This window comes from Xiphias gladius, chromosome 7 (genome assembly GCF_016859285.1).
Source record: "Xiphias gladius isolate SHS-SW01 ecotype Sanya breed wild chromosome 7, ASM1685928v1, whole genome shotgun sequence".
NCBI lineage: Eukaryota > Metazoa > Chordata > Actinopteri > Istiophoriformes > Xiphiidae > Xiphias > Xiphias gladius.
Window position 1 is genome coordinate 27004300 of NC_053406.1, and position 249733 is coordinate 27254032.

At 44.5% G+C, this 249733-nt stretch overlaps 11 protein-coding genes and 1 long non-coding RNA gene across 22 annotated transcripts in view; 2 read left to right on the plus strand and 10 right to left on the minus strand.

Annotated features, from left to right (window-relative positions):
• The first annotated feature begins 340 nt into the window (after positions 1-340).
• or55e1 (odorant receptor, family 55, subfamily E, member 1) lies at positions 341-3200 on the plus strand. The gene is made up of 2 exons (XM_040130956.1): positions 341-397; positions 2053-3200. Exon 2 carries the CDS (start codon positions 2067-2069, stop codon positions 3063-3065), a length of 999 nt encoding a protein of 332 aa, XP_039986890.1. The 5' UTR covers positions 341-397; positions 2053-2066; the 3' UTR covers positions 3066-3200.
• A 1081-nt stretch (positions 3201-4281) lies between these two features.
• On the minus strand, positions 4282-28059 carry arrb1 (arrestin, beta 1). Of its 2 annotated transcripts, XM_040131658.1 has the most exons (16): positions 27985-28059; positions 18913-18943; positions 18692-18752; positions 18425-18469; positions 17260-17456; positions 16404-16463; positions 16125-16192; positions 15696-15831; positions 13487-13571; positions 13328-13400; positions 11239-11376; positions 11052-11135; positions 8916-8939; positions 8634-8704; positions 7556-7604; positions 4282-6457 (listed from the first exon to the last, which is right to left on the minus strand). In XM_040131658.1, the coding sequence occupies exons 1-16, from the start codon at positions 28002-28004 to the stop codon at positions 6346-6348; spliced, it is 1254 nt and encodes a 417-aa protein (XP_039987592.1). In that variant the 5' UTR covers positions 28005-28059; the 3' UTR covers positions 4282-6345. The 2 variants fall into 2 exon arrangements, with proteins under 2 accessions (XP_039987592.1, XP_039987593.1); XM_040131659.1 differs by lacking the exon at positions 11052-11135.
• Positions 28060-31192: 3133 nt separating this feature from the next.
• LOC120791884 (protein Atg16l2) lies at positions 31193-52281 on the minus strand. 2 transcript variants are annotated; one of them, XM_040130696.1, is made up of 18 exons: positions 51930-52281; positions 48512-48569; positions 48344-48422; positions 47759-47832; positions 46622-46873; positions 46438-46503; positions 45820-45909; positions 45527-45580; positions 45224-45326; positions 43536-43641; positions 43383-43453; positions 43205-43276; positions 41265-41385; positions 41077-41182; positions 38853-39005; positions 38709-38756; positions 34962-35063; positions 31193-34116 (listed from the first exon to the last, which is right to left on the minus strand). In XM_040130696.1, the coding sequence occupies exons 1-18, from the start codon at positions 52105-52107 to the stop codon at positions 34023-34025; spliced, it is 1827 nt and encodes a 608-aa protein (XP_039986630.1). In that variant the 5' UTR covers positions 52108-52281; the 3' UTR covers positions 31193-34022. The 2 variants fall into 2 exon arrangements, with proteins under 2 accessions (XP_039986630.1, XP_039986629.1); XM_040130695.1 differs by having other exon boundaries at positions 45224-45329.
• A 1056-nt stretch (positions 52282-53337) lies between these two features.
• wdr62 (WD repeat domain 62) lies at positions 53338-79904 on the minus strand. Of its 2 annotated transcripts, none has more exons than XM_040130612.1 (34): positions 79785-79904; positions 78004-78095; positions 77679-77741; positions 76884-76941; positions 75935-76102; positions 74888-75025; positions 74552-74734; positions 74095-74255; positions 73801-73990; positions 72929-73060; positions 72632-72795; positions 72442-72533; positions 71549-71674; positions 71131-71201; positions 70803-70924; positions 70608-70683; positions 68013-68124; positions 67739-67802; positions 67494-67607; positions 67235-67347; positions 65834-65886; positions 65360-65641; positions 64424-64506; positions 64075-64232; positions 62826-62939; positions 61640-61751; positions 61460-61529; positions 60757-60829; positions 58350-58472; positions 56484-56742; positions 55719-56041; positions 55061-55156; positions 54836-54936; positions 53338-53820 (listed from the first exon to the last, which is right to left on the minus strand). In XM_040130612.1, the coding sequence occupies exons 1-34, from the start codon at positions 79887-79889 to the stop codon at positions 53593-53595; spliced, it is 4419 nt and encodes a 1472-aa protein (XP_039986546.1). In that variant the 5' UTR covers positions 79890-79904; the 3' UTR covers positions 53338-53592. The 2 variants fall into 2 exon arrangements, with proteins under 2 accessions (XP_039986546.1, XP_039986545.1); XM_040130611.1 differs by having other exon boundaries at positions 65360-65644.
• Positions 79316-81471, plus strand: LOC120791847. The gene is made up of 3 exons (XR_005707747.1): positions 79316-79404; positions 79743-79969; positions 80705-81471. It is a non-coding gene; the product is annotated as an uncharacterized LOC120791847 (long non-coding RNA).
• Positions 81472-82700: 1229 nt separating this feature from the next.
• On the minus strand, positions 82701-93538 carry rffl (ring finger and FYVE-like domain containing E3 ubiquitin protein ligase). Of its 3 annotated transcripts, none has more exons than XM_040130190.1 (8): positions 93270-93538; positions 91769-91947; positions 88780-88977; positions 88454-88708; positions 88089-88293; positions 86961-86984; positions 86177-86387; positions 82701-85373 (listed from the first exon to the last, which is right to left on the minus strand). In XM_040130190.1, exons 2-7 carry the CDS (start codon positions 91943-91945, stop codon positions 86203-86205), a joined length of 1044 nt encoding a protein of 347 aa, XP_039986124.1. In that variant the 5' UTR covers positions 91946-91947; positions 93270-93538; the 3' UTR covers positions 82701-85373; positions 86177-86202. The 3 variants fall into 3 exon arrangements, with proteins under 3 accessions (XP_039986124.1, XP_039986122.1, XP_039986123.1); XM_040130188.1 differs by having other exon boundaries at positions 82701-85595; XM_040130189.1 differs by lacking the exon at positions 93270-93538 and adding an exon at positions 92733-93184 and having other exon boundaries at positions 82701-85595.
• A 1283-nt stretch (positions 93539-94821) lies between these two features.
• eif4h (eukaryotic translation initiation factor 4h) lies at positions 94822-110080 on the minus strand. Of its 5 annotated transcripts, XR_005707713.1 has the most exons (9): positions 109951-110080; positions 104410-104597; positions 102117-102181; positions 101467-101563; positions 99848-99946; positions 98722-98871; positions 97870-97985; positions 95313-95404; positions 94822-95131 (listed from the first exon to the last, which is right to left on the minus strand). XR_005707713.1 is itself a non-coding variant. In XM_040130192.1 (8 exons), exons 1-8 carry the CDS (start codon positions 110013-110015, stop codon positions 95399-95401), a joined length of 786 nt encoding a protein of 261 aa, XP_039986126.1. In that variant the 5' UTR covers positions 110016-110080; the 3' UTR covers positions 94822-95398. The 5 variants fall into 5 exon arrangements, 4 of the variants coding, with proteins under 4 accessions (XP_039986126.1, XP_039986128.1, XP_039986127.1 ...); XM_040130192.1 differs by having other exon boundaries at positions 94822-95404; XM_040130194.1 differs by lacking the exon at positions 99848-99946 and having other exon boundaries at positions 94822-95404; positions 98722-98868.
• Positions 110081-111776: 1696 nt separating this feature from the next.
• Positions 111777-131851, minus strand: ano7 (anoctamin 7). Its single transcript, XM_040130990.1, has 23 exons — positions 131760-131851; positions 129724-129781; positions 127659-127789; positions 127153-127260; positions 126933-127069; positions 126296-126353; positions 123353-123463; positions 122941-123106; positions 122099-122189; positions 121818-121914; positions 120927-121070; positions 119999-120136; positions 119047-119145; positions 118660-118762; positions 117817-117928; positions 117036-117090; positions 116321-116418; positions 115612-115772; positions 115295-115500; positions 114689-114834; positions 114276-114366; positions 113908-114027; positions 111777-113715 (listed from the first exon to the last, which is right to left on the minus strand). Exons 1-23 carry the CDS (start codon positions 131847-131849, stop codon positions 113560-113562), a joined length of 2676 nt encoding a protein of 891 aa, XP_039986924.1. The 5' UTR covers positions 131850-131851; the 3' UTR covers positions 111777-113559.
• A 5262-nt stretch (positions 131852-137113) lies between these two features.
• Positions 137114-171179, minus strand: ece2b (endothelin converting enzyme 2b). 2 transcript variants are annotated; one of them, XM_040130517.1, is made up of 19 exons: positions 171005-171179; positions 160082-160168; positions 157548-157683; positions 156332-156547; positions 155020-155144; positions 153551-153697; positions 152009-152074; positions 151650-151838; positions 147937-148079; positions 146912-147026; positions 145421-145531; positions 145193-145291; positions 145039-145116; positions 144735-144838; positions 143376-143486; positions 142773-142840; positions 142004-142194; positions 141794-141889; positions 137114-140564 (listed from the first exon to the last, which is right to left on the minus strand). In XM_040130517.1, exons 1-19 carry the CDS (start codon positions 171035-171037, stop codon positions 140388-140390), a joined length of 2292 nt encoding a protein of 763 aa, XP_039986451.1. In that variant the 5' UTR covers positions 171038-171179; the 3' UTR covers positions 137114-140387. The 2 variants fall into 2 exon arrangements, with proteins under 2 accessions (XP_039986451.1, XP_039986452.1); XM_040130518.1 differs by lacking the exon at positions 171005-171179 and adding an exon at positions 162660-162978 and having other exon boundaries at positions 140388-140564.
• Positions 171180-184433: 13254 nt separating this feature from the next.
• On the minus strand, positions 184434-187221 carry sst1.1 (somatostatin 1, tandem duplicate 1). Its single transcript, XM_040131311.1, has 2 exons — positions 186984-187221; positions 184434-184652 (listed from the first exon to the last, which is right to left on the minus strand). The coding sequence occupies exons 1-2, from the start codon at positions 187107-187109 to the stop codon at positions 184434-184436; spliced, it is 345 nt and encodes a 114-aa protein (XP_039987245.1). The 5' UTR covers positions 187110-187221.
• A 14590-nt stretch (positions 187222-201811) lies between these two features.
• sst1.2 (somatostatin 1, tandem duplicate 2) lies at positions 201812-204775 on the minus strand. The gene is made up of 4 exons (XM_040131372.1): positions 204736-204775; positions 204454-204632; positions 202042-202260; positions 201812-201941 (listed from the first exon to the last, which is right to left on the minus strand). The coding sequence occupies exons 2-3, from the start codon at positions 204628-204630 to the stop codon at positions 202054-202056; spliced, it is 384 nt and encodes a 127-aa protein (XP_039987306.1). The 5' UTR covers positions 204631-204632; positions 204736-204775; the 3' UTR covers positions 201812-201941; positions 202042-202053.
• Positions 204776-210900: 6125 nt separating this feature from the next.
• col4a3 (collagen, type IV, alpha 3) overlaps positions 210901-249733 on the minus strand; it is a 42271-nt gene continuing 3438 nt past the window's right edge. Inside the window, exons 2-53 of the mRNA XM_040131331.1 lie at positions 248790-248846; positions 245656-245712; positions 242783-242872; positions 241043-241087; positions 240622-240666; positions 239976-240038; positions 239001-239054; positions 238811-238837; positions 238131-238205; positions 237725-237787; positions 237589-237624; positions 236942-236989; positions 236694-236768; positions 236559-236603; positions 236408-236470; positions 236182-236226; positions 235813-235866; positions 235630-235671; positions 235204-235285; positions 234375-234410; positions 233989-234153; positions 233763-233855; positions 232401-232496; positions 231985-232055; positions 231217-231405; positions 230900-231068; positions 230682-230774; positions 229500-229604; positions 229291-229385; positions 227923-228073; positions 226963-227076; positions 226634-226801; positions 225362-225451; positions 225125-225259; positions 224302-224400; positions 224040-224129; positions 223481-223620; positions 222344-222470; positions 220927-221007; positions 220663-220764; positions 220469-220516; positions 220199-220384; positions 218478-218608; positions 218183-218255; positions 217812-217883; positions 217529-217654; positions 217305-217403; positions 216046-216258; positions 212984-213161; positions 212731-212845; positions 211678-211850; positions 210901-210982 (exon numbers count right to left, since the gene is read on the minus strand). Of these exons, the coding sequence (XP_039987265.1) occupies positions 210901-210982; positions 211678-211850; positions 212731-212845; positions 212984-213161; positions 216046-216258; positions 217305-217403; positions 217529-217654; positions 217812-217883; positions 218183-218255; positions 218478-218608; positions 220199-220384; positions 220469-220516; positions 220663-220764; positions 220927-221007; positions 222344-222470; positions 223481-223620; positions 224040-224129; positions 224302-224400; positions 225125-225259; positions 225362-225451; positions 226634-226801; positions 226963-227076; positions 227923-228073; positions 229291-229385; positions 229500-229604; positions 230682-230774; positions 230900-231068; positions 231217-231405; positions 231985-232055; positions 232401-232496; positions 233763-233855; positions 233989-234153; positions 234375-234410; positions 235204-235285; positions 235630-235671; positions 235813-235866; positions 236182-236226; positions 236408-236470; positions 236559-236603; positions 236694-236768; positions 236942-236989; positions 237589-237624; positions 237725-237787; positions 238131-238205; positions 238811-238837; positions 239001-239054; positions 239976-240038; positions 240622-240666; positions 241043-241087; positions 242783-242872; positions 245656-245712; positions 248790-248846 (4971 nt within the window). The remainder of the gene's footprint in view (positions 210983-211677; positions 211851-212730; positions 212846-212983; positions 213162-216045; positions 216259-217304; positions 217404-217528; positions 217655-217811; positions 217884-218182; positions 218256-218477; positions 218609-220198; positions 220385-220468; positions 220517-220662; positions 220765-220926; positions 221008-222343; positions 222471-223480; positions 223621-224039; positions 224130-224301; positions 224401-225124; positions 225260-225361; positions 225452-226633; positions 226802-226962; positions 227077-227922; positions 228074-229290; positions 229386-229499; positions 229605-230681; positions 230775-230899; positions 231069-231216; positions 231406-231984; positions 232056-232400; positions 232497-233762; positions 233856-233988; positions 234154-234374; positions 234411-235203; positions 235286-235629; positions 235672-235812; positions 235867-236181; positions 236227-236407; positions 236471-236558; positions 236604-236693; positions 236769-236941; positions 236990-237588; positions 237625-237724; positions 237788-238130; positions 238206-238810; positions 238838-239000; positions 239055-239975; positions 240039-240621; positions 240667-241042; positions 241088-242782; positions 242873-245655; positions 245713-248789; positions 248847-249733) is intronic.

Consider the following 249733-nt stretch of genomic DNA (forward strand, 5'->3'; position numbering starts at 1 on the left):
TTCCCTCAGCAGGCAACACAATCTCTACGCTTCTCATTCAACTGGCCACACGTCAGCTGACACAGACGTGGATGAGCTTCTCACTTTCTCTCTGATCGATCATTTTACAGGTAAATACACCTGAAATCTCAGCTCAGCCGTCGTCTTTAACTCGTGTGTCTGGTGATTTTGTCAGACGACGTCGTGGTTATGAAACCAGGATTTTAGCAGCTTAGAGCAGCAGCTTTGAAATGACTTGGAATACACACATACTGTATGTATTATGTATATTTTTTATATTTGTGAATATAAAAATATGAATAACACAGATATATTTTCTCATGTGTTTCCTCAGCTACGTGTGGCAACCATGGCAACCTAAAACCAAAACTATCTGCATGGCTGGATACCAGTAGAAGTAAGTGACATAAAATAATTTGTTTGTGATTTGCTTACCATTCTTGTCATTATATCAGTGTTTCATAATATATGTCATGCTGTACATATACACATAATCAATACATGCTAATCAATTAACTAATCCATAAACAGTCACCATATATCTTCATGAAAAAACTGTTAAGTCACCATTTATGGGAAAATCACTAATAATCAATTCTAATAGAGTAAAAAACAGAAATCAGAGAAAGTTTTCCTGAGGAAAATGTGTGTGACTGCTCTGAGCACTGATGCTGAACTTTATAATTATAAGAAAACTCATTGACCCCCATGTATGGGCTGAGTTGCAGATCTAGAGCGATGCGGATTTTAAAAGCCTGCGGCTTTAGGGTTCAATGTTTTACAGTATGTAATGTTGGTAATTCATGAAACTTACGTGACAGTGAAATGTGAATTGAGTTTGCACCGTACACAGATGCTCAGGGATGAATACCATCAGAATGAATGGGCTGCCATAGACTTCAATACATTATAAAGCTCTCAGGAACTCAAGAACATAAACGTCATCATAATGCGCTTTTTTTTTAATATACTGAGGAGTTTGAAAAACAGAGTTTATAGAGATGTGTACCAAAACTGACCTTCAACTGAATGGAAACATTTTATTAACTCACCAGAAACTGCACAAGATTATCACATCACTGTTCCCATCTGTTAAAGGGAGTTTTTCCGGTTCCAATGTCAGGTCCTGACCTCACTCTGTAAAGTTCCTTGAGATGATGTGTATTATGATTTGGTGATATGAAAATAAATAACAATAATTTCATTTCATTTCATTTGTATTTGTAGGAGAAATATGCAAAAAAACATGCTACTGCAGCTGCAAGCACGCGTCTTGCGTTCTCATTCTAATTAAAGGTGCAGTCAGTGATTCTAAAGGGGGGAGCAGTGGGAGCAGAGAGACGGTAAATCCGGCAGCTGCTGCGCTGGTTCTGGGAAACCGCCTCGTCCTCTCTGCATGTTTAGCTTCACCGCAGCAACTGTAGCCACAGGTCGCTAACCCACAACCAAGCTAACGTTAGTTACATTACTTGCTGTCTCGTTGTTTGCTCTGTATCACGGAGTTTGTCCGTACAACTTGTGAAGGGTTTTACGGCCAGAAGACCTGAGAACAGAAGTCTACTAGCGCAGTGGGATTATTTGGATTGATGCATAGTTCGAAATGCTATGCTAGGTAACGTTCCCTTCCTTGTTAGCTTAGCTACAAACCTACAGTCCTCTCCTCTGTCACTGTAGTTTTGTAAAAACAATCCTAACAACTAACTCTCGCTAGTTTTTACAACTAACTCTCGATAGTGTTTCCGATGCTCTGTTTGCCTGTCTTTTGTGTGATGACGTGTTTTATTTTGTCTAAGAGCGTCCACTTCTGCGCCGTACAAGACGCTCCGGTTTCCTCCATCTTTCTCTTTTGGTCAGCTAGTACCATTGAGTCTGGGGGGCGGAGCTAATGAAGGAGCACTGAAGGGAGGGGTGTGTCGGTTTTGCTGTTGAGTTCAAATATCAACAGTCTTTCTCCAGAATCGCTCACTCTCCCTTTAATTAAATACTTAGATTAAGATGTTTTCACATGGACGTCGGTTGCTGACTGTTTCCGTCTGGACTGGCACTGTTCAGGTGAAGCCGTCACCATGATGGAGGCATCGCTGGGCAGGAACTTCTCCCACAGTACCTTTGTGTTCAGAGGTTTCCCTGAGCTGCAGAGACACCGCCGGCTGCTGGCGCTGCCCTTCTCTGCCTCCTACTTGTCGGTGATGCTGGGAAACTCTCTGCTGGTTCACGTTATCCGCAGCGTGAAGAGTCTGCACAGCCCCATGTACATCCTCATCTGCACACTCTGCCTCGTCGACATCCTCGTGGTGACCGCCATCATCCCTAACATGCTCCTCGGCCTCCTGTTTGACTGGGACGAGATCTCATTGGCCGGCTGCTTGACTCAGATGTTCTTCACTCACTTCCTGTCCTCAGTGGAGTCGACACTGCTGCTGGCGATGGCGCTGGACCGGTATGTGGCCATCTGCCAGCCGCTGCGCTACGTGGAAATCATCAACTCCTCCATGTTCGTGAGGCTGCTGCTCTTCACTCTGGTGCGTAGCGTCCCCATCATGGCGACGCTTGTGAGTTTGGCAGGTTCGCTGTGGTTCTGCGGCTCCAACGTGATCCAGCACTGCTACTGCGACCACATGGCGCTGGTCAGCCTGGCATGTGACAGCACCGAGAGAAACGATGCAGCGGGCCTCGCCGTGATCGCCTGCTTTGTGGGTATCGACATATCGCTCGTCTTCCTCTCCTACACGAAGATCCTGAGCGTGGTCTTGCGAGCAGCATCGGCCGGCGAGGACCGCTGGAAGGCGTTCCACACCTGCGGCACTCACCTGATCGTCATGATGTGTTTCTACTCGGTGGGCAGCGTCACCTTCCTCTCTCATAACCTGAACATCCCCATACCGACGGACGTCAACACCTTCATGGGACTCTTGTACATTCTGTTCCCGGCAACTGTCAACCCCATCATCTACGGTGTTCGGACTAAAGAAATTCGAAACGGCTTTTTTAAGATTTTTAAACTCAGAGCGAAGAAAATAACGAGTATAAAGGTTTCTCCTGCTGGAAAAGGACAAATGCGATAAAGTATTTCTAGTCCAAGCAAAGAATTTAGTTCCAAACCTGTCTGATTGACCCGTTTTTGATCCACGTTAACATTTCTCTATTCTCTAAAATAACCTCGCTTTCACTAATTTACTGATACCTTTTCTTAGTTTAAGAAGCTCCTGGTATTTTACATGAATTAAATATCAGTAAAAATCAGCCAGGAGTCATTTGAATGACACTTTTTTTTGGGGGGGGGTGTATATTTTTGTTATTTTATTAAATGCAGGCTGTGACCTGTACCAAGTAATAACAGTTGTCTCTTTAAAGAAAATCATATTTCATTAATGACAATGAGTATTGATGTGGATTTAAATGAAATACTTGGTTAACCAGTCAAATAATGACCAGATGGTTCAAAGTTTTAAGACAGAGGAAGAACCCAACCCAACGTCTGAACTGAGATACTTCACCGCAGATTTGACTCCAGAGACAACTGGCAAACTGCTGTTACAGATATTCAGTGTCTTACAACTATAACTTTGAATTCTGCCAAATTTCAGGACAATACGGCCAGAAGACGTCAGGGTAGTATGCTCCTACCGGGCAGATAAAACTCGCTGTGGGTATTCCTGCTCCCCAGAGGATGAAGTCTAACGGTGGCCTGACCTTTTGTCCAGCACCACCGTCAGAACAAAATTCCCCCCTGAGCTAAAGAAACGTCCAGAGTTGACGAGCAGGTCGTCACTGAATTATAACAATGAGACGCCGAAACATAAAGTTCAGACTAGAAACCTAAAGATACATCGGCATCGCAGATACTGTCATCCAATTTAATCTCATCGTGTACAGCTGCATCACGTTCATGTTGTCTGACAACTCGTACAGGAATGTCAGAGATACGTCTGAGGTCATTTAGAAACCGTGTCTCCAGTATAGAGTTCGTCCACCAGAGGGCACTGACAGGGTTATTTTTTTTTACACTGTAAAATTTCCCAAACACTGCACATTTGGGTAAAAATTCAAGATCCAATCCTTATCAAAAATACTGGTGTAGGTTTAAACAATAATACCGGCCGCTGTCCCGAGATCAGATTTTTTTGAACTCTCGTGTATCGACAACAGCATCGGCCTAAAAATCCAGTACCTGAGCTCACTATTCATTTGTGGTTGTGTCAAAATCATCACGGAGCCAAAACACACACACAGGTTGCCACAAATGTCCTTTTATTAAAGATACGATGGGATATACAGGTTTCCTCCTGGCCCTGTCAAAATAAAAGCCAATTAAAATAATAATAGAAGTAACAATGATATTATTCTGGGTGTTTTTGATCTTATCCTGTAATGTGATGTCATGTTCAGGCAAAGAGTGACATGTCTTGTCTCCATTATCTCTCTCTCACACACACACACACACACACACACACACACAGTACTAATGACACATCTGTACACCGACTGTGTTCACGTGGAGGGACGTTTCAGACTGTCACCGTTTTATTTTGAAGGTTATAATTAAACATTTGTTTTGTAAAGTACATGTTCGGTAATTACACCTCATCAACTCTCCTGATACATTATATGAATAATATTTGTTCATTAAAGGACCATACTGGTGTTTTTTGGCATTTTTTTCCAACCGGTATTTGATTAATACATCCTGTTTACATCACATCCCCGCTGATCATTTTCCAAATCATCCGTCAGCTCTTAAATTGATTTCCTTTCTTTGAAAATCAGCCGGTAGAGAAATTCCATCCTTTACCTTCTGACAGAGGTTTGTTGTTATCATGTGGTACTGAACATGAAAGCAGGGACTGTTTAGAAAACTCTCCCTGGTGTGTTCAAGTATTACTGTACTTCAGAGACTTTTTGAGTCAGCAGTAAAACAAATCAATGTAGATCTTCTCCATTTCATCAACTTTCAATTCTTCTGTTCTTGATGGAGTCAATTTTCGCTTTGTAATTTTCTTTATGTGATAAAGAAGAAATTTTAAAAAGGGAGCAATTGACTGTCAAAAGTCAGTTGTTTTGGATTCAGCATCTGGACCAGACAGATGTGCGGGGGATTTTTTTTTTTTTTTACAATTCTATTGCCAATAGGATAGACCCTAGATACCGAGGCAATACGTTTTTTGATACCTTACACTGAAAAATACAAAAAGGTTTGTTTATGATCTCTTATAATTCCTTTTTTTCATTGAAAAATAGAAACCAAAGGTTAAATACTAAACACCAGCTGCTGAACAAGACCTTTGTCTCAGTAAAATACAGTTTAAAATGGTCAAAAGGCTGATTCAAATCAGGAACTATCTGATCAAAGACTAAGTCAACAGCGTTATGAATCTGACCAGACGTTTGAGGTCAGTTGTTGGAACTGTGCTACGGACGCTTTTCGGTCGGTGTAAAAAACAGTGGGCTTGAAAACACAGCCACAGTCGTCTCTCTGCGAGGTGATTTTCGGAGAAATGAAGCCAAAGCAGCAGCTGCAAGGATGGAAGGAAGTTATTCGAAATACTGGTGATGATTTGGAAAATGATCAACACGAAAACATCAAACAACAAAACACTTGTATGCTCCTTGAAAACCAGGACCATCCCCTATAAAGGTTGATTATTCATGACATTAATGAATCATAGAAAGTATCGATGTATTTCATGCAAGCCAGGCCACCGGTTCCTCTCAGCTGATTGGTGGCTCTCTCTGGTAGTTTAAAGGTCCTCTCGGCGAGTCAGGATGTCCCGCGGATCACGTCTCCTGCGGTGCTTCTTCACGCTCTGCAGCTTCACCCGCATACAGACTGACTGTAGAGGGTTCATGAACCAAAACCTCCGTCAGCTGAAGTCCATGTTGTGGCTCGAAGTGGCGGTGAACTGTTGCAGATCGACCAAAGATGGCGGTGTTGTTGTTTATAAAGACCCTCTGATACAACTCATCGAAACTAATCTCAACACAGCGTTACTCCTGTTCGGTCCCTAATGGAAACACGTAGAACAAAGTGACATTGGAAGCATGCTACCAGCCATCCGTAAGATACTGAGACCGCCGGTGCAACACTTCAGCCGGCCGGCATGGGAGTGGAGAGCCGCTCCGTCTGAAAAACACAACTCACGTCTAGGCTGTGGTACTCTAGCTTTTTACACCCCGGCAGGACGCAGAGAGAGGACGAACATGAACGAGAACACAAACACGGCACCACCGAGTGTTTAAAGGGTGTCCAGACTGTGGTTAGACCTAAAGGTGACCTCCGTTAGCTCCACACTACAAACGGCAGCGAAACAACAACAGCGGCAGTGGCGGCAGTGATGCCCGTCGCCTTTATCTGTCGTTGAGTTTGGGCGAGTCCACCGGCTCCTCGTCTTCGTCCTTGTCGTCTTTGGCCCCAATCAGACGCTGGCGGGCAAAGTCTTCGAAGATGATGTCATCGTCACTAAGGGAGGACGGGAGGGAGGGAGAGGGTTATGGAAGGTAATCGATAATGAAACTAGCATGAGACAGTCCAGATGTCGAGAACAAGTTTAGAGACACGGACAATGTGAGTGAAACCAGTGTGTTGAGCCACGAGAGGAATCATGTCTCTGGATTAGATCCGTGTGACCCTGTGTTCCCCAGAGACAGACGAGACGCTGGATACCAGTTTCATGTCTGATGAAACCGGTATCCAGCCTAGCTTAGCACAAAGGCAGGGAGCAGGGGAAAACTGCCAGCCCGGCTCCGTTAAAAGAGAACAACTCCAAACGCTGTCCGATTCCTAGAGGATAAAAGTCTAAGTCTAGAAAAGAAAAGAACATTAAAACCAGTAACTGGTTACTTGGGGCGTCCATAAAATAAGGCCAATTACTTTCTTTTGTTTCCAGTCAACATGTGTCAGCAATTTTCTAGAATCTGGTGTAATTTTTCTGATTTTAGTTCATCAATCTGCTTCATTCTGTCTTGTTTCAACACTTGTAGAAAAAAATCATTGAAAAGAAGTGGAATTATCTCTCCGCTTAGATGTTTCTAGTGTGACCAATAAGACGTCCTGGATACTGAATATTAGACTCAATGACTCGAAGTGTACGGTAGAACCTTTGAGTTCCTTTAGCTTTCAGACTTTTTCCAGGAATCTGCTTTGAACTGAACCTCTGTATTCTGTTTGTAATTATTGTAACTGGTGAATAAATTATCATTTTTTCTTATTCGGTGGTTATATGAGCATGAGATGATAAAATGTAAGGAGTTGCTGTTTGTCGGCTCACAGCAGTCATTTTCTGAGGTTCTGCTGACAGCATTGTGAGTTTCCAGTTCGCAGCCCATTTCCTGCAGCTCACGCAGCAGCAGGCATTAAGACACATTAAGGCTGAGACGCAGGAGACGAGTCCATCGCAGTTAATGCTTCGGCAGGCGGAGAGGAAACCCGCTCTGCTGTCAGGGTTATTGACGAGGCCGTAAACCAGAGCGGGGCCAATCCGATCACAGAGGAGAGCCGGTAGTTGGATGAGCTGATAAGGAGAGAGAGACAGAAACAGACGGAGAGACGGCGGCTTACTTTGTGTCAAACTCGATTAGGTTTGTGTCGATCGGAGCTTCATCTGGAGCTGAAAGACAGAGAGAGAGAGAGAGAGATGGTGGTTAGTCGCTGGACATCGGCACGAAAGAAGTCCTCGGTATTTTGAGAGACTGTGCCGAGATCTCAAACTTCTCCAATGTGTCTGTGTCAGACACATTTTACAGACTCTGTTCACGTGAATGCTTATCCTTTTCCAAATCCTCATCAGTTTTTAGATTGAGTTTTTATTGGTTCCAGGCAACATCTGGTTTCACTTAGCTTCTATGAAAATCAGCTCGCAGAGATACAAACCATCACATTATCTGGCCCCGTTGCCAGGGGCCAATGATAATGGACGATTCTGCAAAATCCTGGATTCTGTTCAATGTTAAAGTCTTTCTTTCCACAATGCGCACGCATGTATCCGGTGCCGGCCTCGGCCTCGGTAGCACCTCACGGAGCCGTTAAAAACCAAACGTGGGCACGTTTCCGCTCACGTTTTCTGTTCATCCCGCTTCCGTTCACGCGGCCTGGTTTTGGTTGCACGAGGGAGGATTTTTATAAATCGGTGCAACCAAAGGTCTCAGGCTGAATCTCACACATTTAAATTCCAAACGGCAGCAACAGAAGCAGCACGGGAAGGAGCCGAAAATGTTGTGGGAGGCAAAAAGCCACAGTATCGCAAAGATTAATATACAACAGTACGTTAATATCGGAGTGTTACTATACTGAACATCAATTAATTAGGTTTTCAAGAGCAGATGATGAATTTACAATCGAGCAGAGACTGAAACGGCCGTCAGTTAAGTTATTTTAGGGCGGAAACGTGTTTCCATAATTAGCTTGTGAAAAAGGCTGCATTCATTCAGTGGAACCAAGGGTGCGTTGACACGTGCCCAATAAGGCCAGTGATGTAAATACAATGAAAATAAAAACTCTTACATTAAACTAAAATGAATTAAAAACCTTCGGTGCACTTTTTTTGACTTCACCGATGTTTAAGTTTTACGTCGGAGTTGTCTGGGCGGAGCATAAGGAGATGTCCAGGGGACATGGACATGTTGTGAGCAGGACCTACCGTCTCTGTAGATGGATTCTTCTAGCGGCTTCGGGTGCATTAATGTGAAGGGCAGCTCGACAGAGACGTCACTGAAAAACAGGTCCTTAGATGTATTATGTCATAAAACTCCCATAATCCACAGCAGGTCTATTCAAAACATTTATTTGAGTGATTGGACTATTGTCACCGTGACAGTTTGTTCAGTGGGATGTTCAGGTGACCTCCGTAAATCTCAGTGTGTGGTTTGCATCAGTGTGTTTATCGGTGATCTCAGTGATGTGACAGAACGTGAAAGGTTACCTCGCCGCCAGATCTCCCAGGAGCCTGAAATCAATAAACATTTAACACCTTCAGCTTTACAGCAGCAGCAGCAGCAGACTGTTTCTACTCATTTCTATCGAAGCTGTCACAGGCCACCTCCTGTGTGATCTGAGCAGTTTCCCGCTCACGTTTTCTGTTCATCCCGTTTTCGTTCACGCTGTCTGGTTCTAGCGGCGCGAGGGAGGATGCTCATTATCGGTGCATCCAGACGTCTGAATCCCACTAAATAAACGACGCTGCAGAGGGGAAACTACAGGAAGAGACATCAAACTGTTTCATTATGGTTTTCATTTCTACATTTGTGCTTCAGTGGGACACAAACAGAAACTGCTGTTCTCCTCTTAACTTAAAGAAAATCGTCACAATTAAACAAGCAGTTTTTTTTTTCAAAACATTCACTTTGGAAACAAGTGAGAGGAAAACAAACGGCAACAAATTGCTGACGACAGCAACAGTTAAACCACCGGCAGTGACGATGAGGGATGAACAGAAACTGGAGATTCACACTAAAACTGAGCTTTAGAGTCAAACTGAAATTTGAATTCTCATCACTTTTTGTTTAAGGAAATAATCAGCTCTAATAATTCTGCAGCTCGTGACAATTTTCTGTTTTTCAAAAAGACAGATAAATCTGTCACAAAGTCACTTAGTGCCGTGAGAGGTCACTTAGTAACGTACGACGTCAGTAACGTACGAAGTCAGCGAGTAACGCAAAGCATCCTGACAAGCGTACCGAAGCGCAATGGGGCAACTGGGCTTCACTTCATCGCCAACATGGTGTTTCTGTTCCATCTGTGTCCAAGATGGAGCTCTGAATACTTGGCCAGTGGACTTACAGAGATCAGCTGGGCGATATCTGCAGAAGGCTCAGAGTGACCAGGCTACACCCTGATCAGATGACTTTTCTCAGGGAATATGTAGCTGTGTTACATCCACTCTCTCAGTCCACTGATCTTCTACAGGGGTAAAAAAAAAACCAAGGCTATCTTGGGTTCCTCATTCCACCAATCTTAAGCCTCAAGTCTAAGCTCTCTGACAAATCGCCACATGTGACCTTTACAGCAAACAACATTACTGCAGTCAATGAGGCACTTGACAGTCGCTTCGGTGCCATGCCGAGCTGCCATGATGCAAAAAATGGCAACGACCACAAGGCCAAAATTTTGCTTGTGTTGCCTTTTTCCCGACAAGAAAGAGGATATGTGCAAAACGGTGGTTCCGGTTTGGGAAGTCAAACAGCCGATGAGGGCACAGCGGAGGAAGAGGTTCGGCAGTTCCTCGATGATACCGTGAAGATCGTGGATTCCCTACATGTATTTCCCCTTGGATAAGCAGCTCATAATGAGGTACAGACTACACCGCCTTCTATTGCTCCAGTTGAACATCTGTTCAGTTATGTATTAAACTAAAACAGAGCATTTTGTTTTTGCCTTGTAAAAGGAGCAGGTTTTATTTTTGCTTTCTAAACTGTACAAAGCAAGAAAACAGATGTTTTGAGAGTGCACAACACGTGGTCATGTGTTGTGCCCTCTCATTATTGTTCTATAGGCGACTGCCTGAATTTGCTTAATGTAAAGCAAGTTTTTCTTTGAAAAAACACTGAGCAGAGGACACAATTTTTGATGCTAAAAATCATCTTATCTAAGGTTACATTGCTCTGTTGACTTACAGAATACACTGAAGTGAAAGTCATCTTATTGATATTTCATTTCTCTTTATTTCCATATTTGGTATTGAGGTAATGCAAAGTAATGGAAAATAATCAATTTTCGTTACTTTAATATTGTGATACTTGGATTTGGTTACTGAATACAATTTTAACAGGTGATTAATGATTGTGTCAGAATACATTTTTAAAGTAACGCTGATGTTTACTGCCCATGGTACCGAAATTAAACTGGCGCCAACAAGTCACCCCGACTGGTGCACACTAGCATTCAGCCCCATCTCTGAAGATCTCTTATTAAAGTTAAATGACCTCTTCTGGGTAACGATACATCTGACTAGATAATTGCCCAAGTCAAAGCAAACACCGAACGTGAATTTTAATTTCAGTTAGACTTTAAAGCTCCTCTCAGATGATGTTGAATTAAAAACAAAGCACAGTGTACTGACCCGCCGCGCGACACGACCAGCTTCACTTTGACTTTGTATGATACAATGATACCGAGGATCTCCTTGTTGGCTCCTTCTCTTAACCTGCTCAGGACAGAAAACATCCAGTTTGACAAATCGAGCTGCACGGTTGCCTCTCCCACTCTCCTGCAGGCCTGGAAGACGTCATGAGTGATGTTGGACTCACAGTGTGCTGGAGGCCAGGTTGGTGTCCTCGTGCTTCAGCTTTCCGTCCAGTGCGAGGCCTCGTTTCTCTCGGTTGTTGGCCAGAAAAGGAGTGAGAGTGAAAACTTTGCAGAAAGTTGAACTGGGAGCCACGACATCACTGAAGAGAGAAAAAAAAAATTGAATACTGTTGACTGGTACCTTTGTCAACTGAATATGAACTCAGATATCGGTTTCTGACTGAATTCGCCTAGAGTTCATCATCAGCGTCAGGATCTTGTAGTTCGTAGTTTAGTCGTTACTTTAACTTTTTACTTTTTTATGCAGAGTGTGTGTTGGTTGTTTTGAATATTAAAGAAATATTCAAATCTCACAAAACCCACTTGTTTGTTTTCTTATCATGAACTGCCATCAACCTTACTCTGACAAAGCTTCAAAACAAGAGCAGGGATTTCCCTATAAACACGTAACTCCTGGCTTCCAGATTGTTAGTTTCTATTTTAGCTTTATTTATACTGAGGTAGGGCTTAGATATGACTTGTGTCACTGGACTGTTTGTTTTTCCGTCTCTTTGAAGGTAATGCCATTTGGTTGGTCCATCTGTCCAAAGTTTTGGGAAAAGAACAAGATATCTCAACAACTACTGTTCTATTTGGAAGGAAATGTCCTGATCTCGTTCCTGCTCCCCAGTGGTTGAAGCCACTGGATTTTAATGGCCATATGATCTTTCCTCTAGCGCCACCCTCAGGACAAACACTACATTTTTTTAGCCCCACTACTGGTAAAGGCTTCAGTATGCCTCTAATAAAGAAGGCTGTCAGATTGTCCCACAGCATTGGAGCAGGACAAGACACAGCCTCCCCCAAACCCAAACCAGACTTGACAACGCAATAAAAAACTGGAGAGTACCCAAACACCGGGACAAAGTCTCCTCCGCTGTCAGCTGCTATCACACTACTAATCCCCGTAATACAGACTTTTGGGAGGCTGTTTTCAAATATCGCAGGTAACAGAGCACTTTGTGACTGGACTGCTGTCCATCGCCACAAACGGAGGACAAGACCATGAGTGTCTTTGAGTAAAGACTGTCCAAAACTTCTGGCAGTGATATTCCAAAATGACTGATGATGTCTAGAGAAATGGTTCCCAGCCTTAGAGTTCAAGTTTTCCCTCAGACATTAGGTCACAGTCCACACATATCATAAAACACATTCAGTTTATTTCCATCCATCCATTCTGCCTGTCAGTAGATACAAACCAGAACCTTCATTAGACTGAGGCTAAACACAATTTAAAAAACATTAAAAGCACTGCAATAGTATTTACAATGAATCCAGGCTTACTCAGATTGCTAAAAAGAACAGGGTGATACAACAGCCACAGTGCTGAAAATGAAAAGTGGACCAGTGGTCCAAGACCCTGGACCCTTGGCTCCTTCTGGGAGCCAAGGGTCCAGACTACAAGGACATGCAAAAGACACAGAATTCTTGGAGGGACAATGAGATGCGTCTAAGAGGTGGCCAAAATAAAACAGAACAAGCTTTGTGATCAAATCACTGAGGCTAAAGGGAAGCAGAGTGGAGCAGCCTGTTCTGTACTGTCTGTCAACAAACCTCCCCTCTCTACGAAGGCCATACTTTTGAATGTGGCCATTGGAAAAAAAGTATAAACAACTTCAGACTTGGTCGAACAACTTGTTGCTCATTTGATTTGAAACGGACTGAGACGTTAAGGGTTTGAAGAACAGTGAGATCATCAGTATGTTGACGACACAATCTCACTCTAAGGTCCCGTCGTACATTTTTTGAGCCGTTGAGGACTTCTTGTTACCGTTGGAGAAGTCCTGAAAAAGTCAAGCCATTAAGAAGTGATGTCGCAAAGTCCTTAAAGTGCTCAAAAATGGGAATTTGACAACAGTGCTGTGAAAATTTGACAACTTCATCTGCTGAGGAGGATCAGGCGAGACAAATTGAAAGCTCCAAAAAAGCTACTGAATGGACCTTGTGGTTCTGTTGTGACCTGCTGTTTTTAAGATCTAGAATGAACTTTCATTCTCAACTTCAGCATGTTGTTTGTTCTGTGCGACACAAACTGTCTGGAATGAAACTCACTCTGACTCCTCGGTGGCCACTGGACATTTGTACTGGGCCGTGTTGAACAGGCAGATGTCCGCGTACTGTCGCACTGTGGAAACACAAATCAGTGTTTAGTAGGACAACACGACTACCACACGGATCCACACGCAGGCAGGAAACAGCGCGGTCACGTACCTGAGATCTTCATCTTCTTAACGGTCTTGTTGGTGTTGTTGGTGACGTGAACGTTGACGCTGATGGGCTCCCCATGGTAGTAGATCTGAGAGAGCACAGGCACATACGCTGTGGTACAGAGGCCCAGAGAGGTCATGGCTGCCAATAGCTATAATCTCAAGATTACAACCTGTATCTTGTGATAACACATGGTGCTCTTGTGTTCTGAGATCAGCATTTAAGGGCCAGGTTGGGAGTAGATATCAGAGATTCGTATTGACCCAGACTCACGTGTGTCATTATCTCAGGATAACAAGCGTCTGTACTTCCTGTTCTGTTCAAGTGTTTTTCATCATCAGTGTTTGATCCAGGATTGTCTATGAGGGGGTCAAATGGATTCATTGGTACTTTTCTGGGGGGGGGGGGGGGCACTGCTCCATCCAAGGGGGACAATGACCACTACTATGAAACTGAGTGCTGCAAAATAGTATTAAAATGATATGAGAATTAAAATTAGGCTACTATTATATTACATTACAAGTATCACTAATTTTGTGTTTGCGTACAATAAAGTAAAAGAGAATTTTCAGGAAACTATAAACTCAAAGATAAAAAATGTGGAGAGAAAGTACAGTTTCATCAGTTTCATACTGACCAAACATTTGATCAGTGTTTTACTCGAAATCAAAGTTCATCTGCATGAATAAAACCAGACCTGTTCACTGTAGCTCACTTTCGCTGATATGAACTATATTAATGAGAGACTGCTTGTCCATGACTCTAAACAGTACATTCAAACGTGGAATTGTATTTTGTGATGACTGCTGTGTGGTTTTACACAGTAATAATGACGAACTGCTGGTAAATCAAGCATGATCCCGTTGCACCTAACCTAACCCTACGGTTACGTTACGATTTCGCAGACTGACGGAAAAGCTGCTGCTCTGCTCTGAGTGTCCAAAGACCTTAAATTAAATTGTTTAAAATGCTGATGGGATCTTCTTAAAAGAATTACTGGGGGACTCAAACTACTGTTAACTATCTTCTAGCTTTATCTGGAAAATGACATGTGTCGTCAGCTGAACAACGTAGTTTACTGACCGACAGACTTATCACTCTATCGGTCTTTTTGGACATTGAAAAGATGCAACCCCAGTAACTTTTTAAAACTGGAAACGCTACCGAGTGGCATTTCACTCCCTAAAAAACATCTTTGGTAGCACGTGCAGCCAACAGTTTCATCTTGTAGTTTGGCTAACTCACAAAATAAATGTTAAAATGAAAAGCCTGAGAACAGCTTTGATGCTGCCCTTGATTTTGGGCACTTGGTGGTTGCAGTGACGGGACATTTTATGTTTTTAAGAGGTCATTCTCTCTGGATCAAACCTCAACTACTGAGTACCACGGTTTCCTGCCTCAGCAAATCTTTTCTCCTTCTTCCTCTTTTCTTCTTCCTACAAAGCACTTTGTATCTTCTGTTTTGTAAAGTTCTACTGAAATAAAGTTTGTCTGCTGTTTGTCTGTTTCCCAGACTGGGGCTGAACCGTGTTTGTATGGTTCAGGTGTGAGTAAGGCTGCCCAGGGTCCCCAAAAATCCAAGTTTACCCTGCGTCACATTTTATTTGATTAATCTCAGATTTGTTAGAAATTGCAATATCAACTGACTGCTGAAGGTAAAGGCAACATGTTCTGAATTCTTGTTTTGTCTTAGCAAGGGCCAGAAACCCAAACATGTTGAGTTCACTGTCATAGAAACCTGGACAAACAGCAAATATTCACATTTGGCTCTACTGAGATCTGCAGAGCGCAGACCTCTGCCAGGGCCAATGTCATACAACATTCGCCAGACTTCAGAGGAAAAAATTCAAATTCATTGTAAATGATCCAGATCTGCCCAAAAATGTAATGGGTTCTTCCCTGGCCCAGGCCCCATCCCTCCACCAAGTTCAGTGCAAATCGGTTCAGTGGTTTTAATCCTGCTGACAAATACACAAACCGACACACCCGGGTGAAAACGTAACCTCCTTGGTAATCACCAAGATTGTTGCCAGTTAATTTTCTGTCGGCTGGTTGGATTTCTGGGAGTCTGGGGAAATAATGAAACTGCCGTGTATATTCAGGGTCAACAGGGGCCCAATAACGTTTAATGTGTGCCCCAGGGGCCCCTAGGAGGTTAATCCAGCCATGGCTGTGAGTTGGTTGAAATATCTGCATAAAACTCAGGTGTTACCTCCTTGTCCAGAGAGGCCTCCAGGTGCAGAGGTTTGTCTGACATAAGGAACTGTCTGGTGGTTTCTGCTGTCGGCTGAGGACCAGGTTTCTCCGGAGCGTACTGCACCTTCCTGATCACCAGACGCACCGAGTTCCTACAACATCAACAAAACACTGACACTAATACTACCACTTAATCATAGTGACACGTTACACTTACTGATGATGTTTACGTGCATATTGACTTCATGGCCATGGACTTATTTAAATTCAGCTTGGATTTATGATTCGGTCAGTGTTATTGTGGTTTCCTTGCTGTCAGTAGTGAAGTGATCACCCTGCAGCCTGCAGCAGCCATCCACTCTCTAATGCACGACTGATTTCACTTTCATTCATAATTCATCTCTTTATTTTGCCCAGGGTCATATTGCAGCAGACTCACTTTTACCTTTTGTGGATCTTTTCTTCAACATTTTCTGCGCAGAAAGCTTTCACCTCGAAGTCGACTCCGCAGGCCTGAGGACACACGACAGCAAGAGAATGATTTCTAAAGCTTGATATGCTGCTTTATTTCAATATTTTTTAAGAGGTTCTATAATTAATGCTGTTGAGGTGCCCGGGCCCAGGTATTTAACCCCAGAGGAGCTGCACAGCGACACAACTGAACAAGAGAGCGAAACAGAAAAGATCTCAGTGGGAAATTGGAGTAAAAACTCAGCAACCTTACCTTCCCAGTGTCCTCTGGTCCAGGCTGCAGGGTGACGGAGCACGGCAGGTTCAGAGGAATCTGCAAACCCATAAAGGGAAATTATTTAAAAAGTCTGAAAGATTTTTGATGCTGAGGACACGTTTCATGATCTAACCCTATTTATTTTATTATCTGTAGATTTTAAGTACACCAGTCTCTTCTCTCTCCTCTATGGGTTTTGCTTAGTTTTCTTTAGCCCCTTTTCGAAGGAATCAAACTGTAGAATAAAATCAGCAAATAAACTGTCCTGTTTGCAGTGCTGCTCTAAAACTGGTGGGGAAAGGAGCTTGTTGAGCCGATTCAACAAGCCTCCCATTATTTTCAACAGCTCGCAATTTTGTTTGTGGCTCACAGTGTTTCTGCAGTAACTATGTACGCCCATATCAGAGACATGTGCATCGGTTTGACCGATTACCAAGCTCCGTCTCATAAAAGAACCCAGTTCAGAGCTGTCGCCGCGAGAGAGCAGTGTTTGAGGGCTTTTGTTTCCCCTGAAGTCGATGGAGGAGGGTGGGTGGAGGCTGAAATGTGTCCGTAGCAGTGACTATCAAAAACCGTCTAGTTCTGAACGCTGATATTAAATGTCTGGTAAGATTCATAATGTTGTTGACTTATTCTTTGATCAGATAGTAACTGATTTAAATCCTATTTTTCTCCACTTTCAAACTGTAGTAGGTAACTGTTGTCAAATTTCAAGTATTGAAGAAAGGATTGTTTCGGTATCGAGTATCAGGTATTGTATCAACACTTGTGACAAAAAATATTTCCCAGCTGTAATTAGCAGATGGTGTGTTGCTGACGGAAGGACATGGATGAAGCTCTGCAGACTCAGTACCTCAAAGGTGAACGGGTATGCATGTTCCCCCAGCTTTTTAATCAGGCGTTCCTGAAGACGAGTAAGACTCTTCTTCTCTTCAGCCAGTGGAGGAAACGCCTGGACATTAGCCACAAACAGATCCTTCCGAAACGTCAACCCGAGGACGTCCAAGTCTTCACGACCATAACGGAACGCACAGGTTAGAGTCACAAATACTGAGGAAGAAAAAACACAAAATCATATCAAACAGTTTTCTCCCGCTTCCAGTCTTTGTGCTAAGCTAGGCTAATCACGTCTTGGATTTACTAAGTTTAAGAAATGTTCCTTTAAATCCATATGAGCTTTAACAGAAAGAGCAGAGGTTCCAGGACGCTTTCCTGAGGAACTCCGCAACTAAATGAAAGATGGAGGACAAGAAGCGTTTTTAAGAGGATTAAATTGTGGACTGGTCCTTTAATCGAACAATGCTCTAAGGAGGAGGTTGGGACCCCCAAGCATTCCCAAAATAAATCTCAAGGGATTTCCAAATAGAAAAGTAAAAATTAAAAACAAAACAAAAAAAACCGAAACACAACCAAAAACCCACACGTCTGCTTAACAAATATATTTTTTATTTCTAATCCTTCCTCCCTTTTTGCTTGTGATTCCTGAATGTTTTTACATTTTCACGCCAAATATCCCTCCTGCATCTAAGCTTCAGAGAGTTCTCAGTCATCCAGGGTTTCATGTCCTGAGGACAGTTATTGAGGTCTGTTAGTTACTAAGAGCCGGGAGTCATCAGCATAAAAGTGAAAAGAGATTTTTTGACCACATGGGAGCATGTAACTTAACTAAATGTACTGAAGGACTGAACTAAGTACTTAACCTTGAGGGAGATCTCCTGTGTTAAAAGCTGCACTTAGAACTAAAAGCATAAAATTACAGCAGTTTTTCTGAGGTCAGCAGCAGGAGGAGGTCATTTTTCCCTAAAAAGCAGAGCATTTCAGCACTGCGAAGAACCCTGAATCCAGACTGGAATTTTCCAAACTTGCAAATTTGAGACAGAAATGACTACAAACCATTATGATAAAAATCCTTTTTGTAGGAAATATTATTGAAGTTTCTGTTTTCGCTCACATAAAATCAGTGAGACTATTTAACCGTCTGTTTTTATATGAGCAGGGTGGAGGTTCAGTTGTCTCACCTTTCCTCTCCTTCAGGTACTCCGGGTCGATCAGGACGACACCGTCTGCAGGAAAAAAGTCCGAACGTCAACAAACAGCGAGAGGATGACTTCTTTTTAGTCTGATTTTCATCAGTACATTGAAGTACTAACGAAATCCCAAAATGAAATCAGTTGGTATCAAAGACCAGCCAATAGCAGAGGGACACTTCAGTTTAACGAGTATTTTATGACTGTTTGATGATGCAACACATTGAAAAAATTAAAATTAGTAAAAACTGATCTCACCGACAGGCTCCACCAGGTCCACGTGGTCCACAAAGTCCCTCTTCCCCAGGTAGACGGTGAGCTGAGGGAGGAACACGACATACTTTTTTATTTCCAGTGTCTTCATACTTTTTACTGGGTGTTCATGTACTATTTCGGATGTCCACATACTTTGTTGGTGTCAGGTGTCCACACACCTTTATAAGAGCCAGGTTTAAATCATAGACAAAAACAGGACTCACCTTTCCATTGGGACTGGCTTTCTTAAACACTCTGAAAATAAACAGAGAAACAAAAGAAGGTCAGTGAAACTTGTTCTGTGTCGACCTTTAACCTTTACAGAGGAACTGTTTTCCGTCGTTTCATCCTCAGTGCTGAAATGTGTCCAGATGTGTTTCCCGTATGAGCAGTAGTTTGAAGTGTATAACTTACTCCTTCACATCTGTTTTGGGAACCGCACGGGTAAGTGCTTTATTGTTATTGTTAGGGTTATAATGATATTCTAGCCCCGCGGGGGAAAATCTTGGTTTCTGATTGGCCAGCAAGTGTCTGAGCCGAAGTTGATGTAGCTGCTGTGGCCAATTTATGACGGAGAGAAGCCACAACAGATGAAAGTGACTGCGCTACTTTCATTATCTTCTCTATTAGGACACATCGTATTAGTAATGGTGGAACTTTCCACAAATGTTGTGAATTTTGTCAAGCTGTCCTCTCCTTTCAAAGACAACCTCGCTTCTTAAAATGTCCTCACTGCCCCAAAAAGCTTTTTATCTCACAAATGTCCTCGTTTTCCAATAATGTCCTCCCTCTCAAAAGTGTCAAAACTTTCCTCCAAAGATGCTGCAGTTTTTAAAAAATGCTCAAACCATATTTTCCCAATAATATCCAATTTCCTCACGTTTGAAAAATGTCTGCACTTTCAACAAATTTCCAGTTTCCAAAGAAACATTGTCATTTTCCAAAAATGACCAAACCAAAAAAATGTTGTCTGAAATGTCTTTAAAAAATAAAAAACCCTCTGCACTTTTAAACGAGTAAATGTGCTCAGCAGAGCGCAGACCTCCGCCAAACCTAAGGGGAGAAAATCCAAATTCACAGTAAATGATCTGGATCTGCCCCAAAATGCAATGGGTTCGTCCCTGGTCCATGATCCATCCCTCTACCAGGTTCGGTGCAAATCGGTTCAGTAGTTTTTGTATAAACCTGCTGACAAACCAACGGACAGACACGGGTGAAAACAGAACCTCCTTGGTGGAGGTTAAAATGTCCTTTCTTTCAAAAATGTCCACACTTTTCTCAGGATGTCCTCACTTTTAATTTTTTCCCTCACTTTTAAAATTTGCAAAAGTGTCGTAATTGTGAAAAATCATTCTCACGTTCCTATTTTCATTCCGGAAACGTCCCTATTTTCAAGGACTTTCAGAAAAGGCCCCTCGTTTAAGATCCCAAAGTCCTCACAAACATAGACATGAAAGAGCACAGACACTGGGATCAGGTTTTTACTGTGGGGGAAGTCCTGCTGTCAGTCATCCTCCTCATCCTCATCCTCATCATCACTGCTATCAGCAGTAGTTTCCTCTCTCTGAGTCTCTGTCTAATGCTGTCTGACATCCTTACGTCCTCCTCCTACCCCCTGTGTTAATGTTGTCATAAATTAGCTGCTGGGCTCCATTAGCTTTCAGCTTCCTCCTGAATGGACCTTCATCTATCAGCAGCATCAGGATGCCCTTTTACTGGAAACCGCCGGGACTCCTGGGAGCTCGCTCGGCACGCGATTACAGCGTCTCTGCAAGTAGTCCATTTAAGTTTTAACACAGATATGCTCTGCAGCATCACATCACAAATCAAAAAGAAAACATTACCTGTAAAGCGACGATTAAACCGGAGTTAACGTTCCTTCGATCAGTTTGAGCCATTTATCAAGCAAAAGCTCCAACGAATGTCTCCGTTTTTTGTCCTCTTTTTTCTACCGCAGAAAGAAGAAACTGAATCTCAAGTGGTTAACAGAGTCGGCATTAACCACATTATTATATTTTTACTTTCATTTTTACTTGGAAATATAAAAGTCTTCCCCACTAAACTCTAGACTCCATAAAGGTTCACGGCGCTGAATTCAATAAAGTCATTCAGAGGAACAAATGATTTTAGACTGTTTTCCGGCATCTTAAACGATAAACAATTCCCCACAAAAACATCAGTTGTTTAAAAACTGACAAAACAGTTATTAGCTGCTGCTCCGTTTCTGATGATAACCCTTTGTTTTCAGGACTTTGAGCCTTTTGTGAGGAGCCACAGTAAAGATACTGAAGACTTCACTAACAGGCACTTAGATTCACTGGCCGGAGTCCAGCCACAGAAAGAGCCAGATAAAGGAAGACATGGTGTGATTGAGAGATGAGAGAAAGACTGTAAACAAGATTAAAGATTCATTCAGATAGAACAGCAGCTGAGCGTTTAGAGCTGATGCTTCAGAGGACCGGAACGACTAGACCCGAAGAGACAGACTCTGTCCTGGCCATGTGAACGGAGAGAGATGGAGCTTAAAAGCTCACTGGATTCGTGTTATTCATGCAGAGCTTCAGTGTGAGATCCTGTCAGATCACAGTTCACCACAACATGACCGCACAAAAACACACACTGCTGCTGATAAACGGCCATTTCACCGCATTAGAGAGTCTTTCCTTCAATCCAAGAATCATCACCTCAGACTCTCCTGGTGGGTTCTCTCTAGACCAGGGACCAGACAGAGAGACAGAGTCTTCGGTCTTCGTTAGTCGACAAAGAATATTCTTTAGCACACAATACCAAATAGAAAGTGTGTATCTGTCTCTGAAGAACCAGATTTATGGACTTAATTCATCTAAAGTCCACTGAGAATGAGACAAGAAGCAGCAACACAACAGCTGAGACGAACTACGACGACATTTGGAAAAAGCTGAGCCAACGGGAGCGACAGCGCCAGTCGAACCTTTCATGTTGCTCTCAGAAGGAACGACTACGTTTGGGACTAATGGCGACAGTCGAACGTGTAAATCTTCCTCTGGATGTTCACTAGAGAAACATCGCGTTAGCGTCATCAGACGTTTTAACCCAGACTGGGTCTTAATGACCAGGTCAGCGAACCAGCTCCTGAATCACAGGTAGCTGTGGTGAAGCAGCGTCTGACTTATCAGCAGCCGAACATAGAGACATGGACACCGTGTGTGAACCGTTGTGGTCTGACACTGACAGGTAAACGACACCTGTAGCCACGGTAACTGTACACAACAAAGATGGCGGCTGGGACGACCAGATCAGGTGCCCAAATGAAGATTGGAGCCTGGTGGTCGGGCCTTCACCTGAACACTCCTGTGGGTCTGCACAAGGCCGCCATCGTGTGGACCCACCTCCCTCAAGTCGAAGGGTCTGCTGTGCTGCCAAGACGGCACACTGAACGAGCCGACCCCGGATGGAGACTGGTTGTAGGGAAGTTAAATTTATATTTCACATTCATCACATTTCGTGTCTGTCCTGGAAAAATCCGTACAGTTTGCAGGAGCCAAGTAAAACCCCGCTGGGATGATGTGTTTTCCAGATAACTCAGTGGGGTTTTCTTTTTTTTTAAATTGGTTTAAGTAACTCAAGAAGCAGGACAATTTTCTCCTTCTGTTTATTGAAAAAGTCAAATCACTACATGAGGAGATGTGTGGTTTTCACTGGACAGCAGCAACATTTCTGAAAATCATGGTACATGTGATAGAGACGTGTTTCCGCTGAAACGTAAAACGTGAAAACTACAACTTCGCATCTAATACATTCATGTGTTTTAAGAGACTCAATTTATTTTATGAGCTTGTTTTGTGATAAATTTGTTAACTTGCTTGTACAAACTTATTCCCAGAAAACATATGAATGGTACAGGACTGTGCAGGAACCCGGACCCGGGCGTTCTCCAGTTACAAAACTAGAATCCTGCAGAAAAACTGAAAGCTGAATATTGACATTTTTATTTCTTGCCTCTGCGGAAACGTTCCCTTCATCGGGAAGGATTGAAATCTCTCTCCCATCGTTAATAATGTCAGTGACAGGACGAGTGTTTCTGCAGGTGAAGTGGTTTTCGTAGCTGCAGAGCTTCTCTCTCCAGCCGCCCATCGATCAGGACGCTCTGACAGAGAGGCAACACGGACTGACTGATCGATATCTGATTGTTGTGTCAGCTCACTGCAACGGGAGACGACTGAAGACTCCCCCGATACTGAAAGTGCAGCAGAGACTCTGACTGACACCTGAATGGGGGGCGGAGGTGGGGGGGTCTTATCTCATAGCAGTTTCTGTGCTGTGAAATGTTTCATATCCCTGCACTGTTGTTAGAAATAGAACCGTCACTCCTCACAGGATGCGATTTGATTGTTTCTGAGCTAAACTGGGCGTCCCTGGTTTTTGACTCGTTTCCTGTCAGGCTCTCAGTCCTCCGCCCTCTCCTTAGACCCTCGACCCAGATAAAGAAGCCCCCCAAAATAAAACTCTGTAACAGGAAACCAGACCAAGACTCTACAGCCATGCTGACAGCTCTATCGGGCTGTACTACGGCGGTGCTTTGCGCTAAATGCCAGCGACAGCATGCTAACATGTTGTTTACCACCATCTTAGTTTAGCGTGTTAGCATGCTAACACCTGATAATCCACACTAAGCACAGCTTCCAGCTGAGGCTGATGGGAACGTCATTAGTTGTGCAGGTATCCGGTCACTAACCAAAGTACTGGACATATTCAAATGTTGACCTGATGATGGCGCTAGAGAGAGTGACTACGGTTCCACCTGAGGGGACCACGAACGTCTAAATGACCTCTAATCCAAAGCTGGTTTCTGGAAACCTCAGGCGAATTTTGGAAACCTTGTCTTCAGTCCAATTATTTTTACGCCTCTGCACCGATGACAGCTGTGATCTGGGACACTATGTTTACAGGTTGTCCATCCGTCCATCCGTCCGTCCAATTCTCACTGATCCGATATTTCAGGAAAGCCAGGAGCGAATTTCTTCAAATTTGGCACAAACGTCCACCTGGACTCAAGGATGACCTGGTTAGAATTTGGTGGTCAAAGGTCAAAGGTCTCTGTGACCTCACAAATCACATTTTCGGACATAACTCAAGAACTCATACACTAATCATGATAAAATACACTTAATACCTTCTATTGAATTCCTTCAATGTCTTCACTACATATTTTATATGAGTCTGAACGGACACGGATGTAAAGTGCAGCTTTACTGGTTGGCAGAGGCATAAAACCACAAGGCTGTAAATCTAGTTCCTTATGAAAACCGCGGGTGAAGTACGCCCCTTCCTTTGTTTTCAAGTCCTAGAAACCATCTATTTTATTTACTGTTAATTTAACAGGAACAAGGCACTAAGACATTTACTGTAGCAGACACAGCTACAAGCTCATTTCCACCAGCGATGCACGATTTTCCAAAATAAAAGACAACAGTCAGTTGTTTTAAATGAAAACTTCACACTTTGAGCACAGAAAAATATTCATATGAAAATGTGAAACAAACCCAAAGCAAAAGAGAGGACAACAGTTCCGAGGTGGTGATTATACCTCAGCCAGTCTGAGTTTTCAGACTAGATTTAAAGTGTCTCCGAGACTCGGTGGTAAAGAACTCTTTCAGATCTCTGGTGAACCTGGAGCGTGACAGGTTGTTAGAAACTGTCTGAGAGGTTGCGGTGGAGGCTTGTAAATGATCTTAAACAAGGAACCAACACTGGCCATAACATCTAAAGATGACTCCTCTTAACTATGCTGCAGTTGGGTGAATCGTCTGCGCTTTGTCTCCTCTCGTCTCGGCTGTTTTAACCTCCTGTGCCCTTGTTTAAAGCAAAAAGCTGCAGTATGTTTACAGTGAGTTGAGAATCCTGCTGCATGATACGCAGTCAGACTCCTCAGGGTTCCTGTATCGTCCCACTGCTGCAGCCCCACACTGGCTTCCTGTCAGAGTCAGGATTAGATTCAAAATCACTCCAATTACTTTGAAGATCTGGCAGAGCTCAGCTCCGCCATAAATACTGGTGGCAAGTTTATTAGTACGGCACCTTCTGACAAGAAAAATCAATGTGCCTTTTAAAAGACATAAAGAGGCGCTACGACAAGACACAGTACAGAATAAACACAAGGCGACGATTAGAGATTCATCTCTGGCCAATGTTTCAGCAGCGTGAGTCCACCGCTCTGGTTTCGGACCGAAACGTCTCAAGTACAACCTCGCAGAGATGCCTGCGCGGCCGGAGCCTCTTAGAAAGGTCTGCCTCACTATTTCTGAGGATTTGTTTGCTTTATCTAGACAGCAACAGTGAAGAGACGACAGGAAGGGAGGGAGGAAGATGCCACAAAGGTTCGCGGACATGCTCAGACCAAGACGCCCTTCGCTCTGGTTATTCTGGGATGACGAGGAGATTTTCAAATGAGGACCACACAAGCCCTGCTGAGGGGCAGTTTTACTCCGAGATTGGAAATCCTCAGATTCTCAGATAATTCAAAATGGTTAAAGAAGACGCTCCTCATCACTCAGGGGGAACAGCTCCACTCGTTGAAGGTGTTTGATGTTTGTTTCCTCGACGACTTTGAAATATCTACCTGCCTTTCTTAGATACATACTTTGGCATTTTGTCCTTTTCTTTTTTTTTATATCCTGCCTCTTCATGTGTAAAATGGGAAAAATCAAATATATGTATTTAAACACAGAGAAAGTGTTTTTCAGCTGCTTCACTTCAGTCTCGCCGCAACACAAACGCAGAGAGACCTGTACAATAATTAAAAGTGAACCACTGAAGAAATCAGGAAAGTTGGGGAGATGAAAAAGGGAATTGTGTCTCGTACAGATCGTCAAAAACTCTGATCTGTGATTTTGGTCTGCGTCGTTAATAAAACCACACTGAAGGGTCTTAGATCTACTGGTTGTCTTCGTGTATCCTCTTATTCAAGGAGGTTTGACTGGACGACTATTCCCGTGTCTCTGTTGCTTCAGTAAAAATCTCCTCAGCTGACAGAGAAAATCTCTCCAGCAGCAGCGGCGGCGCCGAGTCTGAGCTGCTCTGTATGTCCGAGTGATCACACTGAGCTCATTAATATTCTCCTGACAGAACACACTCAGATCATTCAGCCTGCAAACACAGAAACACACTCAGCACTCAGATACAAGGGCAGAAAAATACATGTCGCGTATTCTGAATCAGGTTCTGTGTGGAACCACGACGGCTTAAAGAACCTCTGCACCATTACGAACAAAAGGGGAAGTGAGCTTGAGGTTAACAGAGCAGTTCTATTAAAACTGTGTTAGTTGTGCAGGAGTGCAGCGGTTCACAGGTCTTTCTCTGTCAGAGCAGCACCAGGTCAAACTGGGAAACAAGATGCATTCGACAAGCACGAGGCGCTAAACACAAGATCAGGGATGGTAACTGGAAAGACTGTCAAATAAAGTAAAATGAACCAAAGGTCAGTTAAAGATATGACAGTCAAACTGCAGATTCATAAAGGTTGGGGCGCTTCAAAGGCTTTACGTGAAAACTAAATGACTAAACTCACGGACTCTAATGAGAAGAAATTTAAAAGACTAACTGGTGACACGAGCAGGACTGTAGCTAGCAAGTGAGCCAACCCTCGTAAGCGTCTTCCTCCGTGTAGTTGCTCTTCATTTCTACTTGAAGACTTTCATGTAGACCAGATTGCTAACACCGTGTTTGTGGGTTCGTCACTGCTGCACGACTCTTTGATTACCCAACAGTAACCATGGACCTTCCCACTGACAAAACCACGACAACTGCCACTGACTCTGTGCGTGTCGCCGTGGGCCTTCAACTTGAGCCCTGTTGTTTTGTTTTTTTTACCTATTTCTGTTTCCATTCAGTCAAACTGTCCCATTAAAAGCTGCTGAACCAGCTGTGATCAGCTCCTGTTGCAGTGTAGCCGTGGACGTTCAGACAACGTTCACTGGATCACTGTGATGCTGAAGGAAACTTAAAAACAGGAAGATTCTGAATGAAGTTCTGCAGCCTGTTTTTTTCTCTGGTTTCTGAGGGGATTTCTGGAGCTTTATTGTGGAGGGACATCGGAGATAATGACGTCCTCAGGAAGTGGACGTAGCCACTGAATCATATCAACATGAGTTTTATGTCTGTGAGTTCAGGTCTGACTCAGGTAGGACTCCAAAACACACACGTTCAAATTCTGATGCAAAAAAGTATCTTAATCACCAGGTGCAACTATTCCGATTGGTTGGTTTGCAGACGTATTCCGATTGGTTGGTTTGCAGACGTATTCCGATTGGTTGGTTTGTATTTGTGTCACACCGTGAGAATTCGATCGCAGATTTCTGACTCTGCCTGAATTTTGCTGCAGCTGTTTTTTGGTTCTCCAAAGCTCGGTGGACGGGTCTCGGCGAGATCTGGGACCGCCGTTTCGGACCCCAGTGTGATCAGGGGACAGACTGGTCCAGGACCTGTTAGCTTGGTGCAGAAAAGAAATGGGAGCTCTTCGTTACGCCAGAGTCGTTCGTCTATATTAGCTGCTGACAAACCCACATTTAGGACTCAGCTGGGTTTCGTTGAAAATGTGTAGTTTAGATTAATGAGGGAGAGGAGACAGGTCAGGAACTCTTAAGACTTATTTCCACCGAGGTCACATCAGACCACCATCGAGTCCTAACAACAAGTACGGTATCTATCAGTCAGGTTTACAGGAACCTGGATCTGACGAATCCAGGTTCCCATAAACCACATTGTAATGAACCCGCAGCAGAAGTCACAGTGACGGAGGTAAACAGTAACTAGTAAAATAACGTCATTACTTTTTTAAACGAGTAAGAAGTAACGAGTAACCGATTACATTTTTCTAGCAACTTGCCCAACACTGCGTGTCCCCCGCCCTACCCCCCTTGAGTCTCCTTGTTTCCTGTCTGTCTGTACTATCAAAATAAAGGCAAAAACGTCCCCCCCAAAAAAAACCTTTAAAAAAAAAAAAAAAAAAAAAAGGAGAGGAGAGGAGGAGGAACTCATCAGTGCGCTGCTCAGAGACGTCACACTGCTGGAGGTTCTGACAGAACGTTATGTAACGCTACAACACACACACACACACACCTCCTCTGTATCTGTATTTAACGGTTCTTTGAGGAACCAGCAGGAGAACAATGTGAAGGAACCATAAAACAAAGACAGCAGCACTCTGTATGAAAACACACACACACACACACACACACACACACACACACACACACACTAATCAGGGTGTGTTACAGCCACACACACACAGACACACACACACACACACTAAATCTTACCTGGTTCCTTTATCTCCCATCCTGACGACGCCGACGAGCCGACAGCAGCCGGACGGAGAGATGATGGAGGAGGAGGAGGAGGAGGAGGATGGAGGGATGCCGTCACCGTGGAAACTGAGGGGAGGATGTGGTGTGTCTCTCTCTCTCTCTCTCTCAGGAAGTCGTCGTCATGCCGTCAGATTGTCCTCAGTGCAAGGAAAAACCTCCATCTGAGCTCCGATCCACCGAGCGACTGACTGAATCCACTACTCTGCCCCTCCTCCTCTTTAACTCGCCCCCCTCCCTCCCTCCCTGCCTGCCTATGTCTCTCTCTCTCTCTGCTGTCAGACTCATTAGCAGTAAAATGTGTAAAAACATGAAACACCCAGAGGACAGATTTTATTTCTGTCTGTGACATTAACATCCAGCTGACAGCTGGACTCTGACCTCCATCATCCCTCCCTCCCTCCCTCCGTCCGTCGTTCAGTTGATAAATATAAATATTCATTTATATTTTAGCTCTAAACTTCACATACTCAGACACCAAACTGCCTCACAGAGCAGAAAACAACCGGCAGAGAAAAACCGACCAGAGCTTAACGGCTCGGTACGGAAGATTTACTGAGCCAAATGATGGAAAATAGGCGAAATAAGAGGAGAATCCTTTGGTCGTTTACTGTGTCATGATGAAATGACAACTGTGATGCTAAATTTGAAACATCTGTGCAGGTTAAAGTTTCTCCATATTGGGAGGAATCTTTGATGGACTGCAACCTGGCGGTAAGAACATCTTGTCCTCACAGTTGCGTCCTCACTAAAAATGTCCCTGACCGGCACCCGCTTCTAATTTCAACACTGTCAGAAAAATCCTTCGAAATGAGTGAGGGGGTCAGAAATATCAGTTCACCTCGGCAGGGACGCACGAGGTCTCAGCGCTCATGTCGTCCGCCGGCGGTCCGGCAGCCTCGCAGCCGCGCAGACGCGACGGACGCAAATCTGTACGTGAGGCTAACGTCCAGAGGGTGGAGGTAGAGCAGCTCCCGTGTTGCCTGAGAGGCAAAATCCAGGGCAACCAAACAGAGCATAGGTTCCCCCCGGTAATAAGTGAAGGAGACTCAGGTGAGCATTTCAACATTCTGAGCAACTCAACCTGGATCTCGTCAGTCAGGGGACGCGGTGGTTTCGTGGAACCACAAGTTCAACTTGAACAGAAGTCCCTAAATTTCACCCAGAATAAGTCTGAACGAGCGAGTTTTCTCAGGACCGGACTGCTGATCCTGGTCCCGGTCTCTGTGTTGTTCACTTGGTCAGAGCAGTGATCAGTTTGCGTGGGTTGGCGGTCGGTCAGGTCAGAGGCAGCAGCTGCTTCCCGTTTGCTCATTAACGACCTCGGCGTGAAACAGCCTCCGGCGCCGAAGCTTCTCCTCCTCATCGTCAGCCCGTATTTTTAAAGCTTAACAACGAGACTTCAACAGTTTGTCACGTAAGACGCCCGAGAGCAGAGACGAGCGAGGACACGACAGGACGAAGGACAGGCGTTAGAGAGCGGAGTTTATTAGAAATAAAGACACGGCTTGTTCATCGGTCACAACAACAGGCCTTAAAAACATTAGGTGTGAAAAGCACTTTTCATCCACTGGCGACAGAGAAACATCAGCTGAGCGTCTGTGATGGTTTGTCTTCATTTCGATCGGAGCTGCGGGTTTTGAGGTTTTCTGATATTTGCCATATTTAATCCTCTTTAGTAAAGCGAAGACCGAGGATCATCTCAGTCCCATCCACAGCCGGATATTTCATAGGACACTGTCTTGTTTTGCGATGATTTTGGAAGAGAAAGGAAGTAGCTGACACTGAGACCACACCCACATGAAGTGGTCTTACTTTTTAAAAGTTTTCACGTAAAACCGATCGGTGTCCAGAGTCTCCGGGTGGTTCTGGCGGCGAGCTCGGTCCTCAGTCAAGCACCTGAGCAACAGTTCAATCTCTGCTTCTTAGTCCTCTTTTCAACAACACAACTGCATCACAGCAACATCTGGTGAAGAGTGAGACAGACAGCCGGCTGATAACAACTGGATTTCACGACCAAATTCAACAGAGCGTCAGAGGACAGTCTGCTCCTCTTCTGCTCTTCTGAGAGTCTAGCCAGCGTTCAGTCTCCTCCTGCTCTGCCGTCCCCTCACTGGGTTTTAATGCAGCTCAGTTCGACATGCAGCTGTGGTTGTTCTCAGCTACAGATGTTTCTACTCCAGAAACTGAACCGGGATCAAACAGTGATTGAATCCCAGACACACCACACGTTGACCAGCAGTCATTCCCAACCTGCTGCAGCTGCGACTCTCACTGGGCCGCTACAGCTTCGTTCAGTCAAGCCTCACTTTTCCCCAAACACCTCAAACACCGAGCTGCGTTTTAACGTTCACACACTGGGACGCTTTAACGTCTACACACTGAGACGCTTTAATGTCAACACACACTGAGACGCTTTTTGTCACACACACACACTGGGCGCTTTTTTTAACGCACACACACGCTGATTAATTTTTTAACACACACACACACGCTTTAACACACACAACACACACTGAGACGACACAAACGCCTACACACACACACACACACTTAATTTACACACACACACTTTTAAACACTTACACACACACAACACACTTTACACACACACGCAACACACACACGACGCGCACACAACTTTACACACACACACACACTTTTCACACACACACACTGCACACAACACACACACACTGACACACAACACATGTCAACACACAACACACGCTTTAACACACACACACACTTAACACACACTCAATACAGACGCGAACTGAAGGGGGGGGGGTGGAGGGAGAGAAGAGGAGGAAGAACAGAATCTTTCATTTTATTTTTTTATTTTTTTTTTTTATTTTTTTTTTTTTTTTTTTTTTTTTTTTCTTTCTTTACTATTGTACACATGGTACTTTCACTATTTTTTATTTTTTTTTTTTGCTTTTTTGTTTTGTTTTGTTTGCAACACACATTTTGTTTTTTTTTTTTTTTTTTTTTTTTTTTTTTTTTCAATCATTAGCCACAGAGAGCAGACTGAGGGGAAGAACTCAGAGGTTCTTTTTTTATTTTTTTTTTTTTTAATTTTAATTTTTTTAATTTTAATTTTTTTAATTCATTCTTTTTACTTCTGTCACACTGAATTACAAGTACAGATATATCCACCTGAGGCCTAGTCCCAATCCGAATCAGCAGTTTGACTGATGACTGTCTCGACAGTATCTTCCCTTAGTCCCTCATAAAATCAGTAAAGGACACAAAAGGTCAAACAGAGCGAAAACAAGCAAAATCATCTCACTAAATAAATAACAGAAAACAGAACAGTATCACAAAGAAGAAGAAGAAGAATCAAACCAAATGGCGAATTCAACTAGCAAAAGAAAAAAAAGAAAGAAAAAAAAGAAATTTCCCTTCACCATCAGGAGCTCTGACTTGGAAACAAATTTAAAATAAAAACCTAGAGTCAGTAGGTTCAGTGGAAGCAAACAACAGAAATATGTTCATAAAGCCATCAATAAATCAGAGGATTTTCTGGAACCGTTCATGGAAACAACAAAGCTCATTTATATTTCACAATTTTTCAAAAAATTGTCAGTAATAAAAAGGATGTGAGTTCTGCCTCAGGTGAAGAGGCAGCAACCGGATCGGATCAGAGGAAGGCCGGAAGCTCTGACATCTTTATGTTTGGGTCAATCAGCTGCTCTGGATTTTACAGCAGCTGATATAAAAGGATGTAAATCACCGTTTCATGTCTGTGCTCAGACCCCATCAGAGCCTCCGGCCGCCGACTTTTCTCTTTGAAGCCGCTGACTTCACTCTTCAAAGCTGAGAGGCCAAACAGAGAATTAATGCAGACGCCTTTCAAATGTAAATCCACCGCTGAGAGCTGCAGGGCTGCAGAGCTGCAGAGCAGTCAGACTTCAGGATCCCAACCAAACCAGCACGAAACCCCTCACTCTGATTTTTCAGGATGAAGATCCGAACCCATTTTACTTGGAGATGTTTGTTTCTCAGGCTGCTTCTACTCATAAACCAGATCATTCTGAAACGGTGAAGCCGTCAGAACAACCAGGTTCAACCAGGTCCAAGGTTGAGACTTTTTAAGGCCTCGTGGTGCCACAGAGAAGGCAATTTGATACCTGCTTCACTCCCAACATACGAATGACATCAATAAACCAGCGGGAATGATCAATTCTAGAATTATTTACCAAGCGCATGAATTTATTGACATTTATATCACATATGTGTCAGTGTTTCCCAGCTGTATAACGATAATTCCTAATGACGTCGTTAATCATAAAACATGACCTGGAACTGGTCATGCAGCCGAAAATGGATGGATGAAAGCAGGGGTAGATTAAACAGGGAGTGAAAGTAAGTAAATAATGTAAAGTCCAAACATGAATTTCACATGAGGTCAGGTGTCTGGAACCACAGGACTGGAGATTTTTCAGACAGTCTTTGCTAAAACCAGACACAAAAACATTTGATAAGTAATGTTACTGCCTACATAAATATTTAAGACCTTTGTGAAGTAAATTTAAGACATTTCAATGACTTTAAAGGCCATTTTGGATGAAATTGAAAAGCTCAATGCTTTTTGAGGCTCTTCAAGAGATACCCTGTCTGAAGAAAGGAAAACTTTAATCTGCATCCGATGCTTTTATTCAGCAAAGCAGCTGTTCTCCATAAAACCTCGGACAGACTCACCTCTAGACTCAGTTCATCTACCTGCCTCATCTCACTTGGACAAAGCCGGCAGCACCATGAGAATCAATGTCTCTGATTCCTCCTTTTAACAGAGTCCAGCCTCTGCTGCTGAGAGAAGCAGGCAGACGCCTCCACGACTTCCTGGATTCCTGACCCGATGGACAGAGTGAACGGACGTCTGAACAGGTGAGAGGTCCTCTCACCTTGACTCTGCCTGAGGTTCCACATCGAAAGCCAGACATGAGAAATGTGTGATCCACATTGACTCCGACCACTGTCCTCAGAACCAGCTGTCTGCAGAAGTTGTCAGACGAGTCTGAAGTTGTGGGGTGTGTCAGCGGTGGACAGAAGACCTGGTGGACCGCCTTGTGGACTGCTGTCTAACCACCTGCTCTTGATGTCACCAGGAACAAGGAGACAGTGGTGGATTTCAGGAGGACCAGAACAACAACAAACCCTGTTTCCATTCTTGGAGAGGGGGCGGACAGATAAAAATATCTCAAAGTCCACCTCAACAACAGACCGGACTGGAAGTCCCAGTCTGTTTGGGTTAGTGCAAAATGCTTCACTGCAGTCTGATGGGCAGCTCCGACTGGTCATCGAACACATCGTACAAGTAGTCAAGGAAAAATATTCTATTCGTCTAATTGTCCGGATGTTATGAGATGTCCCGGGTGCTGCATTGGTTGTCTTCACCCAAGAAGCACTACACAGGTGAAAAGCAGCAACCGGTACCGCCCACACCCACTTTAGTTCTTGAGAGACCCATCATCAAGTATCCAAATGCCCTATGATCATTTTAGTTCCCTAACACCCCACGCCCATCTTAGTCCGTGACTCATCATCCCACACTTGTCAGGAACAAAAACCTGGATCTGAGGTTGTCTGCACCTCCTAAAAAATATCAAAATACTTGCGACGTGTTTGGGTGTTTTAGGTTGACAGTTTTTACAACACATGACATATTGTGAATGTTAGAGGAGTGTTTACGCAGTTTCGGCTGCAGTTTTCCCTTCGTTCAGTTAATAATTCACTCAAAGAAGCTTAATGTTGGTAGAAGCTCAAAGCGTTTTCCCTTATTAATATCTCTTAATTCTCCTCACTTATGGTAAGAAAATCTAAAAAATTCCACCAAGCAGCTAGTTTTTTGTCCAATAAACAAATAGCTTAAAAAAAAAACCCTAAAATCTTCCCTATAAACAACTGTGAGATCTTTTTTTTTTTTCAGGCGAGGACGTGCTGTGCATGGTGTTGCTGTGACCACGTGACCTCTTCGAGCATTGGCAGTTTCAGATGTCGCTCCAGAGGACGGCCCGCCTACTCTTGTCCACGCTGACAAAGTACTCACCGGACAAAGACCAGGACACGGCGCTGATGGACGAACTAAAGAGAGTGGAGGGGAGGGTTATTAAAGGAACAGTAGAACATTTAGGAACTCATTATTCATATAGTAACTATCTTTAATAACATTTGGAGTCCCTCAGGGAAGCATCATGGGTCCTCTGATCTTTCTATTAAACCTTACAGAGATTTAACAAGAGCACTTTCACATTTAGTCGTTTTGTTTTGTTAAAGTAACGTAACTATTTATATATCATGTAGAGAAGCACTGAAAAAAACAAAAAACAAAACAGCTGTTGATGCTGATGTGGCGCTTTTGTACGGTGACTCATTTACACAGGCATACATACACTTTCAACGAAAAATGCACAAAAACAAATGTTTTTTACATGTAAATAGACTGTATTGTAGTTTTGTTCAATTTGTTCTGCTGTAATTCTGTGCATAAAAAGTGAAAGAGTATTCTTTATAATCCTGAACTGTTCCATGATATATTTTGAGGTATTAGCACTAGATTTGTATGTTTTTATAGGCTCCTGTGTCATTTTTCTTAAATTTTGGGTTTGTGGCAGACCTATAGCTGAATGTGTGCTGGAAAAAAAGAAACCATGCATGTGGGGTGAGGATAAAGACAAAAATGAATGCGTAGAAAGTTGACAAAAATTAACCAAAGTGAACTTGGACTCCTGAGGGTCAAATTAGTAAAGAATTTAATAAATCCTAATAATAAGATGTGGGGTTCCTCAGGAATGCGCCCTGGTGCCTCTGATCTTTCTGTGAAATCTTAGACATTTATATGAAAATTCAATAAAATCTCTGTACACTGATTTATTTTGACCTGACAGATTTGTGTGTCGAGCAGCTGATTGAGATCTCCAGTCTGTTACCTGTGTTTGTCCGGTAGGCGGGTCTCCAGGTTGTTGGTGGAGACGTTCCAGATGTAAACGGTGCCGTCTGCTGATCCCGCCGCCAGAAAACAACCGTCTGGACTGAAGACAGAGAACACCAGGTTAGACTGAGAGCATTGTTCTAACAGGGTTCTATACAAAACATGAACTGTAAGGGGGATCTGTGAAAGAAGCTCTGCTATCACAAACCAGACCTGACTGACCTGGGCTCTTTCGTTACAAATAAATCTTCAGACTCTGGTCTTCATCGAGAATGTAACCCATGCGTTGCATTAGCCTGATGAGCGAACTGTCAGTTATCGATGACATGAACTGAAAATATTACGGGGTTGTGTTCAGAATTCAATTTAGGCACTAACGGCTGAGTTCAGTTCGGCGGTGCATTACAGATGTGTGCATCTGTACTGTACACACATTTGACTGGGTCTCTGTTCTAGGCCCATGAAGAATTCTCGCAAGAACCAATTAAATTCTACATTAAAGAGTCACGGTTGTGCAGAAGACTAATGACTAAGAGTCAGAACCCAGTCAGTCCCAAGTCAAGTCCTAAGTCAAGACCAAGAAGTCTCTGGTAAAGTTCCATGATCCAGACACTATTTGTTGTGCGTCATACCTGACAACCAACTAATAAAAAACATGTAAAACAAAAAAACACCCTTGTTGTGTTTTAAGATGAAGAAATTCTTTTTTTTATGTGATACAAACTCTTCACTTCCTGCTGCTGCTTCACAGTAAAAGCCTTCCAGCCAAGAGGAATATGTTCTGGTCTTCATTTTAAAGAAGCTGCAGCAGTTCAGTCTGTGGACGTTTGGGGTCACTGACAGTGTCATTAGGTCCTAATTATGAAAATGAAAACAACTCTCACTTGTTGTTATTTGGTTTATTGTAATAATGACTCCGCCAAGGACGTTATGTTTTTACCTGTTGTGACTGTGTCCGTCAGTTTGTTGGTTTACTGGAACCGATTTGCACCAAACGTGGCGGAGGGATGGAACATGGGCCAGTGAAGAACCCATCACAATTTGGAGCAGATCCGGATCATTTGCCATGAATCTGAATGTTTTCCTGTGAAGTCTATGTATGTGTATGTTGTCTGACAATGGCCTTGGCGGAGGTCAGTGTAGTCTTTCAGTCAGAGTCAGCGAGTTAGCTTAACGTGGACGTATGGAAAATGTGTCTTTCTGGAGGGTTGTAACTTACAGTAAAACTTTCAACTGAACAAACATGTACAATGAAGTTTCAAATAATAAATTAATATTCACTTGGTTATGACGTGAAACTAAGAACACGCTGGAGGAAGGTTTGTGTCCTGTGAATTTGAACCCATGAATGTTTCATCTCATCTCTGGATCCAGCTGAGTGGAGTTCTAACGATTTACCGGCTGTCTGTCATCGGTTCTCTGTAGAACCGCAGAGAGAACCCAGCAGGGAACCCAAACACGTTTATGTATTTAGCGTTTCTGTCAGAGAGATGAACGGACACAAAGCATCCTGGTCCTGCTGTTGTCATGGAGACTGCAGAGAATCAACCGAGCAGCATCTCGTCCCTCCTCCTCTGTCTGTTCGTCTCCCTCAGATTTTGTCTCTCTCTGTTTTCTGGTGAAATGTTTTGATCTCAAACACGTTGATCTGTGTCAGATGAAATGAACGATACTCTGAATGAACGCGCTCTGCTCTCATCACCGTGTCTGCGCCTCCTGCAGTGTTTCACCCACTTATCCACAACGTTTCCATGACCACAAGAACCAGGTTACTCAGAGCAACCAGGTCGCGAAGGTAATCAGACGACAACTGCAGCGACCTGGGCCTGGACCACGAAGCCAGTTCACCTTAGTCTGGCTCTCTTGGGGTTATCTGGCTTCACTGAGCCTAACATCGTCCGTCCTGGATCACCTGTGTCACGAAGCCGCTCTGTTACCTGTGGGGTGAACAATCCGGCCACGAGTGAGGTCAGGTGACGAAGGAGGAGTTGTCAATGAGGAGCGACATCGTCAGAACCATGAAGGAAGTGATGAAGATGAGATGGAACAGTGAAGCCTGCAGGTGACTTTGGTGAAATGTAAAGAATATGTTCCCATAAACTAATATCATTATATTAATATTAATATTAAATATGCAAACTATTATTATGGTCTTCAGTAAAGAGTATTTCTGCTTTTCTTTGTAAGAATGAGAGAAGGAGAAACGTAGTTCAGGTCTGGTGAGTCTGCCTCAAATGTTCCTTTCTAATCCTGGGAAAGGTCCCACGGGTTGTGGATCACTTTTCTCATCAAAGACGTCAGAGGGTTCAGTTTTTACTTCCCCCCTCCGAGTCTCCTCGTGTCGTTCTGAGCTGCGGTGATGGAACCGGAGCGGAAGCGTCGACGGCGTCAGGACTCGGAGAAACGTCCTAAAAATGCAGCTTTGATCGTCAGCGTGTGAAGATTCACCGATCAGCTCTGCGTCGGGTTTAGAACCAGAGACACACACGGAAAGTCTGCGACAGCAAATCCATTCTGCTGATCTATAAAAACGTGATCCCGTAGGACCGAGGGCTCTGGTTGTGCAGTGATCTGATTGGTCAGTAGTCAGGCTGTTGACAGGTTCTCAGCAGCACTGGTAACCACGGTGATCTACCCCGGTGAAAAGCGAGCCAGGTTCGTCATAGGCGAAAACCTGAGTTTAAGGCCAAAGGGAGCTGCCGGGCCAAACCACAGATCTGGTTTCGTGGTTCAGGTCCCTGTGACTGTGGACTTGTTCACATGCAGCAGGTCAGTAACCTGATTTCTGTCCCACCTGAGATCTTATTTTGGACCAGGTTTAATGACTTTAACTGTAGTAATGGAGATGCTGCTTCTGCCTGTTTCACACCTGAAGCAGCTGACACACACACACACACACACACACACACACACACACACACACACACACACACACACACACACACACACACACACACACACACACACACACACACACTGCAAACTGACACCTGTCAATGTGCCAGGTTACAGCACCGTCCATTTCCGCATCAACAGGAAGCAAATGTGATGAAATTCCTGTTCTTCTACGGGAGAGGAGCAGAAATCGACACCGGTTTAAACAGTCGCTTCCAGGATCCTGGTCTTTGTCAGGTTTTGAGCTTTTGCTGCGTCTCGGTCAAAGTTTAGAGTTTGGAGACTGTCGTCCTCTGGTTCCCCGCAGTGCTTTGAACCATAAATCTGTAGTCAAATTCTTCAGGCGGAAGTTTTGACTCTGATTGTTCAGCCATTTGGTGAAAATTTGGAGATTCTGTTACTGGTGGATTTGATTATTTTACCAAAACTTTAATCATGTTCATTTTCTGCACTTTTTCCCTCGAGAAGTTGTTTTGGAGGTTTGTTAGACATGGTCTGAATCTAACGTTACTGCAGAACGGAAGAAAGGAAGACTGATGTTACATCTTATTAAAAACTAGACGCTTCCCTCCCTCGTCACAGAGGAGTCACGTCGCCGAGCAGGTCTGTTTCACACACGCCGAGTGAAGCCGGCGTTCGTAAAGACGCGTTCTCAACGGCAGTGGTGACGAAGTTCGTACGATTACGTGAGATCGGAACCTGAACTGCGGTTACCTTCGGAGCAAACAGGTCTGACATCAGATCAGTTCTCTGGGTCAGCAGATGCCCATGAGTGGGGGGAAATCAGAAACAGGAGCCAGGTCTCCTAACGCACCACCTGGACTGGAGAAAACTGAACCCCAGGACTCACCTGATCACAGCCTTGGTGCTGTCGCTGCCGCATTTAAAGCCCTCGGCCCTGACAGAGGCAGAAACACACGTCAGCTCGTTTGGCAACTCTAACAGCTGTTGGCTGAAAACACAGACAGACTTTCTTACATTGCAGTGTTTCTACCTGAAGCACATGCGGTCGTTGCTCTGCTTCCTCAGGTCCACCAGCTGGAGGCAGTCGTCACGGCAACAGCTGAGCAGCTGACGATGGTCGGCGCTGAGGTCCAGTGATGTGACTTTACCCTGAGCAGGAAGCTCCTGAACGCAGCTCGCCGACCTGAATGACAACACGTCGCCTTCTATTGACTTTATCACCTGACACGTTTCATTCACAGAGGAACTTTTTGGAGTTCTAGGGACTTTTTTCCTGAAAAGTTTCCTGGGAGGAACTCGCTACACCTCCCATTTAACAACAAGCAAAGCCCGACTGCACCGGCTTTTCATTGGATCTCTTCACTGAATGAAAGCTGAGATGTGAGAAGAGATCCAGAGCCCTGGAGCCGTTCTGTCCGCTGAGTGTGAACTGTGTAACGGACCAGTGGTTTTCTGGTTCGAACGGTGCAGATCCTCATGGAAAATTCTCTGTCAATCAAAAACACACCAGCTATTCAGAGGACGTCAACGGACTCCATTAGAATCTGATTCCTAGGATTCAACCGAAAGAAAGTGAAGAGGGAGAACGAAGCGAAGTGTCAGGCTCTCCAGTGTCTCAGCTCCTCTGTTTCCCTCTGTCTCTTTTCATGGTAATCTGATTACCTTTGGATTTGGGGCTCACATGGGACATTGGAGCCTGGGACACTGAGATGGACATTTTTTCGCTGTCTTTCTGGAGTCAATTATTTCATGATTTATAGTAAAACCAATTCCCAGATTAGTAAATACTGACAAACGACCGTTAGCGGCAGCCAGACTGTAATCCTGTGTCCTACAGGAACTGAGACCTGTAAGATAAAGGGTCAACGAGCAACAGATTCAGATTGATTAGTTAATTATCAGTACATCACTTGGATTTTAACAGATAATTAAACTGTTTCTGTTTCTGTCCTGGGTCTGATTCTATTGATTCTGGATCATAATGTAGGAGGTAAAGCGTCATTGATCACACACTCTATAAAAAGGCATCGTTACAATGATATTACTAAAATCTGGCCAATCACAGCCCGGCGATGTTATTGTCCAATCAGGAACAGGGAGGGTGGCTAGCGGTGTGCGATGGGTGGACAGAGCTGTCAATCATCTGCTGGGTCAGACTCTGCAGGGAGGCGGGGGGTATGTTCTGTAGGCCGAGCTGTTGCTAGGTAACAGAGGAAGACGACGAGTCGCCGTGGAGATCGCAGGGAGGATGAATGAGAGGTGTCAGGGGTCTAAATTACAGCCATCAGTCAGAGCAGAGCCTCCACTGGGTTTTACTCGTCGGGGGCGTTTGTGCTTCATCATTTCGAACCATTTTCATCACAATATTTGTGAAACACAACACAGGTTGTTGTTTTTCACAGTAGCTCAGACAACAGAAGGAAGAAAAGTGAAACAGATGAAGCGATCGCACTGCGCTCCAGGCAGAACAACACTGGTAAAGCAGGACTCGCGGTGAACGGATCTGGCCTGTAATTTTCTCACCCCCCCACATTCATCTGACCGTCTAACGGCGTCCGGCTGTTTGATCGGCTGGACGTCCGGAGACAGCCGCTCTCCCGGTGACCACTAGTCAGCTGCAGCGAGTCAATTCCTCTCTCACTCATTTTCTCTGACGGTAAACGGTTGCCAGTTTTCTCCCTGGTTCATGGTCAGACTGGCCACCGGGCCCACCGGGACGTGTCCCGCTGGACGGTAAAAAACAAACATCCCTCGCTGTGCGCGAGGCGCCGTGAACTGGTTTTCACTCGTCTCGAGTTTCTTTCCTCTGCGGCAGCAGAATGTGTTAGACCAGTCTTTAGAGACTCCTGCAGGTTAAACTGGACTAACCAGACACTTTCAAGGCTGATTAACTGTCAGAGACTCACTGTAGACGGACCAGAAAACCGTCACTAGCCCGGCAACACAATAAGGCTACAAATCACCCATAATGCAACAGTCTGTGAAAGATCGTTGTTACGCTGTACTCATTCTCTCCATTCAGTCTCCTTTCTGAGCCGGTGCGTTGTCGCAGAAAACTCTCAGCACAGATCCTTCCGTTCCAGCTATGGCGGTGGCGAAGGAGCGAAGTGTAAGGAAATGAAGCGTTGCGGAGGCCAGGTGCCGAGAGGGTGAAGTGAAGTGGTAAAGCGGTGAATAATGAAGGTGTAGAACAAGTGAAGACTCGAATAAGTGGAGCGATGAAAGAGGGAAGTGGTGAGAGAGTGAAGTGTTACCTGGTGTCCCAGACCCTGATCTTACAGTCGTAGTGTCCACTGATGATGCAGTTCTCGGAGCAGACCAGGTCGCTGCAGTACGACGCCACTTCAACTACCTGCACACCTGCACAGACAGGTCCACCGGTCGGTAATCGCTCACTGACTAGGTATTGATCAACGATCGGTCTTTGATCAGTGTGACTCACAGGCAGCTCTCTGCAGGTCCCACAGTCTGATGGTTCTGTCTGCACTTCCTGTCACCACCTGATGAAGGGAACTGCTGAACCTCGCTGCCGTTACCTTCCTGCTGTGACCTGTCAGAGTCAACTGAGACAGACAGGTGAGACGCAGATAGAGACATGGGGAGAGAGAGAGAGACAGGTGAGACAGGTGAGACAGACGGAGAGAGGGAGGTAACGTCCTGTTATCAGCATCACTGTTCTTAGAGTAACTTCACACTGAATCCTGTTTCTTGACTGAACCAATGACCAGTTCAGTCCCTTTATCCTGTTGTGTAACTGTCTGCGTCTAGTCTTCGTCTTACCGGCGGTTGTCTTTGCCCAGAGACGACCCAGTACTTCTGTCCTCCAGACCAGGAAATGAAGCTGTAAAAGTCAGTGAAGTAGTTTTCTACCCCACATCACTGACGGGTTAAGTTTAAGTTGTTCTCTAATGTTACGGTGACTTGATTCTCCACCTGTTGAACAGGTCTGATTAAAACACCTGTTGAACTGTCTGCATAGTTTAGATTTAAAGATTTAACACGTTCATCAAGACCAGGTAAAAACCTGGTACACGTCTGGACTCGTTCTTTACCTGTCTGCATCTCTCCTACTGTCTGCGCTCACATTTACAGTAACTTAATCCATCTGAATTCCCAATGAAGCTTTTCTCATCTACATGTTTCCTTGTTTCTGTTGTCAGACGACGGAACGAGTATGAAACAGTGACTGAAACGTGGCCCATTGAGACGACATGTTAACCAGCAGTCGCTTCCAAGCTGCTGCTCTGCTGCTGAAATCCTGGTTTCATAACCGAGACGTCATCTGACAGAATCACCAGACACGTAAGTTAAAGACGACGGCTGAGCTCTGATTTCAGGTGTATTTACCTGAAAGTTAGAGGCTCATTCGGGTCCGTGTCAGCTGACGTGTGGTCAGTTGAATGAGACGCATAGAGAGGTTTTCCTGAGGAGGGAAAGCCCGACCTCGCGCTCGTGGGTCAACACTAGCGACTCCTTTCTACGGGAAGTGGCTCAGGTTTGTCCAGGAAGTCGGTAGATTTGTCGCTGGGTGATTTTGTGAAGAAAAGTCGCTAAAGGGTCTGAAAAGTATGTAAATCTAGTGACGAAGGCGCTAAGTTGGCAACACTACCTCTAAACGCCCCCATGATGACGTGATAGAAACTGTTTCAATTCATTTTGAAAGCACAGCGGCCAACGGGGCAAGTCCAACACTCGGCCAGACAACCAATGGTGTAGCTTCATCACTCAGTCATGGATGTTCGGGGACGCAGCGCTGAAGTCAAAGTATGTGAGTACAAACAGGAAAATGTACTTAAGAGTATTAACAGCAAAAGTGCTCAAAAGTACTCAATGCCGAAATATGGCCCCTGTGAGTGTTTCTAAAGTATCTGATGAAATACTGTGTATATATTATCATGTCATTAGACTGTGAGCAGCATTTTACTACTTTAGTTGGTCGAGTCTGACTTTTAATTGTTTTATATGAGACTGCAGCTAATTATTTTTGATGAATCCACTGATCATTTTCTCAAATAATTGATTCGATTGATTGATTGATGGTTGGTTTGTAAAACTGACACCTTCACGATGTCTGTTTTGTCCAACCAACTGAATCAACTCAAAACCTCAAAATGATTAAAAATAATTACAAGGACAAGCAGCAAATCTTCACAGTGGAGAAGCTGGAACCAGGAGCTATTTGGTTTAAACATAAAAAAAGCTCTCAAACCATTAGCGAAGTAGTTGTCATTGATTTTCAGTCAATCGGCCAATCAATTAATAAACTGTTTTATGAGCTCCCTATGTGTTGTGTTTGTAAAAATCTAAAATTGTAAAGCAGCAAGTTGTCAGACATAGTAGATGTAGATCAGTAACATTCCCCTCTGGAGCTGTCACGGTTACCTTGGGAACGGAGTCATCCAGCCGCCACAACAAGGCCGACTTATCGTAGGACGCCGCGAGGATCCTCAAACCCTGAAATCACAGAAGACCGTAAAAGACCGTTACGGTCCGACAGCCTCGTGATCAGGGCCGCTACAGTCCAGGTGAGTTCAGCTTCACCTTCCGCTGCTTTACTCACCGTCGGGTCGAACTCGATGCAGGTGATCCCCTCGGTGCTGCCGTCCAGCGTCGCTCTGTGGGTCAGCGAGCCTGGGGACATCATCAGCGAGTTCACGACACCTGCTCACCTCAACATCGAAGGCGATAACAATAGGGACGGAGATCGGCTCACCTGCTCTGACCTCCCACAGTTTGATGACTCGGTCCGTTCCTCCGGTGGCCAACAGGTCTGAGCTGGAGCTGAACCTCACAGCGTTGATGCCTTGCTCATGGGCCTCCTGAGAGACAGAGAGAGACGGGTGGAGACGGCCGCAGGGCAACGTTTAGCGTCTCTGATCGAAACTCAGTGTGTGAATCCTTGAGCTCTCGACGTGTTGAACGCGTTTCTTTCCTCATAAAACCGACACGAGGACGATTCGGAACCTTTTGACTCCTGCCTTGTTTAGACCCATGTTTACTGGCTCAATCCTCTTCCGCGGTCCACTATCGCCACCTGTAAACCGTTAGCAAGGAGGTGCGTCGTTCACCTGGATGCATGTGTGTCCTCGTGGGTCACGGCTGTCCAGTTGTGACGGGATCACCCACCAGGCACATTAGTGCCCGGTGTGAACGGGGCATCAAAACAACATCAGCTCTGTTTCTTCCATTGACTGTCTGTCCCGCAACCGCCAACCTCCCCGTCCCACCGGGCAGGCGTCGTCCTGCAGTCGGATTTTTGATGGCGTAAAAACACAAACTCAGTGGGAGCACGAGGGGAAGTTCGTACCAGAGACCAGGACCACAGCGGTAACCACGCGGGTCTCAAACGTTCAGGCTCCGAGAAGAACCAGGTTACAGGTCATCAAGTTCCAGCTGTGGAAGCTGTGAGTTAAAAGAAGTGACGCGGGAGGAGACGCACGTGAGGCACAAGACAGCGAGGACACGGAGGTGACGCAGACTCACAAGCTGCCGCTTCTTTAAAGAAAGAAATGTGACGGACGGTCAACACAGAGAGAGGCATGATGGGTAGTGAGATGAGGACAGAGGAGGTCTCTGTCAAACACAGAGGAACACTGTACGTGTGTGTGTGTGTGTGCGCTTGTACTTCTAGCCTTGAGAGGACCAGTTTGAGTTATAGACCTTAAGGAGCCAGGACATTTTGTCTGGTCCTCACACCTTCAAAGGGCTGTTTGAGGGTCCAGGTCAGAATCCGGTTTAGGTTTAGGTCAGGGTGAGGGTTGGGGACTGCAGTATGTCAATGAGTGTCCTGACAAAGATAGAAGTACAGTTGTGTGTGTGTGTGTGTGTGTTCAATTCCAATGAACTTTATTAACATGAAACATTTTTCAACAGATGATTAGAAGAAGACACGACGCAGACAATTAGCGATCACACAAGTGTGTTAAAGAAGTTGAAGAGACAAAATGATCAATCAGAACCAAATTACAGGTTATTATTATTATTATTATTAATGAATCTTCATATCCTGTAGTCTTCATTTTCACCACAGGGGGAGACCAGAGGTTAAGTCACGAGAGGAGACTTTGTTGATATAGGATAAATATCAGGACGCAGCTACAACCTCCAGCTACTGAACGCACTCGTCTGGAGTGAAAACCGTTTGGAAGCAGCCACCAGCGGCCTCCATGTTGAAGCCGGTGCTTAGCGACCAACCCTTTTCATCCCGGTGCACGAGAAAGAGATTCGACTCGTCTGTGTTGTCGTCTCGACTCGGTAGCGGTCTGCGCCGTGTTCGTGCTCATCGCTCCACCAACAGCAGTCAATCGACGCGCGAACCCGGGACCCACGAAAGTCCGGACGCAGAGCGTGTGTCTTTGTACATGAGGTGTGTGTCCGGCGTGTATATACTGTGGGTATTACCAGGACTTGCAGAGCTCTGGCAGGGACTCTGGCCGACAGACAGATTCCTGCAGGACACATCAGATCCTCCTCCAGGTTGCAGACTGAGTGGATACGCCTCTTCCTGCTGACGTCACACACACACACACACACACACACACACACACACACACACACACGTTACTTCTCTGAGTCACATCTGGTTGAAATGATTTGTTTTACTCCATAAACAAAGGTTCTACACATCCAGCTGTGAGTGTCGTGAGCCGACAACACGGCTCCGTGACCCCAGAACCGGGACTCGACCAGGACGTGAGGACTCACTCAAACAGTTCTTTGATGGAGGCGAGGATCCTCGGGGACGTAGCCGATGCTGATCTGAGGAAAAGAGCAGAGAAAACCACGTAAGGATCCACCGAACCGCTTCTCCCAGAACATCTGTCAGATCATCAACATCTGCTCTTTTATTATGAGGATTAGCTGGACCCGACCTTGTCACCGGGGATTAATAAAAACGAAGGGTATTAATATCTGAACTCTTGTAATACGATGGTAACAATCCTGATTCATAGCTAAGTTCACTTTCAACACCACACAAGGAAGCAAGGACGTCCGACCTGAAGAGTCTGGTGTGTCTTCGCTCCGTGGACTCATCCTGGTTTTCGTTCTTTGGGGACGCTGATCTGGAGGCTGGAGCGCTGGAGGAGCTGAAACACAGAACACACCGGCATCGAACGCGATTGTCGTCACGCTGGAGTCTGGCGAGACGCCGCCGAGCGAGCTACCGCAATAAGAGCCCGTTCCCGTCTTTCAAAGAGCGACGCGGCTTCAAGCTGAACCAAAAACTTCTGGAACATTCATCGGCTGAAAACGTTTCAGAAAACCAATCGACAACGTGTGATAGAAAACACAACTGTCGGTTCAGTCAAAACCTGGTCGTCGGTCGAGTCCGGACACCTGCTGACGTGATTTTTAAAGATATTCGGAATTTTCTGTTATAATATTCCGACTTTTTTTCTTTAAAAACAACTTGTCTCTAAATATTAAGAGCTTTATGCCAAAATGTTGGTAATGGAATTTCAAAATCCTCCAACTTTGTCAGAATATTCTTTACAAACACTCATTTAAACTTTACACATGAATTCGTACGTTAACTTCTTCATATAACCCGGCAGGTAAAAAGCAGATGTTTGGTACTGAAGGTGCAGTTAGAAGTGAGACCAGGTGCACCTTACCTGTCTAAGGTGACCTTTGACCTGGCAGCGGTCTGCAGATCCTTCTGCAGGTTCGCTTCCCGAGCTCTGGAGGAAACACAAAGAAAGGAGACGTGAACGTCGCAGCTCGAGTACAAGTCATCGGCCAATCGGGAGGCCGATTTTAGCTGCAGTGGTCCAGGTGTGTCCAGGTGTGTCCAGGTACCTGGACCGGCGTTCGTTGCGGCTGTTCATGCGGGCGGCAGCCTGCTGTTTCAGGTGGATCATGTCCTCCAGCAGGTGAACCCCTCTGACCTTCTCCTCCCTGAGTCTCGTCTCCGCCCCTCTCTGTCGCTCCAGCAGGGCGTCGTAGTTCAGCTTCAAAGCCCCGTTCTCCTCCTGAACCTGCTCCACCCGCTCCTGCAGCTGCCGACGGCCATCAAACGCACCCGCCAGCCGATGCTCCTCCTCCAGCAGCCTGATAGACGAGTGTGTGTGGGGGGGGGGGGGCGGGGTTAATGATACAGCAAGGACAAGGGCCAGTTCACAACATCTCAGATTCCCTCTCTTCCCTTCAGCAGCGTCTGTTCTGGCTCTGGACAGTTTCGGTTTCAGGCGTCCAGGTTTTCAACGGCGGAGACAACATCTCTTTTACAGTACGGAAGAACTAAATCTGGGATTTGGAGAACGCTGTCGAAATATTTTGACGAAGCTGTCGAGGAAAAAGTCGGAATATTTGGGAAAATATTGGGAAAACAATGTGAAGACGTCAAGAGAAAACTGAAAGTTCATTTTAGACAATTTATTTATATTTTGTGGATATTTTATAATTTGAGAAAAATCCGGAGAAAAACAAAAAGCGATGTAATATTCAGAGGTTTTAACGCTGTCATGTGGTGAGTTCAAATCGTGTTCCACTGACGGCGGCTCTCTATTAAAACTCTCTCTAGTGTGTCGGCCTTGTGGAAACAGATGTTTAGGATTTTGTGGGTCACATTTAAATCACCCGCCCTCTGACGGAACTTCATTCGGCGCCTCCATTGTCGCTTGCGGAGGGCGTAGTGGAGAATCGCAGCCTCGGCCTCTGACCACCGTTCGAGCCCAGCGCCACGCTGAACTCGTCGAGCGCGTCGGAACCAACGCGGCGACGAGTTGACGCGCGCCGTGGGTGGTCGCAGAGGAAGACGGCAAAAGATGCCGGGACTCGGGGCAGAGATCGACGGCGTCACCTGCTGACGCCTGACTGGGTCGAGCCAGTCAGCCGCGAGGATCTGCCGGCTGCCGTCAGCCGGGCTCGTGTCGCCTGAGACGGGCTCGAACCGTAGCGTGGTCAGAGCGGCAGGGGGGCGGGCGCGTCACTCACCTGGCATGCTGCTCCTCCAGAACACATTCCTTGATTTTTATCTGCTGCTGCAGCTCCACCACCTGGTAGGCCAACTGGAAGGAAAGGACGGAAGCACAGAAGAAGAGTGAGGAGGACTCGGAACAGACCCTGTCACGTTCATGTGATCCTGATCCTGATCCTGGTCCTGACTAACGGGAGTTTGTCCTCCGGCCTTGAACGTTCCCGTTTCCAGGTTACAGCTCTGATCCTGATCGTCCTCGCGTGTTTCTGCCAGTCAGAAACACGGGCAGGACTTTTCTAGACGACTCGACCCGTAGACGGATCTGAGAGGCGCCTCCCGGGGGGGGCAGGAGAGTGTGTGTGTGTGTGTGTGTGTGGGGGGGGGGCTATGGATCACACGAACACTGCGTAAGACCAAATCCAGGTTTCTGAAACCAGGATCCGATCTTTACGCGTGTAAACATTAACTCGGGATCCTCCAAAATCTAGACCAGAACCAGGACTCGGGCGTCCGTGATATTTCCACCACGCGATGATGTGACCAGGTGACCAGGTGTTACTCAGCAGGTGTGTGACGGCGCGTGTCGGGTTCTTGTCTCTGACCTCTCCTGTAGTTTTCTTCAGCTGGTTGTTCTGGTGGAGCAGAGAAGAGACGGAGCTGCTGCCGTCAGAGCCGGGACGTCTGGACACACAGAACAAACACACCCCCGAGTCATCACACCTACACACACTCTGAACACACAAACAATGAGGTGAGTCCAGGTGAGTTACCTGCCAGAGTAGCTCAGGATTCCTTTGGCCAGACTGGTTTTCTCCAGCAGCTGAGTGTCTGAAAACAAACAAAAAGCGGCGTCAGCGAAGTCGACGGGAGGAAACGGATCCCGATCCAGGTCTCGGGGCCCGTAGTGCGAGGCCAGTTCAACATCCCCGGGATGTTCGTTACCTGGCGTCGCTGAGCCCGACGGCCGCGATCACGCTCAGCGGTCACACGACGGCGGCTATCAACTCACGTTTTCCCATAAAAGGGGCGGCGTTTGCAGCATGCGACCAATCACAGACCAGGACAAGTCTACCGGCAGCAGAGCGGAATATTTTACAGACGAAGAGCAAACGATGATATTAGAGAAACACGAAGAAGTTAAACACATGATCCAGGCTACAAGCAGCAGCTGCAGCTGCCAAATGCGGGAAGAACAGCTGGAAAAAAATCCCCCACTGTGTGAATGTGTGAGTTAACAGGCTCACGAAATCACTGCCCATCATTAGGACGCAAGTAGATCTGACTGTAATTACACGAGTGTATTCTATTAAGTTAATGTGTTGCTTAGATGTCTTCTTATGGTGTGTGTGACAGTTTTAGCCTCGTTCTTTCAGCCGCAGCCCCGGCAGTGTCCAACGGACGTGGGAGCAAATAGAAATAAATCTAAAACATATTTGAAAGCAGGAAGTAGGTTTACACTCATATCTTATAAGTAGAGTGAGCACAAGGCTTTAGTGCTTCAGTCAGTCTCTGTTGTAGACAGTAGGGGACCGGCTCCTGCACAGGAGACCACTCCCCCTGAGGAGCTGGACCTCTGCAGTGATGAGGGTCGCTCATATTAAAAAGCATCAGGGAAAGACAGAGGGGTTTGCTGGTCTCCGAACACTCTAGTCCCGCTACGAGACCCACCGAGCTCCACGGGATCCTCTACGAACCGTGACGCCATTTTCCGAGAGCTCTGATTGGTCAGCAGGCGGAGCTTTGATACGTGTTGCTCCGGAGCAGGTCGGGTGTGCAGCCTAGGTTACCATGGTGATGTGCCCAGGTAAGGAGGGAAAAACCCGGGGCTAGACCTGAAGCTACCTCGCTGACCGCAGATCTTCGGTCACAGGTAACATCACCTGAGCTGAACCCTACGCTGCCGAGGAATACGACACGGTCGTAGGACCAAAAAATTCCCAAGATTCCAAGAATAAAGTTGTAATTTTACCAGAACACAGTCGCGACTGTCGGGAAAACCGGTATATTTCAATAACCGCGTTTCCCCAGAGTCCCAGATACTCCATCACAGACAAAGACTCGAACAGAAGAACCGAGACTAAACTCAACGTGGACTGATGAGCGCCGGTTAACGCCTGCCGGCCGTGGCGGCCGTCCATCAACAGCTGCGAGCTGTGCTAACATTAGCTAGAGAGCTAAGTGACGAGGTTTCCGTCGGCCACGGAGAGAAACTGGCGCCAAACTCCCCTCAAAATCAGACAAGTTCAACGATTCCCACGTGGTTCCTCCTCGTTCAACGACACGATTTTTTTATTTTGAATTTAAAATACAGAATAGGAAAATGAACTACGTCCAACACCATAAACCGAGGAGTTGATCGGCTTTGCGGCTTTTTTTGGGTCATTTTAATGCAGCTTCTTGTTGGATTTGAATTCCCTCACAAAGCAGGATTTTTTTAGGTTTCACCTGCTCCTTTAAGTTAAGCGGGATCCGTCATTATATCGTTAAGAACAACACACTCTTTCCCCTCGTCTCTACTTATTGTTTTCACGAAACCCTTGCTGACCCAGCAGAGCCTCAGAACGAGGACGGATGATCCTTTTTCTCGGGCGACTTGATCATCTGAGTCCTGACCTGTGGGTATTTCCCTGTGGGTCAGAGTCCACTCAGCTGTGATCACTGGCTTCATGTTCTGAAGCTTTGTGGCCCAGAACATGTCGTGGCGGAGCGAGACGGTTTTTTTTCCCCTGATCCGTCAGCATCATGTCCCCCTGACACCAGCGAACAGTCTGCAGATGATAAAGCAGCAGCAGACCAGTAATCCGTCACACATGAGTCACCTCTCAGAGGAAGTACAACAACGTGAGGTTTAGTTTTCTGACCGTTTCCTGTCCCCGAATGGCAACAAGATTAAGGAACTGACAGCTGTTGGAGTCGGTCGAAGCCTTCGTTTAACTTCTGACCACTGCGGCTGGACTGCGGTCGATGCGCGGGCTAAGTCTGACCGTAGATACCTACCGTGGACGGAATGAGTGAACACGGTCTCGACATTTTAAAGAATATACCTGCAACACACTTTGTGTTTTAGCCGGCGTGAGATCAGGTTGGATGTCTCAGGACCAAACTCTCTTCAGAAAACCTCAGTTTATTGCTGGATGGTGATTTCAGGGTTGACAAATTAAAATAGAACTTGATCTCAGCCTTGTGATTAAAAACCGTAAAATGAAAGATTTTTTGAGCAGAGTTTGGTGCGATGACATCCTACCTGGTTCTCGGTCCAGCAGACTGGTAAGGTTTACTGTAGAAAGGACCCCTGTTAAGTAGGATTTACTCACCAGACTTCAGCCAGACTCGACTGTATCACTGGCATTGGGTTTTCAGCGCCGACAACCGAAACAACTCGGTCTCAGGCTTGTGATCAGAAATGATGAACTGTGACATTTTTTGGGGATTTTTTTTAAACGGAGTTTGGTTTTTAAAAAATAAAACTTTACAGGATTCCTGTCACTAGCTTCCTGGGATAAATGTGGAACATACCAGACTCAAACTAAACCCGGCAGATCTGGATTAAGTTAGATCTCCTAGTTTACTGGTCCCGATGGCAATCAGACTTTTACCAGGTATTAAAACAGCTAGAACGCCACTGAACCAGGACAGTCCTGCTCTGAGGAGTCTTTACTGCATTTAACTGTCTTTTGCCGGATATGCAACCAGGTGGAACATCTTTTACCAAATTCCTCTTAAAAATATCACTTTATTGTTGGATGTTTGATTTCACAGATGACAACTGAAGAAAAAACTCACTCTCTTTTTTGTGAGTTGCTAAATAAAGTGATATATTTCAATGGAGTTCGGCTGATTGAAAAACGGAGCCTCGACTGCAGTAAACTTGGCGTTTTTAATCTTAACTTTTCTTTTTCAACGTTTTACCGGCTCTGCTACCGGGAATGATTCCTGTGAACCAAATTCCACTCAAATAATCTCGGTTTCTTTTTGCCGGCGCTGTGATTTCAGAGTTTACAAACGCAGCCTCGTAACGAGAAACCGTTAAATAAACTGATTTCCAAACGGAGTTTGGTTAAAGAACCCGAAGTGTCCGGGAGTCCCGTCTGTAGCTACGGAAATCTGGAACCCGCTGGGCGTTCCCTACGAACCCAGACCATCTGGAAATGTTTTCAAACAGAGCAAACTTGTACTTGTCCGTCGTACAGAAGCGGATCAGGTCCTGGAACATGGCGTGCTGGCTCAGGTCTCGGTGCTTGAGCTGGCGGACGATGTGTCTCTTCCAGGTCTCGGCGGACCTGCCGTTTCCTCCCGGGGCCGGGACGCGGCCGCTCCGCTCCGACACGCCGGCTGAATCTGTCATGATTCTGCGGGAGGCCGCCATGATGCCCGCGGCCCGGGCTGCTTCATGCCGAGTCCCCGCTCCCAGCGGCTCCCAGCCGCTCCCAGCGGCTCCCAGCCGCTCCCAGCCCGGCCCGGCGTTACAGGCAGCTCCGCGCTGAGGCGCCGGTTCGCCGACCCGCCGCCATGTCGGTCTCGTCGCTGATGTTTATCCTGATGTGCGTTTGTTTTGTTTGACTTCTTCTTCTCCTCTGATTCGTCACTCGGGCGGGGGCGGGGCTGAGGCCGGCGGCCCGTGCTGCCAGCGGCCGAGTGTCTCAGCCAATCAGCGGCCGTTCTCGCGTTTCCTGTTTTGACTTGAGGAAAAACCCAAAACTCAGACGCATCCTGCGGGACACGCCCCCTGAAGGTCTCACCTGTCAACGTCATCAAAGCCAGCTCTTCATTACTATTATTATTAATTATTATTATTAATATTGTTGTAATGCACCGTTGGATGTCACGAACTCCTGAAGTCCCTAAATATTACATTTGTCAGTAGAGTTTGACTCAACGCCACAGGAAGGAAAACAAAGATGTCTACGTTTATGGAAGATCGTTACAACAAAAACGAGGCAAAACAGAAAAGAAAGGGGAGAAAAAAAAAAAAAAAAAAACAGCAGCTGCCGCCATCGTGACAAAAATATTTTTCAGTTTATTTCAACAAATATTTTTCATGTTATTTTTTGTTATTTGGTTTCTACAAGAAAAATGTCTTGTAATAACTTCACATCATTTAACTGTTAAAAAAAGATTAAAACAATTAATTCATTGGCACTTAACTATATTTGCTGTATTTTTTTTTTTGAATGATTTTTCATAATTTCAGGCCAAAAAACTCAGGTAGGAAGGAAAAAAATGAAGTCGAGACGTCAGCCATGTTTCACCTGGTTTCCACAAGTCTGCTTCAATGTTTCTTTCTCTCTTCAAGATATTCAGTTTATTGAGTATATTTTTCCCCCTGAAATTGATGATTTCACAAGTTTTCTGTTTCAGTGAGTTTTGAAAATATTCGTTTTGTTACTTTTTGTCGGTTTTGTGAATATTTGGCGAGTGTTTTATGTGCCTGTCGTCTTATGGACGAATGAAATCAACTCACTGATCTCACAGTACGATGGTCAGTGCTGAATAGTCTGCATGTTGTTCAAAGTAAAACTGAATAATTCTCTTCTTCTCTGGTCGACTGAAAATGAAAACATATCAGACCTGAAGTAAAAAATGTTCAATTCAAGGAGACGTTAAACATTTATTAAGAAACATAAAAACTACAGTTTATGTACAAGCAGTGAACGTGATTTAAAACACAAATAAAACTCCCATTTGCTCCCATAAAACAAACATAAGGTGCGTTAAATTGAATACTGATGTTTGTAAAATCTGTCAGTCGTCGAGCTGAATGAACAGCAGCACTCTGCCGATCAGGCTCACGTTAAAGTGAATTTTGTCCTCTTTCAGCCTCCGTACCGACAGAAGCGTGACTGCTCCTGGATCAGATTCGGTTCAGTTTGTTCTGGGTCATCTGTACCAGCAGCTCAGAGTATTTCTCTAGCAAAGATATCGTCCCGTCGTCCTCCGGTCGACCGGAGGGGGGCGCGCCGCTGCCCAGCCCGTCTCCCCGCAGGACCAGCCGCAGCTCAGAGTCAACAAAAACAAACGCCTCCTGCAGGATGGCCGACATCTGAAGACTCCGCTCCGCAACGAGGGCCGATTTGCCGAGCTGCAGGAGGGAGATGTAAAAAAAATGAGACTGAAAAAGCGAGTGTCAGGACAAAAAAAAAAAAAAAGTTCACAAAGTCACGAGGACACACAATCAATATTTTGAGATAAAATCATAAATTGTGAGGAACAAAACCAGCTCAGAACCTAGTCTGTGGCTGGACTCGCCCTTCATCCGTTTACTTCTCTCCTACTGTCTGAGCTCCATTACACAGTTATTTAATCCAGCTGAATTCCCAATGAAGCTTTTCTCATCTACATGTTTCCTTGTTTCTGTTGTCAGACGACGGAACAGGTATGAAACAGTAACTGAAACGTGGCCCATTGAGACGACATGTTAACCAGCAGTCGCTTCAAGCTGCTGCTCTGCTGCTAAAGTCCTGATTTCATAACCACGACGTCGTCTGACAGAATAAAGACGACGGCTGGGCTCTGATTTCAGGTGTATTTACCTGTAAAATGATGAGTCAGAGAGAAAGTTAGAGGCTCATTCTAGCGACAAAGGCGCTAAGTTGGCAAATCTGCCTGTAAACGCCCCCCGATGACGTAAACTTTAAACAGTAGCGACTAAAGGGCAAACTCCAACACCCATTGGCTGATCAATAGGGTTACTTCATCGCTCAGTCAGGGACATTTGTGTTTGTGGGCCTGCCCCGCTGTTGTGGTCCAGCCACATAGCTGCAAAATTACATGGAAAACTGCAATATTACAACTAAAAGTTTCAATATTTTGATAAGAGTCGTAATATTTAAAGATTTTCAAAGAATGTGTTAACACTTTTGAAAAAAAAAAAAGATTCACACGTTCACATATGAAATGTTAGATATAGTGCAAGAAAAGAAAAGAAAATCTGAAGATTGCGTGTTAACTGTGTTTTAAACTCATAGAATGTGTCATCTGTCAACTGGCGGACACGATGACGTAACTGCATCGAACTGATTCAAACGGACATAAAATCTCCCGACGTACTCAAACAGCACACAGTCGGTTACTGTCGGTTACTGTCGGTACTGAACCTGTTGGTGAAGGTGCACGGCTCGTCTCGCCGTCTGTCTCAGCTCGTTGGCCACCTGCTGACACTGCTGCAGACTCACCGACTCTTCCTCATCACCTGGTCCTGCAACGCCAAACATCGCCATGATTTACTCTTACAGCCTCGACACTCGTAGAGTTCGCCCTGAGGGTGGCGCCACAGGGGTCTTGTGATGCTAGACGGACCTGCCTGAGGCGGGCGGAGTTACCTGTTCGCGGAGGGCGGGGTCTTTCTGACGGAGGATGGGACGAAGAGGCGGGCGGGGCAGAGGAAGCTGAATCGGCTCCCAAAGACTCGTCTGAATCTGAGACAAAAGCAGAAGACGGCTCGTTCAGAAACATCTCTCCGGACTGATGGCGTTAGGTCAGAAAAGTCACAATTTTCAGAGAAAGGTCATAATATTTAATATTAAGTCATTTAAAACATTTCAAGAAAAAGTCGTAATATTTTGAGAAAAAAGTCAATATGTTTAGGGAATAGACGTAATATTTAAAAAATCGTAATTTCAAGAAATACAGTCAAAATCTAAAAAAAAGTAAAATTACAAGAAAAACTCGCGACACTGAGATAAAGTTTTATGACTAATTCATTATTTCTAGGTTTGTCTACTTCCTCTAAGAGTTGTGATCGATTGTGAAACTCTTCATCATAATATTTTAAGAGAAAAACAAGTCGTAATATTTTGAGAAATTTTTTTTTCAGAAAAACGTCGTAACTTCCAGGAAGTCGTAGTACTGCGAAGAAAACTAATTTTAGGACTAAATTCATAATTTTTTTTGAGAGTTGTAAGATTACGAGAAATAATATTAAGATAAAAGTCATAATATTTTTTTTTAAAACTTGCAACGCTGGACGACCTGTCTTACCCGGATCAGTCTGCGTTCTGGTCTCGGTTCCACCTGGATCGTCCCCCTGCCTGGAGGCGGAGTCGGTGGTGATGTCAGGGGCAGAGGCGGATGTGGTGATGTCGTGAGTGATGATGTCACAGGCGGCGGGCGTGGTCGTGGGCGTGATGGAGGGGGCGGGGCTCACGATTACAGTTTGGTTTTGATTTGTCAGCGTCTCCTCGATGCTGCTGACGCTCCACCTCCCGACTCCGTCCTGTGGCATCGCCTCGGTGGGCGTGGCCAACGCCCGAGGGCTCGCTGCAGGTACACGATGCTGAGACTTCTGGGACGACAGAGCGACACTGACGGAAGCGGAAGGAGGAAGGAAACGTGAAGGCAGAGAACAGAGCATGAAACATTAAACGGATACGATAATAGGAAGTTTAACAGACACGACGGCTCTTTCGACAAAATATCAGATTTATTTTCTCAAAATATGACTTTTCATTCTTTAGTGTTACGACTTTTCAAAAATCAGAGCATTATGACTCCTGCTCAAACTATTTTGACTTTATAATTAATTATTATGAATTTCTCCAACTATCCTGAAAAATATCACTTTTTTGTCAAGATATCACAACTGATGATGAAGTGATAAAATTTCTTTCTTAAAATATAATAATGTTTACACACACACACACACACACACACACACACACACACACACACAGTATGTGTGTGATATGTACATATTTTTTCAATAAAAATAAATACATAAAAAGACAAAACGGGACCAGATGTTACCTGCAGGTCTGGTCCTGATGGGGGTTGGGTTTGGTGCTGTGGAGGTCCAGATCAGCAGACGGCAGGGGGGCAGGAGGCTGGGGGTCTGAGGAGGAGGATAGGTTTTCCTTCTCTTCCTCCTGGGTGGAGGTGGAGGGGTCCTGGCTCACTTTGGCCCTGGAACTGGCTGTGGTTCCCAGGTATCCGAGCCGCGGCGCCCCCTGCTGGACGGCAGACATCGCGCTGCTGTTGTGGGCCATCAGAGTCCTGGAGGTGACGTCTGATTGGTTAAAGAAGAAGACGGTCAGGAACCAAACGCTGATGACAGACCAAATATGGAATCTCAGGTAAACAGGTGAGTGATCTTTAACCAGACTCGGTGATTAAAGGAGGAATGATTGACTTTGTTTTGACAGAGTTCCCACTGTGATCTTGAGGTCAGAGTTTATCTGAGTTCTGTTCAGATGGGATTATGTTTCAGGACAGTGAGTCAGAGATCAATCATCGATTTGTAATCCGATCAGATGGAAGATCTGCATCCTCCAGGTGAGGCTCACACACTTTAAGGTTTTATTTACCAGACTGACGATAGAGAAACAGCTGATGAAACCCACTGATGTTTGTTGTAATCACCAGCTGCCTTTAGAAGCTGGAGTCCAGATCAAACAGACTCATAAAGACAACTGGAAAAGTTCAGTTGTCCTCTCAAAGGGCAGGTTCTCCGGACCACTTAAAGGAATAGCTGGGATTTGGGGAAATAGGCTCCTTCTCTTTCCTGCTGAGGGTCAGACTGATACCAGTCTCAGTCATATGAAGCCAACATGTTAAACAGTGACCTTCAGAGGTAGGTGGATTCCGTTGCCTTCGGACAGAGCCGGTCTAGCTGTTTCCGACTGTTTCCAGTCGGCATGCTAAGCTAACCTGACCGGCTGCCGGCTTTATCTTCATATTTACTGTACAGACATGAGAGCGGGATCAACCTGAGAGGAAGAGAAGATGAGGACTTTAAATGTAAAACTATTCCTTTAAGATGAAGCAGTCTCCGCTTGTGTCCCGTCGACACACAAAATGGTTGAAAAATCAACTCAAAAAAAGTAAGCAGAAGATGATCTGGTGTAGCAGAGACGGTTCTTCCCCGCTGCCCTCTCCTGGTAGACATCCTGTGACCTCCTAAATGTGTCTTGCGGCCCCCTTTGGGGTTCCTGACTCACGTTTTCACCAGAATCCCTCCAAACTGTGGAGTGAAAACTGAGCTGCAACGATTCCTGGATTAATCAGTTAGTAAATCAACTGAAAAGTAATCCACAACTATTGATAAATGATTGTTTCAATCATTTTTCCAGGAAAAAAAAAAAGACAAAAAAAAACTAAGGTGATGTCTTCAGATGTCTTGTTTCAACCAAGCAACAGTCCAGAATCTGAGACGTTGAGGATACAGACATCAGAGGATCAAACTGAAATGGACATTTTAAAACACACATTTTAAAAAGGACATAAAATCAGTCGTTTGATCACAAAAATAATTTGTAGATTAATTGATAATGATAGTAGTTAGGAGCAGCCCTACATTACTGCCCCCCTTAGCCTTCGAATATAACCCCATATGAAGAGACTTTTAGCTGAAACAGTTGTCCTGGTTTTTGTTTTGGACTTCCCACCAACATCCCTCCAAAATGCTCCTGGACTTCCAGGACCAGTGGGAACCCTGACTTTGCTGGTCTGAGATGTGGTTCAAACAGAGTCTACACCAAGGGCTTGAATGTTACCACCAAAGTCAACACCGTGCAAGTTTTACCGCAGGAAAAAAACAAAAAACAAAAACAAAAAAACAGAAGACGACACCAAACACCCAAGTGCGCACAAACACACAAACACACAAACACACACCTCCCAGCATCTGTCTGCATTGGACAACCACCACAGTGTGTCGTCGGCGTGTCGAGCCGCGAGGCGGCTGATGGGATATCATGCAGGAAGCTCTTCTACGGGCGACGGACTGACTGCATCTCACTGTTGTCTCACACACACACACACACACACACACACACACACACACACACACACACACACACACACACACAAACACATTCCTGTCCTTGTGCTGTCGTTTATAATTATGAAGCAGTAATTTAAAAGACCAGTCCAACGTCTAAGATCCGTGGAGTCCCTCAGGGAAGCGTCCTGGAGTCCCTGCTCTTTCTATTAAATGTTATACTGTAGAACTAAAGGAACTGTCTGTTCTGTAATTTGATTGTATTTGTGTGGTTGTGCACTAAAAATAGTTAATAATATCATTTTAATTCCTACAGGCATAAAAGCAATAAAAGGGAGAAGTTGATGTTGTTAGCTATTGAATTTACATTACTCCGTACGTATGTGCCTCTGTATATTACTCCATGAGTCCTTAGATGAATCCGGACAGTACATATTACATTATTCTGTACATTTCTCAGTGACTCTGTACGTTACTTTGTGTGTTACTCCATGACTCTACCTGGCCTCTGCATGTAACATATTCTGTGTCGTGATTTGAAGCGGAAGCTAGTTAGCCTAGCTTAATAACTAAGTGAGAAATAAGGTACATACCCTACATAACCAACACTGTGTGTGCTTGTTGAAAAAAAAGGCACAAAACCTTTTGTATCAAGGTACAAGGACTTGTACAGGACTATGACGTGCTCCAGTCAGTAGCACACCACAATAGTTGACGTTTCAGTGTCTCTCAACTGCAGGAGGAAGAATAAAACACCTCCATCTAAAATATGAATCCGAAACTAAAGTGAACTCTAACCCGACACTATGTATCAAAGGCCTAAAATGAGACTGTCAAACTGGAGCTGAAGCCACAAGAAAGGTTTGTGTGTCCGGTCTCAGTTTCAGAGGGATCTGATGCTGCCAGAGAAGAGCAGATGTAGAGGAAGATCAGTGGTAAATGTGTAAAGATTATCTGATTTGAACATGTGTAAACTGTTTCCTGTTGTTTTCACAAACTGACGTGAAGCAGAAGTTGAACCAGTCCAACTACTCAAACTGGTTTCAGACTTTAAACTTCCTCCGTTACTAACAAAATTGAAGCTTGGTTTTACCAATGGATTTTAAATTTTTACAGATGGAAAAAAAAAAAAAAACAAAAATCATATTTCAAGCAGAAACTGGGTGATTTTCTGGTTTTCTCGAAACATTTTGGTTGAAAATTCTCAACTTTTCCAGGGTTCTACTGCCTGGACAACGTGTGTGACTCAACAGGCAGAATCGACTGTGGTTCTGCAGAAAGCTATTAACAGAGCTGAAGTGATTAGATGATTAATTGCTCAAAGATTTACATTTCATAACCCAACATTTTGTCAGTTAGATATGGATTGATTGATCAAAGACCTCAAAAATCTTCTCGTTCCATCTCCTCAAATGTTAATATTTTCTGGTCTCTGTATTTTATGATAGTAAACAGAATAACTAAATATTTAAAAAAAAACAAAAAAAACAAGCAATTAAAATATGTCAGCATGGAGCCTGGCAAATTATGATTGGCATTTCTTGATCAATCATTTAATTGAGAAACTAATCAGCAGATAAATCAATACGTAAAATAATAATTTGTTGCAGTCCCAGTTTATAACTCCAAAAAAACCCCAACAACTTTTTATTACAAAAATATGTATTTGATCAGAGATTTATTCATTGCTCTTGATGTGTGTAAGCTAATATCTTTAGTCTTTCATCTTTTCTTCAGTGTGTCAGAGTGGAAAAAGTTGATGACTTGTATCAGGGTACAAACATCAAAGTTCAGTATGATTCATGCTGACGATTGAGCAACATCAGAGTTCGGTTGATTAAAAAAAAAAAACCAAAAACAAATCAGCGGATTCATTTCCAAATAAATACTCAAATAAAAAATGGGAACAAATTTTCACTTAAGAAGTCTTCACTCATCCTCCTTGACTCTTTCATGTCTCCCATCAAACTGTCCAATGAACGTAAAATGCCGCAAAAATTATACAATGCTCACCTGTGTGGTTGATCTTTCTGGTAATAACTGAATTTTAAATAACTTAAAACTTAATAACTTTTTTCTTTGATGAATTTAATGTAATATTGTCGTCGTCAGAGTGTTTGACATTTAACAGTTCAGACGTTTATGTTGAGAATCCAACTGACGTCACTTGTGTGTTAACCCCAGGTGGACTGACCACACCTGCTGGACCTGCAGACTTCCTGTTTACAGCTGTGTTTAAATCATTTCCGCTGGTCATTGGAAAGCCAGTGGAAGAAGACAGAAGAAACTTTGCTGACTCACCGCTGCTGCTGCTGCTGTTTTCTTTCTGAGTTGACTCTGTTGATGAAACGCCGCCGCTCGACTCCAAGTTCACCTGAAAACAAACACTTAGTCACGGATCGTTTTTAACAGAGGCTTCAGTAACTCTCAAGATGTTCCTCTAGACTTCTGTCTAAATGTGCACGTTAGCTGCTAAATCGTGACACCCTCAGAATGAATCCTCATGTTGCTCAGGTGTTATTTACACTTTGATGCCACATGAGAGGCGTCGCTGCCACCGTTCTATTTCACTGCAAATGTAATCGAAAACAGAAATGTGAATCCAGCCAACGATATTAAATAACAATGATAATGATCTTTTTTAACTTTAGCAATTACGTCTTTTAACTAATTAAGTCTTTATTTCCAAAATTATAAGCCAAATTATATCGTGGCAGCCAAGAGAAAAGAATATACGTAGAAACCGGCAACGTAGGGTGCAGTCATCTTAAATATTGCAGAAATAATTCTGTTACTATTTACAAAAGATTAAAGTATTTTGGTACGAAAACCCACATTTTCATAAATACACGTCAGGCTTCTAACTGTGGATGGACCTCCTGCCTCGACACACACACATTCATTAGGAAACGACGGCGCTGTACAAACATGGCGGCCGATGAGGTTTCTGCATGTATGTGTAGTATATGCGTGTCACTCAGGTGTGTTTCAGGTGCGTCTGTACCGATGCGTTGCTCTCCTCCGATATCCTGGTCGGGATGGAGACAGGAGGCGGAGCTCGACTCGGCCACACCCTAAAGACACAGGAGGGACAAACAAACAGTCATCGCCATGACAACAGCCACCAGACGAACCCGGTTACCCCTCCCGGTCAAAGGTCACGGCCTCGGCTTTGGGTACCGACCTGATTCTGTCCTGGAAGCGGGACAGGAAGCGGGTGGAGATGCTGAGTCGAGGGTTCAGGAAGTGTTTTTCCTCTGGAGGCTGCAGAGTCCTCAGATCGGTGTCGAACTTCTCTGAAAGGTCAAAGGTCAAACGCCTCAGTCCACATGCGAGCCGACAGCAGAGCGGTGAAGTGTAAGGAGATACTTCAGGAGTCACTGGCTGATACAAAGTCAACGGTACAAAGAGCCCGTGGACGTCAAAACTGAGGGGGAGGCCAACTACAACTCCCAAGGTGCATTTCACCAACGAACAGCCAATCACAGAGCCTCACATACTGATGTTTTTCTAACAAGTGTGGAATTCAGGTTTGTAGAAACCTGATCCAACCTTCAGTAGATTATTTTCATTGTCAATTCATCAGTGACTCGCTTTATTAATTCATTCATTGAATCAGTGAATCCTTTGGTCCATAAAACATCAGGAAACCGTAAGAGCACAAAGTGATGTCACCAGGTTTCTCATTTTATCCAAAACTCAAAAATATTCAAGCTACTTCCCATTGAAACCAGAAAAGCTGTTCTTTTTCTCCCATCTGAGAAGCTGAACCATCGAATGTTTGGCACTTCTGCTTAAAAAGCGATTAAAACGATTTTTAAAAACAGCCGATGATTCGTTTTCTTTCATTCAATCTATTAATCGACTGTTGCAGCTCCAGCTTTGTTCTCAACGGCAACGATGAAGCGGTTTTAACTCTCTACCTATGTTCAGTTTACCGGCGTGTGGGAGAAAAGCAGCAAATTGTCGTATTTGAGAAGCTGGAAACAGAAAACATCTGACATTTGTGCTTAAAAAAAATGAGCAAAACGATCGATTGATTATCGAGATGGTTGCCAATTAATGTTTTGTCCATCGACCAATCGTTGCAGCTCTACTCGTTGGTATCGCTGCATTTAGAGACAGAAAAAACTTGATTTATATCTGTCAGATACGAAGTGTAAATAATTCAAACCGGTGGTCAGAACATAAACCTTTATGACGGTCACATTTTCCAGGACAGTCCTGAGTTTCTGTTCAGTAACAATCAGGAGATGATTAAAGAAAATACCGAAATACAGAATGAGGATTTTCCTCATGTCAGGAACCGGCAGCAGCTCACACTTCACGACTCTGTGACTCCGATGATGTTGATGACGTGTCATTCGTACCTTCATTCAGACTGGAAGCCAGCGTATCAAAGTGGTTCTTCAGAGAGTTTCTGTCCTCGTCGTCCTCCAGACCCAAACTGCCCACGGAGCTGCCCTGACTCAGAGAGTCTGTGTCTGATACGAGAGGGGAGAGAGGAGGTGAGCTAGCTGAAGTAAACTAATGATGGTCCTGGTAATTCAGCACGTTGGTCTCATGTCTGACGAAACGCCTCAGTCACTACAACAACAACGTGACGAGATTAACATGAAGTCTGCGGCAGCACGAGACCAAACATGCAGAGAGAGAGAGAGAGTTCATCTAATCTAATCTGTGCTGTCAGACTTAATAAAGCAGTGGCGCAATCCCCTCTGTAATATCATCAAATGAGTCAACAGATGTGAAAAAGTATCAGCGCTCACTGTTAAATACTTTTTACACCATAATTAGCCTGTATATGCGGGTTTTAAACGCAGGTAAACCCATTAACAAAAAAAAAAGAAAAAAAGGTGACTGACTCCTTTCCCACTGCCAGTAGACAAGTCTGTTTTTTTCCCTGATGTGTCACATTTGACATCATGAACGCGCCAGAAACCAGGGTCACGGCAGGAAGCGGCATGGAGGCCAGTGACTATGTTACTTTTTTATATCTTTTACTTCAGCCTCTTCAAACTCTACGCACGCAGCGCTGCAGACAAAAATCTCTGTCGCACGTTGTTCACGTAGGCCGTAAAAAACAAACAAACATTCCCGATTAAATTTACGCAGCAACGCGGGAAACTTCGACGCGCGTCGTAGCATTGCGCTGGAAAAGGGGTGAAAATTGGCCGAGTTAGTTAACCTGGGTATCACGCTTCCGTCACTGCCCTCCGGGGCTGGAGCCGGCGAAAACCTACTACTGCGGCGTCATTTGACCCAAGAGCGAACGCTGATCGTTCCCTTCCCCGCTGAAGACAAAGGCCAGATGTTAAACAGACGGTGTGAGCGTCCGTCGCGCTCACGATGAATGTGGATTAAATTTCAGCCCGTGAGAGCTGAGAAAACACACTTGGGCTTCTTGAGCTCAACGGAAACTCGGTTTTTCCAACCCTGATACCGCTTCACCTGCGGAGCAGCTGCCAGCGCCCCGTCATGTCTGAATAAACCTGTAGGGAACATTCATGTAAAGCTCTCCTCTGTCCACACGACAAAAAGCATCACGTTAACAGAGACGCGTCGCATATTCGTTGTCCGAGAAGGGCTACGTGTATATGCACCGATCTGAGGCCTGACCTGCGTCGTGCTGCTGTTCCAGACTTCCCGCAGACCCCTCGGAGCAGGCGGAGTCTGGACTCAGCTGGGTACTCCACACCGGCTCTGCCCGCTGACCTTTGACCTCCAGCTGGGTCAGAGACCGCTGAGGGTCAGTCACAGCTTCGACATCAAACTCCCTGAGAAGACGCACAGTGGGGCAGAGGAATAAAGAAGACACAGTGATCGTGAGAAACAACGCGTCACCTTCTGATTGTTCACATTGAAAGGCCGCAGCATCCACACACAGGAATATGAGGGTATTTGCCATGTTTGATTCTACGAGTTGATGGTCTGAACCTGCTGTAATAAAGACCGAAGAGTAGCTCACCTGTCACTGGTGGTGGTGGTGGTGGTGGTGGTGTCGGGATAGAGGATGTAGCTGTTCCCGTCCTCGCCTGCGCTCTGCAGCACCTGCGCATCAAACACAGTCAGGTGTCTGTTCCGTACAGCTCTCGTTTCCTCTTTGCGTTGCATTATGGGTGAACATTATCCACCGACAAAAGAAGACCCTCGAAAATTAAACGTGTTTACTCTGATTACTGACTGTTCTGAGCCACCTGAATTTTGTCACTTTTTCCCAATGGGAGCAAAGTCCAGGCCGTAAGGATTCAGACAGTTACACTTTTTTTGTTCTTCAGGCGGCAGTTCACCAAACCACAAAGGAAGAAAACCGGCAGAGCTCCGGTATAAAATGAGAAAAGTATAAAAAGATGAGACAAAAATCAACGTTAAAATGATGGACAGAGGAAATTATGGCGAAGAAGAGGAACAGCTCTGGACCCAAAGCCACCACCTCATCTCTCAAACATGGCGGTGGTTCTGCTATGACTCGGGCAGGTATGGCTGCCAGTGGAACTGGGTCACTGGCATTTAGTGATGATTTCACTGCTGATGGAAACAACAGGATGAATGGAGAGGTATGTATCTGTCCAATTACTTTTGAGCAACTCAACTTCGGGGCTCTATCTCCCACAGTTCTTTCTATACAATGTGAACCTGCTCAAATTAAAGCTGAGACTTGGCTCTTTAATGCAGCCCCCGTCATTTTATTTCAGATTGAATGTGCTGAAGCTCGGGGCCCGAGGAACAGAAACCATGTCACTGTCCAGATACTAAACGCCTGGACTGTACCAGTTCGCTTCCCACGGACCTTGTTGTTAAAACGACCTCCCGCTGGTGTTTCACATCAGGCTGAGCAGATAAACAAGGGAACTTCGTTTAGGGGGAGCTGCTCCTTTAACCGCTGAACTCTCTGCATGCTCACCTCCTTCTCCTCCTCCTCTCCATCTTCTTCCTCCTCCTCCTCTCCCAGCAGACTCTCAAGACTTTGAGGGTGGAAGTCTTCCTCCTCGTCCTCCTCGTCCTCCTCCTGCCGCTCCTCCTCCCTCTGCTCCTCCTCCTCCTCCTCTTCCTCCTCCTGACTCTTGGTGGGACTCGGGGAGAAGTTGGAGCAGATGGTCAGCGGGTTCAGCTGCTCCGTCCACCGACTCCGCACCTGACGGGGCTCAGTGTCTGATTGGACGGCATAGGAGGCTCCGCCCTGGCCCTGCTGAACACACAAAACCCGCCTGAGCACACACACACACACACCCGAGCTTCACCGTCCCAAAAAATAAAGCACTGGCTGTGTGAAGGAAGCAAATCAATCTGGATCAGATACAACTGATTATCTGTAAATGGATCGGTATTATAATCGATCAGTAATACACAGAATTAAAACGGTAAACATCAGACTGACCAGTTTTCTGAACCACATGGGCAGTTTTCCGTTGGTCTGGAGCAGCTGAGCGTCTGAAACACAAAGGACAGCGTGGTTCAAAGCCAAAGTGTCTCCATCAGGCTGAGAGACGGTAAAAGTTTGCCGCCGCTCTGTCCTGTCCTGTCCTGTCCTGTGTCCCCACAGTGAACCCACTGGAGACCTCGAGCCATCGTTAGAGGAGATCTGTCGGGTTTGAATAGCTGCTTGTAGAGATTACACTCCTCAAAGAGGCAGAGGGGTCCTGATGATCGGTATCCGGGCTGATCCAGGCGTATTTTGACAGATCGTATCAGTAAAAATAAAGCTGATCAAAAGGTCAAACTTCAGCAGCACAGCAGCACACATGCAACGGTTAATACGGACTGTAGAACTGTACTAACTGGTGCCAATACATAGTTGTACTGCTGATGTTTGGCCGTGTGTGTGTGTGTGTGTGTGTGAGCTCGCTGTTTTTAGTGCTGTCATTGTTTGTTATTGTTTTGTCGTTTAATGGTGACACAGAGACATTTCCTGCCGTAGTGGGACAGTACAGTTCTCTTGTATCTGATCCTTTCTGTACTGAACTCTACCGTGTTGCCAGTGTTGCAGCGCTGCTCTCCTAACAACTAGATTCCCCAACAGAGTGAGACGTCTTCTCTCTAGAGGATCACTTCAATTTCAGGAGTCACATTCTCCAGTTGAACTTTCATTCACTTCAGGTCAATAATTTAGGATGATCAGTTTTATAGATTTGAACCAAGACGGACCTTCAGTATATGGATCAAGAGGCTTGTGAAAAATAAAGTGGGCTGAGTATCTGCAGCTGCTACTGCATTTCACTTACCATATTTAATCAAAATGTAGGTAAACATAAGTATCAGATCAGACTCTATCGGTAGATAATCGATATTAAACGACTCGGATCGGGGCCAAAAATCTTAATCGGGGATTAGTCATTTTTTGATAATCAATTCATCGTTTCAGTCATTTTTCAAGCAAAAGAGTGAAACAATAGCAGATATTATTTACTGTTCTTTGTCACGTGTTATTGTGAAACGAATATTTTGGGGTTTTCTGACTTTAGGTCAAACACAACATGACATCTGAAAACTTCACCTTTAGCTCTGCTAAGTTGTGACGTTCATTTCTGACCATTTTCTGATGTGTCACAGACTAAACGATTTATTGATAAAGTGGAAAAATAATTGGCAGATTAATTGATAAAGAAAATAGTCGTTAGTTGCTGCCCTGTTTCATATACTTAACCTCACAGCGTTTGTTTAATCCAGTGTGGTACAGAACAGGAACTACACAGACCTTTACAGACCTCGTGTTCACGTGGTTTAAATCTGTAACCTCCTCCTCCTCCTTCCTCCTCCTCCTCCTCCTCCTCCTCCTCACCGTGAGCACAGTCCAGTCTAGCTGGAGTCCCGAGGTCGGCCTCTTCCTCCTCCTCCTCCTCTTCCTCCATCTGATGCAGCTGAGAGGAGGGAACCGTGATGAAGGTCTCCCTCCTGAAACAACAAAAACAAATAAAACAATAAAACAGTGATGTTAACAAGATTAAATTATCCGGATAATTCTCAGCCAGACAACGACTCTCTGGTTGTCACGTCAGACCACCGTCATCCTCCAGATCTTCATCCAACATCTCACCCACCTGATGTTCGGCTGTTTGTGGCTGCAGGTTTCAGGTGCGCTCTTCAGTCTGAGGCCCCGCCTCTTCCTCATGGTGGTGGTCATCTGAGAGTCCAACCTCCACACAAACACACAACTACAAACACACACAGAATTAAAAACATCGAATCGTCACAGAGTATAAACGAGATCCACAGCAGCCGAGTTTATTTGACACTGAGACACCTGGGTAAAGTTTGCCTGTCTCCTAACATCACTACAGTTTACCTGTCTCCTGAGACGGTGATGAGGTGTCTGCAGTCCTGACTGAACCTCATACAGGTGACGATCTCTGAGGAAACACAGACAGGCAGAATAAGAGACAAATGTTTTACCTGCCCTTTAATCGTCTTCAACTTTTAATCTACATCTACAAATAAACTTCCTCCGGCCACGAAATAAAATCAAGCTACTAGATAAAAAAAAATTAAAAATATTTACACTAGGTGTTTTGAACTCCCCCTACAGAACACGCCCCTCAAGGTGAGCTGGATTTACTCACCTGAATGTCCGAACAGGGTGGCGACACATTCTCCTGACTCGTAGTCAAAGATGGTGATGTTTTTATCGGAGCAGCTGGTGGCGAAGAAACTCCCGGACGGGTCCATCTGAACCTGCAGGTAACAAGACAATCACATCACTGCGTCACAGATTAAACATTTTACAGTTAAATTTGCATTACAGCGATAATTTCCTGCAACCAGCCTGTTTCAACCAAGTCAAAAAAAACTCAAATGTCTCATCTTAAAAGGGAGAGTGAGCGATTCTGGAGAAAGACTGTTGATATTTGAACTCAACAGCAAAACCGACACACCCCTCCCTTCAGTGCTCCTTCATTAGCTCCGCCCCCCAGACTCAATGGTACTAGCTGACCAAAAGAGAGAGATGGAGGAAACCGGAGCGTCTTGTACGGCGCAGAAGTGGACGCTCTTAGACAAAATAAACCTTATAAAACACGTCATCACACAAAAGACATGCAAACAAACACAGCATCGGAAACAACACGGAGTAAAAACTAGCGAGAGTTAGTTGTTAAGATTGTTTTTACAAAACTACAGTGACAGAGGAGAGGACTGTAGGTTTGTAGCTAAGCTAACAAGGAAGGGAACGTTACCTAGCATAGCATTTCAAACTATGCATCAATCCAAATAATCCCACTGCGCTGGTAGACTTCTGTTCTCAGGTCTTCTGGCCGTAAAACCCTTCACAAGTTGTACGGACAAACTCCGTGATACAGAGCAAACAACGAGACAGCAAGTAATGTAACTAACGTTAGCTTGGTTGTGGGTTAGCGACCTGTGGCTACAGTTGCTGCGGTGAAGCTAAACATGCAGAGAGGACGAGGCGGTTTCCCAGAACCAGCGCAGCAGCTGCAGGCAGCGACACTCGCAACGCTCCTGCTCCTATAGCTGACACCACACCAGCAACATCTCCTGGTAACCTAGAGAGTAGCCGAATGTCCGGGGACCAGTAATTTAACGTCATGTGACACTGGTACCTGTTTGCTAACTAACCAGTTGGGATCAGCTGTCACCAACATTAGCAAACGGGACAAAACACAACTGTTGGCTCTATGAAACATTGGAAAACCAGCCCGCTCCTCTCAACTCTTGGAGGTCTCTCCAACATAGTTGGACTGGGCATCAGGACTACCGGGACAAATCCCAGTGGCGGGCCAGTGGACCGACAATAACATCCATAAAGTTTTTACCGGCCCCGTCAGTCTCTTTACTGACCCTCTCTTTGTGTCCCAGCGGATAAATCCAGGCTGAATTTCTTTCCCAGTCCGACCGTCCGGTCTCCACCATTGGAAAGCGTCGCCGATGTTAACGCGGGTCTTCCCCCCTCACCTGATCATAGCACTTCTTTTTTTCAGTTTCAGTTCTTCTGACCTTCTCCTCTTTGTCTTATTCTCAACCATCTCTCCTTCCTGACGATGCGATCGTGTTGTGAAGTACACACCGCTGCCAGGCCGCCGCCGGTAGTCGTTCCCTCTGCGATCTCGCCTTAACGCCGCCGCCAGTCTCTCGCCTGCCGCCCCAGTCAGTCCCATTTGGAACTCATGGTCTGGCGGCGAAGGAAGCATAGACCGCTCCTAGTCCTTCCCCTGGTAATCGTTAAATTGGCGCTAATCCGTTAGCATGTGTCAGATATACCGCCACACAACACCGTTCCAGCCAAACAGCCCCCTGCTGCCGATTGGCCGAGCTGCGTGACTCGGTCCGAGCTGCTTCGTTTGTGTCCCATGTACAGAACCGGGGCATTGTGGGAACACCTGACTGTCTTTCAGCACACAGAACGGACAACCGGCGGACTGTGAGGGGATATTCACCGAATCTGACAAAAGTGTATTAGATTAGAATTGCTGACTGTACCTTCAAGTCATCATTTCCGCTTCACTGGTTATTTCCTTTCTCAAGATTGTTGTTTCATTATTGTAAATATCAAAAAGCACCAACAGCCCAGCCTTAAATACAGTCACATCACATTACTGTGCATTGAAATCAAGGTATTTAGTCAAATATATTGTGGTATATGACACATCAGCTGTAAGTCATGACAGACGGTGACGATAGTGAACACAGTTGTCACATGATTATTGAATAGCTAAATATTAAATACTTAGTATATATAAAAATGATATGTACTAAATATTTAACATTTAAAAATGTTTGTTATTTTACATTCATTAAAACCGAACTTGTGAAATGTTTAACTGTTCAGAAGAAAGGTGACAAATTTTATGGTTTTCATTACATACAGCATGTGTTCTAAGAATGAAATTATTTCATGTGACATAATTTTGAGCAATAAAGTTTTACTGTGAAATGCTTTGGCAGATGACTTTATGTCATAAAACTGGAGCTGGATTAACCTCAGCGGCTTTGAAGACGTGAAACAGAAAGCAATTTTGGGAGTTCGGGACCAATCATAAAAACCGGATCAGACCTTTGTTGCGCATTATAAACTTTTCAAGGACCAGGTTTTATGAGGCAAATCTTCTAAATGACTAGAAAAGTGTATCAAGGAACTTTTTTCAGGGATGCATGAAAGAACAACAGCTACTAACCACAATAATCAATAACCCCGGCCTCACCTTCAGCAGAGCTCCTTCGTCACTGGACGAGCCTTTCAAACACTTCTTCAGTTTCCCGGTTTCCACGTTGTACACCCTTAAAAACGCACAGAAACACACTCGCGTCAGCTTCAGCAGCTCATTTAGAGCAGAAACTACATTTTTTACAATCGGCGGCTGAAGACGTCAGACTCAGGTGTTCAGCATTTTCTTTACCTGACGTTTCGGTCCTGACAGGCGATGGTGACGTGTGTCCTCGATGAGTCCAGGTCCATGTCGTACAGCGTCGTCTTCTCCACCACGTGATGGCTCCTGGAGAAGGACAAACCCTCCACCGTCTGGACCCCGACGGATGAGACGACACAAGGATTCGTACACAGGGAATCATGGGACAGAGGGAGAGTGTGTTTTATCAGCAGTCTACTCAGTTTCCACCTGAATAAAGCTCAAACGGTTCATCGAGGTTTCGACGAAAAACAAGCAAAGAGACTCAAACGGAACTCCATGGACAATTCTTTAGATATTAGCGTGTGTTCTGACTGACCTGCTCAGCAGTCTGGAAGTAGATGCTCTTGTCGGCTCCACAGCTCACCATTCGAACCTCTGGACTCTCACCTGGAACACAGGTAACAGGTAAAGAACTGAAACAGACAGTCAACGCCCTGATGATCCCCATCGATTCCTGAAGGAAAATCATATGATTGAACTTTCTGCATCCTCTGGCAGCAACAGAGGGTCTACATGAAATGTTTTAATGTTAAAATCCGGGCCGATACCTTGTTTTGGATCTGATACCAAGTAACACCTGAGTTGGTATTGCTCAGCTTCAGCTTAAATATTATGGATATCACGATCAAGTTTTTTGGGTCTGATCCGAGCTCTTTAACACTGCGTATCTGCTGATAATGAGTCTGATCTGAGCCTCACATGAACCCTTTGTATTCACCTGTCAACTCTATTACCTGTGAACTTGACAGCCGTGATGGAGGCGGAGTGGTCGTTCAGAGTCTGTTCCAGACTGTAGTTCTTCTCCAGGTTGAAGACGTGGATTAGTCGATCCCTGCTGGCCGACGCCAACAGCTTCACACCTGAAACAACAACAAAATCATTGTTCGGGCATCACACCTGTAATGAGAGACAAATACACAGTAACTCACGAAAAAAAAAAAAAAAAGAAAAACCCACACTAATCAGGCCTAATAACTCGATACATCCTCTTCCAGCCTCTGTCAGTGAACTTACAACTGCAGAGTTTGTAGTTTCTTTGACACTGATATCCACCTTCTTACCTGACTCTGAGGAGGACAGAAAACAAGAGCCTTTACCTAAATGGCAGCATTTTACTTTGAATGATGCAACGACCACCGCTGCTTCTGTGCTCAGGTTTCAATCGATTATATCCTGAGGATGTTAATGTGGTAAACATGATGAAGCAGTTCAGTCAGTCTGCTCCGAATATAATTAGTATTCATCTGAGCCCCTGTCGTTTTCAAGGTCTGAGTTCTTGGCCGTGAGGCTCTGGATCGACCTGCCTGAAGAAATCAGGCTGGCCAGGTCCGTGACATCTTTTAAATTCCATCCTAAAACATGCTTTTATGGGAGAGCCCATCCTGATTTCATCGGAGCGCTTAAATTACTACATTGGTCATTTTATTCATATTTTAATCCACCTTTTATAATTTCTTTTTTCTCACATCACTGGGATTGGTTTTATCATTAATCTTATGATTTCCATTTGATTTTGACGCCCCGTTGAGGCAAGCCGTAACGTGAGTTGTGAAAAGCGTTTTACAAATAAAAGGTTATGATTATGATCATCGCTGTCCCTGGGACGACCTTCGACCTGACGTCTTACCTGTGGTGGTGGGTGAGAACTCCAGACACAGCACCTCCGAGTCGTGAGCCTCGATCTTCGCCAACTCGTCCAGAAACTCCAGACCAAAGATACTGAACACACACGGAAACACGTCAGCGGACCTGATCATACACCTGTCAGCGTGTGTTAGTATACACAGTCTGTGTGTGCGCGAGCGAGCGCGTCTCACCGCAGGTTTCCGCAGCGGTCTCCGGCTGCCAGGTGCTGTCCGTCAGGACTGATACACAGCACTCTGATCCCAGCCTTCCCGTCAGCCCCTGCTGCCTCCCCTCTCTCCCCCTCTGCCTGCAGGTGTTGCGTGTTCTCCCCCACATACAAAATCCTCAACAGGTCCTGAAAAAGTAACACACAGCGATGAACAGGAAAACAAACAAAACAGACCTCCTACAAACCTTCTGCTCTTCAGTCCTGAACCAGAACTTGTATTCACCTGTAAACTTGTGTACGTGTCAGTTGTTGGCCTTACGTTGCTATAGAGGTTCCTGTGTCCGGTGGGGGGGTCGGTGTGCCACAGTCTGATGGTGTTATCGGAGGAACAGGTGAGGAAGGAGGACGGGGGCAGACAAGCCTGAGACACCTCTGACAGCTCCGGATACACCTGAAGACGAAGGGAAGAATCAGCACTGGTTTATTTTTCCTACATTTGACAAAAGAAACTCAGACCTTCACGTGGCGTCAAAGACTGGTCAAAGATCCAGTAACAGTACTTCAGGTATTGATCTAAATAGTTTTGGTAGTATCTGGAGTAAATCTGGTTGCACTGCAGTGCTGGCAATGTTTCTGGTATCAACGAAGTAGTTCTGGTGAGACCGGAAGTATTTTTCACATTACTGAAGCATTTCTAGTAGTACTGGAAGTAAAAATGGTAGAATGTGAGCACGGCTGGTAGTACTGATAGTATTTCTGCTAAGGAAGTACTCCTGGTAGAAGTGGAGGTACTTCATGCGGTAATTTAAAACATGTCTGGCATCACTGAAGTATCTCTGTTATTGCTGGAAATTTCCCTTCCCTACTGCTCCCACTGACGTACTGCTGGTAGTGTTGGAGGAATTTTCCACAATGTACGTATTATGTGTAAGTGTATTTCTAAACATTCAGAAGTATTTCTGGTGGTACTGGAAGTACCTCTTGTATTACTGGAGGTATTTCTGGTATGGTAGCAGGTGTTTCTACTTGTGTTGGAGCCATTCTCAGTATTACCAAAGTATTCCTGGTTGAGTTGGAGGTAACGTTTACTGGTAGTATTTGCTGGCAGTACTGGAAGCATCTCTTGTGTTACTGAAGTACTTCCAGTACTCCTGTCTGTGGCTGTGGTGGTGTTTCTGTTGTTGCACTGACCTCGACGCTCCACACACAGCTGCTGTGGTACAGGGCGGAGTAGAGCTTCCCCGCGTTCCTCACGTCTTTGACGTCCCACACATAAACACTGTGGTCGTTGTACACGCAGCTCAGGTGTTTGGCAGCGGGGTCAAAGGTCAGAGCCAACGTGTCGGGGTACTGAGCACCTGGACTGGCAGGTGACAGGACGCTGAAAACAGATGCAGGCGGAGCAATGGTGATTTATCTGTGGTTTTCTGAATATCTGCCCGGCATTTATTCGGTATCGATCCGGTGCGTTTGCGGTGTTCGTACCCGTGCTGTGCGCTCTTAGTGAGGTCGACTCCCAGTCGGTGCGGTCGATGCAGGGTGGTGATGTACTGCAGGTTGGTCGGACTGAAGACTCTGATTAGACCGTCAGCGCAACCACAGAAGATGAAGTCCTCACTGACCGCCAGACAACTCGCCGAGGACGTCTGTCGGCAGCGGCGGCATCCGTTGATTTGTCGATTTAAGATCAAGTTATGTTAAATTACCATGAGCAGTAATACCTTGGATGGTCCTGTACTGAACGTACGTGCTGTTTTTAACATGCTGTGTTTTTCATCACACACTGTTTTTTACCATTCAGGTGCATTTTAAAAAATGTATTTTTTTGTAAAAATTCATACTTGTTTTTTGTTTTGTTTTGTTTTTTTTTAAATTTAACAAAGGTACAGCTGCATTTTCATTGTACAGGTGTTTGGTTTTTTTTTTTCGTTTTCCCACTCACCTTGAGGTTGACCCAGGCCTCCAGCTGTCGGCTGCTGTTGAGCAGACACAGCAGACCGGAGCTGGTGATGCAGTAGGTGCTAGATGCCATGAGGCCACGCCCGCACGCCACCCCACTGAACACGCTATTCTTATGGTCACCTAGCAACCCCGACCGCCCAATCAGAGGCACCGTACTGTTCACCTGGGTAAGGGGCGAAAAGGAAAAAACACAAAAGAAAAGAAAAAGGTAAAGCTGTTACTTCAGACTAGGCCAAAACGAGCTGCGATTGGCCGAGAAGACTTTAAACTAGCAAGGGCTGAGCTGTGATTGGCTGATGAGAGGCCTGGATGGTACCCGTCGTTCTTTGGATGCGTCCAGGTACCAGAACTTGACGTGTCTGTTTCCCGCGGTGACGAAGTAGCTGTTGTCCTGAGAGAAAGAGACGGCGAAAACTCTGCTGGAGACTTTGTTGGAGGCGACGATCGAACCTTTCTGCTCGCGGACACAAAGACAGGAAGACAAAAATCATTTCAATGTCGTAACTGTTACATCGATGCCTCCGTACCAGTGTTTTATGATATTTACTAAGACGCTTCCTAAAGCATTTAGTAATGCGTTCAAGATAGAAACTCATATCACAAATCTCAGATGACAGGTCTTGGTCAAACTTAATTTGAGTATCAATCAGCAATCCCTGTTTTCTGACCCGCTCTGATTCATTTGGCTCAGTCATAGACACCGCACTGATCAATTACATCCCCTCTTGGCACCAAGAAGTACAGATAAATATCTACATTAGGACCCCAACAAAGGTTCATTTTCACTATCGATTAATCTGCCAGTTTTTTCCCTCAGATCCCAGGTGTCTTCGAATGTCTTGTTTTGTTCAACCGACAAAACCCGAAGATATTGAGTTTGCTGCGATTAAAAACGACTAAACAAAACCAAACAGAAGAAAACAGAAAATCTGAGAAACTGGATTATGGATCGGTCATTAATTCAAACTTTACCAAGTGTCAAGTCCTGCGTTCATTTGGTTAAACTCCGTAGCACTGTCAAATAACGGTCTTTCAACGCTTTTATTGTGAAACACACGCAGGGAGTGTCAGATGAACAGAGCAGTTGGTCTCCTGCTGTGACAATGAGCAGGTAACTTCTGATAAATGCAGTAATAGTACACAGAGAGACTTGTTACTGGGTCACACCTGCATGGATGCAGCTGATAATATGAACAGGTGCTGAAGTTTGACAGCTGCAAATCCGATGTCTGCTAAAATCCCATCGTCCACCGCCCACAGTGCCGACGGGCCATCGACTACTCAACCAGTCGGGTAGTTGATGAAACCTCTGGTGTGTGTGTGTGTGTGTGTGTGTGTGTGTGTGTTTTGTGTACGTCCTCACCCTCCAGTCCCACACACTAACAGTCATGTCGTGTTGGTATCCCACAGAGACGATGTAGCAGCTGTTGGTGGAGAACGCCACACAGGAAACGCCGTATTTATGAGACTGAACCTCAGCCACTTGACCTCCTCCCACTTCCCACACCCGCACACAGGGCACATGACCGCTCTGAAACACACACGCACGCACACGCACACGCACACACACACACACACACACACACACACACACACACACACACACACACACACACACACACATATAGATGAAGCAGTCAGAGAAGAACAACAGAGCAGCTGTTTCTCAGCAATGGCAGCGGTGAGCTCAACACTTTGCTAGTTATCACATCATCGTGGGTTCACATCCTGTGTGTGAATTTTCTCTGCATCACACAGACGAGGCTGAAAGTGTCGGTCTCCTTCCACTTCACGAGAGAAAAATCAGTTTTCTCTGAAGTAAGTCGACCCTGACAAAACTGATGCACATCCACTCTTCTCTGCTCCGTATCTAATAGAACGGACGCGTCGCTTTTCATTTCCAACGTAACATATTATTTTCAATAATGCAACCAATGAAAATGGAGTGGATTTAGTTTATAGCAAGGAACAAATGCATTTCACAGTTATGTAAGTTCTGTATTGGGATTATATTACTTGGTGGAAGGAGGGAGGGTAGGAGGGTAACAGCCTCCATGTGGTAAAAATTCAGTTCAAGTACCTACAGAACTTTTGGGAGGAACTGTACCGGCTTAGCATGAAAACAAACCTGACCAGGACCAGGTGAGTCTGGGGGATCGGTTTCCACGGGAACTATCGTCAGACTTATTTAGACCTTCTTTATGACAAAAGATTTCCCGAAAATAAACCTGACTTAGTAAAATAAGCCTGGTTTAAGCCTAGATATACCCAGACACAGCAACAGACGCAGGTGTGTGAGTCTCAGCTCTTACCTCACCAGTGACCAGGTATTTTCCATCGTGAGAAAAGGCCAGAGCACTGAAGGGTTTTCTGAAACACAAAGACAACATGGTAAAACACCTTCCCAGCTCCGGCACGTGTGAGACAGCTTCTTCTGTAGGTTTGTCCTACTGTAAAATCCAAATGTCAGACCGGGAGCTTCAACGGGATCCGTTGAGGATCCATGATACGTGGTAACTTCAGCTGTAATTAACAGCAGTTTGTCATTATTTCCATCAGTAGACAACCACACAACCGTCACCGTCTAATAAAACTCCACTTCTGAGTGTAAAGATTAGAATGAGAAGCAGGTCGTTCTCGGTATGACTGAAGTGTAGCTGTTACAGTGGCTTCATAACATTTATCTTTTATCAAAGTCATTAGAGAAACACCAGCTCACTGAAGCGGTTGGCTGAGGAGGAGGGAGCGTTAACGAGCGATGACCCATTCAGAGAGACGACTGACAAGAGCGTAACACGCATCCGTAGTTTACAGGTTTAACATTACACTTCATTAACACTTACTGTGAAATCACCAGAACAACAATAACCTGCCATCTTATCATGGAAAGCAACCGGAAGAAAAAAACGGATGGATTGATGTTACTGTAATATAAACATCACAACGTCAGACTTAATGCGTTGATGAGGTTCGGAGAAGCGTCTGACAACAGAGCGAGAGAAATGAAGCAGTAAATTTACTCCGTCTGGATGTGGTGTGCTCACAGACGGCAGCTGAAAGCCTCCTAAAACCTTCCGTGAGCAGGCAAAGGTGAAAGACAGATCTACCTCGACGCGTTGACGATGTGGCTCTGTTTGTTCTTCTTCGGGTGAAGCAGCACGATGACACACCTGCAACACAGAATAAAACCACAGCAGGATGTCAGCAGGGTTCCACTTCATGAAAAACTCTCCAGAAAGGCATGCTGGGAAAACATCATCCGTGTCGGGTTAAAAAAACAAAAGTTTCTGATTACTTTCTTCTTCTATGGTTTCATGATAAACCCTCTGACTTGGTCATTCCACCCAGCGATGCCTCTGACCACCAGACTGTCATTGTGTTATTTGAGGGCGTCACCCAATAAACAGGTGAGTCGGAGGAGGCGGGGCTTACCCTGCAGGATAGGCGATGAGCCCAGAGTTGGGGTCAGAGGTCAAACCGCTGCTGCTGGCTGTGCTGATACCAAGAACTTTCTCCAGACTCACCTGAAACGAAACACACCAAACTCCATTCAAAAATCTTACAATTTTCGACAAACAGCGTCTCACTCTGCAGAACTAACAGAACAAAACTTGACAGGTTTATTTAAATTATTAGCAAACTCGATTCAACTGGGTTTAAATATCAAAAAAAAAAAAAAAAAAACTTGGCTCATTTAACCCTTAAACACCTTGGGTCCTTGAGACCTGGACCATATTAAACTCTAATTCCTTCATTTCATACACTTGTGCCCTACACTCCCTACTAGAGGTGCAACTGTTATTAGATGATTGATGGAACATGAATCGCCTACTGCTTTGATAATCAATGAAATGCTTTAGTCGTTTTCCAGCTCAAATTCTCAAATGTGAGGCTTTGCTGTTTTTCCCTGTCAGTCTGGACCCTGCTGCGGTCAGGGTGTGATCCAAACTGCTGTAAGGTCGAAAACCACAACTCGGTGTAACGGTATTACTGTTGTTCTACCGGCTAAATTTCAAAATAACACTGCATGACTGAATTGTTTCGGTGAGAAAATCTCATTGAAAAAAATATTGTGAATCTTAGAAGACGATCGAAACGCAACAGGTGCAGCAGCTTCTCACGACATTTACATGAAAAACATCCTCGGTCTGTCCCTGACTTCTGTTCAACGATACTGTTGAAAGAAAATATATTTTTAGAAATATGTCCCATTATCGTTTATAATAATTTACGAAAACACAAAAGATATTTTCTTGATGCCCGTCACAGAACCTCGCATCGGCTTCGGGTCCGCCAGGGTTTTGTTTTTTTTTAAAGTCAATGCTACAGTCCTGTGTAAAAGTTTCAGGACCAAATTCATCAACAGTTTTTAACTCTCAGTGAACTTCATCCAAAGTGCAGTGAAGATCAGATCAGTATTTGCCGTGACCCCCCTTTTGCCTTTAGACACTTCACATTCTTCTCCATCATCAGACGCCCGATCGTCCCAGATTCGTCCTGCAGCAGGACAGCGAGTCCAAACAAACAGACAGAGACATAGAGGACTGCGTTCAGAGACCAGGAGAACAAGGAGTCCTGCAGCAGAGGGTCTGGACCCCGCAGAGCCCTGATCTCAGCATCACGGAGTCAGTCTGGGACCACATGAAGGGACAGGAGACACTGAGACAGACTGAATCCACAGAGGAACCGTGGCAGGTTCTCCAAGACGCTGGGACAACCTACCTGCCCAGAACCTGAAACCTGTGGTGCACCAGGGAGAACTGGTGCTGGTTTTAACTTTTACACATCCTGCGTCCGTCCCGCGGAAGAAAACCTCTCCTGAATCACACCAGGGTAAAAAATGGCACCTCTCGTGATGATGAGACTTCCCAACCCGTCTCTCGTTTGGTTACGTTGGATCTTTTCTCCTCCAGGGTCTGGAGTTTATCTTTCACCGTAAAACACGGGGCCCTCTGGTCTAACACGTGTCATTTAAATCGACTTTTATTTCCAGTCGTTGGCTCGTTGTTTCACCGGTGGCCCGCCGCTTGTCTTTGTGTCTAAACATTAGCTTGTTGCTGTGAAAACTTGGCTAAAGCACCGTAACGTCGCAGCGATTCACTCGGTTTTGATCGACGTTTGAGTTTAAATGCTGGGTTTGGGTACTTTATGTTGTCCCCGCATGTCTTCAGTGAAACTCCCTGAAACCCCAGCGGAGCTAACAGCGACCGTACCCGGCTGCCGGAGGTCTTCTTCTGCTGACTCTGCCGGCTCTTCCTCCCCGCTGGTTGTTTCCTCTTCGCAGCGTTGACGGAACCGCAGTCTGCTCCTTCTGCCATGACACCCGCCTGACTTCACCTCTAATAAAGTTACCCAGAGAGATAAGACGGCACGGCTACAAACCGAGCCCAAACACCGGGTAGGATAACCGCCTAAACACCGCGGTGTCGGTCCATAAAAGCCCGCTGATGTGAACCAGGGGCGGGTCAGTTCATTAAACTCCGCTGGTGATAATGATGGAGGACTAGCTTAGCTTCATGCTAACTGTCGCTGAAGAAACCTGACACTTTTCTCTGCGGCGGGACTCCGGTTCAAACTGGGCCCCGCCCACTGTCCCGCCGACAGACCAATAGGCAGCTGAGGCACCGCTCGCAGCCCCCAAACCAACCAATGGACGGCCGAAGTCCCGCCCGCTGCCTGCCAACCAACCAATCGACATCCTTATTTTGGCAACCCAAACGGTCCAAACAGTGTGGTAGTGGGAGTCTTTTGTCATCCCAGTCTTTATTTATTGTAACGTTTTGGCATTACACAAAAATAAGATTGAAAAATAAAACTCGTCTTTTATTAGACACAGTCCTCTTGTAATTACGACATGTTCAGAAATAGAAAAACTGAAAAAAGGTTTAGAAAAGCAACAAAAAAAGACTAAAGTCCACTAAAAAATGAATGATAATAAGAATATAACAAATAAATAAATAAATGGGCATGTGATGTGAGCTAAAGCTACTTTTGTAGGAGCTGAGTATCCTCAGTTACCTTCGTATTTATTTTTTCCTCTAATGTTTTTTTTAAACGACTTTTAAACAACAGTTCTGACGGTTTTCATCCCTGAGGTGATGGTTCTGATTCACTCTCTGTCGTTTCTCTCCAGGCCGCCAGGGAGCGGAAGTCACACAGAGACATGGACAATGAAGTGGTTCGGAGAGGAAGAGGAAGAGGAGGCGGAAGAACGCGGCGGGTGAAGTTAAAATCTCAAAGCCCGAAGAGAAAGATGTTTTTCAAAAGCCTGGAAAACAGTGTTCAGGGTTTGTGCGATTTACTGAGAACAGGAGAGGAAAACAGAGACATTTAAAAGAAAAAAACTGCCAGAATTAAAGATCGTTCACATCCAACATTTGGACCCGAACAGTCTCTAACACCAACACTGAGTTTCAGTCTCCGAAGACACGTACCGCCCGTGAGTACTGTTAGTTATTGTCTTCTCCGTCGAGCATATCGGACAGAAAAAAATAAAGTCCTCAGTTGAAATCAACACATTGAAGGAGAAATGTTTGCTTGAGTTTTTCTGGCCCACTGGGTTTTATTCGTCCTCATAATGTCCGGGTTTCACACAGGAAACCTCCCTGCCGCTCTCTGCCTCCAATGGTGCGAAGTAACCAAGTACATCTACTCTGCTGTTGTACTTCAGAGCTATTTTCAGTTACTCGCTTTTCGCCTCTGAGAGCTCGGCCGTGTTTTCACAGTTCGCTGAAAGATGAAAATATGAACTTCAAGTCTGAAGACGTCAAACAGGCTGTCAACAGTCTGAATCACAGACTAAACCACCAGTCTATTCTGGTCTGCTCTACAGAGAAATGTGAGGAAACAGCCCCATCTACGGGCCACGGAGCCACAGCACAGCTGAATATGTTGCTGTGGATCACCGACACGCATGAATGTAGTACCAAAGAAAACAAAAGAATAAAAATACTAATAGCAGGATATAGGTCTGGTGGGGAATACATACATATATATATATAAATATACACATACATATATATATATATACATATATATATACATATATACACACACATACATTTACATTATATATATATATATATATATATATACACACACACACACACACACACACACACACACACACGTATATACATATACATAAATACTCTAAGCCCACTCTTAACCGTGGAGAGGGTGTTGCCTCCTGGACCCAAACTGGAAGAAGGTTCCACGGTAGAGGAGCCTGGAAACTGAAGGCTCTGCCTCCCAGTCTACTTGTGGAGACTCTAGGAACCACAAGCAAGCCTGCGTTCTGGGAGCAGTGTTCTAGTGGGATAATAGGTACTATGAGGTCTTTAAGATATGATGGTGCCTGACCATTGAGGGCTTTGTAGGGGAGGAGGAGGACTTTAATTCTATTCTGGATTTTACAGGGAGCCAATGCAGAGAAGCAAACACAGGAGAAATGTGATCTCTTTTCCCAGTTCCTGTCAGTACTGGTGATGACCTTTGTACCATTTAAGTTTTTTCACTGGACCTGAGCTGAAATTTCAATGACAACTGAAAAAGTGGGGGTGTCCGAAAACTTTTGACCGTAGTGTAGTCACACTGTGTTCAGTGGATGGAGTGTCGATTTAAGGAAGTTCTCGTTGGGATTGAAGCTCGTCTCCACCTCCAATCATTATTATTATTGTGATTTTTTTTTAATTTTTTACGAGATTATTTTTGTTTCCTTGTGCTGTTTTTTTCCGTCTATGTAGCAACTAATCACTCCTCCCTCATTCATACACCAATGTCTACACACACACCTCACATACGCCTCCACAGTCGATGTTGCATTATCTAAAGGTAGCCTCCCACATCTTCAAAACAAACTGCACCGTTTGATGTTATGAAATGTTTGGCTGTCTTCATGTACTGACAGATTTACTACTGGTTTACTCCATCTTATCCCTCCTGTTTGGTCAAACTGCACCAATGAAAAGGAAAAGGAAACGCCTGACTAACGAAGGTTCACGCCTACACGTTCTAGGAATCTGCTACTGTTGTCACGTTTATGTACAAGTGCCGAGGTCACATGACGTAGGAAAGTAATGACATGTCAAAGTAACTTCAGGAAACATCAGATACACAATTGAGGGAAGATGAATTTTATTAAAAAATTATTCAGCAATGTTCACTCAGAAAACTAAAGCTTTTTGTTTAAAATATTTCATTTCCTAACAGATCCCAGTGACGTTTGAAGAACATCCCAAAGTATCTGAACTGTGATGTAACAGAGGAGTTAAAGCAGCTCTCAGCTGAGCAGTGCTAGCGTCTCTCATTAAAAGCAGTGGTTCCCAACCTGGGGGTCGAGACCCCTCCAGTGGGTCGCAAGTTATATATGAGGGATTGAAAGAAAAAACTGAAACCTCCTGCACTTTTTTTTTTTTTTAAATGGCCTATCCTTTTATGCAAAATGTTGTATCATTTCACCTCTTTCATCCTCAGTTGTTCAAATGACATAATCATTGATTTAGAAGTTTGGTGGTTGAAACCACAACTCGTAGACATCGAAACCCTGTGACGAGGGCTGTAATTTAACACTGCTGTATTTTCACAAGCCTGAAACAAACAGATGAGCGCTTGCATGTTAGCTTCCAGTTGTGTTGGTCTCAGTGGGCATAGCTAACGATGCTAACAACCGCCTGGAGAAGAACCCAGCAACATGAGTTTCTGTCCAATATGAGTTTGGTCATATAAAACTCTCACAGTGTTGCGATAATGACGTTATTCACATATTGTAGCAGAGAAATCAAAGTGCGTTGTAATTAATTAATTAATTCTTGCAACAAGTTCTAGCAAAAACAGGTTTGTAATCTTTTCACACACACACAAAAAAAAAAAAAAATCAAAATATCCACAGCAAAAGTCAAAATCACTGATCTCAGAGGAACAAAAACGTCAAGAAAAACAAAAAGGGACAACATATCTGTCCTACGTCATCTCTAAATAAGTTCAAAAACAAATTTATAGAGGAAGTTCAAAAAAATTTCAGCATCCACAGATTAGTGCAATCAGTTATAATAAGACACGAAGGCAACTTCAAACCAAAGAGTTTTGCTGCTGATGTGTCCTTTCAACAACAGAGAAAAGTCTGCTGGTAAACATGAGTAGATCATGTTCCCTGTCTTTAATAACACATGGAGTCCCTCAGGGAAGCGTCATCGGGCCTCTGTAGTTTCTATTAAATCTGATATAAATCTACAGGCACAGTCCAACATTAGAGTAAATTTTCTTGTTCTCTGTCTTTTCCAGAGTCAGATGAGAACATGGAGGACCAGTACAGCGACAGGTCCACTTAAGTTTCAGGAATTAAGCTGTTCCATTACATTTTCTGCAGCTTTACAAGTGCTATTAAACTCAATACAACCACATAAACGCTGAATAACTCTCTCAGAACTTTGTCACAGTTGTCTTTACAATTTGTGCCTGATTACATCGTTATATCCGGGCAACTTCCAAGGGAATCATATGGAAATTACTGACCTTTAAAAATAGAATTAATGTTTTACTTTATATGTATCCTTTATTCAATGATGTACCTTTATTGCCCTAAAATGGTCACAAATGTGAGTAAAAACACTGTAATCACTCTAAAAAAATATCATGTTTTTAAATCACAGAATATAAAAATTCCCCAAATTCCCTATACCTGTCAAATCCCCGGGGAAAATATAAACGATGGTTCTGAGCTTTAAATTTCATTATTTCAGGTCAGCTCCGTTTTAATGCAGCTTCGTTAGGGTTTTTCAGTTTGTGACATGGAGGATCTGAAGGGAAACAGCAGCATCAGATCTACCAAATGTTAAACTGTGAACATGTTCACCTTTCTGCTACAAGACGCTCACCTGCACGTCCGAAGGTAAAGGTGTAACCGAGCAGTCACCTGAGGCCGGGGGGCGGGGCTCAGTGTGAGGACATTACCCTGCTGATAATCTGATCTGATCTGATCTAAAGGCAGTTCAATGAACATGGTAATGTTTTTTGGTTGAGTGAACACATCCGCTCTGGTTGGCTGCTGGTCTGACGCAGCTTTAGTTACCACATCGGATTTTATCACACGGAAATCAATGAGTAAGTCAGAAAAGTAAGATAAGGCTGATATCTGAAAGCAGAGGAAACTAGAGGAAAGTCTCAGGTCTCCTGCTGCTGTCAGTCCTGACATCAAACAGGACCACAACAGTGCGGTTATCACCTGTTGTGAGGATGCAGATAAAGCAAGTGATCTCGGCTTCGACACGAGGAAATTCAAGCTTCACGAAAAAATGAAAAAACTGAGTGAAGAGTCTGCTGCTAAGCCCGATGTTGTTTACGCTTTTTTGAACTGAATTCTTTCTATTTGCTTTTGAGTCCTCTCACCACCACCAGGTGTTGATTTTATGATATTTGACTTTACCTTCACCCTTACAGATGCAGATTTTTTTTTTCTATCTGATGTTTTACTTCACTTCACTTAGTTATTTTTACAGTATACGCTCAGTGCAGACTGTAAACAAAATAAAACATCTTTGTAATGGTCTGTTAGAGGCCATTTGTTGACTTTCTGATACCGTGCAGGTCTGAGTGGACCCTCCTCCCCCGTCGAGGTAAAGCCACATTTCTCTTTGGTAGATTTCCACCCCCTTCAGTGTCCCGAAACTTTTCGAAACTTTCAGGTTTCACTGCAGGATCGTGATGCTTTTCCAGACCGAGGGTTTTCAGGACAGAGGGAGGTGGTGAGGAGCTGGTGAAGGCACAGAGGATTCCTGGTTCAAACCGGAGATGCGATCCACCACCTGTGAAACTGTAGAGTCAGTCTGTACATTCAGTGTCCGTGTCCAAAAAACAGCGGCTCTGCTGTCTGAAGGTCAGATAAGGTCACTTCTTATGTTCTTCAACACCGCACATTTTATTTACACTAGAAAAAATTAGAGTTAACAAAATAAAAGCACTGTGTTTCTGTAGCGGGTCCCTTCGGGAAGATTTGTTCGCAATTTAATGCTTGAAGAGAGGTGGTCCTACAGAGAGAAGACGGACAGGAAGACAGCTGGTGAAGTCAGAGCAGATTCTCGCTTTAAAACCAATTCAAGTGTGGTGAGAAATTTTAATCATCTGTCACTGGGAACTCTGGCATCAGCACTAAAATTTAAAATTGAGCTCTGTGAGTTTGGACAAGTTTGTAAAAATGGACAGTGTTTTACTGGTTAATGAGGAATCAATTTAAACTGGTTTAAAGCAGGTTTGAAGCTGCGTTAATCTGATCAGTGAAAACTGTGACAAAACAAAACACAAACACGAGACTGAAACTACCTAAAGAGTAGCCTTTCAAAGCTGGATAAACTGGGATCGGAAGCAGTGTTCGCTTCTCAACTAAAACTGATGAAAAACATTTGTTGACAACAATTAAAACAACACTGAAACTACATTTAAATGAAACTTTAAAAACAAGCCGTGTGATAGAATGGACCCAGGTTGCGACTGGTTAAACTTGGATTGGAGGCAGTGCAAAAATCATCGATGAAAATGTGAATTTAACTAAAGCTGCTTTGGTCGAACTGGGATCGGACCGGTTTGGCAAATTCTATCGGGTCTGGTTTACCTGGGTTCAGGTCAGGGATGGTGCGTTCAGGACCTGAAGACGTGGACGGCTCGGACGACATACTGGCGGCAGATGGGACACTCGCTCATCCTCTTGCCGCACTTGGTGCAGGTGATCATGTGACCACACTCCAGCAGGACGCAGTCGATGGGAGAGTCCATGCAGATCTTACAGAGGTTCTCCTCCACACCTGTAGCACCGCCGCCGGACTCTAGAGGGAGACACACGGAGGACTGTGAGGGACAATATCGTCTTCACAAGTTACACGTTATCAATAAAATACTCACAGGAACACAGAAATATAAACAAACAACAGCTGTACAGAGCACCGGGAGGGACAATATTATGCTCATAAATAGCCTGATAGCTGCAACTATCTGCCAGTTAGTTTCTTGATTAATTGATTAATCGTTTGGTCTATAAATCCATCTCAGCTTCTCAGAGTGAACGGTGTTGTCTTCAAATGTCCAACAGTCCAAAACACAAAGATATTCGCTTTACACTGATGGAAAACCAGCAAACAGTCACATTTGAGAAGCCAAAGTTTTGGCATTTTGCTTAAATGATGAATCGATTATCAAACTAGTTGCAGATGAATTTTCTTTCGATCAAGCAGTCGATTAATCAACTAATCATTTCAGCTCTATGACACATTCAATCACAAGTGAATCGGAACTGTTGTGTTACAGTTTACTGCTCCTATAATATGTTGATCTGAGGAGGACCCTCCGCCGTCAGTAAGACGTGTTAACTTTGGATGGTTGAGAGAAAACAGAAAACTCACCCGTAGCGTTCACAGTGTTGGCAGCTGAAAGACAGAAAACAAGTTGTTTGGATTTTAGCTTTTAACTGACAACTGAAGACCCCTTCCTCCACTGGACGTGTCTCCGTTTCCCTTCAGTCATGGTTCAGATGTCCTCTGAAATCTGAGCCATGACTGGCTGTCTGACTTCAGTCTGCTCTCAGACATGTTTCTGTATTGTTCGGGGTTTTGTGACGTCCAAGGCGTTGTTCCTTACAGACATTGTTCGTGTCTCACAGCAGACTGAAAACATGTTTGCGGATCATTTCTAAAGGACGTGGTTGCAGATACTTTGCATCTGCACTTAACTGGTTTCAATCATCTTTACTTTGGACCTGTATTTTCTGAATAGTGAATATTAGCAGAGGAAAAAACGAAGCATTCAGAAACAAAAAACACAAAACAGTTTGTCTATTTGTACATAAAGCCAGAGTCAGTAACGGCCTCTTCATGTTAATTAACATTAAATACGGACGTTCACAGACTCGACTTGAATTTCTGGCTCCGGAGACGCGAGCTGCTCCGACAGAGAAAGTAGACCCGGAGAGTAAAGACACCGATCGTCTCCGGCGGACATTGGCTCTCTATCGTCATGACGACATTTCTTTAGTTTGATTTAAATGTAAATTGGAATCCTCTACAGTCCACACACTGACATCTTCAAGCTCCAAAGCTTCTACTGATCCACTGTCGTCGACCTGCTAAAAGGCAAACATCCAGGAAAACAAAGAACAGGCTGTTTAAACAGACACAACCTGCCAACACAGAACTAACACTGCTGTGTTTCTTCTCATGCCTATTCTGCACAATGGGGACATTCTTGTGTAAAAAATGACAATGTGGTCTCAATGTAGGTGGAGCTCACATGTTTCGTCTGTCTGTGACGGCTTGTATTAGTTCTCATGGATGTTTGCCCGATGAAGACCTTGCAGGTCGCAACGCCGCGTTAATGAAAACCTTTGGGAACTTTGCAAATGTTCAGGTTGGGGACAATCTCGCTCTGTTGGACGTGAACGCTATTCACCTTTTTCGCCTCGTATTGGATTGCGGATCGTCTCAAACCATCGGCAAACTGTTTCCTCATGCGCGGACCGGGAGCAGCAGACTTACCCAGTAGGTTCTGCTGGTCCTGGTACAGCCGGCTCACTCTCTCCATCAGCTCCCACTTCTCACAGCAGCCTTTGTAATTGACGAAGTTCCTGGCGAGGATTTCCTTCAGCTGTCGGACGCTGAGCGCCTCAATGTCGTCCAGACCGCTCAGGTCGGACAGAGAGGCCTTACGACCAGAAACCTGGGGCTCCTCAGGGTCCCAGGTCTGAACCAGATGCACAAAAGACACTGAGTCAGTCACATTCCTCTAAAATAAACTGAAACTGCTGAGGTCTTCTGACGCCTGCTGGAAGAGAACTGGTTTCCAGGACTTTTCCGCGACTGCAGAGCTACAATCTAAGTATAAACTCCTGTTCTGGTTTTACCTGGTCTTCTCCCTGAACGTCGGGCTGGGCGGGGGCGGACTCTGTGGGAGGGTCCGGGTCTTCAGGCTGTGCAGCGGGAGGGTCAGGGGTCAGGATCGGCGTGGGTGTTGGAGGGTCGGGGGTCAAGGTGGCGATGTGAGGAGTCAAGTCAGGGGGCTCAGAGGTAACAGAGGGGGAGTCAGGCGTCAGAGTCTCAGGGGCTGAGCCACTGGATGGTGAAGACTGCTGACCCAGGACCAGCTCCACCAGCTCCTCCTGAAGAACAGGAAACGCGGGTTTAACCGTGTGTGTTTGCTGACAACGTACGATATACTAAATGACCTCACCTTCTCTCGGCACAGGTGGGTGGAGACTTCGTGCAGGTGCAGGTAGTCTCTGAGCTCCTTCACTTTGAGCTTCATGAGCTCTGCCCGCTGCAGCAGGTTGCCGTAGAAACGCTGACAGGTGTGACAGAGGCGGGGGCGGGGCTCCAGCTGGGCCGAGCAGCGGCTGCAGTAGTTCTTCTTGCAGTCCACACACACATGCTGGGGGGGACAGACAGGTGGAGACACAGGTAGAGAGAGGGGACCATCATTAACGTAGTAAGACGGGTAGAGAGACGGCGACAGGTAGAGAGACGGCGACAGGTAGAGAAACAGGTAGAGAGACAGCGAGACAGGTAGAGACACAGGTAGAGAGAGGGGACCATCATTAGCGTAGTAAGACGGGTAGAGAGACGGGTAGAGAGACGGCGACAGGTAGAGAGACGGCGACAGGGAGAGAAACAGGTAGAGAGACAGCGAGACAGGTAGAGAGACAGGTAGAGAGAGGGGACGATCAGTAACGTAGTAAGACAGGTAGAGAGACGGCGACAGGGAGAGAGACGGCGACAGGGAGAGAAACAGGTAGAGAGAGAGACGAGTGGAGAGACAGTGAGAGGTAGAGAGACGGCGACGGGTAGAGAGAGGGGACGATCATTAACGTAGTAAGACAGGTAGAGAGACGGCGACAGGTAGAGAGACAGGTAGAGAGAGAGAGAGACGGCGACAGGGAGAGAAACAGGTAGAGAGACAGAGACGAGTAGAGAGAGACAGGTAGAGAGACAGAGACGAGTAGAGAGTGAGACAGGTAGAGAGACAGAGACAGGTAGAGAGACGGCGACAGGGAGAGAAACAGGTAGAGAGACAGAGACGAGTAGAGAGTGAGACAGGTAGAGAGTGAGACAGGTAGAGAGACAGGTAGAGAGACAGAGACGAGTAGAGAAACAGGTAGAGAGACAGCGACGGGTAGAGAGACAGCGAGACAGGTAGGGAAACAGGTAGAGAGACAGAGAGACAGCGAGACAGGTAGAGAGACAGCGAGACAGGTAGAGAGTGAGACAGGCAGAGAGATAGAGACAGGTAGAGAGTGAGAGAGACAGAGACAGGTAGAGAGTGAGACAGGCAGAGAGACAGAGACGAGTAGAGAGTGAGACAGGTAGAGAGACAGGTGGAGAGAGAGACGGGTAGAGAGACGGCGACAGGTAGAGAGACAGCGAGATAGGTAGAGAGTGAGACAGGTATAGAGACAAGCAGAGACAGCGAGACAGGTAGAGAGACAGGTAGAGAGACAGAGACGAGTAGAGAGTGAGACAGGTAGAGAAACAGGTAGAGAGACAGCGATGGGTAGAGAGACAGACGAGTAGAGAGTGAGACAGGTATAGAGACAAGCAGAGACAGCAAGACAGGTAGAGAGAAAGCGAAAGGTAGAGAGTGAGACAGGTAGAGAGAGTGAGACAGTGAGAAAGGTAGGGAAACAGGTAGAGAGACAGTGACAGGTAGAGAGAAGGCGACAGGTAGAGAGACAGAGACGAGTAGAGAGTGAGACAGGTAGAGAAACAGGTAGAGAGACAGACGAGTAGAGAGTGAGACAGGTAGAGAAACAGGTAGAGAGACAGACGAGTAGAGAGTGAGACAGGTAGAGAAACAGGTAGAGAGACAGACGAGTAGAGAGTGAGACAGGTAGAGAAACAGGTAGAGAGACAGACGAGTAGAGAGTGAGACAGGTAGAGAGAGTGAGACAGGTAGAGAGAGTGAGACAGGTAGAGTACTGTATCACCCACATGTTCCTACTCTATAAAACACAGACTTTAACCAAGACATCCTCCCTCATCTTGACGCATGTAGGTCAGAGCAGCTGGACTGACCTGCTGGACTGACCTGCTGACACAGAATCCCTATGTGATATTGACAACTTCATCAACAGCTTTTCTCTACCAGTCTGTGAAATTCCACCTTTAGCTGCTACCTGATATCTTCAGCTTTAACTGTCGGATGTCATTGACCAGACCATCAAACACGATGTATGTGATGACCTGCATGGCTGTTGTTATTATGCAGGAGGTGCAGGTCTTTTATTATTCTTATAAATATGACGTTCCAGTTTTATTTTAGTCTCCAAATTCTGAAAAACTAAATTAAAATGGCCTTTTATTCACCCAGCTCGAACGGCACATCTCATGACAGACCAGAATCTCAAAGACCTCATAAACCCTGCAGAATGCGGACAGAATGGCAGGAACTGCTCAGACCCTTTGCTGTGGCTCCAAACTGTGGTCAGGTGCTTCCTGTTTGCGCTAATTATCCTTGAGATCTGTCTAGAACCGGACTGGAGTCCAACTGTGCCAAACTAACATGCCGAATAAGGGCAAAGGCATAAAACCAGTTCTAAAGCTTTGAGTGGTCCCCGGAGCACGGTGGCCTCAATCACTGTGACATGGAAGAAGTCCTGAACCACCAGGGCTCTGTCTAGAGTCGGACGTCCAGTCAAACTGACTGACTGGGCAGGGAGGTGACCGACAACCCAACGGTCCCTCTAGCGGAGATTCGGAAGTCCTCCGCAGAGATGGGAGAACCCGCTGGAAGGACGACCATCGATCAGGTCTTAATGGTAGAGGGGCTGGACGGAAGCTACTTAGAGCGAAAGACAGATTACGGTTCACTTGTAGTTTTCCAAACAGCAAACATGCTCTCGGGGGGGGGACTTCCCAGCAGCAGGGGCAGGAAACTGGACAGAACTGAGGGAAGGATGAATCTCTGGTGGTTTGTTTGTTCTGTGCTTCAGTGCTTCAGAGACACTGGGACACTGGATTATGTCAGTGTAATTAACAGCTGGACTAGTGGAGTCGTTCTAAAAGTGATGACCTGCAGTGTCTGTCCAACTTCACAAACAGCTGCCGTATCACGCAGACATGTTTCCATCCTGATCAACACCGATCCTAAAACCACTGCACGAGGACTCCGAACAGCAGAGTCTGAACCCTGACCCCCGGCAGACCTGTCAGGTGGTCGCGGTTACCTTCTTGGCAGGTGTGTCGAAACGCCCCCCGCAGGCCTTACAGGTGTGTTCGGCGGGGGGAGACGGCTGACTGGTGAACGCTGAGTTACTGTAGGACCGATGACGACGCTCACCTCCACCTGACTGGTCGACGTCCGCCGAGTCCATACACAACCAGTTACAGCAGGTTGCCCACATACCTGAAGAATACACAGAAATACACCCTCTGAGTCGAGCCGAATACTTCATACACAACCAGTTCTGAGACTGTTATGACCTTTTCTTAAATCAAGCATTTTTACAATGAAGTTTTGTTCATGACAAAGAGTCTAAACACGTTTCCACTATTCCCTTCTGTGTAGCGGCGACTGTAGACCAAACCACATAGTAGAATCTGGCATTTTTGTGTTTGTTTCTCGTCCTCAGACACTCATAACCTAAATTACTTGTAATATACTTTTATGAGTAAATACTTTTGGGTTACACACACACACACACACACACACACACACACACACACACACACACACACACACACACAAAAGCAGAACTGCGATTTCATAAATCAGTCATTGAAATGCGTCATTGAGGGGACGTGGGAACAGCGTATTAAAAACACCCTGCTCTGTTGAAGTTAGCATGTAATTAATTCATTAATATCGACTCGTGTTAAGTGTCTTTATGACCGGTAAGAACAAATCGGAAGTTACAGGCTTTGTTCAACTTCACAGTGTGTTAGTGAATGGCAGGAAACGGTTCAGCGTTTTATTTTCAGTTGACTTTTCACTAAATTTTACTGGTAAAACTCGTTTACTGTTGCTGAAGCATAGAATGCAGAAGTCTGAATTTAATTAAACACTTTAATCCAGTGACACCGTTACAGTCACTACAATCTATCTACAGCCGGCTGTAGACCAAACTCAATGGTAAAAACTGACGTTTTTGTGTTCCTTTCTGTTTGTGTGGTGTTCATAGTGGAGATTACCTGGTAAAAGAGACTTTTATATATTGCTAAGATCTATGATCAATTCGGTCATGTTTCACGAAGCGGGAATCTCATGTGAAGAATCAGCAGGTATGAAAGTGTTGATACTGTTGGAAACGCGTCTCACCACAGTTAAGTTTACATATAGTCAAAGTAAGAACTGTTTTGTGCCAAATGTTAGTCGAATGGACAAGTGTGTGTTGAGGATTCGTAAAAAGCCTTCAGTTGCGTTTCAGGAGGAGCAGCTGTTCAGCGGCGAGCCAGGCCACTTTAAACTCCACAATATGTTAACGGAGTCTGGCGTTTGGAGTCTGGAAAGTGCCCCGGGCTGCTAGCAGGCTACAGGCTAGGCTAACAGTAGGCTCGCTTAGGGAAGTGGATGTGGCCGAAGTTTAAAGAAACTGACGCAAAACTAACAAAACACGAACTAACACAAGGAGACAACCGCAGCTGAAGTCTGTCCGGGTTCGACTAACTAAATTAACGGGTTAACTAAGGAGTGACCGGCACGATGATCGACATAACGAAGCGTCTTACCTGTTAACGGCAGGGCTCCTACAGCTAGCAGTCGGCTAACTAACCGCCGAGTCGCTGCTAGTTAACGAACGCTAACTAGTGGTTCAACGGATTAACCAGCTGGTGGTTTCCCGGCATGATGAGTCGGCAGTCGGATCTGGGGCTGAAACTGCAGGAATAAGGACCCAGGAGTCGGACTGAAGCCTGAGATAACAACAGTGCCGAACCAGGAAGAGTTAGACTATACTGAAACACACACACACACACACACGGTAACACGAAGCAGAAACTCTCAGATGTATGGAAGCTGAAAGAGGCCATCGTCACCATGTGGATTTTATTAGACCCCGAATGACTCAGTCACATTCAACCTCCACCGGACACTTAAAGTTGTCATTTCACTCAAATATATCGTTGCTTTCAAGAAAGTGAGACTTCACTTCTTTGAAATTTAACAAAAGCTCATTTCAAGTTTTTACAATTTTCAAAAACTTTATTCCCGGTTCCACAAAGTCGCTGATCTGGACTTCATTTCCCTGGACCAGACTGAACGTCGGTCGATGGCCCAGAGGCCCTGAAGGATTATATTCAGGCTCTGGGATGGATTGTGCCCCGCGGCTCCGGGTCTGGGCCTGTCGAACCGCTGAAAGTCAAATTCTGGAATTAAAGATAAAAGTTTAAAAAAAAACAACCAAAAAAACCTTCGCTTTCACTCACAAACTTAAGAATAAAAAGCTATTTATCGACTTCTTCAGGACCAGAACCGGTCGGTTAAATGTCAGAGCTGCCGAGGTCTGAGCGGGTCCTCTCTTGACCCCACGACCTTTGCTCCAACACCGGCATAGAAATTACAGCTGAGAACCGGGGCCGTGAAATCTGAAAGTTTGGGGTTAAAGTTAGAATGTTTTGGAAAAAAAACAAGACACGTGAGCATAGAGTTGTAATTTTCAGCAGCAGAGGAGAAAGTACCAGGATCCTTTGCCGCGGTAAAAGTACTAATACTGTTAAACACTGTTAAAATACTGAGAGTAAAACTCTTGTACCGAAAACGTTACTCAAGTAACAGTATGAGTGTATCTGACACGTTATAAGTCATTCGATTATTACCGATGCATTAATGCGCACTGAGCGTGATTTTCTGGTTCGATGCGTTTGTTGTTTTGTAAAACGCGAAGAAAAGAAAAAGAAGCCAGATGTTCCCATCAGAATCACCCAGAACAAAAAGTGACGCGTCCAGGTGTCTCCCGTCCAAACCACGACAAGGATTCAGCGGAGGAAAGCAGCGGAAAGTCAGGAAATCCGTAATTTAATTCGAGAACAAGGCCGGAGGCCTGGTTCAACAGGCTGCGAGTGAAAACTCTTCTTCTCTGACTCCTAATGCGCAGAACGAATTCAGGCGGGTAAATGTTAGACACAGAAAAATAAACTTCCTCCACACACAGACAGAGAAGCAGAGGCAGAACAGAATGAGCTTTATTCTTTATTCTTCTTTCATTTGGAAGAAAAAATAAAAATCAAAGCGAGGAATCGACCCCCCCCCCCCACCCTGAAATTAAACACATTCTGGTGGATGTACGATGATGATACAGTTTTATTGCCATGAACAGTGTTGGAAAAGGAAAAAGTTAAAACAGCTGTTGTTTTTATTCTATAGTACAGTAAGAAAAACTTCTTCCATTTAATGTCCTGGAAAACAAAGAAAACTGTTTATCAGCGACACAAATGTTCTCAAAGTGACGCAGACCGAAAACACCGAAGGTTTAAATCCTGTTCGCCTGATCCACTACAGACCCAGACCTGATCCTGATCCACACTGGCACACAGAGAGACCTGAAAACATTCAGCTTGACCAGGTTTACGGTCCACAGTCAGTTCAGTTTTCCCTACAGGTTAAAGATGAAGGACTACAGTTAACTACAAACCAAAATGATGACTTCATTGTACAATAGTTAATAATTTTGACTTTGCAGGTCATTCAAAACTTTTCATCAATTTTACAGAGTTTTCTTGGTGGCAGTTGACTTCCCCATGATCCACACTGATGTAACAAGAGAGCACAAAAACCTTTAAATTTCTTCTTTTCTGTCGGTGACACGTCGTGTTAGCGCCACCGTCCGGTCGGGAGAATGTCAGGAGGTGGTTTAAATGAGTCAGTGCTGTACACAAAGACAGATGGAAGAGAGGTGAGATCGAAAACAGAGAGAGGTGAAGAAAATGGGGAGCAAAAAGCAAAGGGGAAAAAAAATTATAAAATTAGGGAAGAAAAACATTTTTTCATCCTGTCTTGTTTCTCCTTCCCCCCTTTGTTTTAAATCCCTTTTCTAACATTTCCCCCTCTCGCCCTTTCATTCCTTCCTTCGTTAAGACACCTCTTCTATCTATCGCTCGTTATCTGGCGGTGATTAAAATGCACCGGTGCCCCCTCCGGATAAGAGACGTAGCCGAGCCATTCAACCCCGGGAGCCTGAGAGAGAGCCACGACAGACGGGAAGAATGGAACTGAGAAGACTGAAAACAGACACGTGAGGAGAGAGAAGGAAACTAAAGAGCCAAGGGGAAACACACACTCCTTTTTCTTCGACTGCACCCTTCCTTATGTGTCGCTCCCGTTCTTCCCCCACTTCTTCACCTCTTTCTTTCCCTCCGCGAGCCCCGTTTGTCTTTACAGTTTGTCTTTTCTGTTGTTAATCAAACGGAGAAAAGAAAGAAAAATGGATGAAAAATATCAGACTGGAGAAAGAATGAAAGGAGACAAAAGTTCTTAAAAAGGGAACAAAGAGAATTAAGGATAAAAGGGGAAAGAAACGAAATAACATTTTCCCTTTGTAAAGTTTTCATCCCTTCTTTCCTTCCATGATTCCTGATTTGCTTTAAAATGTCTCTTTTTGTTGTTGTTAAACAGTGAAAAGAGGTGTGTTGATGGTGAGGCTGGACGTTTAGCCGAGGGAGAGCCTTCGTCAAAAAAGGCGACAAAAATGAGGAAAGAAGGAAAAATAACCAAAGCGAGAGGAAAGAAAAGAGAACCAAATGTGGGATAAAACAGAAAGGGGAAAAAAGAGGCTTCTTTCTGTTCAGTTCTCGTTTTCTTTCCCCAGTCTTCCATCCTCCCTTCAAGTTTTCAGTGTGGATCAATGGAAACTTGGTTACGACCTGCGCTCAGTGTGGACGTCTCGTTTTTAAATATGACTGGACAGGACAGGTTTGGCTCTGCCGTCGTGTTGTCCTAAAACATCCAATCACAGCACAGTCTGATTCCTCATCAGCTTGAGAGAACCAATCACAGGATTCGTAACTCTGGGTCACAACCCCCCCCCACCCGTCCCTGCCTCTGTCTGACCTCCTGTGTAAACTGTGCTGCGTTCAGGGTGTGTGGGACACAGTAAAATGCGTCAGACTCGATGATTGTAAATTATTTTTGGTAAATAGCAGAAAATGTGATTTTTTTTTTCTGCAGCGAATTCGTTTCCAACAGTCAATTTTCTGTCCGGGAAACTTTTTCCTCTTTTTACCTCAGCACCTGAACGCAGCGATATGGACAAATGGACTGGTCCCACTCCACTCGGCTCAGACTGGTCAACTACAGAGGCACCACCTCAGCAGGTTGTCCTACCACCAGTGCATCATGGGATCAGAAATCGGACCATCGCGACTTTAGAGCTTCAGGCATCAGCGTCTTTTTTTTTTTTTTTTTAAATCTTCAGAAAATGTTTCCATGTGGTATCTGCTGTAGATATCAGGGACGGGGTGGGGTGGGGTGGGGTGGGGTGGGGGCAGGGGGAGCTAGCTTGGCGAGGGCCAGCAGTTCGTCCTGACGCAGGTTAAACCCCGCCCACCTGCGACGACAAGCTGATTAAAACAAACACCGAGAAAAATATGAAAAGATTCTTTTGATCAAAGTTGAAAAAACCTGGTTGAAGAGTCACCAGGGCAACGAGCGACAGAAAAGAAGAGGAAGTTCATCTCTGACGTGACCAATCAGGGCGAGGGGGCGGGGCTGCAGCTGAACGACTACAAAATACAAAAAAACGACTTTACGGGTTTAACCTCTGGGCTTCTTTCTGTACATGGCGGGTGACATTTGACCTGGCAGAGGAGCGGGGCGGGGGCGGGGCTACTGGATGAAGCAGGTATGACATCACAGTAAGCGGCGGTGAGGGGGCGGGGCGAGGGGCGGGGCAGAGAAACCCAAAGTTCGGACATGCATTCACAAGCTGCTCGTTGTGTTTGTGTTTACAGGTTTATTATTCATCAGTGTCAGAGTGTGTTTCATCTTTATTCCGACTAAGAATAAATATTCTGCTCAAACTGAACTCAAACAGGAAGAAGTAGAAGTAGAAGTAGAAGAAGAAGAAGAAGTAGTAGAAGAAGAAGTAGTAGTAGAAGAGGAGGAGGAGGGCGGCGTCCACTCACTGGCTGTCTGTCTGTCTGTCTGTCTGTCAGGAAGGAATGCTAACTGTGGAGTTTAAACTCATCCTGATGGCAACTCTTCTTTTTTTGTGTTTCCTCGTTAAAGTTCTCTATCCGTTCACTCTCGCCCCCCCTCCCTCTCTCCCTCCCCACCCTCCCCCTCCCTCAGGCCCTCTCGGCCCCCAGTCTTTTATGGTTTTTCTCTGGAGATCACCTCCTCTCGCGGCTTGGCTCCGCCGAAGATGGCAGAGTTCGGGTTGGCGACCTGGTTGAGCGGCTCGGAGACGGTCCGGGGCTTCAGCTGCAGCCGAGGCCGCTGTGCACGCTCCTCTGTGGAGGCGACAGACACGACGGCACACAAACACACAACAACAACGGAAGTCAGCACACACCGAAGGCGCTTCTGGCTTCGTCACTTTCTGTCGATGACCGAGATGAATCTAAAGAACTCAAATGACCGATAAATAAAAGGTCTACAGCTGACACTGAACGGACTCCGAGAAACTCAATCAATTTCTCACCAAATGAAAAACTACCAGACTAGATCAGTAGTTTAACAAAGACCTGTCCAAATAACTAATTTAAGGATTAAAGAATTACACGATTAAGTACCTAAAGTAGAAAAATTACACAAAACTAAATCAAATTAAGGAGCCCGCCACTAAATGTCTGGATGAAAATTAAAAAACTAGGTCCATTTAAAAAATTACACGACAAAGTAAGATCTCAGATTTACACATCCACATCAGTAATTTAAGAATCACAACTAAGTAAATAATTCAAAGATTACGGGACTAATTCTTGAATTAATTTGGTCGTTGAATTTGTGAAGTGCTTAATTTAGTCAATTTCACAACTAAATAACTAATTTGGGAATTTCACAATTAAGTAACAAAGTTAAAAATGACTAAATACATATTAATAAGTCAAAATACGAAATTAAGAATTAAATGACTAAATAACTGATTGAAAAAAGACACGACCGAATAACTGCATGACTGAAATAAACTAAAGTGAAAATAACAGAAGTCCAAAGTTCAGAGTAATGGACCCAGAGCAGTGCCACCTTCAGACGGTTCCCTGAAGTCTGTCGATCCTCCCCGGGGGGGTCCGTCTCTGAAGCGACCCATTCCTCCACCTCCCCCCCTTCTGTCGCCAGGACGACTGCCACCGCCTCGACTCCGCCCCCCCATGTAGTCATCATCTCTATAACCTGCTGAGACAGACAGGTGAGAAGACAGACGGGTAAGTCAGCAAACAGACGCCCTCAGGTGTCCCTCAGCGTCTGGATCCTGTGAGGTGACAGAGAAGCATGAGATGGTTGAGGTGAAGGGTGTGATGGGGGGGGGGGGGTACAGCTGCACCAGGAGCTGGAACTTTGGGGTCAAAGGTCAACACTGCCTGTTTCACTCGTGAGAGTAAAATCTGCTGCAAGACTCACTTTAGGTTCTAAAAACAACAGGTGGAAAACCAGGTTGTTTAACCAACACCTTCAGGACAAATGTAGTTTACATTTGTGTATCTGTAGGCTGTAAAGCTTCGTTCAGCCGAGTCTGAAACTCGATCTCAGATCGGTTCGGTGAGGTTGTGGAGCTCGGCTTAGTTCCCGCTCCAGCCGTAGTCTCGGGTTGTCCGATCTTAGTCCATTTAGATGCGGTTGGTTTCAAGAGCACAAGCGTTAATAATCCCGCGCAGGTAACGAGCCAAGGACAAAGTACGGACGCCTCGGCCCTGGTCTAATACCTCGTCTTGAGACGTGGCCCGCTGACGTAACACCTGACGGGAACCAGATTTTTTAAACGTGTCCAGATAAAGACCCCCGAACAACTCCGTAACGTTTCTGAGCGTTTCAACCATAGGGGGCGCTAAACTTATATAAAATGAACATTACTGTAATTCACTGCTCATCAGATTTGACCTTGCGCAGCTTGTTTTATTGTTGTGGAGCTTCACTGTGGGAACGGCTAGTTTGTAATTTAGCTTAGCGTGTTGAGGCTCTTGGGTAGCGCTGGTCGTTGACGTCAATCCTAACGGTTAACCTCGGTCTGATCCGTTAACTTTTCTCCGTTTAAATTAGTTTCAGTTGGGTGACATTATCCTGCCGTCTGATTGGCTGCGGACCAGCAGCGTTCCGATTGGCCGGCGGGGATCCGCTGCTGTCCGACCTGAGCTGCTGAACTTTCTGACCGCACCTCCTCCTGGCTGGTCGTAGAAGTCCTCACGGGAGTCGCGTCCTCCTCCTCCTCCTCCTCCTCCTCCTCCTCTGGGAGCTCCTCGAGAACCTCCTCGTCCTGCAGAGGACAGGGGGAGTTTAACACCGAGAGGAGGAGAGAGAGAGGGGGGGAGGAGAGCAGGAGAAAGGAGAGGAAACGAGGAGAGAGGAGAGGAGGAGAGAGAGGGGGGGAGGAGAGAGGAAAGAAGACGAGGAGAGGAAGACAGGAAAGAAAATGAGGAGAGAGGACAGGAAAGAGAACAAGGAGAGGAGGAGAGAGAAGGGGGAGGAGAGCAGGAGAAAGGAGAGGAAACGAGGAGAGAGGAGAGGAGGAGAGAGAGGGGGGAGGAGAGAGGGGGGAAGAGAACAGGAGAGGAGGAGAGAGGAGAGAGGGGGGAAGAGAACAGGAGAGGAGGAGAGAGGAAAGAAGACAAGGAGAGGAAGACAGGAAAGAAAACGAGGAGAGGAGAGGAAAGAAAACAAGGAGAGGAGGAGAGAGAAGGGGGAGGAGAGTAGGAGAGCAGGAGAAAGGAGAGGAAACGAGGAGAGAGGATAGAGGGGGGAAGAGAACAGGAGAGGAGGCGAGAGGAAAGAAGACAATGAGAGAGGATAGGAAAGAAAACAAGGAGAGGAGGAGAGAGGAGAGAGGGAAGAAAACGAGGAGAGCAGGAGAGGAGGAGAAAGGAAAGAAAACGAGGAGAGAGGAGAGGAAAGAAAACAAGGGGAGGAGGACAGAGGGGGAGGAGAGCAGGAGAGAGGAGAGGAAACTAGGAGAGGAGGAGAGAGGAAAGAAAACAAGGAGAGGAGGAAAGGAAAGAAAACTAGGAGAGGAGGAAAGGAAAGAAAACTAGGAGGAGAGAGGGGGAGGAGAGAGGAAAGAAGACAAGGAGAGGAGAGAGGAGAAGAAACGAGGAGAGAGGAGAGGGGAAAGAAAACAAGAATAAGGAGAGGAAACAAGGACAGGAGGAGGAGAGGAAGCTGGGAGAGGAGGAAACAGAGGAGGAGGTGGTGGCGCCTCCTTCTGGAAGGAGCCGGAAGGACAGCACTGAAGAGGCGGAGCTTGTTAGTCATCCATCGGCCAATCAGAGAGGAGATGTTAGAGAGAAGAGGCAGAGAGTTTAAATCAGTTTATTAACTTTTATATTTCTAAGTAACGAAGGTCAACATGTCTGCACACCAGGTGACCTCACCACACCGGTCACCTTCTGTCCGTGTGGACCAGTTAGAGGAGGGGGGGTGGGGGTGAGGATGAAATGATGAAGCGTGAGGGATGAAGAGTCCTCCACCTCCAAGTCAGAAGGCTACGCCCAGTCTGGATCAGCTCAGGTTTTCTATCAAGTTTAACTGAAACCACATCAGCCTCAGAACAACGTCTTCACATCGACTTCACTTATACGAAAATTCTGTTTCAAAAGCTCGAGGCGCGATTTTATTCTCGGATGGAGCGGTTGTGCATTCGGACTTGGAGGAAGAGTCAAACATCAGAGGTCAGAGAGAAAACAGATCAGTTACACTCTGGCGCAGACTAGCGCCCACAGCCGTTAGACGCTACATACCAGGTTAGTGACCTACTTCCTGTTGATGTTTTGGTGTTCGTACCTCTAGCGTCGTCTTTCCTGAAGCCGAAGCCGCCTCCTCCTCGTTCTTGCCTTCGCCCCTCTGCGATGTCGACCCTCAGTGACCTTTCACCTAGCAACTGCAGGGGTCAGAGGTCACATCAGACTCACAACAGACGGTGGATACAGAAGCTGCTGTAGACTGAGCTCCATCCAAATCCATGGTTTATTATTTCATTATTGGTTAATTATTTTAGCTTTGTGACTTTAATGAAAGAGCGGCACAGGCACCTACTTAGACAACAAGGTGCAAATCTGTATCTGCCAGAACACCGCACTGTACGTACATCACCGTGTTTGCATATGTAAGCGTATGTGTTAAATATATGTTGTTTGAATATACTGTGCAGAATATTCCTATATTCAATACACAGATATGTATTTGACATATCTGATTTTATGATGTTTCTTTATGGCTTTATGTTATTTAACGAAAGTTTGTCCAATGTGACCTGCAAATAGAGTTTCCAGGCCACAATGATCTTGAGGCGTCACCATGAAATTGGTGTAATTTTCAGTTTGTTTTTAAAGGCTCCAGCGTCAGAGTGAACCTGCCTCCGTGTGTGAATCGGGAATCAATCCGAAAAGTTTGTGTCAGACTGAAGGATGAAAACGTGTGGTTCAGATACTCACAGCACCGTCATACGTCAAAGCTTCTTTTAGAGATTCCAAGTCTTCAAACTCAACATAACAAAAACCTGAAAGAGACAAAAGATAAATTACAGACCAGCAGACCGCTTCTCTTCCTGTTGTCTCTTTAGCGATCTGACTTCTTCGAACAACATCAACACTGCAGCCTGCAGAGTTTCATAACACGTCCTGTTATAAAATTGGTAAATATCCCTTCATTTTCAAACAACCCCGATTTTTCTGAAAAAGAAAATGTGCGGTACATCCATGTTAGAAGCTAAGAGAATTTTTAAAGGAAAAAAATGCACATTTTGGCCTGAAACTGAAGTAAAAAGTAATAATTTTATTCCCTCTGCCTTTCTTTCTTCATTTTGTTGCTTCCTCTGAAATAATGAAGAGAATAATACTCAATGACAAATCCTCCAGGTCCATTCAGTAGCTGCTCTGGAGCTTCATACATATCACATGATCTTCCTCAGCAGATCGAGACCAGTTATCATGGAAAAGTAAATGATTAGGTTTTCCCCCTCACAGTCCGCCGGCTGTCCGTTCTGTGTCCTGAAAGACAGTCAGGTGTTCCCACACAGCCCCGGTTCTGTACATGGGAGACAAACGAAGCGGCTCGGACCGAGTCACGCAGCACTGCTCCGGCCAATCAGCAGCAAGGGGCTGTTTGGCTGTTTAAGGATTACCAGGGGAAGGAGCAGGAGCGGTCTACGCTTCAGTCGCCGCCAGACCATGAGGAGTTTCGAATGGGACTGACTGGGGCAGCAGGCGAGAGACCAACGGCGGCGTTAAGGCGAGACCGCGGAGGGAACGACTACCGGCGGCGGCCTGACGGCGGTGTGTACTTCACAACACGATCGCATCGTCAGGAAGGAGGAAGGTCGAGAATCAGCCAAAGAGGAGAAGGTCAGAAGAACTGAAACTGAAAAAAAGAAGTGCTATGATCAGGTGAGGGGGGAAGACCCGCGTTAACATCGGCGACGCTTTCCAATGGTGGAGACCGGACGGTCGGACTGGGAAAGAAATTCAGCCTGGATTTATCCGCTGGGACACAAAGAGAGGGTCAGTAAAGAGACTGACGGGGCCGGTAAAAACTTTATGGATGTTATTGTCAGTCCACTGAACCGCCGATGAGGCCGCCCACTGGGATTTGTCCCGGTAGTCCTGATGCCCAGTCCAACTATGTTGGAGAGACCTCCAAGAGTTGAGAGGAGCGGGCTGGTTTTCCAATGTTTCATAGAGCCAACAGTTGTGTTTTGTCCCGTTTGCTAATGTTGGTGACAGCTGATCCCAACTGGTTAGTTAGCAAACAGGTACCAGTGTCACATGACGTTAAATTACTGGTCCCCGGACGTTCGGCTACTCTCTAGGTTACCAGGAGATGTTGCTGGTGTGGTGTCAGTTATAGGAGCAGGAGCGTTGCGAGTGTCGCTGTCTGCAGCTGCTGCGCTGGTTCTGGGAAACCGCCTCGTCCTCTCTGCATGTTTAGCTTCACCGCAGCAACTGTAGCCAGAGGTCGCTAACCCACAACCAAGCTAACGTTAGTTACATTACTTGCTGTCTCGTTGTTTGCTCTGTATCACGGAGTTTGTCCGTACAACTTGTGAAGGGTTTTATAGCCAGAAGACCTGAGAACAGAAGTCTACCAGCACAGCTGGATTATTTGGATTGATGCATAGTTTGAAATGCTATGCTAGGTAACGTTCCCTTCCTTGTTAGCTTAGCTACAAACCTACAGTCCTCTCCTCTGTCACTGTAGTTTTGTAAAAACAATCCTAACAACTAACTCTCGCTAGTTTTTACAAACTAACTCTCGCTAGTGTTTCCGATGCTCTGTTTGCCTGTCTTTTGTGTGATGACGTGTTTTATTTTGTCTAAGAGCGTCCACTTCTGCGCCGTACAAGACGCTCCGGTTTCCTCCATCTTTCTCTTTTGGTCAGCTAGTACCATTGAGTCTGGGGGGCGGAGCTAATGAAGGAGCACTGAAGGGAGGGGTGTGTCGGTTTTGCTGTTGAGTTCAAATATCAACAGTCTTTCTCCAGAATCGCTCACTCTCCCTTTAGAAGTTAAGGTTCATTCTCGACAGAATGAGTTAGGCTTTAAAAACTGGGTGACTCCATCTGCTACAGAAGATCATGAGCTATGGTGTCCTGGTTGGACCAAACCAGGCAGAAAGTCTTTTGTCTTTTGTCATCCACATTTTTAGAGATGAGTTTAATTAAACTTTGTAGCTGGACAGAGTTTTAATCCTGCTGAGTTTCTGTGGACACAGAAAATAAAATCCTCTGACCTTTGAACTTGTCTGTCTCTTTGTCTCTGACCAATCGGACGCTGCGAATGTTGAGCTCTTTGAAGATGATGTCGATGTCTCCCTGCACCGTGTTGAACGGCAGGTTTCCTACGTACGCCGTGAACGGAGGCTCTGACGGCAGCTCTTTTTGCTTCCTGGGGCCTCCGGGGCCGCCGCCACCACGGGGCCTGCCGGGGGGGGGCAGAGAGAGGATCATTGGATATAGAAACATACACAGAGGATCATGGGATATGGAGTACAGAGCAGTGCAGGCTGGTCTAGATGAACATCCATAAATCTGTTTAGATATGATAGAAAAAAATTCTCCTTCTAACTGCAGAACTCCATTCAGAATCTTCCTGTTTTTAAGTTTCCTTCAGTATCACAGTGACCCAGTGGCAGTCGTCTGTACATCCACGGCTACACTGAGAACAGGAGCTGATCACAGCTGGTTCAGCAGCTTTTGGGCTCAAGTGGTAGCCCACAGCGTAACTCACTGACTCCGCGGCAATCCGCCTCCTGCTTTCCTTCTCTACTGCCAAAACTTGGAAAGAAAACATCTATTTTTAACTATCCATTAATACAGATGGTTCTTACTGACATGATGACTAACTTTTACTGATATGATTTTGTTAGTTTACAGTCATAATTCTGCTCTTCCACTTCAGCAATAGCTATGTCTACCTGTCGTGATTAAAAATGTGAGTCCCCAGGTGATAATTTTGCCGGACAGGTAAGAAATAATAAAATTATTGGCTCACCTGTTGAATTACATTATATTTGTAAATAATCTAATCTGCTCTATATTTTAATGTCAGAATACTTAATAAGGGCTGATGATGATCTCAGTTCTGGTATTTAGGGTTGGCAGAAACAAAATGATGTAAACAATAATTTCTGCATTAATTTATTGACCTTCGTATCATATTTTTGTCATTATTTCCCCGCTGTATATATCAATAATTCCTTCTAATATCATCAATGAATCATCAACCTCTTACCAGACACCCACAATTTTCTGCACAAGCCCAAAAATATCGTACGAAAAGTGAAAACGTTTCTGTTCTTCGCCCCTTCGGATCACAGTCATAACCCTGGTCTCCTTTGAAAGGAAACTCTTTAAATTTTACAACCAGGAAGTGAACCTGAACTGACCCAATGTTACCGAGACACAAACATGGTAGAAATCTAAGTTTTTTTTTGCATTGCCTGTTTTCTTTTTGGCAAAAAGAAGGGTTTATGAGGCCTGTGGTCGGACCTTCAGTCTGAAAACACTGTGGAGACAAGTCTGAAGGTGCAAAATGCTCTGCACAAAGTTCAGTTTACTGTCTTGTGTGAATAAGAAAACAGTCAAACATTTTAGAAACTAGACCCAGCGTGTTTTTCATTTTGGCTTTGCCAAATTGACTAAAACGATTATTTGAACATAAAAACAGTTGATTATTTTCCTTTTAATCGACTAATCGTTACAGCTCTAATTAACCTTATTGCCTATGGCAGGCTAGAAAACAATTTGTAGGATGTCTGTAAATGGACACAAAGACTTTTTAACACCTTTAAACGGCCTTTTTTGAGGGAACTGAAATCAGTGATTTTTAAGACTAAAACCTGAAGAATCCCCCGTGGTCACAGCAGGTCGGCTGAGTTAAAAACATGAAGTTGATGTATCAGTAATCAGAGATGAACTGAGGCTCTACAGTCACAACAACAAGACACAGAACCTATTCTCACTTGAAAAATCACAAACAATTAAACGATTATCCAAATTATGGCAGATGAATTTTTTTCACCTGTTAGTTGATTAATCGACCAATTGTTGCAGCACTAGTTTTCGTATTAAAAATCAATGCTATCGGTGCTATTGATTCAAGTTCAATAAAGATTCAGATCACTACAGCCATTATTATCAAGATAACAAGATAATTAACGTGTAATCTAAAGATACAGGATAAAATGAATTCTATTGAAATCACAGCTAAATGAAAGAAATAAGCCTGTTTTTTACAAAATGCTGAAATATTCCTTTAAATTCAGAAACTCTTAGTCCTGTGTTGTCAGACTGAATCTCACACACACACACACACACACACGTTTTAAAGGCTGACATTCTGACGTGTTGTCCAACGTGTTCAGACTGCTGGTTATTTACTTACAAACACTGAAACACTCAGGGCCACAAATTGTAGCTCTGGACGCTGCAGAAGTACATTTACTCTACCACTGTACTTAAGTACAATTGGGGGTACCTGCACTTTACTTGTGTATTTCCATTTTATGCTACTAAAAACACTGTAATTTTTACGGCATTACATTTATTTTAAAGCTCTAGCTACCAGTTACATTTCAAGTTAAGATTAATAGTATGATCAACGAATAAATGATGTACTGTTATAGATTAAGCTACCTGGAAGTATAACAAGACTAGATGAGAACTTTGTGTGTAGCTGGACTCGTCCTTTATCTGTTTGCTTCTCTCCTACTGTCTGTGCTCACATATACAGTCATTTAATGCAGCTCAGTTCCCAATGAAGCTTTTCTCATTTACATTTCTTCTGTTTCTGTTGTCAGACGACGGAACGAGTATGAAACGGTGACTGAATTAAGGCGACATGTTAACCAGCAGTCGCTTCCAAGCTGCTGCTCTGCTGCTAAAATCCTGGTTTCATAACCACGTCGTCGTCTGACAGAATCACCAGACACACGAGTTAAAGACGACGGCTGAGCTGAGATTTCAGGTGTATTTACCTGTAAAGTGATCGGTCAGAGAGAAGGTTAGAAGCTCATTCACGTCTGTGTCGGCTGACGTGTGGTCAGTTGAATGAGACACACAGAGGTTGATGCTGATACAGCTGTACTTTTACTTAAGTGCAATTTTGAATGCGGTACTTTTTACTTCTAATTTTCTATACTGTGGTATTTCCACTTGAGCAAAAGATTGGAATACTTCCTGCAGCTCTGCAGCACAGCACAACAAACATCACAGGACAGAAACCTCAATAAGTTGTCCCAGTCCAGTCAGACTGTGTTACCTGTCCATCAGGTAAACCGTTAATCCTGAGTCACAGTCAAGATGAAGACAAACGGGTGAATTTAACACAAAGTCAGCCAACATTCTGTCTTTATGGTGCATGTCCATCTTTGCAGAGTGTTGTACACCTGAGATCTAACAGAGGAGCTCTATCTCTGCCCTCTGCTGGACTCTGAGGATCACATCAGTGTCTGATTCACATGACGTCCCAGCACATATTAATTGATTGAGCTATAAAAACCCTCTCAGTGTCTCAGAGTCCAAGGTGATGTCTTCAAATGTCTTGTTTTGTATGACCATCAGTCCAAAACCAAAGGAGATTCAATTCCTGCGATAGCATTTTTTCACTATTTTTGCTTGATAAATTACCGAAACTGTAAACTGATTATAAAAGTAGTTCTCGATTAATTATCGCTTGATTGACTGATCAATTTATTGACTAATTATTTCAGCTCTAGTGGTTTATATCATCAAACACCGACCCTACTGTCAGAAGAAATGAACGGGCCATCGGAGTAAAACCCTGATGTTTTAGAATTATTCAGCTTTAATATGATAAAGACATGAATCATAGGTTTACTGCTCCTGGGTTACAACCAGCAGTAAAAGCATGAGACAATAGCAGTCGCTGTATCAGCAGTTGAGCTCGTGAAGCACTGCGAAGTTTTCAAATCAAAATCTGAGTTTCACCCACTGAATGAAACCAGGCATGATTTAGTTTTGAACCACTGCAGACTGTAACGTTTGATGAACTACAGCTGAAACAATTTGTCAAAGAACTGATCAACACAAGATGAATCAACGCCGATTTAGAGAATCCAGTGATCGGTAATTTATAAATCACAGTTTCCATCAAGTGTTTTCCATCACCGGAAACTGAATCTCTGGCTTTTTGACTGTTGGTCGGACGAGACATTTGAAGCCGCAGCTTGGATCTGAGGTGGACTTTTTCACTATGTTATGACACTTCATAGATACCATCAGTGGTTCCCTGTTTTAACGTGTGACTCCTTAAAACAAAGCTATGCTTACTTGCCATTCTTTGACACATGTTGCATGTGTACAGCCAATTCTTCATTCCCTGACTGTCCTACTTGAGTCATTTTCAGGGGCATCTAGATGTATATTTTATTCTGTTCATTATCTCATGACCCCTCAGATTTATCCTCGGACTCCTACACTAAACCGCAAATCAAGAGAGCTCCCTGCAGGTGACTGACTAAAAAGTACTGTCTGTTAGTCAGCTTCAGGTCCGGTACCAAAGCTTTTGTCTCTACTGCCAGGGAAACAAAACTGACTGTGAGAGAAAACTAAGTCAGTCTAAAGCGTTTATGCTGACTGAGGCAGCTGCAGCATCCTGGCGATGGTAAACAAAGAACTGAAACGATCAGCTGATTAATCGATTGACCATAAAAAACAAAAACAAAAACCAAACAAACAAAAAAAAATCTATATCAATTTTCATATCCAATTTAGCATCTTAGTTATAGTTATATAACCAATACCTCCACTCATTCGCTGGTGTCAGTTTCTCCGATGTCTCAGCTTGTTTGTTTTTCTCTGTTTTCTATCACAGTAACTGAATCTCTCTGGGTTCTGGACATTTTGAGGACGTCACCTTGGACCTTGGAGCATTTGTCAATGTTTTGTCGTGTATTATACATCAAACCATGAACTGATTAATCAATAACAATAAATTGACAAGGCTGATAGTTGTAAGCAACAGCCCTAAAGGTCAGTGTATCATCCCCAGGTCTGTAACTAAACAAATCCGCTCTGGAGGACAGACTGGCTGGACACTGAAGGAAAACAAAAACAATCTAAAGCTTCATACAACAGCTGCCGACATCCTGAACAAGCCTAGCAATCTGGTTTTCACTGTTGGTTTCATTCATCATCACCATCATCATCATCATCGTTAAACAATCACATCAAATAACCGCTCAGAAAACAGCTGATAACCTGATATTCACTACATTAACCGCAACATATACATAACCGATTGTCTTAATCGATACCCAGCCTCATGTTTGGTTACTACGTGGATGAATATGCAGCTGCAGACACATGATGCAGCCATGCGGGCAGTCTGCTGCTGCAGCTCCGCCACCTCCTCCACATGCAGCGGCCTCCTGTCCCGCTCCATCCCGCCTCTGACCGGGACCGGGACCGGTCCATTATTCCAAACACTGAATAGATTAACGTTATTTTACTACCGAGCTCCGGGGCCATCCCCGCCACATGGGTCCATTTGTTTCACTGTCTATACGCAGCTAGCCTCCTGCTAACAGTTAGCCTGTTAGCTCCGGGACCGCGGCGTTTCCCAGCGCTCCCCGAGGCCTCCACTCACTCCTGCCCGGCCCAGTCAGTAGGCGCCGGGCGGGTCGAGCTCCGGGGCCTGGCCGCCCTGCACCGAGGCTCGGGGAGGACAGCAGTGGGAAACACGGCGACGGTCCGGCCGGTGTTTGTGTTTGAGGCACACGGCAGAGCTGCCGTGCGGAGCCCAGACTCACCCTCTGCCTCCACCGAAGCTTCCGTAGGCCCGGTCCCGCTCATCGTAGCTGTCGTAGTCCGCCATTACTGGTGCTGTGTGTCGGAGGAGGAGGTCCTACACGTCACACACGGAGCGGGTTTAGGTGCCCGCTTGGCGCCTGACCGGGAACACCGACACACTCACAAAGTTGTTTTATTATTTACTACGTTTGAAAGGTTTTATAAATACAAAAGTACATAAACATTAAAGACAAATACAACGTAAGTAAATACGAATAGTCCGTGATGAATAAACAACAATGTAGAAAAGTAAAGAAACTACTAGTGAGGACTGTTGATTCAAACACATTTAAAACACACACAAAAAAATAACTTGTTAAGAATTAGCCTACATAAATTAAATACATTAAATGTTACAGAAAGAAAACGTTTTTTTAAGTTAATTTGTTATCAGAAGGTTCAATAGTTCTAATGAAATGTTTGAATTCCTTAATGAAAGCAGAAAAGATAGGTCTGAATCCAGAAAACTCAGCATCTGCATACATGGTATTCGAAACTAGAATTCAACTTACGAGATAAAATTTTTTAGGTTTGTGAAATTTATGCAATCCAAACAGCACATTATGGTAATACAAAAATAAATTGCTACAAATATTATCAGTCACTACTCTCACAGAAAAAAAATAATTGGTTAAAGATGGTTAAGTTGATGGTGAAAATCTTCCCATACAGTAAGTCCTGGGTAGCAAAAGATGTCTTACTGAAAAGAAAGTTCTCTTTTGCAGTTGTGACACTGAATTATTCTTTGAGACAACTTAGAAGTGAGATCTGGAAACCTAAAATAGACGACAATATCACCTTTTCAATAGGTACTATAGACATGGTAAGATTTAAATGCACTACTGGCCAGTAAAAAACTGGCGCTCTGTCATTGACAGTCACTAAACATCTTGTGCATCCAAAAGGACAGAGTTTTATCTTTGGGATCTAGCTCAAGTTTTGCTCAACTTTAGACTCAGAACTCTTGGAGGCGCTACAGGACACCTCTGACAACTAAAATGTTTTTAGCATGTCTTTTATTCCTACCATCCTTGTAGTTAGTGCTTAGAAAAACTGAGCTACAAATCCTGCTTCACTTTATATTGTCTGCATGTTTTAATGTTTTATGATGTGTTTAAAGTACTTTATATTAATTTTTTCAATTGCATATTATTTTTTACACAGATCAGCCACAACAATGAAACCACTTACCAGTTTTAATGTTTTGGCTGAATGGTGTATATGTACTTTCCCTGATACAAAGTATGAATTTTACAGCTGATATTTATTTTTTATTTACTTTATCTGCAGACCTACAATGTATTTACTGATATTTCCCCATTCTTTATTGTTCAGTTTAATTTTGAACATAGGGGTACAGTAAATTTTGGCCTTATATATGCAAAAGGGAAGGCCAGGAGGTGAAACAAATGGGGATGATAACCTTCAGAAAATAAATATCTGGAGTTTAACAAATGTATTGACAGTCTGGTCAGTTTCTTGCTCTGGACAGTATTTCTCTAATCTAATCTCTTTTAGCTTTAGCTCTTGTTTCTAGTGAAGCAGAATCACAGATACTGTAAATTGACATGTCATATATGAGTGAGTGTGTGAAGAAGTTTCCGTTTCTCCAGCATGAACAGCTGTTAAATCAACAAACACAAATGTCTGACTCCTGTAGGAAATTTACTTACATCATATATTCATGTCAACAACATCAATTTATCAACAAGATATTTCTTTAGACTTCTGTTATAATATGTAAAAAAACAATAAACGTATCAAAAATTATATAAAACTGGTCAGGGGTCTTTGTTGACTCTCTTTTTCATGTGATTTGCCATGTCGATGACTTTTCAAACACAGTTTAGATATTAAAATAGTCTGTTTTCTCAGTAAAAGGACAGACAAATTTGTAAATTAATGTTCGTTCTGAGAGCTTTTATAGAGTCTGGACATAATGAAAATCAACTACAAATTATATAATCATGACTAACATTCAAAAGTGTTTCTAATATTTGTTCCACCAATAATTTCATACACAGACCGCAAAATAGTACAAGGACCTTTCAATAGGTAATAATTTAATCCAACAACAGAGTCTCTGAATGAGAATCAGTAACAGCTGAACACAAAAGAAGGATTTCCTGAAGCCCTGTTCACTTGTGGGTCTTGTAGTGATCTGGGACCTCTTTAAGACTTCTTGAAGGGCTAATGTAGTTCTTGTAGTGGTCTTAAAGGGCCTCATTTACTGCTCTTGTACAGCTATTTTCAGGTCTTTTTGTGCTCTCCAAGGTTTTGTAGGCTTCATATGGAGTTTTTGAAAGGTTTCTGCATCAGTCATATACACCAATCAGCCACAACATTAAAACCAGTTACCGGTTTTAATGTTTTATATATATATGTATTTATATATAGACACACAGTATATACATATACTGTATATATATCCCATAACTGGTTTTAATGTTGTGCCTGATCAGTGTATTAGTTTAATAAATCAACAACCCAGGGCCTAGGCCCTGTTGAGTTTTTGAGGACATCTTGTAGCCCTTGCAGATCTTGGGGGTATTGTCATGTTTACTTTGAGAGCATTTATAGAAAACTAGTCAACCTTATGAAGATCTGGCAGAGGTCCTCTTGCAGGGTTCTTGTTAGGACATCTAGAGGGTTAACACAACCCCTGTAGATCCCATAGAGTCTCGTAGCTCTTACAGAGGTCTCGGCAACATCTTTTAGATCTTGTAGACGTATCACAGAGTTCTTGAAGGACATGTAAGGATTAAAACCAATTCTGGTAGGTCTTGTAGATATCTTGTAGGCCACGTGGTCTACAAGACCTACAAGATGTCTGTGAAATCCGTACGAGTTTGACAAAACCTATGCTAGTCATCCTCAAGATCTACTACAGTCCTGTTGAATCCTTACAGGTCCTACAAAATGTGCATGAGATGTGCATTAAATCAAGAAGACTTTTGCTGGACCTTTACAAGATGTACAATGATTCTTGCAGAGCTCTTGTAGGATGTGTATATGTTCAACTCAGCCCCTGTAGATCTTGCAGAGGTCTAGCATTGGTGTTGTACATTTTGCAGTCTGGCAAAGGTCTTCTCTTTCTTGTAAACATCTAGATTATGTATTGTTGCTCTTGTAAGATTCTGCTGACATCTCGTTGGTCTTATAGACCACTTTCAGCGCTGTTGTAGGACCTGTAAGGATTCAGCACAACTTAAGTAGATTTTGAAGAACGCTACCAGAAGTCTTTTAGTTCTTGTAAAGATCTAGCTGTAGAGATCTCATCAATGTCTTTTGGACCACTAGGTGTGCTCTTGTAGGATATGTCTGGTAGAACCTCTAGATATCTAGCAGGAGTCTTGTAGTTGTTGTAGATCTAGCAATGGTCGTCTAGAGCTACATCTTGTAGGTCTTGCAAAGTTCTTTTAGGACCTTTAAGGATTAAACACAGTTCTTGTAGAGCTTGTAGAGGTGTCACAGTGGTTTGGTAGATTTGTCAGGGAGGTTGACCAAAAGGAGAGGCTCAGTTATTTAGATGTGGATGCAGAGGTAGAGGGAGTTCACTTTTTTTAATCTCAGGAGATGTCTACTGTGTCTGTTTCCTCTGGGATCTCCTCCAGGTTTGGTGGGTGGGAGTCGCTCTGCAGCGGTGGTGATGGTCTAGATACACGCTGTCGCAGGTCGCTGGAAAGGGTGTCCTTATCACCAGGAATAATAGTTTTCCCCAAAGACTGGAAGCACAGAAAACAACACTGGAACAAACCAAACTTTAACTGAAACTATATGTCCTAAAATACACTCTGTCAAACTGGAATTGTACAGAAACACAACCAACCAGAACTGACGTCATTCCAAACTAGAATAAACTAGAAAAATACGTACCACAGTTGAAAGTCTGTTAACTTTGATCAGTTTCACTGTACCTGGTTCTCAGCCAGTGCTTCTTTAACCATGTAGTGCTCCCTCCTCATCTTCATCTCCACCTCCTCGGGGACGTCAGGAACCATCATGTCGATCAGACGGCCGATGAAGAAGACCACATGCTAAGGAAGAAAGACAAGAAAAGCCTTCATCAAGTCACAGCAGACCTCACCAGAACCCAAACCTAAGCCTTCTTCACTTGTTAACTGATCAGCACATCGCAGGCTACTTCTTGGTGAGCAAATGTCCAAAGCACTACCACTTTTTGCAACAGTAGTGTACCACGTGACCAGGTGAATCTTTTCCGCTCACTTGATGTTTTTCATCAACAAACCTCATTAAATTAATCTGACGTGCGAGAGACACTGACCTCAAAGATGATGACAAAACTGAGTCGTATGGCGAGGAGGTGAAAGTACTCTGGCAGGTATTCACCATTTTCATCCCTCAAACCCCGATACCTGCAGAGAACAAGAACAACAGCATCATCAACAACAGTTAACATCATTATCATCCATTTTCAACACTTCTCCTGCTGTATTAGTCAGAACAATTAACAAAGTCTGTGTCCCAAACTTTGACGTGATTGGCTCAAACAGACCAATCACCAGTTTAACACCTGCAGTGTTTCTGTTCCGACCAAAGATCGAAAAGTATCCACGTTAAATAAAATTAACCACTGTAAATCGTCACATGACTGACAGAGAGTTTATTCATTGGACAGGCTGAAGACCTCGTTCTGGCACCATAAGCGCCCCGTGGACCTGCAGTGATGTTGCCTACCTGCAGGACGTGTGTTGGCGTTGCTGGCTGTAGTTGTGTGGTGATGTTGCCAGAGTGAAGTTGATGAAGCCGCTCAATGTGCTGTCTCTGGTGTAGCCGTAGTACAGACGGGGCAGGAAGGACGAGGTGAACGCTATGAGAAAAGCCTAAAATTGCAGGTTTGGGAAAAGTTCAGATTCTATTGGCCGCCGATTAACGCTCAAACGGCTTCCTGAAGAAGTGACAAGATGTCACTTTTTCAAAAGATTTTAATATCTAAGTGGCAGTGCTGGAAGAAATACGTACCAATACAGCAAAGTATAATTACTCCATTGTAAGTAAGTAAGTCCTGCATGAAAAACCCGTATGTGTGGTGTTTTAAAAACTTGTTAAAATAACCATTGTGTAAAATCTTCATCTTGAAAGTAACTAGTAACTGAAACTGTCAGCTGTCATGAATGTAGTGCAGAGGAAGTATAAAGTAGAATAAAATGGAAATAGTCAAGTAAATTACAAGTACCTCTAAACTGTACTGAAGTATAGTACTTGAGTAAATGTACTTAGTTACTTTCCACCACTGCTAACTGGTCCTCACAAAGATAGACATGCAGGATCACAGAGTCTTACGTTGCTGAGGACAGCCATGTGTGTGATGAACTGCAGGATGGGGAGCCAGATGCCGATGTCCTGAGCTCGCTCCACCACGGGGCGGCGATACTCAGTCACAAACTTCTGCGCGTCCAATCGAATCTCCACCCAGTTATTAATGAGAGCGAAGAGAGGAGCGAGAGGACACGCCGTCACGAAGATGGTGATGAAACCAAACTGAATCACTGGGGAGGACCAGGAGGATTAACGGTGAAGGGTCACGGACCAGGTTTCTATGAAACACTACACATCCACCCACCGCGCAGCCCGGGGAGCATCAACAGGCCGGGACTTACCCATCTCCAGGTACTCGCTGAAGAGTCCCTCACAGACCAGCAGCTGGTAGTCTGCCTCCCAGGGAGAGACCTCCTCCCTCTGATCCTCCTCTCCTTCCTTCTCCTTCACCTCCCTCAGCCGCGGACTCATCCTCCTCTTCTGCCACCACGACCTCAACTTCCTGCCGAATAACAGTTTAATCAGTTTAAGCCAGAAGAGTCAAAATGCTCTGACATCTTTTCTTATCCATGTCACATGACTTTGTGTATCGTCTTGTTCCTAAAGGTTCTTATCTCGAACTTACAAATTATTGTATGGTGCTCACACGTTGCCATCACATTAATACAAGTTGTGATCTTGTTATCAAAAGTTATATCGCCCTCAACAGTTACAATCACGTTCTCACAAGTTCTGTCTCCTTTGCTCAAGTAGTTGTTCTCACAAGAGAGTATCGCATTCTCACGCGTTATTTTTATGGCCTGCCTACAAGTTTATATCTTGTTCTTACAAGTTCTCAAAAGACTTTACTCTATGTTGTCGTCACAACTTTCATGTTCTCCCATATTATTATCGTTATCTCATTCCCACAAGTTTTGTGTGAATATGGCAATGACCTGTTCCTATTTTAGTGGGAATATCTTGAGAGAAGACAATCTTGTTCCCTCCCAGTGTTTGTATGTGTTTTTATATTTCTGTTATGCGTGTGTGTGTGTGTGTGTGTTTGCTTACGGGACGATGAACTCCTGGATGTTATTGACCAGCTGTTTTCCCACCATGATGACCAGCAGCTCCTGAGCCAGTTCAATAAGACATCCACCTGCTCCACACTGTAACACGCAACCAGAAATAAAGAGCTTTCACTTCTGTCGTTGTTGCATAGCTTCACCCGGAAAAGCGAATATAAATATAAAACTGGTCCATGATGCACAGATGAAATCAGCCTGTTGGCCAATTTCAACTTAATCTGCGGTTTTACTGACCCTTAATATTGTCCTAAAAAGATGCTAGCCCTAAACGTCGATAAGGCAGTAAAGAACTGTTCCCTTGTTAGTAACAGGGCCAATAAATATTATCCTTATTATTAACTGAACTAAATCATTTTTAAGTAGAATTATAGCGTTTATAATAAAGATTTCGATGTTTTGTTAGACTACCAAAACTATATACTTATTTATCTATAATCGACTGTATCTATATCAATCCATCTATTTATACATGAATGGATGAGTAGATATTAATATATAATTATCTTTGTCCTTAGTATTGTTCTTCATATATCATTAGGGAAGATTGTAGCTACATTGAACATTTCTGTCAGTCAAATTTAATTTGTCATTCAAAAATCGTGTCTTTATACATTTTAGCATTACTTTATGAGCTGATGTTTCCAGGTAATCGTGGCGTATGAAGTTACTGAGCTTTTCAGACAGTGCGACAGACTCACGTCTTCGTTGCGAACTCCAAACAGAGTGTTGTAGTTTCCAGGGTAACCGACAAACCTGAACAGACACAAACAAACAAACAGCTGTTAACGTTCACTTTTCACCTTTTCTCCCCTGAAGCAGCTTTGACGTTGGAAAGAAATAGTTCTCTGATCGTCAGTTGTCACCTATTCTGTGCATCATGTTGTTCTTTTGCTGTTTTCATGTTTTTATGTCTGCATCAATCCAACAGCTGGAAATATTCACCACACACATTTGACCTCTTTGGAAACTTTGAGATCTCAAATAGAACTTGAATAAAGTTTTTTGGGTTTGAGCAGTGTTTGGCTGCACAGCATTCTGTATACACGGAGTTTGTTGTACTGCAACTGATCCATCAGCGGGTCACTGAGGTTTAAGTGGTTTTGAACTGTGTGAAAAAACAGCTGGATTTTTCCATCATCGGCCTGCAGGAGGCGCTGTGGCTCATCTCCTCCTGCTTTTCACTTCTACAACAAATTCACAAACCGACTGAGAAAACTCCCTGACTTTAGGTTTTAATTGAATCCCTTTTATTTTGAAAGTGAAAACTGGGAACGTGCCTCTATAGCGGCCAATCGGAGTCGACCGATAACATCACCCACATACCGAGAGAGAAACAAAGAGAGACAGGAAACGGGTAAGAAATAAAATAAGAAGGGAGGGTAGATATAAGATAAAAAGGGAATTTGGGATGAGGTAAATAAAAGGGCCTCTGCCGATGAACCTGGGAGGCCTGTTCTGATTGGCTGCAGCAGACCTCACCTGCCTTTGAAGAAGGCGATGTAAACTGGAGACGAGTAGAAGTTGACAAACTGGAAGATGAAAACTTTGAGGATGAACATGTCTTCATATTTACTCTGAGTGCGATGCATCTCTGACAGAAGCACACAGAGAGAAACGTTTTAACATCATCTGACTGAACACACCTACAGATCATACTTTATACACCGCAAACATTCCTACCACACATAATACACACACTGACTCATTTCATCTGTTGAATCCTTCAAGACATTGAAAACTAATACAATAATGTCCCCAGAATTTTTACTTTAAGTTTTCAATATATCAATAATTAACATGATCAAACATCACACAAATGTGTTTGTCCAGTGTAATATTCCTAGTTTTTTTCAGGAATTTTCAGGAAGTGTTCACAACATCTTTAGAACAGACAAATGTTTGGAAACTACATCCCTAAATGTAAAAATGCTGTTTTGGTTCATTTCAGGCTGCCTGTTGTTCCTAATAATTAGGTAAATAGGCTGTTAAATCACAAGCCAGAAACTCAAATAACCTCACCTAAAACCCAGAAATACTGGACTAAATGTATCATCAAAAAGTATAAGAAAAATATTCCTTGACAACAGTTTTTCTAAAAAGAAGCAAAGAAGCAAAACTAAAAACTAAAAATCCAAACAATAACATTATCTGTTATTATCTGCTTAAAGGTCACGTTAAAGGTTTCGTAAATGGCTAATGGACTAGAGTAAAAAAAGATAAAACTAAAACTGAAAATCAAATAACTAAAACGTGACTGAAATTCTTTAAATGTCTGAGGCTAAAACTGAGGATGTGGAGGGTGAGGATGAAGGTGTGACTCACCCCAGCGGGTGAGGATGTGGGCCAGTGTGGTGTAAACCTTGGACAACATGAGGATGACCAACAGGTTCAACACTGATCCCGAAATACTGGCTATCCTCCCAGCCTGAACACACACACACACACACACACACACACACACACACACACACACACACACACACACACACACACACACACACACAGAGAGAGAGAGAGAGAGAGAGAGAGGGAGAAAACACAGTAAAATTCACTTTTTAAATCAGGTAAATATAAAAACAGTAAACGAAATGGGAATTCAGTAAGCTGTGGAGTCCCTCAGGGAAGCGTCCTGGAGCTTCTGTTCTTTGTATTAAACCTTATAGAGATTCACAGGAATACTTGAGTTGTGTTGTGTTGTGCTGTACTCACGGAGAAGCTGAAGAAACTGGGGTTAGACTTGTAGAGGATGATGCTGAAGATGGTGCGATGCAGAATTATGGCGATGAGGAACATCAACACCACGGCAATCTGCACACAGGAAGTACAACTTACTGCTACTTCCCAGACACAGCCTTTATGAATATGTTGTTTCATGTCCTGATATGTGATTACGTCCTGATATGTGATTTTAAAATTTCTGCCTCCATACCACACCTGCTCTCCAGTCATGGATGGATTACTGAATGGGAATACTGGACCCAGACCCAGATACCAAAAAAGACAAAGGGCTTCTGGACCTGAGCCTCTGTATGAAGTGTCTGTTAATATTTTTTGTCAGGAAGTCAATCACAAATCTCAATGATAAAATGACCACAAAGTATGCAATAAAACTACAAAGAGAGACAAAATAACAACAGAGGACACAAAATGAATCAAGAGACATGAAAAGACTACAAAAAGGATGCAAAATGACTAAAATCTAAACAAAACAGCTATGAAGAGACGCAATACAGCTGCAAAGAGACAAACAAAACCCAGAGAGATACAAAACAACTGACACAATTGCAAAACGACCACAAATGATATCTCTGAGTTTTTTTACGTCTGAAAGTCTGAGTGTTCTGCTTCACCTGTGAAAGTCACTGAAAGGGACACAAAATAAATACTAGCCTGCAGCCGTCGCTTGTAATCATTGTATGTCGCGTTCAGTTTGGGTGTCTTGCACTTTTGTAGGACGGGTGGGGGGCCCAGGTGTGTGTTCCAGTCAGCCAGTCAGATAACAGTTTAGTCGTGAAATCACAATCACCTGTAGCATTATCTTCAAAATCAGGTAACTCCGACCATTGCTCCATGTTGTCATCCCCCATGGATGGGGTCGAAACCCAGACTGTCCCAGTGTCAGAGCAGTCAGAGGTTAAGGGTCAGAGGTCAGTACACTCACCATGATGATGATGACCATGCAGCCAGTCAAAGTCCTGCTCAGTCGTTTGTTTTCAGGAAAGTAAGGTTCCTCTGCTCCGGTCACCGGGTTCCTCATGGTCATTGGAGCCATGGCTGTGAACTCTGGACGGGGTCGCTCCTGTGGAGGATAACACACTTTCATTTAAACCAATCCCTGCAGCTGCTGACTTGAGGAAAAATAAATTGTACCACCTCAAACATGGATGGATTACTGAACGGGCCTACGAAGCACAGGTTAGGGGCCCAAAGGGTCTGGGGGCCGCTGTGCCAGACCAGCTAGTATAAATGACTATCCAGCCTGCTACAAACAGACGTAGGCCACTTTGTTTGCAGGAGTGGTGGGGGCCCTTTACATGTCTGTGCTCAGGGACCCATTGTCTCATAATCTGTCCCTGACATCAGCGGAGACAAAGTAAAAAATCCATGGCAGCTGGTGGTGGTCATGGTGGATCCCCACCGTCCAAGGTCTGAGTGAAGCCTATTTCCTGCTTTTGTTTTTTTTCTCCTTTGATTCTTTCTTTTTCTTTTTGTTTGCGTTTCTGTGACGTACCACGCTGGTGAAGTTGTGCGTGCAATCAGGAGTTAGTCTCAGGAGTGTTGCCATTAGGATATAAAAAATAACCCGGAAATCAATCCATTAACTTCAACTCCCTTCAGCGACACCCCCATGACCCCCCAAGGGGCCCGACCACCAGGCTAAGAACCACTGGTATAAAATCATATAGTTAATGGGAAATATTAGATTATATAATAAAAGCATAATTTCCTTTTAACAGAAAAAGTTGAGGATGGAGATTCCTGCTTGTCTTTGTAACCATTCTACACTCAATGGTTGAGTGACCCTTAAGTTTAGAAACCTTACAATCCTGTTACTAGTTCATATCGTGCGACAGGTTAGAGACCGGTACCTCGATTTCCTGGAAGTCGGAGCAGTCCCAGTGGTGAGACAGAGCCGAACAGGTTCTCTTCCAGTACTCCAGGAAGGTGACGGCCCACAGAGACATGAAGACACTGAGAAACACTGTTCCTCCGTTATCAAACAGGAGACCTGCCTAAAGAGACACAGGCGGGTGGTCGGAGAGAGGCCGGGCTCTGGTTTGACGTTTTGGTGTATTGCCACTCAAGACTGAGGTTATCTCCTGGCTTGTGGAAATAACCTGCAGTGGCTGCGGGTCAACAGCTCGGTGCATCTGTATTCTGTAATATCTTATCTGACTTTATTATGTGTGAAGGCAGAGCCATGTAAGCCTCTCTGCAATCACGCAAACCCCTTTAATCATGTTTTGTTCACCTTTTCCCTTTCATTCCACATTTTTAACTATTTAGTTCCAATTATTTTTGCAAACAAAAGAGTCACCTCTACCATGCGACAACCACAAGAAAAAAGGAGACGGCATTTGTAATTCGACTTTCACTGTATATATGGCGCTGCGATGCTATTTAACTTTAGGTGGCTATTGTATGCATCACTGTGATGAAAAAAGAAGGTGCACTATTATGGACTGAAAACATGATGATCAAAGGATCTTCAACGTGTCCAGAAAGGTGAATTCAAATTTAAAAAAAGACTTGGTAGGAAGTTTTAGCTGGCGAATTGAAAATCTACATGTTCTGGAAAACAATACGTTTCCTCTGAGGAAGACTCCCAGACTGTCGGTGCATCATGACGGGGAAGAGTCCTGTGTTTAAAGGAAAACAATGAAAGTGGTTGACCATGATGTTCTAGCCTGTAACACGCCCACCTACAATGTATGACGATGTATTATTTGTGATCCGACCCTGGTCAGAGAGACGGGTACCTTATATGTGACACAGATGCTGGAGTAGTTCCAGTAGGAGCAGATGTTACAGATAGGACACATGATGAAGCTGTTTCCGCTGTCACACACTTCCTTCCTACAAAGACAAGCACAAGCACACACACACACACACACACACACACACACACACACACACACACACACAGATTCCAATAAGAATTGTTTTCTGAATGACTTGTCGATCACCTCAAGGTTATGATCTGATGTTTAATAACAAACTATCTGACATTAACGTTGGACGCAGTCAGAGTTTTACTTACGCTGGAACATCAGTGGCCATGAGCCAAAACCCGAACAGAAAGATCACAGTCCCCGTGAGAGACGCCGGTAACAGCCAGCAAGTGTAGAAACCTACGGTCAGAAACAGTTACTATAGAAACCAACGGTCAGAAACTTTTACTATAGAAACCTACGGTCAGAAACTGTTACTATAGAAACCAACGGTCAGAAACAGTTACTATAGAAACCTACGGTCAGAAACAGTTACTATAGAAACCAACGGTCAGAAACTGTTACTATAGAAACCTATGGTCAGAAACTGTTACTATAGAAACCTACGGTCAGAAACAGTTACTATAGAAACCAACGGTCAGAAACTGTTACTATAGAAACCTATGGTCAGAAACAGTTACTATAGAAACCTACGGTCAGAAACAGTTACTATAGAAACCTACGGTCAGAAACAGTTACTATAGAAACCTACGGTCAGAAACAGTTACTATAGAAACCAACGGTCAGAAACTGTTACTATAGAAACCTACGGTCAGAAACAGTTACTATAGAAACCTACGGTCAGAAACAGTTACTATAGAAACCAACGGTCAGAAACTGTTACTATAGAAACCTACGGTCAGAAACAGTTACTATAGAAACCTACGGTCAGAAACAGTTACTATAGTAACCAACGGTCAGAAACAGTTACTATAGAAACCTACGGTCAGAAACAGTTACTGTAGAAACCAACGGTCAGAAACAGTTACTATAGAAACCTACAGTCAGATAAAGTTACTATAGAAACCAATATGTTTATATCAAATGTCAGAAGCAGTAATCGTTGAAACAGTTAGTAGTAGTTAGTTAGTAGTGTTGATGCTAAAGTTACCGAGCCAGGCAAAGTAAAGCGCTATCTTCTCCCCAAAGTATTCCCTGATGTGGTCCAGAGGTTGGTAGCATCTCCAGCAGGACCACCTGGCCCAGTACGCATATAGTATCTGTCTCAGACTTAAAGACTTGGGGGGCACCGGGGGGGTTGGCAGCTGAAAACCACCCTGCAAACACACAATGTAAAAGTAGAATAAAGTTTATTTTCAGTTTGTACTCATGTGGTGCTCTTATCAAAGCCTTGATATGGCCATTGCATCTTTAAATGTCTGAATTTTACCAGATAGCCTGATTATCATATCCTACATCTGCATGTAGGTCTGCACGGAAACAGGAATAAGAGTTTCTCAGTGGTGCTGAAGTAATCTCAGACCAGATGTTCTGGTTTTTAAAGGTATGGCTTAGGAACTCGCCTCATGCAGCGGGTAGGCAGCGGTGAAGACCTGCTCACTCAGCAGTCGGTCGATTCCCACTTCCCCCTTCTTCGCCGAACCATATGGAGTCCTGGCCAGAATCTCGTACAGCTGGAAGGACAGGAAACAGTCACTGCAGGGACTACTCTAGATCCAGTCCTGATGTCACTTCCAGTTTAGCTGCTGGTCCACTAACTTCTATAACCTAATACTTATATTTTCATTGATGGTTCCTTACCTTAGTGTTTATGACAAAGTGAAATATGTCCCTGGGGTTTACTGGGGCTATGAAGGAGCTAGGCTAGCAGTTGCCCCCCGCTTTCAGTCTTTGTGCTAAGCCAGGCTAACCACTTCCTGGACCAATGTCAGAAAAACTGGTTATCAACTGGTTGAATCTGCTTATCAATATTCTAACCTAATTCTGGAGAAAACAGCGAACAAGAGCATTTACTAAACGTGGGGCTGTACCTTTAAATCTGTATCAGGTTTAATAGAAGCATAGAGACTCCAGGACGCCTCCCTGAGGGACTCCGCAAGTTCCTAACTTCACATTTTTGGATTTTTTAAAATTAAATTGCAGTCATTGAATTAATTTTGTAACCTTTATAACCAACACCAAAATATTAAATGGGTGACTTTAATTTTTGTTTATAGGAAATTACAGACCCATAAAATAGTTATTGTTTTATTTTCCAACTTGAAGAGCTATATGCTATGGATAAAAACCTGGTGGAGAAATAACTGATCATTTTTTATTTATTGATTTTTTTAGTCCCAAATGTAGACAAATTTAAATGTATTTTGAGTTTAAAATCAGCCTAAAAACACCCACCATGGCTTTGTTTCCATCAGGTAAGTTACTGACATCTACCGGCAAGTCGAGGTACTGCTCCTTGAAAGTGTTGTAGTGTGATATTTGGAGCATATCTGCTTGTTCTTGGTTCCTTTGTAAAACTGCTGTTAAAGCGATTTTGTTGAAAAAGCAGGAGAATTAGCTACTTAGTCCGTAGCTGCTGAACTAATCAATGGGAGGATTTTGCTGGTTTCAATGTTTTGCTAAAATTACATTTATGTTACTTTGTGTTTTTAAGTCACTTAGAATTAACTCCTCTGTAAACATGTAAAAGAAGAAAATGGTTCAAACTAACGAATCAATGAGGATGAAAGGCTGACTCAGTAATGTTGACACAGTTATAATATTGTTGCTCATATTTCATTACAACTGTGTTTATACTTTTACTCCACTACATTTCAAAAGAAAGTATTGTACTTTTTACTGAACTACATTTATTTGATAGTTACTGGTTACTTTCAGATTATGGCTTTACATAAAAAAAAACAACATATGATAAATTTATAAAAAAGATCCACTAAACATTAAACCAACCTTTTTGTCTTGTTACCGCTTAAAAAAACAGGGGCACCGATCCCTGAAGGACTAAACTATCTACCTGTAAATAAAGTATTTAAAAGCAGGTTTACCTGGTGACCCTCTGGAGGGGTGCGACCCCCAGGTTGGGACCTGGTGGACTGAACTCTCTCCCTGTCTCTGACGTAGCTAAAAGCAGCTCAACCTGCAGCAGCTCCACCAGTAAAATGCTGCTGAAGCCTCCGTGACTCAGGATCAATGATCTGATCACGTCAGAGAGAATCAGAGACCAGTCACAGGAGACAGGTCCCTGCACAATGAAGTACTTTTACTTTGATACTGGAACTACAGGAAGTACTTTTACTGTGATACTGTGACTACATGAAGTACTTTTAGTGTGATACTGGGACTACAGGAAGTACTTTTACTGTGATACTGTGACTACATGAAGTACTTTTACTGTGATACTGAAGTACTTTTACTGTGATACTGGGACTAAAGGAAGCACTTTTACTGTGATACTTTAACTACACGAAGTACTTTTACTGTGATACTGGGACTACAGGAAGTACTTTTACTGTGATACTAGAACTACAGGAAGTACTTTTACTGTGATACTGGGACTACAAGAAGTACTTTTACTGTGATACTGGGACTACAAGAAGTACTTTTACTGTGATACTGGGACTACAGGAAGTACTTTTGCTGTGATACTGGGACTACAAGAAGTACTTTTACTGTGATACTGGGACTACAGGAAGTACTTTTACTGTGATACTGGAACTACAGGAAGTACTTTTGCTGTGATACTGGAAACTTCCCATAAAAACTGCATGTTTAAGGGTGTGTGTATTTGAGGGGGCGTGTGTGTGTTTTTAGATGTTGTTTGAGGAGGAGGCGTCGCCGCCTGCAGCATCCGTCTGCTGACTGAAACATCCTGTATCAATCAGAGGAGTCTGGCGGGACCACGCCTCCATCCAGACTCTAGAAATCCTTTTCAGACCAGGACCAGAATCTGATTATTTGATTTCTGCAACTCTCATTGAATCCAGTTCACTGACGCTGTTTTGGAAAATTTCCAAACACGATAGACTGATATCAAAGGCTCAGAAGAGTTGATTAATATCTGAGAAAATGGAAAAGTGAATTCACTTTTCTTTTTGTTTGTCAGATTAATAAAAAGTTAAGATTGTTGGTCCATGAATCGTCTTTACATTTGATTATTTAATTCAATTCAGTCAAAAAAAACATCAATAGTTAGTCTTTCAGTGTTGTCTTGCCACATTTAATCTAATTAATAAAAACCAAAATGAAGCGTTATATCTGTTTTTTGTTTTGTTTTGTGGATATAAGAAATAACAGTTATTACCCATCTCAGGATGGAAACAGGGAAACACAGTCATTTTCTCTGTTTATAACCTACAGAAAAACAAACAAGAAAATTCTCATCCTTTTTTTGCAGCCTTTATTTTTCTCCTGTCAGAAAGTCTCTTCTCTTCATTCATTTCTAAAGATTAAAAACTAAACGGCTAATGTCCACACAGACCGAGAGATGTTGAGGTTTCTGAACTCACCACCTGGTGTCTCTGAGTCGTATTGAAAAACGTGTCTTTGTCGTCGCTGCCTAGAAACCTGCAGACAGAAAACACGTAATACTTGGGCTGGATTTAATGGTTTTAGACTGGACCCATTACCTGCCTCCCAGCTCTTATTCTTTAACTGAGTGGAGCGATAACACCTCAAGTCGCACTGGAACTCCTTTTAGCACTTACACTCTAACTAACACTTCAAATCCTTTCAGGTCTCACACCTTCACCTTTGAACAGAAACAAAAAAAAACTGCAGCTTTTCCGAGCCATATAACTCCCACTGCCCATAAACAAATCACTCCGACTGACACTTCAACTCCTCACACTGCTTAAACTTGAACTTCTTTTAGCCCTTCCATTTTGTCTGCCACTTCAACATCTTTCAGTATTTCAACAATTTCAAATGTTTAAAATACATTTTTTTTTCATCAGTGACCACATGAACAATAATGTCATTAATGTAAATGAACTTTTTCTTATCATCAGACTTTTCTAGTTTAGACAACCACACGACATTTGACGACATGTTTATATTTCTTAACGAATCTGTATTCTGAATAACTTTTGATAAATTGATGAAATAAAACAAATAGGACAGTGGTCTGTTTGTGATGTTGATCACCTCTGCAGCTTGTTGGTCCTGAACTGGCAGGTGTAGTATTCAGGTGGCGGGTTGGGGACATCCTGGGACAGAGGGTTGGGGAGGGACAGCCGGGACAGGATCTGTTCAGACCAGGTAATGAATGGAGTGGTGACCGCCTGCAGGAGAACAGAGGACACAGGGGACACAGGTGAGGACGCTGGTCTGCGTTAGGATAGCAGCGGAGGACGGGGTGTTTTACCTGCAGTGGGACTCTCAGACTGATCTCCTCAGCGTAATAACAGAGGACGCTCCACGGAGCACTGAGGAGGACAAAACAAATCCTCGTCTTTGTCTGCAGGACTTCCTTCTGTAGAGAGACACACAGAGGAACTAATTAAAGCAAGTCCAACAGAACCTTTTCAGGATTAGTTGGTGACCCTTCATCCTCCACTGCTCATGTCACTTGTGGAGTCCCACAAGGTTCCAGGTCTGGATCCACTTCCTTTCCCTCTATATATGCTCCCACTGGGTCACATAATGCATAAACGTTATGTTTCTTGTCATGGTTAAACAGACAACACCCAACTTCAAGTCCCCACGATCCCTGAGGGACACCGGAGCCTAACACCCTACCTATCTGAAAACAAGTAGAATCTGGGGAATTCTGATTCAGGTAGAGCCTTAGAAATTGAATCAGTAGCTGACTTTCTGAGTTGGGATGTTTGAAGCTCAGATGTATTTTTAAGGTGCGATGGTTTTGCTCACCTGTTCCTGCAGCAGTCCGGAGCGTCCCAGTCTGCTCAGAAACTCCTCCCTCCACTTCAGGCGGGCAGGGTTAACAACTGTACTGTCCTCCGTCTGTGAGCTCCGAGGCTCCTCCCACACCAACACAAAATCTGTCCAACGGGAAAAAGTAAACAATCTGCTATTGGCTGCTGATGTCACAGTGCTGAATACTGATTTATTAGTCAGTGATGTTATAGTATTGGTCAGGAAGAAGGAAGTTACTAACATACACCAAGCACTTTATTAGGGACACCTGTACACCTTCTTATCCATGCAGTTGTTTTTCTGCAGTTCTTTGGACAGAAATACCTTGTTGATGAGAAAGGTCAGAGGAGACTGGCCAGACTGGTTGGCGCTGACAGAAGCTACGGTAACTCATGTAACCAGTCTTTACGACTGTGGTGAGCAGAGAAGCATCTCAGGATGAACAACACGTCCAACCTTGAGGTGGATGAACTACAACAGCAGACGACCACGTCTGGTTCCAGTCCTGTCAGCCAAGAACAGGAACCTGAGGCTGCAGTGGACACAGACTCACCAACACTGGACAGTTGAAGACTGGAAAGACGTGGCCTGGTCTGATGGATCTGGGTTTCTGCTGAGGCAGCAGGTGGTCGGGTCAGAATCTGGTGTCAACAGCATGAATCCATGGACCCAACCTGCCTCATGTCAACAGTCCAGGCTGGTGGTGGTGGTGGTGTAACGGTGTGAGGAATGTTTTCTTGGCTCCACTTTGGTCCCTTTATACCAACCAGTCACGGTCTGAACACCACAGCCTGTCTGAGTGTTGTTGTTGACCATGTGCTTCCCTCCATGGCCACACTTTACCAACTTCTGATGGCTACTTCCTGCAGGATAATGATGATCTATTATCAAGAAGGCATTTATATCCACAGATCTGCTGCCACGTGATTGGCTGATTGGATAACTGCATGGATAAGCAGGTGTACAGGCGTCCCTAATAAAGTGCTTGGTGTATGTTAGTAACTTCCTTCTTCCTGATCAATACTTAATCACGGACACTGAACATCAGTGACACAGTTTTACTTTCTCCTGCTTCTACTCCCCAGATATTTTCATCATCATTCTGCCTTTAACTCCCACATAGAACAAACTTCAAGCTCTGGCTCTTTTCACCTACGTAACACTGCAAAACTCAGACACATCCTTTCTGAAAAAGATGCAGAAGAACTAGTCCATGCTTCTGTTACTTCTAGGCTGGATTATTGCAACTCCTTATTATCAGGTTGTCCCAACAAGTCTCTAAATACTCTCCAGCTGATCCAGAATGCTGCAGTGCCAGTACTGACAGGAACTAGGAAAAGAGATCACATTTCTCCTGTGTTTGCTTCTCTGCATTGGCTCCCGGTAAAATCCAGAATAGAATTAAAGTCCTCCTCCTCCCCTACAAAGCCCTCAATGGTCAGGCACCATCATATCTTAAAGACCTCATAGTACCTATTACCCCACTAGAACACTGCTCCCAGAACGCAGGCTTGCTTGTGGTTCCTAGAGTCTCCACAAGTAGAATGGGAGGCCAGAGCCTTCAGTTTCCAGGCTCCTCTACTGTGGAACCTTCTTCCAGTTTGGGTCCAGGAGGCAGACGCCCTCTCCACGGTTAAGAGTAGTCTTAAAACCTAACTTTTTGATGAAGCTTATAGTCCGGACTGGCTCAGGTGAGACCTGAACCATCCCCTAGTTCTGCTGCTATAGGTCTAGACTGCCGGGCAACTCCCATGATGCACTAAGCTCCTCGCTCCTCTGAGGAGGGATTCATATCAGGGATATGATATCCCAGGGATTCATATCCCACCAGTGCTTGTTAATTACTTGACTTCTTCTCTCTCTCGTAGCCAGTCTAGTTCTTCAAGTATTTGTTCCTGCTCTCAGACTCTCTGCTGTCACACCTGTCCAGGTGTGTTAAAGGCTAGAGGTCACCTGCTGACGACTCATCAGTCTGCTCCTCCTCACTGTTTGCTCTCTGAATGTCTTCCTGTTCTCTCAGGTAATACCGACTCCGCGGCACATTGTTTGTTTTACTCACCGACTCGAGTCGATCCGTCACTGAACACGTTCCTGTCCTGAGGCTTACCAGTTGCATTCTGGGAAATAATTGAGCACAGGTAAAATATTTAACCTTCGTGTTCACCTCTCAGATGGATTCTGAGTCCTGGAGACTGATTTTTAGTCAAAGAAGAAGAGAGAATAATCTCACAGTTCATCACAAATGAAGGATCGTACAGAATTAAGAGATGATCACCTCTACTTTTGTTCCCTCACCTCACTGGCTGACGTTTTTCACCTGTTTTGTGTCGATCGACGAGGTAATAATAAATATGAACTTTTTTTTGCAGGGATTTCTTTGTGACTCCCTCCCGAACAAAAACATGCGTGTTTTTTTGTTGTGGCTTCTTTCTCCTGCTATCTTTTCAGGCAGTTGTATCAGATGTTATTAGCAAAATATAACAGACGTATGTTTGTATCTTGTGTTTTGTTTTTCCTGTTGGCACATTTTCTATCTTGTTCTGTATGTTGTGCTGATGTAAAATGAGTTTATAAGTTCTATAAACCTCAGGCTCTTTAGCTGCTAGATGCTCCACTGTGTTCACCGGCTGGTCTCTGACTGGGTCTGTCTGCTGTTTGCTGCTGAGCAGGTGGTGGACGGTGGCTTTTTACAGCCGTTTCTCTGAAAACATCTGCCTGCTGCGGCCGATCACGACGCGAAGAGGGCGGTGAGGGTGGACCGCAGCGGTAAGGCTCCGGTCCAGGCGAGAAGAAGAACAACGAACGGTGTAAAATTGTTTTTCATTTCGGGATCAGCGACCCAGGAGGTTATTTATTTCCCCGCGTCATCAGTGTTTCTTATTGGTAACCAGTGCAGATTTGACTCTTCCTGTTGTTTCATGTCTCCATTGTTGTTAATGAGACTGACGACAAGCGATGTGATGAGAGGAAGAGGTGAACAAACATCTACTGCTCTCTAATGTCTCATCACTCAGTCGATGTTAAACTGCGTGGAGCCACTCTGTCTCACCTCACACACACTTCCTGTTTCCCGCTGCCGCCGCAGTAAAACAATCATTCACTGAGTTTCATTATAAAGCAGCTGAGAGACCAAAACAGTGAAGCTGCTGTTCTCTGCTCTCCCAGTGTTTCCATTCTGGACAAAATTTCATGCCATTTATTTCTTTAGTTATAGCTCGGCTAACACTTTCCAAGTGTTTACAGTCTTTGTGCTAGGCTATGCTAAACATGACCTGGAGCCAGGACTGCAGGGTGTGGGTATGTGAGGGTTTTAAGGACTTTAGGGGATTTTATATTCTGTCATTAAAAACGTGCAGTTTTTTTTAAGGTTGATTGTGTGTTTTCAGGCTCAGCTTTTCAGGGATTCAGTCTGGGATTTCCACCTGTGTGGAGAAGCTGTCAAACAGCATTTAGCCCTTCTTCTTGGACAATAATAATATAATAATATTTTAGGTCAGTATTTTCCCGATAATTTCCTAGAAAGTTTCCTGGACAGAACTCTGTAATCTGGTTCTAATTAGAGAAAACACGCGATAAATTACTTCAGTCAAAGTTCATGTTGATTTCCAGAAAACATAAAGGTAGCGTGAACCAAATAAATCTCACCTCCATGGGATGATCTATGTTTTAACTCTTATACTGATTATTTTATTACTGGTTATCTTAGCTTTTTATAAAGATAAGATTAAACTTTATTGACCCCAGGAGGGAAATTCACACAGCAGAGAGGTAGATAAGAACAGGATAGATGAGTAGAAAATATATATATATATATATATATATATATATATATTTTTTTTTTTTTTTTGTGCTTGTGTAGATCAATTGGTATGAGGTATCAAGCATAATGTGAAAAATAATATATATGTAAAATAAATAACATATAATATTAGTTTGTGATATACTAGTGTGTATAACACATGAGTGGCTCCAGGACGCTTCCCTGAGGGACTCCACGTTACACATGTTCATAGTTATTTTAAATGTCCTTCTCTTTTCTGGTAGAAAAGTCAATCGGTTTTGTTATTGATCAGCTTATACTCAAAGTGCTGTTACCATGGTGATGCTGCCATAGTTGTCCTCTGGCTTGGTTACCATGGCAATGAGTGTGGTGCTGTCCTCCTTCTGCTCCCCTTTATTCCTCATCCTCCCTCACCTCCTCCTCCTTCCTCCTCCTACAGATCTACAAACACTCAACACACACAAACACACACACACAAATACCCATAGACTTACATGTTTGTGTACAGGTACATGACACATCCTGAGTAAGGCCGGGTTAATGAAGCTCTGTACTTTTACTGACTGAAACGTGTCACATGTCAGATCCAGAATGTTGCTTTCTTTTTCTTTGATCAGAGACTTCCTGAATTTCTCCAGTTTTATGTTCAAGTTGATCCAGACAGACGGATGCTTGTGTTCACATACTTATCTTTTGAAAACTTTGGCTTCATTTTTTTAATGGTTTTTGATACAAAAACATATTTGTATTTCTTAAACAGAGGTATGGAATAAAGTATCATTACTTAAACTGAGGTATCCTGGTGTCAGTAGCGTTGGGAAATGTCAAATGAAACCCGTCTGTACGCCTGAGCAGAGCGGAGTCTGATTTCAGCTGGAACTGCAGCCACAACATCTGTCTGTGAACCTTAGATCAGAAACTTTCCTCATGTTCAGACTTGCAGTAAACAGATGTGGAATGAAGATGAAATGTTGTTTACTGAAGTTGGATGGTGACAACCACAGTGTCCCGATTTCACAAATACCGATTTTACACAGAACAGCTGCAACCAAGTTATTTTTGTTGTCGGTTAAACATTTTGTTCCCCATTCATTTATTAAGCAAAGTGTCATTAAACGTTTAATATATTTAACACTTATGTTTCTGTTCTTCAGTCTGGCACATATCCATCTGCATTTTATTTTAATTTTCTAAAGATGTGTGCCGCTCGTCCATTTCCTCTGTGTCCAACAGTGTCCATCAAATCAGCTGAATTGAATGTGATTCCGGTCCGTTTACAGTCACTTTCCCAGAGTGAACACACAGCAGGCTGAAAACCTGCTGAGAACCATCATGGAGTCTGGAGCAACGGCATAAATTCGCCAGTGGTCACCGTTTGTTAACAGAGCTGCAGGCGTCAACGGCTGCCAGCTGGCACAGCTCTGATTGGCTGCAGGGTTCACTCTGATCGGGCGACGCCGTCGTTAAGTCTCTGTTTGTTCTGGTGACGGCTTTCGCTGTCTCTCACGCTGCCACAACATAAACACAGGGATGAATCTCTTTACATCTCGCCCGTTCATCTTCTTCAGTTGTTTTTATGAATGTATTTCCACAAAGTTTGACTGATCCAAGTGTCTAGAAACCCAGACGGACTCAGTTTATAATGAGATGAAACTAAAACGTTACAGATAATGACGGCGGTTTGTAGGAAACTAAATTCTGGCCGAGTAATGTCTTAATCTGACTATGAAAAAAGCTTCTCGTCAGAAGTTCTTGAGGTTTTGATTCCGGAAACAGTAAAAACATGACGGTGACATGAAGGTGAGGGTGAAACATTTGGCCTAGTTTGATTTTTCCTTCCCTGAGATCCTGGACTTCGGTCAAATACACTTCATAATTACATTCACTTCATTCCACGGCAACAAAGAGAAAAGACGCAAAACAAACATTCAAAAATATTTCAGATCTGAATTGTCTGAATAATCAGAATACGAAGACGTAATAACCGGGTTCTTTATCCTGTATAATCTACACCTTACAGCTACAGCATAGTCTGTGATAAACCGTTTATTAATTGTTCATATATTGATTATACAGGATCTATAGAGGCTTCAGAGTAAAGCGTTTCCTAGAGACGAACCGAGATGTGTTTGGAAGAGTGACCGAAATTAAACAGTCATTACAGGGCAAGTGGAGACAACGTGTTCACTCAGATCAATACATTGACCCCGACTGACCATCTTCACGTCGGGTAACCAGCTCCTGCTCAGCAGGCTGCAGGTAAACTAAAAAGTATAAATACAGAAATAAACATTTCTCTTTCTTGGTACATCAGGGGGCAGAATGCAGTTCAACAAATACGAGGAGTTGCTTTTTCAACTGATAAACGATTTTGTACTTTGGTGAAATGGATTTTCCCTCTGTTTTCTTGGTGAAAACTCGTCTTTCACGAAACTCTCTCAGTAATGGACGGATAACGTGTCACAACGTTGTTGCTACTTTTTTCTGCGATGAGCCCGAAATGAGAGAGTCCTGTTCAGAGAGCAGCCGCAGTGGAAAGTACGACCGGAACAGTCATCGGAGCAACCATCCAGAAACCGTGACATGACCCGCGAGGCGTCACGGAAGAGTTCAGACGACACGCGGGAGGTTATTGTTAGCAGGCGGATTGTAACACACAACGGCCAGCTGGCAACAAGCGATGTCAACTGATCAATCGCTGACGAGAGCTCGATCAACAGTATCGATCTGTATTGGTGCAGGCTGGGCTCAGCCGACGAGGACCCCCTTTTTGGCGGATTCCCTTGGGACACCGCTGCGTCGACTGTTCTCTCACAACCGCGACGTTTCAGTGAAAGGACACAACGCTTCTTCCCGCGCTCAGCGGGGCGGCTGGTCCTGATGAAGCGGGACGCTGAGACAACACCCGGACTCTTTCAGGTGATTCACCATGTCTACTTGACTACCCCGGCCCAGCCGATGGTACCACAGTCCGTAGACCGTCACTAACCTTTTGATAATTACTGTATGGATATAACACGTGTGCATTTGAAAATACACGTACTTCTTCCATTTTTCTTTACGCGTCTGCAGCTCAGTACCACGGGCGAAGATCTCTCCACGTTTCTAACATGTAGAGGATAAATGCTGAGTTTAAGGTTCGGCATCAGACCTGGACCGCGGTCTCGGGCCACTTCTTCAGTCTTGTACATTATTGAATTGTAACGCCGCGTTGCACCTCCTTACTTCACACGATCCGGCCAGCCTCGGTTTGACTTTCGGCCACGCCCACAGCGGCGACGTCACGCAGGTGAAACGACCGCTGAGGGACAGGTGGCGCTGCGGCAGGACTTTCCATGCAATGAAAACCCGTGGCTTCCATCGAGTTAGATGGGAAAGCAAGGAACCGCTTGAATGTCCCACTTTGGCTGGAGCCCGCCGACCGGCAGGAGACGCACAGCAGCCAGCCGACGGCAGCCGGTATTAACCGATCGATCGATGACGAGAACTCAATCAACAGTATTGATTTTGTACGTGTAGCCTATGGTGATGTTCAGTGGAACTCCAGACGTTCCCCGGTTACTTTCCTCTTTCCTCTCGCCACGAACTGAACCGGGTTTCATCGTTTCGCTCCGTGTTTAGACTAAAAAAACTTATCGATTATCCGAACTCACAGAACAAGTGGTCGATCGATCACCTCGCGGTGCTGTGTCTCTCTGACGGCAGCTGTTCACAGATGAACTCTCCTCAGCCTCTCTCGCGCTGTGTCTCGTGCAGGCAGACTCACCTGTGTGTGCAGAACAAGGCGGAGGTGAAGCTCAGGTGAAGCTCAGGTGAAGCTCAGGTGAGTCTCCAGCTCCGGGTAGAGCAGCTGTCGCTGTGTGTGTGTGTGTGTGTGTGTGTGTGTTCGGTTTGCAGCTGCAGACTGACAGCTGCGGTAAGCCCCGCCCCCGCCACCGCTTCTCCTCTATCGTCGAATCAAACCCTCCAACACAAAAATAAAGTCAAACCTTGGAAACCCTTCGGTTGTGTTTTGTCTGAGATGAGAAATAATGAAAACAGTTTTTACAAAATCTGAACACAACAACCTTCATAAAGGCGAGTTCTCGTTTCCCCACATCAATAACAATATTCTGACTGTGGTTTATAAAATATAATGCACTGCTCAAGGTTAAACTACAGTATACCGTATACCGTTAAACTGTATAAAGACATTTATTCACCTACATTACAACAAAGCCATTCGTTACAATACTGACGGACTGATCAGTTTGCCTTTGACTCTTAAAGGCCACCGGTAATGATTCCGAGCGCAGGACTCGGGCTTGAAATGACGCATTTGAAATACTTGTTGCGGACATACTCGGATCTCGTACTCGGGTAGAAGCAGCTGTGACACACGGTGAAAATGCTCCATTAAAAGACAGGTCCCGCGTTCACGCTTTTACTTCAGGTATAGAAAGTAAAGGCTCTCAACAGGTGCGTCGAACGGACCCTGGTGGAGGTTACGGTCTCACGGTTACCGATGCATTAACATGTAGCTGGCGGAGCCGGTTCTGCTTTATATTCTGTTGGCGGTTGGCATCTCATGCTAAAAGTTTCCTACACGTTTTTCTGTAAAGTCTTAATCTGAAAAGTAATCAGTAACTAAATGTAGTGGAGTAAAGTATCGAGTAGCATGAAGTGGTTCCGCAGTACTTGAGTTATCGTGGTTAGAAACATGGAGTCGTCACAAGTACGGGGTCCTGACGGGGACAAAAGTACTGACCTGACACTGAAGTGACAGAAGCTCTTTCTTATCAGGCAGGACAATCAGTTTAAGGATCCATGCTCCTCACGTGTCCACGCTGGACATTTTTTACAGTGCGTATACAGATGCAGCTTTAAGGTGTCATTCTGCATAATAAGTACTTTTACTTTTGATACTCCAAGTAACTGTTTGTGAGAGTACTTGGGTACTTTGACTTTAGTAACATGGAATCGGATGCAGGACCTTTACTGGTGAGGGAGTGTTTTAACCACGTCCTCACAGCCTTTATTTTGAAGTGAAGGAGATGACAGATGTTACAGGATGTGAATCCTCGTCTCTAACGTTTATTCGTTTTCTGTCGATCTGCAGCTGCTGCTCTCTTAAGAAAAAAACAACATCTCCTGACTCGTGTTTCCTTCACATTTTACCGACGACGACGTAAAATCACATAAAACCTCCGTGGGCCCCTCTGCCAGCGTCCGTCTGTGACGCAGCTCTCTGATTGGACGAGCGGAGCGGTGACGCCCCCTTCAGGACAGAGACAGAGTTTACAACGAGAGTTTATTCTACCGTCGTCTACTTTACACAGCTCGGACCCCTGACACACACAAAGGCTTGTCTTTCCGTACTCGCGAGGACCCTCATTAACGTAATGCATTGTGAAGCCATGAACCCCAAACCAGTACTCTACCCGTCCTCACCTAAACCTGGTTCTGACCTGAACCTTAAGACCCAGTCCTAACTTCCAAACAGTCCTTTGACGTAGTGAGGACCGACCAAACGTCCTCACTACGATGGTGTAAAATACATAGTAGTCCTCACAAAGCTAGACGGACAACACACACACACACACACACACACACACACACACACACACACACACACACACACACACACACACACACACACAGAAACATCTTTGGCAGGAAGCAGCTTCTTCTTCCACTGAACAAACACACACACACACACAGACGGAGAGTATACAGTGTGCAGTGTTGTCACAATACCAACTTTAATATCTGAATATTTCAGTTGATGAAGTCCAGTTGAACAGCCTGAGAGCTCCACCTGCTGTCAGAGTCAGGGGCCCGCTCTGAACCGTAACACCAAAGGACTATGGGTAATGAAGGCTGAGGTAACAAGTCTTTAAACTAACGTTTGTTCTTTGAATTGATGAGGGTTTCGTCCGTAACTGAAAGACTTTTACACTGACACTCTTTAAATTATCACAACTCATATTTATTCAGTATTAAATGTAACATACTTTATTTCTCTATCGTATAATTATCCTGTTTCTCCATTTGCTATTTTTATTACTGGTCCAGCTGTTTACCGTCGAGGCTCCGATGACAGAGAGATTCATGTGTTCAGAGTTTTTATTTAAAAGAAAAAACTGAAGGTTAAAACAAAACAAAAAAACTTTTACTTTTAGTCACAAACTAATGAATAAAACTATAACCATGTAACTCAGTGACTTTTTACTCACTATGACACATTACACAGGATAAAACCAGAAACGGTCGACCCCCCCGTTTACTTTCGTAAACGCTCCACGCTTATTTAAGTGAACTTAAAGCCCCACACTCATTGCGGCTCCCAAGCACCCCGCCATCGTTTTAGTCCCTGAACGCCCCATGCTCATTCTTGATACTGGACGCCCCGCCCTAATTTGTGTCCCCGAATGCACCGTGAGGGTCAGGTCACGATCAGATGCATTTCACGGAGTCGGATCTCGGTCCCATGACAGAGGTTACACTGTAAAAATAGGCCTGAATCACAGGGAGGATTCATGGGAGTTTCTTCATCAGGTCACGAGGTCACGTCAGACCTCAGAGCCCATAGTGATGAAAGTTCCACTTTTTTAAGGCGATAATCTTACATTTTTAAGGCAACTGTCCAAATTCATTCCTGTATTTTAAAAATCGAGCTTTTAAGGCGTCTCTCGTTCCTCACTTTTGCGGGCACTTATGTCACTGACAGCAACAGCTGGTTGCCATGACAACGCCAGCACGGTGGTTAGCGGCGACAGCGAGCTAACATGTAGTGGTTTGAAGCGTACGCCGGCTGATGGGCGCACAAGACGACTGACTAAACTACAGCGTGTTTCGTTCGTACATCACCTGCACGGAGAAACTAAATCTTATCGGTCACCCATTAATAACAGAGATCTCAGTCAAGTGTTTTTCATGGGAATTTTTGGGAAAAAATAGCAGACGCTAACTTATTAAGGTATTTTGAATGTTTTGGTTTTTAAACTGTACAGTAATCCATTAACAACCTCTCAATGATCACATGGCATTCATTTAGCCATAAATCAACCCCAAAATTGTGCATTAATTTCAAGTTTTAGGTACGAATTAAGCACTACCTGTAATATAGTTTTGTACATTTCAAAGGCGTTTCCGCCTTTTAAAACCCTTTAATCCATAAAGAAATCCTTCAATTCATTTGTTGAAATTTTGGGTATAAACATTGAAAACCTGAATACTCAAAAATCAATTGAAATATCATCACTTTGCAGCTGAGAACATTTCAGAACCCCAACACAAACCAACCAGCACTAAGGGTGTTTTTAAGACGTTTGGTAAATTAAGACTTGATCAGGGGGATTTGAATGGATCCTTTTCCCTAGTGACAATGATCAGCTATCCTGAAGCATCTGTAAGTAGCACAAAAACCTTATTCAGACCGAGACAGGTCTCATCCACCGAGGTCAGTACAAACTTCCACAAGTTCGTACAGAGAGCCGAAGTCCTGACGTCACTTCCCGGCTAGCTTCCGTAGCTCAGAGCAATGACTCGCTCAGCGGTTATTTAATCAGTCCTCGCGTAAAAACGGATCGTGCCCCTGGTGACCGGTCAGCTCCGCTACAGCGGCTGCTGTAAAAGAATGAAACCTTTGTGATTTCAAACTTTGGTCCACGTCCGTAAAACTCACTGACGCTCTCTTCTAAAGCTTTTTCCGACTTCCCGGTTGTAACCTCTGCCGTCTAAAAAACCTCCAGCGTGTCTGCTGCTGTGCTCGCTCATGGACGGGCCTCTGCTGTCGAGCCGTGACGTGTGTCCCCTGAACGTCTAGGGGCTTGTGGGAAATGGCCTCTAAAAACATCAATACTGAATAAACGACAGTATGAGATCAATTTTCAAAAGACGAGTCATTGTCGAGGCACATGCAGCAAGGCACATGGCAAGCTGCCGAAGAAGCCTCCGGATTTTCAGCTATTAGCGTAGTTAGAAATGTGGATGGGATCTTGAATGAGGTTCTCTTACTTCTGGAACAGAAGCTGGGAGTTCCGGTTCCACTATGGCTCTCCGTAGACTTTACTGGAACAGACCCGTCTCGGTCTAAATCATCATCCCCTGATTTAGTCCCCTGGCTCTCTTTTTTTTTCCCCCAATTTAAAAGTCGTTTAGCACATTTCTCCTTCAAAGAATAAATTTTATCACTGAAGTGACTGAAATTTCCAAATTCTGGGAGATGCTGATCCAGAACTGAGACATGTGGTCAGATAGTCCTGGATCAGGGCTTAGGACAACTCTGTCCTGGAGCAGGTCTACTGAGTCCTGGATTAACCAAATGATGTAAGTTTTGTCAGTTGAAGGTCACCAGCCAATCAGACGACGGCTTGCCCTGATACTGGGATCATGACGTAACGGTTCAGCTTCGTATGAGGTCATCACAGTGATGTCATCAGAGAGAGCGAGAGAGAGAGACGGAGTTACAGAGGTCTTTCATACGACAGACAACACACACACACACACACACACACACACACACGAAACAAAGCCCATTAAATCATAATAATAATAATAATAATAATAATAACCAATAACGGTGATAAAGCAGAAATCAGCAACATCGTCCCACGTGGCTTCATCATCTTCATCACCATCAGTCCTTCGTGTGTCTGTGTGAAGTCCACTGAGTCCTTCTAGTTTCCAGACAGGAAGTCAGTCTGATCGTTTCTACTGAACAGATTTCTATTGGTGGTGTGAGACTGAAGATTACAACTGGGACACCTGATCGCCTCTAACAACCTGCTGGTAATGAACAAACTCAGCTCTGCTAACCAAGACACCTGCCAACTCAGAAACCCACCTGTTAATCAACGAAAATAGATTTTTGTAAAATAACAGACAAGTTTCCCAACTAGCAGACCGACCTAGTTAGCCCTGCCCCCCCCCCGCCCCAGATGTAGTCCTCTTCAGTCTGTCTACCACACCTCACAGCGCCTCCCGGTGTTCATGGGCGTCCCTACGGGACAGTTGAAGTGGCGGCTGAAGTCCGGGGAGTTGGCGAGCGTGCCGATGACTCTGTATCTGGGGGGGCTGTGGGGGTCGGTCACCAGGCCCTCGTGAGCGCTCTCTGGTGTTCGAACTGAACACCACACCTGAAACAACGCACAACAGAGGAAAGAACGTAGGAGTCAGAACTGGGGGTTTCACTCAGGCTGTGGAGCTGCTGCTATATTAGAAATGTGTTATTTATAATGTGCTAACGAGCCAAGTTCAGCGTACAGGTCTCATTTTTCAGGTCACTTTCACTGTCCCTGCCCAGATGTGCTATAAGGCAGAAATTCAAAATCCATGACAGTTGTATTTGACACAGTGGTATTCCAGATATAACTTAGACTGGATTTAGCAGTAAAAAGAGGAAGCGTGGGATAAAACAAACTTATACTTTACGCAGAAGTCAAAAGTAGAATAAAAACTTCAGGGTTCTGTGATTTGCATTGGCACCGATTTCATTTTACAGAGCACTGATTGACCTGAAGTATTTCTTCCACTGGGACTTGTGATGTTTATTCTATGTGTAAATCAATATTTGAAGAGTGCAGTGCTGAGAGAGCCTGAATCTACAGAACTGTGGCAGGTTCTCCAAGATGCTGGAAGAACTGAAGAACCGTGTGCAGGTGTACCGAGGAGAACTGGTGCTGGTTTAAAGGCAAAGGGGGGGGGGGGTCACAGCAAAAACTGATCTGATTCAGGTTTCTTCTCTTTACTGCACTTTGGCTGAAGTTCAGGGAGAAATAAAAACTGTTCGTGTCTTTATCATCACTTTGCTTCCACTGCCTAAAATGTACGTACTGTATAGATCTTTAAAACAATGCAGATGTAGATATATTTTATTTAGTTATTTGCAGATTTTACTGACTTAAAAACAGAGAGTCTGTTTGCATGTTGCAAGTGGTGTGAGTGAGGATTTCTTTGTTTGTCTCAAATGTAAAGTTAAACTTAACTAAAACATAACCGAGTTAAACTTTACGCTGCAGTATATCGTTTACACCATTTCAGTCTGAGGGACACATGAAATCGATTCAGGCGACCGGATATATTATCCCTGTATTATTGGTTTGGAAGATGTGCAGGAGAGCAACATACCAAACGTCTCTGTTACATTGAATTATGCTCATAACAGAATCAGCCATGTTGTCACATGACTCACTGTGTTGCTGAGTTGGATGTCAACAGGAACATAAGTCACTGTGTCATCAGCAGGTAACTTAAGTCTACATCAGAACATACGGAACAAGAGTCACTAATAGAAACAGAAGTGGTTCCAGGACAGATCCTTGTGGGATGCCAGTTTCTATTGACAAAAGTAACGGTTACTGTTTACCTGTGCAAATCCCACAAAGAAGAGCTGGTCATTGGTCAGGTTGACAGCAGGAAGTCTCTTTTCCTCTCCGTTTCTCTGGACCCAAGACCGATAGGCCTGAAGAAAAAAACAAACAAAAACAAACCATCAATATCATGTGTGTTTATCTAAAAAATGGTTTGATGTTCTATTACAGTTCATTTCATTTTTATGTGACATGTTGGTACTAACATGGTACGCAGCCTTCAGTCCTCCGTTGTCAGCGATGTTTTCTCCGAGTGTCTGTTTTCCATTGATGTGTTCTCCGTTGACGGTGTAGTGGCTGTATTGATCCACCATACACTCTGTTCTCTGGCGAAATGCCTCCACAGACGAGTTCTGCCACCACGGCCTCAAGTTACCTTCTTTATCGTACTCACGACCTGAAGGACGGAGGGAGGGACAACATCTTAATTAAAAAAAAAAAAAAAAAAAAAAAAAAGGTGAGTTAGCTGTCACACTGTGTTGTTTAATTCGTTTCCTGAGCGACTGCTGCATTCACTCTCTCGAAATCATTTTCTGACTTCTGAACAACATTCGCATCAGCATCAAAATGGTAAATATCTGGGGTTCTATCTGTGAGTCAAACATTCACATTAATTGAACTGGTTCAGCCAAGGTTCATTGGTTTTACACCAAATGTGCAAGAGTGAATAATTTGCATGGTGGTTGCCAGAATGAAGAGCAGCGCGTGAGCCTAGAAAACAACAAACTAGGATGTTACAGAATTTTTTCTGTACCAATACCATCTTAAAACATCCTGACAAAGGATGGAGGTTCCGTGCAGCTGAAGTTAAAATGAAAATCTCAGAGTGGGATCAGAGGGCAGGATGGATGGACGGTGTTTCTTCAGGAGTCCCCAAATTAACATCCAAAGTCAGAATGCAGTGAACACACCATGGTGTCCAGCAGGGACTGAACCTGTGACAGGAGGTAGACAGGACCAGTAATCCACACTCACCCTGGTCATCAAAGGCGTGAGTGAGCTCGTGACCCATCACCACACCGATCCCACCAAAGTTCAACGCCCTGAAAACATGCACAAACATTCAGTATATGTGAGTTAAAGAAGTTTCTCCAAAGGCTACAAGAGTCAAGAAACCAGAGACTAACAGCCTTAGGTCTGTCTAGCGTCCCCTAGAGGCTGCAGTTTTCATTACAGCCCCATTCTGAACAAACAACATCTTGAAAATGTATATATTCGCAAAGTTTGAAAAGTAGTGGAGGTAACGTGTCAAGTTTGTTCAGAGGTTGGCGCTAGAGGAAGGATCATGGAATCATTAAAATCCAAAGGGTTCTTCCTCTGGAGAGCAGGAAAGAGATCAGGTACTTTCATCACAATCTAGTCTGTCGTCAATGTATTCGTTCGTCTGTGTAAGAGCCAAATGATGGAGTCAAATGCACCCTGTCAATAGTCTTATTATATCAGGACATCAAAAATGATCAATTATCTAAAATTATGACTTTAACAGATCATAAACCGCAGACAGACAGACAGACAGACAGACAGACAGACAGACAGACAGGTGGACACACAGACAGGTAGATATGGAGGTAAACAGACTTGGGGTGGTCGTGGGCGTAGAAAGGAGCTTGTAGGATCCCAGCAGGGAAGACGATGCCGTTCTTAGTGGGCATGTAGTAGGCATTAACTGTAGGAGGAGTCATACTCCACCTGGAGGAGGAGAGGTAACAAGGAGATGAGGACAGTGGAGGAGACAAGGAGAGAAGGAGAGGAGGAGTTAATTTCTGGCCTTCCAGTCCATCAAACAGCCCAGGGGTTGTATTCACAAGGGATCTAATTTCACCTCTGGTAGTCCTACTGCATGAGTTTCTTCTAAAGACCTTTTTACAAAGGTGCTGAGACACTTGTAGATTTGTTTTACAAATGTATCAAATTTCGCAGGCTCTCAAGAAGGTCACTGGGTTCTCAGTCTGCAGGGATCCAGATCTAGAAGAGGCCTGATGGTTTCAGACTTTTTCCATAATAAAGATTCCAGACAGTTTGACGATGGGGGTCTACAGAGAGTTCCCTCAACTTCATGGCTTTGTTTTTGGTCGGACAGTAACTGTGAATTGTGGGACTCAAGTCAAACTCTGAAGATGTCTCATGGATAATCAGAGCAAACAAGATGCAGTCAATGTGGTGTCACAGAATACTTCTGGAGAGTTTTCAATTTTTCAGAAATTTGCAAAAATTTGCGTTTTGAATTCTTCAGAATAATCAAAATGCTTTTGATGACGTAATTTTACATATAATGTCAAATGGGAATAAAATCAAGTTTGTTTATTTCTGTTTCTACAGCAGTAGGTCATTTGTTCTGATGTACGTTTAATGAACAATGAAGCAAACTGGGGTTTGAAGAGAATTTATTGTTTGATGAATCGTTCTGACAGACAGCTGAGGGACCCCAAGTTCATCAGCATCAAACTGTACGTTTCCAGAATCACAGCAGTGCACAGTTGTGCAAACACCCACCTCCGGTTTTGTGGGATCGTTTCAGTTTGTTGATGAGTTGACTGGAAAGCCATTCACTCCCCTACTATCAGAATCTACTCTTAAAGGTAGATTCTGGTTCTTTCTTTTCATGTTGAGGTAGATTTTCTAAAGCAGCTGACTGTGAGCAGGTCTCAGTGACTCAGGAGTCCTCTGGGCCAAACACTTTTCTCAGGCTGCGGAGTTAGTTTTACTCTGAAAATACCAGATCATTTACTCTCGGAAGAAAAATGTAAAGTCACGACGGACACGCTCGGTTTATTTTAGTTCTTCTTCTAACTCAGTCAGTTGGGAGCAACTTTTAGCATCGAGATGTTTTGTGAAAACGACCCCTGACTAGATGTGTGTATTTGTTGGTGAGTATTACTGGACTTCGACATTATGCTGGTCTTTGTTGTGTGTTGTAGTGGTCTGTGTCAGAATTACTGGTCTTTGTTTGGAGTCTTCCTCAGCTGGTCAGCCATCACTCGGGCTGAGAAGTTGTAGAAGTTCAACATGTTCTGGAAGAAGCTGTCGTCTGACACTTCATACTGAAACACAACAGAGCAGTTATAAGACGTGTGTGTTGGTATTTAACAGCAGGGGGCAGCAGAGCACCACCTGCTGAACTGAACCCAATTATAAACATCAACCTCCTTTAAATAAAATACACTCTCCTCATTGACCTGTCTCCCTGTCCTACCTGGCTGCAGGTGAATGAGTGAATATGAAAATAACGACCGTCACTCACCCCGTCATAAACGTCGTCCAGCTCTTTGGAGTCCAGGATGAATTCTGGGAATCCGATCATATCGTAGATTGCATCTGCCTAACGAGGGGCAGACGGAAAAAGATCAGTCATTGTCCTTAACTCTGCCGGTCTACCTGTCCACCTGAGTGTGTACCTTTTCTTTTGCAGCCTGTCTGGTCTGGCCGTCCATCCAGCTGAGTCGGTCCAGAGCTTCTTTAAACGCTGAGCGGATCTCATTGATCATCTCCTCGGCCTGAAATAGTGAGATACACAGATAGATGAACCAGAGCAGACCTCTATCAGATCCAGGACCACCTGTCCCTGCCGTAGAAACCAGATTATAATCATTATTTCTGCAGGTGTAAACAGTGCAATGACTCACAATCTCTTTGCTGTGTTTGTCGAACGTTGCCTTAACAAAGAGCGCTCCAAGAGCAAAGCCCAGAGTGTCGTCAGTGTTCCCGATACAGGTCTGCCAGCGCGGGATGCAGGACTACAACAAACATAACCAGTTACAACCAGCAAGAACCAGTCTGAACCATGGACAAACAGTTAGAAAGAGTTAGAGACAGTTACAGCAGGTTAGATGTATTAGGTTACCAATGAGAAACACAACCAATTTCAGACAGACCAGTTCCCCATTAACACCAGAACAGGCACAGCTTCCTGGAGTCCACATCAAGTTGCAATCCGCTAGAATCAGTTTCACACAATTAGAACCACCTAGAAGCCTTTTTATAGATAGCTCCCAATTAACACCAGTATGGGTGGTACCTTCCTGGGCTCCTAAAACTTTACCTTACAGTTAGAACCAGCTAAAACAAGTTGCAAACAGCTTCAGTTAGTTGAAGACCAGTTAGAACCAGTTACAGACAGCTGGAATCATTTTTTTGTTTCTCATTTATTAGCTTCCCCATTAGCACTAGCATGGGTGGTAGAACCAACGAAAACATTAAAAAAACAATTACAGCCATTTGGAACCAACTGGAACGTATTGCTCCCACCAGTCGAACCAGTTACAGGTAGGTAGAACCAACGAGAGGTAGTAGCAGACCAGTCAGAAGAAAGTTAGAAATAATTACAAACAGCTAAACCCACTTTCCCTTAAGCACCAGCACTAGTTTTTCTGAGGTCCAAACCAGTTAGAACCAGCTACAACTATTTAAAACCAATAAGAAATAGTTAGAGCCAGTTACAGCAGGGTTAGTCCAAGATCAGTTAGAGACTGTTTTTTGTGTCTCTTTGATTAGCTTCCTCAGTAGCAGCAGGATAGATGCCAAAAACCAGTAAAAGCCCGTTAGAACCAGCTTAAACACTAAGAGCCAGTTACAGCCATTTGAAACCACTCAGAACACATTCCTTCCAGTTACAACCAGATACTGCCCATTAGAACCAGTTAGAGCCGGATATAGGTAGGTGAAACCAGCCAGGTGTAGTTGCAGAGTTGCAGATACAGTAGCAAGAACCAGTATCCCAATTAGCACCAGTACAGGCGTAGCTTCCCGGAGTCTGAAACCAGTAGAAGCAAGTTTGAACCACGTAAGCACAAAATTAAAACCATTTGGTACCACTTAGAACAAGTTATCTCCAGTCGGTACCAATCAGAGCCGTACAGTTAAGAGACACGTTTAAACCAATTAGAAACAGTTAGAACAAGCTGCAGCAGTTCACAGCTACATCGGACGGACTCAGACTCTGACAACCTCTGACAGGGAGGAGGATTACCAACCACAGTAACTGCATCATTGGAAGTATTTATACCTGCTGTAGTAAGAGAAATAACTGTATCAGTAGTAGTAACACTAGTAACAGTAGTATCTGTATTAACAGTAGTAGTAGCAGGATTATGAGGTAGCATCTGTAGTATAAGTACCTTCTTGGTTCCGTAGAGACTCTCCAGCAGTTTGTCCTGAGCGTTCTCGAAGTGCTGATCCAAACTGGCCACACTCTTCTGAACCAATGTCCACATCATGTAGTTATTCAACAGACTGAACAGACAGACAGACAGACAGACAATGTTCACCATGTTCACCATCTTAGTTAGCGTGTTAGCATGCTAACGTTTGCTGCTTGGCAGTAACAACATTGTGGGAATGTCTCTAGTTTTGCAGGTATGTGATCATACCTGGACATCTGAACCACATTTCATCAAAGTCCATCTAATAGTTTTTGACAGATTTCAGTCTGGACCGTAATTGTGGACGGACAGTACCGTCCAAAGAGACATGCTGCTACTTTGGCTAAAAACTAAAAGACAGACTGAAAGTCTCTCTCTTGTCTTCAGGCTGGATGGGACCTGGTGCTGACATGGGTAATCTGCTGATTACGTTCTCATCATCTACTCATCACTTAGTCTATGAAACAACATAAAACAGTCCACCTCAGCTATACAGAGATTGTTGACGTATCACGACAGCTAGAGGAGCTCCTTCGTTTGTTATATTTCACTGAACAACAACAAAAAGTCAATCAAAAAAACCGAAAACACATGTTTGAACGACTGCTTAACGTGAATAGAACTAAATATGGGGAATACAGTACACGAAACACCCGTCCAGGTTGCTTGTCTAGCGTCTGTGCAGTAGGTGTGCTTGTATTGCAAACAGTCCAGTCCCCCTACACAGGGCAGACCTTTGTGGCCACGAGGAGCAACGACTGGCCTTAATTGTTTATTGATTGTTTCTATTGAATTTCATCATCCAGGAAATACATGCTGGGATTGTATTTTGTATTGCTCACATGGTTTTGTAATGATAGTACAGAATTTTTCCTTCTCTTCCCAGAGACTTTGGAGCTGGTTGGGACCTGGTGCTGATGCAGCTTGTATAAAGTCAACTGAGACTCTGTACATGATGCTGGACCGTACATATAAAGCTACAGACGGTGTTTGTGTCTGACCTGCGGTCGGTCTTGTTGATGAGGTCGGACACCTGCTGCAGGTACTCTCTGGCATACAGGACGACAGGTTCGGTGTCGTTCAGCTCGAGAGGAGACAGAGAGGACGACAGGTAGTCCAACCAGTCCACAGCCGGGGCCAGCAGCTGAAACGGGAAACAGCAGCGGACATTAAATCAGAAAACTAATTTGTAGAAACAAGACCGAAGACCAGCTAATGCGGAGACCAGAGGCTGCAGGGTTCATACGGGGCCATGCAGATCTAAAGAATCTAAGGACGGCTCTAAATACTACAGTACCCACGAACCTCAGCTGCTGTTGCTATGGGGAAACAGCCAGTCAGATAGCAGTCCTGCAGCAGCCAAAAACTGAGACCAGAACCAAACCCAACTGACCCGGGGCAGTGTGTGTGAATTTTAAGACCCAAATCTGACCTGTGTCCGAGACAGGACACTTTGTTGTTGGATTTCGGAACCAAGTCGCCACGGTTGCTGAATCGAACCCCAGCACATCCAGGATCAGAAAGTGAACCAATTCACACACCTTTTATGAAAACTGGGATAGCGGCAGGCTGAAACTAAAGATTACACTTTGTAGAAATGAGAGAATTTGAAGCTTTGTGATTGGACGTTTGTTGGTGAAATGCACATTGGGAGTTGTAGTTGACCTCTCTCCCTCAGTTTCTGTGCCCACAGGCTTCGTGTAGCTTTGACTTTTTAAATCAAAGAAGCAGATATTTTCTAACACAGTTGTTCATCTTTTGCTCTGATGATTCAACCAGGAGAGTTCAACCTGTAAAAACCATGTGGAAATCAGTCCAGTAGTTAAAGAGGTGTCTCACTCTGGATCTTATGAATCAGTCTGTCCCTCTGTCTGTCTGTCAGCACAAATCCTCAGCGTGGGAACAGACTGCACCACCCGGGGGGGAGATGCTGAGATGAAAAACTAATCCCCGTTGTCTGCTTCAGTTTCCGTCAAACAGTCATAAGCTAAAAAACCTAAGACTCTGCAGACAAAACACTCCAACATCCACATGCGGGCTGACAAAACAGCCTCACCCCAAGGTCTATTTAGTAACTGTTCTGGAGCTTTCAACCACGTGACAAGTAACAGACACAGCTACTAAATGGAGCCTGAGACTGATTTGTCAACTGCTGTTTCTCAGAACTTTGAATCTCAGCACGTGTCCGGTGTCAACAGTCAACGTGTGAACCAGGTTTTTATTTCACAACTGTTCCAAGTTCCAAACCGGACAGACTGAGTCTAAACAACAATAAAATGTCCTGTTTTCAATCTGTTTCCTTCATTTTTCACGTTTATTCGTAATTACAGAAAAAATCCAGGGTCTTAGAGCTTTGACAGATGCAGACATATAACAGTAGACACGGTTATAGCACAGTTTTACCACAGAGCATCTATGACAGGAATGAGGGTTAACTGAATAATGTTTTCCAGTCAACGGGACGTAGATCTAGTCTCTATATTTATGACCGAAATAAATCACAGATCACTGGTTGCTGGTGCAGAACTGAGTCTGTCGGACTGCGGTACCCGCACTGTGTACCGGACTTTACGTAACGTCAGGATGTATCTGTGTTCTGCTGTGACGTTGGTCTATGTGGTGTGACAGCTCCCGTCCCTGGACACATCAGTGGGGGATGAAGCACTCAGATCGTTTAATAATACCACAGTATAGAAATACTCTATTACAAGTAAAAGTCCTGCGTTCACAATTTTACTTAAGTAAAACTACAAAATGTGCTTAAAGTACCACAAGTAAAAGTATTCATTATGCAAAATGGCCCATTTCAGAATAAATGATATTATATTACTGGATAATAATTATTGATGCATTAATGCTTTCATCACTTTGATATTGCAGCCGAATAGATTGTGAATTTCCCCACAGGGATCAATACAGTCTTATCATAACCTATAATAAAACATCGTACTTTATTTGTTGACTTGTTTTTGTATTATTCATCTGAATCTGCAAAGTAACTGCAGCTGTCAAATAAATGTAGTGCAGTGGAAAATGCAATATTTGCCTCTGAAATGTGGCGGAGTAGAAGTATAAAGGGCAAGTACCTCAAAACCCTGCTGAAGTGCAGTACCTGAGTAAATGTATTTCGTTACTTTCGTCCACTGGGACACAGCAGATTTGAAATGCTGTTCAACCTGCTGACGCTGATGAACGTCCCCCCGCTCTAGTTTGACTAAATGGGTGTTTATCTTGGACTCTGATGGAGACACAGCTGTGTCAAAATGTGATGACGCTCCGGGGTCTTTCCTCCCGCCGAGACTGTGGTCGACTACTGCGTCAGTCACGACGTGTCAGGAGGAAATACTCAGTCAAACAGTAACGACTGCACAACAACTGTCAGTACCAAAAAGACAAGAAGGAGAGAGAGAAGAAGAGCAAGAAAAAGACGGATCGCAGTATGTGTGTGTGTGTGTGTGTATTTTTGCTTTTCCGTTATTGTGACTTCTATACAAATGGAAACAACTCAAGAAAAAATATATTAACGTTGACGCTTTGGTAACGACAACAACAAAAAGAAAAGCACGAATCGGCGTCTTCAGCTCCGTTAGGCTTCAGTCGCAGTCTGACGCCGCCAGCAGCTAGAGGGCGCTGTGAGCCAAAAACACAACAGCTGACGGTCCCGTTCTTCCTTTTTACTGGACCAAAGTCTCCGCACATGAATCCATTATGAAACCGGAGAAGCTGCTCCACACTCAGCTGGCTGATGTCTCTACCTTCGCTTTACTGTCGTTCAACTGGACTCGAATAAAATCTCCACTTTTCAATAAAAGATTCGGGCCAAAGAAGAAGGTCACGTTTCATCAGCACCGACATGTAGCTGCACCTGAAGTCCGCTTCATGTTCACTTCAGCCACATTTATATAATAACCTGTTATCTAACCTCTCTCTCTCTGTGATGCAGGCACATAGCAACAGCTCGTGGCAACGGTCGTCATGGTGACCCCAGAAGCATCTGCAGCCCCGGAGGACAGCAGAGACAACAGATCAGACCACTACCTCTGCCGATCGTATGCAACCGCCTCGCTGCTTACCCGGTCACTTTTAACAACCGTTTAAAATCCAGAACTTTACTGATGTAGACGAAACAGAATCTGTTGACTGTAACGGTGCAGACACGTGGACAGCGAGACGGACGAGGAAATGGAAGGACAAGGACCGACACACGCTAGACGTCGGTTAGACAGAATCTGCTGCACATGTGGCGAACTCACACTGACAGGGGGGCGCATGTGGCAGGATACGGACTATACATGTTTTCAGCTGTGATCTCTCTGAATTCATCCTCCAAAAACACAAGTAAAACCCTTGATAGCGAGTTAGAATTAAATACATCAAAACTAAGTGAGAGAGAGGGACAAGCGTAAAAGTGAGACTAAGAGGAAAACTGAAATAACGCTACTTTGATCGGATGAATCCTCCTCTTGAATAAAAACGCTGATGTTTGTGATGAGTCTCAGATGAGCGTCATTGGAGCGAGGCTGACCGTGTACGTGACCTGTGAGCCGTGATCTGACTGGGCCTTAAAAAAACCCCTCCAGCACCACATTCTACTGTTTACCTCATGGTCATCCAGACGAAAGGTCTTTGCCCTTTTGACCCCGGTGAACACACTCTCAGTTCCGCATACGCCCTCAGTCTTTCAGTGGACCCTCTTAGGTGTTGCTGACCTTACCTGTAGTTCAGCGATGGTGACCTTGTGGTAGATCTTCTCCTCGTCGCGGCGTTGGTCCTGTGGGACGGTGATGTTGGCGAGCGCCGTCTCAAACTCCAGAATCTGCTGCATCTGAAGCTGCGTGGAGCTCCTCTCCCCCCCGAGCAGCATCCCCAGCTCCACCATGTAGTCCAGGTACGCCACCAGCACCTGGGACCAGCAGAGCAGGAGCGGAGATACACCAGGAGAAGCAGCTTTACAGATTTACTAGGAGCTCCACCGTCCGCTCAGGCGACACTTAGACTCGTTAATTCCGATATCATCTCCGTGTTCTAATAATCTGAATAAACTTCAATTGACTTGACTTGAAGAATTCTCACCTTCTCATTGGATGTCTTGTTGAGGTAATAATCCCTGGAAGGCAGGAAGAGCCCTGATTGGTCCACCTGCAGAGGAGATCAACAGGTGAATCAAACACTGTGGTGATGATCACACACGGATGCTTCAGCTGCTTCGGCTTCAAAAACCCGTGGAGCCTTTGGGCCAATCAGCTCGGGGCACCTGGACCTTTCCGAGAGCAACACTGACAGCCCCACCTCCGTCATGTCAGGTGCACTCTACCCTCAAGAACAACAGTTTGAATCATGTTTCAGTAACACATCCTGGTCTGATTCAGGAACACAACTGATGATTACTCTCACAAGCAATTTCAAGATTCAGGATTTAGAAATCTATTCGTCACGTACTGTTTTCATATTTTCAGTATGTGCAGTGAAACTCAAGAGGATGAGCTAAAAAGGATCACGTGCAATAATAATAAGTAAAATAAAAGTAAAAATAAGGACTATAAAAAAGAAATAAAAAGGAAAAAATTCAAGATAAAAAAATTTTAGTATATGAAATATAAGTAACAAAACATTAGAGGTTTTGAGCTGTAAACTAAATGATGCGACTGTATTGAGAGGAAACATCAGTTCTGGTGTTGACGCTGACGTTTCTTCACCAAAGTTATAAAAATCGGCATTTCATGGGTTGAAGACGGCTCAACGCGCCGTCTACCGTTTGAAATCATCCTGAACCTTGCGAGGCCAGTGCTGACATAGAGTCAACTGTTTGACTTGTTAACACCCTATAATCAGAGGGGGGCGGTCCACCTCCCTGAGTGGGAGTCTGTGAAAGTGCTCAATTCAAATATACACTGATCCAGACTCCTCATTCACAGGAGTTTATGCTATTTTTTTCCAGCCTTCTACTTAGTATTTTTCCAGTTTTGGTGCAGTGGTTCGGACTTGTGCTTGTGACGGCTGTAGAAGCACCACCGGACTGCAGTCTTTCCCTTCAGACCCTCATGCGGCTCGGCAGAGGTTGCAGATGGCAGCAGGTCCCTCGATAGTATCACACTGCTACGTGCATTAGCAATCAGCATTTTCTCCAAAAGCTCTGGCTTTGGGGATCACTGGGTCTGGAGCCATCGGCTCAAACTGTTACCGCTCGGGACCACCATGGTCCTTCACCACACTACTCTGAAAAATGTGAAGGGTCTCAGAGGTGGATGCTCTGGGCAGAGTTCATCAATCGTTCAAACTTCCATTATTTCTGAGCTCTTAAAAGGACTTTCTGTCCATGTTTCAAAGCTGATGATTGTTGGTTTTGTTTCACCTGTTTTAGTCTCTTGTCAGTGTCGTTAGTTACAGATAAACTCTGAGCAAACTGCTGCTCACTACTGCTGATAGTGTAAAGATCTAAAGCTGATTTGAAAATGATACTTTAATCACAAAGGTTTGGGTGGTTGAGTAAAAGTCAAAAGTTTTCCCCAGTGTAATCAGTAATAGTTGCTGAATTCTCTTTTAAATTTGTGCTTTGCGCTTTTTGAACCCTCTGTGGCCTGGATCTGGTTCAGTCTGGTTCTGGGTTTGGCTTACTAGGATGATGTTGCTGTTGGAGTTTTTGGGATCAGCACCGACTCCGACACTGAAGAAAGGCTGAGCTCTGTACGGACCAGAAACCACCTTCAGGACCTCCATGAAGTTCTCTTTCTCCCAGGGACCCGTCATGTTCCAGCCCCCGATCTGCAAAGAGAGATCACCTGTTCATAACTGAATAAACATAGTGATAATTTAACTATTCTTACAGTGTTAACAGAAGACACTTGAGATCAGACTATAGTTCGGCTTCATCTCTTTAACGACCAGGACTAATAAAACTCTACACGTTTGCTGATGATACCCTCTTTTTTGACTGTGATTTGTTTGATAATATTGACACTATTATTTTCCTAAACAACACTTTGAATTATAATAACGAGATCCACATATTACATCAGAAGATCCACACAGGATAATATAGCTCATGGATCATAAGTTTTGTGTCTCAGTTTTAAAGTTTAAATTTACCCTATTAAAAACTCCAACAAATGGAATGGACTCCAATGGAGAAAAATATTGACAAGATCATATAAGATTACGTTTAGAAAAAAACGTTCCAAACTTCTAAACCTAGAGAACAAGTCTTTCTGGTATTGAGCTAAAAATGTAAAGTTTGATACATTTCTTTAATTATTTCATTACTTTAATAAAGATCTTCAGTCAGTCAGATGATCTAGACCCAGCAAATGGAGAAACCTTGACTTTGAACTTCTGAGTTTTATCTTTACCTCCGCCAAGGAGTTTGTGTTTTAAGCCGAGTCTGTTTATTGGTTTGTTTTTCAGCAGGATTATGCAAAAAGTACTGAAACAATTTGCACCAAACTAGTGATTTTTTTATCACTTTCTTCAACGTTGCGAGATAGGGGATTTTTTTTGACATACTCGTCAACAGTTGGCCTTGGCGGAGACAAGCTCTCCACAGTGTGCCAAGTCACCAAAATCGAAATGGTTCTTCTTGTAAGGACCACGAATGTCCAGTTCTGAGATCATCTGGTCATTGGTTATCTTGTGAAAATAAAGTTTGTCCTGATGGTGGCGCTAGAGGGAGAATCATTCTGTCATTAACAAACTAAAGGGTTCAAGGAAGGAGATCAGGATCTTTCATTAAAACCTGTCCCACAGTCAGGACCGGCTGAGCTGTCTACGGGCCCCTGAAAAGATGATCCGAGGGTCCCTACGAACCCCATCTTAAATTCTCCCGCTCTCTGTTCCCTTTGTGTTTAGTTAGTAATTAGTCTGTAGTAACTTGATTAAGCGCACAAATAAATAATACAAGCTTCAAAACTGTATTTGAGCACAGGGCCCCTCTTCAGGACAGGGCCTGCAGATGATGTAATAATGTTGTTTTCTCTTTCAGGCTCCTGTAATGTAACCAACAGAGTCTTTGTCGGAGGGAGTTAAACCATGTGAGACTGTTGCAGTTGAGTGATGCAGTCACCATGGTGACGAATTGTGTTAGTGGTTACCTTGGCGATGAGGTCTATGAGAGGCTGAGCCCCCAGCTCTTCGATCCTCTGCGTGTTGAGACAGGACAAGTAGTAGGACTGAGTCTTCCTCTCGGCCTCGCTGCTGCCGTTAAAAGTCCCGTTCTCTAGAAAAACAACGGAACGCACACACGATCGGGGTTTAACGTTACTGCAGGTGGAGCAGGGGCAAGATCCTGTTCACACCTGCGGAGACCAGGGACAGAGCAACTTGTGCCTGACGAAAATCAGTGGAAATGCTTTAACTGGTTTAATTGTACCGAAAATGACCTTTAGATCCATTGATAGAAACTTTACATTACAGATGTCCAGCTGATTTTGGGCATGCCGATGGATCGGACCAAGGTAGACCGGGTCTGCCCTAGTCTGGATCAGATAAAATCATCCAGTGTGTGGAGTTCTGATCCCGTCGCTGCCCATCATTCTAGATATGATTCTTTTAAACATGTTTTACATCTATGACTGGTATCAGGACGGTAACATCGTGTGTGTGTGTGTGTGTGTGTGTGGGAAGAACTATAATAATTATCAGCTCATTAATTCATAATCCACTTTCCACTCTCTCTGTAGTGGTTTCAGTTCTTCTTGTCTTCACTCCATCCACCATCACCTACATTCAGCATTTTACATCAGTTTCCTTCATGTTTTTTTGCTCTGGCCTGCAGGTAAATTAAAAAGGCAAACTTCTTTATTTTCTACAGGGACACCCAAGAATTTGTGCTCTTGCAGGATTTGGCAAGGTTTTTTGGACAGATTCGTGTCCTGATCTACTTACTATGCAGCGTGTCATCGCTGAATTTAATCCCTCAGTATCTGTTCCATCCTGACTAAGAAATCTGTTTGTATCGGTGGAAGTCAATCTTTCATCTAGTCTCTGCAGGTTTCTGCTGGCCTTCAGGTCTGACCCGACCTTAGGGTTCGATTGATGTTACATTCCAGCATCTTCCTAGGACAATACTTTCATGACACGTTGTCACCTGTAACCAGATGTAGGACAGTTGCACTGCTTCCTCCAAGGTGACAACAACCTCAACAATCAGAGCTGGGTCCGTGGCTGTATGAAGCCTGAGAAGCAAAACCCAGGACAGAAAATGTCCCTAAAGCTCTCGCTGCTGCTCATAAAGTTTATTCTCTCCACTTCTTTTTCCCTCATGTGGATTTCTGCAGCTGGACAGTGAGAGGACGACACTTACAGGGATTTTAAAGAGTCGAACAAGCTGAAACTGGCAAAGAGAGGGGACGTGATGAGGTTAGTGTCGGCCTGTCTCTCTCTCTCTCCACCCGTCTGTCTTACCCAGCAGGTGTTTCAGCAGCGCCTGGTTCTGCTCCCAGATGCTGTTGAAGGTGGACCAGCGCGATCGGCCGTCAGGCAGCGGGTTCTTCCTCATCCAGCCGCCGCAGGCAAACTGGTAGAAGTCTTGGCAGGGGTCGGCGCTGCGGTCCATCGCCTCCACCATCTGACTGGCCACTGTGACGCACGCCTCTGACAGGCACAGGCCATGCCCGCCGTCTGCACGGCATCATGGGAGATTAAATAGGTGAGGGTGAACCAGACAGGACAGAAAACTTAAGCTGCATGAAGCAACTTTTAACTGTTAGAAAGGGTTCAGACGCAGGGTGAGTCAGAACTTACAGAAAGAGCTCTTTATTATTTAAGGAGAGAAAGAAAAGAGAAGACAGAGGAGTTGGAGAAGGATAAGACAGGAAAGGAAAGGAAAGGAGGGGGGAGGCAGGAAAAGAGAGGGGGAGGCAGGGAATTGAAGGAGACAGGGAAGGAAAGGAGGAGGTAGAGACGGATGGGTGGGGTAGGAAAGGAAGGGAAATAAAATGAAAGGAAAGGGGACGAAAGGAAGGAAGGGATGGGCTGAGAAGGAAAGGAGGAGGTAGAAAAGGGTAGTTAGGGAAAGGAAAGGACAGTAAGGGGAGCAGGGAAGAAAAAATGACGACGGTAATGAATGATATGCAGCGGTAGGACAGGATGAGAAAAAAGAAAAGGAGAGGGGAGGCTAGGAAGGAAGTGCGGAGGTAGAAAAGGAAAGGAAATGGGAGACTGAGACGTATAAAGAGGTAGAGAGGGTGAAGTGGAAACGTTGGGACTGAGAGATGGAGATAGGAAAGTAGAGGAGGAGGAAAGGAGGAAGCAGAGTAGGAAGGAGAGAGGTGGAGAAAGTTAAACGGGGGAGGAAAGGGAAAAAGAAAGGAAAAAGGAAAAGAAAAGGAAGGAGGAGGCAGGGAAGAAGAGAAGGAAATAAGGAGGTGGCGAAGGAAAGGAGGAGGTAGAAAGGTGAGGTGCGCAGGTAGGAAAGCGGGGAGGGAAGGAAAAGAAGTGGTAGAAAAGGGCGGGAGAAGGTAGTGAGGGGTATGCGGGGTCAAGAAAGGAGGGGAAAGGAAAAGAGGAGGCTGGAACTGAAATGAGGAGACAGGGAAGGATAGGTGGAAAGAGAGGGAAAGGAGATAGGGAATAAACAAAGGAGGAAAGGAGGAGACAGGTGTATGTGTGATAAATCTACCTGAGCTGAATCCCAGTCCCAGGACCAGCAGACAGGCCAGCAGAGACAGCAGGGCAGCCAGCAGCAGGACTGAGAGCAGAACCTCCAGCTGAGTCCTCCTGCCCAGGATGTCCACACCTCCCTTCCTGAAACCAATCTGAGACACAGAGACACACAGAGACAGAGAGTCTGAATGCAAACAGCTGGACGAGAACTGTCCATCTCCAATCCGAGGCCCAATGGGATACACATGTATAACCTCTCCAGTGTGTTCTGGTCTCCTCCCAGTTTGTCCAGAATATGTCCCGAGTGAAGCGTCCAGGACGATCGGCTCCCTCTTTGCAGATACGTTCACTGAGAACATTTCCTCCTTAATATTGATGAAAAACCATAATCTGAGCGGCGTTGTGTTTCTCTCGCCACGCTCACAGGTTGTCATTTGTGTTTTGATTGGTTGCAAACCTCAAGAGGGTGGGTCTCACTCAACATGAGCCGGTCTGAGGGCAGACGCCAGGAGAGAGCGGGAGCAGAGCGGCGTGCTGCCAAGGGCCAGCGAGATTTGGTTGATAGACTATTACAACTGATGACCCTGATCCCTGAAGTGTTCTGGTTCAGTTTCTGTCTGTTTGTTAACTTCAATGACCTCGAGCCGACACCGAGCGCAGTGCATGGGTGTTAAAACGGGAAGAGGACCAGGACGGGGCTGGAGGAACCATCGGTGAGTGAGTGACACGGTGGAAAGTGGGTTGAGCTCATCTAGGATCAGGTACGGCCAAAGGTCTATCGTGGCCTGTTAGTGGCCGATAGTCAAGCCAGTTTTATTCATACAGCCCAAATCTCAATTTTGCCTCAGGGGTCTTTACAATCCGGAGAGCAGGCAACACCCGCTGTGCCTCAACGCTCTAATGGGATAAGGAAAAATTCTCCCAAAAATCCTTCAACGTGGGGAAAAAACCCAGAAGAAAGCTCAGGGAGAGCGACAGAGGAGGGATCCGTCTTCCAGCCATGAGGCTCAGTGGTGATTAAATCCTCTAGACCTGACAACAGCGCATTCTACCAGCAACACCTGCGCCCCAACGCTCTCAAAGCGCGTTTGCTGTTGAAAATTGGTGGAAAATGAAAGCAATTTCTCAGAGACAAGTCGCCAACAGAAACTCATTTACGCTTTTTAGGACCGGACCCAAGAAGGCAGGACTCGGACCTGCTGTTTAGTAAACAGGCACAGACAACAGGCCTATTTACCGCAGCACGTACACGGAGACTTCAGACGCCCATCGTGTCACTCTGGGAGTGAGATGACGTTACTGTTACTCAGCCGGAGTCTTATCAGCCAACCCTTTCTCCTGGAAATGATGTTTTTACACAACTAATCCACGACAGCAGATACGTTTTGACGGAAACATAATGGAGGAAATGTTGTTGATTTACGTATCTGACTAGTCGCAAACACGTTTATCCTGAACGTGTCAGTAAAATCCTCACAGACATCGTGTTTGTTTTCCATCAAAATATCTGATCCTGCAAAACAACATCCACCTGTAGTGACTCCAGCATCATTAAACTGGTTTATGGTTCTGTTCAGACTCCCAGAGCACCTGGTTCAGCTTCAGACCAGGAAAGGTCCTGGTCTGGTTTAAGACAGAAGAAGTTCACAGTGACTTCAGACACAACCTGTTTATTTACACTGAACCGAAACCACCATCTTTCCCGAACCTGAACCAAAGAGCCGCTGGTGTCTAAATTGCAGATGGGGGTCAGGATGTGAACCTGACCTCTGGTTTGACAGTCCTGAACTTTGTGCAACCTCCCTCCACCCCAAAGACCTCACTGCGGCTCCAGTAATGTTAACAAATGTGTGTGTCCATTGACTCAAAACAACATTGCCTCTGAAAATGATCCAGCCGGGGGATTGTGTTCGTCAGCACTACATCGTTGGTTTAGTGTATAAACTGAATTTCTCTGAGACAGGGTTGTGTCAGTACCCTAAACTTGTGTAATGCCTCTCAATCTGGACCAAAACAGGAGACGGTCCAGCCTGTATCCAGGATTCTGGCTCCAGAGGTGCTGCCGTATGAGGCGGTTGGGCTGAGTCTTTGTCCGACGCATGTATCGCTGTGTGTAACTGAAGCTCCTCTTCCAGAGCTTCCTCCGCCCTCTCCTCCACAGAGCTGACTTTTGTTGTGCAAAGTTTCTGACTGGCAGTTCTCCAGACCCCCCACTGCTTCTGTCTTTGTGGGTGGTGGACCCACACAGAGGTGGCCCCCGCATGTGTTTTCAGTCTGAGCCCCCCCCCCCAAGGTCTTTCTCCGGGAAGGGTGTGCTGTCACTCTGTCCTGGGATTTAAATCCCTCTGAATTCAGGACTTCATCTGGGACCAGCTGGCCAAGGGAGAGCAGATTTCCTGAGGGCATGACTGAAGTTACATTTGTAAAGCTCATGTTTGAGCTCAGCTGAGTCACTGTCCTCTCTGAGCTTCTCTGACAAACTGTTTTTTTCCTCTCTACCAACTTTCTGTTACTTCTTCTGTTTGCTGTGCGTTTGTCGCGTTCACTGACCTCCAGTCTGTCGGGAGACGAGGCTGCCTCAGCCGGAGCATCCGACATCTCCTCCTCCTCCAACGTAGCTCGCTTATAGTTGGACATCTGCAGAGAGGGTGAGACAGACAGACAGACAGAGAGGCAGACAGGCTGTCAGTAACGTCCACACTAACGCAGATCAATGAGAAAACAGTCGGCATAAATCTAATCTCCAGAGTGGGAACAGAAGACAGAGCTTTTCAAGACTCAGTCGTCTGATCATCAACCTTCATAAAAACTAAGTGAAGTCAGCCTGGCTGCTGGTCCAGGTCTCACCCAGTGCCTGCTGGGATAATCTCCAGCCCCCAGTGACCCTCCCCAGGATAACTTGGTATAGATAGTGGAGGACTGGATGGACCTCTTAGCCACGCTGGCGTCACGGCTCTGGGGGTAACAATGTTGGTCTGTCTGTCGGTCGCCACTTTGGGCCAGACTGAAATATCTCAACGACTATTGCAGGGATCGTGATGAATACACTCAGGGTGCCCAGGTGACTCTAGGTGACCCTCTGACCTGTCTTCTAGCGCCACCGGCAGGCTGGCATTTGAGATTCATAGTGAAATATCTCGATAACTATTGGCCGCACTGCTACGAGAAGGACTCTGACCTTTGCCTCTTTTAGTTTTTAGCGGATGGTTTAAACCAGATGCATCGTCGGCTGTTACTGGATGTGGCTGGGTGAATCTGGGGTTCGAGCTTCCTGTTGCTGTCGCTCTTTCTGGATGGTTTCGATGAGCCGTTAAGACGACACGACGCTGTTAACCAATCAGACTCGTGATGTCTTTACTTCTTTCCGAAGCGTACATTTATATTTAACTATGTATCCGGTACTGAGAATTATGTCGGTATTACGTGGTATTCTAAGGTCAGAGGTCAGAGAGAGAAAATAAAAATCAGATTTGTCCAGTAACTTGTCTCAATGACAGAAAACGAGTTTCATTTGGTTCTTCTTGCGTTTTGTGAATGGAGATTTCAATAAGCCGGTAAGTTGGCTCTTTATCGGGACAAACCGCAGACGAGTAGCACTTCTTTTCTTTATTTGAAGGTTTACAGGTAAATATAATGTTGGGTCTGAGGTTTGTATCCTTTAGTTTTATACACGTGTTACCAGAGGATGCTTGTTAAATGTTTTACGTTTGATAATCTCATGTGGGATGGGCCAAATAACCAGAGCAGTCTGCTGTACATGCAATTTTTTAGATTTTGATCCTAATGTTCATTTCATAGCCGCTTTATGTTTTGGATGCAGAGTCACAGCTACATTTATTCTTTCTGCGATTACGCCACCGGTCTGTTGGCCTCTATTTATCCCTGTATGCACGTTTGCTCTTTAGCTGACAAACTGTATTCGAGTCGTACGGTGACTAAAGTTTATTTAGAATTTAATCTAGTTGAATCTGATCAAATGCCACAGTTTAAACTGAAGCGGAGAGCAGTGACGGATCAGGACTGTAACGTTAAAGTGAAGGCAGAGCAGAGCGCAGGCTCAGCATGAGGAGATATTTAACTGTGATCAAATAAATCTCCACTTCCTCTGTTTACACCCCCCCCCCCAAGTCATTGTGTGGCAGAAATATAAACAGTGCAGCGCTCCACCCTGCAGAGAGAGCACACACACACACACACACACACACACACACACACACACACACACAGACCCTGGGTCAGCCACACAAACAAGTTGTGCAAACTTGAACCGCAGCCGAGTTCACACCGTTTCACCACAACGGCAGCTCGAATACTGCGTTTGGTTACCGTGGACGCCAACGTGGTGCAGAGCAGTGCAGCCACTAATGCTGCTGCAGCGTTCTGCATGGAAGCATTACAACTACAGGACGGCAGAACAGATCCACGGATACTCGCGATCCTAATGACTTTGCTGACCTCTTGACCTTTCATCTGCGCTCATCCCCCCCATGTCCTGAGAGATGTCTTTTTTTATGTTGTTAGCACAAAATAAAGACACTTTTTCCTCTCAGGTCCCCAGGGCCTCTGTAGATTTCCCTGGTGTGAGCCCCTCGGTTCAGATGAAGGAAAATATTCGTGCTCCAGCATCTACTGATATTTTAAACAGCAGTGTTCTTCCAACGTTGTGTCAACAGTTTGGGGAGCACCCTTTCCTGTCTCAGTGCTTAAGAAGTCAAGACTGAGATAAGTCCAAAACACCTAGGAGATTGAGCACTAGACTGAGGCAAAACCCCCACAAGTTAAAACACCAGAGTCAGGGATGAGTCCAACTCGAAAAACCCACAAAATGCCTGTGAACCGGGGACAAGTCCAAGCGAAAACACAGACGAACCAGAGTCAAAACACCCACGAATCTGATTCAAAATTCACACGAGACCGAGACAAGTCAGAGTCCCGATTCTGAGTCAAAACACCCAAGTCTCGGTCTGAGCCGAAACAAACACAAAACACAAGTCCCCCCGTGAGACCAGGACCAGTCAGAGTCAAATACCCACGAGTCTGAGTTAAAACACCCACAATATCCTACAGTCAAAACAACCGCGAGACAGCGTCTCAGAGTAAAGACTTTGAAATGAAAGAAGGGGAAAACCTTGAGTGAAACAAGTAGTTTTCGGTTCCTAAGACGCTCTGAACCTCAGATTGTTGGTAGGACTTAGTTCTAAATCTACCATCATTTCTGAGAGACTCTGAAGCTACGAAGCTTTTCAGAAATAAGTCTTCGCTTTAAGGTCGTTTTGATGGATTTCACCATCAGATGAGCCTTAAGAAGCCTTTTGGAAACCAAGTTCTGGTCTGAAACAGCAGTAGCAGCAGATCTGTCTCAGTGTCAGTCCTGGTCAGGTGGGTGGAAACGTCTTCCTGTCTGTCCCCTGAGTCTCCACAGAGTCTCAGTGTCCTACTTCTGCTGTCTGATGTCCTGCAGGAAACTGAAGGTTTCCAACTGTTTCCTTCCCCAACACCCTCACTGAAACCCGTCTGTCTGCCTGTCTCTCTCTCTCTCTCTCTCTCTGTTTCAGTCTCTGTTGGTGTCTCTCGTCCAGCTCTGTTCTCTTTAATTGATGACGCACGCAGAGGGGGAGAGAGGGGGGAGTGGGCGAGTGGGGTTGCTAGGAGACGGGAGTGTGTGTTATATCTCTGTGTAGAGGGTGATGTCACTGTGTGTGTGTGTGTGTGTGTGTGTGTGTGTGTGTGTGTGTGTGTGTAATTAGATAATGTGTGTGAATCATCTCCATTCAGCTCTAATGGAGTTCACTGCAGCTTATATAACATCTGTCTGTCTGTCTCTCTGTGTTTGTCAGTCAGTCCTGGCCGTGAATTCCTTTTGTCCCCTCGCAGCCTCCGTACTCCGACCTGACACACAAACACTGCCGAGGAAACATTTTAACCATCAGCAACTCATCTACGTTTCTCCGCATCAAAACAACGAGATGGATCAGTTTCGTCTCTGTGCATCCAACATGTGTTTAGCCTAGCTTAGCACAAAGACTGGAAGCGGGGGGAAACCGTTAGCCTAGCTCATCAAAAGAGAAAAAAAACAAAAAACAAAAAACGCACCCTTCTACACAAACTGCTGCTAGAAACATTTCTATTTCTGCAGTAGCAGAAGTTTCCAAACACTAAATGAGAATACTATACGTTACCACGAGAAACTCACGAAGGCAGCTGCAAAAAAAGTATGTAGAGACGTGAAAAAACACCTGAAAAAGTATATGTGGACACCTGAAAGACGGCATCTGGAAAAAAGTATCTGGACACCACATGAACATCTGAAAAAACAAGTCAAAAGTTCTGTCAGACGCAGCAGAAACAGATGATACTGAAGGTGTCCCGTGGAGTTTTACTGTTTGCCTTCAGTGTTTTTCCTCAAAACTGACTGTGCGCGCCCTGGAGGTCTAACAAATGTGCTGAATGCGTTTGCTTCCTCATAAAGCCAGATTAAATCCAGCATTAGTTACGTCCATGTTTACTAGCTAACAGCCTTCTCCTCCACTGCCTTTGCTGCTGCATCGCTGCACATATTGTTGTGTTGCAGCCACCCGTAGATGAGTGGAACAGTGTGAAACCACTGGTTGCAGCTGCATGAGATAAACAAACATAAAAGAAAAAAGAAAAAAAAATCCCCCTAACGCAAGTAGAGGTCAAAATCTCCACAGGAAACGTTTTAGTAAGTAAGAGGTGTAATAAGTAGAAGAGTTTCAGACGGTGTTTAAGGGTTCGGAGTGAAGACGTCAACAGGAGAAGGTCCGACTAACAATAATAAAAGATCATACGGACAGACGCCCTCGTCACCGCGTCACTGAGCGCGTGCAGACCAGCCCCGCGTCCTCTCGCATCGAACTGCAGCAGCTGCTGAACATTAACTCCAGCCCACGCTTCTCTTTAACAGCAAACACCGAGGGACGGGGCGGGCAGGACACTGCGCACATGCGGACATCCAGCATCAATAAATCCGGATCAGTTAGTCATCAGTGCGGCAGAGCAGAGCCACATGACAACAAAATTACATTTCCATGCAGGAAACAGTGGGAAAAGTTCATTCATCAGTAAATTACATGAGAAGCCTTTGAAAGTGAAGGACGAGTATGTGACGGGAGGATGAAAACAAAGCTGATCTGATCCGTTTACGATAAACAGGAGAACAATCTGAAAAGCTCTCTGGGCCATTTCAACCCCGGCTTCTTATGTTTTCTCGTTTCCAGTCGAGTCGTGTAACGTCTTGGAAGTGCCAGGCGCCAGTTTAGGATCAGGATTTAAAGAGAAGACCTGGTCAGTCAGCTTCACCGGACCTGGTGAAACGGGCCGAGGGGTTTCTGAGGACGGACTAGAAACTACCTGCACCTCTGTGGTCTTTAGCCTTTACGGTTTAAACCCTGAACCGCGAAGAGTCACGCTGCATTAACGACTAGCAGTTGCCTTTTGTACCGTAGCCACGGAAACAGACAACAGTCACTGGACAGTCCCTGCAGTCCTGCCGTTACTGAAGAAAACATCTAAACATGATGATTATGTTGTGATCAACGTGTTTTGTGTGGTTTCCATGGGAGTTGGGGGACATCTGTCCTTGCTCTGATAGAAAAGACAGGCCCCTCATCCCTCTGAACGGGACGGGTCCAGTGCAGCGCCAACACCCCCTCCACGGCGTCGTCCGGCACCTGAGGACGCATCGGCAAATCAAGGTAGAGGAGATACTCCTGGTAGACGGCCGTGTGATGCGAACAGCGTAACTCTACAGTTTAGCGGCTGGTGGTTCAGACAGAAGAGAAATGATCAGAACCAGGTTCCTGGATCAGATTTCAGCTTCTGACCTGAGACAACGGCCCCTCTCGTACGCAGACCCTGGTTTCAGTCTGAACACCTGAGCTCTGCCGGTTCCATCAGCGTGTGTGTGATGCTTCTGTGTTTGTGACCTGATGAATCCTGGGGGGGGGCGATGAAAATTAAACAAAGTAAAGCTGAATTTAATTCTGCTGACCAACACTGGACCTCCTCCACCAGCTGCCTCCGGACCTCAGCACCTGCAGGTCATCACCACCTCCCGTCTCAGCCGCTCCTCTGTGACCTGTGACCTCTGTGCAGAAACACCTCCTCGACACAACACAGGTCCGGCCTCATTTACTGCCCCCTGCTCCCCCCCAGAGCTCCATCCACCCTAGTCAAACCAACAGAGACCAGTCTGAGTCCGCTGGTCCCGACCTCTGAAACCACTGAAACCAGTCGGAAGGTAAATGATTAGTCTAGGGCTGCGACTAACGATTGTTTTCACGGTCGATTAATCGATTAGTCACCTCTGCTGACTAAGGCTGTCCTGTTTCGTCCAAAACCCAGAGAGATTCGGTTCATTGTGACAGAAAACAGAGAAAAACATTTGAGAGGCTGGAAACTGAGAAGGCTTCTTGTTTAGTTCGCCATTTTCCTTGGAAAATGAGTCGATACATTGATTATCCAAAATGTTTCCGGTTATTTTTCCGCTGGTCAGTCGACCGTTGGACTCATCGTTGAAGCTCTGGATCAGTTGATTAACAGAATCACTACTGTGACCATCAGTTGATCACTGGAGTCATTTTTCAAACCGAAGCTGAACCAGTTTCATCTTCTCCGTTTTCTCTCACAGTAACTGAATCTCTGGGTTTTGGACAAAACGAGACATTTGAAGACGTCGTGTTTCACTATAAAGTGAAAATGTGAGAAAATGAGATTTTATAGACCAGATGATCAATCATTTAATCAAGGAAAAAAAAAAAAAGGTTGATAATTATTGATAATTAGGATAATTACGGATTATTATTAATCATTACTCGCAGCTCTAGTCATGAGGACGAAGGTGGTGAAGATGATAAAGATCAGGTATTAAGACAACGAACAAGGGAAACGTTCGTTTGCTCAGATGGAAGCGACGATGATGAAGACGACGACGACGACAAAGATGATGAAAACGATGAAGGTGGCATCGAACACAGAACAGACTCAGCGGCAGCAGCAGCAGCGGCGGTGGTGGTTCAGGGCGTCTTGGTTTGTTTTGTTACTCGGATGGAAACTGGGCGTCTTAAGACAGGAAGTCACAGAGCTGCAGACAGGAAACAGTAAACCCTGCCCAACCCAACGCGCACACACACACACACACACACACACACACACACACACACACACACACACTCTCAGTGAGCAGCAAGCTGGCAGTAACTTTGGGAATGCTCACACAAAGAAAGTCTGATACAAAGAGTCCAAGAAAACAGCAGAAACTGAAATAATCAATTAGTCGATGGACAGAAAACCAATCATCACTTCAGTTACTTGTCAAAAACCTGGTTCTCAGTCTCTGGTTCCAGTGTTTTCTGTTTTTTCATCTTTTATCACAGTAAAACTTGTTTTGGACAAGACATCTGAAGACATCCCCTCGGGCTCTGACAAGCTGCGGTGGATATTTTTACTGTTTCGTCTCATTTTACAGACGAGACAACTGATTAAATAATCAGGAAAACGAGCGGCAGACTGATGAAAAACTCAGTGTTATTGTCCTGACAACAACAAACCCTCTCAGACTACATTTTCATGCCCCGTGTTCGCAACGTTGCATTTCTAAAAATCGAACGTCAACGTCAACAACAGAGGTTTAAGGCACCGACCACGAACCACAACGTCCCTGGTTCGAGGCCTTTTCGGGCTGAAATCTGACGGTTCCAGGCTCTCAAATAGGGAAAATGTCATTGTTTTCTGTTTTCTATCACAGTGAGCTGAATATCTTTGACGTTTGAAGACAAATCAAACGTGGAGAGTTTATCAGATTGGAGACAATACGATCTATCCATCTGGTTTCCAGAGAAAGGGGTAAATTCTCGGTGAGGTCCGGAGTCCGCAGAGGATACTTAACTCCCCATTTTCCCTGGAAATTTCCCTGAAAGGTTTCAAATATTTCTCTGGCGTCGGGCCCTGAAATCAAGCCCAACCTCAACGTGGAGGGTGTTTCCGTCCCCTGAGCTCGTCTCCTCAGGCAGCGTGTAGAAAAATGCGGATCAGCCTGTTGGGTTCAGATTCTGTCGGTTCCCTGAACTCACCAAACCAGACTGTTCTCTGAACGTTTTCTGAAAGTTCAGTGCCACCGTGACCAAACACACACATTAGACAAACAGGTAAGACTTCTTTTCACACGTCTGCAACTTCCTTATGACTTTGTTGGTGGTTTCCTGGAAGGAACTCGGTAATTAGTGCTGTTTTCCTGTTAAACCCAAATAAAGATTTATTCATGGTCCCTTGAGGACTGGAAACTGCATTTGTCGCGTTGTGGCTCTTGCTTGTAGACCGATCCGACGTGTTTCTACCACCGGCAGCCCTGAGGTGACTGGAGTCGGCTCAGCCTTTAAATGCAGCGAATTAAATAAAAGCTGCGTCTATTCAGAACCAAACTTTACAACGGTCTCGCGGACGCGTCCTCAGAAATGGTCCGGGGACCGTGAACCCGTGAGAGAAGCGGGAAGGTTTCGTGTTGGCCGACTGCCCTGGTTAACGTTGGATTAAAGGGGGAGTCCGTCCTTTTTAAGGCGGAATGGGTGGAGGAGGTGACGCTCCCAGAATCTGACACATCTCATCGTGTGTTTAGTTCAGTTATGAAGACTCAAAAAAAACAAGACGCACTCGTTGAAGACCCCCCAAAGCCCCAGGTTGACTCCCCATCGTTTCTGTCCAATTAGGCCGATTAACCACTAATTTGTTCCATTGAAGAACAATCTCGGCGATGCTGAGACCTCCACCTTGTGGTTCTGGTCTTGAGGGACTTTGTCTTAAAAATCCAGTTTTAAGGCCTCAACTGTTTTCGTCTATATTTGTTGTAAATGTGCGTTTTATCAACCTTTTTTTTCCCAGGTAAGGTCGTATTATTCCATCACAGGTGACGGTTAATAACGACAGCTATTTCCAGCTCTTGTCATCATCGACACGTCGACAGTTGCGGTATTTTCTGAATGAAATGACCGAATAAGGTGGAAAATGAGCGTCTTTCTTCCCTGAAGCTCGTCTGTTGTCGCAACGTTTCCATCCACAGGTGTCGATTTTACCGTCAGAGAAAATGTAGGAAAACAAGCAAAGATTCCCATTGGAGAAGCTGGTAACCGATCAATGAGCAGAAGTGTTTCCAGAACTGTTCAGGTTCTGTCAGTCAACTAGTCAGCTGCTTAGCCTGCAGAGCACCGGTTGGTTTCCGGGTGTCCGGTGGGACGATGGCACCGCCTCGTGCCGAGTGTCGGGGGTCAGAGGTTAGCGGCGTTTGTTTGACGTGAGTCTGAGAAGCTCCGGCTCTCGGACCGGAGCCGCGCTTTTGTCCGTTTCTGTCCGCGTGATGCCGGCGGCTGCCGTCAGCTGATCCGCTAGCGTCCGCGGTCTTTCTACTGAACTGACCTTTATCAAAGCGCGGACTGATCCATGGCTGGAAGCTACATTCACAAACATCTGCACGTTTTCTTTAAACTGAACACTTTCCCCTTCATTTTAAACTCTACAGCTTTTTTCACTGTCGCATGTTTCACACAGTTTCACCGTAAGTTTCTGTCCCACATTCACGACCTCATGACCGTCGCTGTCCTTGCATTTTCTCTTACTTTGTATAATTTGATTGTTTTGCAGCGCAGCACCGACGGAAACTCCCCGTTTGTGAGAACGGACTCGGCGTTAAACCCCGTTTCTGATCCCGGTCCGAGACAAACCCCCACCAACGCGGCGTCACCTGCACAGTAACGCTGTGACGTATGAAACCCGCAGACGTCTGCTCACCTGTAAATCTCTAAAGACCCCGCTGGCCGTTTTTAGCCGCTGCAACAACAAACTGACGGTCCACAGACATCTGCCGATCACCGTCTCTTGCACGGCCTGCCGGCACTGGGCCAACGTTGAGCCGTGGAGTCAGTAAAGCGTGTCTGGTTCGAGTCGTCATAACTAAAGTAATCGGGAGATGAGATGGTTTCACCGGGTTTCTGATCTGGAAACGAAACCGGCGATGATGCGACTACTGATTGATTTTATCATCGATTAATCTCTCGATTAGTTTGTTGATTAAACAACGAATCCTTTAGTCTAAGTTCAGTCGTCTCGCTTTGTCCGACCAACGGTGAAAAGCCCAAAGATTTCCCCGCGACAGAACTGGAGAAACGGGAAACTTTTCTGATGGAAAAATGATTAAACTGATTAATAGATTCATTTCATGTCGATCAACTAATCAATAAACGGATTGTTGTCGTCAGGAGATGGATAGCGAGGGAGGGAATCTGTTTTTCAGACTTTTTATGCTTTATAGTTTTACCTTTTCATGCATCTAAAAATATCCGTTAAACCGGCGTGAGAAGAGAGAACCAGGCTTCGAGTCAGGACCCGAGCGTCGCGTCGCCGTGGGACAAACACCGGTTCTGTCAGACGGGTGGTTTCCAGGCGGGGCAGCTGAAACAGACCCGGGTCGCCGTGACAGAAGAAGCTTTCAGCCCCAATCGATGATCGGACTCTTGTTTCAGCTGCTTTAAGAACAATTCCAGCCGAGTTCCCGCTTCTTCCTCTGGAGCAGCCGCTGCTTTTTTCTGTCTTCGTCCGGGACACAGACTCTGATCGTCGACACAAGATGGTTTCTTTTATTGGAAACAGATTGAAATGTTCCTCCTGCAGAGGCTGATTTATTATGAGTTTCAGACACTTTAAGAAAAGAGGGTCTGCGGACTCACGTTGCGGCAGAAACGACGGACTGAGACGTGGGTGTTTTTGGACGCTTGGAGGTTTTACGGGTGGAAGCGGCGGCTGCCTGGTGCGGTGGCGTTCGTCCAGCCACCGATTAACCCAGCGACGCTTCCAGCTGAGCAGCAGCTTGGAAAAGACGATGCAGCAACATGTTTCCTGTCCTCACGAATGTAAAGAAGAAGAAGAGGCTTTCATCCTGTCTCTTCTTCTTCTGTGGTTCAAATGCGCTGAAACAAACCTCAAACCAAAAAAGCAAAACACTTTTTTTTTTTTTTAATTTGCAGTTTTGGTGAAAGTCTGCAGAGAAACGTCTGTAGCACGTGGTGTCTCCATGTTCAGTGTGCGTGTGAGATGATCAGTAATGTGACCAATCAGCCTGTTTGATCAGTGACGTCAGCAGGAGGTGAAAGCTGCTTTCAGGCCTGAAAACGTTTCTGCTCCCGAACCTCGACCAAACGCGCGCCGAGCTGAGTGCGGTCGTGGTTTCCTACAGACCAGTCACGCCGTCAATCAATCACGGTGATTGACAGGTGATCACCATCAGCCGCAGCTGCAGACACAGAGCAGACCCGGACCCGGTGCGACCGAGACGCACGGTAGCGTGCGAGCTGCGACTGTGTCGCGGGTACGCGTGTGTTACATATATACATATATACATATATACATATATATATGTATATATATATATGTATATACGTGTGTGCATGTGTGTGTGTGTGTACTCACGGTGTTCCGTAGGTCCTGCAGCGCTACGCTCATCCTGGAGCTCCGTCCCCGAAAACAGAGCGCTACCGACGGCCGCTCCGCCGGCCCATCCTCCCCGGCTGTCCGTCCGTCTGTCCTCCACTCTGTCCGTCGTCCTGTCTGTCTCTCGGTCGGTTCTTCTTCTTCTTCTTCTTCTTGTTCGTCTGTGCAGCAGCAGCAGGAGGATCGGGAGGTTTTTCAGTTCTCTCTCTCTCTCTCTCTCTCTCTCTCTCTCTCTCTCTCTCTCCTCAGACCCCGCCCAACATCCAACCAGCCTCTTCCTCTCACAAACAAGCACACCCCGAGACACAGAGGGGCTGACGTCATCCTCACGGCCCCTACGTCACCTGCAGCTCCCTGTCTATCTATCCATCTATATATCTGTCTATCTGCCTGTCTCTCTAATTGTCTGTCTCTCTGTGTCTATCTATCTGTCTGTCTGTCTGTCTCTCTATCCATCCATCCACGTGTCTGTCTCTCTCTGTCTGTCTCTCTGTCTCTCCATCCATCCATGTGTCTGTCTCTCTCTCTGTCTGTCTCTGTCTATCTATCTATCTGTCTGTCTCTCTGTCTCTCCATCCATCCATGTGTCTGTCTCTCTCTCTGCCTGTCTCTCTGTCTATCTATCTGTCTGTCTCTCTGTCTCTCCATCCATCCATGTGTCTGTCTCTCTCTCTGTCTCTCTCTGTCTATCTATCTATCTATCTGTCTGTCTGTCTGTCTCTCTGTCTCTCCATCCATCCATGTGTCTGTCTCTCTCTCTGTCTATCTATCTATCTGTCTGTCTGTCTGTCTCTCTATCCGTCCATCCATGTGTCTGTCCCTCTGTCTATTTGTCTCTCTCTCCATCCATCCATGTGTCTGTCTCTCTCTGTCTGTCTCTCTGTCTCTCTGTCTCTCCATGTGTCTGTCTCTCTCTCTGTCTGTCTCTCTGTCTCTCTCTCTCTCTCTCTCTCTCCATCCATCCACGTGTCTGTCTCTCTCTCTCTGTGTCTCTCTGTCTATCTATCTATCTATCTATCTGTCTCTCTCTGTCTCTCTGTCTCTCCATCCATCCATGTGTCTGTCTCTCTCTCTGTCTGTCTCTCTGTCTATGTATCTGTCTCTCTGTCTCTCCATCCATCCATGTCTGTCTAAACACTAAAAATCTTCTTCCAGTCACTGAAGCAGAAAAAGAGAAAAACCATCGTCTTTTCCGTAACAGATCATCAGCTCACACCTGCATTTATTTAGTGCAGATTAACTAAACAGCTGCTCCACATCTGTCCTGTCATTTACTTCAGCTCACACGCTTTTATTCACACAACCTGTGGGTGTGACACATGGATTTTCCTCCAGCTCAGACACTCTGGGTAAAAGCAGCTGTGTAAAATCAGGACAGAAAAATTCGGCTTTGGGAAGTTCAGTTCTTCCTTTCCAACGCCGTACTGGGACGTGGCTCCAGTACTTTTACTGTTTTTACACTTAAATGAAATATTTCTCAAGTCAGTTCCACAGTTTCTTACTTTGAATCCAACCAATAAACGAAAAAATCAAACAGTTTTTGTCGCTTCACGGCTCTGAGGCAGATTTTTAGCTCGTGTTGGGAAATCCAATTTACTGGAAACTGAATTAAACTGAAGAAGTGAAACGCGACACGTCTAAATAAATAAAACGTCACAGAGACTGATTTTGTTCTCCGGAGGTGAGATCGTGACCCGCTAGATGTGAAAACCCCGCAGCTGCAGCTCAAACTGCAAATGGTTGTCATCTGATCCGAGGCAAAGACACAGGATCAAACGGAGCAGGAGGACCAGAAGAACTGCCCCTTGAATCGGCTGCACACAGACCAGAAGAGTAAAGAGAAAAACCTGTACAACAATCAAAATGAACGAGCCGTTGGTGCTACAGGATGATCTGTGGTGGAAGAGCAGCTCTGATTAAACGACGACAACCAAGAACGAATCCCTCAGTCCAGATAAAACTACACTGACCTCCGGCAGGGCATTATGGGATTGTTTCCTGTGACGTGGGACAGGTCTGTTTAATGTCCCCTACTGTCCCTGCACGAAGAACCCGCCGGAGGAGAACTGGACTCAGTCGGCAGAGCGAGATAAAGGTCCCGCATTCAGACTGGAGTCCAGTAAGACGGTCCACTTCGTTCGTGGTGAGCAGCAGATCCCAGATCAGACACCGTCGGAGCGCTGACAGTCAGACGTCGGCAGGAGTCGTAGGTAAAAGTGGTAAAAACCGAGACAGCCGTCTTCACAGGACTCCACTCGTCCGAGGCACAGAGTCTTTTACAACGTGAAACAACAAGGAAGAAAGACACGTCCACCTGTCATTCTGCGTCCAGACGCACCTGACAGTCAGTTAACCAGAAGTAAACCAGGTCGCACAAGCCTTTTGATAAAAATACGTTTTAAAATATGACCCAAAGAGGGTCCCTGCCAGTCCCCTCTAGTCGTCGCCCCAGCACGGGAGGCCCCTGCCGGCGTGGGACCGGTAAGTCGGTGACGTCGTCTAGGCCCAGGCCGTGAAGCGCTGTAGAGGTATCAAGTAAAATCTGGAAGTCGGTTCTGGAGCAAACTGGTAGCCGGTGTAAAAACGTTAGAAAGGGAGCAGTTTGATCCACTTTCCTACTTTGTGTGAGTCCTCCAGCTGCTGCGTCCAAACAGTCTGTGGATCCTTTTCTGATTCGTGCTCAGTAGGACGCAGGTCAGACGGTTTCAGAGCCTCCAAGGCTCAGATCTGAACAGGTTTTGACGTGGATATTGAGACTGCAATCGAACGGTGCGGGCCTGGTGGCTGCTGATGGTCCGGACCAGTTTCAGGGATTCCGGCCTCCCCCAGGTCGGAAAGTCTTTGCACACCTTAAAGTCTCGGCGACAGGTGAAGGAGATCGAAAACTCCTGACTGGGAAAGAAAGTCGTCTCTGCTGCAGGCTCCAGGAAACGTTCGCAGCTACCACCATTACCCACCCAGACCTCTGACGGGTTGAATTGTGGGTAATGTAGGCGCCGGGTTTTGCCTCAGAGGAAGAATGTGAGGAATAAAAAAAAGCGACATCTCTCTTTTAAAATCCGTCCATCACGAGTCCGACAACGTTTTCGGAGTGAAGCGATGAATCTGTGGAAGAGTCCTTTAAGTCTGGATCCGGGATCAAACGGAGTTTCCTGCATCCTGCGTGGTGGAAAGTAACTAAGTACATTTACTCAAGTACCGTACTTAAGTATGATTTTGAGGTACTCTACGTCTTCCATTCCAGTATTTCCATTTCCTGCCGCTTCACACTTGTACTCCACTACATTTATCCGACCACTTTAGTTACTAGCTACTGTGATTATAGATTGAGCTGCTTTTTCTAAAGATGATCACATGAGCTCCACCTTTACCAGCTGCACCGTTGAGGTGATGCGGACACGTTATTACATCCACTGTGTCTTATTGTGAGGGAGGAGAACTTTTACTTTCGGTACTTGAAGTTCATGGGGATGAACTTTTACTGAAGTAAACTTTTAAACGTTTAAACTACACTGTGCTGTCAGTCCTTTTCCTGGTTTCTGAGCTGAGACCCTTTAGCGGTTCTGGGTCTGGGCGGAGAACCCAGTGGACCCAGAATCCCTCAGGGTGGATGTGCTCTGCCACCACGCTGCACTCAGCTGCTCCGGTGCTCAGCGAAGTGTTGTGCAACAGCGCCGCCCGCTGGCCGCAGACACACGGCACACGTGGCTGCTGACGGGGCGATGACACCGGTTGATGCTGGTGTGTAAACACATTTTGTGGAGGCACTAATGAAGCCTTGGTGCCGTCGTCCCGTCTGACGTCGAGTCACAAAGCATCATCCGCTGAACATAAAACACAGACGAAAAACACACAAACACCAGAACTATGGGAGATCAGCTCCTGAGCCCCACCGCCAAAATAAAGTACACATCCTGTTCAAATAAAGGGTTAAGGAAGAGCCGGGGCTCATCAGAGCGAGAGGCCCCAACGTTACGGAACCGGGGGAAAAACAGTTCAGCTCTTTTTAAAGAGGAAAAGAATCCCTTTAATATAATAGACTCAGCCGGTTTCAGCTTCGCTTTAGAAACAACCGACACCAGCTTCGTACCTGTGACCTTTCGCTTCCTGTAATATTTAAATAATTCAACTAAGACGTGTGCACACAACCGCGACTGTCAGTCAGTGTGAGGGGGGCGGGATCCAGAGCTGTGATTGGACAGCCGGAGGTGGGCGCGGGGCTCCGGTCCCAGCCACGATGCGGTGCCGGGTTTCTCCAGCAGAGGGCAGAGAGGGATCGTGGTCCTGCAGATCCTGAACCACGGGACCGGGACCGGGTGCGGGTTTACTGGTCCAGCATGGGGAAAACCATTTGAGCAGTAATTATGATGGATGGTAATCTGTCCTCAACCGGGGGCCGCGTGTGGACCGATGTGTCCCTCGTTTGTGATGAAGATGATGATGAGGATGATGATTCATGACTGACTGGACTAGATGACCTCCTCCTCCTCCTCCTCCTCCTCCTCCTCCTCCTCCTCCTCCCGTTAACTCCTCACTCTGTTTTATTTGTTATCAACAGGTCGACCAGAAAATCACGTGGATTTTTCCTCCTCTTTGTTCAATCCCTCCTTCCTTCCTGTCTCTAGTCGTTTTTCTTGTCCTCTTTCTTCCTTTCCAAACCACTTGTTCGTCCATTCTTCCTCCCTTCTGTCTTTCCTCTTTTCCTCTCCACCCTTCTTTCCAACCCTCTTTCTTTTCTTCTTCCAGTTTTCCCTTTCTTCCACTACCTCATTTTTTCTTTTTCTTTCTCTTCTCTTATTCTATTCTTGTTTTCGACATCCTCCCTCTCTTTCTCGTCCTCTTCTTCTTCTCTTCCTTTATTCCTCTGTAGAAAAGGATTTAGAGGAGGAAATGAGGAGGCAGCAGAGGAAGAGAAGAAGCGGGGAAGAAAAGGGGGATTGAGGGAAAGACGAGGTAAAGTAAAGAGGGATCAAAGTGAAGGAGTGAACCTGTCTTCACATCAGATGAACTTGTTAGTTCAGGCTGAGAGAGAAAAACAGCAGCTGCGAGTCTGAATGAGAAGATGATTTTTCTTTTCACTCGTCTTGAATTCAGATAAAAACCTCCAGCGGCTCTGATTCAAACTTTGTTCTCGGAGGTGGAGACGATGTTCGAGCACCTGCAGGAGGAGCTGCGAGACGACAGGGAGCTGAATCCCCATCATCGTCATCATCATCACCTGTCTCTTTCCAGAGACATCAGCTGACGTCCCCTGGTTTTTGGTTTGCAGAGCCGTTGTTCTCTAAACGCTCTGTCGTCCAGGAAAACGAACCCCAGCGCACATGATGCTGCGCTTTCATCGCCCTCAGTCAACTTTGCTCCTCTCGGTTCGTTCGGGAACCAACAATAAACAAACAGGGACTTTTTTTTTCAACTGATCTCACAGGCCAATAAGAACCAGCCACTAACAGACGGTTCAAATGTCCATTTACAGTATAACAACAACAATCTGCAAGACCTTTCTCACTTAAAGTGAAATAACATATTAACATATTCACCAAACGAGACATTACTAAGTGCTGACAAAGGTTTGTTGAGATGTGGTCTGAAAAGGGGGTTTTTATCCTGCTGGCCTGACTCCAGAGGCGGGGGAGCACTGTGGTCAGGTCAGGGTGTGGCGTTTGACCCTGGCTTGGAGGAAACAAGGAGCGGTTCCCTTCAGTGCCCTGTAGACCAGGACCAGAGTTTTGAACTGGACAAAGCAGGAGCAGGGAGCCAGGAGAGGAGTGGTTGTGGCAGGCAGCAGCATTCAGGACCAGATGCAGAGGTCTGAGACCAGATGCAGAGGTCTGAGGGCTAGATACAGAGGTCTGAGGGCTAGATACAGAGGTCTGGGGACCAGATGCAGAGGTCTGAGGGCTAGATGCAGAGGTCTGGGGACTAGATGAAGACATCCTGGGACCAGATGTGGAGGTCTGAGGACCAGATGCAGAGGTCTGAGGACCAGATGCAGAGGTCTGGTGAACAGTTGCAGAGGTCTGGGGGCTAGCTTCAGAGGTCTGCTTTGAAACCAGATTGGTGGGGGTCCTTCTGTGGTTAAAAACAGTGTGTTGGAAAGAAGACGTGGAAGATTTCTACTATGACACGTTGTGACCTGAGACACCAAAAAAAAAACCCTCTACCAACAAAAAAAAAAAATAAAATAAAACAAATGTTCACAAGTGTCAAACAACAAAGACACCGAGCTTGTCTCAAACTTAGTATCAGATGTCTTGATCTCTTTAACAGACAGGATCAGGACAGGAGATATCCCATGAACAGGAAGGGAAAAGAAAAAAACCTGTTTCAACACATAGAGACCTTTGTGTTGTTGTTTATAAAAAACCTGTGCCCCTTAAGAGTAAGAGGTCAGCCATTTGTTTTTTTTTATTTTATCAAGATAGAAAGAACCAGAATCCAGGTCTGTGATCAGATGTTTGTTTGACCAGACCAGAAATCCTGCAGTTTTTTTTTTTAGTGGCAACTGCTTAACAATATTACAAATAATAATGTGATTGATGCTGACTGACTGTGATCCGACCTAAAAAAAAGAGCTGAGATTTGACATATTGATTAACGATTGTTGTGTTTGTGGTGAAATAACAGCTGGAACGAACCGACGACGTTTACACCTGATTTCTCTTCTAATACCTGATCCCCATACTGGAGCTCTGGAGCTCCCAAACTCTGACTCTGTTACCAGTTACTGGTTGAGCTCTCCTGTATTCTCTCCTCTGCGGTATTTAACGCTGATGAATTTATCTGGAGAAGGAGAAGAGTCTCTCCTCTGGTCATGAGACGCAGAGGCGTTACAGAAGCGAGCGCTCTTCACTGCTTCGGCTCTGGCTGAATTCTCAGCGGTCCACTCGGAGACGTTAGAGAGACGTTAACATCATCTCGTCGTCATCGACGGAGAAAAAAAGAGCGGAAAGAGAGCTGCTGATGATGTTTCCCCTATCCACTTAAACACAACCACAATAAAAAAGGTTCAGTAAGAGATTGGTGGGGGTCTTCTGTGTTTAAAAAACAGTGTGTGGAAAGAAGACGTGGAAGATTTCTACTGTGACACTTTGTGAGACAAACAAAAAAAAAAAAAAAAAAACCTCCAAAAAAAAAAAAAAAAAAATCAAAAAACAAAAACAACAAACAAAACAAACAAAGACACGAACTTAGTTGACTTTACGTGTCAGTTACTCTCTGTCTGGACTGGGAACATGTTAGGACAGTCCAGTATGTATGTCAGTATGAACAGGAGGAAAAACCTGTTTCAATCTTCACATAGACGCCTGACTGTTGTTTATAAAAAACTGTGAACCTGCCCTTTAAGAGGTTCAGTTTTTTTTTTTTTTTTTTTTTTATCAAGATGTAAAGAAGACAGGATCAGTTCAGGTCTGTTGTTGTTGTGTTGTTGGACCAGAAGTGCAAATCCTGCAGTTTTATTTTTAGTACATTATGCTAATGCATTAACATTAATGAACCTGCCTGATTTTGACACTGACAACCTGTAGCTAAAGTGAGCTGAGTGATTGATAAGCGATTGATGATTGTTGTCGTGACGGTGAATAACAACTGGATAACCTGAGGCGTACCTTCGATTCTTTACCTGATTCTTCATCTACTACCTGATCCCCTCTCTGAGCTTAACGACAGCCCCAGTTACTGGTTGGCGGCGTTCTCCTGTATTTAGCCACTCTGCGATTTGCTGCTGATGATCTGGATCGAGAATCTGGAGAAGTTTATCTGGTCTGTCTGCTGCTGGCGAGCGGTCGTAGAGCAGCATAAACAGCATCGTCTTCACTGCTTGGCCGAAGAGAAGCGTCGCGAGTTGGGAAGAGGCGTTACCGCAGAACGACGAACGAAGCGTCAGGCGAGAATCGTGGCGGCGGAGAAAGCAACGAGAAAGAGAGCTTATGATCTTCCCGCATTTTCCTACACAAACAAGAAGAGATTGGTTGGGGGTCCTTCTGTGGTTAAAAACAGTGTGTTGGAAAGAGAGACGAAGATTTCTTTCTACTATGACTGCCACCCCTGGAGACACAAAAAAAAAAAAAAACCAAAACCAAAAAAAAAAAAAAAAAAAAAAAAAAAGTGTCAAACAAAAAACAACACAACAACTCCAAGCTTCTCAAGTAACTTAGTGTCTGTTGATGTGGTCTTTACTACTGACATGTTAGAGGACAGGAATATAAAATATCCAGTATGAACAGGAGGAAAAAACCTGTCTGTTTCTTCACATAGGCATGTTGTGTGTTTTTTAAAAAAACTGAACCTTTGCCCTTTTCAAGGAGGTCTTTCAGCCATTTTGTTTTTATCAAGATGTAAAGAACTCCAGGATCCAGTTCAGGTCTGTGATCAGCTGTTGTTGGACCAGAAGTGAGAAATCCTGCAGTTTTTAGTGGCAGCTGCTAAATGAATCAACGTTAACATTAATGAACCTGATTGATGCTGACAACCTGTAGCTCCGAGCTAAAAAAAAAGAATACATATTGATTAACGATTGATATCGATTGTTGTGAAACGGTGAAATAACAGCTGAACAATTGACCGTTTTACTCTCACTGATTCTTCTCCTAAACTGATCCTACCCTAACTCTCCTAACCAGATCAGAACTCCTGGCTTAACGAAGCCCCAGTTACTGGCTGAGCGGAACGAGATGTATCCGGCTGATCGCGATCCGCTGATCGCTCTCCTGTCTGGATGGCGCTCTGTCGGGAGACGTCGTAGAGAGAGACGTGCAGCAGTATTTATCGCCTCTGGCGAGTCCAGTCGGCGGCCGAGTCGCGTCAGAACCGGCCAGACCGCAGATGGTGAGTGCGGTGCGGGGGACGAGCAATCGCAACAGATGAGTCGAAGCAATTGATGTTTTCGCTTCCTGTGCTATAAACAATTCTCAGCAGAGATTAAACAAGTTCAAAAGGAAGAGATAACGTCAAACATTAATACATGAATACACTAGTACACTAGTACATTAGTACATTAGTACATTAACGAATCCAGGTATTTTACTGACCGGGAACCGGATCCAAGATGGACCCAGCTCTCTGAACCTCAACCTACACTTAAGGTCCTCTGAGGAGCTCTATCTATCTACCTGCAGACTGAACCCAGGGAACACCGTTTCTACCCATCATGCACCAGGCTCAACAAAGACCTGAGACAGTCTGACACACCTCCAAACCTGAAGACTGTTGATAACGTTACCACGGCAACGAGCTTTGTTTCTCTGCTTTATCAGCCGCTCTGTGATTGGTCCAGGCCTGCTGATGAGAGTTTGACCTCTGACCTTTTTAACTGCTGCTGACGTCATCTCGCTGTGTGTGTGTGTGTGTGTGTGTGTGTGTGTGTGTGTGTGTGTGTGTGTGTGTGTGTGAGGCTGTATACTGTGGCTGATTAGTCGGCTTTTTGTTTTCAATGAATCGTCTTTTTAAGGTGAAACATGCCATCTGCAGCCATTCACACACACACACACACAGTTAAAAAGCTGTGTGTGTTGTTTTCCAGTGAAGCTTTCAGCTGTAATTAAAGCTCATTAAAGTTTATTGAAGCCGTTTAAACGCTAGCGTCTGATTGGCTGACAGGTTGACTGGCGGCTGAGGCTCTTTGTGCGGCTGCAGCTGCTGCTTCCTGTTTATTAAAGCACCGCTCGCCTCTTAACGAGACAGAGCGCTGCGACATCCTCACAGCTTCCTGTTGGAGATTGAAGGCACCTGCTGACTCACCTGCGGAGCACAAGCCGCTGATACTGGGGTCAAAGGTCAAAGGTCACGTCGGGAGGACTGAAGCATGCAGAGGAGTTGGCATTGACAGATGATCGTTGTTTACATTCAGTCTGGATGGAAGAGTTTACGCTTTGTGCAGATTAATAAACATCTTCAGTGTCAGTTTAAGGAAACGAACACCGCGAGCGTGAGAGAGCTGAAGGAAACGTCGAGCTCCTGATTGATTTGATGTGCGACAAAAATCATCGTCCTTCTCAGAGTCCTACCTGAGTCAGACATGAGCTCACAGACACGAAAGACATGTTGAAATGATTCAGTGGGACGTCCACTTCCTGGGGACACCATGATCCCTGATGTCCCTGTAGAATAAGGCTCCAGAAATCCACTCGGAAACCGGAGGAAAAGGAGGCTGCAGAACTTCATTCAGAATCTTCTTGTTTTTAAGTTTCCTTCAGCGTCACAGTGACCCGGTGACAGTTGTCTGTACGTCCACGGCTACGCTGAGAACAGGAGCTGGTCACAGCTGGTTCAGCCGCTCTTAACGGGACAGATTCACTAAATGTGAACAGATGAAGGGTAAAAAAAACACAGGACTTGAGTTGTAGCCCACAGCATAACTCGGTGGTTCCATGACATGACACTGAAACCATACATGACAATAATTTCTGGATTTACAAACAGTGTTTCCATTGGCCGATCGAGCAGATCCTCAGGTCAAAGCTGAGAAGTACATTTACTGAAGTACTCAAGTATAAATCTGGGATACTTGTACTTTACTTGACTATCGTCTTTTCTCACTGCACTACAGAGGTAAATATCTTTTACTGCACCACTTTTATCTGACAGCTTCACACACAAGACATCTGAAGAGCATATTACATATAACGCTTTGTTTTAGATTAAATTGCCAGAAACTACACGAGCAGAGCTGAAACCGATAATCGATCGATTGAGTAAATCATAGGGAGATTAATCCACAATGACGATAATCAAAATAGTCAAAATTAGCTGAACCTCAACCAGCCTCAGCATTAAAATGCTGTTTAACACATTATCGCATCAGTAAAATATCCCAACGATATAATTAATACCAGTGGAACAGTCAAGGACGTGAATGCTGAATACAACAGGAGGCCAGTCATGTGACCTCAGATGTTGTCACATGACCTAAGAGACTCTGTCAGCAGTGTGTGTGTGTGTGTCTGTGTGTGTGTGTGTCTCAGCTGTCAATCATCAGATCTCATTAAGTTCTAATTCTTCATTCTTTTCTTAACAAAGCACTAATGAATGAAAGGAGCTGCTAATCTGACTGCAGCAGCTGCTACAGACACACACACACACACACACACACACACACACACACACACACACACACACACATACTAACACACACACACACACACACACACACACACACACACACACACACACACACACACACACACACACACACACACACACACACACACACACACACACACACACACACACACACACACACACACACACACACACACACACACGCACATACTAACACACACACACAGACACACACACACACACACACACATCCACACACACACACACACTAACACACACATGCACCCACAAATACTAACACACGCATACACACACACAGACACACAGACACACACACACACACACACAAGCACATACTAACACACACACACACACACTAACACACACATACTAACACACACACACACACACACACACACACACACACACACACTGCTTCTTGGGTTAACATGAGACCGGGAGCCGGGACCAGGACCCTCTGCTGAGACCAACTCTGTCTCATTTCTATCTGCCTGTATTTGTTTTTCCGAGCCGGTTTTGAAGGAAACACCATTTCTGTCTGGACAATGTTCAGTGGCTTTATGGAGGAGGACGTCACCAGATGCTGATGTCCTCCCTTGAGATGCTCTGCCAGTGTCTTTACTGCAGCCGCCTTCAGCTGCTTCTGTCTGTGGGTCTTTCCGCCCTCGGTTTGGTCTCAGGAAGTGAAAAGCCTGCTCAGTTGGGTTGAGGTCAGGTGACTGACTTGGCCATTGAAGAATATTTTCCATTTCTTTGCCTTGAGAAGCTCCTGTGATCCTTTCTCAGCGTGTTTTGGGTCATTATCCATCTGTACTGTGTAGCACTGTCCTGTCAGTTTTGCATCATTTGTCTGAATCTGAGCAGATACACTTCAGAATTCACCCTGCTCCTTCTATCAGCAGTCACATCATCAAGAAACACCAGTGACCCGGTTCCACTGGCAGCCTTCCATGCCCAGATGATGTGGTGGCTTTGGATCAGGAGCCGTTCCTTTCCTTCTCCATACTCTTCTCTTCCCATCATTCTGGGGCAGGTTCATCTTGGTTTCATCTTGGTTTCATCTTGGTTTCATCTAGTTCCAGACCTGTGCAGGCCTATTTAGATGTTTTCTGGCAAAGTTTAATGTGGCCTTTCTGTTCTTGAGTGTTCCCAGTGGATTGTTTAAGTCTTCACTGGGGTCATTTGGTTGGACTGAGTTTCGAATGATCTTTCTATACTAATTAGGCTTTTATATTAGTTTTGAAAAAGGTTTTCCCTCTGCAGCAGGACAATTTAGATGATGTCGACATCCTGTACATGGAGACATCAGACTCGCTACTTCGTAGGTCTGACCCAGTCTACCATTCACCGCAGCATTTCATTTTGAATGTTGGAACAAGAAGTCATCACCGGGGTTCATACGTGTTACCCGGATGGACCGTCGCTGGTAAACTACCGGTTTCCCTAGGTGAGATGTGTCCTCCTGTTTCTAACAGCTGTCAGACCAGATCGTCCGCTGGGCAGCCTGAGCCTGGAAAACATTTACAAGATAATCTTTGGAAATGCCGCCGTCACATCAGACACTCAAACATCACATCCAGAACGTGTTCCATGAGGAAGGCGAGTGTTTTAATCGGTCAGGTTTTACCTCTCGTGTCCCTCGGGTCCTGATCTGTTGTGTTATACAGTAAATTAATGATGTGTGCTCTCTTGTAACTGTGTGACAGACACAGTCAGGTCTGTCTTGTAGAAGACGTAATGTGTCTTAAGACTTCTGGTTAAATAAAGATTCTATTAAACAACTAGTTGGGGGTTTTGCAATGCATACATCGTCTTCAGCTTTTAAATGTAAGGTCTTTAATTTGAAATTCTTCTGTATCGATTTCCTTTCTCCTCCTTCTGTCTCGGAGCTGCTGTAGCGTGAATTTCTCCTCTGGGAATCAATAAAATTATATTTTATAATCTGATCTGCGATCAGCGATGTTCAGGCGGAAAGAAGTGATTAAAATCAAAAGCCTTTCTTTTCTGGTTGCTATGGAGTCTCCTCTGTGTTTATTAACCTTCATTAACTGGTATTTTATTGTTGAATCCCCCCCCCAGGTTAGACTTTAATCAGCTCCAATAAAAACCTGAGGCTCTTCATCCTGATGAGGATTTTTATTCCCTCTCCTCCTCCATCAGCAGACGGGAGCGACTGTTTGTCTCAAACTGATTTTATTCAAACCAACAATTAAAAATAGTTTCATCAAGTTTACATTCAGAAAGAATCAGCTCAGAAAAATCTAAACAATTCATCCAAACTTATCATTGACAGTCTGATCCATACAGTTTCTGTACAGGGAGGGGGGTCTCAGCAGGAAGTGAAGGTCTTCCAGAAGAAGTTCTTGCAGCCGGCTTTCCTCTCGCGGGGGGCGAGCAGCGGCCCGGCGCCGGCGGCTCGTTCCAGATCCACACGGACATCTTCGGGTTCTCCTTCGGTCAGAGGGAAGTCCTCCTCCTCCAGAACCTTGTTCTCCACCTGCAGGAGGTCCGACAGGAGCAGCTCCGCCAGGGCGGAGCGAGACAAGTCCTGCAAGACCAAACACCGAAATATTAAATGTGAAAACGATAAACGGGAGGGGGGAAGCAACGTTAATGAAAACGGTTAAACAAACATCAAGGACAAGGCCTGTCCTGAGAGACAACTAGAGAATTATTAATGAAGAAAAGAACGAGAGACGAGCACGGCAACGTTCATCATGACCACATTACCATTACATGCACTGCTCAGAGTCTTAAGATGTGGTTGACAGCTTCAGAAAAAACTAGTAAGTGGACTTTGAGAGAAGATGTTTTTGTCAAACGTCTGTTTCCAGGGTCAGAAATTACGTTCACGCTCAACGTCACTTCAGCACCTTCATGACTTTTCTCCTCTCACACCGACAGTTGAGAAAAACCAACGTGAACTCTGAGGTCAGGCGATTCTGTGAAAACCTGGATCGGATTCACGCCAGCGTTCCTAAACTTCTGCCTCTCTACACGCTAACTACAGTCGGGTTGACGTCGGGTAAAGACGGGCCCACGTCCTGCGCTAAATCTGAACGCCGGTCCTGGTCGTAAATCCCGAGCCGCAGAATCGCCGGACGCAGACTGGACGACTCGATGCCTCACATCTGATGAAATTTAGCTTCAAAACTAAACGGTCAAGCTTAGAGAAAGATGGTGGTCGTTGTTCAAAGAAACCAACTTTGACCGTTGCTAGGAGACGGAGATGGGATGCGATCGTCAGTCTACCGCGTTGAACCGAAATAAAAAGTAACTGTAGGAGCATAAACACAAAGAGCAGATTCTACAGTTTGTTGCCGTGACGTTTTCTGTTTGGCCGTAGTTCTACAACGTCACGCTGCTGTAATAGTTTAGATCACCCCTGGAGGGCGCTGTCAGGAAAGCCTATGGCTACACAGGCCGGTGAGGTGTTTGAACGACCGGCTGATGACGTTCCCGTTTTTCTGACGGTGCGACGCCTGCGGAAGAAACGTTGCCGAGGTCTGGTCTCACGCCGACGGGACTGACGGGAGGACGAGCGTGTTTGTCTGTTAAACTCAGACTCGGCTGAGGCGCCAACATCCAGACTCTCTTTTGAAATTCGCCTGATACCGAAGGAGACTTTTCAGTCACGATCCAGGACTGGACCAGAGACAGACCTGAATCCATTACAGGATGTTTGGTGAATCGTTGTTGTTGTTAAATAAATGAGCACCTACACAAAATAACATAAAACATGAACAAATCAATTAGCGGAGTGAAGACATGCAGAGGACGCGAGTCTACAAGTTTTTCAGCCGCAATGAAATCGGTTCGACTGCGACACTAAGACCGGGATCAGACGCACCCCCTGATGCGGACCTGATGCTCTGGATCGGTTTGAGTTCAGGATTCTCTGACAGATGGTTTCTGTCTCCTGTCAGGACGCAGGGTGGGGGACATACCGGCCGAGAGAGCCCGTCCATCACTGCAGCTCACCACACGAATGTCAGAAAAACCTGCAGAGATTCAAATCTGCCTCTGTTCGGCCCATCCGTATCAGATCTCTGTTAGTCCGCAATCAATAGGGGACAGATACAGGTTGAGACTGTCAACCAAATAAAAACGACCGCTAAACCCGCCTCACTGTGAGGGGAGACAGCCGGATAAAGCGTCCGTCCACCCGTCCGTCTGATCCCTTTCATTAGGGTCTCCAGGCGTCTTTAATGATTAAAACCAGATGAAACCAACCTGACAGTTTCTTTTCTGTGATGAAAGAATCTGTTACACACTCGCCGTCAGTCGTCAGCAGCAGTCGGAATTTACAGGTTAGGACATTTGAAAAGGTGCAGACGTGCAGTAATGTCAACATCTGCATCTTTTCACAGCTTTTTCTGTTTTAAAACCATGTTGACGGATCAGATTTTTACTTTTTCGTGTTCAGTGTATTTTCCAGATTTACAGGTTCAATCGTTTTCCCCCTGATTGTCCAAAGACACGTTTTCAAGAAGCCAAAGGTCTTGTCTGCTGTTTTTAATGGAACAGAGTCCGAGGCTGATGAATTGGTTTTAGTCCGGATTTTAAGATTTCTGTCTCATCCGGATCATTTGGCTGCATATGTTGTGCGACAGGCGACTTTTCTCCGCGAGTAAAGCGTCAATTGATACGTTAGGATACAGATGTTACGATTCAGCATCTAGTTTAACCGCAGCAGCTTGAGGTGAAAGTGAAAAATGATCTTCAGGTCGCGATGGAGTCGTTTTCTACGGAAACACGCGCTTTGGACTCAAATGTCAGAGACAGAGAGAGAATTGACTTTTATGTCCGAGTTTTACGGTCTGGTTTTTAAGTTTCACCGGAGGAATGTCCCCGTCCCCGGTCCCCGTCTGTGTCGCACCTGTTTGGAGCCCAGCAGGCGGAGTTTGGCGTCTCTCTGGGCGGCGGAGGAGCAGCGGATGGAGGCGGTGAGAGAGAGGAGGAGCAGGAGGAGGCAGCGGAGGCGCGAGGAGGAGACCATCTTCATCACCTGTCTGTCGGTCTGTCTGTCTGTCGGCGGGTCGGTGGAGCTTCTGGGTCTGTCCCATCACAGCGGCTCTTATAAAGCCCCGCTGACGTCACTGATCGCCGTGTACGGGGGGGGGGTTGTGAGTGATGATGATGGTGATGATGATGATGATGATGATGATGATGTTTCCACCGCCTCCCGCTTTAGTGAAATGAGCCGTTCTCTGAAACCTTCTCTTTCCTTCCTGCTGCTCAGTTGACAGAGTTTCTCAGCCGGAGGCTCGCGGACCCCCGCGGGCCCCTGTCATTCATTTCTCCGTCCGGGGCCGGACCGGACCGGAACTCTCCCCAGGTTCGTGTGTGCAGAAGCTGAACGGATGTAACGATCACCTGACACCTGGCGCGGCATCATCATCATCACCATCATCATCATCATCATCATCATCATCACCTGCAGCCTGTTTAAATAAATCCCTCATCTTAGCGCAGGTGGATAACGGATGTGGCGTCAGCTGCGAAGCCTTGTTCTCTTCCTGTTGCCCCTTCTCTGCACCGCCTGCCGCAGGTTTTCTCTTCCTATCCGTGTTTCGGCACCTGGAGTTAGACGCTAACCGATTGAATGTCTGTACATAGGCTCCATGAAGCCGGGGTGTGGGGAAGAAAGACCGGTCCTCCGGGAGAATTCCCGAACTTCCCCATGGCCAGTCCGCGCCTCCCTCTATCGGTTCCTGATATCATCAACATTTGTTTGGCGTTTTTATCTAAACACGCTGACAGTGCGTTTAACATCAGTGGACTCTGAATAGAAGCTCTTGCTCATGTTGTTCAGAATTTTAAAGAGACTGTGTGAACAATGAAATCAGCTTCAGGTGGATCAGTCTTTGTGGTCATTTCGAGTCTCTTTGGTCATTTTGTGTCTTTGTGGTCGTTTTGTGTCTTTGTGGTTGTTTCAAGTCTCTCTGGTCATTTTGTGTCTTTGTGGTCGTCTCGAGTCTCTTTGGTCATTTTGTGTCTTTGTGTTCGTTTTGTGTCTTTGTGGTCGTCTCGAGTCTCTTTGGTCATTTTGTGTCTTTTTGTTCGTTTTGTGTCTTTGTGGTTTGTTTCAAGTCTCTTTGTGGTAGTTTTGTGTCTTTGTGGTCGTTTTGAGTCTGTTTGTGGTAGTTTTGTGTCTCTTTCTGTTCGTTTTTTGTCTCTGTGGTCATTTTGTGTCTTTGTGGTCGTTTTGTGTCTTTGTGGTTGTTTCAAGTCTCTGTGGTCGTTTTGTGTCTTTGTGGTTGTTTCAAGTCTCTGTGGTCGTTTTGTGTCTTTGTGGTTGTTTCAAGTCTCTGTGGTCGTTTTGTGTCTTTGTGGTTGTTTCAAGTCTCTGTGGTCGTTTTGTGTCTTTTGTGGTCGTTTCGACTTCTCCTTCCATCTCTGACTCAAACTGCTGGTAACGTTCAGCGAAGCATCAAGTGTTTTTCAAACAACTTCCTCCTTTGTCCATCACACACCTTCGGGGGGGCGAGGCTTGTCGCAGCGCTAATGACAGCTGTTGGTCACATCAACGCGTTGGCGTCCGGCTGCTTGCAGGTCTGTCACTGAAAAAGCATTTACCCGCTGACACACACACACACACACACACACATACACACGGCTGAATGGATTATTAAATCTTTTATCTCTGCTCACAGATGCCTCCACAGATGCCTATTTATTTTTCTCTCTCTTCACATTCGGTGTGAAATGAGAAGCTAAAATATGCTTCAGGTGAAGTTGGTGTGTGCGATGGCGTTCAGCTCTCTGACGTTCGGAAAACTCCGATCAGTGACGTCGTCACCAGAAAGTTGACTCACAGCAAGTGAAACGCAGTGGAAGGGAAGCTTCGTGTTGCCTCCTCCACGTTAATCGGACTTTCTGGTCTCTCTGTTCAGTCTGTGTTTGGCCCAGTGCATCCGCTGGATCTCACCCGGGTCTCAGAACTCAACGGAAGATCCACGTTTTTCACTCAAGTTAAAAACTCGGTTCACCCTCGCCCTGGAAAAGTTCCCGTCTATTGGCTCCCACACACATCTTTCCATTGAGTTTAACAAAAAGTGGGATTCAAATAGTGACCGAGTTTCTAATGATATCACCTGTGGCCTGGGGGTTAAGATCCTGATCATGGACCACAGCGTCCCCAGAGTCTGGCTGGAGACTTTTGTTGCATCCCACTTTCTGCTGTCGCTCTCTTATCGCTATGTAATAATAATAAAAATAAATTAATAAATAAATAAAAAGATAATAATAATAATAAATAATGCATAAAACGGCCAAAATAAATTGTTTTAAAACTTTCCTCTGTTCCGTCCGAATCCACCTTAGGAAAACAGGTTTTCCCAGGACTTCTGGTCAGAAGAGTCTGATTCGGATCAGAAGAGTCTGGTTCTGGTTCTGCGTCTTGCCAGGCTCAGAGAGAATCTTCCTGACAACAGTCAACCACCATCAGAGTCATTAGTCTGTAAATTTATGGGAAAGAAATTCTGTAGCTTTTGTTTCTGTTTTAACTCAGCAAACAGAACATCTGAAGAAAAGCATAAAAACGCATCTTAAAACTGCGACTTGTACATGTGAGGTTCATTTTGCAGAGTCAGGTTCTGGATGTGGTCGGCAGAGTCAGGTTCTGGTTAGCAGAGTCAGGTTCTGGTTGTGGTCAGCAGAGTCAGGTTCTGATTGGGGTCAGCAGAGTCAGGTTGTGGTTGTGGTCAGCAGAGTCAGGTTCTGGTCAACAGAGTCAGGTTGGTTCTGGTCAGCAGAGTCAGGTTGTGGTCAACAGAGTCAGGTTCTGGTTGTGGTCAGCAGAGTCAGGTTGTGGTCAGCAGAGTCAGGTTGTGGTCAGCAGAGTCAGGTTCTGGTTCTGGTCAACAGAGTCAGGTTCTGGTCAGCAGAGTCAGGTTCTGGTCAGCAGAGTCAGGTTCTGGGTTCTGGTCACCAGAGTCAGGTTCTGGTCAGCAGAGTCAGGTTCTGGGTTCTGGTCAGCAGAGTCAGGTTGTGGTCAACAGAGTCAGGTTCTGGTTCTGGTCACCAGAGTCAGGTTGTGGTCAGCAGAGTCAGGTTCTGGTTCTGGTCAGCAGAGTCAGGTTCTGGTTCTGGTCAGCAGAGTCAGGTTCTGGTTGTGGTCAGCAGAGTCAGGTTGTGGTCAGCAGAGTCAGGTTCTGGGTTCTGGTCAGCAGAGTCAGGTTGGGGTCAATAGAGTCAGGTTCTGGTCAGCAGAGTCAGGTTCTGGGTTCTGGTCAGCAGAGTCAGGTTGTGGTCAACAGAGTCAGGTTCTGGTTGTGGTCACCAGAGTCAGGTTGTGGTCAGCAGAGTCAGGTTCTGGTTCTGGTCAGCAGAGTCTGGACCTCTGTCGATGTCTCTGTGGGGATTTTCTTTTTTTCTTTTGGTGATGTTTTAACCGGGAGCTGAAATCCGCTCCCTGTCGAGGTCATAATCTTCAGTCACACCGTCGACTCTGTGGGAGTCTCAGTAATGAAGCTACAGTCACAGCAGTTGAACTGTTGGTGTAAACAGTTTCCTGCTGTTACGCTGCAAACACCAATCACACCTCTGCTCACACACACACACACACACACCATATATCTCCTTAATGGGTTCTTTTATCTTTCAGTGTTTTATTTTTCACAACAACAAACTCCTTCACACATGAACGCGTCGCTCGGAGAAATGTTCTGGCTGCAGGACGTCTTGTCGTTCGGGTCATCAAAAGCAGCAGCAGCTGGTTAACCGATCAAACGCCACCTCTGCCGACGATGAAAGAGGTCGCGGTGGCGCTCTGTGATTGGCTGACCGGTTTACCTGAGGGGCACATCACAGACGAGTCACGGGCTGCGGCGTCTGGTCGTCTCCCAGGTGTTTAAGGTGAATCACCTGGACTCTGACTGCACCTGTTTGACTCCAGTAACATTTAGATCATCACCAGGTCGAGCGTCAAACCTGAAACATGTTTCCGCAGATTCAGACCAACCTACATGTGTGGAGACGCTCACGTGGCCTTTGTCTTCTTCCTCGGACTCGAACGTTGTCGTAGAAACCTCCTGGTGGGGCGGCCTAAATATAAATGGAACAGATAAAGATGTGGACCTCAGCACGCTTTGAGAAATATTTATTTGTTTTGGTTTATCGACATTATTCTGATATATTTATAAAAATCCAACAAATCAGACTTTCTGTCTGTCAGGGACCGAACCACGAAGTCCTACAGTGGGTCCCAAATCCACACTAATGTACAGGACTGTTTAAGAAGCATTAATAGAAACAAGAAAAGGTCAAACACAAAAACCACACCCATCATCACACCTGGCAACCATGGCGGCATCACCGCCTCTCCCTGTATCCCAGGAACCAGGTCCGTCTCCAGCTGCAGCGATCCGTCACGTGGTCCGTGGCTCCAGGACTTCAGCCGTCAGGCGGCTAACAGCAGACGACAGGACACATTTCACACCTGTCCAACTCCGTTACCACGGAAACTACTCCGCGACCGGTGGCATCCCAGCAGCGGTCTGTTTCTGACAGCTGATTGGTTCAGCCTGTTGATCGGCGTCAGAGTTGTGATGCCGAAGACACATAACAAACTTCAGGACGAGATTCAATCAGTCAAAGCCTCAACACCTCGAACCCTGCGGGGAAACTGTGGCCTGACTGAGACGGGGGCTCGTTGCTGTAACTCACGTCAACGAACCAACGCTTTGATTTTGGTGTCTGGTCGTTTACACCAGGCCTCGCTGGTGGAACTGCGCCGCCACATCAGCAGCCTCGGACAGCACAAGACACTGAGCTCAGAAAAGGTTGAAATGAAGGCTCCCTCTGATCCCATCCGATTCAGGATCATGAGCTTCTCTAAAACAGCGTGTGTTCATGACATAAAGGTGAGCAACGTTTTCCACCTCGTTCATTTCACAGTATTCACAGCTCGACAGCCCCTCTTCACGTCTCAGCTCAGCACCGGATTCATCTCTGGCTTTTAGACTGTTTAACACATTTATAGTTTTTCCTAATCAACCGATAGGTTCTCAGGTTTGACTTTCGCCAGATTTGTGCTCAGCTCTGACACGTTTTCTATCTATTATTATTTCTGTCTATGTATACTTTATATCATTTTATCAAATGTTTAAGTAAAAACCTCATTTTTATTACAATGTACCTTTCATTGTGCTTTTAAGTGACGTTCTAAAGCATTTCTTCAGCTTATGGAAAACACTTTGTGCTGCCTCTGTGTTTGAAAAGAGCTCTAGAAATAAAGTTGCCTTGCATTAAAAGTATTGGTTTGGTCTGAAACAAACCGATTCAGACTGACTTCCTCATCTCCAGGTCCACTCAGTCGCTGTTCCAGAGCTTTTGATCATACTACATGATCTTCCCCAGCAGAAATGTTGATGTTTCAGTTTACAGGTGGACATCTGAATGACTAGAGTTCAGTGGCAACTGGACGAAATGTTGTTAAAACTAGTGTTTCTGTTTTAATTTGCTCTTGTCTTTTTGGGGATTTTGCCGCTAAAATTAAACTTTGGTTTCAAGTTTAGTTTGAAGAGGTTTTATTTTTAGAGGGTTTTGTGTTTTGGTGTCTCAACTTGTCTTCAGGTTTGGAGATGTGGTAAAAACCTGCAGGGCGAGTTAGCTACAAGCTAATATTACCACCAAATCTCAACGGGTAAAAGCTAGCTGTTTACCTGAGCCAGCTAGCTTTCCTACCTTGACAGGTGGTCTCCGTGTTCCCTCGAAGGTCGGCTTCCTCACAGGTGAGCAACGACGTGAAATCGCAAGTCCAAAGTTACGCATGTGCGGCGACGCGGTTTGATTCCTTTGGTTTTTAGAGTTTTTTTTTAGTTCGAGGTTTGTTTTTTAAGTTTTGAACACACACATTCATCCTCACACACACATTCTCAGCACTGACCTGTGTTCGTCCATCCTGAGGTTTGATCCCACAGATCCGTGGTTGAAGGTCGGCGTCGTTCTCCGCTTGACCACCTTCAGCGCTGATCAACACCGGAGAGAGAAAGACTTTATTTCACGTGTTGCGTCATTGAACTGAGCCCGAACAGGTGAACACTGTTACACACGGACAGGTGATGCGACAGGTGTCGTGTTTACGGGGCGGCTCAGAGTTTTAAATTCAGGTTGGAACGACCAAACTACACAGACTGAAGATCAGACTGAACCCGCGGGAGAACCACCTTCAGGTCTTCAGTCCGAACAGATTCTAGAAGGTGACGAACTGAAGGGAAAGCTGAGCCTATAGACTGAAATCAGATGTGTCTGAGTTGATCTGCGTCGATGCCAGAAAAGATATCTTTTAATAAAACTGACCAGGCTCGTTCTCTCTCTGTGGCCTAGCGCGTTAAGATTCTCAGCAGGTGGTTCTCAAGGTGCTGGCTCAAATCCAGCTGGTGCTTTTTGTCTCGCGTCACCTGTTTATTCTTAACTTTCAATTAAAGGCAAAATGTCCCAAAAAAAGAACCAAAACCAACACTGTAGTTGCTCTTCTTAAAATCCTTCCTGAAATGTCTTAAAACTGTTTCCTCCCTCAGCACAATAAATGTCCCCAGAGCTTTTCCTAGACCTCCCGAGCTTCCTCAAAGCTTCTCAGGAAACCCCAGAAACTTCTCACCATCACGTCAACCGCCAACGCTGATGCTCCTCTTCATTCGTCCTGTCGTCAGCAGATCACATGACAGCTCCAGAGCCCGTTGGTGCGGTGGCCCAGTGGGATAAGGTGCTCAGCAGGTAACTGCAGAGACCCTGGATCACGTCCAGCTTGGGCTTTTTTTCTTTTTCTTTGTTTAAACAAACGGAAGACGAGAGGCGAACCACAGACACGGTCCCGCTCCTGAGTCCCATCATAAATCTGGGACAATTAAAATATAGATGAAATAACTTATGATGAAACAGCAGATGAAAAAACAACCAGGTGGACCGGGTCACTCCTCACCTGCCCACCAGAGGTCACCACAGTCTTCCTGTCCTCCTCACTCACCTGATCCTCCACCTGCACACCTGCTCCTGGTTTTCCTCATTACACACACACCTGCACAGCGACTGCAGTCTCTGTCAGTGTGTTGTAGTCACGCTGCTGTTACCTGTGGTCAGTCCTGCTGCCGGTTTATCACCTGTCCGACTGGGGTCACCTGACTGGACCCGACCTCGATTGGTCAGATGAATGGTCTTTGATTTTGGTCTGTTGTCTTCTACTCTACCTGTTCCCCGTGTTTGTGTGTCTGCGTTTGCGACTCTGCCTCCGAGAAATTACATTTATGTGGTGATCAGTTGTTTCCCCAACAACGTTGTGGGACCTGGACTTCGTTCAGAGACGGACTGAATGTTGGACATCCAGAATTTTGACAGCGGAGACCAGGTTCACATCCAGAGTCCCGTCTGTGGTTTCAGGTTTGGGAAAGATGGCGGTTCAATGTGAATAAACAGGTTGTATCTGAAGTCACTGTGAACTTTTTCTGTATCAAACCAGACCAGGATCTCTCCCGAACCTGGACCGGGTGCTGTGAGAGTCCGAACAGAACCATAAACCAGTTTAAAAGCGTGAACCTGTACGTAAACCACCTCAGCACTTCCACATGTATCATGATCCCACAGGCTGACGTGTTTCTGTGACATCAGAGATCACCTGCAGCTCACCTGTGTGTGTGTGTGTGTGTGTGTGTGTGTGTGTGTGTGTGTGTGTGTGTGTGTGTGTGTCCCTCTGCTGCTGCTGTATAGAATGTCCCTGACGTAATGACCCGAACAAAACCCCCCAGGATCCACTGGTGGAGAAACACGAGCTGTGGTGAGTCCAGCCCAGGCAGCTTGCGGCTGAGACTGAGGGACGCATCCACAGTAAGTGTGAGTTACAGGAGACAGCGTTGACATTGGGCCTCGTGGACGGTGACGGCTCGTCCCTGATATTAGCTCCACCTGAGCTTTTCCCGCTTCAGCGAGACGTCTGCCGTGAAGACGGCGTTTGTCAACTCGTCCTGGAGCCGCTCTGTCCACTGGACTTTAGTCCAAAGTGCCTTCGAATGTTCCTCTCATTCGGACTCACACACTGACGGCTGCCACGCAAGCTGCAGGTCTGGTGTGTGTGAGTGTGTGTGTGTGTGTGTGTGTGTGTGTGTCATGCTGTGCAGCAGTGTGTGTCCTCATTACTTCTCCTCCATTAACTGAAACGCGACTGAGAATCAACATCAACTGATTTACATCACACGGGAACCAACCAATCAGGGATCTGGATTCTCCTCTAATGTTTCATCCTGTCTTTGTCTCCTTGTTTCCTCTCTCGTTTCCTTTCTTTGTTTGTTTCCTCTTCTTGTTTTTTCTACTTGTCTCCTCTCTTCTCTCCTCATTTCTTCTCTTTTCTCCTTGTTTCCTTCCCTACCCCTTTCTCTCTCCTCTCCTCTATCCTTTCTTTGTTTCCTCTTTCCTTGTCACCATGTCTCCTCCCTCCCTGTTTCCTCTCTCCTTGCCACTTCTCTCTCATCTCCACTTTTCTCTCTCCTTGTTTCCTGTGCTAGGTCTTCCTCTCCTTGCTCCTTGTTTTCTCTCCTTGTCTCCTCTTTCCTTTCCTCATCTCCTATCCTCTACTTTTTTTGTCTCCTCTCTCCTCTCCTTTTATATCCTGACAGCCCTCGTCTCCTCATCTCTTCTCTCCTTTCCTTGTTTCCTCTCTCCTCCTTGTCTCTTCTCTCCTCTTCGCCCTCGTCTCCGCTCTCCTTGTTTCCTCTCCTCCCTCCTTATCTTTGATCTCTCCTCTTGTCTCCTCGTCTCCTTCCTCAGATCACGGACTGAGTCTTTAACTTCCTGTCAGGAGGACAGTTTCTCTCTGTCTGTCTGTCTAAACAGCTTTCCCAGAATCCCGCTGGGCGGCGGCGGGGGGTCACATGGTGTGTGCTGACCTGCTAATCATGCGGATGAGGTGAATCAGTGTGTGGTGTGTGTTTGATGGACACTCACCCGCTGTGTCTCTGCTCATTGATTAGTCCGGCCTGAGGGACAGATTCACCTCCAGCCGTGCGTTTGATTGGTCGGCCCACAGCGAGGCGTTTCATTGGCCGGCTCCTCGGCGGGGTGTCGGCATGACACAGAGCCTCCCGCTGCCCCCCGAGACTTGACCTCTGAACCCATTTAAGGTGCATTTCAAACATATTTACACGTTTATCGTGTCAGCCGGGAGAAGACAGCGTGACAAGGACACAGAGATCAGGGACAACCTTAATCCGCGTCATGTCAGTGCGTCTGAGGGACTGGGGGTCGTTGAGGTCTGACGGTCCAGGGGCTGTTTTCATCAAACACCTGAGGATTGACGGTGATGATCACAACGATTATCATCTTCACACGTGAAAATTAAATCAAGAGAGAAAAAGATAAAAAGGATTTAAAAGTGAATAAAAGACAAATAAAGTAAAAACTCGGATAAAGTCAGGAAAGTCTCTCCGATGAAAGAACGTCCTCAGAGGGGATTTAAAGGAGGCACTGACTGGGCCGGCCCGATGTCCTCAGGCAGGCCTGACTGAAAACCCTCAGGTTTGATCCGGGTCTCTGGACCAGATAAAGACCTACATACTGGCTCATATGGAGCTAAAAGATCAGAAACGTAACTGGGAGAGATGAAACAGGAAGAGCCGTAAACGAGATCAGTGAGATCTTAAAGTCCGTTCAGAAACGCACCGGGAGCCAGGCCAAGAGGCTGAAGCAGGAGCTATGTGGTTCCGGCTCCTGGTTCTGGTTCTGGCGGCTGAGTTCTGAACAAAGGCAAAGGCCAAAAGATCAGGCCCCTCCCACATCGGACGACAAGAGCAGCAACGTCACGAAACTATAAAACACTTCTCTGCTCCCTCGAAGAACTTTTCCTCCTCTCAAGGTAATTGAAATGTCTCATCGTCCACGTCAAAGTCGTTACTTGCTCTTATCGGACTGAACGAAGTGTCGCACAGTTCCCAGTAAAACGGGATGATGGAAAACAAAACAAAGTCATTTCCCATCACACGCTGAACCGACCCGCTTTCCTTCTTTCAGCCTGACGAACCGTCCGGTTTCAGCAGCCAGAGGTAAAGTACCAGATCCCAGCTGGACACTTTTTAGACACAAGATGGACAACAGAATTCTCAGAGCCATGTTCATAAGGTATCATCCTAACTGCAGGCAGTGTGGTTCAGCCCATACACAGTTTGTATCCTCTGTACTCTGAGCACACAGCTGTGGAGCTTCTCGTGATTACGGGCAGCTCATCAGACCCGGAGCTGGGGAACAACGTGCTGATGTTTCTTAACCCAGAGCCGGTACTGACTCAAGTCACCGACCCCATAACCGAGCTGCAGAGCCCGTCCAGCGAGCAGGTTTAGAGACCTGCAGCTCTGTGTCGGTGTAGAGGATCAGGTGAGACGATGAAATCTGACCCAGGTGGTCCAGGTTGGGACCCTGGACTCTGTTCCTGTTACAAAGAATTCTGGCAGCTGGTATTTGATCGGCCGAATAAGATCCACTCGTGTGAACTAGGCGTCTGCGTTTCTCCTTGGCGAATTACCAACCAGACGTGGTGGGCCACTGCCCGAGGGACCCAGACCCTCAGGGGCCCCGGAGGCCCCAGGTTTACTGTGTGGCAAAGAGCTGGTGATAATTTCATTCATTGAAAATAAAATATGTGGCCCTTATGTGGCTCCTGCATTTAACCTGCATCTAGTTTCACACCTTTAATATCACACTCACACGGCCCATGTTTAAATAAAGATGTGTTCAGTCAACACAGGTAAATGATTTTGAATAGAAGGGTAGTGGTGGACTCATAGGGGTCCAACCCCCCGGGACCAACGTCGGCCAAGGTTCATTTGCCACAACTCAGGCCTTCATCTCCCCCCAGAGAGCAAACTCAACCTAAGTGTGTTTGTCGCCGTGTGTGGATGTTGAACCAAGAGAGGATTTTAGAAACTGTCATCTGAGGAACAAAACGGATGAATGCTCCTTTAAACACCCTGTCACTAACTTCTCTGGGCCCATCGACGCTGCAGCTGGGACCTTTGATTAAACACGATTCGACCGCCATGTTTGCTACAAAACTGTGTGTGTGTGTATCGTCTTGTGTGTGTTTAAAGTTCGTTGTTGTAGCGAGACGTTCTCCATCCAGAGCTCTTTGACTCCTTCAGGTGTTAACGCTGACGCGGGGCCAGACCGCAGCGGGTCGGTTTTATTTCCGTTTCCCCCAAAATCCTCGTCCGTCAGTAGGTCCCTGCAGAGCTGAGCGAATTTCAGGTGTGCGTGTTTATTTCCCGTCAGACAGTCTGGACCAACGCAAACGTGATTTAGTGTGACAGCAGCAGATATCACAAATTTTAAATTTGTTCTCTAACTGTTGTTTCCAATCAGCCGCAGGAAAACACACACACACACACACACACACAAAGTTACACGTCCCTCAGACCTGCTGCTGCAACAACACGTCACTGTGTAATAGCACAACCAGTTGGGTCAGTTTGATTTCCACACCCTGACACCACAGATTCTTTTCTTTCTTTTGTTGATCTTAGTTTGATGTGTCCAACTACACTTGACCTTACTCATTTATGTTGCGTGGTTAAATTAGGCAACATAAATAATTAAACAGTGATCGTGTGTAGAGTTTTAGTCGGGATGTGAAGATGAAGATGTGAAACTGAGAGAGAGACGTTTGGACGTGTTTGGTTGGTTGGTTGTTGGTGTTGATTAATGATAACTGAAAACGGCCCAGAGCGACTGGAGAAGAGTAGGAAACCAGTTACACCAGTTAAGTTTCCATTTGAAGAAATTGAGATTGAAGCTCTGGGAGCTGGTGGAGCTGATTCTCCCTTAAACCACCACGGAGGAAGAGGACGCGGCGAGACGAGGTTGTTAGAAGAGCTGCCGTCGAAGCTCAGACGATGGGAAACCACGTGGAGAACGTGATGGAGATCTGACGTTCCTGCTGGTTCCATGTGTTGATGCGAGGAAGGTTCCGGCCTCCTCACGGCTCCTCACAGACCCGACGGTCTCCTCTCTTCACTGGAGGTGACGAGTCGCCTGCACCTGAATGGCCGATACCGTACGGACGAGCACAACGACTGTATCCCGGTCCTGAGGCGCAGAGACGAACAGCGGCGGGACAAAACCGGTGACGATAATGAGAACGGTGACTCAGTGCTTTGCTGAAGGGCTCCTCAGCAGGAATCATTAGTCACCGTGGAAACACAGAGAGACTGTAACCAACCAGCTGACCGAGTGAGATAACACACTCACACACACTCTGCTCCACCTGATAACAGTTTAATCTGTTTTCAATCATTTTCAATTTATCTCAGTTTCAGCCGCAGGAACAATCACAGCTGTTTACACTGAGTTTATTCCTGTTTATTCACATTTTTATTTTATTAAAACTAGATTTATGCTCAAATATTTCAGGGGCTCAGTCCGAGAAGTTTGATTATTCACATGTTTAAACTGAAGCCGGGGATTTACACGTTAAACATCATCATTATTCTCTGTGTTTGTTGTGTGATCGAGTCAAAATGTAGTGGGTTTAATAACCATATAACCAAAGAATCATTTTTAGAGAACTCACATAAGCTTATGCTTTATGCACAATGTGACAAAGGTAAGCTGTCAATTTTTAAACCGTTTATACAGACAAACACACGTGTTACATATTTACTTCATATGTACATAAAACAACCTGAATACACACGTAAATAGACACGTGCAGAGACATTTACACGAATTAAACAAGGTTATTATAAATGTGTCAAATACAAATTTGTTTCCAGGAGACAATTAAAAGATAAACACCTGCTGCTTTCAGTTTTTAATTTTCCAGAAAACAAACACACCATCCTTCTTCTTCCTTTGAGCTTCCCAGACTCACCAAAACACCCGACCCCCCCCCCCAACGCCTGATGAGCGAGAGAGTCGAACAATCACCACGACACAACACTGTGTGTGGAGGGAAAGTTTTCTGGAAGGTTTCCAGTTTTTACGTTTGCTGTGAGTAAGTTGTGTCCAGGCAGCTGTGACATGAGGTTTCATTCAGTGAGGTGCCGGAGGATGATAGTCGGGTTTACAATCCCATCAAATAACGCTGCCGAGCGCTGACGGAGTTGGTGCCTGTTGTTATAGTCCTGCACCACGGACCTGTCGGTCAGCCCCTGTGATCACTGTCGGGTACCTTGAAGAAACATCTAGAACAGTGGTCACAGACCTGAGTCTCTCCGTCGGCTGAAGTTTAAGAAGGATGCTGCTCTAGAGCTGCGTCTGGACTGCGTCCGGGTATCTGTCGCTGCAGTCGGCGGCGGCGGTCTGCCGCACGCCTACGGGGCGATGTAGAGTCGCCAGTTAAGCTGCGCGTCTTTGGACTGTGGGAGGAAACCGGAGAACCCGGAGGGAACCAACCCCGGCACGCGGAGAACACGCAAACTCCACACATAAAGCCCGAAGCCGGGGTTTGAACCCAGAACCTTCTTGCCTGTAGCCTGAGATCTCAGTCTCTCACACGTCGCCAGGATCCTCACGTTAAAAAATACAGAAGATCTAATAGTCATAGTCTAATGTTCTTATTCATGTAAGTTAGGAGCCATTTCTGTGTTCAGACATGTTTTATCACCAGACAGCGCTGAGACAAGAATCCATCTCATGACCACATTACTGTAAAACATTCAACCGCTGCCTCAGCTGAGGACGAACATTTGGCTCAAGATGTTGCAGAAACAAGTTCCTGACTCCAGCATCGGCCTCTCTTCGTTGGCGATCAATAAAGTAATAACGAACTTTAGTTTCCGATCAGGCTGGACGTGGTGATTGGTTTTGTCCATTCAGCAACTTTAAACCTAAACTTTGGAATAGTTTTCCTCTGACTGTGACACCTTCCAGTTTGTATTCCCTCCTTTTTTAATCTGATGCTTTGCTTTTTGTTGACGTCATTTCTGTTTTGTAAACGTTATTTCGTAACTCTTCTATTTGTTTCTATTTCTTCTGCTTCTTTCCTGTTTGATAATTGATGCTTTTATTGTGAAGTATGTTATGAAAAGTGTTTTATAAATAAATCTACATATTAATAAATAATATTGGGAAATGAAAAGAGAATTTGTGACAACTGATCTAAATAATTTGAAGATTTAAGTTTAGTTAAATATTTTACAGTAATGGCCCAGACACACACACACACACACACACACACACTCTCTCTCTCTCTCTCAGCAGTGTTTAATGTGTTCAGTCAATATTTGCTCTCTCTCACTGATCTCCATTAACGGTTAATTAGACTCGACCTTCTCTCTCTGTGCAAACACTGAAACCTGCTGTTGTTTCCACACACACACACACACACACACACACACACACACACACACACACACACACACACACACACACACACACACACACACACACACACACACTGATTACTCCCAGTACTCCCAGTACCCCCAGTCCGGCACGCTGGAGTCTTTTTTCAGTGGTGGTGGGAGGGGGGGTCTGTCCAGCATGTGAACATGTGAACACAACTGGACATTATGCCTTCAAACCTTCATTCTGTTGGAGATTTGTTTATTTATTTATCAAATGTCTGAGTTTATAATCTCTCTACGATCTCTTATCTATAACCTTTACGAACCGATCTATAATCAATAATCGATTCCGTGTTTTATAGTATTTCATCAACTGTGTTTTACAGTCAAAGTCAGGACAGACGGAGGCGGAGACACAAACTTGACTGATATCTCTCTTTAATTGATAATTACATTAATTATTCAGGTACACTGCAGCCAGACAGCTGCTGATTGGTCCGTCCAGTTGCTCAGGTGAAGGTCAAGTGATCTGGGATTGGTCGGTTGGTCCGGTGAAGGTGTGGCCTCAGCTAGGAGCAAAAAAAAAACCAAAACAACAAAAACACAGGTGGACAGGTGAGAAACAAGATGCAAGTTACCGGGGCGGGGCTTAAACAGAAACTCAGCTACCTGGGCGGGGCATTAACAGGAAGTGAAGCCTTTCCAGTAGAAGTTCTTGCACCCGGCTTTGCGTTCGCGGGGGGGCAGGTTGTTGGGTGGGTCAACGGAGCGCTCCAGGTTCATCCTTCCTCCTGTTGCCATGGAAACCACTTCAGCTTCTCTCTGGGCGTCGGCCTCGGGCAGAGACATCTGAGCCAGCAGGTCCTCCACTGCACGTTTACTCCACTCCTGGGAAACGACGACACACAGGACGGTTAGAGTTTAGAACCCGTCAGAACAGTTCAGAAAAGTTGAGAACAGTTTGGGAAATGTCAGAGCACATGGCTGACAGAAGCTTTCTGGAGCTTTCCATCGAATCACATGTTCTTCCTCAGAAGATGAGATTGATGTTGTGGATGGTGAGATTGTCAGCTGCCGGTTCCCAGGTGAACTTTCAGTATTGACTTTTAAACCAAAACGAACAATAAAAAGATGGAACATGTTCATTGAGCCACTTCATTTGCTGACGAGGACCATGTGGGAAGATCAAAAGCTTCAGATAAGCTACTAAAGGTACTTTGCGGAGAGATTGTTTGTCAGCAGCCGGAATCTGTCTGCATCTTCCCCAGCAGTTGGACACATGTAGGATTTATGGCTTGTTTTAATCTAAAGTTAAGTTTTAGACCATTCTCTGAAGAAAACAAAACTGAAGACCAGACTCAGCACCGCTGCCTCCACCTCCCAGCCTCCCTCTGGATGAGTTTACTGTTGACGTGTTAATATGTGTTGGTGTTCATTAAAGGTTGTGTGTCTGCGGCTCTGTTGATTTGTTCCATAGCATCACAAGAGCAGCACCACGCCGCTAAAAAAAAATACATACAGCTGCAATAAATGGTTAAAACCTCCATCTGAGTGTCGTGACTGAAGTGTTGCTGTTTGGGAAGTAAAACCATCTATAATTTCAGATCAGATAAAAGCGAGCTTTACTCCAACTTCACAATGAGAATTGTGAATAAAATGCAGAGGACACAGTGTTTGTTAGCCTCCCAGCTGCTGTGCACGAGGAGTGCATAGAATTAAAACTTATTAGTACTATTCAAATGATCCTCAGCTCAGTATGGTGATGGAGTAACTCAGGGTTCGATTACGGGTCCTCTCAGTATGAGTCTGTAAGAATTGTAAACTTCACTGATTAGCTCTTATTTTGGTAGCTGTGTTCCTGTCAAACAGCTTTACTGGAGAGACTCTACTGTCCAACAGACATCAGGCAGGTCTTAAACTAGTCTGGTTTATATCAGAAGAGAAGACGGTTTGAATCTGTTAAAATCCTCCATGGTGTGCTGCTTCTTTTTTCGGTAAAGCGACCTGTAATGGACTTGCCTCTGCCCCCTATGGCTGGAGTGCAGAAAACACCCACTGTGACTACAGTTGTAGTGGTTGTTTTTCTTCACTGGCCACAACAAGTCTGTTCCACATTTGAAAATTTTACTTGGACAAGTGGCGTAAAGGTGAAATTTATGTTTTATATGAACTGTATCTTTCAGTTTGACACAGAGAAGATTAGTGATGAATGCTAACTGGTTGGTTTGTCAAATGCATGTCTGTTGAACTTTCCCACCTCTGATGAACACCTGCAAAAAGCCGCTTTACTAACCACTTCTATGGGAAACATCTCGAGTGTCGTATCCATGGGGCTGGAGGAAACTCTGCTTGGTGTCTGTATTTAAACATTAAAAGAGGAATAAAACGTCTATTGTGTCACTAGACAAACGAGAGCAACGAGGTTTTCATATGTTAAAGGAATAGTTCAACATTTAGTAAAATCCTCTTCTTCTCTTTGTCCCTTCAGACTGTTCAGACTGATCCCACTCACAGGTGTGTACAGTAAATATGGAACTACAGTCAGCAGCTGCGCAGCTTAGCTTAGCATAAAGACTGGACACAGGGGGAAACTGCTAGCCTGGCTCATTTGTTTAATCTGCACAAAAACTGAAGTGTAAAAATCACACTTCAAAGTATGTCGGGGGGTTATGCTCTGGACTATGTCTTCAACCAACAGAGACTTAAGGAAGTTACTGGTTGCAGCCCAGAAAAGGTTCGGCACGTAACCCCCCCGGTGCATGTTTGTATTTCCCCAAATTTCAAACTATTTCTTTTTAGTCGGGGAAAATTAAACCCAAAAAACAATCACTGGTAACCTGCTAGAACATCAAAATACACAAACTACACAAGCACATCCAAAGCTCCCGAATGTCTGAAACTCCGAGCTCTCTGCAGTTGAATTTCCAATAATTAACAGTGATGTTGGGGGAACTTTTGGGGATGTGTGGCCCGATAATAAAGTCAGGATTTCAAGCGAATAAGACTTGCAGACCAAATAACGTCCGACATCTTTAATGTTGCTTTTTGCTGAGCGTTCTGATTGATTGTTGGATCTCTCACCTGTGACAGGAGACCTGTGCTCCGAGCTCTTTGCAGCAGCCGGTGATGACGCAGCTCCAGGTCCAGGTCTTGGTTCTGGTACTGGTCCTGGTCTCTGTCAGGCTGTGAGGAAACACCCGGACCGCACAGAACCAACACCACGAGAACAAAGATGGCGGGATAACCTACACACTGCATACCTGCCCAAATATCAGGGGGAGAAGAAGAAACGTATACACCTGAGGAAAAATCAAACATCAGCAACGGAGTGGAAAAGAAAGAAAGAGAAGAGAGAGTTCTTACTGTCTGCTGGTCTGGTATCTTCTGCTGGTCTTGGTCTTGGTTCTGGGCTTCTCTCTGGTCCTGGTCCTCTGGCTGCTGCTGTTTTGAAGCCTGAATCTCCTCCTCCAGCAGGTCACATGACGCGGTGCGTTTGATTGACGGCCGCCAGGGCTGCGAGGTGATGGAGGAACGCAGACATTCAAGTTAAACAACCGTCCATTAGTCCTTATCGACTTTAAATGGGGTCTGAGCAGTAAAACAATAAAACTATCAGCAGCAGCGGCGTCTTCCAGCCAACAACAAATACAACGGCAGAATGTCAGGCTGAAGAGGAGAGGAATTAACGGAGCGTTCAGAGGATTAGCAGACTTCATTAGCACTTGCTGATATCGCCATTAAACAAAGAGTCGCCCACTCGACATTTAGTCAGAACAAACACAACTTAATGCTGTAGAAAAACACTTTATATTGGTTTAAAAAGCTTTGCTGCAGAGACACACAGTGGAAATGACATCAGGGAATCCCAACAACACTCAGTCACCGGAATGACTCAACGTAGCACAAACACGGTGTAAAAAAATATGTCGTTAAAGTCAAACCTCTCTCTGTACCATCAGTTAAATGTTGTGAAAGATCTTCACAGTAAGTGTTTTGTGACTGATGCTTGACGCAGGATTCGATTCAATCCATTTGAACTGGATCATTGACCGGATTCACCTCTGGCAGTGAGATAAAGCAGCGAGCTCCAAATTCAGCGTTATCGTGCAGATCTTTTCCACTGACCAACAGCAACTCTGTCTCCTAGAACGTACAAAAGAACAAGAGCCCAGAAGTCTTGGTAGATACTGAATATCGCAGACAAATTTAAGAAAAAAAACTAAGTCGCTCCGTCTTCGGGTGAAATGATTTTATTGATCCATTCCTCGAGCATACGGGCAAACAAACAGACCAACGCGTTTTGACTCGAGGTCCTCATCAGGGTCTCACAAACACATCATCAGTGTGAATTACGTACCAGCCATAGGTGACATTCTGCTCTACGGCTGTGGCCCCAGTGCGTTGCCCATAGAGGGCGCTAAACCACAAGCACTGGCCCCCTACACGCCAAAAAAGTTGAAAATATACAACGTGGCAATAATAGCGTGAGGTGAAGAACTACAATATAACACAAGGGACATACCACAGATGTACATGATGTTTAAATGAGCAAATGTAAAAGTTTCCACAGAAGCCTCCGAACGCCGGGAATAAAATAAACCCGTAGAAATCTAAAGGATGTTCGAGAGAGGGCAGAAAGTCTACCTCGTCATTCAGTGGCATCAAGTGTGAAAATCCGGCAGGTTAAACTCTCGACCACCTGTGATGACTTTTACTGTTTCATACGTTACCGTCCTGGTAAAAAGCCAAAAAAAAAATCGACCACCTTTTGTCCCCAGATAATTGCACAGGTTGCGGTTTTTGCTGGGTGGTTGGTTATTTTATGAAACTGCTCGGTTTTATTAAGTTACATCTGGGATATTTAATCATCGCTGAGCCGGACTGTTAATTCTGTTTAAGTTGATTTTTACTTTCCATTTCATTTCACTCTGTTTGAATCCTGTTCATTTGGGGTTTGTACGTGTCCTTCAATACGTTTCTTTTAGATCTTGTCTTGAGGGCTCTTCATGTTTTATGTAAAGCACTTAGATTTCCTTTGCTGTTGAAAGGTGCTGTACAGACAAACTGGCCTGTCTTTCCTCTCACACCGGGCTCGGTGGTGACCGGTGGATACCGCCGCTGTATTATCGTACTAACGGTCGGCTGTTTCCTGTTGCCCTGCGTGTCTTCTGCCCCGTCCTGAGAGTCCTTATCTCGCTGCTGTCGCTGACTTTGTGGCCATCGCTTCGCTGGTTTCACGATCCAGCCGGTTAACACTGACGCGTTTACAGAGATGCCGATTAGTGTGTGTTGACGTTAGAAATAAAGGAAATTAAATGAAAGGAGAATTTTGAACACGTTTAATTGTTCGTAGGAAGAGTCACACTCGGTTTGAAATGTAATAATAAAGAAACTTTCTTTCCTTATTAAAATTTTACAGAGAGTCAGAGATGTTTTCAGGACAACGTTGGCTTGTCTCGTGAAAATGTTCTGATATTAGTAATAATTCATGTAATCTACTTCCTGTCCGTCTTTACTTCCCTCCTCCGTTCATCTTCCTGAGCTTTCGACCGTCGTTGCATGTGGGACAGATTTTAAAGATCTCTGGGTTTGATCTGTGATTCTGAGCTGCAGAAATAAAAACTGACTTGTCCTCGTCTTCATCATCATCCTCATCTCCTCCGGATGCTAATAAACAACACATTAGCGGCAGCTGGTTGCTGTGGTAACACATTAACAGCGAGCAGCCGTCACTAAGGAGCTGCTGGCATGAACACACTCACACACACACACACACACACACACACACACACACACACACACGGGGGCATGATGGGAAAGTGATGACATCACTCTTCCTCCCTCTGATGCGTACAGTTTTTGTTTCCACACTGAGTCACCGAATGAAAATTGATTGATCGATTCAAACGATCACATCGGGATCAGAGTCCGTCGGCCTGTTAAGTGAAAATTGATTCGTTACTATTGGAAAAATCCAATAATAAGCTTCTCTGGCTGTTGTTTTCATTCCATTTTCTCCCACTGAGGAACATTAGTGACAGACGTGATTTATTTGCTGTTTTATTCTTTAAATGTGACTCCATATTATTACAGCCCCGCTCAGGTTAGTGCTACTTCCTCGTTCACTCCAGGTGCAGCTTTCTGTCGTTTTGCACCTGTGTCCAAGAATTTACTTTGTCCTGTCAGTGGACAATGTGTGCAACACACACCAAAAACTGTACACACACCTTTTTGCTCTATCGATAGACTGTTATCACCATTATTGAGACGTGTATGATCGGGAAATGTTAAAGCTCTCACACTGCGACGATCCCTTTTTACCATGAGGGAAAAAAAGGACGTATTTATTAGGTGGAACATCAGTTATAGGCTGCAGGGTTTTTTTCAGTTTCATTATTTATGTGTGAAGTACGAAACACGTGAAAGCGTTAATTTCACATTAAAATGAAACAGATTTTACACATTAATTACAGTGCTGTATACTGTACGTGTGTTTATAATGTTGGAAAATGTAGGATCATTCAGGTCATTTTGAGATTTTTTTTGTTTTTATTCTGCATTTTTGCAAAATATGATCTTTGAATTTGACAGTGAGATGTTAAAAAGCGCCGTAACCCTCATTTTGATGGACATCATCATATCCCTCATTGATCCCTTCTTTTAACAATCACTGTTATGATATTATGATCCATTATCATTTGTCGAATTCTTGTTAAGTGAAAATGATGTCGTATGATGTTTATATAACAGGCAAAGATGAAAAATTTGAAACTTTCACCGACTTGATAAAGATGACTGGAGCGCTGTTGTTTTTCTTCCTACCACTAGGAGTCGCCAACATCAGAAATGTGCAAAGCCGACACAATGCGGCCTTAAGTCTTAACATAGTTTGATGACGATTAAAAATACATTTGGATTTGAATCTCCAACGCTGACTTCAGTTGTCTCTTACACCGACTCCATCGCTTCTGGCCGGATTTAACACTTCGAAGCCGAGTTCACCTGCGTTCGTCTCATGGTACCACGTTACTTTAGCCCTCGGCACGTTTCAGTCTTCATTAATGTCCAGTATTTGTTCCAGTATTTTATCCAGCGGCCTCCACTGACAGTTATTATGTGTTTATATACCGATTATAGAAGATAAGTAGTCGTTTCTGTAGATGCTAATTTTTTTTATTATTTTTTTTCCCTCTTTAATAAACCTTCTGGAGAGGATGCAAAAGAATCTGATCTGACTTCTGTAAAACACATTTTTATTAAACTCAACAAGTATCATATTCACAAAAACAGATAAAGGTTATCCCAATTTATCACTATTTCAGTACATATAACAATAACAGCACAGGAGTATGTACATCGGAAAACAATAAAGCGTCTAAAAACCTTTAATTTGATTTGAATATAATTAGATCAGACCGTGCCGGCACTGTAAACACTTTTAATTATCTTACGGTAGCTCTTCGTACATCTATGTTCAGTATTATATTGTTGTTTGATAAAGAATCAGTCAGTCAAATGTCACAGACTGAGGCCAGAACAACTTTATGACAGAAGACCACAAGTCCCAGAATGCATTGCTCTGAGAACCATCCAATCAGAGGGCTTCAGATTCTGTCACTGTGCAGAAAATAACACTGTGTCGATCCTGTATTTCTGGGGATTTTCCTCATTCACTTCAAGTTTTCTTGGGGCCCCGCCAGGTGGTCGTTAGAGGAACTGCGCCTGGGCAGGCTGCCGATTGGTCAGGGTCTTCTTCCTCTGTTGTGTCTCAGCTCTGCCCTCCTCTGGCAGAAGCGGGTACTACAGCTCTGGTGATAGTAGCAGTGCTAGTGGTAGTAACAGTGGTGACAGCAGTTAAGAGCAGTACTACTACAGTAGCAGCAGTTAGAGGCTGTAACTATACGTAGATAATGGTGACCGTAGTAGTTGAAGTACTTACAGTAGTACGAACAGTAGGAGCACTTACAGGTATATTAACCGTAGTAGTACTAGTAGTAGTACTAGTACCAGTAGTACCAGTGGTTACCGTAGCAGAAGCAGCAGAAGTGGCAGCAGTAGAACTTTGAGGATATAACTATTAGTAGATAACGGCAGAACCTACAGTATCAGTAGCAGCGGTAGCACTTGTGTTACACTTTCTGGCTTTGATTTATATTCAGAGTTTTGTTGAATATCAAAAATGTTTTTGTTAAGTGAGTATTGTACACAAAGTACCACTGTGCTGTAGCAGTAGCAGCTATAATCACAGAGCTAGTGGACAGAGTACTACACTTAATGAATGCACTGTTAGCATCGGAAGTAGTAGGAGTGATCTCCCACTAAAGGAGTGGGACAACGACTACTATTAATACTACTGCTACTGCTACTGCTACTGCTACCGGTACCGGTACTGGTATTACCACAGTGCTGCTAATCACTGTAGCTGTGGGAGTAAATAACCTGGTACTTTTACTCAAGAGCTGTGCTGAAGTACAGTTTTACAGTTTTGAGGTTTTGTCAGTTTTTCCACTTTTCCTCCTCTACAACTCAGAGCAAGGTATTTTTACTTTTTACTGTGGATCATATATCTGACAGGTATAAAGACAAGTATGAAGATTCACCTTCAGAACTGGACATATTCAGGCCGACTGTGATGTTGGCCGCGGTTCAATCTGACCTCCGACTGTCCTACAGTATTTAAACACTAATTCATGAATGAACGCGTCCATAGTTTTATTCTGAAAGGAAGTGCGGGAATTTTAAAGTAGAAGTAGAAAAGTAGTAGTTTGACATCAAGGCACTGTCACTTTGCCCTGAAGCAACCGAGTACTTTGTCCATCAGCGGTAGCAGCGGTAGCGGCGACACCTGTTCCGACAGTTATACGAGTACACAGCAGTGACCGAACGTGACTCACTCTGAGGTGCCCCGATGCAAAATCCAACCCTTAACACCGATACAGTCCATTCAGCTCATTTCCCAGCATCTGTTCACCGTTGGTCTGGATCTGGTTTCACTTGGTAACAAACTGCTACGGACACGTGACGACGACTACGGTCTATCTGCTGCGACCAGGGCCGACCACCCTGGGATAACGCGTCACACTGTACGAACGCAGCGGGATAACTGTTGTGAGCTGGAGCCAAAGATTTGACAATCTGATTACATTAAAGATTAAATTAACTCGGTTTCTGATTCTGGGTCAGGTTTGGAGGAATTCAGCAACGACGGCGAGGTGTTTTGCTGACAAATTAAACGATGAAGCATTTTGAATTCTCTACCTAAAAAAATAAAAGATGAGTCAGAAACAAAGTGTAAATATAGCAGAAGGTGAACACATCTGTCCCGTGACGGTCAGTACTTCAACACATCACCGTTCATTTGTTGTTCGTAAAGTTGTCCTTTCAACTTTTCCGTGGCCGACGCATTGACTCACTGCTGGTGTGAGTACGCAGGAGCAGAAGCGGTGCTGTTATCAGTAGTATTAATATCAGTAGTGTTAGCAGCAGCAGTATTTACAGTAGTAGCATCAGCGGCAGGACCGCTGCGGTTCACAGCCTCTTCATACAGACTTGACAGCGGCTGATCAGGCTGCCTGGAAACTCTCTGGTATCGGTCCGAGGCTTCGGTTTGCTGCGGGACGAGAGACATGCACGGACCAGTTAATGCAGGAGGGGGACAGACCCTGCAGAGCATCAGTGATTCCGTCACCCTGAAATCAGAGTTTATTCATTCTAACTGGTTCAGGTTTAGACTTTAGAGACTGACGCTGACAATTCCTGAGTCAATAAAATCAAACGTGTGGCTTTGGTTCCGTGTCAAACACAAAGCAGAACACAACAGGTGACTTCACCGCCCCCTGCCGGTCTTCAAGAGGACTGCACCGGGTGGATACCTGATGTGTTTATACCCTGGTCCCGAAGAACGACATATCATTTCAACTCTATTTGTTATAGTTGCATCGACATACAAACCTGAACTTCGGGAAACGGGATTCTGGAGAAAAACCAAAGTTTACAACACAGGAACAGAGCAACAGAACCTTAAACTGCATCACTACATAAAACCAAAACCACGTATCCAGTGTCAATAGATCCAGGCCCTAGTTCTCACTCAAGGGGCACAAATCCAAACACACATGTGTGTGTGTACCTGACGATTTGCTGCTAAAGGTTTATATCGCCCTAACACAGTGATAAAGATGTTCGCACCCGAACATGTTGACGACACTCTTATGTACCTGAACGCGGTTTTACAGGTGAACCGAAGCCAACACGGTGAAGGTCGCCGTGTGTGTAACGTGACAGAGACGTGAATGTGTTTTGTACCTGAACATGTCGCTGGGGTTGAGAGCAGCCAGCCAGTAGCTGTAGGAGTCGGTATAGTAGTTGCAGGTTCCTCTGCCATGACACTCGATGAAGGGAATCTTCCTGAAGTATTCCAGACAGGATCCAGGTGAGGCCAGAGGCTGACCCGACCCCTCCGCCCCCACTCCTGTTTCCTGGAGACCAACGGCAACAACGGCAAGGGTCAGAGGTCAAAGCAGCAACTCACACTACGGCCTGTACCTCCTGGGGGAAGAAGAGCAGAGCTTGCTGCCAAGAGTCCATCTGCATGGACGCTAAATATCCTGATTTCTGATTGGCCGTCACATGCGTGCGTTAGCGTAATATAAGTGCGTTTCAGTTAGCTTTATCTGCAGTATCTGGCCCTTTTCAAACCTGTGGTGACAAAGCGTCTCACAGTCGCCCGTGGCACCAGTCTGATGCTCGTTACGCCCACTGCTCTGACCGGACGTTAATAAGTGCATCCACATCCTTCTCAGCTCAGCTCCTCTGTTCTCAACACAGACCCGGGCGGTTTGGACAGTCAGAGGACGATGTTCAGAGAGACTCTAGGAGGAAACTGATCCCTGACACTGAGGGGGGCTTGGGCCCTGCAGCCACGGTGGAAACCATGTCATGAAACCCTATGAAAAACATTATTACTGACCCGATGCCAAAGCAGTCAAGTTTGTGCTAAAATCCACTGTATATAAATAAGCTGTCAGTACTATTCAGCCTTTGAGTTCCTCCGTGTGACTTAATATCTCGTTTTCCTTTATGTTCTGAACGGTGGGTCTTATACTTTGAAATGACAGGTCGGCTTGGAAAAGGTCAGTGGTCACTGCGTTAACCGAGGGATGAAACTCACCGCACGGTGGGTTCAACTGACCACAAACACACTCGTGTGTTCTGGGATAAGACTGACAATGGCGCTTTAAAGGTTTCCTCCGAAAGTTAACGAGAGCTCTGTTGGTGTCGAAGCAGGAAGCGCCGGCTGCAGTTTGAACTGGCTGGACAAAGCGCGTGACTCAACCCCACCCAACGATGTCCGCTCACCATCACGAAGGAGTATCCGAACCAGAGACGGTCCCACTCAGAGGGACAGTCGGGGATGAAACTGGTCTGACTGTGAATGGCGATCACGTTGGCTCTGGCCTCACAAACAGTACACCTGCGACACAGGAAACATACGTGCAGTCATCATGGACAGATTGTGTATGAATTTTATGTGTGTTCATGGTACACACAAGTTGTGTTCTGGTTTTGGTTTTCACCTGTGTGTGTGCGCGTGTGTGTGTGTGTGTGTTACCGGCTGATGTAGCTCTCCAGCAGTTGCCCAGAGATGAAGGGGACGCTGCCCGGCAGTGTTTCGTTAGTGGACAGCCAATAGGAGTAGTCATTGCGCGAGGCGTAGCGACAGGTGCTGTCGGTGTTGCAGAACAGGAAGGGCATGGTGGTAAAGAGAGGGAGACAACTACCCAATGTACCTGAAGAGAGAGAGAGAACAGATGTGTTTGGTTTTACTTTAACAACACAACACGAAAGTTGTGTTTTTGTGATGGAAAGTTGCTCTTTTATAAGTAAAGTAGGTAAAGAGTCTGTTTATTAGTCCATCATACGCTTTATCGGAAATCTGTTTATTCCTGCTCTCCTCTTCCCAATGACCTGTCTGTGGTATCTGTCTGTCACTCACTATCTGTCTGTCTTTCTGTTTGTGTCTCTCAGTGTCTGTCTCATGTAGCGGTGGAAGACGGATCGGTTATTTTACGGGTACCGTATTGTCCATCCTATTTCCCGGAAACTTTCCTCATAAGTTTCTACAAATTAGCTGGTATTTAGCTGTAAATTACAGGGTTAATTCCATGGAAGGCCAAGGCAATTTTGTACTAATTATAAGGGAAATGGAGAAAGTCTTCAGAGTTTCATAGAAAGACTGAGAAAAATTCTTCATTTGGATTCCTCATGGCTCCGAGCTGCTGTACATTATAGATCCACTTGGTGATCGCTAAATATTCATGTAAATGACGTTTATGCTGCATGTTGACCTGTAATTTTTTAGCTTAAACTGGAAATTCCTTAGTTTTCTGTTTCAACCTGATGAGGATCAACAAAAAAAGACATTCCAGGCTGTAGAATTTCACCCACTCAGCAGTTACACTCACAAGCGTTTCTACCTAATGTCCACAGACTGGACCTGTAAAGGAAAGTGACTCAGTCTGGAAATGTACTATTTAATCAACATCTGTTGTTCGTCTTCTAGGAAACTCGGTCTGTTTATGAGCTATGTTTTACTAACAAGAAAAGAAAATAACAAAATAACAACACTTTCTCCATTTCTATTATAATTAGTACCAAAGTGCATCTGTCTTTTTTGGATCCCAGTCATTTTCATCTGAAAACCAGCACAATTTTCCAGGAGATTATCTGGAAATGATGGGAACCATAAAATAAAGCGTTACTTAAGTATTCAGACTCTATACTTGACACTCAGAGTAAGCAAGTACTATCTGGGAAATATAGTTAAGATATGAAAAGTAAAGTTCTCACTATGCAGAATACACCCTCTAAATTTTGATATCAATATAGATGTAACTGGATTATCATTATTGATGCAATAATATGGATGCACTAATGTTTTTGAAGGATTATTTAGATAATAGACGGCAGTTCGTTACAGTCCGAAAGCACAAGCCTGACACAGCTACACTACCATGCGGGGTCCCGCAAGGTTCTATTCTTGGACCACTGCTCTTTCTAATTTTAGAATTTTAATAGAAACTTTTTTTTTTTTTTTGCAGATTATACAAATTATGTTATTTCAAATCATGATATAACAGTACTTAAGTCTGAACCACACAAAGGTCTGGAAAAATATGCAGTATGGTTTAATATGAACAAGCGGTCACTTAATATTGAATATTATGTCCAAGGTCAAGTTGATTATTGTCAGTTACGATTATATATTGACCAGCAGGTTTTTTCATTTTTAAATGAAAAAACAATGAGATCTCTTGGTATTATTAACAAATCCATCATGCCTTCTTTCAGTGTATTGTAGTTTAATCTATCTTCATTTAAATGACAGTAATATTGCATGAGTAAGTGCACATTCCTCATATCTTGACTGTTTATAGTACATAAGAAACGTGTTGGATCAGCTTCCTCTTCTCAGTGTCATTAATCATCAGCTCCTTCTTCCCGTTATCTGAATCTTTTAACAGTCTTCAGTGTCAACAAACTTTAGACTTGGATGTTTATTTACAGTTTTATCCAAGCACTTACTGGCACCTCTGATTTTTAATAGTTTTTCTCCAAAGTAATTCAGTCATTTATTCATATCCTACTACACAGTCTGACGATCTTCATCTTCCTTTATGTTCCAGTAATGTGGCTGCGTTTTCATTTAGATACGGAGGAACTGTTTTGTGGATTTTTCAAGCCTACATTAGTTCATCAGTCATCATCCCTGTGTACTTTCATAGACCATTTTAAACAAGCTTTGTTTGTTTTTTTTCCCCATTTACACTGTCGACTGTTGGACATTTGGAAAGAAAAAGAATTGTGATACATATGCATGTATTTTTTTCCTTTTCTCTTCTTCTTTTGTTTTTTCTATTTTTGTAGTTGTCTTGTTTGCCTTAAGGTTTTTGTTTCGTATAATTCAGTTTGGTTTGAGTCTTTAGGAGAATCTTTTATTTCGGATTCATGTATATCTGCGTATGTGCAGGTAAGAGTTTGTGTATATGTGGGTGTCTTTAGATATATATTTTCATAGCACCTGTGTTTTTTTTTACTTACAAATGAATAAAAAAACAGCGTAGCTGGTTGAGATGGATCAGTCGTGTACTACTTTATGTACTGTTGGGGAGTTCAATCTATGCATCGTTTTGTATTTGATAATAAGATCAAATGTTAGTCCAAAGTTTTATTTTTCTAGTTCCACTACGCGTTATGGATTTGTTTATTTTACTGCTTTTATCTTATTTTCTTGTAATATGTGTGTTTCATTCTCTGTACATTTATTTACCAGATTTTATTTAAATGTGGTGCTGAATTGCTTTAATTTAGTTTTTTCCACATAAAGGACTTTTTAATATTATTTTGAAAAATGCGATATAATTAAAGTTTATTATTATCATAGGTATTATTATTGTTATCATCAGATGTTTTATATGAATGACCTTAATAAGCAAAGTCCTCAGTAACTCCTGCTTTCAAGTAAAAAATACTATTTGCCCCTTTGAATATTAGTGGAGTGGAAGTATAAAGTAGCATAAAACTCAAGCAAAGCACAAATACCTCAAAACTGCACTTCAGCACAGTACTTGAGTAAGTGTACTTAGTTACTTGTCACCAGTGGTGTCATGTTACCCAGGTCTTGTCCATGAGCTCGGTTGTTTCCGTTGATAAACAGCAGTGAGTATCCGCTGTACACTTCACTGGATCCTGCAGGGCATCTTGGGACAAAGAGGTTTTGACTGTGTCTGGTGAACAGGAAGCCATCCTTCTCTGGTGAATCCACGGTGGGACCAGGTAGACCTGGAATACCTTTAGCACCAACTGGACCATGCGGACCTGCAATACCTGTCAGCACAGAGTCAGTTCTGGATGAAACGCCGCATCAGGTGCTTCTCAGAGGACAGCGAACTTCCAAATGGCAAAGGGGACTTGAGCAAAGTGACTCATTTGCATCCTTTAACAGTGCAAAGAGACCAATGTTTCAACATTAATGTGTCTCCATCACAGTCAGGTCAATTTTGGAATTAAAGAATCAATTTTGATGCTTTAACTACTACAAGTTAAAGGAGTCAATTTTGACGCAATTCTTTGCAAATAAATAAAGAATAAAAAGAAAAGCTCTTGACACCAATTAACCTCTACATCAAAAACTAAGAAAAACAGACATCTTCAAAAACAATAGGAACAGCCCTCGACACTGTCAGACTTCCTGGGAATTCACACGCCTAGTCAGTGAGACTCCAGGTGCAGGGAAGTCCAGACAAGGCTTGAGTTATCAGAGAACTAAGGAGTTTGCTGAAAAACAGCAGTCAAAGTCAAAGTCAATTTTATTTATATAGCCCAATATCACAAATCAATATTTGCCTCAATGGGCTCAACAATCTGTAGGTTTCTATACAATTAAACTGCAACAGCAGATACGTTTTGAGGGAAACGTAATTGTAACCAGATCACGTCTTCTTTTAACATAATGAGGAAATGTTGTTAATTTACATGTTTGGCAAGTCTCATGATACATTGAAAATGAATCAGTAAAATGTTCACAGACAATGTGTTTGTTTTCAAACAAAATGTCTGATCCTGCAGCACAACATCCACTTGTAGTGACTCCAGCATCATTAAACTGGTTTACGGTTCTGTTTAGACTCTCACAGAACCTGGTTGAGGTTCGGGAAAGATCCTGGTCTGGTTTAATACAGAAAAAGTTCACAATGACTTCAGACACAACCTGTTTATTTACATCGAACCAAAACCGCCATCTTTAGTGAACCAATGAATTATTAAAAAAAGCCCCCAAAACTTATGAACACTACTAAAATCTCTAAATGTAATATTCCCAGCGTTAAATGTGTGGTTCTTTCTAAAAGCTGACAGAAAATCATATTTCATACCTTTTTGTCCAGGGAATCCTCGGTCTCCCTCATCCCCTTTCAATCCAGGGCGACCTTCTGGTCCTCTTTCACCAGGCTGCCCTTCTATGCCCTTAAAACCTGCAGCCACAAAACACAGCACTGCTTCTAAAATTCCATTTACATTGTTTGTATCTAAAAACTGCATTTACATCGCTCACACTTAAAGCCTAAAGATTGAGACTGAATAATTATTCCAGACTCACCTGGATACCCGGGTCTCCCATGGACCCCTGGGGGTCCTCTTTGTCCTGGGGGTCCCTGATGTCCAACCAAGCCTTTGTCTCCTGGTATCAGGTTCACCGCCCTGGATGCATCCGTCCCCCTCGGTCCTGCAGGTGGCAATATTCAGCACAGGGCAGTATTATAACCAGTGGCAGTACACTGCAAATAGTCATACTATGGTGTGGTACTGCGTCAGAGCAGCACTCAGATGTCTGGCTTCTGTGAGTGGACAGTTTGCTGTCCACTGTGTGACATCACTGTTACCTCTCCTCCCAGGTGGTCCTGGAGGTCCTCGTGAGCCGGTGTTACCCCGTGGTCCCTCATCTCCCTTCAAACCTGAAACACACACAGGGAGCTCAAAGCCCACAGAGGAAGTTCTGTTGTACAACGTCAAAGTACCCAACAAAAACAAGAAGCTTCACTTTACCTTCAGACTGACTAATGTGGGAGCAACAAATATCAGATTTAACTCTAGGACCAATGTTTATCTTCCAGAAGTTATTCTATTCTCTGTTTCCAACTCTGCAGAGGCTGCTGAGGTGTTCTCTGATAACCATGGACACTGACTGATGAATATGTGTGTGGCTGGCAGAGATGACTGTTTGTATACTGGTGTTGCTGACTGGAGTTCTTACCGACAGGTCCTGTGTCACCAGTTTCTCCGGTCAGGCCTTTTTGTCCAGCTGTGCCCCGGGGTCCGTCTACACCCTGTCGACAACAACAACAACAATTGTATTAAATACATGCAAGATCAGTGATTTAATCCAAGAGAAACTTGATTCAGTTCAGCACTAGATCTCATTTTCTGTTCACACCTTTACTAGATACTCCCACTTACTGGATAGTTCCAGTCTAAGATCTTGGATCTAAGATAAACTGGTCACTAAGTTGAATTTCTCAGTGTATATTTCAACTATGGGATGTACTTACCAGCTTGCCTTGTGGACCAGGGTCGCCAGGGCAGCCAGGTGGTCCTGAGTCACCTGTTGCTCCTTTATATCCCTTCTCTCCTTTATTACCAGGACCTGGAGGTCCAGGAGGACCCTTACAGCCAGGGGGACCTACAAAGAGATTGAGAGAGACATAATTATTTTCACATATTGGCTCTTTGACCATGGTTATATAGTTACAAAAACTGGTCAAAAACCAGACACTGAGAAAATACAGCAGTGCACTGGGACACACAATCAGTGACCTGGGGTCATCGAGTCTTTCAGGTCTTTCAACGTCAGATACCCTCAATCAGGCGGCTCAGCAGGGTCTGATCAAACCCTGGCACAACCCCACAGATCTTTCCTTCTGATCCAGAGCCATCTGTGGTCCTGCGATATGGTCCTGATAACTCTCCTTTTTGCCACCACTATGATTCTGAGCAGCATGAATGCCCTACATAGCATGTGGCCAGCGATGCTTCTACATCCCAACTCCCTACCCCCTTCTCTGACAGTGCCCTACCAGCTCCTGATACTTGGCCCCCTTCCTCCTGTTCATCTTCTTGAGACCTAATCTTGTCGGATACACGGAGCTCAAGCTTGGAAAACTTCTTTGAGACTTCTGACAATAAGACCACATCAGGCTTCAGTAATGTTGGTGTCAGACAACATAAACAACCTGCTCAGGTCCACACACAGCTGCCAGTCACCTACTGTTGCTCTCTTGAAAGCAGTGAGCTTCCTAGGTGGGTGGAGGCGCTGTACCCCCAACATTAGTCAGCCGAAGTATTGGACAGATTACAATGTTGACCTGCTGATGGCGCTAGATAGACGGTCAGAGGATCACCAAAGTTATTACAATTCATCCTGAGGGGAACATGTATGTCTGAACAACATTTCATTACAGTCCATCCAGTGTTGAGATATTTCATGTTGGACAGAAGTGGTGGACCGACCGACTGACGCCCCCGGAACCCTAGCGTGGATAAAAACTCAAAGAGTGTTCAATTTACAATGAGATGAAACAGAAAAAAGTAATAAATCCCCAGACTGTTAGTATGTAACTTCCAAACATCTGAACTTCTAGACTTCTAAAATGAAGCATAATGTTAGTTCAGGCACAGCACTGAAGTCATGCTTGTATTGGCTGATTGGCTCCAGCTAACGCAGTATGCTTTACAGTGACTGGCTCATTCATAGCTGTGTAGCTAGTAACATCTAATCATAGTCATTCAAGTGTTCTTTGTTGACATTTCAACCTGACCCTTCTTCACTGTTACTTTAATGATCCCACTCATCCCAATGCTGTTTGCTGCTACAGCTCCCTCCACCTCCCCGACCTCCTCCTGTGATATTTTATGTTGTTGATTTAACTAAGATTCATGTTCATGTGTAGGGGATTAGGTCTCTCAGCAAAGTCCACATCACTGCTTGGATTGATGGAGAGCTCCCTCAATTGGCCAAGCCTTTTCCACCAAATCTAACTGTAGCACCATTTGCTACTAATGGTCAGTCCACTGACATAAGTGTGTGTGACTGAACTGATCTAAACTTTTACATTGTCAGGGATAAGAACTCCATTAAAATGCTAAAAGGGATGGAAATTTGAAGATCATGATTAAAAGCTCCACAACATCTACTGAATGGACCTTGTGGTGAGATTGTTCTCATCAATTCAGCAGTAATGAACTCATCTGTAAACTTGGTGTGCCTCTTTACCTGTTAGTCCTCGTCCTCCGGGCATTCCGTTATCTCCTTTGCCTCCTTCAGTGCAGATTCCCTCCCTGCCAGGAAAACCAGGAGGACCAGGGGGTCCAGGAGGACCGGGACAACCTGGGTTTCCCCCAGGACCACAGGGACCAGGAGGGCCACAGGGACCAGGAGGGCCCTTCTCTCCAGAACACCCTGAGGTGACGAGAGCATGTGCAGAATGCATTTTTTTAATGTTCTAATTGAAAACTAAGCTCATAATCAGAACTGAGCACTCACCAGGTGGACCTTGCTTTCCCTCTGTGCCCCGTGGTCCAATTCCAGGAGCTGGGGAAAGAAAACTGGTCAGACTGGGTTATTTGATGACTCTCAAACCTAAACTGGTCACAAAAACACTTTGTATCCAATCAGAATGAAGATGGTGGTTGATCACTGTCCAATCAGATTCGGTTTCATCAAGTCTGGTCTCCTACCTCCCATGGCTCCTTTCTCTCCGGGAGGTCCAGGTATCCCATCTTGTCCCTGGTTTCCTCTGGGACCGGCTGGACCAGGATCTCCAGGAGCCCCCTTGTTACCTAAAAAAGGCATTAGTCACCCACTGAGAGGACAGACATCAACCTGTTCTTAACACCTCATGTTTACATTCAAGTCTTTGGTTCAGTAGAAGTGTTGTTGCAGAGGGTGAGTAGCACTGACACCTGGTGACATTAATAACTGTGTAACACTGCTTTAGGTACCTGGGAGACCTGTGGGTCCAGGTGGGCCATTTATCCCCGTAGGACCATCAAAACCCTTTTCACCAGGAGATCCAGGAGGACCTGAGACAGACAGACAGACAGCGTAGCAGAGGTTTTCATTTAGCCTGTGGAAGATGTAATAATCTGTAGTGAGGTGCCAGTTAAATCTAGCACAAATTTTGAGAAAATTTAAAAAAAATAAAGACAATGTGACTGAATGAATGTGAAGAAGAGGACGGAGTGAGATGAGGTCACTAAAAGAGCTGCAGTCAAAGCTCAGACGATGGAAAACCATGTGGAGAACATGATGGAACCTGACATTTCTGTTGGTTTCATGTGTTAATGTGAGGAAGGTTCCAGCCTCCTCACGGCTCCTCACAGACCTGATGGTTTCCTCTCTTCAAGCTTCATGGACGTCAGCGCTTATTCACCAAGTCTGTTTCACTTTGGGTTTTATCAACACAGTTTTGTGCACTGTTTTACCCTTTTTTCAGATCCTAGTGTTTCCACTCAGGTTTTTAGAAGCAAACTTAAAATGTGAATAAAAACAGGTGAATGGAGATACCCTTTTGTGACATCTATGGTGTCACATGATGTGACAGTTTTTTAAATTTAAATTTTGCGGAGGTTTTAGTTGGTCTCTCTCCTAAAATGAAAGACATCAAATTTATTCAGTAAGAAGTCAAACCTACAAAGGACAATGTCATTGACTGTAGAGCAAACATGATCCTTCAACAATAACAGAATTTAAAGACAACTTTAAAGACAGCCACAAGTCAAATACAGACTCTTTCTGACTGTCTGTCTGCAGGCAGACAGCATGATTCATCACTTTTTGATAAAGAATTGATAAAATACACAAATTTGAACTGCTTTTACTTTTCAGATGGGTCGGGGAAGTGTTACCATTGTTGCCAAATGATTCTGTATAATCCTATATATGATTTATACAAAAAGTTCCCAATCAGTGGAAGGTCATCTATTGTCACATCATCCTGTGGTTGATATGCTTTGCTTCCATACCACAAACAAAACGCACCAGAGTTCGAATGGAACCAAGACCACTAGGTCCACTTCTTACATACTTTTGCTTTTGCTCTTTTTTTCTTACTTTCTTTGCCTAAATGTGTATATTGTATTGTATATATTGCATGACATCAATGTACACATAGCACACTTATCCAAATATTCACACGACTAGAAAAAAGAAAAAGAAGAAAACCAAAACAGAAAACACAGATTCAATACAACATTGGACACAGACATGCAAAAACAAAATCATTTTGACTTTGGAAACACTTAGGAAGCCTCAAAATCTACACTCTATATGATCAAATCTGACCTATATGTAACACAGAATAGACTCCAGAGGGTTTAAGCTGTAGATATATGAAGTATAAACAGTAAAGAATCACACCTCTGCATCCAAGGGGCCCAGCTTGTCCTTTGGGGCCACAGGGGCCACAGTCTCCTGGAGAACCAAAGATCCCAGTGTCTCCCGGTTTCCCCTTTCCACCTGAATATCCTGGACAGCCTGGATTCCCCTGAGAGGAGGGACAGAGCAGGAGAAGATGGTTCAACCTAGTTTCAAAGCAAACTCATCTTTCAGGAACCTCATCCAGGTCAGAAGTATATAATTATGTATAATGTGTACAATCAATCCTAACTCATAAAACAGCAACCACAAAAACGAAGACACAGGTGGAAAAAAGGAAAGATTGATAACTTTTTCATTTGAATAAATTAAATTTTTTTTTTTTCTGCTGATTATCTTTTGCTGATTATTTTATGCTCCTCAGGCCTTGGTGTCAGGAGTAAAAACTTAAACTCTCCATTTAAAGGTTGTTTTTTAGCAAAATACACCTGGTGCTTGAATAGTATGTGTTCCTGAAAGATGGAAAAAAGAGGTGAAAGAATGAGTAAAAGAAAGAGACGACGCTGGGCTGAATTAGAGAAATGGATTCATGGAAGTGTAAAAAACAAATATGAAACCAAACATGCATTTTATTAAAGATGGAAAACTAATTTAACAGATTAATTCTATGTGCAGACAGAACAGGTAAAGACTGGAGGGCAATGACAACATAAAGCAGAATGTCATCTGCGTAGAAGGACAACGCACCTTAAAATGAATTAATTAAAGGAGATCCCATAAATATTAACACTATAACCAATCAAATGCCTTCTGTGCAACTAATTGTAACAGATGAACCTCTAGACTGCTCAAATTTAAACTGATGATTCTCTGGCAGAATTCATGACTGTTCTATGGTTATTGACTCTTTTGTTAATTGTCTCTGTTCTTTGTTTATTTTAGCCTCACTTTAATTCTGTTTTTTGCTAAGTATTGTTTTATTCACTCATCATGATGTATCTTGGTCAAGACTGGGTTGAGTTTCCAAACTCAGTCTTATTTATCTGGTTAAAAAAACGTTAAACAAAATATACAAAATAAAATTTTGTTGGTAGATAATGGTGTTATTTGTTAAGATGGCACTAATGATAAAAAGTGTCAGATACTGTATGTTTAGCTGTCTCTATATGTGTGTGATACCTTATCTCCTGGACATCCTTTAGATCCTGGTCCAGGTGGACTAGGTTCTCCTTTAACACCTTTAGGTCCGGCTGATCCTGGTTTCCCATCTGAGCCAGGTATCCCACAAGGGCCTGCACAACCTTTCTCACCTTTAAAACCTGGACAGAAAACAGAAGGTGATCGTAGAAAAGCAGAGAGACAGAGATCATCCAGAGACTGAAGGTTTGTCTTCTTAAGGTCCAGGTACTGTTCCAGAGAGTTCATGTCAATGTTTTAGAAGTATACAGTCTGTCTCACACAGCTTAAGAGCTGCAACAAAGTAAAATTTGATGTTCTTAAAGCCAGTGTGTAATAATGGTAAATCTATTTAATTAGTGACTTTTGAAAGGTAAGACTCTCAGCAGGTGGACCAGTATTAACTCAATATCATTTTACTGATCTACAACCATTTGATCCCTGTAGATGCAGATCATATTTGTGATAAGACATTAAAATCCTCAGATATTTGCCTTTTTAACATGTTTGTAGTGAGACAGTTTGTGTTGTGGGTGGGTGCGGTTGGGGATGGGGGGCTTACCTGGCTTTCCCATCTCTCCTGGGTTACCAGGGAGACCATAGGGTCCAGAAGAACCTTTCTGCCCATCTCTGCCGGGGTCTCCAGGAAATCCTGAGACACAAACACATTTATCAAATGTCAAATTAGGACTTGATGGTCAGGCTAAAACATAAAAACATGATGCAAAAAACACAGAGTAAGTGTCCCTGTTATGTTTTGTGTTGCTCCCACAGAGCTAATACCGATCCAAACAAACAAAGTGTTTTCAGTTAGTTTTGTTCACCTCGTGGTCCGGTGTTTCCAGGTATACCGTTGCTGCCGTCAGAGCCCTGGGGTCCCAGGAAGCCCCTCTCTCCTTTAAGACCAGAGAGACCTATGGGTCCTGAGGGTGAGACAGGAAGCAGACAGACAGATCACAGACAGGTAGATCGACACACCTGAGGAATTTTTATTATCGGATCAAATGACTCATAGAAGTGTTTCTTTATATGTCTGATGCACCCCCACAGTACTGTCTGATGAGTTCAAGTACCTCTTCGTGTCTTCACCTGAATTGTTTGTATCTGGATATTTTACTTTGCATTATATAAAAAAGGATATTGTTACAATGTTTATAGTGATTCATCAAGTTATGGTGATTATGTGTTGGACAATTTTTTCCTGACTCTAGGCAGTTGCAAGGCACCACAGTGGAGACCACAGGAAGTTCACATAACACCCTGTAAAACCACAACATATGTTTTTCTTTTTTAGTTTTTCTATGGTTTAAACAAACTACATACTGTAACATGTTAATCAGTGAGCTTTAGAGGAGCTGGTAGGTGGATTGTGTTAGTTTTGGACAGAGCCAGGCCAGCTGTTTCCTCCCGTTTCCGGTCTTTTATGCTAAGCTAAGCTAACCAGCTGCTGGCTGTAGATTTATATGTAACAGACAGACAGAGGTAAAGTGAAGAAGTTTAAACTGACTGGGGCCCAGAATAAAACACAGAGGAACACAGAGAATGTCTGCTGAGGCTTTAAGGCTCACACCGACTGAAAACTAAACAGTGATCCTGAGTACTACTGTGTCCATGCAGAACTGAATAGAAAAGAATAGAATAGAGTACCAATGTCTCCAGGGTCTCCAGGATCTCCGTACACCTCAACAGAAGTATGGGTTCCTCTAGGTCCGGTCTCCCCTTGGTCCCCTTGAGGCCCTGGAGGCCCCTGAGAACCCCTGACCCCATCTACTCCCATCTGACCTGAGAGACAGAGAGAGACACTGTTACAGCGAGACACAGACACAGGCACTGATTGATTGATTGATTGATTGACTGACTGATTGATTGATGGACTGATGAAACCTTTTGGTCCTTGTCGTCCTGTCTCTCCTGGTTTCCCATCATCCCCTGGATTTCCACCAAGTCCTGGAGGACCCATGTCCCCTCTGATACCTAAAACACACATATATGTTGATGTTACTATACTTGTGAGGACACTGCAGTGTCTTATGATCACATCTTGAACTGAAAAGCTGAATGTGAACCAGTTTTGATTTGACTCCTGGTTTTGTTTTAGTCTCAGTCTTTTTATGAAAATGTACAGATATAGTTTTAGTCATTTGATTTTTACTAGTTTTAGTTTAGCTTTAACAAAAACTATGGACATATTAGTCAAGTTTTCCAAGTTTAGTATCATCGTCTTATCAGGTTTTGCATGTTAGAATAATGATACTACAGCTGTCACCATCTTTTGTTTCAACTCCGGCTGTTTGAACACTGTGTTCACTCTGTCATTCCTGCTCGTTTAGCATAAGCATTAGCATAGCTACCTGTTCTCCACTGCAGAGCAGCTGATCATTCAGAAGCTGGATTCACTCACCAGTTCACTAAAATCCTGTCCACTGTCTGGTTTTATCTCAGGAGGGGAGAAGCTAAAACATGGGATATATCTCTTTCATTTATATCTGGAGGAAGATTTAAATGTTCGACCTTTGACATTAATCCTGAACTTACTCACTTCTTCTGAGAGCAACATGAAAGATATCCAAATGAAAGTAATGTTAACATCACATCCACAACACCTGATTATGTGTCATTAGCTTATGGTTTTATAAATGTCGTTGTGCTGCCTGCATGTTTTTGTAGTTTGTCTCATTTGTGCTATTTCTGCTTCTTGTATAATTCTCAGTGGATTGTAGATGTATTTAGTTCATAAATCTGTTACAGATTTCCTTTCAAGAGCTGGAAACATTAGCTAAAATTACTGACAGACAGTTTTACTCAATGCAAGATGCTACTCGTTGAAACTCATCAATGGCAGTGCAACAGGTCAAATGGATAAATCAACTTGTGAAGAAGAGATATTATTGGCTGGTGGAGTCAACTGTTTACCAATCAGGAGCTGTGACTCCAGAGATCCTTGCATCGGAATAAAACTTTGCATTAAAACAGCCATTACTTCATTTGTCACTTGTCCATCTTTTATATTATAATGTAGTGTTTTGCTGATAAATGAACTCTGATGCAAACCTAAAACAAATGTGTCTTTTGTGTATCAGAAGATTTGATTCTAAGCAGAAAATATTAATGTCAGAAATATAGATGACACAAGCCGATGTGGCCACGCCTTCTGACCTGGGCTCCCTGGCTCCCCATTGGTCCCTCTGAGGCCTTTCAGTCCAACATCTCCTACAGGCCCTGCAGGTCCATCAAACCCTGGGGCGCCGTATGGCCCTTGGCGTCCCAGAGCTCCGATACCCGGCAACCCAGGGTCACCCTGCACTCCCTTTGAGCCCCGGGCCCCTGCAAAACAGGATAGCTGTTAGACTGAGAGACAGGCGGGTTCTCTCATGCGGTTTTAGTTTTTTTTTTTTTTTTTTAACCAAATCCTATGAATTAATCTCAGAGGCTGGTTCGTGAATTTAAAGGAACACTCCCCTCTGAACACACTGCACAGTTGGTACCTGTGAATCCGATGACGCCCATCTGTCCCTCCTCTCCTTTAGGTCCAGGAGCTCCCTCTAAACAGATTCCAACAGTACCAACAGGACCGGGTACACCATCCAGACCACTCCGACCTGAGAAGACACTCCAGTTCAGTTCAGTTAGTTTTTTTTCACACGTGTTGGTCAGTCCCTTTTGAATCAGACTCAGTTGAGGGTTTTCCCTCTTGGTTCGATTGGTTTCGGGTAGATATGAAGACAGCAATTGTACTTGCACCTATAAGTCAAGGGGTTTGGGTTTAGTCACAAATTAATTCTGGGGTGGTTTGTTTAAGGTTTGAGTTAAACCCGGTCCTGTACCCAACTGAGCTTTGCATGCTGGGATGTAGATGAGTGAAAGCAAAGCCAGATAAATAATGAAGGTCTGACCTGGACTAGCTCCTTTATAATTTGGCAGATAGTAGTTTCTTCAGGACCTTCTTCCTGTGGGTACTTTCTTGTCCCAGACACATCTAACCAATGAGAGGAGATAACGTTCTCACCTGACTTTTGCTGATGTGTTTTGATTATCTTTATTTTTTTCTGTGTGAAAAGAAATTGAACCAAGAGGAAAACGCAATAGGTTTACCCACTTATCCAGTGATTCAGACCAGAACAAACCAACACATGGTAGGTTTGAAAAAGGCCTTCTTTCAGTTCCATGTTTCTAACCTTTGTTTACTTGCAATAGTCTTTTGCAACAAGGTAGTACTTTCTCTGCAACATTTACATCATGGACTGGAGCGTTTTGACTCGAACTAAGACAGCACTCTCATGTATGCACTCAACAATTCAAGAAGAAAATCTTGAAATAAGTGAAGGTGAGTCAGTTATTGTCTTGTCTATATGGAAACTGGGAGTCTGTTAAAGCCATCAGTACTGGTGGATTCATTTCTAGCTCGATGTAACTAGTACTGGTTCATCAGATCTTAAATGAGCTACCATTGGGTCCTGGTGGTCCGTCTTGTCCTGTAGGCCCTGGACCTCCATCTGCCCCCTGGGGTCCGGGGTTTCCTTGGGGCCCCACAGAGCCATCTTCTCCCTGAGGGCCTGACTGACCCTGCTGGCCTGGGAAACCGATACCCCCTTCCCCCTATGACCACAGAGACCAGCAAAACAGTGAACCAGTAAAACATTACCAGAGGAGACAGATGACAGCATCAGTTCAAACTGCTGAACATGACTTATGTTTATATCCAACAGCAACACAGGAAGCAGTGTGATTTTCTCATGGTGCATTCATGTGACATAGGAGTTACAATAATTAATTAAAGCTCTGATATATCTGACGTGGAGCTAAATACAGGAAAGTCTGAAGACCAAATAAACTTGCACATCAAAGACCTCATTTGATGTGATTAAACCGAAATTTAATTTAATCTATAGTATTATTTTGTTAGTACGCTGTATTTTTAACCGTCACATGACAAACTCTGCAGTTAGTCAACCAGCTGGAACTGATGAGATGAATGCTGTTTATTCAACAGTGTTGGGTCATCTCTGTGTGTAGAGGTTTATCCCTATTGCACCATGTTTTCAAGTGGTCTTAGTAAGATATAATCATTACATTTACTACATCGCTATATTCAGATGATCTTTCTTTCAGGGAGTTAAGCATTTGATTGTAGTGATTGATATTGAATTGATGGTATAGATGCAGTAAATACTGTAGATAATTTAATGTGAACATACTAATGTAACTGATGGCTCAACCTTGGATTCACATCTGGGCTGAATCAGGTGAAGTATACTGCCTGATGAAGATCATCTTGTTGGGAGAGTCTATGAAGCTGGTTTCCTTAAATTAACCAACCCAATGAGCATTAGTTGCTTAAACTGAACCAGATCAGGGGCAGCAGATCAGACTATATTTGTGAGTCAGTGAATGACTGACAAATCCCTTCTTCTGTGTTGTTTCAGGAAGTTTTTTTTTGAGTATTTAATTTATTTTGATGTAAAATGAACATCATGTAAGGAATAGTATTCTGGTTGATGTTGGATCCTGTCCAGGCCAGTAGACAGCAGTAGCTTTAATCAGGGTCTGCTAGCTTCTAGCTTCGAGTAAGTTCAGTCTGACAACAAAAAACACATCTCTGTTATAATTTCTCCTGTTAAGCAGGACATGTATATCCGGTTGTGTGCCCTGCCAGGGTGTGATATTATGATATGTGATGATTATCCATGTAGGGCGATGACAACCATGCTCTCTGGTCAGAGGATACCGAGCTTAAACTAGACCTCAAACCTGTCTGAACTTTTACATTCTTTAGGTTTAGGACTTTCCGTTTGTATGAGTTCCCTTTGGGCTACCTTTGGGCCCGGCATCCCCGGTGGGCCCGATGGCCCCGCTCGTCCCTTGATGCCAAAACTTGATAGACCTGGAGCTCCTGGAAGGCCCTTATGTCCTGAAGCCAGACAAAAAATAAATGCTTACTAAAAAATAATTACTGTTATTTATCAGCTTCAGTTCATGTGAAACTTCAGCTGACTGTTTTCTTCAACGTTGTTCCTAAACTGACCTTTTACCCCTGGGAAGCCTGGGGGCCCCTGCACAGAAAATCCTTTATCTCCTTTTTCTCCCTTTGGACCAACAAATCCTTGATAACCTGGAGGTCCTGTCACACCTGAGACCAGCAGAACAAACAGGTGAATCAGCAGGTAAACATGTACAGATAGAACTGATAGAACCAACAGATGAAATGGAATGGAAAATGTGTCAGGTTCATCAATTGATAATTTTACAGATTTTTACATAAAAATACACAGATTCTTTAAAGGAAAACATCAGTTTTGTCAGGACTGTGAACTGCGGCGCTCTCCGAACTGCTGACCCTGCTGCTGGGATCAGTTAGAGAGCTATCCTCTCTCTCTTCTGGCTACACCATTGGGATCTTACAGCCAATAACTTATAGATATGTATTTCCTGGTTGCTGGGTCTTGAGTTCACCTCTCATGAGTGCATCTACCAGATAAGAGTTACCTTAGTTCTTCTTCAAGTTTCCAGTGCCTTAGATCGACAGTCACTAAGTGAGAGCAGTTAGATTGCCTTGTTGGCTTTAGAGTTTTTTTTGTTTTGCTGAGACAGTAAATTCCTTAAACACATCTTCAGTCTTCTGCCTCTCACTGGACTTGGGTCCTCACTGCATCCTCACACAGTTTAAACTGATTTTTACTGATATTTCACTGACTTTACATCCACATTCATCCAAAGCTGTGATTTCTGCTGCAAAAAGACATGTATTTCAGCTGGTCTATTTGTAGTTCAGAACCCGATTCCCATTTTAAAACATCAAGAGAAAAATTTGTAGAAAATTAACAACGTTTGTCACCAAAACATTAGTTGAACTACAATGTTTGCATTTTAATCACAGCCAGATTAATCTGTTGCTGGGCAAAAATCTTTTGCCTATGACCTGGCCTCATGTTTGCTGTACGATTAAAAACATCAGTTTAGAAATATACACCATGAAAGCAAAAACTGAAATAATGAAGGCTCGTGAATTTATTAAAGTTTTACGCACAGATTCTCTTCAAGACAAGAGCCTCAAGATTAGCTAATAAAGCAGTTTTACTGCTGCATATTCCCAAACAGACTTTCAAAAAAATCAGCAAAGAACAGCTGAAACACATTAAGGCTGGAGCAGGTTTCTTGTTAAACAATAAAAGTCAAAAATAAGGGTGACACAATAAACCTGTCTCACCTTCAGGTCCAGGGTTTCCAGATAAACCTTTCTCTCCTTTCTGTCCGGGATCTCCTGGATATGTTTTGATTTCACCTGGAGAACCCTTTTCACCTGAAAGGACACACAGACAGACTCCTTGTCAGCTCAGGTTCTGACCCCACTCCAGTCCAGACCACATTGGGACCTTCTGACATGGACACTCTTACATGGACATATTTTCACTTGGACAGGCTCACCTGGTTTTCCAGCAATTCCTCGCTGTCCCAGGACTCCTGCGCTGCCTTGAGGTCCTGGAGGTCCTGGAGCACCAATACCAGGAGGTCCTGGAGGTCCCCGCTGTCCTATCAATCCTCTGGGACCTCTCTCCCCTAGCAGGCCCCTGTCCCCTTTCAGTCCCGGAGGCCCCTGGAAGGCAGCATTACAGAGATCCACAACAAACCATTATTTCAAAATCGCGTCTGTGACCCAACAACATGTTACAGACAGAAGTTTACTTGTGGTTGACCCCTCTCAGAGCTGGTCTGCCTTGACAGATGATGAATCTTATACTCACAGGGTTTCCTCTCTGTCCCAGAACACCTTTCGGTCCTGGAGCTCCTTGAGGTCCGTCTGTCCCCTCAAGACCCGCAGGTCCTGGAACCCCCCGGGTCCCTTCCTCACCCTTCTGCCCCACCCTTTGCATGACCCCCGGGTTACCCACAGGTCCCACGGGCCCCGGGATGCCGGGGATACCAAAGGGGCCCTGAGGACAGACAGATGTTTGTTATCTCTTATGTAATTTATTTAGTCATTAATACAGAAAAGAGTTATGTTATCATTGTCATGTAATGAAATCCTGTCTGTTTATTTAGAGTGGACAGGGCTTATTAACCATAATATGCTTCTGTACATAGTCTGGGTGCATTTTAGTTGTATAGTAGTTCCCTTGTATCAAGATACTTTTAGTAACTTGCCATATGTACTAAGAGTAATCAGTATTATTGATATTATTACATCTCAGGTAAGGAGGGCTTTGTTAGCATTCAAGGGGAATTGCAGCATGCTTGTTGATTCACATGGTCTAAGTACATTTAGTTTAGAAAAGCCCCCTTGGATCAGGATACTGTTAGTATCCTGGTCCGTGTCACCTGAGGTGTTCTGAGGTTCATCTCAGCTGCAACAGGCGTGTTGCATAGATTCAGGATGGCGGATCACAGTGGCTCTGTCGTTTTGGATTTCAAAAGCTCAGAAAGGCTGATAAACACATTTAGACTGCAAGACCATCTCTGAAAATGTTTGACAAATTTAACATGTGCGATCGTTAATGTTGAGGTGAACTCGCCTGTGGACCAGGTGGTCCTCTGATACCTTTGACCCCTTTGTAACCTTTGGGTCCTGGAAAACCGTCTGGACCTGGAAACAGAAGGACACCACAGAGACAGATAGGTGAGTTTTACCTGCTCGGCATCTTTACACTGAATCGCAATCTAGATCCTGCTGTCTGCTGGTCTGGTCAGTGTGTGAACAGGTTTAAAGTTTCATTATCCCGTAACACCATTACTCAATCATCTACAGTTGTTGTGACAAAGTTAAGATAGTTGCAGAACGTTATTTCAACACAGTGTAGTCAACATTTTCTAAGACTTGGTAACCTTTGAATCGTTTTTAGGAAATGTTTAGGAAATTAAATTTTAAAAAACATCTAACTACTTTCACGTTGGTAAAAAGTCATTACTTCAGGTGAGTTCTTGTTCTTACCTGTCACCCCATTTTCACCTGGCTCTCCTGGTTTACCTGGAGGTCCGGGGGTGAGGGAAACAAGAGGACAGACGAAGCACTTCTCACCCTTCTCACCTGCCAAACACCAATCAATCAATCAGTCAATCAATTGTGCAAAACTTCCCAATTTCAAAGTGTATCGCGCTGCATTATACTTTGTCTTATGATACTGTCCATTATTTAGATACAGTATGTGTCACTTCAGAACATAATCAGATTAGAAAGTACACAAAACAAATTACATCCGTTAAAATGTGAATAGTATCCCTGCCCAGAAGTCTTGACAATATTTTCTTTTATATTGATATTCTATTGATAATCTATATCAGTTGTTCCCATATGGTGGGTCCTGGAAATCTGCCGTTTTAACCGTGACTGGTAGTGAGGCTGAGGGGCCTGTAGTACCAAGCCAGTTCAACATCCCCGGGACATCTGTTCGTTACCTGGCTTCGCTGAGCCCGACGACCGCGATCACGGTAAGCGGTCACACGACGGCGGCTATCAACTCGGTGAGTCAACTCACGTTTTCCCATGTTGGCAAAATAGGGGCGGCGTTTGCAGCATACGACCAATCACAGACACGGACAAGTCTACCGGCAGCAGAGCGGAATATTTTACAGACGAAGAGCAAACGATAATATTAGAGAAACACGAAGAAGTTAAACACATGATCCAGGCTACAAGCAGGAGCTGCAGCTGCCAAATGCGGGAAGAACAGCTGGAAAAAAATCCCCCACTGTGTGAATGTGTGAGTTAACAGGCTCACGAAATCACTGCCCATCATTAGGACACAAGTAGATCTGACTGTAATTACACGAGTGTATTCTATTAAGTTAATTTGTTGCTTAGATGTCTTCTTATGGTGTGTGTGACAGTTTTAGCCTCGTTCTTTCAGCCGCAGCCCTGGCAGTGTCAAACGGACTTGGGAGCAATTAGAAATAAATCTAAAACATATTTGAAAGCAGGAAGTAGGTTTACACTCATATCTTATGAGTAGAATGAGCACAAGGCTTTAGTGCTTCAGTCAGTCTCTGTTGTAGACAGTAGGGGACCGGCTCCTGCACAGGAGACCACTCCCCCTGAGGAGCTGGACCTCTGCAGTAATGAGGGTCGCTCATATAAAAAAGCATCAGGGAAAGACAGAGGGGTTTGCTGGTCTCCGAACACTCTAGTCTGGTCTAACCCCGAAAACCCGGGGTTAGACCTGAAGCTACCTCGCTAACCGCAAATCCTGCTTCGAAGTACAGTCCTCAGATCTGATCACAGAAACGTGACATTACTAGACCAGTATATCACATATCACATATTATCATTTACAGTATCATCATTTCACCCACTCACCCGGTGGTCCATCCTGCCCTCTGGGCCCAGGATGTCCCATCAGGCCTCTTGGACCTTTAGCTCCTGGAGGACCAACATCTCCCTGCAGGAAATCTGGAAGACAGAAAACAATGTGTCTGTCTGTGTGACGTATGTATGTTTCCTGTTTTTCCTTGTAAAGCACTTCATGATCTCTGTTTTGTTTTTGTTTTTTTGATGATTTCTATATGAAGAAAGTTGATATCACCTGGTATCCCTGGTTCTCCCGGTTCTCCTTCGGCCCCTGGACCTCCTGGGATTCCAATCTGTCCTGGGGGCCCGACGATGAGGGGCCCTGGCTCTCCTGGTTCTCCTTTGGGTCCAATAAAACCAGGTGGCCCCTGGGGGCCTGGTGGCCCAGGCAGAGCTACACCTTGAGAGAAGAAGAGGAGACCTCATTTACAGTCTTACTGTCATCAAAGACGAAGCAAAACACCGTATTACCATTATTATATGTTTGTACTTAATTTACTTATACATCTGACTAAATGTTTCAAACACTTTGCGATTCGATTATTATTATTACTGATCTTTATCTGATCATTAACCCATAAATAATAGTTAGTGAGAGAGAGAGAAATAGGTGGAGCGTACCTGGATCGCCCTGCAGTCCAGGAAAACCAATGAGTCCTAAAAGAAGCAGATGAGAAGAACAATACCGTGGATCAATAAAAACCGATCAGTCACAACATGAAAAGCAGTTACCGGTTTTAATGTTGTGACTGATCGGTACAGATGTCCAGATAAGTTTTTCCAAAACTCTACAAAAACCTCCCTAAACCTACGAACTGATCCATAATTCTGATGGGTCTTCAGTCCCCCGCTATGATCAGACTTTGAAAAAGACGTCCAGAGTTTCTACAGATTTGATGTTTATCTGGTCGACTGCGACTGAACAGAAATATGATGCAACTGATGTTCGCCTGAACAGACTGAAAGCAGAACATATTTTATTATTGGTTAAATGCTTTCAATCTTTATGATGGTTTCTGATTAACTCCTTTGATTCTGAATTCTGCCACTGGTAGAAATAAAATAGAAAATCTAAAAAACTTATTTTACAAATGTGTAAAAGTAAACTCGGCAATATGAGCCTTTATTTTCATGTTCTGAACCTGATTTGAGTACCACTGTACTTTTTAGTTGTTTTATTTAAAAAAATGAAAACCTCACAATTTCTCACACATAAATCAGACTGCAAGTTAATTTTTATGGGTGTTATTTTGAATTTTCATGAATACATACTTCAGCTGGTTTCATAGCATCCAACAGTCTTTCCTTTTTTCAGCTGAACTTTAGCTACTGAATGTGAATACCTTGAATGGAGATTGCTAAACATAAACGAAATTAAAGTGCGGTTTAAAATAATGTAAACCAGAACCTTCACTATGCTCTTAACCCTTCATACTGGGCTCTGCGATACCTTGTTCTCCAGGGCCTCCTGGGGGTCCGCGGGGCCCGGGGAGACCACGCTGGCCCTTCAGGAATCTTCGATTGAAGACCGTCTGATATGAACACAAGAACAGAAATGTAGCCTGAGGACTGACAGTGTGCTGCCGGTTCTAAAACCTGCCTGAAACCTGCTAGACCTACGACTATCAACGGACGTCCTGTTGCAGCTTGTTAGATGGTGATCCTGCAGCTCATCTGTTTACTGCCTCATGACCAATACATTAACTGACTGCAGAGTTTTCCTCTATTAAAACAGCTCACAAGTCAGAATGAGAACAAGAACAAGCATCATTTAATCGTTCAGCTGGTAGAGCTGGCCGTCCTTCCCGTCAGCAGCGCTCTCACTTTACTCGGAAGATAAAGAAACAACGAAGACACAGTTAAACTTCAGGCTCACCTCTCCTGGAAGACCCGGAGGACCACGTTCCCCTCTCTCCCCCTAAAGACACATGACGAAGCACATTTGTGTTAATGGAGCTCTGTTTGTCAGTTTGGTGCCAGTTGCTTTCCCAAATCAAATCTGGGTTCAGTTCTGACACAGTACTTAATGTGGTACTTCAGTAGTACTTCTTGTACTCACCGTGGCTCCTTCAATACCTGGCGGGCCGAGGTACCCACGTGCCCCTGGGTCTCCCTGCAGACACATACTGATTGAGTGAGTCTGATTTCTTCGGGTCAAGATCAGTTTTCTTTTGTTCTTCTATGATAACTCGAGAGATCTAACTTTCTCTGAAGTGACTCGACCAAACCCTGAAGTATTCTGGTGTTCAGCAAGTTTGTTGGCTTTGTCTCAAAAGCCTGGAAAGTACTGTCAGACAAGATGGGTCATTTACACTGACTTCTCCGGCATTATACAGTGGATGTTTTCGTCTGATTTGTGAATTTTATGGTGGAAAATGACAGTCTGAAGATTTGATTGCGAGTGTTGTTTGCATAGCAGGTTAGTTACCTGATATCCGAGCTCCCCGGTGAGTCCATCTTTTCCCTGTTTACCCTGAAACACAAATCAAATTCAGATCGTAACCGCAAGAAGAATAAATAACAGTAACAAGTATAACACTCAGATACTTATTAATAACTGCTTGATTGCAGGTTGAAGTAATCAGTTCAAATTAATTTTGATTATAGGTCCATGTTTTCGTGAATGAGCATCCTGGTTTCTTTTTCTCTCTTACCAGTGAGCCCTCGTCGCCTTGCTCACCCTTCTCTCCTTTCACCCCCGGTTTCCCCGGCAAACCCTGGAGGAGAAGAGAAACGCACACATGTCTAAGATAAGTTTAGGATCCTGTCAGACAGACAGTCGACTGTGAGACGGGTTTGACTTACAGAAAGTCCACGACAACCTTTCTCACCACCTTCACCTGGTTCTCCCTGAAATATAACAACAGAAAAATGAAGTGAAAACAGGCAGAGAGACAGTCAGACACTCAGACGGGCACACAGACATAAAGACAGACAGACCTTCAGTTCTTTGGGTCCTTCGGCGTACAGTTTGATCCCTTTCTGGCCGGGAATCCCTGGAGGTCCACGATCACCCTGAAAACCAAGCACAGCTGATGATGAAGAAGATGAAGATGATGACGGTGTTTCACAGGTTACAAATGTTTGAATGTCTGTCTTATATCACAGTTCTTTGCTTACATGACAATCACCCCGGGTTTCTAGCATGAGAGTTAGCATCAGGTTAAAATCTGGACCAGTTAGCTCACCTTCTGTCCTCGGGGACCTGGGATCACTGGACTGAGACCCTCCTGACCCTGAAACACAAACACGGCATCGTCAGCTCCAAACGATCCTAGACTGAAGTCACATAATCGCACAGAACATCAGTCCCTGGAACTTCCGCTGGAGTCTGGTTGTGATTATTGTCTGAGATGGAAATGATATGTAAATTAAATTCCTCATGTATTAGCTACAGAATATTTTCTGCTCTTGTCAAAACAAAATATTGGCTTTTTCGGATAACAAGATTTCCCAGTGCAGACACGACTACAAGTTATGCAAACTAGATACTCATACTAACTAGATACACATTTTTCAAACTTCACTCATATTTCTAATATTTCAAACTAGTCATTAACTGGCGCAGACGACGAAACAACTTGTCAGAACAATAAAATTGGGGCTTCGGGGATTTTGTAGTTTGAGAGACACTCGTTTTTCCTGAGGGAAGAGTTTGATGGGTTTTTTGACCCGGGACTGTAACAGCGGTCATGAACCAGATTATTTATAAGTGAAAAAATGATGATTGGGGAAATTTACAGACACTATTGAGACAGAACCGGAAGCTGTCTCACTCAACAGGCCTGAAGGCACAAACTGCTCTCAGATCAGTTCAGCCTCTTAGCACACTGACCTTCTCTCCCAGTAACCCCAGAAAACCTGGTCTTCCCTAAAAAAAACAAAAAAAACACAGCTGACGTCAGTTGATGGAATTGCTGATCAATACAGACATTCAAGTAAAGTTTGACAGTTTCAAATTTGAAACGCACAGGTAGTCCAGCAGGTCCTGGTGGTCCCGGGAAGCCAAGCTGACCTGGATCTCCCCTCAGCCCCTGAAACAGAAACAGCCAATCAGAGAGAACAGAGGTTGTTTTTTTCAACTACAATCATTAGAAACACTTTTTGCCGCTACAGCAGCCTGCTGGGATCATTCTGTGGATTGATTTAAATACAAAATCATTATTTCTGATATTTTGTAATAACATGTCAGCAGCTCTTTATAGATACGGAGGCCCATCATTTAGTACGGTCCAAAATATCCTGCAGAAAAACGTGTCACGCTGGTGTGGAGATGTTTTGTCAAAAGGGATTTTTCTTTCCTTGGAAACCTCCATTAGAAAACTGAGGAAGACATTTTGTCTCGCCCAAAAATTAAAATGTCTGACAGTGACTGACCTTTTGTCCCTCTGGTCCTTGTGGTCCAGTTTGTCCTCTAGTAGGCTGAGAGACGGGGTAGACACGTGTTTCTCCCTGAAACCAGAACGAAACAGAAAAAGTCAGAAACAGACAAAAAAAAAAAACAGACGTCAAAAGAACAGAAGAGGAGCTTGATATCTGACGCGATGAAAAGATTGTTTCCTGTTTTTAGCTGAAACTGAAACAGACTTTCAACATTTTCCTCGCAGGGTTTTAAGGACTAAAGAGGGGGTGCCCGGTTAGGTGAGGGGCTCGTGACGCTGACCATGTAATGACAATGTCCCCAGTCTGAGACCAGCTGGGGGTCTTATGTTGTACCTCCACAAACTTCTTGTCACCTCTCTACTATCTCCTACGCAATTAATGCAAACATACTTCTGAAACAATTAAAAACATAAGGAATAAATGTTGTCCGACGACGTAAATTACACCTATATATAGACTCATAAATATCTCAATAACATATGAGGAATGACCCCTGAACTTTGAAGCTGTATAGTGATAGCAGTTTGCTCTCTTTTCTATCAAATACGATAAAACAAAAAAACAATTGTGTTATTTTATACCAACAAACAGCTGAAAAACATACTTGAAGAATTGGGGATACAGGGGTTTTTTTTCATGACAGTATGTGAATGTGTTCAGGTGTGTTCTCTTACCTTTGTACCTGGCAGTCCTGAAGGACCCTGAGACACATCAACACAGTTAGCTTTAGCTTCTCATAATTAATCAGCCTAGCTTAGCTTCAGCCTGCAGTGATCACAATGTTATGACTAAATGACTGACAGGTAAACAGGAAGTTTCACAGCATCCCATTCCTGCTTTGTGAAGGCAGTAGGCAGGACTTACTTGAAAGCCAGCAGGTCCTGGAACCCCAGGGAATCCTGGGTACCCAACATCCCCCTGGAAGACATCAATCAATACATCAATCAATCAGTCAGTACATCAGTCGGTGTCAGTCTGCGGAAGAAGTCAGGGGATTTCTGTCTCAGGTAGAACCCCAATTTGAAGATTCAAGAGGTGGATCTTAAAGGATTATTCAAAGACTGAGGTGCTGCATCAGCTGTAATTCTGGGCTGAAACTTAAAACAGCCTTGAAAGCTCTGGAAATGTGAAATTCCCTGATTCACCTGAGGAAGGTAAAGTGGTTTCTGCTCTGCCACAGGTCACAGAATCGGACGGGTCACAGAATATGGTGCAACACCAGCGCTGGTCACCTGAGTAATCAGGTTGGAATTAATGGTACTTGTGGTGTACCTCAGGGCTCGATTCGGGGCTCTATTCTGTTCTCCATTTACATGTCTCCACTTCAGTCACATCAGTAGCAGAATTAATATATTTTTGCATTTTTTTTTACAGACGATACAACAGTCCTCCTATCCACCTTTTTGATAGTAATGATCTGCATGGCCCGGTCATTACTGTAGATTAAATAGATTAATGGGGTCCTGGGTGAACCAGTTACCTTTGCTTTCCCCCCTCTGTCTGTGAGCAGTCTAGAGATACTACCTGGCCCCAGATGTGCTGTGTTGTCATTGGATTAAAAACATTAATTCAAAACGAATATGTAACACAGAAGCAGAAAACTGAAATAATGAATATATTTTTTTTATAGAGGCAGAATAGCAGAAAGCCCCTGGACATGTCTGTTGTTGCACAAACCACTTGACTCCAGCCGCCCACTTTCTCGGCCGGACAATCAAGCTGAAAGAAAAATGTGTCTTCCCAGACCTCTGCCAGAAACCTGGAGTCATTTCAGGCGGGCAGGATTCAAACTGCCTTCAGTAAGACACAATGATCCAGTGTGCATGCAATCATCTCTACCTTTGTCCCATTGCATCCTGGGAATCCTGGTCGGCCAATTTGTCCTTCATGTCCAGGAAGTCCCTGAGAAAGAATAATAATGAATAAAATGTCCAACCCACCAAACTGAAAGTTGTTTAAGTCTTTTTTTTTTAAACCACTGAGACCATCACAGTCACTGTTGTCAGAATATTACAACTTCTTTCCACTGCTGTTAAAGTTATTTGAAAACTTTGAAAAATGAGTTTTTATTTTTACATAGAAAACTGGTTGGAATATTTTTTATATTATATTACATATATATTATAATATTCAGATTTTCTTTTTTTTTTTTTTGCAGTTCAAATATATAGAGATAATTTAACGGGATTTAAAACTTTCTGACCACACCTGATTTTACGCATGTAGTCTTTTTATTAGTAAAGGTACATAAACGTCATTTTTTTTTAGGTTTTTAAAATTCATTTTAAATACTTGATTTAAAACCTTTAAATTATAACAGTGTGTGAATTGTTTTGTTAAAATAAAGTTTTGATTTTCAAACTGGAAAAACATGGCAACTGAAACATTAGTTTACCGGAGCATGATCCCAATCTACAGCTCATATAAATTCTCTCATTTACTACGTATTGTGAATGTTCTGTGAATGTTGTACCACGGTTCTTACCGGCAATCCTGGAGGTCCTGGGAAACCTGGTTTCCCTGGAAGACCCTGGAGAATACAGAGAGACAGACCGTTACTGACTGATGTTTACCTCTGAGCGAAGGGACATCTGTAGTTTCCAAAGGTTCCAGATTTGTCAGGATGAATTCTGGCTAAATGTTTCTAATATTATGCTCATGTCCGAGAAAATCCAGAGTTGAAGAGTGGAAGAGGTTAAAACAGACGGTTTATTGTGTCGTCCTCTGCCGGAATCACAAGTGGAATCAAATTTACATTTAAAACAAGAACTAAGCATAAAACCATCAGACTTTAACCAAAGTTTAACAGGGAAATTGGATATAGGAGGACAACAGTGATAATTGATCATCATCATCATCATCATCATCATCATCGTCATCGTCGTCGTCGTCATCATCAGTCCTACCCGAGCGCCTTTCAGTCCAGGTATTCCTGCTGCTCCGTGATCACCCTGAGGACAAAAAAAAAGGAAGGAGAAAAGAATCATCTTAGACGTCTGCAGAGACCCTGACATTTATAAACACATTAGACTAATGATATTCAGCTGGAAAACATCAGTGTGGTTGTGTTGGTAAAGAACAGAAGCTGATACAGTCTCACAGAAAAACTTAAAAAACATTATGTGTTTTATAGGTAAATGTTTTATATATAACAGAGGTGGGACAATGTCATTGTTTTGTCACAAGTTAAGTCTCAGCTCCCGGCTGTGAAGCCCAGAGTCAAGACCAACAAGTCCTAAACCGTTTATTGGACAAACACATCTTTACCTCCTGCTCTGAAAGCTGATTGGCTGCTGTCGGGCTGGAGATGAAGAGTCGATTGGCTATAACCCTTCTTGAAACATATGTATTTTAATCTGTGGACGTGTGGAGGATCTCAAGTCGAGATGCAAGTGTCTTCTTATTCTGTCAAGTCTGAGGTTAACAGATGTGTGACTCGAGGTCCGCACTAAAGCTGGATTACCAACCGGGCAAAGTGGGCAACTGCCCTGGGGCTCCAGACCTCGAAAGGTCCCCCAAAACCCAAGGTTTGCTCCACATCATTAGGATCTAATTTTATTAAGACCAGGAAAAAGGTGTCGCACATTCTGGCTCCATATGCAATTTTCAATTAATGAATAAAAAAAATAGCAATTGGAGCCAGAGTGTGTGAAACCTTTATCCTGCTCTTGAGTCTGTATCCAGTAATCAGCACCTCACTGCAACCCTTGGTATGCCTTTCTTTTCCATTATACATGGTCAATTTTATGAGGACCTGAACTGTTTTAGTTCAGGTTGTTTGTTGTAAAGTTGTGTTTTATCAAATTGGTTCCATTTTTTTTCTGTGTGTCATTTCATCAACACTCAGAAAAACCTCACGGAGCTCATATTATTCCATCAGAGGAAAACTGTCAGGCTGCAACCAACAACTGGTTTCATTATCAATACATCTGACAGTTATTTTCTTTAATAATCCATTAGTTTTTGGTATTTTTGCTTAACAATCAACTAATCGATTGATCAATATATCATTTAAGCTGTAGAGCAGTGGTTGGTTTCTGGGGAAATGAGGAACCTGCCATGTATAGTGGCGGCCAATAGGGGCCCGACAACAAATCTTTGGGCTCTGTAGGAGGTTAATCGTTCCTTGGTCCACACGTCTGATATGCAATCAATAAAATCTGTAAATCATCTCAAAACTCATTGTGTTCGAGCTGCTAGCAAGAACAGACCTTGAGTCATTGATCTGGAAACAAATAAAATATGTGTCTCTAGATGAGAAAATGACACAACTGATCTGATGTTTGAAACAATAAAAAACAGATTTATTTGATTTGATGTGATCGACAACAGTGAAATAAGAGTTTTAATCAACAAATGGAAGATGGAAGACTGAAAACTTGATATTTAATATCAGCAGACAAGTTATTAGACGTGAGATATCAATCATACAGACACAACATCACGACTGAAGATTATTTTTGAAAGGTGGATTCAAAATAAAAAAGGGACCGATCAGAGAACCCTGAGGAACTCCACAGTCTCTTTAAACTAGTGAAATAATAATAATAATAATAATAATAATAATAATAATAATAAGAAGAAGAAGAAGAAGAAGAAGAAGAAGAAGAAGAAGACAAAGAAGAAGAAGAAGTATTCATTGTTACCTTCTCTCCTGCTGACCCCTGGTGACCCTCGTTTCCAGGGTAACCAATCATTCCAGGAAGACCATCCTCCCCATGGAAACCAGGTTCACCCTGCAAAGTACAAAAACACAGGTAGAACTTAGGCGACGTGAGGTGTGGAACGGATCCTGGGTCAGTTCACCAGGTAAACTCAAGCTAACAGGTAACTCAGGGGATTTCAAGTGTGGGACAGATCCCGAGTTAGTTCACCTGCTGTCCACACAGAGGCAGTAAAGTCAGGTAAACTCAGGTAAGTTCAGGGGTAACAGTGATCCTGGCTGCGGTCCAGGTGCATTCAGGTTCTGTGTGAACAGACGTTCAGCAGAGAAGAACCAACCTTTCTTCTCCTGTTGCTGAACACACCTGAGATCACAGAGTTCACACCTGGGTGGTCTCAGAAACCACACCTGAGTCACATCAGACTGTAGCAGAGACACAAAGACTTCAGACTCCATTGCTTCTGAACACAGATCTGAAGACTATCGACATTTCACAGGAGAGCCGAAGATAACGGCAGAAAAGAAACGCGATATAGAGATTGTCTTTGTTCAATAAAACATATTCCATTTGTTGACCACTGACTAAAAAAATCGTAGACGCCAGAGACAGAAAAGAAAACCTAAGGATCCTTTTGTGAAAAGAGGATAAATTCAGTTTCACAAATTAAACAGCTGAAGGACTGAACATTAGCTCGCTTTAAAAATGCTAAAAAAAGATCCATTGTTATATGTTAAAGTTGTAATAATTAAACATGTTCTCACCAGATACCATCAAACACACTAGACCCTCATGGAAGCACATCAAACTACATTAGAGCCCATTAGACACCAGTAGAACACATTGAATCCAGGTGGATCCACATCAGACCCACATTAGTATCACATTAGACCCCAGTAAACGTACGTTTGACCCCACCTCTCCCAGTAGGTCCCGCTTAGACCTGACAGGACCCACTTGAGAGCCATATTAAACCCCATTAGACCCACAGTAGACTCAGTAGGTGCCGTCTCAGGTTCAGGTTCTGAGTCTGTATGTTGAACAACAAAAGTTAAAATGTGTCGTGTGAAATGTTTAATATGTGATAATGTGTGTACCAACTTTAAAACTATTTCCATTAACATCCCATTAAGATCAATAGTATGCACACGTTTGGTCCTGTATGTTCGGCTGCTCTGTTGGATGCTGCTGAATCAACGCTCTCGCTGTGTTTCTGAGTCCGTCAGCTCGCTGGTTTTAGAGCTTAGAGCATTTCCAGAGGAGATAACTAGTGTGTTTGTGTTTGCAGAATAACACGTCGCTGAGTAAATGTTGTTGAGACTGAGCAGTGGGGCACACGCAGGGTAAATCCTCGTCTCCGATTGGCTGTTCCTCTCAGCTCGTACAGGTAATGGACCTGTGCAGTGACAGTGGGTCACCACTGGAGAGCAGCAGACTGTACACGGTAGCTGATCCAGGGTCAGTGAGGTCTCGCCGGTGTTCTCAAAACCCGAGGGTGTCATTTCCATTGGGGATGGGGGGACATTCCCAGTCTCCAGACTGTCCGCCACTGTTCAGATGACAGAAGATGCCGATGTCTCATTCACTGCTATTCATCACTGAGGATTCACAGGAATTTCTTCAGGAGCGGAGGCCAGGGCTTCCTGGGTCTTCTCTGCCCCAGGTTTTGCCTCTCAGGCTTTACATGGGGTTTAGTGTACTGCAACCCTTTTTCAGGTAAAGATAACAATAAAAACCTTTAATTTATATTTTAATTTACAATATTAATTCATATTATATCAATATTCTCCTAAAAACACGCTGAGACCTGAGCATTAATTAAACATAAGGCAGATAAGACATGAATCTGTTGTAAAGTATGTGAGGTCTCTGACGATGAAAACTAAATTTGTGGGGTTAGCGTCAGACCTCCGCCAAGGCCAGGGTCCAACAACAAACACCAGACTTCAGAGGAAACAAATTCAACTTCACCGTAAATGATCTGGATCTGCCCCAGAATATAACGGGTTCTCCCCTGGCCCAGGTCCCATCCCTCCACCAGGTTCAGTGAAAGTCGGTTGCTGACAGTTAAACCAACAAACAGATACAGGTGGAATCAGAACCTGCTCGGTGGAGGCGATGATGCGATTAACGTCGCTGCGTTTCAGTGTTTTTGTCATTCGACTACTGTTAAGTCGGACAGAAGATGACCAGCGTCACAATAATGTGCTAGATGAATATTAATGTATAAAGGCATGAAATTCACACATTTTCAGTTCACTCCAGGGAACATTATTGATTTCTGATCAGAAACAGAGCAATGAAATGAAATCTGAAAGCAATAAGACATCGCAGGCCGACGGTCCTGGATCGGAACTGATTATTGATTCAATTGATTTTTAATTGAAGAAAAACCTGAGCGGCTCTCAGTTGGTGACACACTCGGGTTGGATTCTCTCAAATATTGATCAGTTTGGATACAAACAGGTGTTTGTTCTGACCGGTCGACCTCACGGAGACTTAGACCAGGTTAGAACCATCAGTGTAGCTCTTTATATCATCCACCAGCAGCACAGCTTCTTTTTCCTTCCGGTTGCCATTTCTTGTCCTTTATAGCAACTTAATTGCGAATATAAACAGCAGAAAACATCTTGGACCTCATTGTGTTGTCCTTCACAATGTGTTTAATTCTTTTTAAGATGTCAGCTAAACTAAAACCCGTCCAATAAACAGCCTCCCCACCAGAACCTCAGTAGCGAAGACAGAGCGCAGAGTCAACTGGAGCTCAGCATTATCAGCTTCATAAGAAACCACTTCCAGGACTGACATCAACATAGCACCTGTCCCACCTGTGTTCAGGCTGACATCTTCTCGCTCACCTTTTGACCTTTTACCCCGTCACAGTGACACAACGACTTCCCGCTGCAGTGACACACCTGCAGAGACACAAGACAAGAAAACACAGATTTAATCTTTGTGGGCAGGCTCCGTGAATCTGATTTGTTTAATCTAGTTCAAGGAAACCTTCATTCATTTAACTCCGATGTGGCAACTGAACAATCTGCACACACACACGCACACACACACACACACACACACACACACACACACACACACACACACACACACACACACACACACACACATTCATATCGCAATAAAACACAGGATAAAATCATACAATGAGTAGTTAAAATGATGAAAAGTCCAACACAGTGAATGGTTTCCTCGACTCCTGGTAACTGGAGAGTCAGATCAGGACCAGAGTCAGTCCAGGTCCTGCACTGATCAGACTCGTGGTAACGATTCTACAGAAGTGACCGAGGAACCAACTAAGGAGGAAAACAGTTGTTGACCGAGCTCGAGCGATGACGCACGCTGATCGCTGACTAAACGCGGAGGAGTCACTTTGAAGAGCGACTCTCACGATTGATCAGAGAAGCAACAACCGATCAGAGACATGGATGAATCGGCACAACGTTGAAACCGGTTCCTGGCTGGACGGAGTGTAGATGGTGCAGACTGACCCTACATCTGCCGTATCGCACATGCTTAAAAAAGATTCTTATTCAGTGAGGTTCAGTTATTCTACAAGAACATATAGAATGAATAACAACAGTCTGATTTATTTATAACGTGTGAATATAGAAACAGGGATGAAATCACTGGAAACCAGACTCTGCTGAGAGACGCTCTGCTGCCGGCGGACGAGACTCCTCAGAGAAACCAGATCGCGAGGAGAATCTAGCTCCACGCTGACAGAGGAGATGATCAGAGACTGTGAATCACATCAGCATCAGATTTATTCTGCTCGTATGTTTTCAGCTGATAAATGACAAAAAAAAAAAGGGAAAAGTGGTTTAATATTCTTCTTCTTATCATCATTATCATCATTATTATTGTTTTAACCAGCTTCACAGACTCTGCACCTCTCTGACATTTCATAGACCTTTGAAGCCAAAACCACTTTGATTAATAGATTTTATTCTGAAGTTAATGAGTAAAGTGAGAGATTTCCATTTTTATCTTTGGTTTAAATCCAAGATTGTACTTTAAGCAGTTTGATAAATACTGGCCCAGGTCCAGATTCTCTCTATCAGTCGCACAGAATCTGAGAGTCTATACCCGAAGACCTTGTTGGATCCTGCAGGTGTAGCAGAGGTACAGTTTAGTCCAGACTGGAGTTAAACTCGGGTTTAGACGACACTGTTGTTTTTGAACATGTTTCTTCATGGTGTCTTTATCTGTCAGACATATTTCTGAAGGTTTTAACCCAAACATCTCCATGTATCCTGCAGGTGTAACAGTGCTCTTCCTGTGCGATAAACCGAACCAGCAGACAGCAGACAGTCAGACAGACAGGCTGATGAAGGTCTGATGTCGCCTTATCTTCATTCCTGTCTCACATCCCGCAGGACGCCGCGATGGCAGGAGATGCCTCGACATGTCCTGCAGCATGTCATCATGGTAAATGTTCTACATTTACTTTACGCTGAGGGTTCAGGTATTTCACACGGAGAGAGACGACCTGCAGACTCTCAGTGTCTGAACTTGATCTGTTCGGTGCATCAGACGACATGTCTGACCCTGATAACTTGCCATACAAACTTCACCGTGGAAGTGCTGAACAAAGGCTCGGATGTAAAAGAAAAAAAAAGAAAAAGAAAAAAAAATCAAACATTTATTGTCCTGTTTGTTCTTTTATCCAGAGGAATTAAAGTCAGACTAAAGACTAAAACAAAGTCCACATAATGACTCCTTTCGTCTCTCTGCAGTCTTCGTGTGATCAAAAAACAGGAAACACGCAAACTCTCACCAAAAAATGTGCCGAGTCTGACTAAAACACCTGAGAGACTCCACCATGTGTCAGAGGGGAATTTACTGCCGAAGCGTAGCAGGACACAAACATGGCGGAAGACAAACCGCGACCGCGTCTGCTAGAAATGACCTTTCTGTACAACAGCAGCAGAGTCTCCAGGAGTTGGCTGAGGTGGACGGAGGACTGAAGATCAGGACTGTGACACCAGAGGCCAGGTCCACATCCAGAGTCCCGTCTGTGGTCAAGGTTCGGGAAAGAAGGAGGTTCGTGAACTTTTTCTGTGTTCAACCAGACCAGGATCTTTCCTGATCCTGAACCAAGAGCTTTGAGAGTCCGGACAGAACCGTAAAACCAGTTTGATGATGCTGGAGTCTCTACAGGTGGATGTTGAGCTGCAGGATCAGACGTTTTGGTGGAAAACAAACACGTCGTCTGTGAACGCTGGTCCTGATACGTTCAGGATCAACGTGTGTGCGAATTGACAAATACGTTAATTAACAACATTTCCTCAAAATGTTCATAGAAAACTGGATCTTGTTGCAGTTTTCTTGTTACATTTTGTACAAAACATATTTGCTGTTGCAGTTTAGTTACAAATGTCATTTTTAGGAGACAATACGACGTCAACAAACTGCAGGAAAAAAATCCACAAAGATCCAGAAACCTCCACCCGGCTGCTTTCAGAACAGCCGCCGAGGAGGAGTGAAACAAACATTTCCTAACGGAGACGATGGCGGCTGAGGGGCGAGGCAGTGAAAAGCTCCAGAGGAGCTGAGATTAGGAGAGCGTTTCTCATCCTCATGAGGGAGATGAGCAGGTGTTACGCTTCTCATTGGCGCTGATTTCCAGCAGCCTTTCCCCTGCATGTGATCTGCCTGTACTGGATCTATGCTCTCCGTTGGTCCATGTCGAACCACCAAACACAACACAACAAAACGGAATAAAACTAATACTGTGGTTTATAGAAGCTGAACTTAGAAAGAGATCGAACTATGAAGATTTCTGCCATTTCCTTCCTGTTCCTCACCTGCTAGAGAACCCGTTCGTCTCAGTAAAGACTGTATTTAGTTCCTACAGACTGCTGAGGCCTGGTGGTTGCACAGACTCTCCAGCAGGAGGCAGATTCGGTGAATCACCTGCATCACGTGGTGAAACGGACACTATTTGCTCCATCAAGTTAAAGAGGTCTAATACCCGTTCCAGCATCGTACCGATGCGTGACGGCGTCAGTGTGGAGGTGGAGAACGCCTCCTGACGGACGCAGCCACGGACACAGACATTTTACAACAGCATTTCTGACACACAAGGCTTAACCCTGCTTTTTAAGACTTTGTAGGAACTGCAGACTCCCTGATAAAACTTTGGGGCCACGAGCTCGTCCTCTCACTGCTCCAGAAATCTGACCAGAGGGTGGCAGACCCCCGCTCACGGAAACAGAGAGAGAGGAAATGTCTCTGATCTCCTGCCTGAAACCGCTGCACAAATCAAACTGGGTCCATAAACGTCTGTAAATGAAACAAGTTAAAAAGCGTAAAGTGAGCCGATCATTTAAAAGCCGCTCTGCTTCCTTCAGTCAGAGACGTTCATCCGATCTGAGTTCAGCTTGTCTTTCCCTGTTGTGTGTGTGTGTGTGTGTGTGTGTGTGTGTGTGTTTGGGTCAGTAATAACAGCAGATCAGGACAAAAGGCTGAAACAGAAAACAGACGAACTAAAACAACAGAGAGAGACCAGACTGACTGTCTGTCTGACTGCAGCAGTGGAGGAAGTTCAGTGTTTTTACACTGTGAAATGTGCAAGTACAAGTTCTTCGGTCCAGATTTCAGTAAAAGTACAAAAGTGTTATCGGCGAAAGGTGCTTAGAACACCAAAAGTGAAAGCAGCAGAATGGCCCGTGTCAGTTTTATCTATAATGTTATTGGAGCATAATTCCTGAAGCATTCACGCAGTATTTTTTTAATGTCAGGCTCCGTCTGCCTGAGGTGGAGGTGGTTTTAGGTATTTTACAAACTTTAGGATAGTTTCAGTTACTTTATAAGAATCCTTTGTTAACTGCAGCAATCTAACAGGATGAAAGGTGAACTGCAGCAGAAGCAATGAGGTAAGAAAAACTAGAAATAGTCAGGTACCTCCAAACTGTA

What these genes read in the sequence shown, in the direction of transcription:
- or55e1 (XM_040130956.1), top strand. Translation starts at nt 2,067, where the DNA reads ATGATGGAGGCATCGCTGGGCAGGAACTTCTCCCACAGTACCTTTGTG.
- arrb1 (XM_040131658.1), bottom strand. Translation starts at nt 28,004, where the DNA reads ATGGGAGATAAAGGAACCAG. An exon ending in GGACCTGGTGGAGCCTGTCG is followed by an intron (nt 18,470 to 18,691) that starts GTGAGATCAGTT and finishes TTTTTCCTGCAG; the next exon opens with ACGGTGTCGTCCTGATCGAC. An exon ending in AGGCCTCTCTGGACAAGGAG is followed by an intron (nt 13,572 to 15,695) that starts GTAACACCTGAG and finishes GTGCTCTCTCAG; the next exon opens with ATCTACTACCATGGGGAGCC.
- LOC120791884 (XM_040130695.1), bottom strand. Translation starts at nt 52,107, where the DNA reads ATGGCGGCCTCCCGCAGAATCATGACAGATTCAGCCGGCGTGTCGGAG. An exon ending in CGCAACGAACGCCGGTCCAG is followed by an intron (nt 46,504 to 46,621) that starts GTACCTGGACAC and finishes TGTTTCCTCCAG; the next exon opens with AGCTCGGGAAGCGAACCTGC. An exon ending in AACGACCGCATGTGCTTCAG is followed by an intron (nt 38,757 to 38,852) that starts GTAGAAACACTG and finishes TGCCTCTGTCAG; the next exon opens with GGCCGAGGGCTTTAAATGCG.
- wdr62 (XM_040130611.1), bottom strand. Translation starts at nt 79,889, where the DNA reads ATGGCAGAAGGAGCAGACTGCGGTTCCGTCAACGCTGCGAAGAGGAAA. An exon ending in ACTAAGAGCGCACAGCACGG is followed by an intron (nt 73,991 to 74,094) that starts GTACGAACACCG and finishes ATCTGTTTTCAG; the next exon opens with CGTCCTGTCACCTGCCAGTC. An exon ending in TGTCAGGACCGAAACGTCAG is followed by an intron (nt 70,684 to 70,802) that starts GTAAAGAAAATG and finishes TGCGTTTTTAAG; the next exon opens with GGTGTACAACGTGGAAACCG.
- rffl (XM_040130190.1), bottom strand. Translation starts at nt 91,945, where the DNA reads ATGTGGGCAACCTGCTGTAACTGGTTGTGTATGGACTCGGCGGACGTC. An exon ending in CCCACCTGTGCCGAGAGAAG is followed by an intron (nt 88,709 to 88,779) that starts GTGAGGTCATTT and finishes CCTGTTCTTCAG; the next exon opens with GAGGAGCTGGTGGAGCTGGT. An exon ending in CAACACTGTGAACGCTACGG is followed by an intron (nt 86,388 to 86,960) that starts GTGAGTTTTCTG and finishes GTCTCCCTCTAG; the next exon opens with AGTCCGGCGGCGGTGCTACA.
- eif4h (XM_040130191.1), bottom strand. Translation starts at nt 110,015, where the DNA reads ATGGCGGACTACGACAGCTACGATGAGCGGGACCGGGCCTACGGAAGC. An exon ending in CTACGACCAGCCAGGAGGAG is followed by an intron (nt 98,869 to 99,847) that starts GTGCGGTCAGAA and finishes CTGTCTCAGCAG; the next exon opens with GTTATAGAGATGATGACTAC. An exon ending in CTTCAGGGAACCGTCTGAAG is followed by an intron (nt 97,986 to 98,721) that starts GTGGCACTGCTC and finishes TCGCCTCCACAG; the next exon opens with AGGAGCGTGCACAGCGGCCT.
- ano7 (XM_040130990.1), bottom strand. Translation starts at nt 131,849, where the DNA reads ATGAGGAATAAAGGGGAGCAGAAGGAGGACAGCACCACACTCATTGCC. An exon ending in ACTATGGCAGCATCACCATG is followed by an intron (nt 129,782 to 131,759) that starts GTAACAGCACTT and finishes ATTATTTCCCAG; the next exon opens with AATGCAACTGGTAAGCCTCA. An exon ending in TGACGGATCGACTCGAGTCG is followed by an intron (nt 127,790 to 129,723) that starts GTGAGTAAAACA and finishes CCCGTTGGACAG; the next exon opens with ATTTTGTGTTGGTGTGGGAG.
- ece2b (XM_040130517.1), bottom strand. Translation starts at nt 171,037, where the DNA reads ATGAGCGTAGCGCTGCAGGACCTACGGAACACC. An exon ending in TCACCATCGCTGAACTACAG is followed by an intron (nt 148,080 to 151,649) that starts GTAAGGTCAGCA and finishes TTCCCGTTTCAG; the next exon opens with CTGCTGGCCCCGGCTGTGGA. An exon ending in TCACGCCTTTGATGACCAGG is followed by an intron (nt 142,195 to 142,772) that starts GTGAGTGTGGAT and finishes TCCGTCCTTCAG; the next exon opens with GTCGTGAGTACGATAAAGAA.
- sst1.1 (XM_040131311.1), bottom strand. Translation starts at nt 187,109, where the DNA reads ATGAAGATGGTCTCCTCCTCGCGCCTCCGCTGCCTCCTCCTGCTCCTC. An exon ending in GCCTGCTGGGCTCCAAACAG is followed by an intron (nt 184,653 to 186,983) that starts GTGCGACACAGA and finishes TTGGTCTTGCAG; the next exon opens with GACTTGTCTCGCTCCGCCCT.
- sst1.2 (XM_040131372.1), bottom strand. Translation starts at nt 204,630, where the DNA reads ATGCAGTGTGTAGGTTATCCCGCCATCTTTGTTCTCGTGGTGTTGGTT. An exon ending in GCACAGGTCTCCTGTCACAG is followed by an intron (nt 202,261 to 204,453) that starts GTGAGAGATCCA and finishes GTCGTTTCCCAG; the next exon opens with GAGTGGAGTAAACGTGCAGT.